We start from the raw sequence: 288,358 nt of genomic DNA on the forward strand, positions 1-288,358 counted from the left end.
ATGCGAAAAAGAAGAGTAACTAATGTCACAAATGTGGCACTCAATGGAGCACCAGATGTATAAATACGTAACAGTGTAGTCCAGCAATACAGCAATCACAATGTTTTGTGTATGTCTTCAGGACATACACCCATATGTAAAGTCATATATTTTCAGTGGCCAAAACACAGAACACATGTAATTACACCGCAAATGCTAGCGTAAATACTTGCCTGCGCAGCTTGTGTGCTGGGATCACCTGTTCGTGTTTGACGAGTGACGTCAAAGCCATCGGCAGCTGCAACTGCCGTATATTTTCTTCTGTCATGTGATGCATGTGTAAAGAGGTTGTCTGCTATGACGGATGGATGGATGGATGCAGAACTTTAATAAGGTCCTGAGGTACGCGACTCAGCGCGCTGCGGGCCGCTCCCACGTTGGGACAGTCAGGCCTTGCCCGACCGCCGCATCGTGGGCCCTCTGGACAGCCCATAGTTGCGCCCCGGCATCGGGGCTCTTGATAGCGGAGAGCCACTTGTCTTCATTGATTCGTTCTGTGCCTCGTAACGAGGGGCAACGCCAGAGCATATGGTCTAGGCTAGCGATGTCATTGCAGTGCCTGCAAGAACTAGTGGCATAGGTGTCGGGATAAATTTTGTGAAATAAAGCCGGGTTGGGATATGAGCCTGTTTGCAATAATCTGAGGGTCAATGCCTGCGCTCTGTTTAACTTCTTGTGTGGAAGGGGAAAGTCTCTCCTGCCGAGATAAAAGTGCTGCGCAATTTCGTTGTATGTGGTCGGTTGATCTCTGTTCTCCACCACTGCGGGCCGGCGTTGGAGTTCTCCATGGTCGCGGAAAGCGAGACCTCGCGCCTTGGAGTGGGCCAGCTCGTTGAGGTTTGTGGGGCCTCCCATGATGGATCCCATGTGAGCGGGGAACCACGTGAGAGTGTGGGTGGCGATGCTTTTGCCGTCGAGGATGCGAAAGGCTTCCTTACACACGGCGCCAACGCTGAAGGCGCGGATGGCTGCCCTGGAGTCGCTAAAGATATTGGCATGTCCGTCGTCCAGGAGGGCCAAGGCAATGGTCACTTGCTCGGCCGCATGCGACGACGTGCTTCGTACCGAAGCGGCGTTAACGGTCGAACCCCTGTGGTTGATTGACACTACCGCGAAATTGTTGCTGTTGCCATACTGGGCCGCGTCAACGAAGCAGCAGCCGCCAGGGAGTTCTGTTGCGCGGCGTAGGAGCGCCACCGCTCTGGCCTTCCTTCTTTGTACGTTGCGCTGGGGATGCATATTGCGCGGGGCGGGCGATATGATGATGTTATCTTTCTGCTCTTTTGGAAGGCCCTGGTAGGCGTTTTCGACAGTGGCCGGGGGGACGCCCATCTCAGTTAGGAGTCGTCTGCCCGCCCTGGTGCCGGAGAGCCTGAGAATCTGTGCCCTTTCTTGTGCTTCTGCAATCTCTTCCAGGGTATTATGAATACCCAACTGCAGGAGTCGGTCGGTGCGTGTGTAGTTTGGTAGCCCGAGCGCGCTCTTGATCCCCCTCCTTATCATGGCATTTAGCTTGTCTCGCTCGGCCCTCTTCCAGACGTGCATGGCCGCTACGTACGTAAAATGGCACAGCAAGAAAGCGTGTACTAGCCTTAACAGATTCTCTTCGCTCAGGCCTCTCCTTCTGTTAGCTACCCGCCTGATTAGACCGATGACGCTATCCGTCTTTTTAGCTAGTTTGTGAATGGTGATGCTATTCGTGCCCGCCCCTTCGAGTGTCATTCCCAAGATTCGAAGGGACGCTACTTTGGGAATGGGATCTCCGCAATTGGTGTAGAGATTAATGTCAATTTCAGTGGGGGGTTTCCAGTTCTGTGGCTTGCGGCCCTTTCTACTTGGGCTGTAGAGAAGCAGCTCCGATTTCTTTGGGGAGCACCGGAGTCCCGTGCCGGTTAGAAAGCGCTCTGTAGTGTCGACAGCTTCCTGGAGAGCGGCTTCGACTTGTCCGTCACTGCCACCCGCGCACCAGACAGTGATGTCGTCCGCGTAGATCGTGTGACCGATGCCCTGGACCTGGCCTAGATACCTTGAGAGGTCGACCATTGCGATGTTGAAGAGGAGTGGTGAGATGACTGACCCCTGGGGGGTGCCTCTTCTGCTCAGCTCCATTTTCTCCGATTCCAAATCTCCAGCCTTGAGGATGGCGCATCGGTCGCTCAAGAAAGATCTGACGAAGGCATGGAAGGACGAGCCCAGGTCGAGCTTGGAGATGGCGTCGAGGACGAACTCGTGACGGATGTTATCAAAGGCCTTCTCCAGGTCCAAACCAAGGATGGCTCTCGTGTCCCGAGTGCAGCGTTCCAGGATTTGGATCTTGATAAGCTTCATGGCGTCCTGGGTGGAGAGGCCTGGCCTGAAGCCTATCATGTTGTGAGGGAAAAGGTCGTTGGACTCGATATACTCGGCAATTCTGTTATGGATGGCGTGCTCGGCCACCTTTCCTACACATGACGTCAGCGAGATTGGGCGGAGGTTGTCCAGGCTCGGCGGTTTACCGGGCTTTGGGATTAGTATGACCTTCGCCAACTTCCATTCTTCAGGTACAATTCCCTGCTCCCAAATCCGATTTATCTCATTTGTAAGAAACTCGATCGATGCGTCCTCTAGGTTTCTGAGAGCCTTGTTGTTAATGTGATCCGGGCCGGGTGCTGACCTACCATTGAGGTCGTGTAGGGCGCGGCGGATTTCACTGATTTTGAAAGGCTCGTCCAGCGCGGAGTTCGGCTTCCCTTTGTATACTGGGTATGCCGCCTCATCGGCCACAGTTTTGAGCGGCAGGTACTTCTTAGCCAAGATCTCCAGCATGTCCTTTTCCGAAGACGACTTCTTGGCTTCGTGGAGTGCTTTAGCCAGGACAGTTCTCTGGTTTGACTTGGTGCCGGAGTCGTCGAGCAAGTGTTTGAGAAGATTCCACTTCCCTCCCGTGCGCATCTGCCCGTCGATTGAATTGCAAATTTCGTCCCATTCTCCTATGACGGACAGCCAATTTATTATGTGAACACTTCGACCTCCCGGCCCCAACGCACGGGCCGCCCTGCTTCTAGCTTTGGTCCCCCCGCTACGGCTTAGGTGCCCCGGAGTTCCTGCGCCGCCTGTTTTATTATAACCTCAGGTGCTCTCCTGAGGCCTCCGTTTGCCGGCTACATCTGCACTCCTAGAGCAGTGCTTTATAAAAAATGCAATCTACCGTCACGATGAAAAAAGTGAGCCGCGACTTATACAACACCAGTCAGGACCTTGCCCCTTCCGACACAGCCAGCACCAAATGGGGCGTCCGTATCCACTGCCTGGCCGCGCGGGCAGCCAGCGGCAGAGCGTAAACAAACTCGACCGCACTTCGCATTGCCGGCATGCATGTTTAGGGGTGAAATACACACGACATGCGCTTAAAAACCTCCTCTGTAGTGCATAAGTAGAGTCACATATTCAAGGAGCAAAGGCCTCCAGATTTTCTCTCTCGCACCCGTTCTTACTCGCGCCTGTTCTGTATTTATTTTGTATGTAAATGATGCTGCTGCCCAGTCTACCTACCCCCGTTTTGAATTGTATGCATGTGACACTAAAGGTGCTTGAAGAGGGGGTGTGCTGGGATCATTGTTCGTGTTTGACGCGTGACGTCCATAGTCATCGGCAGCTGAGACAGCCGTATCTGATCTTCTGTCATGGGATGCATGTGTATAAATGTAATGAACGGTAATAAAGAGGTGCTTCTTTCGTCCCCCTGGAGCACGGTGTCGGGACTGCTTCTTTGGAGCGAGCTTAGGCATGCGCTACGTACGCCCCACACATGACAGCTTGGGCTCGCGCCAAACAGCGCAGGATGCAGGACACAAGAAAGGGAGGGACGAACCGCTTCGCCGTCTGCTTCTTCTGTCCTTCTTCTGTCCGGTGTCTTGCGCTGTTACTCGCTTTTCAACGCAGCATGCGTAACTACCGGCCCAAGTTAGCATTATACTGCACTGACCGGTACATTTTGAAAGGGTCATGCGAGCGTGCACCAAATAAATGTGCCCGAGAGTGGAGTGAGGAGACGCGTCAGTGTGTTGCACCTGGATTGTGACGTCAGACAATATAGCGTGGCCGTCGTTCTTCCTACTTTGGTTTCGGGGGTTGGGGTTGCAGCGACGAGGCAGGTTTAGTACGTTTAGCAACAAATGAGCAAACCAGTTGTTACTAGCTGTCTGATAACTGAGATGGTATGACAAGTTTGGCTACCGAAGAGCTCGCCAGCTGAAGATTGCAGGAGCAAGAACGAACGAAATAAAACGAAAAAAAAAAACACGCTCTAAACGAGGAAACGATACAAGCTGAAAAAAGAATCGAAATAATGAAACGCTTTCACAGTGGCTTAGATAGAAAGAAATACACGATATACTAAAAATTCGATGAAATGTTGCCTCTTCACAACTACAGGGTGGATACGCGAAACATTCTTCTTGAAAGAACTTGGTTCCCATGCATGTACATAAAAACAGAACTTCTTACTCCAGTACTGTTCCTAAGAGCGCGTGTTAAATCAGTTGTTTATAACACGTTATTAGTAGACCCAGCTGGGCAATATAAAACAACACTTGCAAGCAAGCAAAAGTTGGAAAGCGATTCAAATTTTAGTTGAAGCCGACAAAAGACAATGTCTACGTGGATGATTTAGTGGTTAGAATTGGGTGAATGAACCGTATAACTTATCGTGAGAGCCGCACTGGAACGTTCGATTGGCGTGAACTAGAAGTTAACTTGCATACGTTTCTTTGTCTTTTTTAAGTGCTTGTGTAGCGGCGTCTGGCTCGCCCTGTTGCGTTTCTCCTTCCGCTCTTTAAAGACCGATCGGGTCGGGAATTTCTTCGGGCGGGGGAATGGCAATGCGCAGGCGAGTGTAGGGATTGAGTGAGAGTGCCGGTCTCATTCCACGCCGCGCTCCCAATGTCCTGGAATTTCCCGCCAAAAAGTATATAGCGCTCCTCCACGTGCTGAAGGCGGAGTCACTGCACACGGCACGCTGAACTCGACAGCCCTCGCGTTACGGGAGTAGAAAGAGCTCTGGATCTTGCCCTACCTTCGACAGCGGCCCGCATTTTTATACCACGTTGGCGCTGTCACACGTCATGGATCGACACTAACTAGTCCCGTCGCATACCCTACCACATTTTTAGACTGCACTTAACCCTGCGATCAACCCACGATATATAAAGGGGGGGAGGGGGGGCTAGAAGTTGGAGAAAGACATATTCTGCACGGAAAAAGTGGCGGCAACTCGGCAAGGAAGACATTGTCTTCGAAAATATAAATTTGGGCCAAGATATTGCAAGTACGCCAGGAGAGAGACGTTTCTTCTGCAGACTTTCTCAAGAAAAATCGTCGCTTTCAGCTTCGTAACGTGAGAATACACACCCCGGCCCTCCCCCAAATAGAAGTACTAAGATGTGGACGCGTACGAAAGATAAAGAAATCTTTGTCGCGCTTCAGCGAGTTTCTGCCCGGGTCGGTTGTATATGACCAAAACCGGTGCACAAATGGAAGATCAGAAAACGATATAAGCAACGCCTTCAATCGCAATATGCGCGCACACAGAGAGCAAAGCGTGAGAGGGGGACCTTCTGAGACAGTCTGCGCATGTTCCAGTGTTTGACGAGTGTTTCGTAAGTAAGTATGTACAAGTTAGATTTTCAAAGGTTCTTGAATGAGAGTTTCTTTTTTTTTTGTCAAGGTTGACTTTGAGCAGATAGCAGAATAATGACGTAAAAGGAGCAACATGGAAACGTACTACAGTTTGGCTCTTTTTTTTATGCGACGTGCACTGTGTGTTTCCTATACTGTAAGCTTAGAGCCGTCCTCGCTGCGAAACCCGATTTTTTGCATCTTGTCGTATGCCGCATTCCTATTGCTGCGTGGCACAGTTCCTTTGAAGCAAACCTAGCTTTTTTTGAACCAGTTTCTTTAGTTTTTACATTATGTTTCTTGAGCCCGAGATTCAATATGTGCAGAAGCGCCGGAGACACGTGACACCTCTGGGCATTGATATGCGGCTTTCGTCGGCGGCTGTGTTTTGTGAAAGACACGGCTCCGTGCCCCATGCGCGCGGCGTAAATTTGCGCGGTGTCATCATCAATACCGCTCTGATTTCGGGCAAGTGTTGACATTTTTGTGTCGTTCGCCGTTCCGACGTGTCATGTCCATCTCTGAACACGTGCGCAGCATGTCGATATCGAATTTCGAGCCCTTCGTCGGCCGTATGATAGTGACATTCCGGGAATGCGGCTGGCACAAGGAAATCAAAACGTGCAGGCGGAAGCAAAATAATACCAAATCTGCGAGCGCGTGCCAAACTGCACTCTTGCGCCCTTTAACGAAGCGAGCGCCTTCTTTTGAGACGTGTCATCGCGCATGCGCGTCATATCATGTTTGTGTGCCGTGAACATACCGAACGCCCACTTTTTTCGTGACTGGTGCCGGAATCGCAATGATAGCAGAACGTTACGCTAAGAGAGCGCTGTCCCTTGCGATTGGCGGAGTGCGCAGTCGATTGTCTCGCGTCACAATGGCCGAAACAGACGGCGCTATCCAAGCGTAGCCTTCTGCTACCATCGCGATTCCGACAGCAGTCTGGCAAAAAGTGGGCGCTTGGAATGGTCGTGACACGCAAACATGAAATGACGCGCATGCGCAATGCCTTCTTTCAACAGAAGTCACTTGCTTCCGGAAAGCAAAAATGCGGTTTTGAATGCGCTCGCAGATGCCGTATTATCTTGTGCCCTGCTACACGGGGGGGGGGGGGGGGGGGGGGGGGGGGTATCTTTTGTTTTCGTCAGATCGAACTTTTTCGCTTTTATTAGAGATTTCTTAAAGTGAAGCTAACACACTTGCCTGGCCAAGTACATTTACTGAAATGTAGGTTGAGAGGATTGACTCTCGGACTGCTCCACAACTGCTTAACCTTGCTCCATAATAAGTGGTCGGTCATTCTCGACTTGTGTGTGTATGCTGCGATGCTTGCGTAGCGCTTTGTCAATTCTAACTGATTACGATACCACCCTGTCACGTGAAATAGAAAGGAGACTGTAATCTCCTTCCTATTTCACGTGACAGGGTGGTATCGTAATCAGCAGTGTCTTCCAGATGTGCACCTTGTCACGTTGTTTACAGCAAACAATACAGCAACAACCTGGCAATTAAGAATTAAGAAGCTAAATTTCAGTACGGAAAGGAAGCCGCGCCTACGCAACACGAAAACGTATCCCAAAGTATTTTGCTGCAGAAGACTTCTTGGGCAACCTGGTATTCGGAAAACGACTGTATAATTACGGAGAGGCTAAAACTTTCTATTCACATCGGCGCGTCTCTTGGTCACACAAGGAATAAAGAAATAAACATAAACATCACCGAATGTGCAGAAGGCGCGCGCGCACACACGCACAGGCGACGCACATTCGTCTCTACTGCGGAATAAAAACGGCGCTGATTCGTTTCTAAATAAAGTTTGACGTCTATCCCGCTGGAGGATAAATTGTTTGACCTCGTTGAAATCGAGGGTTTCCCTGCTGGCAGTCGCCATATAGTCAGCTGGACAATGTTTTTCAGTGCCGCTGAAGCTGACGGGGCAGGGTTGCGGGGCGCGTGGGAAAGTACGGGACGAAATAGTTATTCTCGAAAGCTGGACAGAGAATGCAGCACGCCATTTATGGTTGTTTTTGTTGTTAGCATTAGCCTAAAATTTTCGCCCGATGAAAGCGTGAACTAGTTACATCGGCAGGTTCAGGTCTCGGTAATTAACGAACAGGCAGTCAGTCCACTTTGCAATCGTTTGATCAATCAATAAATTAATTAATTAATCAATCAATCAATGAAACTCTCGAGTGGTTGATCAACCTACCAATTATCGACCGAATGAACTCACACTCAGTCCACCGATGTCCCAGTCACTTAATCTGCCGGTTATTCGATCAATCATTCCACCCATCAACGAATCTCAACCGCTTTAAAGCGTTGCCTGAACGGCAACGTTTTAGACAGGCTTGCAATTTCGCTCACCTAAACCGCAAGCGAATGCCGCAGTTTCTGTCCATACAGCACGCCTCTGTTTAAAAGCGAAGCTTTTCGTTGCGAACCTCGCGGGCTTTTGTGACCGCGGGAGCTGCGCCTTGGATGTTCTCTGGCCGAATGGGCCAACCAATCACAGCGCAGTACGCGCACCACGCGCGCCACTGGGACCCTTGCACCACCACCAGATCGCGCTCGCCTCCGTGCCTCCACGGCAGCGGCGGCGCCAGCCGCGGGGGGGGGGGGGGGGGGGAGCAAAAGAATAATATACGAACCAGAAACTCGTTTTCGCGCAACCGCGGCGGCACGGTAATGAGGAAGTAAGCGCTTCTTCCGGATAGAATAGATTCGAATTGCGCTTCATATCTATGCGCATGCTGCGTCTTCAAACCATGATGTACAGCGGCCGCATCTCGAAGGGGGCGAAATGCGAAAACATCCGTGTATCTAGATTTACGTGCACGTTAAATAACCCCAAGTGGTCGAAACTTCCGGAGTCCTCCGCTACGCCGTGTCTCATAATCAGAAAATGGTTCTGGCACCTAAAACCCCATAATTTATTTCTTTTAAACCAAGATACGTTCAAGGCGTTGGTCGTACTCGCTGGTAGTCAGCAACCCCTCTTACAGAAGGATCGGCATAGTTTGTCCGCGCCCGCGCTGCTGTGCGTGCGTGAGTGCGTGCTGGCGTATGTGTGCGTGCGTGTAGTCTTGCTTCGACTATTTTTGCACTCACACAAAGCTTCTCTGTATATAGATTCCGGCTCGTTGGATCTGCTACATTTTGCTTTCTTTTCTTGTTGCCCGAGCAGTGACTTTTGCCCGCAGCCAACCTCACAGCCACCTCGTGTCAAGGGGCATCGCGTCTGATATGCTGATTGTTGGATCCACACGCTGTGTACAGCGTACCTTTTCTTCCTTGCCGTCCCATCAAGTCGTAGAGGCTCGTCTGATTGCCTTTTCTGCGCACGGGAATTGGTGAACAACGTCAACTGGAGACGGAAAAAGTAATATTGATCCTTGTTGCCCAAGTGTTTTGTGTAGAGACACAGCTGGAAGTCCGATATACTGAGGGGTGTCTGCAACACCGCCCGACCGGACGTTTACGCGCAAGCGTAGTTTCCGGCTTGTCTATCAATCTTCTCGTTTTCTTGCTTCCTTTATTTACTTCCTTCTTTCTCTTGGGAGGCTGGGCGGTTTCGTCGCGTGGTAACATGCGCTTTCGTCTGATTGCCTTCGCCGCCAATTCACCACCCACTGTATTCGCAGGGCTTAGCCAATTTGGTCCACTTTTCCTGTTTACCTCGCTTTAGCTTTCATGCCAGAACAAGGCTTTCGAATGGCTCTCGCACTCGAGGGTACACCACCCTCCCCCCGTGTTCTGCTTCAGGGTAAAGCATTCCCCAAACCCTCTCAGTTAGACCATCTATATACTCCATGCGCAAAGCGCCGACGAAGGTCATGCGAAGGTCATTTCTGTTCTTGTCCTTGTTCCGCCATGCGTTCAACCCGCGCACCATTTGAAGCATCCTCTTGGTCAGTTGTACAGTCGACGTCCGATTTTTCACACTCCCTAGGTGCCACAAAAACGTTCGCAGAATCAAATAAGGCAGTCCGGAAAAATGAACGCATGTCTTTTACTGCTTTTAAGGGCTCAGATCCCTACAAGCACGTCCGAAAAAGCTCTGAAGGCCTACCAATACACTTATTAGGCATATCGGTGCTTGTACTGTGACAGGAGAAGGCAGGTGCACGCGTGTATAATTATGGAATACGAGCTGTGTCCTGTTACAATTGCCCCCTTCCCACACTTGTTAAGCTTCACCGCAATAATGGTAATACGCTTCTTTGCATTACATTTTTGTGTTGAGGCAAAGCTGCCCTTCGGAAACAGGCATTATGCAATGCGTCATGCTCTCTAAACTTCGAAGCCAATCGCGAGGATTACAGAGGCGGAGTCGGTGGAATTACTGACAGCGGTGAATTCTTTCAATGAAAAACACGGCACCGAACGGCAAGAACCTTAATAGCGAACGTACAGCAGCTAAGCCTACCGTTGCCACGGTGGTGGCTACGGCTGCCAGCGGATCTGCGTGCGAGAACGCTAGTTCGAGGCAGCGAGATAATCAAAATGGTGGTGTTGGCTGTAATTAATGCCGTTTCGGACCGGCAGTCCCGGCAAAGAGTCTGGAAAATCTGACAGCGAAAGGTTCTTGCGTCTGAAATTACAGGCATTCTTATACATTGATTCTATGGCACATGGTGCCGCCGAAATCGTCCGCATTATCGGTCATTTCACGAAAATCGGGCGTCCGGAAAATTGGTCGCTGACTGTACACTGGCAACTACCCCAGCCGACGACACGGCGTCAAAGAAAATTCGTTACGATTCCTCTCTTATACTCGAGCCAGCAGCAGTAGGAGCACTTTCGTTCCCTTTCAATAAAATGACAGCTAATTTTCCCTGATTGAAGCATAAATTCCCTGAGTGTTCCTATTTTTTTTCCAGACTATTCAATATTACTGAGAATTCCCGGTTTTCCCGGTTGGTAGACACCCTGGATGTCGTCCCAGAGAGCCATGAAGTCGGACACACGCCCACTTATTGTACAATGCGATTTCCTTGCGAAAAGTGGCACTGCAGAAGTAAATATATTCGGCCACGCACAAAAGCTGCAAATCGCATGCACACACTTCAGTCACGCATGCAGTGTAAGCAGGGGGTCTCCGGCAGGAGGTCCACCTGCGGTTCCAATGGCCGCCGCTATGCGGCTTTCAGTGGCGCCACTATAGGTGCTGCGCATGGCGGTTACTTCACTCGCCTATCGACACTAAGAACCGGAGCTCTGCACTACCGTATCCGGAATTTTGCGCTTTTTCTCTGATATGTGCTAGCGTTGGGCCAGGATGCGTTTTATGAATAAGCTCGAGAACGTGACGTCACGAGCATGCGGCGTTGTTGTGGTCGGACTCCATCAAGGAAAAAAAAAACAGAAAATAACACAACCTGGAATTTCACATAAGTACCTCGCCATATTCAGTGCCCTGTTCTTCGAGTCGTCAATTTATTCTCCCTCTATCTGCGACCTGTTAGCTTAGCGGTTAGTTAAAATGGTAGAGCGACCACGTCGGAAAGCCGTTGGTACCGTGTTCGATCCCCGGAGAGGGATGAATTTCTCCTTAGCCACGAAGCTTGTAATCTGTGAAAGCCGTATGGGTTTCCCTTCTAGCTTCGTGCTACACTCGGATAGATGGCATTTTTTTTCTTTTCACCAATCTTGCTCCAACCTGCTGGGTTGTGCAGTACTGATTTGCTATATGCCGAACATGCGCACTTAGACATTTGCGAGTTTCGGTCAGTCTTGCTTCGCGATATACGCGATCGGAGGTGTCACGTGGCTCATGTTTATCTCGTCCTTCCTGTTTCCGTTCTACCGCGTGCTACCGGCTGTGTGCTCTGCCACTGCCGTTAACCGGAAATGCTTCAGCGCAAGATACATAAATCAGACGAGAGAGGAGGCCATTTCGCCGTCAAGGGCAAAAAAAAAAGAAATGTGATCGGTAGTTTACCGTCTGCATAGCGACTCGGACCTAGGCGCAATCGTCGACCCATCTCGTCGTCTTCTGCACGTGAAAATGAACAGACGACACATGCGCGTCTGGGCTAACGCCATCACCCGACGGTTCAGTTCAGGTTCAGCCGTCTCGTCTAGTGGCAGTTTCATTACGATTTTCGGTCATGACGTAAGGACGTGGTACCGCCGGAACTGCCTTACGTGTGCGCGCCTATGCCCGTGCGCATGTGCCAGTAAGTGCGGTGAGTCATAGGTATTCGTTCTTTCGTTTGAGTGTATGCATGTGGGTGAGAACGTCGCAGCGCATTGCTTTGCCCATTCTGCATGCCCAGCTGCATGTACCGACGTGTTCGCGCGAAGCCTCCAAGATGCTGCACATAGGTAATCCTGCAATATCTACACGCGAGTTGTCGCGTCGGCTGTATGGACGGCCGAGTGCACATACTCATCGACTTCGTAACCACTAGCCGCCCCTTCCACGCCCCTCAAAAAAGAAAAAGTAAAGAATATGCGAGCGATGGTTGTTGCCAGGTGATCTTAACAATGCTGAGTTTCATGCCAATTATTCTACCTGCAAGTCTCTCTGAGATGCAGTATTAATTAGTTCAAAGTGTTTAACGCACCACTGCATATATCTCGCATGTATACGCATAAGTGTGCTTTATGATCAGGTGCAGTATGGATCTTGGATTGTTACTAGTAAAGCACGAACATATTTAGTTCTTTGTGTACACTCGTTGATGGATGTTAGGATATCATGCTATTGTTGTACTTATCGCTTGCGCAACCTTCTTGCAATATGGAGCTGTTTTGAAATGCGCAAAGCTGTGTGTATTTGTTAACGAACACTAAGCATGTTTTGAGAGATACTGACATGTAGGAAACGTGAATTTCTTGTTAGCTAGCCGATTCTCGCTAGGTTCATTTTGTTATCACGTGATTGACTAGCAGACTCACATTCATAATATCTTTATATAAGTAATGTCAAAATATAATAGGCGCCCAGGACCTTGGTCGAGCTATTAAGACCACTACTCCCTGCCTTTCGGTTATTGTAAGATATTTCGAATAGAAGTCAACAAATTTGTAACGTAACCTAGGTTCTTCAGATACATCATATGGGGAAGGCTCCGGATTAATTTTGGCAACCTAGAATTCTTTAAACTGAGATTGAATCTATATTCACGAGCATTTTAATGTGATCAGTGTTCTTTGCAAACTGCGCCGATATTGTGGTTTGTCTCTGCATTTCTATGTACGTATGTATGTATGTATGTATGTATGTATGTATGTATGTATGTATGTATGTATGTATGTATGTATGTATGTATGTATGTATGTGTGTATGTATGTATGTGTGTGTATGTGTGTATGTATGTATGTATGTATGTATGTATGTATGTATGTATGTATGTATGTATGTATGTATGTATGTATGTATGTACGTATGTATGTATGTACGTATGTATGTACTATGTATGTACGTACGTACGTATGTATGTACGTATGTACGTATGTACGTATGTATGTATGTATGTATGTATGTATGTATGTATGTATGTATGTATGTATGTATGTGTGTGTGTATGTGTGTATGTATGTATGTATGTATGTATGTATGTATGTACGTATGTATGTACTATGTATGTACGTACGTACGTATGTATGTACGTATGTACGTATGTACGTACGTATGTATGTATGTATGTATGTATGTATGTATGTATGTATGTATGTATGTATGTATGGGTGTATGTATGTATGTATGTATGTATGTATGTATGTATGTATGTATGGGTGTATGTATGTATGTATGTATGTACGTACGTACGTATGTCCACGCCTAATATCTTTCGCACCAACTTGGGTAACTGTGACTGGGAGGTGATCAAATGGGTGGCGAATCGGGAGCCAGGTTCGGTTCGGGAACCAGGTTCAAAACCAACTGTCGGCACAACTTGGGTCACTGGGTGTGCCTCCTTCAATGAACTTCTTTCACGCCAGCTTGGGTCTCATTGTACATGTGCTTCTGAGTATGTGCGGCTCTTCAATGAACGTGTTTCGCACCAAACTGTGTCAACGGGCATGTGTCACTGGGTATGTGCTGGTAGTTCGCGCTAACATCGCTAAGTAATGTATTAATCTTCATTTCAGTGTTATTTCCTACTGGATTCGAACGTCTTACCTTCTTAATATACAGGTAATATCTATATATATTGATATCCAGTTGAGACACCTTTTTATATATCCAGTTGAGACACCTTTTTTTCTTCTACCTTTTCAATACCTTTGCCCCCCTCCTTCAACATTCCTCAGCAGGAGCGATCTGCAGACAATTTCCCAATACCGTCTATAGTTTCGCAGTTTATTTTTGTAATTGGTCCTGCGTTCGATAGGCTGACGTACGCCTAAAATCGCATGCGCTGTGGCGCGGGAACCAAGCGTGGAGATGTTTTTTTTTTCTTCCTTTCTTTCACATATTGCACCCAGAGAATCGATCGATAACACTCGTTTTGTTTCTTCCTCTCTCTCTACCTTCCTCTTTCCTTCTCTTCCTACAGTTGCTTCTCCAGCGAATACGCCCCCCACATTGTCCCACGTGGTTTGCCTCGGTCATTAACTGCAGAGGCGTGCGACGCTGGGCTGTACAGTTCGGTGAACATGGCTTGGCGACGGCAAAACAGCGCAGAAAAACCTAAACAGAAAGAGCGAGAGAAAACGCACCACAGTGCTTACGCGCATGCGGTATTTCGGTCTGTCTATAGGTTGTCTGCGCTGTTTCATTGTCCGTGACAAAAATATGGCAAGGGACGGATGTGCCTCCTACAGCGTAGCAGGGGCGGCTGTCATCGCAAGTCCTCCTCTCAGGCTTTTTTTTTTCTTCCTGCGGCACGCTTCCGAATGCACCGGTAATTTCGCGGGCGTCGCCTTCACTCAAGTCATGGTGGCACCCCTCTTGTGCAACCAACCTAGGCTCTTTCTTCGCAGCATTGCCAAGGTCGATCCAAATGGGTCGCGATGCGGTCAAGAACCAATTGTCACCGACATCAGCAATGGCGGCTATGGGAGATGCGATTGAAGCGCGTCTACGTGAAGAGCGAGCAAATATTAGGACAGACAGACAGACAGACAGACAGACAACGAACTTTATTGAATCCTGAGGAGCTACTTTCGGGACTTTTAGGAAAGAATATTTTTTTTATTTCAAATGAGGAAGGTTGATTTTATTCGGCTAGAATGAAATTCCTAATCAGTGATATATAAGTGCGACGAGGGAGAGAAAGACAACTCTCTTTTACTTCATCATTTACGATAAATACCTCTTTTTAAGCGCCCTCTACAAAAGGGTGTTTACGCCGCCATCAATTGCGATACCATGCAGCTGTTGATGTGTGCGGAGAGGCGCACTCGTGACGTTCAGCTGCTGTCATACCGCCTCGCTTACAGGTTGTGTTGTTAGGCTTGTCAACGTTTGTCTGAATTCGGGTGACGCGAAACCCTTCGTTATACAGGTCACTTCGTTGTAAAGGTTGCGCACCGCGCACCTCGTACAAAAATTGGGACACACTTATTACATCGTTATACAGGTCATTCCGTTCCTGACGCGTTCGTTGTAGAGGGGCTCGACTGTAGTTGGCACGAGATAGGCATGCGGCTGGCTGTGCCTGTGGCGTTAGGGGTGTCGATCCCGCCGTGTGTGTTTAGAAAAAGTTTATTTTAGCAAGAGACGGTACGAACAATCAGTGACAATCACGGCACAATTCTACCAGGACGAGAACATATACACGAAACGAAGCATCGTATACATGGAACGTTTCCAAAGTAGCGTCCGAGTCCTCACTCACTAACATATAACCACGTTGACCCTCTGAACGACATAGTTGCACATGAACCAAGCGCTCTTTAATGTACGCCATTGGAGCCAAATATTGCAAGCACAGGCCTACGTCTTATCGCTCATAATCACCACAGTCACTCCGGCAATCTTTATAGGCTTCTCATAAATACTTCTTCTTCGTCTGATTAACTAGAAGCTCCGAAAAGCATTCGCGATCTTGTTCGGCAGCAGCAAAAGTCTCTTAGCTCAATACCTCCCACTCAAAGCCTTAAAAGAGCACAAGTGCGAGGTTGAAGGTCATATTTGGCGACTACGCGCTGTTTGAGCTTCACGTATACGGTTACGATGCTCCCTAATGCGAATTTTGAATGCAGCTGATTAGGTGTTTTGAAAGAATTTACTTCTGGACGACAGCGTCCTCTCGGAAGTGGCGCTGAGCCTCTGTTCTAACGTAGCCTCGACACCTCGACGGTGCACGAGGTGAGACCGACGGGAAACCGCCGGTGTAAGTCAGCGCTACCCAGTGAAATTTCAGGTACCGTTAGCTTGGCGCTTACTGTCCATTCCGCACGGAGCAGTGCACTCATGCCGCAGCTCTGCAGGGACGCTGTAGTGTACCTATAAGTGGCGCACCCACAACGATACCAGCAGCGCGGAAGCGCCAACCGAGGGTAGCGGTAACGTGCGTCGAATGCGATTGCTTCGTCTCGTCTCTTTTGTAGACAAACGCCCTCCCCATCTTCGGAGGCCCTCTATCCCTCGGCGCGTGAGGGCCAGCATTTAGTGGACGCGCTCGTACGAGCGATGCTCGCAAAACTTTGCCACTATTCACGTAAGGAGCCACTTGATTTACTTCAAGGCACGAATAAGAAGAAGGCAAGTGAGAATAAAAGAAAGAATGCTCAGCTTGGGTCTGGGTACAGTTCGGCGCCCCTAGACGGCACTATCTTCGAGCTCGGCCACCGAAAGACGCTAGGAACAGTGGTTAAAAACAGGCGCGCTTGATGCGGAAAAGTGGCGGTAACTGGCTAAGGGAGTCTTCAAACGTAGTCCGACTAACGTCTGGGAAGGTTGCCCGTCGCCAACCACTGCGGTTGGAGCAACAGGTACGGCAGTGCCGCGATGATGTTCCATTTTTGTACCCTCTGTAGACTTTGTGGTTAATTACGCATATTATTTTTCAACCTTATTTGATTCCTAATATTTCGCAAATAGTGCGCGGTGCTGTTCTTCCCCTTGGAGAAGCCTCTCATCGTGATGTCTTAATTTTTTTGCTTGAAAGACAACACAACTGTGCATCGCTATTATAAAAGCCATAGTTACACCGGAAAGGGGAATCGCTGATAGCGATAGCAACAGTATTAGACAACTACGCAAGGTTTTTAGTTTTATCGGCTGTACATATTGCAATAAACATTCGCTTACTATAATTAAGGTAATAAGCATGGGGTAACGCGTGCACAGGTAAACGGGAACAGATCTCGCTCGATGACCGCGACAGCGCCTCCTCTATTTCTTTTTTTTTTTTTCAATGACAGCCACATGCGGCCGGTCCAACCATTCACCACCCTCCCTTATCCTCCTTTGTTACTTTCCCCCGTCGGCTTGCGTTCGCGCCTGCATTACGGTCGTGGGGGAGAGTGCCATCTGGGTGACGCCTCACGACGGAAGTCGAAGGAAGACTGACAGGTACGTGGTAACCTGACATAACTTGACAGGCCCAGGGCCGGAGCGTCTACCGCTTCACCACCGGAATGGCAGCGCCGCGCGCGTGACCGCATGCGTGGATGCAAGAAGTCGTACCATCTGGGTAGCGTCGCCTCGCGGCAACTCACTGAACTAAGGCGCACCAACGCCTTCCATTGGGGAGCGACCTATTGCGCTGGCAGTGAAAAAAAAGTAGAGGAGGCGATGACCGCGAGCACTCGCTATCATAACTCTGGCGGGATTGAGGACGCTGGCAGAAGGGAGTGAACACTTCACGCTGTCTCTCGCGTCGACGAGTCTCCGAAACTTGAGATTACGCGACGTCCCCGACACTAGACGCGGCCTTGCGGCTCACTCAATATACCTTTGCACCACCAGATTACCGTCGAGTTAGGGCGTGGGCGGACAGCCATGCGCAGCTACGGCCGGGCTAGCGAACGAGACGCGTGTTCACCCCTCCCCCCCGCTACCCCTGCTGGCGATTACCATAGTTCTCGGCTCACCCCCGCGCGCTTTCCCTCGCACCCACAGCATAAGGCGCGCGTGCAAAGATAGCGTCTTTTCGCACTTGGACTTAATACGGAACCTCAGGGCGACGACGATATCGGAAATGCACTAGGAGCGTCCATATAATTGCTATCACATTAGGAAACAGCATACATTTTGCATCTCTGTTTCATCTATCACCCTCTCTGACTGCGAAATCATCCTTCACGAAAGATTTGACATACGCTCGTTGTGTGATTCATCGTTGTTGCCAGCCCAGGCGGCGAACATTTATCTCCTTATTCTGACTTATAAGCGGCCTATTGACGACACGTATACAAAGGGTAGCCCTCCATTCCAAACGGTGTCCTGGGGTCGTTCCTCGGAACAGGACTGATTTTAGCTCGGGCCCAACTCCAACGCGGCCTATTCAAATACACGCAAAACGTTTTTCTGAGATAAAGCCTGGACTGACTTTAATGAAATTTATTGCATTTGAGACAGAAAGTTAAATTCTAATGACTGTTGGAAGCGGAATTTTGGTTTAGGGCCTAAATTTTCTTAAAAGATATTTCGAAAATTCGAAAGTGCGAAAAAGAAAGAAGCACGAAGTTTACAAACTAATAGCTCTGCATCAAGAACAGATATCGCTGATCTGTAAACGGCATCCATTAGATGATTGAAACCGGACAAATTCAAACATATCATTTTATATCTTACATGAAATTTTGCATTGTGTACAAGGGTTCTGTAAAAGCCCTATTTCCATATTACTAAAAATTTTCAGATTCATGTGCAACATATCAATTTTGTTCGCTTTAGATGTACTATTAAATGCAATTCACAGAATTGTGATATCATTCTCCATTGATGAGTTACTTAGTTATAAACTTGATAGTTTAGTTTTCTAAAAATTGTCGATATTTGCCAATTTTTAATAACATATTGACGACCTGAATCAAAACTTCGATTTTAAGTTTTTTTTTTTTTTTTAATGCAACAAACCTCGTCTAATTTGGTGCAGTGGTTGCCGAGAAAAGCGAATTATCATTTTACATGTATTCAGATATGAGCGCGCGACCTAAAACTTCCTGTCAATGTCGAAGCTCTCCTTCTGAGAAACTCGTACGGGTGTCTTTTGTAGCTTCGTGCTGCTGTCTGGTGGCTGGCGATTCTCGCCATCGTGAATCTTCCTCCGCCTTGTAAGTTTCCGCCGAACAGATTTGCCTGAACTTGCGGTGTTCGTTTGTTTGGTGGTAAGAAAAGTGGGAGGGTACGTGTGCACGAGACTTTAAAGCCGACTACCTCATAGTTAGAGCTAACAAACTAAAGCTACACATGAAATCGAGAAAATTAGCAAGAGAAAAGATATAAACACAAGCGCACAAGCACACCATTAACGGAGCCTAATCAAACGCCAACTCTTGGTTTTTCCGTTCCATTTTATGTTCAAATGGGAGCTAGCGCATTAAATAAAAGAGAAAAAAATAAAATGCTGCCACCGCATCAGGACGGCGACAGAGGAACGCCTATATTGACAATAAGCTCAGTGTCTCAATGACATTACAAAGGGCAAGTAAAAGAGATCACCGAGCAATCGGAAATGGATCTTGCTGTGAACAAGGCTCCCACTATGAGCGCTTGAACAACGGTCGCTTAATGGCCTGTGCTCAGCATCACCGCCGCCCGGAAAGGGGCATGAAATGCGCCATTGTCACGCTGATGCAACTCGATATGTAAGAAAAAAAATATTCGCAGAACGAAAGTCGGAGAACGGCATCTGTTCGGTGACTATCTCTGTTTCATTGGAGGCTATCCAAACGAGTCAGTAAAGAAAAGCTAGCATTCAATCAATGGCGCCCAGCTTTTCATGGCCAATGCACTAGCACGAACTCGTTTAAGACGATTACGCATGCGCGCCAAGGTGCGGCCTCGTCGAAGAGAACAACCTACCCGTTTTGAGTTTGCTGCCCCCATTGCGCAAGCCCGCGCGCTTATATACGTGTCGTAAAACCGTGGAAATGCCGACGCAATAAAGTGAGCGCAAGTTCTTGCGTTTCATTGCCCTTGGAAATCAAGATATTCCCCGGTAGTCTCGATGCAGCACAGTCATGTCGAGAAACGTAATTTTACCGAATTATACGGTCGCTCCAGTTATTCATATTGTTACGCGAACGAAGGGTTGAGACTGGAGACTATTTACAAAGTATATTTACAAGGCGTACCTCCAGCGCTGGCCAGTTCAGCCGAGAGCTAGAGAGCCAGAGAGCGTTCGTCGTCTTCGTCGGGGCGCCCACGTGCATCGGCCACAAGAAACGCGCAATAAGCATGTATCATTATCCCCGGCGGCGGAAGCACCGTGCCGGTGCGTCTAAATATCGGTGATAACAGGAGAGTAATATGGCTTGAGGCGTACGACATGCACAACGTCAGTGGAATTCGGGGAAGATGCGGCACTGGTACTGACTGGGGCGATATTGTACGTAACTCGAATCACGGCAAGCAGCACTCGATATGGGCCTGTGTACCGAGACAGAAGTTTTTCTGACCAACGTGACGAGTCGGGGACCACAGGAGTACCAGAGATCCAGGCGAAAAGTCAACGTCTCTCTGTTGGTGATCGTACAAGCGCCGTTGCTTCTCTTGAGAGGTCAGGAGGCGAGCGCGGGCAATTTCGCGTGCTTGGGCTGCCCTGGTGATGGCGTCAAGTGCATACTCGCTGGTCTCTGCTGCGGCGGATGCATGGAATGTATGCGTCCAGTGGCAATGTGGGTTCTCGGCCGAAGAGCAGAAAGAAGGGGGAGTAACCGGCAGTGTCGTGATGCGAAGAATTATAAGCAAAAGCGACATAGACATAGGCAATCAGTATGGTCGAACGAGACGTATTTTCCAAGCATGTCTTTTAGGGTACGATTCAGACTCTCAGTGAGACCATTGGTCTGTAGACGGTAAGACGTAGTCAGCTTGTGTTTAGTTGAGCAGGACCGCAGGATGTCGGCGATGACTTTAGAAAGAAATGTCCGACCACGGTCAGTGAGCAATTGGTGTGGAGCGGCATGCTGCAGAATCACGTCGCGTAAAAGAAAATCGGCGACATCTGTGGCGCAGCTTGTTGGAAGTGCTCTCTGGCGATGGCGTAGCGTGTGGCGTAATCTGTCGCCACAGCGATCCACTTGTTGCCAGACGTGGATAGAGGAAAAGGGCCAAGTAGGTCCAAGCCAATGCGATTGAACGTCTCCGAAGGAATGTCGAGCGGTTGAAGGCACCCGGCAGGGAGCGTCGACGGTGTTTCTCGGCGCTGGCATTTCTCAGACGCTGCAACGTATTTCCGGACGGAGCGGGCAAGGCCTGGCCAAAAGAAGCGTCGGCGAATGTGGTTGTAGGTGCGGGAGACGCCAAGGTGACCTGCCGTTGGTAAATCATGAAGTTCTTGGAGAACAGCTGACCAGAGGTGCTTAGGGATGACGGGGAGTAGACAAGGACCGTCGGGGACGTACACTGTGCCGATATAATACACCATCCCGGAGAGCAAACAGGTGAAAGGACGAATCACAATATAAAGATTACAAGCCATCAATGATGGTGCGCAAGGCGGCTACACGGCGTTGCTCGTCGGCAACGTGTAGCAGCTGAGAAACGGAGAAAAGGCAAGCGTCGGCATCGGGGCCAGGGTTGGCGAGGGGTTAGTCCACTGCATAGCGTGATAAACAGTCTGCGTCTTGATGTAATCGGCCCGGCTTGTACACTGCTGCATAGGAATATTCTTGCAGCCGCAGAGCCAGCGACCAAGTCGGCCGGTAGGATCCCTGAGTGAGGCAAGCCAGCCGAGCGCGTGGTGGTCTGTGATTACAGAGAAGTGCGTGCCATAAAACTGCGGGCGGAGTTTGGAAACTGCCCAGACGAGAGCCAAACATTCACGATCTGTAATCTAATAGTTGCGCTTCGCTGCTGTGAGGAGGCGGCTAGCGTAGGCGATGACACGATCTTGACCCTGTTGGCGCTGGGCTACGACGGCTCCGATACCGTGGCCACTGGCATCGGTACGTATCTCTGTAGAAGAGGACGGGTCAAATTGGGCCAGTATAGGTGGCGTGGTGAGAATGTTGGTGAGCTGGGCAAACGCGGCAGCTTGAGCGGGGCCCCACGTAAACGGCACGTCCTTCTTCAGAAGATCAATAAGCGGTCGGGCAATCACTGCGTAGTCTTTAACGAAGCGTCGGAAGTAGGAGCAGAGTCCTACAAAACTTCCGACGTCTTTGAGAGACTGAGGTACAGGAAAAGACGTGACAGCACAAATTTCCTCCGGGTCTGGTTGAATGCCGGAAGCGTCGACGAGGTGGCCCAGCACTGTAATCTGCCGACGACCGATGTGACACATCGATGAATTTAGGTGCAGCCCAGCCTCACGGATGACTTGAAGAACAGCTGATAAGCGCTCAAGGTGTGTCTCAAATGTGGGTGAAATTACGAGAACATCGTCTAGGTAGCAGAGGCATGTTGACCATTTGAACCCTTGAAGTAAACAGTCCATCATACGTTCGAACGTTGCTGGGGCGTTGCATAGACCGAATTGCATAGCTTTGAATTCATATAGGCCACCAGGAGTGACGAACGCGGTCTTCTCTTGGGCCTTTTCATCCACAGAAATTTGCCAATAATCAGACCGAAGGTCTATTGATGAAAAGTATTTGGCACCGTGGAGACAACTGAGGGCGTCGTCAATATCAAGAATTATGCCTTAAGGGCATGTCTTTACCGCAATAAAATTTTTAAAAAAGAAGAGGCAGCTGCTTGCGAGAGCCTGAGCTGGTTGGGCACGGCTTTCGGCAAGGCGTTCGGTGGAAACGCAATGGCTCAGGAAGAAAGCTGCTCGAATTTTGGAGCAGTGTGGTTATTGGGTATTATTATTGTATTATTATTGTATTAGCAGTCTATTATTGGTCTGTGTGGTTAGCAGTGTTAAATGTGGAGTAGTGTGGTTATTGAAGCAAAAAATATTGGAACTGTGTGAGTGGGTTGTCCCATCTTGGGTACTGACGACGCGAAGAGGTAAAAACAAATAAAAACAAACCTTTGTTTACGAAAAGGTTGCGCCAGCTCACACAAAAAAGGCAGAGAATTTATCGCGCCTTTTCCAGAACACCTCAAGAGAACCACAGGAAAAACTGAAAGAAATATCTCGAGAAGTTAAAGAAGCAACACGCACTGGTAAAGACAGTTATTCGAAAACTATTCAATCACGACTGAAAGATAAACCAAAAGAATTTTGCAGACATGTGAAAAAGAACGGAAAGGATGTAGCAAATATTCCTCCTCTCATGTCCGGTGACGTCACAGTTCATAACGACACTGACAAAGCAGTATTATTCAACGCCTACTTCTGTTCCGTTTTCACTACTGCAACAATGCCTTCTGCGGACGAGCCAACGCTGCTCGAAACGACAATTGACGTGAATCATGTTGAATGAATGAATGATGAATGAGTGACATGAATGCCTTGAAGAAGACAAGTCCACTTGTCGAAACGTTGGCTCCGGCTTTCACCTTGTTCTCGTTTTGCTCATCGTCATGAATGATGTTGTAATTAGCATACGCGGCATCGAATCGTTGCTTCGAGGGCTCGACACTTCTAAAGCCTGTGGTGTCGATGACTTACCTAACTTCCTGTTCAAATCATCCGCTGAACAGCTTTCCAAGTACTTGAAATTAATTTCTGACAAGTCGCTGTTCGAAGCCTCCCTTCCTGATGACTGGAAAACAGGTATTGTGGTCCCTCTTCATAAGTCTGGCCCTAGAAGCGACGCTTCAAACTACCGTCCAATATCACTGACATCCATCACATGTAAAATACTAGAGCATATTCTATTCACGACCATTGTAGCTCATTTGAATACTAATTCTGCGATTACGTCCTCCCAACACGGATTTCGTAAGGGGTTTTCTTCTATTACACAGTTGTTAGAATTCACAAATGATATTGCTTCTGATTTGGATAAACGGCTTTCTGTTGAATGTATCTTCCTCGATTTCAGAAAGGCTTTCAACACGGTACCCCATTCATTGCTCATAGAAAAAATGCACAAATATAAAATTCACCCGCAGGTTGTCTCATGGGTTAAAGAACATCTTACTGTGTGCCGGCAGTTCGTGGTTGTAGACGGGGTTCAGTGACGCCCGCAAGAAGTTACATCCGGTGCACCCCAGGGCTCCGTCCTGGGGCCTTTGGTTTTTTTATTTTATCTAAATGATATTGCTGAAGGTCCGACATCACAGCTAAGGCTGTTTGCAGATGGCTGCGTGTTATATAGGGTGACTAGCAGCATGGATGGTGCCGGTCTGATTCAGCAAGACCTCGCACACGGTGGTCAGGGCTTTCTCGTCCGCTCTAGTTTCTAAACACGCAGCCGGCATAGTCAACAGATCATTTCGTATTAGTACAGGAGAAGAAACCAGAGGTCATACCATAGTGTGGTTCCCGGACCACGTGAACGATCTAACCAACCAAGCGTGTTGCAACCCTAACGAGTGGGCCAACTGCCTGGCGCGTGAATTCACGAACCGCGCCCGAGCTAACGGTCCAGCTCTCCCACAGGATTGCCCCTTCACGTATCATCTTACCACCTTTCACGAAATTAGGTCGCATTACAGACACAGCAGAAGGAAATGCCCTCCCCCCAGCCCGAAACTTAACAGGGCTCAGGCCGTTACTTTCAGGTTCCTACAGACCATGTCCTACCTCACCCCCAGAGCGCTTAGTTGGATAGACTGGAACCTCCCGCAGTCGTGCTCCAAATGCGGTCACGCGTGCTGCTCCTTCGACCACATGTTCTGGCCGTGCCCGTACAACGCGGGCTCCGACTTTCAATACAAGTCCAAGTGGGAGGCCTTGCTGAAGAGCTCGGATTTTACGAACCAACTACAGGCCGTCCAGAGGGCCCGCGACGTCGCGGAGAGTCACCACCTCCCTGTCCCGTCGTGGGCGGAGCCACCAACTTGATTGGGGAGCCTTCAGTTATACCAATTAAGTTCCTCTGGACACCCTAATAAAGTTCTTGTCACTGTCACTGTCACTGCACTAAGTGGCGCATGCAGATAAACCTAACCAAAACAGTCAACATGACATTCACTCGAAATTAGAACTCGATAGATTTCTCTTACACCTTGGATAACAATTTAATAGCTAAAGTAACACAGTTTAAATACCTGAGTGTTTGGTACACCCCAGAATTATCATGGCAGAAGCATGTTAACTATGTAGCCGCTAAGGCAGGGAAAATGGTAGGTTTTCTTCGTAGGAACCCCAGAGCATTCAGCACGTCTACACGAGAGCTGCTATACAAAACGTACGTAAGGTCTGTCCTTGAGTACGCCTGTTTGGTGTGTGACCCTCCGGCGGCACGTGACATTGATAAACTTGAGAGGGTACAGAATCTAGGTGTGCGGTACGTGTCAGGTCGATACAAAGTTAATTTCAGCGTTACGAGTGCTAAGGAAGAGTTTAAATGAGATACCTTGGAGGTACGATACCTTGGAGGTGCGACTGAAGCTTTTTCATTCCATATACTACGGTCAAATATACTAGGGACAAATATATAATGCCGCCTCATTACCGGTCACAACGCGTGGACCATGCGCTAAAGGTACGAGAAGTTCCGTGCAAGACAGAACTGCATAAGGAATTCATTTTTTCCAAAAAACTATACAAAAATAGAATAAGTTACCTGCCGGTGTCGTCAGCGTCGTTTCAAATGATGTATTTTTTTTCTTTTTGCCCTGTTGAAGCGACTCAACTACCCCGTTTCTTTTGCCATTTTGTTGAATTGCCCATGTATAACTTGCCGTGTTTTAAAACTTCTGTAACTTTTGGTGAACTTTTGTTGTTGTGAACATTTCTAAATGTTTTCTAAAGCCTCCCCCCCTGTAATGCCTTTTGGTCGCCTGTGGGTACTGAATAAATAAATTGCCACTCACGTTTTCACGGCCTAGGTGGTAGGGAATCGAGCGCCGTCGACAACGGTGTAGGAGCAATGACAACAACAAGCAAGAACTTCCCATAAGCTTTTCAAAAAGAAAGAACGTGATCTCGAGTTGGCAGCAGTCAAGTTTAACGTCTCGTAAAGTGCTGGTTGTCTTGAGGACCCACAGCGACCGTATGAAATAAATGCGAAAGTTAAGGTAAAAAGCGCTGTAATCCGGGTATAAGCTCGCGCCGTGTCACGGAAAAGGTTGGGCGTCGCCGGCGACACCTGTCCCGCGCCGAGTTGCGTCATCACGGGAAGAAAAGAGGAACCGGAGGACGGCGCAATCGCGGTGTCTAATAATAAACGAGAGCGCATATTGTATGACCCGCGTTGAAAGGCCCAGTGAGGCACGCACGTGACAAAGGTGGGCGTAAAAAAAAAAAGAGAGAACGAAAGAAAGAAAGAAAAAAGCCACTCCTGCGCGGCGGCGAAGTGGCTGTGGCGTTCTGTTGCTGAGCGCGAGGTAGAAGGTTCGATTTCTGACTGCAGAGGGCACATTCCAAGGAAAACGTTCAAATGCAAAAAAAAAGGAAGGAAGGAGAAGAAGCTCTCAAATTTGGAGTCTTGGATGCATGGTAAAAAAGAAAAAAAAAAAACCCGGGTGATGAAAAGTAAACTGGAGAGCCTACTCGGCTAAGCACCATCAACCCCCGCCCCTCCCCTTCCTCCTTTCGTGAGGTTGTCTGTCGCAGTGACAGTGTATGTGACATTGGGTTGGAAAACTCTGTGCCTTAATTTTGTGTCGGGTTTTAAGGCGCCTTCGAATTTCGGCCACCGAAGCCCAGTTTCCGTCGACGCGAAGGGGGTCTAAGGGCCGTATTTCGCGAGGAATTCATTTCATTTGGTGTTCTTATTTTTTGGTGATTCGTCGTACGGTGTGTCCAATCGAAGGGGTAGTGGCGGCACGGCAGCGTGCTGGCCAATGACAAGCAGCTAAAAGTATGAAAAATGGAATGGGTTGTTAGAAGACGACGGCCTTCATACAACTTAGGTTGGCCATAGACAAAGCACTTTGTTGCAACTATACGCTCAAGCACGCGTGATTTTACTGGCGTCATCGCCGGAACCTAGTGGCGCGGCGGCTGCCGTTGCGTCTGTGAGAAAATACGAAGTGCAATTGAGTTGCCATAAGAAGAAAAGAAATAAATGTGTTGCCGTTTGCTGCAACGGCTGCCCCTTTTCGCTTTCTTAATTAATGAATGTTTTTATTATGGAAACTAGTACCTCAGACTATACATATAACAAAAGAAATGTACCGTACTGCGAGTAAAAGTATCTCTCAAAACGTTTTAGTTGAAATAAAGTCCGCGGATATCTCTGCTGTGTACAGTTTGGTTTTAGACGCAGGGAAGAGGCACTCAGGGAAGTGTTCAAGGGATTTAACCCATTCTGGCCAGAATGCTTTTCAATAAACTGAAAATTTTATAATGAGTGCATGTGAACGATAATGCTCAGGGAGAAATAAAGAAATAATACACCCTGGAGGTTGTCAGGAATGAGGTCAAGGTTATATATATATATATATATATATATATATAGCTTCCAAGAAACTCGTAGCGTTGTAAGGAGCATGTGATGCGGCAGACTTCTCAATTCAGAATCAGAATCAGAATCAGTTTTATTCATGACAAAATGAGGATAATTACAACATAAGTATATACAGAAGGAGGTCCCGTAGTTAGAAACTGAAATGGGACCTCCTGTGCATGATGACTAGAATTAATAATACATACAACAATGGCAACATGAAAAATTTAGGAATAAAGGTTTAAGGAGACAGGGCATAAATGAACAGAAAAGCAGCATATCTACGTATTAAACAAAAACAAGGCTTCGACTTAGTCAACGAAAGGTGAAACTACAAAAATACCTAAGAAGAAAGAAAGTAAAATACATATGCACACATATATACACACATTATATATACATACATATATATATACATATATATCACATACATACACACACACACATGTATATGCGGGAAGGAAATCAAGAGACAAAGAGAAAGTTCAAAATACAACTTATACAATACTCAAATGGGAAACTCGGAGGAAGCTAAAAGAAAATGCTTAAGTTCAGTACGAAATCTGTTAGCTTTGAACAATTTTAAAGGGAATGGTAATGTATTCCACAGAGATAAAGCTGAAAAGTGTAGTGACTGCTTACCATAGTTGGTGCGAACTAAGGGTAAAATGAAGTTAATATCTTCAGCAAATCTAGTATTATTTGTATTAGTAAGGGATGTCTTCGGTATGATGGTTACTGGAATATCATTGTTTAGTGCCCTAAAAATAAATATGGCCAGGTTATATTTCACGAGGTCAGTCACATTCAAAATATTATGTGCATGTAACAGCTGAGTTGCGCTAATACTACGAGGTGAAAATGTTATTAGCCGAATAGCTCGATTCTGAATGACTTGCAATGAAGTTAGGTGACTGATATAAGTGTTTCCCCATGATTCAATGTTATAGTTAATATGAGAATGAACAAAAGCATAATAAAGCGACATGAGAGTAGAAAATGATAAATATGGTCGTGCTTTGTTTAAAACGCGTATCCCGTATGCAATTTTTTTATTAACATTAGCAATGTGAAGGTGAAATTTGAGATGGCGGTCGAATTCCACACCTAAATAGGTGCAATGATCAACTGCATTGATTAGGTGATTGTTGATTGAAATAGACTGAAGGAGCTTAGGTGATCGCTGATGTGAGGCAAACACGACAAAATTGGTCTTATTATGGTTAATCTGTAGCTTGTTAAGTTCACACCATGTGGAAATTTTCACGAGATCTTCATTGAGCTCGCGTGTTAGCGTTGATATACAATTGTTAGAGCTAAATATAGTAGTATCATCTGCGTACAGAATACACTTCGATGAGGAGAGACAACTGGGCAGATCATTAATATAAATTAAGAAAAGTAGAGGACCTAATATGGACCCCTGTGGTACACCAATGTTAGTAGTAGCTTCTTTAGGGTAGTACCCAGAAATAGTAACGACTTGTTTTCTATCTTGTAAGTAACTGCGGATTAGAAGTAGAGGCGGACCAGTTATTCCGATGGCTTCAAGTTTAGCACAAAGAATTGTGTGATTAATTGAGTCGAAGGCCTTGGATAGGTCAACGAATATCGAGGCTGCAAATTTGCCTTCATCAATTGCTTTTTTGAGATAATCAGTAAGAGATATGAGTGCCAGATTAGTTGAAAAGCCTGAACGAAAGCCGAACTGTAAAGGGGAAAGAATACTAAATTTGTCTAAATATTTTGTTAAACGTTTTTCGATAAGTTTTTCAATAACTTTATTAAAGAATGGAAGAACGCAAATGGGTCTATAATTCCGTGGAAGCGTGCGATCACCTTTTTTGAAAACGGGAATGACTCGACCGCGTTTGAGTTCACGTGGAAAAACACCGGTTTTAAAAATCAGGTTAATGATAGCTGAGAGGACGTTAGCGATATGTTCCGCGATCATTTTAATGTGGTAGGCACTAATATTATCTAGGCCAGCGCTAGTGGCTTTAAGGGTTTTAATTACTGAAATTACTTCATCAGGTGTTGTTGGAAAAAGGAAAAATGAGTGAGGTAAGCGCTTAAAGGACATGTTGCAGCATGAATCAGAATCAGAAGTGTTATTGAAGAAAGAATCACAAAATGCATTTGCAATATCAAGCGGATTAATGTATTCCATGTCATTGTGAATGATTCTCGAAATGACTTTCTGAGAGTTATGGTTTAAAAAGGTGTTGACTATTTCCCACTTTTTCCTAGTGTTATTACCACATTCTATAATTTTTTGTTCGTTATAATTCCTCTTCGCACTTCTAAGCTGTGCAGAAAGAGAGTTAGAAAATTTTTTGTAACGGGCAAGTAGTTTAGTATTGAAAGGTTGCTTCTTTGTTTTTTTATATAAATTTTCACGAGACCGCATAGCTTTCAGAAGGCTATCTGTAAGCCATGGATTTTGTGGCAATGATACCTTTTTTCTGCATTTTATTTTATGAGAGTGGGAGTTGAAATGCGATGAAAGTGTGGTTAAAAACTGCGAAAAAGATTTTTGAGGTTCATTAGATGACATAACTTCTGACCAGTCAGTTTCAGTTACGCTTGCAAGGAACATCTCTTTGTCAAGTACAACTCTGTAGAATGACGTGTTAGATAAGGCTGAGTGATTAGGCAGGCGTAGAACGATAGGATAGTGATCGGTAATATCGGTGGTAACAATGCAAGCCTCAGGTGGATCTGTTAAGTTCGATAATGCATGATCAATTAAGGTGCCATCACCAACGTTAGGACAACGAGTAGGGAGGGAAATTAAACATTCATATCCAAAACTGTGGAAGATGCTTGAATAACTAGAAGAATTAGATGAATTGGTATCTAAGAGGTTAATGTTGAAATCGCCCATGATTATTGCATTACAATTAGCGTCTGATATTTTTTCCATAGTTAGATCAAGCGCACTACAGAAGTGAGAAACTAAAGAAGAAGGTGAGCGATAAATGCAGCCAAACACTAAGTTCTTGTTGCCTATACAGAAGACGGGGGAATCAAATTCAACAAAGACAGATTCACAGTTAGTAATATTCAACTCCAAATCTGGCCGTCGTTTATATGGAATGTTAGATGAGACAAATATAGCTGAACCACCGTGATTACTAATTTCTCTGTGAGAATACTCAGAAGTGTATGAGTTAAAGCAGAATAGGTCCTTGTCATCATTACTAAGCCAGGTTTCAGACGCACATATTATTGAAAAGGTATTGTTAAGTGTCGAAAACAGGTTCTCAAAATCATCAAAATGCTTGCGGAGACTTCTAGCATTGAAGTGAATGATTGAATGGTAGTCGCGTGACATGAATTTATTCAGCGCAGAAGCTGACAGGTAAGAATCCATGGTGAATGGTAATGATAATAAGAGTCAGAATACAGGCAGTTAGTTGAAAACAGAAAGGTCAGACTCGTGAGCAATGCGACAAACACGGCTTTCATTTGTCTTTCTGGCCTTAATCTGACAATTATCCGTCCACAGGTGCTTCCAGTTATTAGCTTTCTTTAGCACTAGTGCTTTGGAAAAGAGTGCCTTATTTTGTGGTGTCAAGTGGTCATTAACAAATATGGGAAAGTTGTTGTCATATTTGCCGATGTCATTCAGGCAGAGCCTTGCCTTTCGTGCCTTGCTGATAAACTCATTCTTTTTCGTTCGAGAACAGAATCTTGCAATTAAGTTTTTCTTACCCTTATCTTTAGTGGCGACTCGATGAACAACATCGATATCAGCAGAAGTCACGGGACAACCAATTTTCCTGCCAACTGTTTCCAGAACTGCAACACAGTCCTCGCCCTGTGTACAAGGGATACCCCTGATCTCGGTGTTGTTAATGCGAGAGTACTGGTCAAGCTCGGAGACCCTGCGGGAAAGTGAACAGTTTTCCATTTTGAGGGCTTTGTTTTCTGCCACGAGTGAGGCCTTTTCACCGTTCAGCTTGTCAACCAGATCGTTCAGAAACTTAAGACTGGACTCAAGGCTGTCCACGTGCTTCTTTAGCTCCAGCACGTCAACGCCAGATGTCTTCATGTTAACGAAAATCTTCTCAACAATGCGATCAGTCATTTGATCCGATTGATTAAGAAGTCTAGATTCCAGTTCATCGATTCTCTTAGCGAGCTCAGCACAGGAGGGCATGTTTAACAACACAAAAAAACACTGAAAAACCTAATGCAAAGATACAAGTAGCATAAACACAGTTCTTGGCAGCAGCGACAGTAACAGGGGAATAATAAAAACGACAGATGCTGTCGAAACCAACCTGTAGAAGTAGAAAGGAATGCGTGAGCAGATGCGCGAGCACTGCCGCTACTGCCAAGACTGGTCGACAGCAGACGAAGGTGGCCTTTATGTAGCGATGCCGGGAGAACCAAGCACCGCCTGGTGGTCTTCTGTGACGATGCTGCTTGACAAGATTGCTTTCTTGATGGCACGTGCAGTCGAGCCAGCCGCAATCAGGTGGTCTTCTGAGAAGAACTTGCTTAACAAGATGGCCTGTAGAAGTAGAAAGGAATGCGTGAGCAGATGCGCGAGCACTGCCGCTACTGCCAAGACTACTGCCAATTCGCAGTGACAATGGTGCGAATAATGTCCTGAAATTATCTGAAGACCATTATGCTGCCGAGGTAGGTGCTATGCTCTAAGAGGCAGCCTCCAAAGATCCGGAGCATAGGTCTAACCTAACCGAGGTGCAACACAAGGACGTTTGTGGAATATCAGCGATAGCATGTGTTTACCTACGGCACAAAGTCTACAAATTGCGTAATTATGATCCTCGCTGACGCTAACATTTCTGATAATAATTTGTTTGTTTTTCTCGGTGTCAGATATCTTGCACGAAACATTATGATTCCTACAGGAATCATGGGAGAGGAAGGGGCCATAATTGCTTTGTGATGCGTTTTTTTTTTTTAAATCTGTACTGCACACGTCTTTCAAGTGGCCACACCTACACAGCGATGAGGAAAGATGTCTCCTGACATTACTGAACGTAAGAAATCTCACGCGCTCGCAAACGGCGTCGCAGCGGTGAAACCCTCGCGGCAACGATGTGACGCTCTGTTCGACAAGGGGTCATCGGCTCGAAGACGGTGCCGTCCAGTATGAACGTGGCGAAGGAGTATGATGGGGAGAACAGGGTTTAGTTGGATGCCCTACACGCTTAGCTCGAGCCGTTCAGTGTAAGCTCATTTTTTTTCTTCTACTCCAGTAAGGCTGGCAAATTCAGTGACACACTTTAAGCGCGTACCCTTCGCGATAGCCAGTGTCACTTTGGCGACGCGCTGCCCTACTTTCTTTTAACACTTTGCCACCGTCCTCGCTGTATCCAAGTCCATTCAGGGCCTGTGGAAGACATGATAATACCTCTGATGGAGCGTGACCTCCTAATTGCGTTCCTTTTCTTTTGTCTCTTTCTTTCTTTTGTCTCTTTCTTTCTTTCTTTCTTTCTTTCTTTCTTGCTTGCTTGCTTGCTTGCTTTCTGCGGTTACTCTCAGAGCGTGAATGAGACGATAAGCGATATAAAAGCTTAGGGTGGGGATAAAAAAAAGAACGAGGACGAATCAGAGCTAGTGGTATAAAACTGCGAGGAGAACCGGAGCGAAGTTGAGCTCAGCGACAAGCCGTTTGTCAAGTCGGCGCAACTCCGGAAACTTGTCGCAGCTTTACTAAGAGCCGAAGTTTCTCGCGCAAAAGAAATTGATGACCAGCCTTGCGAAAGGGAAATGTGACATCCATTTTAAATCCCTGCTAAGCGGCATAGTCGGTTCGTTGCATACAAACACAAATAAAATTTAGCCGCCTGCTAAAAACGGACAATGCCTTCTGATAGAAGATGCGATAGAAGTTAGCCAGTGTGGCTGCTTCGTGCGCAAGAGGCAGGCCTGGAACACTGATGATGCAAGATCTGCAAAATTGCGCTCTACAGAAACGGAAAGTGTTCGCAAAGTACGTAGAACGCCAAATACGGTGTAAGCTAAAGCACACGCACTGAGACACACCCGCTTCCTGGCGCATTTGCAGAAAGTGATGCATTCGCTGCCCAACTGATGAGGTAAGAGCTGTGTACGACGTCAATCGCTGCTGTGATTGTCGTTGATCGGCAAACTACAGCGACGGCATACAGTGCTCCGCTATTTCATGCCTGTTGTTTACTTCCGAAAATCATTATCAGTGCGGGAGCCAGCACGCTAGATGGCCCACAGGTTTCGGGCTCCGTCTATGAGTGCCCACTGGTCGTTTCAGTACGTGCGCAGCACCAGACGAGCAGACCACCGCTATACGTGGTTCATCACTGCACACTACGTACTTCATTTCGAAACTGGCCGTCTGCGACGGCTTTACACCTTGGAAACTTCGTATGTCACCAGGGTGTGAAACGAAGTCGTGAAACATTGGCGCCGACTGCAAACACTACCACCTTCTCTCCATAGTGACACCATCGACATGGTTCATCAATACCGGCCTTCTCAGCGACTCACTGACTATCGAGCTCCCCTTGCTAATCTTTCAAAGTTATCATGCCGAAGAGCCACAAAGAAGCAACACACTTTAACGACACATGACAAATATTCTCTGTCTTTAAGCTGTGTCGCATCGTATACGCTTTCTATTCGTTATTATAAATAGCAAACACATAGTTCACAATTGTATTGTGCTTCTGAAGTTTGCCACAAGCAGCCAATAGCCTCTTGTGCTTCCCTAACTAAAATTCTAGCCTTTCTCTTACGGCATATTCAAGCGGTCGTCTTAGAGCACTCCAGCACAGCTACAAAACACGTGTAAGGCGGCAACTATAACCATTATTAACCGTAAGTGGATAACCCCGATCATCTGGAAAACGCGGCCTGCGGTATAGTAAGTCATGTCAGCTCGCCTCACGCAGACACGCGCTCGTGCCACAGCTGGTTCCGATGCCGCTCGTCATGACAAAAAGAGACAAAGTTAATTAATATAAAGTTCATTAAGGAATTCGAAATAACATGGCCTTTGGTGGGAGAAAACAAGTAATAAAAACTAACAGCGCATGCGAATGAGAATGTCAAGTAATTTAATGGATTTCTCTTCAGCGCACAGGCTTTCGCCTTCACCCTCTTTGGCGTATGCTGAAGTGACTACCAACCTTTTCGAGACAAAGCAAGCGTCACTGCTTATGATGAAGATTGTTTTTACTCTGTCAGAAGACGCTCATGTTAAAAAATACTTTTTTGACGCCATTCCTTGCACTCTCTCAGTGCTCTGAAATGACTTGTCGAAGGCTTCATAAAATATACTTCGCGTCCGGCCTGTACGCATAAAGCCTGCTATTGTGCGTCATAGTGGATGCCGTCTCGCTATCGCGCCGATTGCTATCATCAGTGTCAGGCACCCGTGAACGCTGCTTTATTAATAAACGTGCTCACGCAAGAGAACACTTCTGAATACTTACCCGAGTATTCAGAAATGCATCTTCAATTGAAGCCCATGCTTCACTTGACCTAAATGACACCTGCCGTGAACGTGCCCAAGATGCTCATTGAATTCCTTCGGCGCTTTCATGACGGCCGTCATTTCGATCAAGTCGAGCATCGACTTCAATTTAAGACGCCTTTCTGAATATGGCAGTTAGTCGCTACCTTGTGGAAATCGCGTGGTCAGATGCAAGTCATCTGTAACCAAGAGCGCCCCCTTACGTTCCGTTCGAGTGCATACCGCTCGTATGGTCTGATCAAGCGTGCTGTCGTCTGCGCAATAACGACGTCATTTGCAGACAATATGACGATAAGCAAATAAAGTAAAGCGCTCATCAGCCTTATACATCTACGCATCTCTCGAAATCGTGGATCTTTCGCGCAAAGTCCGACCTTCGATCTAACTCGAAAGCGAGGTCGGCACCCGAAAAACTTCCAACGAAACGTCACAGCGACTGCTCCGGCCGACGCGAGGATCGACCAAAGCCGCAAGGAAACAGCCTCCCCCCTCTATTTTCGTCTTGAAACAATCACCGTGCAGCACACTGAGAGCCGAGAGGTCGCGGTTATTCGCGCAGTTGCTACTGTGCGTAGCAGTTAGTACAGCGTCGGCCTTCAAAGTTGCACTGCACTGCAGGCGTATCAGTCAGGGAAATATATAGGTTGTCGTCTAGGGAAGCAGACGACCCTAGCACACTTTTAGGCCTCGTGGCACTCGCATTTCCAGCGTCGTCTGCATGCTGTACACGACGGTAGGCGACGCAGAATAGCTGATGCGCATTCATTCGCAGAAGAGCGCACTGCGTAAGCACGTGGACACGCTAGCTTTTCTGTAGTGTACCTCTAACGCCTTGGTTCGTAAAGATTTATGAAGAATCGCATTCCATGAGTACAACACGGCTACGAGAGTCGTCGAAGGGGGGGGGGGGGTGGGGGGGGGACGCTTCGGATCGACATTAACCTCGTGAAGTTAACTTGTGCTCGGCTCGCAGAACAGCCGAAGGTAGTCCCCCCTTTGTTAATGCTGCACTCATCTACAGCGGCAGGTTGTAACTAAGCCTCGCAGATGAATGACCATAGGATCGTTCCTAACTAACGTGGCAAGACAAATGATTCTCCTCGACGTAAACAACCCGGTTAGTTGCCCCCCCCCCCTCCCTTCCCATCTTCTGTCGACAGAGTCAGCGAAAACGTATGTAGGAGAAAGCTTTGGTGCAAGCGACACCAAGGTCTCTGCACTCGTTCTGAATGAGTAGAAGAAAGAAAGAAAGAAAGAAAGAAAGGCAGAGGCCATTTTTGTGACGACGCAATCAATATTTCGACTCGGACTACTGCCTCTAATTCTTCTGTTATAGCTCACGTTCACTCAATCTGATTGGAAAACTGTTATCGCCGGCCATAGTAACTCTCTTGCAGGGTCAAATTTATTTTAGAAAGCCATCTTCGCTTTTCACAAGCAATTATACTGACCATTGCGCTGACACGGAGGATTCTGATACACTATAGGACATCACAATGTGTAGTTTGGAATCGTGTGCACCTTCATAGAGATTGACACAGTATGTGGATTTCATTTTCACGCTCCGGTGACCACTCGCTCTGGAGAATAGAAAGAAAAAATCTCGAAGTCTATGCTTTTGCTAAATGCATGTGCCGTAAGCAAATTCGGACCCGGAAACACGTCATGGACAATACGTTTTGGGCACAAGCTATTGCGAGTTCCACAACGGCTGAGCATATCCCCTAAAGTAATACACTATAATGTTCGTTGGTGAAATGGCGTTATTATTTGTACTGGTGATTTTCGCGCAAATATTCATGTCCCTCCCCTTTTGCGAAGCTTGAGTCATAAGAAAAGATACTATTCTGTCTCCAATATCCCGTTTTTAACAATCGGAGGCGATAATCGAGAAAACTGCACGTAAGGATTCTTTTTTTCTGTAGACCCGCAAACTACTTGTTTGTTATTGTTTACTTTGCAAGTCGCCGTGGCGTTGTGGCTTTGGCGTTACACTACTAAGCCTGAAGGCGCGAAATCAAACTTTGGCCGCGGCAACCTCATTTCGAAGGCGGCCAAATTGAGGAAGAAATGAGTGTACCATGCATGGGGTACACGTTAATGAAACTCATGGCAATCGAAATTAACCCGGAGTATCCCAATTCGGCAGGCCTGATAAGCATTTCGTGGTTTTGGCCCGTGTAATGCCCGGAACTCAATTTTTTAGTACATTTGGCATTTAAACGCAATAAGAAGAGGGACACCAAATACGCATACATCGGCAGCTAATGCTCTGTGCGTCCCCGTTTTCCTTGTCGTACTGAAATTTATTTGTAACGGTACCAGGGTAAGTAGGAAAAAGAAAAAAAAAATGCAGCTAGAAAAACGACGTAAAAACAAGCACAGGCAGGAATACAAACTCATCGAGCGGGCAATAATTCATCGCTTAAGGCAAGTAGCTCTCTGCTACGTGCAGCTACTTGGAGAAAACTGGAAGCTGTTTAAGTTAAGGGCGTGGACGTGCCCGTGGCGCGAGGCCTGTGCACGTGTAATCACTGCCTTGCGTTTTGGATGTACTTACGTTGCCGAATGAATCACGGCTTCGCGAAGTGACGTCTTCATGTTTCGGAATCGTTAGGAGATATTATGCATTAAAAAGCGGCGTTACCGTGTAAGAGGTGCTCAGCCTACAGGCGTGACATCAAGGGTGCGATCTTGTACGCGTTCCAAAATAGAACGGAGGCGGTCCGTTCCACCGAGCCGCACACGGTTGGTCAAATTGAACGGTGACGAACGCCATGACGTCAATTGTGAAGTGATATCTGCTGTCAATCATTCCGTGTAGTCTGCTGTCGGACGAACGCAACGGAACGGACCGTCAATTTCGCGACGGAAAGAACGGACCGCCTCCGTTTGATTTTGGAACGCGTGCAAGATCGCACCCCTTGTAAGACTGACATTGTTGACTTTGAACTGCGCAACGATACATTCTTGCGCAACGCATACATCATTGCGAGGAGGTAGTTCACTGAAGTACCGATGAACAAGCGAAAGTAAAATAAATAGCACTTCACACTCTGCGCATCTATGACTGGCAATCACATATAAAAGGAAGAGCGTTGTGTTCACATTACGTTCGCACATTTGGTCTATGTGGTGTTAGTGTAAACATTGTTCTTATCACATCTTCCAGATAGCGCCTAACAACTGTATCATCACGTCAGGGGATCAGCCAGGCAAGCATCTCCATGTCGAAGCACCTCCATAAAAAATAGCACTTCGGTTCTGCTTTGCGATTCATTAATGTCTAACTGTGCGCTTACATATGTAGGCAGGCCGGTGATCCGGTAACGAAAGGCGTTTATTCATGGGAGGGAGCGATATAAGTACACTTGGAAAGGGGTGACGTAGGCGTCACATGTTAACAGTCTGGGCGCTATCAGAATGACAGCGTGATATGGCCACATCTCCCCTTTAATGATGATAAGGTCTAGAAGTTTCATCTGGCAACGGGTATCGACAGGGTTCCCGACGTAATCTTGTGCTCCTGCGTAACTGCTGTTGCCCAGGCTGGAGGTAGACTTCTGAAGGCCCCTGCGAGGTTGATTCTGGCTCCGGTTGAGGTGCTGCCTCCCGCAGGTGTTCTCTTGTGCGACGGATTTCATGGCCGTCTTCGGTCTTCACAATCGTAGATCTTGGCGTTGCGGCTGGCCTTAGAACAATAGCTGGAGCCCAGGTTCTCTGGAGAGTGTCGTACGTCGTTACGCGTTGTCCCGGCGTCAGCGGGGAAAGGTTCCTGGCGCTGCGGTCGTAGTGGATCTTTTGCCGGCGCCGGATCGTCTGGAGACGGTCGTGGACCTCCTTGCTGGGTATGGCCTCTGGCTCCAGGTGAATTGTTGGTACCGGCAGGAGGGTCCGGGTCTGCCGCCCCATGAGCCTCTGCACAGGAGACTTCAGAATTGGGTCCCTGGGGGTATTACGCCACTCAAGCAGAGCAATTTCAAAATCTGGTGTGCGAAAAGAGCACTTTTTGAGCAGCTTTTTGGCCTCCTGAACAGCTCTTTCCGCCATGCCATTAGAACGCGGGTGATATGGACTTGACGTGACATGCACAACGTCTAGTTTTCTCAAAAAATCTTTGAAATCTGAGCTACTGAAGGGGGGCCCATTGTCACTATACAGCTTCTGTGGCAGCCCATGCACCGAAAGAACTTGTGCACACCAAGTCTTGAGCGCATTAGACGTGGTGTGGCGAAGTTCTGGGACTTCGAAGAAAAAGGAATAGAAGTCAACCATGACGGCGAACTCCCGACCGCCATAGTGAAACAGATCCACGCCTACGGACTCCCATGGCAGGGTCGGAACATCATGGCTCAAAAGGGGCATTTTCTGGTTTCGTGGCTGGTGCATTTGGCATACCTTGCAGGTCTTGCAAAACTGTTTAATATCTGCGGACATATTTTGCCAAAACATTACACTGCTGGCCGTCGCTTTCATCTTATCTGCTCCAGCATGCGCTGCGTGGAGGAGCTGCATGATCTCTGCCCGTTTCGATTTCGGTATAATGACCTTGTTGCTTCGGAAGACTAGCCCATCTTGTGCGTGAACTTCTTCCCTGTAGGTCCAGTATGGCCTTCCCGGCTCTGGGACACCATGCTTGTGCTCCGGCCACGCCGTCTCTGCGTATTCACGGATGATGATCAGTGCCGGATCCTCGTTTGTCGCATCCCGCAAGGTTTTCAAGCGGTGTTCCGACGCTGAAACATAGTCAAGCACATTCACTTGAAACTGCTCGGTTTCTTCTTGCAGTGCCATCTTATTAGGAAACCGCGATAACGCGTCCGCTAGGAATAGCTCTTTACCCGGTTTGTATTGCAAAGTTATTGCGTAACGCTGCAAGCTGAGGCGCATTCGCTGCAAACGAAGCGGGCGCTGATGCAGGGGCTTGGTGAAGATCGGTATCAAAGGCCGGTGATCCGTTTCGACGATGACGTCTGCTTGGCCGAAAATATAGTCATGGAACTTCGTGCACCCATGTACTATCGCAAGCGTTTCTTTTTCAATCTGCGCATAACGCTGTTGTGCCTCTGTTAGAGATCTGGACGAGAAGGCTACGGGATGGCCGTCTTGCATCAAAACAGCCCCTACGCCCGACTGGCTAGCATCGACAGAAAGCGTGACTGCCTTCTTCGGGTCGAAGTAGGAAAGAATCGGCGCTGTTATCAGTGCCTGGCGCAGTGCTTCAAAACTGGCCTGTTGTTTTTCTGTCCAGACCCATGCGTTATCTTTTCTCAGTAGTTCTCTTAGCGGTTCCGTCAAGACAGACATGTTGGGAATGAAACGCTGTACATAGTTCATTGTGCCGAGAAAAATTTGCAGTTGCTTACTGGTCTTAAGCTCGGGTATTTCCAGAATGTCCTGAACACGCTCCGGGTCGATGCGCAGGCCTTGCGTAGTGAGGATGTGTCCCAAGTAGCGAACCTCTGCCTGCAGGAAGGTGCATTTTTTGAGGTTGAGTCGCAGATTGTGCTCACGGCAGCGCGTCAGTACGAGTGTCAGGTTGCAGTCATGCTCATCCTTTGTCTTGCCCCAGACTAGTATATCATCCATTACAACTGCGACACCGGGTAGACCGTCTAACAAGCGATGCATTGCAGCTTGAAAAATTTCTGGGGCTGACGATATTCCAAAGGGCATTCGCAGGAAGCGATAGCGCCCGTATGGCGTACTCATAGTGCAAATTTTTGAACTTTCTTCCGTTAGCTTAATCTGCCAAAATCCCGATGCTGCATCAAGCGTAGAAAAAAATCTTGCCCCGGACAGCCGCGGAACTATGTCTTCTAAAGTCGGCATGGGGTAATTTTCTCGAAGCAACTGTTTGTTCAGGGCGGTTGGATCGAGGCAAATACGCACTTTTTCTTTTTTTCACCACGGTCACCATGTGGCTAGACCATTCGGTTGGTTCATTTACCTTTGTAATGACGCCCTGCTGCTCCATGCGCTGCAGTTCTGCCAGAACTTCGTCTTGCAGGGCGATGGGGACCCTCCTAGCAGGCACGACGGTTCCCGCGCTGCCGGGTTTCAGCTTCATCGAGTACTCCAGGCCTTTCAGTTGTCCTAGCCCGCTGAAAACATCTGCGAAAGGTTGGGCTGGGCGATATAGTTCTTCACTGGAGACTTTCTGTATGCGGTATATGAACCCCAGGCGTTCTGCGACTGCCCCGCTGAGCGTGACTGGAACATCGTGCTCGACGACGAAACATTGTTCTTCGCATTTTTTGTTGTTAGCGTAAAGCAGAAGCTTGATTTTTGCTTGTGCCATAGTCCTGTGACCAAAGAACGCTGTTAGAGTCACCTTGCAGGCTTCCTTTGGCTTAGCAGGTAACCTTTCCAGCGTGTTTTGAGATAACGCAACAGTTCGCTCCTGTGTCCAGTTTGCACGTGACAGGTTGGCCTTCGATGTAAACTGTTGCTGTCCATTTATCAACTTCAAGCGAGTTTATCGCTAGCCCCGCAAGAAAAAAATCGTCTGTCTCGGCCCGTACCTCCCGTAGCTCTTTTCCTGGACGGCTGGCGTTATGCGTGGCACCGACTGATTTGCAAACCTGGGCAAAATGGTTCTGTGCACCGCACTTCCTGCAATTCTTTCCTCTCGCTGGACAATTTCCACCAAGATGCATCTGGTAGCCACACCTACTGCACAGCTTCTTTTCCGTCGCAACCGAGTTCACTATCGTAGTTTGCGCTCCGCCTGTTGCTGCGCTTATCTCTTGGAAGTGCTGCTTCCCTTGCTCTTCAATGCGGCAAATGTCTACCGTTTTTTGGTAAGAAGGGTTTTCCGCTAATAGCTTCTGCTGCAAGCGCTTGTCTCGGACGCCTAGAACGATACGGCTGCGTAGCATACGGTCTTCTAGAAGTCCGAATTCACAGTTCTTGGCTAAAAGTTTCAGTTCGATCAACCAGTCATTAAATGGTTCGCCTTCTTTCTGGTCCCTTGAACCAAAGCGGAATTCGTGGAGGGTTAAGTTGTTTGCTGGCTTGTAGTAGTCCTCGAATTTCTTGATCAAAACTTTGACGTCATTTCTGTCCTCGTCCGCGTCGAACTTGAAAGTGCTGAATGCTTTCCTGCCTTCTTCGCCTATGCTCACGAGAAATGTTGCTGCCTGCACATCGGTTGGCTGCTTAGTCAATTGAGTAGCAGTGGCAAACAGTTCGAACTCACTCTTCCATGTTCTCCAACCAAGCCAGGCGTCGTCTGACGTATCCAGGGGTTTCGGCGCCGGTAGTAGAGTCGATGGAACTGGCAGCGTCGTAGGCGGGGGTGGTGTCGTCGCCATCTCAACTGGGCTCCGCTGCCACCATGTAGGCAGGCCGGTGATCCGGTAACGAAAGGCGTTTATTCATGGGAGGGAGCGATATAAGTACACTTGGAAAGGGGTGACGTAGGCGTCACATGTTAACAGTCTGGGCGCTATCAGAATGACAGCGTGATATGGCCACAACATATAGATGGCTTCTTTTCTACTTCCAAATCGCTTCCGGCGCATGAAGTCAGCAAAATCATAGCCTTCAAGATTTGCCTCTGTCATCTGGAGAGAGCCACCACTTGGGCGTGAATCTGGACACCACCTATAGGTCCAAGTAGTAGTCCAAGTTCGTGAGATCGTGCGGAAGCTGGAATTTCTGGGAAAACGGGCTGTGTATACGGGGTGATCGTTTTTAGATTTACCGGAATTTTTAGAAATTGCCTGTGGCAGATAGCATAGTTCTTGTCCTTGAGCTGGATTGTTAAAAAAGGCGACATCACTAGCACGAGAAATCGAAGCACATAATAAACTAATTAAGAAAAACTTGCTAATTAACTTCTGAATCTTTACTTTACGGCCTATCCTGTAATTTGAGAATTGTAGGCGGTTGATTTGCAAGACGTATCCACTTGAAATGAATCTCTAGGATGACACCAGTGTCGAGACATCCATTTCCCAAAGTTTGGTACAAAATACATGGGCGTTCCAGATACATTTAGGCTTGGATGCATAAAAGAGTGTTTTGTTTAAAAAGTAAGGGGAGCAAAAGCGCATTTTCGCGGCGAGTTTGATGGAGCGTGTCTCCCAGCTGGTGTCATTGTGGAAATTCATTCCAAATGTATAAGCCTTGCATATTGCAACTTATAATTCGTAAGTTGCAATATGCGCCTTGAAGAAATCGGTTAACCACTTCACTAGTCATTTTTATAGGTTTAATATCTGTTTCGATTTCTCGCCAAAGTAATTTATGCCTCTCTCTACAATCCAGCACAAGGGCTAGAATTAGGTTATCTGAAGCAGGTAATATCTGTAAATTCTAGGAAACTTTAAAATTATCACCCCTTATTGTGCTCCGTGCTTTGGATATATTATCGTCCTGGTAGTACTGTACTAGAGTTCGAAGTCGCGGCTTCGACCCCGTCTTCCGACGGGGGCCGGAATCCAAAAACACTCGTGTACTGTGCATTCAGTGGATGTTAAAGAAACCCAGCACGTCAAATAAAAGAAGAGAAAGAAAATCCGGGGCTTTCCCTAGAACCGTGTGCCTCATAACCAGGTTGTAGTTTGGGTACGGAACCGCCTCTTCTCAATTTTTAATTCTTCCACACACGAGTGAATTTACTGAAAAAAAAAATGAAGCCACCCAGCAAGTTCGCAAAAGAGCGGGGGGCTGTATTCTGTAAGAGTCCACCTGGTGGACTGTCCATTTTGGCCGCTGCTGATTGGCTAGGGCCCCTCGTCTCCTCCTCTCTTGTACAGCTGCATACAATCAGCAGCGGCCAAAATGGACAGTCCACTAGGTGGACTCTTACAGAAACCGGAATTGCGAAACGTTGCACATACATACACGTAACTGCACATATCTATATAACTTTACGCATCCACATACATTTACTTCGAAACAAACCTAAACACCGATAACACATATACGATGTGTTGCATTAAGGTATTAATTAAAACAGCGCCGTGCTATTTTCACAGAGGAGAGAGACAGAGAGGCGAGAAAGGCGCGGTGGTTTAGGAGGAAAAAAAGTACACTTGCTACCCTCCATAGTTTGAAAGGGAAAGGGATATGAAGAGAGAGGAAAAAGAAATATTAGTATCAAAACAAAAGCGGTTTACAAAATTATGAGGCAGACCCAAATCTTTTATCGCTTCTTTACTGGCGTAGAACTTCCACAACAGAGGGATATCATCTCCCACTGTTGCCCCAATTCAGAACGATGGCAAACAGATTGAAACTCAACTCCTCCAAACATTTCCTGCGTTTCATATTTTTTTCCGTTTTTGCGAATGGTCGATTCGACGCACGCGGGTCATTTGAACCGCAGACATACGATATCGACGCTCCTAGTTTCGACACGAATAACCCTGCAGTTCATGATGTGCGCGTTTCGTTGTGCGTTCAAAAAATTGAGACGTATAATCTCGTGAGCTTATCGTTTCCCGTTCTCAAACTCGGCTGCAGAGTCCGACCACATGTAGCAGACAATAACAACCTGGTTATAGAACTATAAATTCGTCAGTAACAAAAATGACAGTGTATATTTCAGGCGAAGTTTTCATCTCTCGATGAAGAAACAAGATAAAGGAGATAGTAACACAGAACTACGTATGAGAAAAGTGTACGAGACGACAAAAGAATTTCTTTCATCAAATGATCATTGTTGGACACCTCCGTGAATATTAAAAAACAGGTATAAAAGCTGGAAACACGTGTAACAAAATATGTATTGTTAAGAAAGAAGGTAATCTTAAAAGCTCGTTTTAACGCCAGCGGTGCAGCGGCAGCATTGCAGGCGGTCGCCGCGGGAGGCGAAAACAATTTACACTGTTTTAAAACGTCCTATAGTATTGAGATATCCGTTGACGAAAATTCGCCTTCCATCCCTCCGATAACAAAAGTGGGCACGCAGACAGCGTTGGAAGGTTGTCAATCAATCAATCAATCGATCAATCAACCAATCAATCAATCAATCAATCAATCAATCAATCAATCAATCAATCAATCAATCAATCAATCAATCAATCAATCAATCAATCAATCAATCAATTTATTTATTTATCCAGAAAATATTGATGGTCTTCAGGGCTAAAAGCTGCTAGGCAGCTTGGTTGGCTCCCAGAAGACCCTTGAATTGGGTGCATGCGACGTTCATGATGAAGGTGACCTACTGAGGCATCCAATACGTCGTTCGTTTGTAGCACACGCGCCGCTATGTTCCTGGCGAGATAAGATGAAAGGAGGCGCCCACAGGCGTTCAATCCGTTGATGTAAATAAACCAAACCATCGAGGCGGGAAGCTTCACGTAGGCAGTTCTTCGAGAGACCTATGTGCACCCACGCAGTTTTCGTATCGGTGTGACAAAAAGGCGAATTTTCGGCAAACGGACATCTCAATAAAGGGTGACGTTTTTTTAAGACCACGTAAGTTGCTTTTGCCTGTTTCGTCGTCCTCCTCCGATACTGTCCTTGTGGCGTTGGCGTTAAAACCAGTAAAAAAAATTAAGCTTTAACCAATCTTACGTAATTAAAGAAGAGTGTGCGTCGGCTGCTCGACAATCTAGTGTCCGCCGTGATGGAAGAACGTATTGTGAATAAAGCATCACTGTATCAATCAATTAGTATTAAAAAAATATTTTTCCGTTGAGCTAGATCACACGGAAAATAAAAAAAAAATGTGTGAGAAAAAGGAAACTAAGAAAAGACAACATTTTTATCTTTACTAAAGAAAATTTGTTTCAATAGAAGAAACAGTTATTTTATTTTTAACAGTGGCTTTTTTTCTGTTTATGGTGAAAGACAGAATTTTTCTTGATTTTTTACTGAATTGTTCCCCACACGGTAAAGTGAGATCTTTGTCGCCAATACTGCGAGCGAAATGAGATTTGTTCGTCTACTTCGTATCCTTAGGGACACTAAGTCACTAGGTGACTTAGACACTAAGTCACTAAGTGACTCAGGGACACCTGAGTCAAAGATTAGGGCCCCCTAGCATTTCTTTTTTCTGTAAAGTTACAGAAATGGAGTAAGCAGAATATTCTGCTATAATGGCAGAAAAAGCAAGCGAATGGAAAATAGAATAACAGAGAACATATGCTACAATGTTGCGATACTATTGCTGTTTTTCTTTTTTTCACAAAAAGCTTTAACAGTGTATAGTCCTTGCACATAGCGTGAAGATGGACGTAATGGCTAGATATCTTCGATGTGGCCAGCAAGCCCGCTCCACCAGATAAGAACGAAACCGTCGCATTCGGCTTTTGTCAGGAGCATAATTTAATCGAAATCGCCCGTGATCACCACCGGCCACGGGCATACTTGTGCGCATCGACACCACAACAAGAAGAAAACTCGCACTCTGATTTCAAGAAGGGCCACCAGGCGAGCCGTATTACCGTTCCTTCCATCCGATAACATTCTGAACAGCAGGTCTGCGCACCAACTCGGCATCCTGGTCGTTTTGTTTCAACGATGTATGTGCTGCTGTAGCTCCGCGGGACTCTGGCGTACGTGACGGCTACACGAGTCAAGTTGAACTTTCTTTCTCATGTGACAATGAGTTCGTCCGGGGTAATGACCCGAGAAGTATTGGGTCGCTACGTCTGCGGGTGTAAACAAGCGCGCGGTATTCTAGTTCTCACATTTAACTTCGTAGAGTCGGCGGGAGCCGGAAATTGGTGCCTTGTGGGAAGGAAGACAACTGGACGATGGCGATGTCCCATTGAGTGAAACGTTTCACCAGACACGGCAGTCGAGCATCATTGAGGAAGTGGCCATTTACTGCGATGACATTCTTTCCCGCTTCGCGTTGCGGCAGTGGACTTCGTAAAGCTGCAATATCCTGAGCGAAATTTCAGGCTTGCTTGTTCTTCGTTGACGGCCTCTGGTTGGATGTGAGGGAACGGGAGAAGGACGAAATTGTCGCTTCGCACAGCCGAAGCTATAGGATTTCGATTTCATGGGCGACAGATGAATCAGTCGACCAGTCAGTCGATCGATCAACTGCAAATATAGGGAATGAGGCGATTTACAACAAGCATCAATATAATGGCGAATCACAAACATAGGAAAGGAATGGAAGCATGAGTGAATTGATTGGAACTGTGTTGGATCGTGACGCACTGCGGTGCTTAAGAATGAAGCGGTGCGGATAGAGAGAATACAGTCCAAGTTTGCGCGACTGCTTTGTTGGCCGTGCATGTATACTTGAAGCATTCATGCGTGTTCAGAGGACATTCTTAAGGGTTGCGTTAGAATAGACGTGTCGTTAATGTTCTCACTCAAATTAAAGCTACAGTGTCAGTTGTTTAGAACATTGGCGCGCATTTGTGGCTCATTGCGCTCGCAGTTCATTAAATCAAGGAGTTTCTCGGGGAATTTGCTTCCTAATACGAGAAAGGGGAAATTTACTCCCTAATACGCGCAAGAATTTCTACTGGCTTGACGTGCCCGCAGCTTCTTCACGATGTTCTCGGCTCGAACGATGTAATGTCATCGTTTTATAGAGCACAGCTCTTAGGCACCCATTCTTTTTTTTTTTGTGACATGAAAATAAAAGAAAGAGACGTAGTGACCATATAATGACGACGGCTACTACTTTTCGCATAGCGACAACAGCATTATAACAAATATATGTAAGAAAATCAAAAGAAACCACGTCATAGGGTCAGAAATCCACAGCATATGGTCCTACACACCCATGAACATATCCATGTAAAAGACCACTGCAAGTTGCACCCCAGTGAGTTTGTAAACAAAGTCACAAACACACACAAGCGGCCGTGAAGTAGACAGCGGTGAGCATATAAACAGATCAGGAATTGTACAGAGTTAAAATAATGCACGCACAGAATACAAAAGAAAGTATAGCACGTTATATACAAGCGCTAAATATTACAAATAACAGAAGGAAGTTATAGTAACATCGTGTGGCTACTCAATGCGATGTCTAGTACTTGTTAAGGTTTTTTTTCTCTTCGTAAAAAAAAAATGTTCAAGTAGGTTCGGTGCTTTTATCTGTGCTGTTTTCGATGGCCATGGGCCCAGCGATTCCTGGGTTCAGCGTCGTCGTCCCTCGGCGTAACCGCGCGAACGTGCTCGTGCCTCTGTCGCCTTCTTCCGCAGCCAGCTCCGACGACGCCGCCCATCGTGCCCGGCCGGCGTTCCCATACTGCCGCTCCCCCTGCGCAGGCGCCGACGACACTGGCCCGCTGTCAGTAGGTGCGGTGATTTCGGTCTCAAATTCTTTGCCCCAGTATATCGCGAAATGAAAACACGTATCGAGCTGCGCTCCAATTTCGTATTGGGGAGTGTCGTAGTCGTCGGACATTTTTATAAACTTAATCATCCTTTTAGTCATATCTTTTTCGATGCATATGGCTTTATTCATATATATCGAATGCAATACCCTCCTACACCCCCCCCCCCCCCCCCGCGCGCACTTATCCCCTCAATTTCATAGATTTCCTTTTCCTATTGTCTCTTCTATTCCTCACTGGTTATATACAGTATATGTTTGTCTATTCTTTGTACCTTTTTCTCAGTACAGCAGGCAGGCGTTGTGCCCCTGCTGGTGGGAGCTGCAAGCTCGCTCACATTTATTTCCTCTGCGATTGCCCTTACGCATACCGTGAAAATAATAATTGATCAATCAATGAATCAATCAATAAACCATATACCGTTCCCAGGGACAATCATAATGTCTGAGAGCTGGCACATGCATAAATAAAAAGAAACAGCAGGGGGAATATGAGTAAAAAAGAAAACAACGGATAAAAAGAACAGTCTGGAGGAGTGTACATACAGCTAGGCGCAAAGTGAATATAAAAGAAAGAGGAGGAGAAGGACAGATGAACAGTATGTGAACCTAGGAATGACAACGCATAGCTCGGAAAAGAACAACAACAACAACAACAACAACAACAACAATAATAATAATAATAATAATAATAATAATAATAATAATAATAATAATAATAATAATAATAATAATAATAATAAACTCAAAGCAATTTTTCTGCTGCTTACCTTGCAGTAGATGAATGTAACTTCACCGACGTCACTTCAATCTCTTAAGGAAGTGGAGGACAGCCGAACAGGGCTGTTATTATGTAGTGAACCCTGTCAATCGATTATATGCTTTTCTTATCGTTCACCGCTTACGATCATCCGATTATGACTGTAACGCAATGGGCGCGCAGCTAAGAGCACTGACACAGCGCTAAAAGAAGAAAAAAGGAAATCAAATAATATCGTTACATAATACTCGCCCAGCAATGGCTTGCTTGCCGATACAACGATAAACTGCTTAAAAGCGTGGTCTTGCTCACCAGCAATCGACGTTGCCATTGGTATAGGGGGCTACAATGATGACTGCTTCAAAACTACCGGAAAATTATGAATATTGTCGTGAACAACCTCAGCGAAAAGGTGCTCACAGGGAAAGACACAATAACAGTGCAATCTTCTCCCGTGTTTACACATGCCAGTGGCCCATAATGGTGTTGAGCTGTAGTTTATTCCTTAGTACAAATTGGTATTTGGGATAGTCCCTGCGAAACGCGACATTCATGAACGCATAAAAGGGATAACAATGAAAACTGAAGCTATTGGGAGCCAGAACATCCAGGGGAAAGAATGCTTGCAGAATACAAGCTCAGCCATTCATTATTTCACTCATTAATTAATTCATTAATTTATTCTTTCTTTCATTCATTCATTCGTTAATAAAAAATGAACAAAAGTTATCCAAGAAATATAGGTTCTGACCTTTACGACTGCGCTTTCGTGAGTTATTTTTGTTTTTTACTCTCGTTGCCACTTGCTTGCGGCAGGACCCGGCGTGGTAGCATAGACAGCAGCGTTTCGATGGTGGCAAAAGTTAAGGACGCTCTTGTACTTAGGTTTAGGAGCATGTTGAGGACCCCTAAGAGGTCAAAACTAGTGCGGATTGCCCCAGCATGGCCTGCGTTAAACCAGATCGTGATTTCAGCACCTAAACATCAAAATGTTTTCTTTGTGGGTCCACAATCTTACAGCACGTCTCCAGTCTTGTACATTTCAACAGCTTTGTTTAATGTATCCTCTTCATCCAAGAGTATTACGGCAAGATGTTCGCATAAAACGTAAAAAAAAAAAAAACAGTCTTTCATCACTCTCATCCAGCCAGTCGCAGACAGAAATAATATTTCATGGAAGGCAGTGAAGTTCTTAACTGACTGACTGACTGACTGACTGACTGACTGACTGACTGACTGACTGACTGACTGACTGACTGACTGACTGACTGACTGACTGACTGGAAGGCATTCCTTTCGAAACACTAGCCTCTTTTTAGGCTCCTGTTGTGCACAGTTTCAGACCTCTTCAATAAAAAATAAATATTACGTGTCCGATGTTGGGATTTGAACCTTGGTTGCTTGCAAGCTTTTTTTCCTTTTGTTCCTTCGTAAACAAGCTCCTTCCGTCGTTGCACCAGACCCTTCAGCGTGAAACTGTGGCCTATTCTGTGTGGATCAGAATGCTACTAAGATAACAAAGAAATAAATGTCCTGCAGTACAGTTATTTCGCTGTCTAACCGAAAAACGAATAATTCTACTAAATGCCTCTTGTTTCTCGCATGCTGCATTTGTTTTCCCGTGGGCACTAGATGAACACGATGCACAGTCCGTGCTTGCTTTACCATATAGCGAGCTGTCCGTAACTGGTCGGTTCCAAACTACCGCTCTTTCATATCGACTGTATCTGCTGCATCCACGGGATGTGCATAGCTTAGCCTCGGCGTGTGAGCCCGCATATCGATTGGAGATGTGCAGTTCTGTGCCAGCCACTTCGCTCAATGCCTCTTTTTTTTTTCTTTTTCGCGTATTCGGCTTATTTGCCTGGTAATGGACTGCACGAAGGAATCCCTTCGTCCCCATGTCCTCCCGTCCCCCAGCTCATACAGGAAGTTTTGCAGGCTGAACAAACAAGCGTTCTCTTGTGTGCACACAAAGGAACTGACACTAGGCTACCATTTCGCTCTTTCCTGTCACGTCCCGCCCCCCTACCTCCAAAGAAACTCACACGCAAGCTCCTTCTGCCGCCGTCATACAGACATCCTATCACCGCACTATATAGCAAAGGTTGATTTGATTACTTAGGCGTAAGACACTTCTTTTTCTGCTGCTAACGCCTCCGACTACGTGATGTGAGCTCGTTACGAAAGAACGGTCCTTCGGCAAGTGCACTCCCTGAGGACTTCAGAGTCTCTTGGAACCCCCTGATCCTTTCACAAACTCGTTGACGAGACCTAAAAACTTTGGTACCACATGGGTTGACTTCTGATTTCAGCTCGACTGACGAGCATCCAAAAATGTTTAGGAGGCAGCTTCATTATAGTTTCGTAGCTGCTCGCGCTTCCTATTGCGCGAGGATCTGTGGCCTTCAGGCACCGAAGCTTTGGCGAGGCTTTGGGAAGACACTCTTGAAGCTACATCACCGTTAGTGTCAAGAACTGGAAGCACCGTTCCCTCACAGTGTCCCGATCCTCAGTGGAGACATTCGCGAGCTTGGTGAAAACGCTTTCCAGGTCCGCTGTCCGTAGGCACAGGTTGAATGATATCATATTTACGAGATCTAGCGACTCTAGACAAGTCCCCAGATGAGTCTCTAGAAAGCTTATCTAGGGACCTTACACGTGGCTTCCGAAATGCGATCCTAACGAGAAAGTAATTTCATGTGCATGTGATTTCAGATACGCTCGGCAACCACCACAATAGCAAACGTGCAAAATAATGGGTGATCTTTATGCCTACTAATTATGTGATTTTAGGTTAGCAAGTAAACGTGGCTGGCGAATGAGCCAAAACGTAAGTCAAAAGTAGGCAGGGATCCAAGCAAAACTTTATTTCGCCGGACAGGGTCCTAAAGTAGCCAAGTCGTCACAGACCTGCCAACGGCAAATCAGCAAGCACGGTGGAAGAATATTAGATGTTTATGAACTGCGCGGCAACGCCGTGAAAGCGGCTCCGCTGCGCGCTATAGTTTGTGGTGCTCAACCGCTATATGGCGCGAGTAGTTCGAGGCTTTCCGGGCAGGGGACGTCTTTGAGTATGAGCTAATCGAAAATGAGAGCACACGGTTTTTTTGCGCATGCTTTCCCAGGAATGCGCCCCGCTTTTTGCGCATAAAGGGGGAAACATGCTTTGGCCCGCGTTTCTATACGAGGTACAAGTCATGCAAGGAAAAACAATTGTTTTCTTTTTTTGCTCCAAATATTTCTTTTGCTCCAGATGACCGTCTGAAAAGTGCGTTAAATCCCGAGGAAATATCGATTCCTTCAGCCGTCAGACTATGTCTGCAAAAAAAAAAAAATCGAGCACCAAGTCGTCTGCAATGAAAGTACAGCACAGCACAATCTAGTATACTGTTACTATGTCTAAATGTATTCTGTGTTTTACCACACAAATATAATGAATGTTCTTCTTTTGCATGTTCCAAAGCGTTCTCTGTAGTATCCACGTGCTGGGTGCATCTGCAAATGCTCATGTTATCTCTGTTCAGTGAACGCCTCTCTTCTCGTAAGTGCCCCCGAAACAAACAAGCGACTTTTGTGTCTTCTTCTTTGTGCAATTCAACTCAATTTTATTTTTCTTTATGTGGAAAGTTTCTGGACCAAAAGCCACACTTTGCAGCTTGGCCAGTGGGGATATTCTGTAAGAGTCCACCTAGTGCAGGACTGCCCATTTCGGCCAGTGCTGACTGGATGCAGCTGCACGAGTGAGGAGGAGACGAGCTGCCCTAGCTAATCAGCAGGGGCCAAATGGACAGTCCACTAGGTGGACCCTTACAGAATACCCCCCCCCCCCACCCCGCCCAGGTCTAGAAGCCCATATGCATAGCAGCATTACATTATCGGGCAAAACAAATGTTGGTTTAAATTTAGGTCGTCGCATCGAATCAGATGAGGTTAATTCGGGCACTATTGATTCTACTTCCGTTATCTTGAATACGCTCTCTCGCAAGCATAGGGAAAATGCCTCAACTCAGCCGCCTAATTTCATTGCTTCGCGTGCGCAGATTCGTAACGATAGGCTCAAACTTGTTGAAACTGCGTTAGTAATCATGCATAACTTAAAGATTGGACGCGAAGGTCAGAAGTGAAAATTCCTAATTTGGTTGATTGATGGGCACTCCTTTATTCATAGCTAAAGAAGACATCTGAGCGGATACCTCATACAACAGCTAATGCGTGTTTCCCAGCATGCAGATGTTAAAATTTAAGCAAAAGAGAAATGCGGTTAGGCTACGGGCATAATACAGAAAATCGGTAAATGCCGACCAGGCGCTTAATAGGTATTTAAGCTGCGTGGATGTGTCGTGGATTCGGCTGCTACGATTCCTCAAAAGCGAAAAAGAAAAGAAAAAGAAGGCGTTCGCGCTTAAACCATTGCACAAAGCGCCCTTTGTTTCGCCTGGCAGCGGCAAAAAATCACACCAGAGAAGGCGTTATACGTGGGGCATCTGTGGTTCACCATGATGTGTGTAATAATTTGTCCTTCTGCAATTTCCCGGCCCTGTTATGTGACTAAGGGTCGAGCATAGGTGTTCGGTTGATTCGAATTTACGTCTCTTCGTGTCGAGAGAGAGAGAGAGAGAGAAGGGAAGAAGGAAAGGCAGCGAGGTTAACCAGACTGAGTCCAGTTTGCTACCCTACACGTGGGGAGGGGAATGGGGAATGAAAGAGTGAGAGAGAGAACTTAGGTGTAGGATGTCTATAGTCGGGCACTCAAGTCTGTTGCCTTCAGGTAGTGAAAAAGCGCTCGAACTGCTTTCTGCGCTAATGAACTGTGAGGCCAGGCTTCCAAGATCTTCGCTTCCGTAAATGGCCTGTCATCCAGTCTATTTATTTCGTGTCGAGATTGACCTTAATACATCAGGGGGTAATTTAACGTACCACAAGTTGCCGAGTAGAGCAGTCTTATGGATATCTATATGTTTCTTTGGTGCACGTTTGTACGCGCCTATATTCTCTTCGACGATTTTCTCAGTATAAACAGTCCATCACAGGCACTAAAGAGAAAGAAAATAGGCGAAAAGAAAGCTTCTCAACGCGTTCCCTTACTTGCGCTTCTTGGACTTGATTTCATTATATACGCCAAGCCGGCGGGGCATCGACGGATGATGAATATGATGATGATGATGATGACCCCTGCTCAGCTGCGCCATCTGTCCTAGAATGCGCGCACACGAGGGAGTATTCTATACCTTGCCTGGAGACCAGTCCATGCAGCTCTCATACTCCTGTGTTTAGAAAAAAAAAAATTATTTCAACTAAAGACGATATGAACCCTGAGTCACAATGACGGCGCTATTCCACCAGAACGATGACATATTGACATGTGTACTTGTTTCTCTTTATAGGGTGACCGCGTTTCACCGTCAAGAGATGTTATCGCTCAGCGCAGGACGGGCCTGCATTTATGGGGAGTTTCTCGAATGTTGTCGAGGGTTCTATCCGCTGTCAGGTTGTCACTGAACCCTGTGTAATCTGATCGGTTGTATGCGCGACGCGAATTTTGTAGAACTTTCTGGAAGGCACGCGGGCAAAAGCGAATATTCTAGAACCTACGATGACTCGTGTATAAAAGTCGACGCGCTTGCCCCGCAGATCAGATTTCAACGATCGCCGAGCGCGTTCGCCGCTATCGCTGTTCTTTCAGTGTAACTTTATTTTGCGGGTCCACTTCGCCCAATAAAGTTAGTTTCGTCACTCACTGATTTGCCGGTGTATTATTCACTGTCAATAACTACGTGGCAAAACACAAAGTACGGAACATTGCGTATAGGCACGTTTTTCAAAGAAATGTCAGTGTCCACATGGCCTCACTAACATATAACATAGACCCATAGAAACATGCAGGTGTGCGTAAACTTATCGTCACGTTGTATAAAATGATGTTGAATATGCAGGGTGATCATTTTTAAGCTTTATGGAATTTTTAAAGATCGCCTACGGCAGATAGCGCAGTCCTTGTCCATGAGCTGGTTTATTCGAAGAGGCGGACATTACTAGCACGAGAAATCAAAACAAGTTCGGATGATTAACATAGATTCATTAATTACCTTGGTTAATTATTTACTTTAGGGCACATATTGAAATTTACGAATTGTAGCCGGTGAGCTTTCTAGGCGTATCCACTCGAAATGAATTTCCAGGATGAGTCAGGCGCATTCGCGACCGCAGCTCAGGCTGGCCGGGAGGGCCGTAAACACTTCAGCAGCAGCGTCCGAGTATGAGCGCCGCACAGGGCACACAACCGCAGGGCGACCATCCCCGCAACATCGACAAGGACGTCACATCCTTCGCTTTCGTGGCCGAGGATGCCACAACGGCCGCAGAACGCTACGGTGCACCGTGCGCGGTATTGGTCGCTGGAGCCGCAGCGACGACACACGCGTTGTACACCACGGTAGACGATCGTCGCTCGGTGACCAGAGACTCGCAGCTAATTGGGGACTGTGGTTGTGTTGCTTATTTCTATCCGAACGAAATGGGCACCCATGAGCACGCCTCACCGTCCGCTCGTAAGACCAGCGTTGACAGACAGAACCTTGCCATATAGGTTGACAGTGCCTGGACGAGAGGACTTCGTTCGGAATGAAGGACGGCAATAAGAGGCAGGTTGCGTTGGTGACCTGCGAGCCGATGGAAACGACACGACAACGTCCGTCACCGATGACAAGGCAACCAGGATCCTCGATTAGAGGCAGGGAAGCCATGCTCGTTGCGGTAATTTGGAAGTTGAGGGCTTCCATGTGCTCAACGCAGTAGACCTCAGAGACGCCAACTATTCAGGCCGTCACATCCACGATGGTCTCGAGACCATTCCCCGTAAGAACAACATCGAAGACCTGGGCCTTCGGGGAAGTCCACGACACTGTAGGTGCCATGGCGTGGAAGGTGGACGTACCTGACGTGCAACACTCCGGAAAGACAGCAGGATTTGTTTCTTCTTGCTCTGCTTCTTCACGGAAACTGAAAAAGAAAGCCTTTGTTGGGAATTGATTGGTCTCCTGAAATGCTGTCTTTCATAACTTTTGTTGTAGTGAAAGGTCCTTTGCAATTTTCGTTCAGCTATGTCTTAAGAACAGTGAAAAATGAGGAGTACTTGAAGCGCTGAGAAACGTTTTTCGTCGGGGTTTACATTTAGAGCGCAGCTCCTAGGCGCCAATTCCTGCAGTGAGTGTCGGCGTGCTCGGTCTCCCTCGGCCTAACCGAGCGAATGAGCGCAGCGGGTAATGTAAGTTAGCGAGAACGAAGGGAGCGCGGGGGCACAGCGGAGGAGGAGACTGCAGCGGAAGCATGAGGAGGAAAGCACCTAGAAGCACCATGAGATGGCGCTCGCCTCCGCGCATTAGAAGATTGGTGGAAGAAACGTAAGGAAACGACAAAAAACGGAGACGTACAAAAACAAAGTTCACTATAGGGGGTCGGAAATTTTGGTTATGGGAATTCATCGCGTTTATGTTTTATTTATATTTTCATTTTTTAACCTAGGTAGGACATTAGGCAGTCTAACAGCAAGAGCTCGGTGGCTCAACCCACCCCTCCGTTCCAAAGGGGACGCTCATAACATCCATCCATCCATCCGAATCCGCGGCAGCCATGCGGAAAAAAAATGAGCGAGAAAGCTCGCCTTCGGACGTAGCGTTCGCTGTTAGCGTTTCTCGGTAAAGATTACGGATGCATAAGCTGCAGCTGGCGAGAATGGGCAACTTTGTGGCTGGTCTTAATATAGCGCAGTGCGTCGGGGCTCTACCAGTCGCTGATCCGTGCATTGTCTCGATATATCGCGAAAAGAAAACGCGTATAGAGCTGCGCTCAAATTTTGCATTAAGGAATATCGTAATCGTCGGTGCTTCTTTTTTTAACTTCCTGTTCTCTATCCAAACCAGCTCTCGGAATAGCAGATCCTTGAACCACATACAGGCTATGAACCTTTGAGTGTATACAATCGTAAAATCACGTACTACTGCGCTTCTTCAAGTTAACTAAGGTCTTTTCGACTTTCACGTAAGGAATTACATGCACTTCGTTTCGTTTTATCAATACACATCTTTAGGAATTGGTTGGTTACAAATTATACGCAATAACGACATTCTAAATAAATTTTACAGCGTAGCTAGTAACGCGACTATGAGCGCTCGAAGAGGTTGCATGCCTGTTTTCACGGTTTTCTAAAGAAGGCAGAACCCTCACGAAGTTCATATTTAGAGGAAATATTAGGGGTCATATGAAAGTAAGTTTTGAAGCCTGTGTGCTAACTACTGTTTCTATAAAAATTGCTATACCGTTGCGCTCGGCCTACATAGAGGCGCATTAGGAACCGATTACAACGTCTACAGCGAGGACTAAGAATGGCAGTGATATCATATTTAATGGACTTTGGGGCCATTATGGGGCTGGATGCCTCCGTCACGTTCCCAGAATCGAAAATTATGCCGCATTGTTTCTTCAGAGCTGTAGCAACGGGCACGGTCTACGATGATTGCCTCAAAAGAAGATGCGGTATGAAAGTAGGACGTTACTTTTATCATCTCGTTTATTAGTAGTGCACGACTACTGACAGGTTCACAGCGTTTCTCTCGAACTGTGCTCGTCGTCGGCTGGCAACCAGGAAGAAGCCGCCAAACTCAAAATAAAAAGTGCAGGTTCTTGAGGATTTTTGAAGCTGCGACCCAAGTTCTTGAATCAGCCATCCCTGCAGAGTGTCGACAAGATACAGTTCTTTCTCGAGAGTCATTGTGCCGCATTTCGGAATGCGTCGAATCCATTTCACCTTTGGTGGAGAGACCGCGACGTGCGTGGTACTCACCTGTTGGCCGTGGGGACTGCGTGCGATCGGGTCAGGAAACGAGGGTTTCTTGGTTGTGTCGAAACAAGATGTTTTTCTCACAAAAGTGCCTAATGGCCGTCACAAAAAACTTTGGCCAAGTTTGTTTAGATACTTTCTATGTGAAGCCAGAGTGCTTTTAACATGCACCATATTGAAACTGGTTGGAAGAATGTTTGGAGTACCATCGCGCACTAACTGCGGCAACGAGGTCACTTTGTGGGTCTCGCGTACTACAGCGCCAGCTACGCTTTGTGTTGCTTCCGGCACTTCTCAGAACAATATTGGTATTAAATTAAACCTTGTACCCCAGACGCACGAGCTCTACGGGTGATATAGTATGGAACCGTCTGGAACAACATCTCTTTAAATTCGGTGAATCCGAGTTTCTTTGCCTCTGGTATCGCCCTACCTCAACCTCTCGCGAGGCAAGGAGCTCCTGCGCCCAGAGCCTAAAGCTGCTTTCTACCTCTGTAACGGCTTTGTACTCGTGTACGCGCTGTGTGGCACCGATGGATCTGATGCTGACAAATAATGCCGTTTCGCACGTACGCTAGAATAGTTTTTCTGAAGTGTCAGTTTCCAGTGTTCACTAAACAACAACACTTACAGTTCTGTTTTCTTTTAGTCTGCTCTCTGTATATTGAGTCGGATGCATTGCATGTGTACGATACGTTGTAGTTTTAGAGAGCAGCTCTTAGGCGCCCGTTCCTGCGGCGAGCGTTGGCGTGGTGTCCTCGGCGTAACCGAGGGAACCAGCACAGCGAAGGATGAAAGAGCGAACGCGGAGAGCAGTGGCCGATGAAAGACGGCGATAGCGAAGAGAGCACGAGGAGGAAGCTGGAGGAGAAGGGTGAAGCATAACCATCTGGCAGAAAGCGGTGAGAAGAAAAATAAAGGGCCGCGCAAGACAGGCTTTGCGGTGACGATGGTTACGAGATGACGCCAGAGCAGCGCACCGTCGCTTATTCACCGATGGCATGCGCCTGAGAGCGTGCACCTATATATATATATATATATATATATATACATATATATATATATATATATATATATATATATATATATATATATATATATATATATATATATATATATATATATATATATATATATATATATATATATATATATATATATATATATATATGAAAACAACGCACTGCGTGAACGGAGGTCTGTCTGCGACGGCTGCTGTGAATTGCGCTCACGATTCACACACGCGCTGTCTCACGCGCTGCTTCTCGCAATATCTCGGACTACCGCCTGCATTAGCTAACGTCCCCAACCTCAAGCATAGCCTCTACGCAGACGAGATCACCCTGTGGGTTACCGGGGGCAGCGACGGGGACATCCAAGACACGTTGCAGCAAGTCATGAACGAGGTCGTTGCATACGTATAACCACGCGGCCTGCAGTGCTCCCAACAGAAATCGGAGCTCCTTCTGTGCAAGCCTAATTGGGGAGGTCGACGTCCAGACCCTCCCCCTCCCCCCCCCCCTCCCGAGATGGAACTCCACGTGTACCAGCAGCACATACCTACTGTACCTAGCATCCGTATCCTTGGCTTACGCATCCAACTAAATGGCAGAAATACGGAGATACTCATGTACACCAAACCAATCGCCTCAATGCACGCATCGCAAATCGACATCAAGGCATGAAAGAAAACAACCTTATACGCCTGGCAACCACCTACGCCTTGCGCTATGTCGCCTCGTACCTTAGCCTCAATGCAAATGACGAGCTGAAACTCAATACTATGATCAATAGGGAATGTAAACAAGCCCTACATCTTCCCAACTCCACCTCTAACGAGAAACTGGACGCCCTCGGCCTTCACAACACCATAGACGAGCTTATTGAAGCGCAGGGTATTAGCCAATACGAACGACTTGCCAATTCCACCCCGGGGAGGCACATTCTAGGTACCCTAGGCATAACCTACACTACCCAGTTCGGACCAATAGTGCCCATCCCTCCAAACAACCCTCCAAACAGTTATCCCGCCCATATTTCGCAATATGCACCATGAACACAATCCGGAGCGACGTCCAGAAAGAGCTAAAGAACTACAAAAGCGCTACGACCAAGCCGCTGACGTAGCCCACGTGGATACAGCGGAATACCCCAACCAAAACGCCATTGTGGTCGTGGCAGTCGCGGGCTCGCAGTACCGCCTGGCCACGGCCGCATCAATGCTCACCACGCAACCCGAAGAAGGAGAAGAAACGGCCATCGCTTTGGCCTACGCGGCTACCAATGCACACTACATCATCAGCGATTCAAAAACGGCCATTCGCAACTACAGGAGAGTACTGATAGCGCCCCAAGCGTAGAAGATGCTCTGTGGCACTCCTCCCTCAAGGCAACGCCGCGCCCAGATCATCTGGGCCCCTGGTCACTCGGGTCTGGCTAGAAACGAAGGCGCCCACGGTGTCGCCCGAGCTCTCCTACACCGGGCGCATCATCCTTCTCCTGAATCTTCCGATCCCGACCAGCCCTCTGTTCTGCATCGCGGTCACGTGCGGGACCCAAGGGTCACTTTCAGAGAAATCCTCCTCCACTACCGCAGAGAGCGGTTACGCTACCCCCCAGCACACAAAACACTGAATAAATCTCAATCCACCACTTGGCGGCTACTTCAGACGCGAACTTTCCCGAACCTGGTGCTATACAACCGCATTTACCCTGATGCATACTCCCCACTTTGCAAAGCGTGCGAGGCCCGCGCTGACATCGATCACATTATCTGGCAATGCCCCAAAGCCTCACCCACCAAGACCCACGGCACTAACGCTACACATATCATAACTACGGCGGGGCAGTGGGAGACTTTCTGTTCAGCTTGGACCCAGAGGCGCAGCTCTGAGCCGTCCGGATGGGCGGAGGCGCCGCTAGAAAGCAAGGACTGACTACCGTCTGATGAAGGGGGGGAGGAGGGATTGGGAGTTAGTCTCCCGACCCCCGTCACCCCTGGACCCCATTAAGGACGTAATAAAGTTTTATCTCTCTCTCGCAATCTGTTGATTAGCGGGGCAGTCGTGCCACGCTTCGCTCCGTTTGCAACGTGTCGCACGAAATAGATTGTTTCCGCCAGCCAATATATAGCTAAATGGAAATACGTATAGAGCTGCGCTCAAATTTCGCATTAGGGAGCATCGTAATTGTCGGTGAATATTCTTCGGCTGTAAAAGAGGGCGTTCTCGCCAAATATGCCCATCAACATCGCATTCTTGCTCTTTAAGGGCTTTGAATGGGAGATGTTGAGATAAGAGGCTTTTGCTGCTAACGGAGTGGCTCAGGAAGACTGTTAAAATTTTCTCGTTAGTCAGATATTGACGAAGTATGTGTGAGAAGCCTACAAAGATGGCCAGAGTAGCTACGGTGGTCATAAGCGACAACATATATTCTTGCGCGTATGCTATTTGGCTCCAATGACAGTGACCGGACGAATTCACCAATTCCGCGATCGAATCCCTGACTCCGCAGGTACAGACAGACAAGAAGCTATTTGGTCCTAAGGGACTACCCGATGTTCAAATCGTACGCATGCTTCTTTCACGCCGACACCAACTACACAGTCCAGCACCTCTACCCCAACGAACCTCTGAGATGAAATGACCTGCACAGCGAAAGATTTCGGAGGCCCCAAGCACTCCGTTTATGAAGGCGTTCGACTGTAGTATACCTCCTTGACACGACTGGCACGTGTGTACGCATCACACATAGCAGGAGCTAGAGCACTTGTGTGCGCGCTAGCTTCCATTCAGCGACCAGAATTCTTTACTGTCTTCCTTACCTCACGAGCGGGAGCGTGTCAGTTTGTCCTATTATCGCCTCGTGGCGGCTAACGCTTTGAGACGGTGTGTTAAACCGCACCCCCGCCCTCGGGATCAGCACCCCTCATTCCCCAGTCCTTTCCTCCTAGCAGAACGCTACGAAGAAGGTCCGAGATATTGTAGTTCTATCAGGTTCGGCACAGGTGGTACCGTTTCTTTCTGGATTCCAACAAAAAAAAAAACTTCTGTCGTCAACACAGGCTCGCGTAAAATATGGCTGCTTGTTTTACACAATCCCGTTATTCCAACTGGTAACTCTTCGAATAAACCCAAATAGAGCTGCATAACCAGCTACCTCCAAAGGTGTTCCCACAGCGTATGTGATCGGCGGAATTGCTTTTCTAGCGCAGCTCTTAGGTGCCCGTTCCTGCGCTGAGCATCGGCGTGCCTTGGCGTCCCAATTAACCAAGCGAAGGAGCACAGCAAAAGATGAAAGAGCGAACGCTGAGCGCAGCGGGGGATGAAGAGAGATCGCGAGAAGGTGAGCGTTGGAGGAGGCTACAATGAAAGCAGGCACAAGAGCGTAGTGCTTAGAGCATATGCTGGAGTCCGATTGAGTTGGACGACCGGCCGGAGCAGCGCATGCTTTGCAGAGAAGGCGCCCGACGACGAAAAATACTGTGGTGGCGCTGCGTTCGTAGTGGATTTAAAACCCCTCAATATTCCAAAAGTAGCCCTACCACTTCCGTCCTCTTCCGTTCCGCTCCGCCGCTCGGCGCGGCCTAGCGCGGCCTCGACAGGGGCGCCGCCTATGCCGACCAGGCCGTAGCAGACGATGGCTAACGCGCCACCTAAGGAAATCCGCGGAAAACGTCGTTCGAGGCTTGCGGAGCAGGTTTTGAGGCGAGATTTCGCTTCGTTAGCCAGTAACTGGCACTAATCATGGCGTGCTGTAATTGTACAAAGGAATAGAAAGACGACCATTATTTCAACGGCCCCTGATATGGTTCGGAAAGCTTTTGTGGACGCGTAGGGTACAGCTACAGTTAATCATTCTCACCACAATTTGTTTGAAACGTCTCATTTAAGAGAGCTACGGATGATTACAAGTTACCCTCCTCCATAGCCGTGCATTTTCTCCTCAACTCGTTCGCCGAGTGATCGGGGCTAAGCTCCGCCTTCACTGGCTCTGCGTCGTGATGGCGCGTCGTATCGTCCACTTCCGGTTCTCTAGGAGCGGGCGCACGAAGCGTCTGTAAATTCTCCGCCAGCTGATTGGCTGACGACCCCAAGCGAGAGCTATCGAAGCAGCGTGCGTTGCGAGCATTCTCTCGCAGCGCCGAACATGTCTGGTATTCCGGTAACCACAAGCAAGCTGTGTGTTTCTACGGACGGCTGGAGGCATAAACTCAAGTTGATGAAGGAACTTTAGCGTAGACGTACGTGAGCGGCCTGATCGGTCTGCACGGTCCAGCCACCTGTTGGCGCAGAGCTTAACCAGCCAAACAAAGCTCTAATGTTGCTGTAACCAAGCGTAAAACTCGGGAATTCGCCACTCGTTCTGTGCTTCTCTACCTCCTTGATGCCAACTCGGGTCGGTTGCGTATGTGTCAGTATAAGTGTGTGCCGCAGCATCAATGTACATTTTGACGCCAACTCGGGTAACTAGATGTAACTGGGAACGTGCCGCTCTGCAATGACGAAAAAAGACCCCTTAAGTTTTGTCCGATATCGCGTTGAATAGAACCAACGTAAAAAATGAGTTCATCGAAGACAGCCCAACGACGAACAAGTAGGCTGCGCAAAGACCCCACACTGGGTGTGGGGTCTCTTTTAATTGCGTGCCTTTCGCGCAATAACTTTATAGAGAGAGCTGAACGATGGATGGCACTGCGTGCGCGCTGCTCAACTGCCACGCGCGCACTTCGCGGCGGCGCCACTACGTGGCGCAGCTTGTCCAGAAAGAGGCGCATGAGAGGAGCTCGGTGGTCGCATGGCGCGTTCTCCACGCACCGTTGTGCCACGCATTTCGCAGAAACGCGCAGGCTTCGCTATATTGCGGCTAGTGTTCTTAGGAAAACCCGAAAAGGGAATCTCGTCCCGATGGAAGCAATACGCTGCCTCCATATTGATTCGATGCTAACACAACACCATCTACAGTCATTGTGAGATGGGTTCTGCAGCATTTTTTTTATGCGTTAGCACTTTTTCAGTACTTGACACTCTTTCCAGAGGTCATCTATATTTGTATGTGTGGTGTCTGGCTCAGCCCAGACTCATCACACTGGACCACGCAAGTGCAGTATGTACATTCCCTTTATTCGTCACAGTAAAGCCACTTATATAGCAAAACATATTGAATGACGATGACGATATGTACACTGAAAGAAACGAAACTGAAACAATAAAGAAGGATACAACAGTATGTTTCTATCTAACTGTTTTCCCGCCTATACCTGGGTCACAGGGTGGTCGAATGGTTATCGCAACAGGTAAGAGGGTTCAAAAGCAACCATCGGGCCAACTAGGGTCACTGAGTATGTGGCGTGTGTACATACGTGCTGCACTTCAATGGACCTCTTTCACGCCTACTTGGGTCACTGTACATGCGGAACTTGGCATGCACTGCAGTTCCAAAAAAAGCTGTGATCCCGTCTTGGAACTCGCCTTTTACCATATCTCCGCAGTGATATAGTAAACGGCGCTGTGGCGAAGCATTTGCCGTCGTTGATCGCCTGGATAAACCTACCTGTTGGTATACAACGCACCAATAACATACCAACGCTGGGTACGCGCCACTCGGTCTACGTTTGTCTTCAATAAACCTCTTTGAAGCCAACTTGGGTCACTGAGTATGTACCACACAGTCTAGGCTGGCCTTCAACGAACATTTTTTTTGACGCCAACTTGGTTAACTAGATCAGGATCGAAAACTAGGCGTGTTGGTTTAGCATATTCGGAGTTGAATGGTGCATAAACGTCGACACACGCTAGCTGCCATTTCCAGCAAAATTGATTCCCAGAATTCGGGACTACTTTATGCACAGAGCGCTATCACCGTTCATCGCAGCACCGTCGCGTTCAAGAGCTCGCTCGCTATATTGATTCAATATAGGGAAATTTCACAGCCATCGTTAGATGGGCAGGGCAAGGAAGCAGGGCACGTGCTAACTAGCTCTGCTTGAGCGTTTGTGAGAATGTGTTGAGCTATTCACCCCCAAAGCCCAGTCAATAAGTTGTCAGCATATTTAGAAATCTGAGCTGCTCTTGCACGATCATGTCCTCCCTCCGCGACGTCCTAGAAGTTTCCCTGCGCACTACATTCCCACCGGTGCAGATTTCAGTGATCAACCCAAACGCAGCGATGTCGATCCACGACATCACTAACCTTGAAATACTGCGCGATTGAGTGGATCCTCACTCACACATGTGCAATGAGAATTGTGAAACCTACGCCTCCCGTCGCCGAGCCGGCATCTTGCATATGTCGGACACAGTTCTGGTGTGGGCCGTACAAATAAATGGAGCATTCATATAACGTGGTTTTTCTTATATCCGTAGAAAAGGGGCACCCTCCCTAGGGCGTACGTTTAAGGAGGCATACTTTTCGTAATTGTCTCTCACCTTGGCGGAAAGACCGGCAGAACGGCATCAGAAAGTTGATGAGGGCGACCGGGGTGCCCTCATCAGGTGTACAGGTGTACGTACAGGTGTACAGGTGTACGTACAGGTGACGGGTGTACGTCGTTATGTGAGGGTCAGGGAGCGCGTCTTAGACCATGGGACACTCGGGGCCGGAAATAGCCGCACGGACATCTTTAGAGGTAAAAGGAAAACATTTATGAAGCTTTAACTTTATTGTGGCGCAGACACGCGGATAGCCGCTCGTGTCTCAATGGCTCCAGCATTGAGATATTTTCCGCAAACATAACGCTTGCTGTAAGTGACGTGAACTGCGGGGCGAGGCTTAGACTGCAGCCACCTCAAACATAGTTTTGTGATTCTGTGATTATTGCGAGAGCCTCGGCTGGCATCCGAAATGCATGGCGCGCTGGTGTGTGCGAACGCTGACAAGCGTCATGCGGCAGCCAGGCTCCTGTCTCGCGATACTTTCTGGACACGCTGCGCCATCTAGTGGCGTTGCCGAGAAGCCCGCGCGTGGCCTCTGATACGGAAAGCCTGGTGGGCCGATGCCGTCGAACGTTTAAAATACATGGTTTAAGGGGTAGAGCTAAATTAACACTGGACGCACAAAGACCCCATCCTACGGACAGGGTTGGAATCGTTTCCTCTTTTGTTGCACACTCAGTGGCGCCCACTCGGTGACCCAAGTTGACGAGAGGGTAATTGAAGAGCGGCACATAGGAAGTGCATTCATGGCGCCGCTCCCTAAAGCGTTGGCATGAAAGGCGTTCATTGAAAAGTGGCACGTACCTTTTCCGTGTGTAGTACAGCCAGCTAATGCGTCTGGTTGCTGTCCTTGAAAAACCATTGTGACCGGTTCGACTGTGCTCAACATCGTACAAATTTAGGGGATCTTTTTCGCTATTGTAGAGGTGGCACACTCCCACTGGCACATAATTGGTCACTCAAGTTGGCGTGCACTGCGTTCATTAAAGAGCGGCACTTACGGGCACATACCCAGTGAGCCAAGTTGGCATCAAGAACTTTCGTTGAAGACCACCACAGACTGAGTGGCAAATATCCAGTGCTCAAAGTCGGCGTTAAAGAGTTTCTTCGACCAGCGGTACCTACCCAGTCCCGCATCTAAAGTGACCCATGTCGATGTGAAAGACGTTCGTAGAAGAACGGTACGTATGTACAAATTATCACGCACTCAGTGAGCGAACTTGGTCCGATGATTGGTTTGCAACCCTGTTCCCTCAGCACAGCACCCGTTGCGCTATCCATGCATTCGACCACGGACTACCCAAAGACCCCGGTAGGCAGCAAAACGGTTCTATATAAAGGTACAAAGATGACCGACAGACAGACAGACAGACAGACAGACAGACAGACAGACAGACAGACAGACAGACAGACAGACAGACAGACAGACAGACAGACAGACAGACAGACAGACAGACAGACAGACAGACAGACAGACAGACAGATAGATAGATAGATAGATAGATAGATAGATAGATAGATAGATAGATAGATAGATAGATAGATAGATAGATAGATAGATAGATAGATAGATAGATAGATAGATAGATAGATAGATAGATAGATAGATAGATAGATAGATAGATAGATTAGCCTCCGGAAAGTGCGCGAAGTACCTAAAAAATGCTACCGCAATAAAAGAAGTGGCCGATCACCGCTTCCAATGTATGCCGTTCGTAGGGGCTCTGTGTGTGGGATTAATCGATGCGAGGATAAGGCACGTTCGCGGTAGTCCTCTACATGTCTTACAAGTGATGATACAATCAGTAGCGGTAAGCTTTATTGAATCGTTAGCTGTGTCATTCATCATGTGCAACTGCGTGTGGCCTGATTCGCCGGCTGCAACGCGCCGCGGTGACTGTGAACACCTACTCACGACGTAACACTCGAGCATTCGGTTTTTGCTTATAGCAGGCACGTACCCAAGGGGGGGCCCGGGGTGCCCGGGCCCCCCCCCCCCCCCCGAAATTAAGCGCCCCCCCTATCAACCCACACCACCACTTCTCATACACATTCCTAAAGCGCCGACAAATCAATCTACCGCCTTTTACAAGCGAAAGCAATGTATGAATAACTTCTGTAGTTTATTTGGGCGTCCGTTAACAGAAAAAATCATCATGTGGACCGATCCTGGTGATAGTGAAGAAAGGGTCGAAGATCAATGGCACATACCTCTTTGGACTCAGGAACTTACAACGCGCCCTTCGGAGTCTTCGGGACGGGCCCACGTATGGGGAGCTCTTAACGCCTGCTTCGCCTCCGCCGCGGGTGGGCCTAGTATTGCAATATCTTTGGAATGGCCTACGTATGGGGAGTTTTTAATGCTTGCTTTACCTCCGCCGTGGTCGGCCCGGTGTTGCACTATCTTCGGGATCGGCCCACGTATGCGGGGTGCTTAACGCCCGCTTCACTTCCACCGCGGGTCGGCCCAATATTGCATTATTTTCAGGCCGACCCGCAGCGGAGGTGAAACACTTTGCTTCTCGTTTGAGAGCTTTAACTGTCGTCAGATTTCGCAGCCATGCCATCTTCACAGAGTGAAATGGTTGTCAATTTTTGCACTCCTTTCGGATGGCGGTAGTTATCAGCATATCCTGGGGTCTGGAGACCAGTTTTCTCATCGGCCCGCGCTACTAACTCAAGGTGAATTCAGGGCCGGTATTTTGTAGCGATGCCTTTTCCGATTCTATGCTTTTTCAGGCTTTTCGCGCTTGGCCACTGGTCAGAGCGACGGTCTGCCAACATTATCAACGCGATCAGGCGGCCGTGTGTGGTGGATGATAAGAATAGCATAGAATGAGGCATAAGGCATCGCTACAAAATAGCGGCCCAGTTGTCACCATCTGTTGTAGCAGGCAGGGCATAGTTAACTGTTTTAATTATAATATTTTATTTATAATGCCCAACAAATCTTTTACCTGACCATCTATTCAACGATCACGCCCATCGCTGTTGCTTCATTAGTTCAACCTTCCTTATTTAGACTGATCCAGGGGCCAGGAAATGGAATCGGTTCATAGTCAGCTGGTCTGTATGCTCGTGGAACGAGTTGTTGCCGGAGAAACTGTCAGTTGCGTTTAACTTTTCCTTTTGCTTCATTATTTGCTCCAGTGATGGCTCGCCGCGACGCTGGCAGATCTTCAGAACCATATATCCGCGATATGGGTTAGATAAGGTGCAAAATTAGATATTGCGAAACGGCGTCCATCATCAGACCCTGCAATAACCGTTAAACTCATAAGCAATATGACTGTGACCCGTTACCTCGTCTGGTTTTTTTCTACTTGTACAGCCCTTTTCGTGCAACATTGGCAACTGGAAACAAGAGTCGCAAGCAGATGAGAAATTAAGCGATCTACTTAGGGAGAAAGCCACGGCAGCAGCCAAACAGGGAGGGAAAGCGAAAATTGTTCGTGAAAATATTTATAGATCAATATCTTTTTATTTAAACAGGAAGTAGAGAAAACGCCACCGGAAGTTGAGAATAATTCCGTGTGCACATCTCTGGTATATCAGATGCCATAGTCGTGGTCCAAACCGCGTATGGCAGATCAATTACACTTCTAAAGTTATGAATCGAGCCGCTTGACGTAGCCACTTCCCTGCTGTGCTAATGGGGGTTTTTCTAATCTTCCGCGGTGGCCTCAGTACGTCTAGAACCCCATAGAACCGCATCCTGCGCTCTACGCGGTTGTACGGGACGCGGTTACGCAACTTCCCAAATAACAACACGAATTGGTTTTGGCACTTGGTAGAGCAGTAAACGAGGGATGCAAAAGAACTATGATTGTTCCGCAAATATACATTTCTCTATAATTCTTCCAGAGCTAATTCAAAAAGCGCCACTAGAAATCTTTAGTTGGCACTTTCGCTTGTTAACTTGTTCTTGGCAAGGTTCTTCCTGGCATCTTTCATGCGCGAGTCCATTTGATGTGGTTCTCTGTTTGCCAAGTAAAGAAGAGGTGTTTCTCACAGGTGTACCTGTGAGATACATGTTATTTCAATTCTCTTTTGCGGGTTTACGCGTCTTTATGGTGAATGGTGGGCATTATTCACATTTGTATTAGTAAATGTACCCTCCCCCTCATTTGCATAGAAATGTTACCGTGGGTAGGGCCCCCCCCCCCCCCCCCCCCCCCCGAAAAAAATATCCTGCGTACGTGCCTGGCTTATAGTAACGGTGTTTTCCATTCCAGCTTAAGCTGAATGTTTTGCCCCCAATGGTTGTGAACTGATTTTGTGGCGGCCACCGGCACTGGTCCATTCCTACAGAAATGAGGGCATTTAGTTGAAGTGAAATGGCAAAATATTGCTCTCGTAGTATCTGCGCCCCGTATTAGGTCTTTTTGAAAAATATTTCTGTAACATATTCCCCAGAGGCCCCATACTGGTCCCAATGTGTTTTTGAGGCTTCAAAGGAGGGTGGTTCAGAGGCACATTTATGGCAAAGGTGGCTTTGTCTTCGCGTTGTAGAACAGCAATTCATTAAAAGATCCCAGTGCCAAGGAAATGAAAACTTAGGGCGAAGATAGACGAACGCAACATGCATGAGAGACTATACGAGCGTACATGTACAATATATTGTACATATTTATATTACTTCATTCGTTATTCCTTATTCCTTATTCATTCATTCCTCATTCCTTATTATTACATTCGTGTGTCAATATATTGTACATATATCTGACACACCAAAGCATATATATACACAGTGTGTTTTGTTGCCCGAATTACATAACTTCCACTTTCACTGTCTTAATGAGTGATGTTCGGGTAACGGTTCTTTTTTCTAAGTTTCAAGTGGTGAAAAGAAAAAGGTGACGACTTAATCTGTGCTGCTTGTGTGGATCGGCATTTTAGTGTTCACGTGTAAAGAAGAAACGTTGCACATGAGGTACCTCACAGAACAAACATTTTCTCTCAAAGAATTGAGGAATACGGTCAGTCGCAGTATAGGAAGGCAGAACATATCGAAAAAAGTTCAGCTTCAGCAAATTTCAAATTTAAAATCAATCTCGCTGCAGATTACAGAAAAAAATTGTACTTATCTGTGCTTGAAGCATGACACGCATTTAAGTTACTTCAAAAAGTGTGTGTGTGTGCGTGTGTGTGTGTGTGTGTGTGTGTGTGTGTGTGTGTGTTTGTGTGTGTGTGTGTGTGTGTGTGCGTCTGCGCGCGCGCGTGCGTGTGTGCGTGCGTGCGGGCGTGTGTGTGCGCATAATAGGTTTGTTACGAAGGACAGGAAGTTTCTTCGGCTCTCTTGCTCACTGGTACCAAGACGCTCGAAAAGCCCTATAAATAATAGCAATAAAGAACAAACAACTTGGCATATGTTTAATTCTTGATTCCTAAAAGCGTTTCCAGTAATTGTGTTGGAGCGAGGCTTGACGAAAACAGCTCACTGATGTTGAGATCGTAACAATGGCTAAAGTTTCAAATTTCAAGCCATCTAACGCGTGGTAGGGAAAACTCACCCGGACGGCTCATTCAAGTGCTGCCATTTTTATTTTAGCGAAAGAGAGAGAGAGAGAGAGAAACGCAAAGGAAAGACAGGGAGGTTAACCAGAGATTGTCTCCGGTTGGCTACCGTGTACTGGGGGAGGGGAAAGGGGATGCAATAGGTGAGAAAGAAAGAAACACACACGCGCACGTGCACACGAACTATTTCTGTGGGCACTGTCATGCAGCTCGCAAAGGCATTCCTAGTCTTACGCAGTGTCACCGTACAGTCCTACGCCACACAGTGTACTGTCACAATTTGTCAGAAAGTCCCGTGTCTTTCAAGTATCGCAGTGCGAAAGAGATGTTCAAGAAAGTAGAGGTATATTAACCAAGGAAATATCACATGTTTTGAGTGAGATTTTCGTTCTGTAACGCTGTATTTATACATAAGTATGGCTATCAGTCATCAGATAAGGCTTAGGGAGGACGCACACACGCAGAAAGAAGAAATGTTGACCCAGTTCGAAAAAGCTGGAGCAGCAGCGCGACGTGCAATAAGGGGCAAACTCATGCTTTTATTTATTTTCACGGTATTCAAGCGGGCTTACGTTTTATGGCATCTAAATAGCATGCGTGCAAGCACGCATCTTCACTCACGGTAACTGTTTCCTAAAGAGAAGAATAAAAGCTCTAATGCGCGAACTCACTACTCAGCTATTCGGCAAAAGAGCCACGGTTAAGAAACGGCTGGAGAGTTCGCAAAGGAACCTTCGCTTTAACATGATGTAGCAGCAGCCGCCGCAGGCGTTGCGCGAAGCTAATAGTACAACTTTGACGACATAGCCCATAATGAGTCGTGAAGATCGTTCTGTTTTTCGGAATCTCGAGCTCCCAATTGTTGTCAAGCCGCGTGAGAAAAACACGCGAATCGCTTTTGTGAGCCTTCGGCTGTCGTGACTTGATGCAATTTCTTTCCCAGCATTTGCCTGCTTTATTTAACCCGCGATGACTCGGTGAATTGGAGTTCCGCTTCCCAGCATGAAGTAGTGGGTTCGACACCCGATCGCGGCGGCCGTGCTTAGATGGCAGGAAAACGCGAACAGGCCCATGCTCCGCGCGATGGTTGCACGTTAAAAATAAGAGCCAGGTGGTTGAAATAAATACGAAGCACTCCACAATACGGCCGCTCTCACGACCCCTGTGTTGCACTGGGAGTTTAAATGTCAGTCAGCCGTTTGAACGACAGATGGATCAATCAGTCAATCACAGGGACAGAAAAGTACTTATAGAACCCTGGGGAGTAGTTTCGCGTTGCGGCATACAAGCATGATAGTCCAGATGACTATCAGGAAATGATATGCACGTCAGAGACTCGACACACACACGGAACGCGGAGCACACCACAACATGCCTCAAAGAAACAAATAGAGATAGAAAGAATAGAAAGATAGAAACAATCAAAGAAACAAGCAAGCAAAATGACCTCATTAAGAGCAGTGTTTTTAGGAAATAATCAATCAATCAATTTAGACGTAACGCAAAGCAGAAGCGGGCTATAGATCGGCGTTAGGCTAGATCAGAAAGCAATGTTTGTCGGCGACTGCGTCACTCAGACAAGCTGAACCAAAAAAAAAGAAGAATGAAAAAAAATAAACGCGCGCTGACAGAGACTCTCGGAAATGTGGAAACTGAGACACGAAGGGTTCTCCGATCTCACGACCGCTTCGACTTCACCAAAAACAGCAGCATATGTACCGCACTGCACGCCATTGACTTCCTCCGCTCTACATTATGGCCGAAGACACCGTAAATAAGGGGACTACACGTGGCAGACTGCGCAAGCGCGGTTCCTTCCTCACCCAGAGGTGTTCGGTCAGCGAAATCTGCTTCAAGCGTTTATCGAATAGACTCAATACGAAAACACGGCGTTTGCTTAACCAGTCGTTACTGCGGTAGGGAGCCTGCTGCAGGACACGACAACGGCCGAAGGGTCATCCTCCGGAATGCGTCACTGCCGTGCAAGCACGAGATGTCGCAATAGCCATAGCGAGGTCAGAGGGCACCTACTCCGGCAACCGCTGTGGAGACGGGACGCGTGCCCACATAACATGTCGCCATGGCAGCCAGGTTCCTTTCGCTTTCTTTAAGTTCCGCTGCGTCTATGTGTATCGAAAGTGCGAAATGAGTTGGAGGCGTTTATGGTCGACCAACCGTGCGCCTGTTAAATAATTCGGTTGCAGAATGTAATGCCAGTTGCAACATGCGTGTACGCCTGTAAAGTGCGAAGCAATTAAATAAACACGCCACGAGGAATGAGTCGACGATACGGTTGATGTCAGCGTATGAACAGACGGGGCATTGCCGTTATATGGGGTGCATGATCATTAGCAAATGTTCGCAGGAAAATGATGCTGGGAAGCTCTAGCCTCAGTCGATCCGCAAACATTGTGTCATGCACCATCATCAGCATCCTAGTTCATGCCCACTGCATGACAGAGTCCACTCGCTGAAGTGGCAGGACTTGCACCTGGACTTAGTCATCATGTGTACGGGAGCATTGTGAATGTCAACTGTCATGTCGTCCACGATTCGCGCTGCTGATGCTGAAGCTCTACAGTGAGTCCTTCAAGAACTACGCGGCAGCCTTCCTGCGGACACTTTTAATAATTCGCGCCCCACAAACATTTCTTGTAAAGGGTCCGTGATGTGGTTTAATGGGGTTCTATATATGCAAGTCCCCCTCGGGCAGAGTTTATGCAGTCAGTGAAAGCTGAAAAGTTTAAAGAAGGAAGTGCTGTGGAGTGCAAAGTACGTATGTACGGAGAACGGAAACAGGAAGTGGTCCCTTGATTTCAGGCACTTATTCTTGCTCGGCTTTTCGGCAAGCAGAAAGAGCTGGCAAGCGCATAGAATGCTAGCACTGCCAAAACGAAGGCACACAGAGGAAAGGAAAGCTTGACGCATGAAATAATCTGAAGGGAAGAGCTTCGTTTAGAATCACAAAAAAAATGAAACTGTAAAAACAGCATAACAGGGCCGAGCGCTCCGGAGCCGCTCCATTTTCACGCCTAATCTGCGGTCGCCCGTAAGTACGAAATGACGTCGGAACGACAGAGACGTCTGCTGGTGCCTGTCGAGAAACATGTACCGCTGTTCTCTAGAGCAAGAGTTACGTAGTACAAGATGACGTGTACAGTTATATTGCAGTGAGGGTAACTACTCGGAACATCGCATTGCGAGAAATCGTGGTTCGCCTTTATGGCTCTGGGCTGCGTCACTGTCCTACTCCGCCTTCGGCTGTGTAATGAGCCTGGAGTTGTGCTGTGGGAAACATATACATCTGGTGGCCGAAAGTCCTTTTTCTTTTTCTCATGCATACGTCCTTCCCACCATAACGCAGCGCATCGGCGGGTTCTCTTTCCAGAGGGGCGCTTTACGCATAAATCACGCCTCGGAATACTACCGCATCGGTTAATTTCTGCCACGAGTTTTTGTTTCCTCCAAAAGTTTCCTGCAATAATTACTAGAAGGAATACTGATGCCGTGACGGTCTAGTTGCTATTGCAATCACTTGAATTTGGGCACGTGCAAAGTACACCCAATATGTTCTACCTCTTGTTCTAAGTTTTACCGTTGCGGCTTCAAACGAACGTACTCGTGATGTTGTTAATACGATTAGCCTTCTTGAGATACATCGTGCAGTTCTTGCTCTGCGACCGTCTGAGCGTCTAATCATTTCCCCGTCATCTTCTATAAAAGACGAGATCCTTTAAAATTGCTTCCGTTATGGATGTTATCGAACCCACGTCACACGTGTTTCTCAAGCAAAGCAGCCTGACGCTTTAGTGAGCTGAACCACGAATGCATTTGGTATGTGCCACGGGGTATGCGGCCAGCAAGGGAATAATTCTCGGCTTTCGCACGCACCGGCATGCCACGTATGTCGGAGGTCATGCACGGACTTCTCGGCGGTTCGGCTAGATGGCGCAGTGTGTCCAGAGGGAAGCGGGAGAAAGGATTACCCGGTCGACACGCCTCATACACGAGGCATTTCGGCGGTGGCAATACGTTTTGTCGCTACATTGCTTGAATACTAATCGCATTTCGGTGGACGACAGCCATGATTTGGGTTCTGTGGAATTCGTATTACGCTTTGGTTTTTCTAAATTTTCTGAAAATCGTACTTTTCCTCTGCGCACGAAGGCAGCAGGTTCCTGTGATCATGCTTCATTAGTGCAAAATAATAAGCTTATGTAGCCATACTCCTTCAATTTGTAAATTGATCACTTTAACAAAGCCGTTCGAGGCCAGAAGGACGAAGTTGAGGCAAGTCCATGCACTAACCCGTCATTCCCCAGCTGGATGATCGACCATGCTTACAAATGTCGTGGACACTAACGCTATTGTTCTGTGCAAGAAGTATGGTGTTGTTTCTTCTTCATCATCAGCCTGGTTACGCCCACTGCAGGGCAAGGGCCTCTCCCATACTTCTCCGACTACCCCGGTCCTGTACTAATTGTGGCCATGTTGTCCCTGCAAACTTCTTAATCTCATCCGCCCACCTAACTTTCTGCCGCCCTCTGCTACGCTTCCCTTCTCTTGGAATCCATTCCGTAACTCTTAATGACCATCGGTTATCTTCCCTCCTCATTACGTGTCCTGCCCATGCCCATTTTTTTTTCTTGATTTCAACTAGGATATCATTAACTCGCGTTTGTTCCCTCACCCAATCTGCTCTTTTCTTATCCTTTAACGTTACACCTATCATTCTTCTTTCCATAGCTCGTTGCGTGGTCCTCAATTTAAGTAGAGCCCTTTTCGTAAGCCTCCAGGTTTTTGCCCCGTACGTGAGTACTGGTAAGACACAGCTGTTATAAACTTTTCTCTTGAGGGATAACGGCAACCTGCTGTTCATGATCTGAGAATGCCTGCCAAATGCACCCCAGCCCATGATTGTTGTGTTCATATAGGAGGTTGTGGCCTAGTACTGCACCAGGGTGGCCAATCCTGCTCTGGTGAGGGAGTGCGTTACCGGTTCTGGTCACCGGGATCAGGCTACACTCCAGGCCTGTTTATGCAATTTTATCAACACGCGCGGATCTTTTTTAAATCCGGTGGAAAATTGCACGGCACCGGGATTCGAACCACGGACCTCCTTGCACGCGAGGCGGGTGTTCTACCTATACGCCACCGCTGTACGCAACGTGCGTCACTTGTCGGAGACGCCACCGGGCGGCGGATCAGTCAGAATACTTTTACATGTATTTAACGATCACGGCACAAGAGGAAGATAAGCACGAGCTGGGCGCCATGTGCTATCATAGAGCGACGATAAGATCATCCCCTTTAAAACCGAGTTATACATCACTCGCTTTCAAAAGGAATGATTGTATCATCACTTTTGGAAGCCTTCATGAACTCTGCTTTCACTTATAGTGCCTTCGCTGACATAAGGTACGGCGCATGTAGGTATTAGACAGTGTAAACCGAGAAGTAAAAAAATGCTCGCATTCGTTATTGCGTAGTTTAGATGAGGCCACGTGTTGAACGACCGCGGGCGTCACAATATTATCGTAATCTGTTTATCTCCGTATAAGACCGTGCGCACACACCATGTCATCAAGCTTTCATTTTTCAAGGACGCTTGCGACGTTGTCGCCTCATTAATGACGCCTTGTTACTTCGGGAATGTGCTTAAATGTTGCCAACGATTGAACGCTGTTTCCGACACCCGATCGATCACTTGGCAATGACTCAACTTGGAAAAATTGTGGACCCACTTTACATTCTCTGATGTGTGCTTTTATATATTTTCTACATACTCTAGCATTCTTTTTGTTTCTGACTTACGTTCTTTTCGTTCTAAGAGTAGGAAGTAGGGGGGGGGGGGGGAGGGGCTAGTGAGAAGGTGGCACAGACGCATACATTTGGCCTAAAGGGCTTATAGTTGATGTATAAGAGTTGGCCAATCATGTATTTCTTATTGTTTACTCAGGTGCACACAGTGACGCTCAATCTAATGTCACGTGGTCGTGGTGGGCTGTGGCCCGGAGGCAGGCAGGTTGGCAAACGACTAAATTGAAAGAAAACTGTTTACAACGCAACACGCCTTATAGGCCGACTGCAAAAAAATTTTGGTTCACGTAAAAAGCCTAGCGTTAGACAGTGTCTACACGGAGCAGCTTTCGTGCAACATTTTACGCTTGAGATAGGAGTCATGGCGCCAGGAAACGATCGCAGAAGTTGATGTTTTCGAGGCTAAAAGTGGGAAAAGAGAAAAAGAACGCCGCTATTAGCGTTTGCTGGAAGTGACGCTTGACTCAAAACATGCGGCTCTTCAGCCTGTCCTCCGAGATTAAGCCCACCCATGAATTTCCTTGAAAGCTGAAAAGACTCGAAAGTGACGTGCGGAAATTACGTTAATTACGTGACAAACAGGGGCGCGCGTCGTCTGCTTAGGTCTTGTTTAGAGACAGCTAATACGAAAATTATAAGATTGCCAGCACTGTGGTTTTGCCATGATTTCTTCAGTAGTGTATAGAGTGCCGGCTGATGCCGTCTTCACACCAGAAGGCGATGAAGGCACTGCTAGGTTCGTCCGGTCAAGCGACCTGTTTGATCGACTGTGACACTCCTGAGTTCCTTCGTGTGTGTGTGTGAAAGAGTGTGTGTGTGTTTTCTTTAATCTCCCTCTATTTCTATCTGTGTGCATTTTTCTTTATCTTTCTGTTTCCCCTTGCTCCTTCCCCAGTACAGGGCAGCAAACTCGATATCTATCTTCTGGTTAACCTCCCTGCCTTTCGCATCTCATTTATCTCTCTCTCTTATATAGTGTACGCATTTATAACCAATTAAGGAAAGGTATAATTTCGTTGTAGTTAGCCTTTAAAGGGCGGTAATATAATATATCTGGACAATTACCAGCTCTGCAGCTTTGCCATGATTGCTAGTAGTATGTACTAATTTTTTACCAATTTAGTCAAAGTGAACTTTTGGTGCAGTTGGTCTTTAAATGGACACTAAAGATTAATACTAAGATTGTCTATATTAATAAAATATGTTTCTGCAAGTTTCTGCCTTAGAAAAACGGCCACCGATAGCGTTAAAGGGCGCTTGATAAACCTGAAGAAACACACAAATGTAATAGGGGTGTCAACACCACCCTGATGTTTCGGTACCGGCTCGCAATGAAGTCATGGATTCGACAGCGCCTACTCTGGTTGCAGTTAATTGTGCTTCGCTAAAGAGAGATTACATTACGCTCCATTGAAAAAAAAACTCACCGTAAGATAAGCCTACCACACTTCGACATCTTTCTTAAGCAACATCGCTCCAAATATCAGAAAATGTATTGAAATTATTGAACCCACGATGACCTAGCGGTGCTGACATCTTCCATATTTATCTTTGCTTCTAGCGTCCTCATCGTTTTGCGCATAATTATGTCAGCGAAGAGGCGTAGTCAGCGCCACCTTTAAGCACCCATATCTCCTTTGTACATCTAATAAAAAAAAGCAGTCTACTCAAGATGAGCAAAATTTGTAATTGTCAGCTGCTCAAGAAAGTTCGTGCCCCTAGGTCTCTTGTTCCTATAAGCAAAAGAAAAATATTATCCTAAGTTTCGCCAGGGGGAAACAGTTTGTCTGGAACTAGCAAGCGTAAGAAAACACTTCGCAGAAACGCTGCTCCAGAAAGCCCACGAACAAGGCCTTCGACCGGTGCATCAGACGTTAATTGCTGCTGTTGCCTGTCTGGAAACCAATTGTAGTCAGAGCAGGTCAATATTTTAGGCCGCTTGGTGGAACTGTGAATCTAGTTTTGAGACCCTCTAGGCATTACCCAAATGTGCTAAATTGTTTAAGAGCAAAGGCATGGCCTCTAGGCTTGGAACAGATTCAGTCATCGTGAGCTTCAGCTTTTCGCTCATCTCCACGCTCCTCTTTCGTCTCCTTCCTCGAACTCAGAGTATGTAGTTTGTTAGACGAATCCACCCCTGGCCGTTCCTTCGCGGTATGTCATCGAAGCTTTTTCTTCTCTCCTGCATTTTTAGGACTACCACGGTTATTGTGTGCTTACCTTGCTAACTATTCTTCTTTCTTTTTTTTTGTACCTACGACAGGTGTTATGTACTGCAAATTGGTATTTATCCGTCCGTCTGCCTTTACCATTGAGCTGTCTTCGTCATGTCAACTCGTCACCTTCAGCTAGACTTTCACCTTATGGCAACCGCAAATCAACTGCTTGAAAAAGGGAAAGCTTATTGGTCAAGGCTGTCTGGGGGATTCGGAAAGTGAGCAAAAATGAAATGGAGTTTAGGCTGCGAGTTGGAGGCTATTCAAGAAATCCGTTTATTTGGCGTATGCTACGAACGAGTCTAAAGCTTTCTTGGTGTGATTACTATAGAACCCACCCGATGGGTTCATCCAGGCCTCGTAGGTTGTGTGTGGTGGGATTGATTGATTGATTGATTGATTGATTGATTGATTGATTGATTGATTGATTGATTGATTGATTGATTGATTGATTGATTGATTGATTGATTGATTGATTGATTGATCGATCGGACTTATTTATTATTGGGATCTACTGCGGATGGCGCATCGAGGGCAGCTCAATAAGCGTCCCAGAATTGGTTAGCGGCGCTCGGTCGCTACCGCTACCCACTGGGGAAACGAGGTCCATTGGTGATTCGAACTCGTTTTCATGCGGCAATGTGCCGTCGGGAGCTGGATGACCTCAACACCGAGCCACCGCGCAACATAAGCGCTTGGATATCAGTGAGGGGTTTCGTGCATCACGCAGACTCCTGCAGTGGTGGCGCCCATGCAAGTTATTCGGGACGCCACGTCGAGCAATGTACTGTAGCGGATGAACACGGTGTTTTGCGCAGTGCAAGGAAGCTGTCCTCGGGACGATGGGGGTGCCCGCTTTTATAAATTGCTATTGCCACAGTGAATGAGTAAAGAGCCAGAAATATCTCTGGTCTAACAATTCTTCCTGTATTCCTCCCGCGCCTTCTCTTCCCACTTTTGTTTTCTTTATTTCTTTCTTTCACTTTTCTTTTCTGTTTCACTGATGTTCCATTCTAGGGTTTGAAGCAGTAAACATAGCATACCTCTCTACGAATACTGCTTCACTGCTAAGCAGCTGTGCATACCAAGAAGCCAGTACATCACTAGGTAGCATGCCATGGAGGCGGATGAGCGAGGAAACCGACAGAAAAAAGAAAAAAAATTGGCTACATTTTACACTTCTGTAACACGTGAAGGCGAAATCCTGCCGCACACTTGGTAATGCATTAAGTTATACGATCGGCGGGGTCAAACTTCTTGCAAGACATAACGAGCCGCTGTGTGAAGTAAACGTATGGCGCTGTACGTTGACTTCTTCAACGACACATGCGAGCACCTAATGCACTAACTAAATGTTCTTTCCTTCTTTCTTTTGTTCTCTCTTTCTTTCCGTCTTTCTTTGTTTCGTTCATTCTCTGTTCTTTATTTTGTTATTTTCTTCGTCCTTTCTTTCTTTCGTTATTTCCTTCTTTCTTTCGTTTCTTCATTCATATTCAGGTAATGCCTTTTTGCTTGCTTACGCGGGTATGGACCAGTCCTGACGATGATATTTTTCATATCACCGATTTTTTGCTCACTGGACTAAACGCCGCTTTTTTCTGGCTTGAGCCAGTTAGTGAATAGACTTTACTTCGGAGACCAAGCTGTTGATGCCCGAAGGCGGGCGGTCGCCATATTCCAGATAGTCCTGGCCCTGTGCGGATAGCCTGGAGTTCTTCACCAGCCGTACTTGGTACTCAGGTTTTGAACTTGTCAGCCGTGCCTCCTACTGGTGTTATACTGGTGTTTGGATAGGCGTTGTCCGTGGGTTCTTTTTTCGCATTCCCAGACCATGTGGTGAAGGGTGTTTGGTGTATTGCCGAATGAGCCAGTGCAAAAAAAAAACATACAATTCGGGCATACCATAGCTGTCTTTAATCGACAAAGTACGCGATAGCGTGCTTTCTGGATTAGAGAAGCACATGTTTCTCACATAGGTACGGTGACGTGAAGTCCAGTGTACATGCTGGAAGTCCAGTGTACATGCTGGTTAAATGCCATAAAAATGTTAAACTTCTTAACGGAATTTTGCTGTATAGCGATTGCTGGGCCCAGTCTAGCATGACAGTTACCCAGTTGCACAATCTCCAGGATAGAATCACTACTGCCGGAACTCGACAGACGCGCGCGTGGATGTGCGATGGGTGAGCTCACTCTCTTCTCATCTATCAAGGTGCGGTTTCTATGACCCTTATCTCTTGCACACATGCGATCTTGAGCACAACGTGAAGCGCTCGGGCGTGTCATCAACTCACCTCGAGTTTCTTGGTAGATACCTCCAAAATGGGTGAAGTCGGTGTGCAATGCTAAAAAGAAATGGGTGACCGATTGTGAGATCGAACGTCTCCCTTTAGATCCCGGCAGCCCAAGGTACTAATCATTGGGCCACGATCGGGCGCATCCCTCTCTCGTGCCAAAATAGCTCTTTGATGACTTTTGCACGTCTGTCACGTGACAGTGTCTCGCATGCTTCTCTCGTGGCAGCTAGAGCTTTGAAACGCTGTGAAAAACTGCACTGCCTTCGTAATGGACCCACATTTTTTTCGTCACGGGGACACAATACCTCTAAAGAGGGTTAGGTACGTCTATAATGCTGTCGCACTAAAAGAAGAAACAGCAGAAATTTAGAAAGAAGTAAGTTTGATAGTGCATCGGTTTTTTTTTGTTTTTGGAGGGGAGGGTGGGGGGGGGGGGGTGTAGGTCAGTCCTAAAGGGAGTAACGTGCGCAAGCGAGAAAGCGATTGGAGAATAAGAAGACAGAAAAAAGAAATCGGAGAAGGAAATGTGAAATGACGTGACGAAGCGAATTAAAGGGCTTGGTTGATGAAGTGGTAAGCTGATGTCTTTATTGATGATGGACGAATTTACTCCGCGTTATTCCCAGACATGAGACTCAACTCGGTCAAACACGCAGCAACGAATGAATATTCCGTCCGTTCATTCATTCATTCATTCATTCATTCATTCATTCATTCATTCATTCACTTTGCGTAACGAACATAATTTAAGAGGAAGCTTTAGCTCGGGACCAACTCCGACGCGGCCTATTCAAATACATGTAAAAACGCAAAAACGTTTTTCTGAGACAACCCCTGAACCGATTTTAATGAAATCTGTTGCATTTGAGAGAGTAAGTTAAATTCTAGTGACTGTTGGAAGCGGAATTTTGATTTAGGGCTTGAATTTTGTTAAAAGGATTTTCAAAAATTCAGACGTATGAGAAAAATAGAAGCACGAAGTTTACAAACTAATAGCTCTGCATCAATAACAGATATCGCGATACTGTAAACAGCATGCATTAGACCATTCAAAGCGGCCAAATTCGATATGTCAGTTTACATCTTAGGTGAATTTGTTACGTTGTTTACGAGGGTTCTGCAAAAGTTGTATTTACAAACTATTCCATTTTTTGAGGTTCGTGTATAACATACCAATTTTGTCCGCTTTAGATGTGCTATCAGGTACACTTCACAGAATTGCGATATCATTTTTTCTTGCTGAGTTACGGAGTTGTAAACTTGATAGTTTCGTTTTCTGAAAATTTGCGATTTTTGACGAATTTGTATAAAAAATTGACGACGTAACTCGAAAATTAGAAACCAACAGTCACTAGATTTTAAGTTTTTGTTTTAAATGCAGCAAACTCCGTCAAATTTGGTGCAGTGGTTGCCGAGAAAAACGAATTCTCCTTTTACATGTATTTAGATAGGAGCACCCGAGCTAAAGCTTCCTCTTAAGAGACTCCGCCGCGACGGCGCCTCAGTCGACAATGAAAATCGTTTGCGGAACAGACAACCGACAGCCCGCAAGTGACGCAATCCGCAATCCTTTTCTGATGTTCTATAAAAGTCGGCACCAGTTAACCGTGCGTGGTTAAAAAGCGTAGGAACAGCACACCCAGGACAACACGTCTAGCTCCGAGACCAAACTGCCAGCAGTGTCGCGCCCGTGCGCATGCCGCGAATCGCGCACATTCATCCTCTGCTTCCTCTCGCGCTTGCTAATTCTGGAAGCCTCCTAGTTAATGCCAAGTGACCTCCGCTCACTGGTCACCCAGCAGGAAGTAAAGGGCTGGTTGAAAGCCAAAGACATAGGAGAGTTAGCCGCAAATTTCGAAGATAGCCATGGGCATCGGCGGGCACGGCAATTACCGAGGTATACTGCATTAAGAAATCATAATTATACGCCGCAAGCTAAACAGGCCGCTGGGTCGACCTTCAATCCTAATTCTGTGGTATGTTTTGGATGTGGACAACGGGGTCACTTCAAAAAAGATTGTGACGCTTCACATGATACTACTGCCAAGAAAGCTGAAGTTTCGCGCCTAACTCCCCAGAATGAGAGGTAGCTCCCCAGTGAGAGGTCAGTTAAGAGCCCTGCCACACCACCGCGACACAGCGCCTTTGGGAACAACCAACTGACGGGTGACCCTAGAATCGACATTTTAGCGGGAGACAAACGCAGCGTCGCGCACATCGATTCGGGTGCAGGCATCACGGTGATTAGAGCGAATGCGGTACCGGCTGAGATTTTGGGTCAGAGCAGCGCCAGAATAAAGCTAACTGGTGCTTTTGGACAGGGTGTCACCGCTCACCTAATGTATGTGCCTCTCGGTCTTCCGTGCTCGTCGGGGAGCGCTACTCAGCGTGTGCCATTGCTTTGCGCAGTAACTGATCAGTTAACTACCAGCGCGCCAGTTTTAGTTGCTCCAGAAGATTACGAATGCCTTCGTCACTGCCGGCAAGAGCTACTGAATGATCTGCTGGAATGTGATTGGGGTATAGACTTTAACACAAAGGAATTGGGAGCGGAGTTTCGGGCTTGGACTCGGACAGACGCTTCGGTGTTTGAATAAAGCGTCACTTTATCGGACAACGGCTCTTCCTTGGCGCTGCCACTGCGCACTCGAATCATCGAGGAGCGCCGACTTGGGACCTTAAACACCTTCCCTCTTTAACTAGTGTTCAAGCTACCAGAGGACAAAGGGAAAGGAAATTAACTCTCCTTAAGCTGTCGGAAGACGGTACTACAAAGGTTTACACTCCAAGAGGCTACCATCCTTTAACAAGTAGGAGCTGTCTCCGCCTACTCACAAACATGATTATTTAAGACTGAACCATCCACTTTCTTTCAATCCAGATCTGGTGAGATTAGTGATGTGAAACACAAGGTCTGGCTGTGCCCGCAGTGTCAAGAGGAACGAAAATTGTTGCTTCACGACCCACAAAAGAGGGCTATTGCACGTGGGGGACTGCAGGACGTGTAGCGTTCACGAGGAGGCACCCGGAGTAATAAGAAAAGGAGCTATGCGCCTTTTCACCACCTTCCTTCGAGACACCCAATTGATGGACATTTGGCAACAAAACACCCGTGCTATCGGCGTAAGAGACGCTCAGGCTCAATAACTGACGGTCGAGCACGCCAGACTAACTCTTGCTTTTGCAACAGCAGCACCGTTCAGGCTTTTTCGACGCTGTTTCGGAGTGGTATTCTCGACACTGTCCAGTTCCGCCATATTCTTCAATTCGCCGCCTAGTCAGCTTCGATTTGTCCTCAGGGCTGCTACGGCCTTTATGGATGGCTCAATGCGCCACCAAGTTTGCTCTGTCCAGAAGTGCACTTGGGTCGAAAAATTCATCAGTCATGTAGACAGCCATGACTTTCACGCTTGTCAGACCAGTCGGTGGCGTTTGTTCTCTTGAGTGGCTATGGTTCACTTCGCTATGCTATGGATCACTTCGTCTGGTTCCATTTCTCGCAGTTTGCACTACAGCGTCCAAGCTTCGTGACGTCAGTGTTGTCTATAGGAACAGACACATGAAGATAGAGAGAACGCCGGTTAAGACATCGCCTTTGTTAACTTTTTTTTTTCTTTCTTAGATACCATTCGCGGTGTCGGGCGCTGGGAAATACCTGATGATCACAGACATCATGAAAATTCCGCAGTGGGCTAGTTGGCTGGACATACTTAACTCAGGTATTGTGCATTTTTTTTTCTCGCTCAAGTCCTGTCCCTTCGTCGCTCTGCGGAACAGTGTTAAGAATAGACTTTATAGACTTCATGTTTGGTGATGGTTTTACTTGAGCGCGTGTGCGTGCTCTACAGAAGAGCGTGGGTTCTCCAGTCCAAGCCGCGGCTTGGCGTGCTAGGTGGCTGTCAATATTGAAATCGCAACATGCACCCGTCAAGTTGTTAACCACAGACGATGATGCGCGACATTGAAGCGTAGACGCTTTCGTTTCTTAAGCAGCCGCCACCTTGGAAGGAGATTGCGTCGTTTGTGGATAATCGGGAAAAGACGCCTGACCTTCACGTCGCGAAGGCAATTTTCTGAGGAAATGTCAACAGGCGTCAGCTCGCGGACCGCGTGCGCTGACGGACGCGCCGAACGGGGGACTCTCAACGCAAGAGGAGTGCGTCGTTTCCGACACCAAGTCACGAGCGACCACTCTCCGGCATTTTCCGTCGTCTTCATCGCGTCGCGAAATTGTCTTTTCCGTTTATCCCGCACCCCTCTCCTTTCTCCACAAACCAACCGAGGGTATATCAAAAGGCATTTGCAAGTACAATTGAGGCTGGAGTGCGCATTACACAAGAGCAGCAGAAGCTAGAGGTATCTCTGTAACTGCGACGCGGAGATAAGAACTGTTGGCACAAAAACAGAGCGCGTGCGTTCTCGCTTGCCGCTGCTATAGCCGGAGGAGCACGTAGCTCTCGTGTATGCAAAAAAGAGGCCGACCAGCCGAAACGAAAAGGACTCTCTATTAGACAGGGCGCTTCGGTTACACGGAATTGTGGCAAGGCCTGTAGACATGAAAAACCCTGCTAGGATATTTCTTGCATTTCTCTTGCCTGCTCCTGCGCACTACTACCAGTCGAACGTGCTGCCAACCTCGTAAGGTCCTACGGCACCTCTGGGTTTCATTGCTTTGAACTTCAAGTTACTCCACAGGGATCAAGCTTGTACGCCGCCTAGAGAGAGAGAGAGAGAGAGAAAACAAGGGTAGGAAAGGCAGGGAGGTCAACCAGAACAGCATCCGGTTTGCTACCCTACACTGGGGGTGGGGGAAAGGGGAATAGAAAGAGGAAGAAAGGGAGAGAGTAAGCACTGAGTACGTGTGGGAGGGACACCATACAAAAGGACACTCTAAACGGTCTGTTAAGCCCGTGCACTTCAAGTACCGCACTAGTGCACGAATCGCTTTTCGAGCCAGTGACGGGTGTGGCCACGGTCCGAGCATCTTTGACTCGGTGAACGGTCTCGAGTCCAGTCTGCGTAAAGTTGCCCGCAGAGAGAGGCGTTGGACATCGTAGCGAGGGCAGGTACACAATAGGTGTTCGATGGTCTCCTCGCACCCACAGGAGTTGCACATCGGGCTCTCGGCCATTCCCATACGGTAGGAGTACGCGTTCGTGAACGCCACTCCCAGCCACAAGCGACACAACAAGGTTGCTTCGCCGCGGGAAAGGCTAGATGGCAGTTGTAGCCGTAGCGTGGGGTCCAGTTTACGCAATCTGCAATTGAAGCCACTTGAAATCCAGAGATCTTGGGACTTCTTGCGCGCAAGTAGGCGAAGTTCTCTGGCGGCGTCCGACCTCGCCAAAGGTGTTGGTCGCGTCTTGGTATCTTCGTGGGCACACCGGGCAGCCTTGTCAGCTAGGTTGTTGCCGACGATGCCACAGTGAGCAGGAATCCACTGAAATATAATGTGGTGTCCTCTTTCCAGAGCATGGTGGTGCAGTTCCCTGATTTCAGATGTCATTTGCTCGTAAGTTCTGTGACGTAATGCGGACTTGATGCTGTTAAGGGCTGCCTTAGAGTCACAAAATACGACCCATTTCTCTGTTGGCTCTTCGGTGATGTACATCATAGCGGCATGGAGAGCTGCAAGTTCTGCCGATGTAGATGTAGTCGTGTGCGACAATTTGAATTTAACTGTAACGTTCTTGGCTGGGACGACGAATGCGGCAGTTGAGCTGGTAGGTAGGTCGAACCATCGGTATATATATGTATGCGGTCATGATACGTCTGGTGCAGTAATAGGAGCGTAAGTTGCTTCAGAGCCGGCGATGGATGATTGGACTTTTTTGTAATTCCAGGAATAGCAAAATTCACTTGAGGCTGTCGCAGGCACCACAGGGGAGAGGAAGGCTTCGCCGCCGGTGTAAAAGATGCCGGTAAAAGACGCCGCCTAGAGGTAATACATTTACTAACGCCACAGCGTGAAGGGCCGAGGGTCACAGAAAACAAGGTGTCCAAGTCGGCGGAGTTGTCCGACGTGAGCGAAAATTTCCGTATATACTCAGGTGTGTATGAATATGCCACGTCTTGCTATGCGACATGCGGTACATGTGGGTTACGTTGCCACACCATTCTATCACTAAAGTTGCTCATACCTTGTCTTACAATTTTGACAAAATTATTCCGCGGCTTAAGTGACTAGCGCAAGAGTGGACATGGGACACTGAAAAGGTGACAAGGACAAGCGCAACCGCTTTTTAGTGTCCCGCGTCCACTCTTGCACTAGTCACTTCAGCATGGAATACCAACTAGCCCGGTCTCACACTCTCCTTATTCCTCGGAATTTCGAGAATGACAGCCCACAAATAATGCCACGAAACAAAACATCGACATCGCATGCATTTTATTTAAAATTTTCTCAGACGTAAACATTAAAAGTGCGAAATAATAACTGAAACTTGCAAACTATGTAATTTTTCTTTTGGCGTAACTGTGCACAACCTTCGGGATCGGCCCACGCAATGGGCCACGTTTCTACCAGAAACCTCGCCTTCGTGCATATCGTTCGCCACCAGCGTTTTCCGGTAAACATTACGGTCGCATAAGCAGCAGTTACCGGGAAGCGTGAGAAGCAGTCAGGGATCATTGAGTGCTATCGCGTTCCACTCTTAAAAGCGAAACTCGTCTCCTCCAATTTTTCATCTAACGCTTTCATTCGTTCGTTCGTTCGTTCGTTCGTTCGTTCGTTCGTTCGTTCGTTCGTTCGTTCGTTCGTTCGTTCGCTCGTTCGTTCGCTCGTTCGTTCGTTCGTTCGTTCGTTCGTTCGTTCGTTCGTTCGTTCGTTCGTTCGTTCGTTCGTTCGTTCGTTCGTTCGTTCGTTCGTTCATTCGTTTGTTTGTTTGTTTGTTTTGTTTTTGGCCCTGCGCACGAATATGCAAATTATCTGTTGCCTATTTCTCACGTTTTTTTTTCTAACTTAGTACGCATAGTTAAGGAGATCTGGTAAGTTTCTGCTGCCTACTCTTGCAGCTGCAAAAAAAAATGCTTTTTTGGCTTTTGTCATATCTGTCCATGCGGCGTGCCAAAAGCTCATCATTAACATGTCGTCGCAGCAACGATGAATTAAAAAAATGTATTCAACAAAAGAAAACATGGAATTCTTCACTGATGTCGTCATTGTGGTCGTCGGGAGCTCTTTCTGGTATGCCTGTAAGTGTTGTGCTTCCTTGAACGATCCTCCGTAGTCTCTTTCACTGCAATCTTTTTGCACCTATTTCTTATCTTAACTACAGAAAATACAATAAAAACACATAGAAGTAATCAACAAAGAAAATAAACCTGGGGCGCTATAACGTAACGCTATTCCAAACTTTTCTATTCCAATTCTGCAATCAGCCCTCCGCGATTGGCCATAAAACTTTTTTGAACCACCCCCACTTCGCCTCTCTGTCACGCAACGTCACGAAAACCGCGATGGCTCCCCATCTGACATGACGCGTACACATTGATTACACATCATTGGGCCGAACAAAAGAAAAACAGTTACTTCTGGTTCGACGCCTTTTCGCCACTAGTCCTCGGCTATTGCTCAAAAGTTTTCGGGCTGCACCCGCTTCACCTGCCTGTCACGTGACGTCACGAAACCGCGAAAACTCACTCCGTCAAAGTGACGTGCACGCATTAAAGATACCTTAATGTGCCGAACAAAACTGAAGGTTTGTTTTTTGAATAGCCGCAAGCTGCCCCGTTCCGAAAGGAATAAAAGATGGCTGCCGCTGATCACTCATACACTGGCTGCTCGCACATGCCGGAGAGCTTGGGTTTATTTGCGTACAATAAAACATTTTGCGTAGCCGTGTATCGTTTTCGGGCACTTTCGGCGCGTTTTCGACCTCGCTCTGCCAACTCTTCTTTGCTGAGGATCCGTTTTAGCGGCATTCCGAGCCTTCCATTGATTGTCGCCGCGATTTTCGACCAGCCATCTCAAGCTAAGTAAGGGAAAGCGGACCAATCGAAGACGCCGGAACGCCCTCTTCATGCAGTTATCGATTTTTAGGGTACTGACTCGGCCCCATCGCATTTCTCTCCACGTATGCGCAGTGGCGTAGCTAGGTCGTCTAGCACTCGGGGCCCATAGGTCTTCTGTAACCCCCCCCCCCCCCCACCCGGGGGTAGCCGGCGGAAAGGTGGGTGTGTTCAGACGTATATGACACCCCCCCCCCCCCCCGTTCTGGCCCCTTGCACCCGGCCCCCCGGCCCCCCCTGTTGCTACGCCACTGCGTATGCGTGCTCCTCGCTTCTTGTCAGCCAATTAGATAAGACAAGCCGCTCACTGTAGGCAATGTTATTCGTTTTTAAAGCAAACAAAAGTGACCGAGTGACCGCCTATAAACGAGTAGAGCGTTTGATTGGTCTGTTCGGACAACCCTGCGGGTCACCACCCGATGATTGCGGCGGTGGTTACGCAAATTTAACGTCAGGAGATTGGAATAAAAACATATTGGAATAGTTTTACATTATAGGGCCCCTGGTAACTTGCCTCTGCCTACTCTTGCAGAGACGAAAAAAAGAAATGTTTTTTTTTGGCTCTCACTTATCTGTCCATGCGGCGTGCCAAAAGCTCATCATTAACATGTCGTCGCAGCAACGATAAATTAAAAAAAAAACATACTCAACAAAAGAAAACATCGAATTCTCCACTGATGTCCTGATGTCCTCCACTGATGTAGTCGTCGAGGGCTCTCTCTAGTGTGCATGTAAGTGTTGTGCTTGTTTGAACGATCCTCCGTAGTCTCTTCCCCTGCAATTTTTTTTTTTGCACCGCTTTGTTATCTTGACATCCAAAAATACAATAAAAAACATAGAGGTAATGAAAAAAAAAAAACCTCAACAAATTTTAAAAGCGTAACACTTAGTACAACGCACCTCCCGAGTCGGCACAAGTTAAAACTCCTAATTCACTCAGTCATTTTTCACATCGTGACACTCAATCATGACAGGCAAATCTGGACAGGAGCCGGTGGTCGCAGCGGAGTGGACGCAACTCGAGATACGCCTTCTTTAATATTAACCGTAGCGTTAAAACACTTGGTCTACCCGTGAACTGCACTCAAGGAAATTGGTCTCACGCAACCTTCGATAACACCGAGTGGTGGAAGTGAAAAAAATAATTTACGCACAACGGCGCGTATAGATGCATAAAAGATAATCCACCCTCCCCAGTGTTTGCAATTAATAAAAAAAATATTGACCTATAGCGCTGGGGTGCTACTGGTGTTGCTGGTGTTACTCCTAAATATGATCCAAGTGCCCTTGATTCTCATGTATACTGTGCAGTATCATATGCGGTACGTAATCAAACACAGCGAAAACACTAAAGCACTAGCGTTCGTTTAGTGCGCACACAAATTTTCATAGGCATCTAAAATTGTAACATCTGAAAATAAAATTTATAAAAGGCAGAGAAATAGAACTCTGCTGACAAACGAATCTCTTATGTCTGTTTTTGATCGCTGAGGCGTTGTTACGGCTCAGTGTCATAAAACAACAGTTTTTAATTTCTATGACCGAACGAATTGACAGGCTAAAAAGAGATTGCGTGTACTCGTTGAAGGGTCGGGGAAGAAATTAATATTTTACGAAACGGAGTGCATTCCATTAGGAAAAAATACAAAAGTGTAAGTTGGTGCTCGAGCGGTATTGTCTCTTTGATGGCTGTCTTTCACCAGAAAGGAAATTATTTCTCCTGTTGCTAAATTGCCTAAAACAGATGTCATGTTGAAGGGGTGTGTCGTCAGGACCGCTGCATGCAGGGATTACAAAATCCGTGTGACATTTTTGACGCTTGAGCGTGGAGACTGAGCTCATGGGAGGCTTTCAGCTGCAGTGCTCGAATCTGACACGAGGCGAACGAGCCCAGCGAAGGTTGCGAAAGAGGTTCAAATAGGAAGAAGCGTAAACGAAGCGCGCCGCTCCTATTTGGAGACGGCGCTACTGTCGCGACAATTGCGCATGCGCTCTGGGAGGCGCCACGGCCGACTACTGTCGTCTGCTCGCGGCGCGCGCGGCGTGCGCCGGCTTTTTCCTTCGCGTCGTCGCGCCAGCTGAATCGCATCAATGGGGTGAAGAGAGACGCGCGCGTGCGCTTGGGGCCGCGGGTCAAAGTTTTTTTTCTAAGCGTCGTCGTCGCCAAAGTGGCGCGCGGGGCAGTGTTATTCGCCGCATGCTGTCTCCTACGCACCAACTAGCTATACCGCGACCACCATGACGCACTGGCAAGCGCCACCCGTTCTTTACACGAGCGTCGAAGCATGCGTAGCCTTCCTGGCGACCGTCGGGAACCTGGCGGTTCTCGTCTGCTTCGCGCGAGAGCGTCGTCTGCGGCGCCGGCTGACCAACTACTACATTCTAAGCCTGGCAGTAGCGGACCTCCTGGTAGGCGTCATGGCCATACCGTTCGCGGTGCTCACGCGAGCCGGGATACCGCACGACTCTCCGCTGGCCTGCGTCGCGATGCTGTCCTTCATCGTGGTCCTCTGTACGGTGTCGATCCTGCACCTGGTGGCCGTGTCGGTGGACCGTTACTGGGCCATACTATACCCTCTGGCCTATCAGAGACTGGCGTCGGAGGCTGTCGTTCTGAGCGTCGTGATCGCCTGCTGGCTCAGCGGGTTCGTGCTGGGTTTCCTGCCCCTGCTCGGATGGCACGACTCCGCGGCCGCTTCGAGCGGCGACTGCCTCTTCTTGCCCGTGATGAAGTACAGCTTCCTGGTGTTTCTCTACTTCGCCACCATCGTGTACCCGGCGCTGCTCATCGCCTTCTTCTACATCCGCATCTACAGCGTCGTCCGCAAGCAGGTGAGCACACACGTTCGCGAGCCGTGTTATAGTACCGCCACTCGCGGAGATGATCTCGTAGTGCGCGACGGAAATGGCCGTGGTTTCCTTTTTTGTTTGCACAACCGGGCCGTAAACAACGTTACGGCTTGGGCGACGGCCTCTCCGGCGTCGTGTCTGTTGTGTTATGCATGTTTATATTTGTCCGTCGCGTCTATCAGCGTATGGACCGAGTTCTGTATCGCAGAATGGAGCAAATCTCGTGGAAGAGAAGCAGGTTTTTTGAACCAGGACACAGGATATTGAGGTGAAGCTCTGGTGATCGAGTACTGCAATTACTCTCTTTGAAAGCAATGTCAACCTCCCCCCTACCTTTCCCCACCCCCTTCTTTACAGCTACAATCTTGTCGCATTATTGTCGCACCCCCGCACCCCCCCCCCCCCCCCCCGCCCACTGTTTTTATTTCCCTCGCACTTACGTCTGCTCAAGATGTAAGCTTTTTCTCGCTTTCGAGGTGAAGCCAAAGAAGCGCTACTTGTAGTCGATTGAACAAAATCTGAGCCGGAAATGAGATGTCGCATAGAGGTGCTGCCAGCTTTTTCCTGCCTTAGTGGCAGGCGATAATTTACACGTGGACTTTTTTTCCGCTTATGAATGTAGTTGTGCATAGAATAAAGAGTAGAATGACAGTCAATGCACACAGAACGACACCGTAGCATATCTTCGCAAATCACATAATGCGTATATTAACGTAGCTTTTGAATCTGGTATATACTCCGAAATTAATTTTTCAGGCCTATCTCTGTATATAAACAGTTGTTCTTAGGTTGCGTGAATTGAAGAACACGGGGTAATCCAAAGAAAGCATTATTATACTAAAAAGATCCACTCTACGCGAATGAAATTACGCAAACTGGACGCGTTACACCCGTGACCACTGCTTCGCCATTGCAATTGCTGTTTAGAAAAAAAAGTACGCCAGCATTACATCTACCTAAGTATGCATGGACGTCTCCTTCCATTAAATGTTCATGAGTGGAAATTGCATCTTCTCTTGCTTTGTCCTGACGAAGACCTTTGCCGTAACAGTCGTTCCGGGATAAGCCTTGCATTAATTCGCCCTATTGTTGATCACTTCAAGCCCCCAATAGAGTTTCGTTTTATTACGATGAAAATAGACTTTATTATTATTATTATTATTATTGTTATTATTATTATTATTATTATTATTATTATTATTATTATTATTATAAAAACGAAAGAGTCTCATGCTGGGCTCTACCAAAAATCTATCCCATGTAGGTACGTACTGACGTCAGGCAATCGTCAAGCAAATCCACGACACGGCGATTACGTTGCGGTTTTTTGTGCATACCTAACGTTTAGGAATGTAGGCACAGAAAGGTTAGAAAGGCTTGTTTTATAAAAAAACTCTGGTCTCGACGACGGATATTTGTTTCAACGAGGACATTTAGGTATCATGGCTTTCTTTATTCTTTTTTTTTCTTTTTTGTCCCCGAGTAGATTCGTATAGAAAACATGGCTGGCAGCCTGGACATATATAAGGGTAGTAAAGACAGGAGGGCTTCGAAGTTTCTTGAGGTCGACTCCATCGGGCGCGATGCCGCCAAAGCTCTAGTTTCGCCACCTTCACCGTCGCGTAGGATGGGCACCTATGATCGCCTGGCAACCTCATGGGGTGCTATTTACGATGCGCAGCAGCACACGCCATGGCGTGACTTGGTGTCCATGTCAATGTTTCGCACTTCGAGCGAGACTGTAATTAATTTGAGGCCGTACGTGCACAATTGTCGGCTGGTGTTTGTGAATGGGCTACGAAACTGCCACTGCTTCTTGGAATTCCAGTTTCACTCTTTCGTGTTACGACCAAAATCATCTAAAGAGGGCATCAACGCCTTTTCTTTATCTTTTTATTTTATGATATTGTTATTTATTATTATTTAATGTGGATTACACCGAGATAAAGTAACCGAGCTGTCTTCTACCGCGATCGCTCCCTATAGCATCTTGTGTATGTATGGCAGGACAACAAAATTAATCAGCGGCATCGTTCTTTCACGTTGAAGTTCCTGCTGGGCGATGCTACAAAAGCGCTTCTAACTTTCCTTTTTTTCTATATAACAACGAAACGAGAAACTCGATAAAGAAGATAATAAAACAAAGAAAAAAGCGAGAGCCATTCGATCGAAACCCGCGAAGGGATGACAGCCCATGTAGGAAAGAGCACCGCCCGCAACTAGGTTTATGCGCGGCAGACAGATGTGATTCTTCGAGGAAAGTGCCGGCGTCCGCGAACCCCCCCTTTTCCTTGAAAAAAATTAAACCCCGCTCCCAATAAAGTTTGCTAGAATGGCACCCCTTGCGGTACAGTCGCTTTATTTTTTATTTTCATCGTAAAGTTTCGTTCCACCTCAAAAATATTTTAACCGACTAGCTCGGCAACAAGTAGCGATGCGTCGCGTTTATAACATTCCTGCGACACACTGTAACCCGAGCGAGGTGTATTATTTCGTTTTGTGGATTGCATAAAACTGTACGAGAATTCTCAACTACGGGAAGAGGCTGTCGTATGTAATAATCGTACTCAGTCGTGTGATGTGTTTTGGTGTGGCTTCAGTCTTTTTTCTCCCGTCTTTCTTTCCTTCCTCTTGTGTATTTTTTTTTTATTTCTCTGCTCTTCAATCGGGTGGGAGTGCTGTCCTTTTCATCGAACAATTGCTAGCCCGCTTCCCTTTCTTTCTTTGTGGCGTTTGTGCGTGTTTACGTGAATAATAGCAATTACGTTGATAATAATAATAATAATAATAATACTAATATATGTTCTCTGTCAGTGGCAGACTTGTACGTAATTAATTACGCGTAATCCATTGCATTTTCTCGCTGATCTTGTAAGTTAACGATTACTTTGTCGAATCGGTAACACTCACTGTGAGGCAATTACATTTTTCAAGAACCAGTTACACGTAAGCAGTTACATTATCGGCGAGACAAGCTGTAAACAACAGATGATGCGGCTTTGAGAACCTGAATTCGGTGAGGACTGCTGTAAGACACCCGAGATCGTGTGATGCGACAGCTTCCCGCACTCTCAAACAGTCAATACCCAGGAGCTCGGTATTCATTTCCTCATCTTAACTCTCCACGAAACGTTGGCCGACGAATTTGAACCGCTGCATGGTATGTCTCGATTTTCGACGGCCGGTCATGGCGTTATTGCCGGAAAATCTAATACGCACGATTTTTTTTAACTTTTCATTGGCCAAACAGGGACCGTTTTCTCCAAGTATGAGCAACAATGAAGCGTTGCGCTTCATAGAGGACCCATATGATGAGTAACTGCACACACGTTAGTGAGTACCTTATACGTTACAACACCGACCTGCCGCCCCGTCAAGCATATCTAGCAAGTTTTCAGTGTCGCTGCTGATGTCTTCCACAATAAAAACGAGGGAAGATGGACGAATAAATCTTGAAAAGGAATTGTTAGTGAAGATAATTAAGCAACGCGGAAATAGCTGCAGAAGAGACACTGAATGTGCCAATCCACCTGGTTCGGTTTGCGGTATCTATATACGATGTTAGTAAATAGATGGAGAAAATTACCTTTCAACTATTCAATTACTTTTGAGCATATCCTGGGTTACTTTCTTGAGCAGTAATTTGTAGCTGTAACCAATTACCTTTTTTTTTCAATGAAGTAATTGTAGTTGCAATAGGTTACTCGTTCTCTGCAACGTGTACAAGTCTGGCCTGTAGTGAGTCCTTTGCGCGCCATTTTTTTTTCAGCTTTTTATCTATCGTACTCAGCAGGATAGGTGGGAGGATGACGTAAAAAGATTTACGCACTCTCTTAAGATCTCTCTTACGAGGTGAACGGCGAAAGCCTGCTCTTCCTCCTCTTGTCCTTCGCCTCTTTCTCGTCATCACTGCTCACTACTAAGCATTTTTAGTCATTTGTAATCAATTGTGGTCATTACAAGCCGTCGTTAGACATGTTGGTCCTTAGTAGTCATTACGAGTCATTTCAGTCATTATTAGTCATTACTGGTCATTACTAAGCATGTTTAGTCATTTCTAATGAATTGTAGTCGTTACAAATTGTCGTTAGACATATTGGTCATTTCATAGTCATTACTAGTCATTACAAGTCATTAGTAGTCATTATTAGTCATTACTAGTCATTATTAACCTCTACCAATCTTTATTATAACGTTACCATTGACTAGCTGTCACTATCAATCATTTTTCATTCTTCAATCCGTCTTTAATCTGTCTTCATATGGTGTGATGACGCTTCGGCGGACACTACGGCGGTCAATGTCTGCCGACACAAACTTCAGTGTGTTTAGAAAAAGTTTATTTCGACAAGAGACGATACGAACACTGAGTCATAATCACGGCGCAATTCCACTGGGACGATAACATGTAAGAAACGAAACACAGCACGTTTTCAACGTAAGTAATGTCCGAGTCCTCAAGCACCAACATATAAACACATATACTCACGGAAAGGCACAGTTACACACAAACTAAACGCCACATGTACAAAATGATTCACTATGAGCCTAGAAAGGCTTTCGCCTTACTATCCCGTTTTCCACACACTCCTTGTCCCCCAGTTGTCTTTCAACCCACTTACAAGCTCCGACAGATGCCCTAACAGCGCTCACTGTGACGCACACACTTGCGCACTTGACGTGATCTAGCAATGACACTCACCACATCTACCTCCGCTACTATACCTGTACAATACAATATAATATTTTATTTTCTGTATAGTGCAGATATACTATAGAAATGAAACCAGAGACATAGCTGAGGAGCCCGATGGCCCCCGGTTTCCTACGGTGCGACTATCGGCGACAGCTAGCAAACGGTGTAGAGGTGGTGTAAAATGCAAATATGCCCGCACACGTGTATACGTATGTAGAAAAAAAGATATCCTCAGCTCCGAGCCCACTTCTAGCCAATCCCTTACGCAAGTGGCTGACTATACAACTAGCACTCACCTCGATTAGAGGTGCGACTGATACGTATTTTCTAAGTTATAGTAGCAGCACTACATGCTTCTCGCCTGCAAGAGGACAAGACTTGGCAAATACGAAGATCGAGAAACATTTATAAGGTATCTGAATTTAATACTCGAGTATCTGAATTAATACACCCCGGCGTCACGTGTTTCGGCTGCGCTTTTCGCGTGGCAGCCGCGGCGGTCGTAGAAAGAGAGCGAGCCAACGCATCGTCGCATCGTGAATTCTCAATACGTATCCTGCTCCTGGGCACCGAAAGAGCTTCGCAGAAAGAAGAATTATAGTAAATTTTAAGGCGCTTTGACGCTTGCCAGTATACTCATGGTGTTTATGAAGGTATGGACCCTTCATGTGACCCTAAAAGAAATGTAAAGTCGGAAATATCGTGTCAGTACTGTTTTAAGTGTAGATGGGAGAATTCATTGAGCCAGTTAGGCCCCTGGACTGAGGAAGGCCAACAAGTGCTACGCCATCCTGTTTAGTAATGAGTTTTCTGTCTCTCTCTCTCTTTCACTCCAGTTTGCACTAAAGAAACTCTCTACCCCCATGCGCAGCAAAGCTGCAGAGCTCGGGACACCTTCGTTAACTGTTGCTCGATCTTAACGTATTATCCAGTCCGCCATCGAAGACAGCTTGGGCGACCTTGGCATAGCTGCAATCGCGGCTGAGCTATCCACAACCGCGGAGCCAGCAATTAGTTTCGACGAAGTCGCGCTTCTCGGCTTCTTCTTTTTTTTTTTTTCTCGTCGGGAACTCGGAAAGCTCTGGGTGGCTGCTTGCAGCGTGTAAATTGTCGCTACAGGAAAGTCGCTAAGTAGCAGCGATGAAGTGGTCGAACATAGTAGGGGCCTACGCGCCCGTCACCCTGCACTCTTGCCAAGACAGGTCTGAAAGAAGGCTCTGCGCGGCAAGACGCATTCAATTCTAATCTTGTACCGAAATTGCTCTGGACGCAGTTCAGTGATTGCGGCAGCTTTTTTTTTTTCCCGCCCTTTTCTTTTACGTAAATGATGCGGAAACCACGTGGACACATTTAGCGCTTCGATAAGAATCGCACCAGTCGCGGCGACTCGGTGGCGATACGACGTTCTGCTGGTGAGCTGGAGGCGGAGGGTTCGACTTCCGTTGCGGCGGTCGCATTCCGGTGCGGATGGAATGCAAAAAAAAAAAAAGCGCTCGTGTTCCGTGCTTTTGGTGCATTTTGATGAACCCCGCCGTTAGATGATCCAAGAAACCAAGCCAGCGAGCCGCTTTGGAACTTTCGAGAGGCCAAAGTGCACCGAAAGTTTGCTTCGCCAAAAGTTGGCTGTAAACGGAGAGTGTATGTACTATCGACTTCATTCTGGGAAAACTACACAGCTGGGCCGCTATTTTGTAGCGATGCGTTATGCCGTATTCTATGCTATTCTTATCGTCAACCGCGCACGGCCGCCTGATCCCGTTGATAATGTGGGCAGACCGTCGCTCTGACCACTGGCCAAGCGCGAAAAGCCTGAAAAAGCATAGAATCGGAAAAGGCATCGCTACAATATACCGCCCCTGGTTTAGTTTTCTTATTGACGGCCTTTAAATAGCACCTCGGCCGACGACGCGTGCGCGTGGTGGCCTTCAAGATTCCCAATTCTTTCGAGATTCACGTCCCCGAATCCTGGAGGTGACGAGAATCCCGCTCGATCTTGTTCTGAACGTTCTGGGTTCTGCGTCATTTCCGGCGAGCGGTAATAGCGGCGACTTGCTTTTTCTTTTTCTTATTTCTTTCTTTGTTTCAGTCTTTTTTTTTTCAGTTTTAGTATTGAAAACATCTATCTTTGCAAACTTTTTGTCACATGGTCCAAATTGTCTTTGCAGTTGAAGTTTAAACCCCGTTATTAATTTTAGCCTCATTTATAGGATTTGTACTAATAATAGGTGCTTATTTATTTATTTATTTATTTATTTATTTATTTATTTATTTATTTAGTACCCACAGCGCCCATTCAGGCATTACAGTGGGGGGGGGGGGGGGGGGGGGGGGGGTACAGATGAAAAACAAGCATCAAAATTGCAGGTTTGCATAAATTTGTGTAAGTCAACAACACATTACTATAGGCCGACAAAAAAAAAAAGAGGAAAAAAAAGAAAAGCACACAGCCATATCGGAAACAGGCACGTTGCAGATGTCACATGTCACATTTGAAAAAGAAAAGAGTACATAAAGCACAATGATTACAGACTCATAATGAAAAAGCGAAAAAAAAACAACAAATCGAATAATAAGTTGCAAAAAAAAAGAAACATTCCGTGAAGGAAAGAAATTTTCGGAAATATATAGTATAAGATTATCACCGGTCGGAATGGCACGCAGCGCAACTGCTACACCTATGATTTGCGCACGTCCGAAGCCGGCTGTCTTGCTGGATGCTGCTGTACACTTCGTGCTGACTGCCTGAATTGCGTATTCTATAGACCTATATTGAGTCACACCACTCAGCATTATGAATGTTGCCGCTGTAAGTGTGAGAAAATGTGCTATACTTGGTCCCGGCTGAGACGTGACAGTATACGACGAAAAAAATAAAAACGAGAGAGGATAGCAGAAGAGTGCATTTATGCTAATTATCGAATAGCCATATACAGAGGGCATCACATCGTTGGCGCCTGATGTACATTGCTTTTCCGAACTTAGCTACTCACGCACAACTTACCGGCTTATGAGGTTCTATTTCTCATTTGAAATGGCCGTACAACCGTCGCCCTGTCAACGAACTTCGTTAATCTGTTCGACAAATGGACGTCTGATGACATCTGACAGTTCCAAATGGCACCTAGTAACAAGGTATAATCATTTTCATACTAGGGTAAGAACCCACACTATACATAATGTATTCATCATCATTATCGTCGTCGTGTTCATGTCTTTCAGCGGGCCGAAAGCAGTCCCCAGTGATCTCCGTCTGTACAGCTCTCACGTGGTCGTGGCTGCGTGTCACGTCCCAATATTCCGCAGCTATTTCACCTGAGTTTCTATAAGTTCATGTACTCCGTGACGCCATCCATCGCCCTGACCTTGAGTGGCGTTCGTTAACACCCCCAGGGCTAGTCCTAATACGCAAATGCTCAAGAAACTAGATGGGAAAAACAGCCGCCAACTTAGCTCGCCAACTTAGCTCACGTAATGAGGAACATACGGGTGATCGGCTTCCAACGGCTGAAAGTTGTCCTTCCGACCACTTTCATTTCTTTTCTCCTTATTGTTTATCGCTTTCAATTAAAAGAACGGTCGCATATATGCCTCGAAAAACACCATAAGGTAAGCCCATATGTATAGCAGCGAAAAGAACCGGAAATCGTCGAAACGAACATAAACGAAACAACGCGAATTGAATACGTCGAAAGCGCTACACTAGGAAAGCGGCTTCGTAAAGAGGCATGGCGAGAATAAAGCTAAACGTGGAAACTGTAGGAGTTGAGCACGCAGCGTTATTTGTTAATCCGTACCCATGGCGAAAACTTCGGATACGAGAATTCCTGCAGCCTCAGCTGCTCGTTTAATTTCTGCATGCCCACACCAAGTTCCGTTGAACACGGCTTACTCGGATGAGGAAATCTAGTTCATCTGGTCGATTCCATGCTAGTAACCAAGTTAATTGAAACGAGTTTTCTTTTAAAAAAAGAACAAGCAAGAAGTCCGGACGGCAGGTTGAAGTGACGTGTGTCCGTTAGGAAAGAAACTTAATATGGCTTGCGCCTTACGTACGACGCGAACGCGAACGGTGAACTTTGATATGATATGAATGCGTGGGTGAACCCAGAGCACACGTACACAGCGTGGCGAGTGTTTACGGTATAGTGCGGGCTTCATTACGCGGTGATGAGAAAAGGGCGCGGCCATCCCGTCACTGACTCAGCAAGACGAAGCAACGGGCCCAAGCGAGGAATAATGGATTCATAAATTGAACGCCACTTGTCCTTACGAGGCTCGCTATTTCAAGAAGGGCGAAATGCGAAATATATACACTCTTACGATCGCACAAACATTCGCACGCATACGCGAGGTATTGTTAGCAAGAGTGAAGCCTCATTTCAGAGGGTGACTGGCAAGTAAAGAAGCGACTTCACTGTACGTAATTAAAGGAACCTTAAATGAACAGTTTTGTTTTGATGAGAGCTTCTGGGCGGCAGGAGAAGACAGGAAAACGGCAGGGATGCTTTAATTTTATTTACGAGATACTAACTAAATGATAGCCAGTTGCAAGCTTAAAGTGGGCGGCAGCCGTTTGTGTGTGTCAGTGAGTGCGTTGTTGTGTAAAAAAAAGAACGTGTGAGCCGCGGCATCAAATTTCCTACTGCCCAAGCTTTTGTAAGTTTGGCTGGAGAGTTGACGGAGGAACAGGGACAAGGGGAATTTGTTGGTATAAGATATGTTGGCATAAACGCTGCAGGCAAGCGTTTACGGGAGATCGCTGGGAGATCCCATACTCCTGTAATGAACTGAGGTAAACCCACGACGCTTCTCATTTCAGCGGGATGCCTTTAGCCCCGTTGGCGAAGGAACCGAAATTTTAGCCGAGACAACGAACTTCCTCCGCCCAATTCGATTCCCTCGCTCCTAAAGAACAGCGGCACTGTTGACTTGATATCATTGCTCGACGTCAGAGTTCTGAGTTCCTTATTATCCGCGTATGTTCTATTAGATTTTGAGAAAGGTTACGCGAATTGTAAATCATACGGGAGTGACTCATAGAAAGGACAACAGAACGACGCACGAGCGCTTTATTTTTCTTTTTTTTTTCTTTTTTTGGTTTGAGTGTCTGCGCTACAGCTTTTCCAACGCTGAACATTAACAAGGCAAATCATCTGCAATACGCAAGTCACTGGTCTCGTACCTGTGTGTATTTGCCAGTTAAATAAGATACGCACACGAGAAACTACAGTCTTTGTCAATCACTGCCGATAATCTGTGAGGTCGCCGAGAGCAGGCTAGGAAATCTGCGGGTCGTGCCTCTACCCATATCTCGCTTTCACGCCGTTTTCCAACGTACATCTGATGAAGGCATGAGCGAACAAACTGCGCATGCGTGACCATCCCTCTACGAAGATTGCTGGACTTGAGTGGAAGTTTTAATCCTTTATAACTCCTTCCAAATATATGCGAAACGTGGAATGGCTCTTCTTAGAAAGTGTAGGAATCAACTTGAAAGACCCTTGTAAGCAGACGGGATAAGTCAACGAGCTCATTGATTGTTACGAGGGAGCACATTCGTATAAAGAGCAGTATGAAAGGCGATGTAACGCTAATCTTCCATGATCGTTGACCAGAGATTATGTGTCGCAAGTCTGCAGCCTGAAAAAACTAAAGAAAGAAAAAAGGAAATACGTTATCGCCTCGTTCTTGGGAGTTTAAATTTGAGTCATTTCTGAACTTATGCTCGCTACAGAAGGTACTGCTCGTTCGGGATTATACAGAACGATCCGCGACACATGCCATTTCGACGGGCGCCCTTAACACCCTGTAATGAGGTCGGGATAGGTCGTCATTTGTCACACAATAGATCAACTGCTGCAGCAGATATAGCGCTGCTTTACATTCTGGAAGCTGTGACATTTCCGGAAGATCGAAAGGGCAAGGTCCCACAGCAGTTTCGACCAACTAAGACTCGGCGGCAGCCCTGAATACAACCAAAACGATCCGATTTCCTTTATGGATTGCCGCATGGCAATCTGGTCGCCATGTCTGCTTACTGTGAATTCTGTGCTAGTGAAGTAGAGAACAATATCTGTAACGGTCAGCTTCACTGGCTGGCGCACCACGTATCTTAATATGTAATAGACATACTGCGTCATTTCTTTTTTTTCTTTTGCAACAAAAGCGGAGAACAGATACTTTGTGGACTGCGACAGAAGTTATGGCACTCAGACCAAGTAAAATGAAGCAACGTTTATTTTTCTTCAAACAGGAGGCGCAGAGAGGCGCGTTCAGTTGCAGAGCGTTGCATAAAATATACGCAACTGCCAATGTAGTTGCAAGTAGAATGAAAAAAGAAACAACAACACCGGTGATAAAACAAACAAGCAAACAAAATAACTGGTTGGTATGTAACAGAAACCTATTTGTTTGCGTAAAATCACGCCACAAGAGAAAGAGAGAGAGAGAGAGGTATAAATAGAAGTGGTCACAAGGAAAAGGCAGGGGAGTTAACCAGGCTGAGCCCGGTTCGCCATCCTGCACTAGGGAAAAGTACTAAAATATGAGTACAAGAAAAAGAAAATTATCAGTTTTGCCCGAAGGCCGAAGCAGTGGCAGCAACCGGAATGTTTAACCCCCTTGTTCTTAAACGGCCCTCGACTCGACGCCGAGCTCCACCGAATTGAGCTCAGCGCCGGCGCGCGACTGGAGATGACACTAAGTTTCTTGAGAATTGCCGTGGAGCGTCAAATAAAGGGACTGACAACAAATTTTCATGGTACCTACTTTCTAATTGCAATGAAAAGCTTACCGGTCAAAGTCTCTAACTAAGAAGTGGTAACGCGGAACAAGCCACGGAACATTTTTATCAGAATTTTCGCGACCTGCAGGGAGGATGTAGTCCTTCACTGGAACCATGCTGAAAACTATGATAGGTGAGCGCAGTAGCGATCATACGCCGGCATTAGTGGGAGGCAGACCACAAGTGTGGCCGTAACTGTGAGAAAGTATACATTTGGGGCGCGATCGGGGATCTTTGTTCGACACGCGTTGTGTCACGCAGTGGCAGTATGCAAAATTTCTGCGAACGGGGCAGAGAGAGCAGCCAATCAGCAAGCAGTGAACTCCCCGGAAGTTTACTTCCCTCCTTTGTCGTCTGCTTGCAGACAGTATATTACAAAACGAAATGTTTCTTGTCTTCCAATAAATGAAATCTTTATCTAAAAATTGTATTTTTTTTTCTTCTCAAGCGAGCATGGCGTAACGCGTGCACAAGCAAACATGGAACACTTCTCACTCGATAACCACGGGAACTCGCTGTCAAAACGCTGTAGTGAGTAAGTGCGGCAGCTGCAGCGAGCGAATTGACCTTCGTGCTGCCTCTAGCTTCAACGCGAACAAAGTGGCGAAAAGACAGCGACCACTAAACTATCAGCATAGAGAAAGAAATTCTATCAGCACTCGGCGCACTTTGCCCAATCGTAGATCCTTTTCGAGATACCAGCCTGGCGGCCGCGCACTCGCGTGCCATACGCAGCAGCCGCCTGAGTAGAACGCCCCCCCCCCCCTCCTCCTTCCCTAACCCGGCCTGCCGCGCGATGGAAGACGGAGCGTTTCCTCCCCACTTTCCTTCCTTGTGTGGCAAGACTGAGCCGCTATCGTCCGCTCACCCTCAAGCTTTCACTCCCATATACATTACACGGCGCGCGGCGACGAAGTTATCGCCCTTGTACTTTCTACGGACCGTCACGGCGACGGTGACAGCAGAAATGCGCGTGGAGTGAACGTATAATTGATGCCGCAATACAAGCATTAATGCCCAATCGAACGCCGCTGAGCGGTCCTTCGAGTTACGAGCTCCTCGCGGACAAGCGAGCGCGTTGAGTCGCTTGGCGCATTTTGATTTGTCCTTACCGAGGCGCAGTTCCAACGAAGGCGAGAGCTTGTGCGGACAAGGAACGCGCGTAAACAAACATTTCACCGAAGGGATTCTACGCTTTCGCATTCACACACGTAAGCAGTCTTGTCTCTGCCTAAATTTAATTTATTTTTTTGCTAGACTGACGGTAACCTGTTTCTCGCATGCTTGTCACAGAGGCATTGCAATAAAAAGCACACGCGTGGAGTTTAGCTTGATTTCATGGTGTGTTTCCTTTCTGCAAGATGTTGAGACTCGGCGAAATATGGAAAACTATTTACGTAGGTAGCCAGAAAAACTACGTAGGTTAAACAGAGTAGCATCATCGTAGCGCTTGCACGACAATTGGCTTCATAAGCACTGCAGAAATCCACGTGAACGCTTGTAATGTAGTGTCGTATTGTAATCATCATGCAGACAGATATTCAGCAAGCGCCGATATGAGTGTATCTCACCAAGCGGCTACGTAAAAAACTGCAACCACACTTCCGGTATCAGATTTGAGCGCGACAGTTTTGAACGCTAGCTGGTGCGCGTTACGCCGGCGGCGCTGATCGGCGCGGCATTTGTTTTTGCTTCTACTGCTCAACCGCGCGCTGTCTTCGTGAGGAATCGTTGCTCTATTTTTTATTTATGAGATGAAGATATCTACGAGACAGTCTGCAGAAGCCTCCTTCGAATCTTTCCTGTGTGCAACCTAGCATAAGAGGCCAAAAACAAAGAATCTAAGGACAACGCAGGGGAAATTACTTGTACTTACTAATTGAACTAAAGAAATTATAAATTAATGAAAGTGGATGAAAAAACAACTTGCCGAAGGTGGTGAACAATCCCACGTCATCGCATTCGCAACTGGCCGTATTCACAAGTTACCTTCACCCAAAAAGTTCACGTACACTATCGAAAAGGCAGAATGAAATACCCGCTCCCGCACGCCAAACTCGAACGCGCGCAGGCGGCCGCATTTCGAATGCTACAAACGGACTCGTATCCATCACGAGGCCTACTAAGTCACTACAACTCAGACATCCCGGCAAATTGTCCAGACTGTCCAGAACTTTATTGCTCCCTCTCGCACATGGTATGGCAATGTACCGCGTTACCGAAGGGCCCTCTCTCCAGTGAGCCCGAATGGGAAGAAGCCCTCAAAAGCCCGCACCTCAAACTCCAACTCAAAGCCGTCCAGAGGGCCCAAGAACTGGCGGAGCGTCACCACGTTCCCGTCCCGACATGGGCGTTGCCTACGGTTTCGGCGCCTATGGTTTCGGCCCGGTTTCGGCCCGTCGCCTACGGTTTCGGCCCGGTTGGAGACCGCGTGCGATCTCCAACGGCTTTAACCTCCTCAGGACCTCAATAAAGTTCTTGACTGACTTGGCCGCCAAGGTTTGTGAGTGGTGGCGCTGGCTAACACTCCCAGTGTTAGTCCTCGTAATAACACATAAATACCCCCGAAAGTGGATGGGATAACCGCGCCGCGGTAGCTCGATTGGTTAGAGCATCGCAGGCGTAATGCGAAGACATGGAATAGTTCCCCACCTGCGGCAGGTTGATTTTTCATCCACTTTCATTTCCATTAACTTATCATTTCTTTAATTCAATTAGTAAGTACAAGTAATTTCCCCTGTGTTGTCCTTGGTGTCTTTTTGTTTGTTGGCTTCTTCTGCTATGATTAATAAATATCGGGCCCCTCGGTTAACCTCGTCTCTTCCGTGTGCAACCTGTAATTTCATAAAATAAGCGCATGGTGTCTTATGAAATGAGATGTCTCTCTCTCTCTGCTCTACGTAAATGCACGTTCCGGGTATTTGGTGCGTTCATCCAACTTTGTCGCACTAGGTAAGCAACAGTAGTTCCCGCACGAAACTACACCGGACGGCATCAGCTGCAAAAAAAAGCAAGTTACAAGCATGTGTCATTTTGGTATTTAGACCGTATAGGAAAACTGCGTGTAGAGGTGAAACATGCGAAAGTGATGAATGGGCTACATTACAAAAAAGTCGCAGTATCGCCCGAAAGCCGAAACATTGATTGTGATACGAAATTTACAGGCAGCTATAAGAAGTAACAATGGTAGGTTTAGCGGCCGTATAAAGTTGTAAACCTTCGTTTACTAACTAAATTAACAAGCACGGTGTGACGCGCACAGGCAAACATGAACACATTACACTCTATGACCGCGCACACTCGCCGTCAGGACACTGGCGTGAGGAATCGCGGCAGCGGCAGCGAGTGAATTGACCTTCGTGCTGTCGATGGCTTCAACGCAAACTGAGCTGTGAGAACACAGCGCGCGCAAAGGTGTGAGCCCCCGTCGTCGCACCTAGACTCTACCCGCAACACAGGCCGCTTTCAAAACACAGCCCGCGCATTGCGCAGAAGCTGTCGGTGTACAAAGCTCCCCCCTCCCCCTGGGTGCCTTGGGCGCGACGAAAGACGGTGCGCTTGTTCCCCTCTTTCGTCCCTCGCGCGCGAGACTGAGCCACGATCCTCGGCTGTTCTCGCACGCTTTTACTGGCACACACAGCATGCGGCGCGGAGTGATGGTGTTATCGCCTTGAACTTGATACGGGACACCACGGCGGAGCCGACGGCAAAATGTGCGCTTGGAGTGTCCGTATAATCGCTATCGTAATAAAAAAAAGCGGCACCACGCGCACTCACGATATACACATATCATCTCATAATGCAGATAACTTTCGTTCACAGGAATCAAGCACTTTCACGAAAGTTAAAGGGGTAATTTACAAAAACATTTTTACACGTGAATGAGACAGTAAGCTTATTGAAATATCATTTGTGTCTAGGACGTAAGAAAACCTGGAAAAGGATTACAGAAACCTTGAACTAATTGGTAAAGAATATCCGCCCAGTGCGTTGAGTAAATGAAATCGACTTTTTTTGTACAATGTGGACACTTGCTTACACGTCTGAGAAAGTTACTCGCATGCCCAAGAAACATGCGCCAAACAAACACTTAAACTGTGTAGGCCATTCTTTATAAAACAATCCTTAGACTAAATGACTGCAACTAAGCCTTTGCTAATCTCTTTGTTATATTCGTATTGTAATGTCTGTCAAAGTTGCTTCTGTTCGCTATGGTCAGGAGGAGACACTTGAACACGTTTTGTGTCACTGTCTTTGATACAGCCTGCAAAGGATATCTCTCAATCGCGACTGCGCTAGCTCATATTGACGACAGACTGTTCTCAGGACAAACCTACTTAAAACACCGACCTCACCGTCATGAGAGGGATATGAATGGATTGTTTGCAGTTCCTATAGGCAACAGACCCGCACGAGCGTCTCTGTCTATAGAACTGACAAGTGTTAACTTTTACCGTGTGCTGTGAAAGGCAGTGACTGTTTGCATGTGATCTATTTCTCTCTCTCGCTCTTTATTTCCTTGTTAGCTTTCTACGCACACTTCCCCCATCTCAGTTTGGGGTAACAAACCAAATTTATTATTTTTTTCGTGTTAACCTCATTGCCTTGGTTTTCTTTCGCCTCTCACGCCTCTGTTCAGATTCGATATTGCCGTTCTACCTAAAGGCCCTTAAACTTCGTAAAGTACTGCCGCGCTTTGAAGGATGCCGCCTCCTCCTCGCGCGCTCTGGCCTAGGCTGACGCCACGTCGCTATTGGCCTAATAGCATCACGTGGGCCTTCGCGCCGTGCATGAGCGCCATTTTTGCTCGAGAAGCGTCTACGGAGTGGCGAGGATCGCATGCTGGCGCCGTTGCTACGCTCGAGCAATGTAGGCGGCGCCACGGTCGAGGAGGGAGCGTGAAAGAGAGGAGGAACAAGGAGGAACGAAGGCGGAGGAGGAGAGTGTCGCTACTTTACGAAGTTTAAGGGGTATTTTAAGGGGTTTTCTTTCTTTTTCTATACACATGTAGCGTCGTCTGATTTATCCTCGCGAATGACATTTTACGCGTTCTACGAGCCCATTATCTGAATAAGAGCGGAGGCTTGTGTCGCCGCGCTTTCCGCGATTCGTGGATTAGTTATGCGCTCGCTTGTCATGCGACCTCTATGAGTGGCGTCCCTTCCTTGATTTTCTTAGTTCGTGTTTCCTTTTTACTATAGCTTCGCGTTTTATTCCCTTTTTTTTTTTGCGAGCAGTGGCAGATGGACATTCTGACCTGTAGTTGTTGTTTGCTTCGATCCTTCAATTTCTTCCTCCGGGGATTTTGGTGGGCTAATCTCTTGGCCATTATTGTTCTCAAGGCAGCCCACGGGCTCTCGTTGTCGCGCTATCTATAGTGTTCCTCCGTGAGCGAAAAAGTGCGCTGCCTCGAGAACAATAATCCCATCCTGCTTCTGAGCTTTGTTTCCTCGGCAACGCATTTGCATAGCACGGCTCTTTCTTTATTCGCCAACTTTCAAACACAGTCGCAGTCGACGATATCGAAAGCAGGTGCCTAACATAGGTCGACGCACTAATTGGCATTAATCGCAGTGACAGGATCAATATATTCCGTTGCAAATAGCATTAGTCGGGTCAATCTCTTCTCGGTTCGGCGCTTGCTTCGTTCGCTGACCTCGTCTTTTCAGGCTCGGAACACTTGGCGTGAATATTTATAACACCGCGGCAGCCCTGCCGCCAGTGTTTGCAGCGCCGCGCATGACGTCGCTGGACGTCAAAATTTGAACAACGAGCTTCTTTTGTTTAGTCATTGTAATGGGCACTCGCGCATTTTGCGTCAGTGTAGGTCCGAGAGCGCGCAAACGCGATGTCGTGCGCGTTTTGCGTGATTCTGTGACGCATCGTTCAAGGAGATTCCAAGGATAAAATGGCTGGTAACAGTGTGTGTGTGTGTGTGTGTGTGTGTGTGTGTGTGTGTGTGTGTGTGTGTGTGTGTGTGTGTGTGTGTTTGTGTGCGTGTGTGTGTGTGTGTGTGTGTGTGTGTGTGTGTGTGTGCGTGCGTGCGTGCGTGCGTGCGTGCGCGCTTCCAGCCAATTTAGAGCAACGCTATACCTTGCGGGAAAGGGAAATTTGAGGAGGATTTGAATAGTAGTAAACGAATAATAAATTTTAAGGTAACATAGTGCTGAATCAGGCCAGATCTAGGACAGCGCTCTTCTGCTACCTTTTCAGCTCTTGTCTGACTGAAAACGTTGATGGGGTACCGTAGAAGATTTCTAAGGGAAAAAACTTCCTGTGGTAACTGCTAACACATGCAGACCGATGCGTCGACAACGTAAGATTCACGACACAGAGTTTTCATCATCAATCTCATATTTTAACAGCGCTTTGGTTATGCAGTTACAATAAAGATATAATGGGGCGGGCGACGGGAGTGTGACGAGTACGCGATGATCTTCAAACAAACAAAAATATCATTTCATGATTCCATTACGCATCGTAAACGTCGGGAGCCATTTCTCCGCAAAGAACTTGCAGAGTTTCGAAAGTAGAATCTTATCTCGAAATTTCGGTGGCCCCTTACATTTGCATAATCAGCAACAAACTTCCTTCGACCGACAAGCTGCCGCATATCGTCACTGACGGGGAGGTCGCCGGCAGCTACTTGGGGATACTAACGGTGGCGTGCTCGCTCTCCGTACCTCACTGTGCGGTCACTTCATGGCATGGAAGCCTCAGCCTCCAGTTGCAGCGTGACCTATATAGCACGCTATTTTTGGAAGCGCAATTTGTTAAGTCATATTATCCTGCACAGGATACTGTTGGATATAGTCGGATGCAGTGTACGGTCAACCGTCTCTTAGCAATTAAGGACTCTTTTGAAAGAGAAAGTGCAAGAATTTCTCAAATTAGATTCGTTTAACACTGTACAATAATTTACACCCTTATGCCCAAAAAGGGTATAAAGGATCGATTTATATACTCACATACACCCTTATTCACTGTTAATGGTGTAAGTTATTCTTCAGTGTACGCATATACGGAACGTGAAGGTAGTACACATGCGGTACACAGAAAGTTGACACCAACGACGGCCCTGGGGCGTGGCAAGGTTTGACTGCAGCGATGGAACTTCGCTGATAATATTAATATAAATTAAATCATGATTGCCTATTAAGTTTGCGTTCCTGCGATGTGAGAAGCAGGAAGAGGCAAAGAGAGCCTCGCGTTAAAACTCTTTATTTATCAAATAAAAAAAAACTCCGAACCGTCAGTCCAGGGCTTCGCCCCCGCCTCTTTCTCAATGCTGATCTGATAAATTGTGCCCCATATAGGCTTACGTTAGCCAGTCAGTCGGGGATCTAGAGGAGACGACTGAAGCGAAGGATGTCGGCGTTGTTATGTTTGAACACAACAAAGCGCATTCTTTCGGTGCTTCCCCCGAGGTAACCCCCCTCCTTGCCCCCATTCATCAGCGCCTATCCAGAAGTCAAGCCTATCCAGTTGACAGCGACTGTTGACGGGTCAACAAAAGGCCCCTCTACTTGAAACTGAGCCTGGCAAACTCAACTAATGGATGACAGGGGTCAACATCGAAGGCTACCGTGGGAACCGCTTCGACCTCGGTTTCCCAGATTGCTACGCGCTTGTGCCACATACCGGTGCGAAGGTGCAATATGGGAGGCGGAGACCCGCGGAACGGTGCGTCAACATGGGAAGGATATTGCGACCAATTCGACGATTGTGATGGCCCGCGATACAGTCATCAGATTCCCTAGTCTAGTCTCCCAGGGAAGACGACTATTTTAAAAGCGGCGACCATTCGCGGAGTGAGAGTGTGTGCTGACGTGTCCTGATGTGAACTCAGACGTTTATTGCGCTACTACATGGAGTGGGCTTCCGCATCTGGAGCCAGTGTGAATAATGTAAAATAAACCCTTTTTTTTTTCATTCCCACTACCGGACGTATACTCATCAATGCGCTTGGTGAATTCCTGGCCCAAACGCCACCTCGTGCAGCAACGACGCTGTGCGAGCGGCGATGGTCAGCCTCTGAAAGAAAGAAAAAAAAGTATATGCAATAAGTTAGTAAACGTGCTTTAACTTACTGTACCATTATCACCTCCCCCAGACATCTAATTTTACTCAAGTTCACTTCCCCCCCTTTCCCGATTAGCCACCGGCTTCCTGGCCGACCTCCCGCAGTTGGTACGTGCCACGGTATAGGAAGCAAGCAAGCAGCATTACCACAGTAGACGGGTTTGTGCATCCTCTGGCCCACCATGAATAATTGCTATTAAAGCCGATACAGGGATTAACGAACTAGGTTAGCGATTGAAAAGTGATGTTAGGTCAAGCACGAATATTACTTGAGTCGATGCGCCATGGTTTCTGCATGTGCTCACCATAGTAAGCAAAATCATTTCATACAGGCTGTTCCAATATTTAAAACAAGGTAAGTTGCTTATCAGGCGAGATGACTCATATGCCAAGACGGAGTACGTCGAACAGGCAAAAAAAGCAAAAAAGAAAGTAAGAAAGAAAACGTGAACTTTTCCTGTGGCAAATTGGCAGGCAACGTGACGTCTGATAATGATGCTCAAGACAAATCAGCGCAACAGAAGCCATCCCGAAAGGTCACGCGGAATACGAGAAGGCGGGCGCTAAACTTGCAGCTGTATCTTACTAGTCAAAGAGAACAAGCTTTACACAGTCACTCATGCCTTCAGACTGTGAGGCGAATCTGTATATCAGTATTTTTTTTTTTTTGGTTACAAAGAGTCGTACCCGCTGGGTGTTGTTTTCTAAACTCTAAACTACTTAACTAAAATCTGAGTAAATGCGCAGAGATCTAGGAAGTACCCTGATTAGGAGAACTTACAGAGCTTATTGCTCGTAAGTGCCACCTGCCATTGGGCGTAATATGTCGCGCATCAGGCTTAGCTGTCTTACAAACAACTCTACCTTGAGAGTCCTGCTATGTTCTTTTTTTTTTTTTGTATGAGACACAAGTATGTGATGTTACAACTACACTCAACGGAACCCGTGTGGGTTTTTCTTTGTAGCGATTGCTACGATTGGGCGGATGCCTTATTTTTCCTTTATTGAACGCTTCTCTTCACCTTACGGCTTCCCGCAGAACTATCACGTATAACACTTCAAGTTTTACCTTAAAAATTTGATATATATCGAGTCGCGTAGGCATACAAAACCTATCAAAATTCCGCGAAATTGGCTTGGCTCTCAGGAGAATCACATCCGCTCTTGCACCTAACATGTGCTAAGTGCGCAAGTTCATTAAGTACAGAGATTTGGTTTGGTTTGGCTCCTCTTGATTAATAAATTTGTTACTTTAATGTTGGTAGCCAACAAATAGTGCTGGGCAAATAATAGTACAGCGCCGATACAGTTCGCATAGCTGCTACAGCTTCCTTTACGTAATGGCTGAATGGGCAACGTTTAAGGCACGTACAAGTGCTACTTATACACAAAGGCCGGCATGCATAGCGGAAGGTACACGAGCTGCTCGTGACAGCGGGTGTTTTATTACAACGGAGAAAAGAAAAAGAAGTAAACAGCTCGTCGCTCAGCGAACAAGGAAGCTAGCATCATTAAACACCACTTAAGAAACTCTGCATAATTCTCGGAACACAATTAAATGCATTTCGAAGCAATGAGAAATCTAGGCTCTTGACGTCTTTACGACCATCTGCGTATAATGTAACACGAGACGGGCTCGCATGTCAGTGCAAGATGCATCATAATTAGCGCGCGTGGGTAGCGACATTTGTTTATATTTTCCTCGATATTGAAAGGCCACTTAATTATCGAGCGGAAAGCTCGTTTCGCCTTAGGATTTCGCCGTCATCACGTCGCGCAGAGTTGAGAAATCGAAATGGAATCGATACATTTATCTGTTCTCTTTCTCTCTCTTTCATTTATGTTCTTGTGATGACGTCCTTCTGGTCTTTTCATGGTATCCAAGTTTACAGTCTTGTAGAGTGTTCGATAGAACGTTAGCTGCGACCAGGTGACGCATTTGTGCTATTGACAGATGAACGACGAATAGTACTCCAGTTTGGTAATTAGTGCAGACAAGCTCGTATCGGGGCCAAAACTCCAAAAGTTAAGCTTTCCTCTTTGTGTTTTTTTTTTCTTTGAATGCCAGGAGCATTCTTGAGGAACTTCGCCGTTTTGGAGGTATGCGTCCACGTGTGTCCGCGCCTAAGCTCTTTCCCGCCAAATCGGGAAGCACTGGTTTGTTGTGCTGGAGAACCGCGCTCAGAAACAACCAACTTCGGTCACCAGACACGTAACTTTCGACATGTGGTGCTCTGCAATGAACTTCTCTGACTTGGGTCTCAGAGTATGCGCCACCTTTCATCATAATTATTATATAAAACGTATGAAAGCGAAAATTGTCATCAACCCGAATGCTGCACGAAACTACAAAGGAAGCCCACATGGGTTTCTCAGACAGAAAGCTTCGCAGTTGAGGAAAAATTCGTCCTGAACAACTGCGAGGGTATCCTTTGTGGCTTCGTGCTACACTCCAGTTGATGACTACTTTCGCTTTCATGACACTTCCTCCACCGTGCGGAACTCCACAAAACTGATTTGCCACATACCATACATCGTCAAAAAATACCACAGTTTCGCCATAAGGGTGAAGCAATGAATGCGATAGCAACCTGTTAGAACGTTATACGAAGTGTTTAAGACACGTAGCTGTAGTGGCAGTATGAATTTAAGTAAACGTAAGCTGACTAAGTAAAAACGAGCTGTTGTGCTAGGGGTTGTCTGTTTGAATTCTGCCATGGGACAACTTCATTTATGTTTATTAATTAATGCCAACGTCTTAGCAATTTTACCACTAACTTTTACGTATCTTGTGTTTCAAACCCTTTTCCTTGGCCGATCCAGAAGGGTGTGCAGTGTCGCGCCAATGAAATTATCTCATTTACAGGTTTCAACTCTGTGATTGCTTCGTACTTTTAATATTTAACTCTCAGAAGATTTCCGATAAAAGACATGTGCCGTTGGTGTATTGCTTCGTGTCATTTGTTTGTGGGCTGCCATTTTCAAAATTCTGAGGAATAACTTTATCAGGAATGTAAGGCCTGATATGAGCAACTTGAGTGATGGAACGGTGTGGCATTATAACTCGCACATACTGCATCTTATATAGCATGGCATATCATATAGCATACATATACCTAAATATATGCGGAACGTCACGGCGACGCCGACGGCAAAATTCGCTTCGAGTATCCATATAATTGCCATCGCAAGAATATTACTCACCACAAAGTCGTCAGTGACATCCGAAAGATGGATGTACCTCCAATTTAACACAAATCCCATCACACATGCAGGAGTCCTTAATTCGTTTTCCACCTTAAGGCAAGTGAAGTTTTTCATTATGGAACAAAAGAAGCAAATTTCTATTGCGATGCAGTGGACAGTATACGCCTGGCAACGGTTTGCGTCCCGTTCACAGCGCTGGCTTTCTTGAATAAGCGCCATTCTTCCTTGTGTATACCTTCCTCTTGTTTTTGGCAGTTACTGAATCCGCAAATTCCGCAGTGTTTACACTAAAGATGACGGAGCGAAACTTCCAGGAAGCGTTATTACGTACCAAGAAAATCAGCAGGCGTAAGAGTCGAAGTATACAATGTAATCATATTGTGGTAAATTGTTGTTCTGGCGAAGTTGAGTCCCCTTGTAAAACGCTGACTCCAGTGACATTCCTTGTTCGATCGCTGTTCAAGTATTTAGGTGCGCATATTCCTGTGAACCTCTATGTTGTTTGAATTGTGGTGTAACGTACATAATGGCCGTATCGCGCTTCCTGTTCGATACTCGGTATTCTAATGCTTTTACTTGACGTGGAAATGGAAGTTTTAACTACAGGAAAGTGCGAAAAAAGAGGGTAATTGTGCTGGTTGCAAACATAAACTTGTTTTAACGATGGAGTGAATGTTTCATTTGCTTTTCTTTTACTTTTAGGATCATTTCAGTTATAGTTAGGCGCGCCTACCTTTCCGAACTTACACGCACGATTCATATGGAAGCTTGGAATTCATTGCAAAGCCATGTGCGCAACATAAGTATAAATATGTGCTACAGTATGAGTAACCTACAACTCGAAGTGCATCGCCCGAAGTCCCTCTCTCGTTCACTGTGGTAAATACACATCGCACTTGGCAGTGCCACAATAACAAGTGGATGCGTACATCTCCCAAGGTACTTGACGTGCAGTTGGGTCCACTGTTAAAGAGGACAACCAATTAGTAGCATCGAAAGCAACATAAATTTAACACGTCAACAACGACGACCGTACGAGGGTGACGGCGTTGGCATGACGACTGATTTGGTCTATACTACGGTAAAGAAACGTTACCTCATTGTTCCGCCACTGGACACACCTTTAATCACATGCGACGTTTATGTTTATGCAGTACACCACTCACAAGCTATAGGCCGAATTGCGAACATCTAATGAGGCAGATGCACAGTGGGAGACATCAACGCTGGAATGTCACGAAACCTAAGGTCTTGTCGAGGGAAGAATGATGACGAGAGGTGTATGGCCGCCCCCCTCCCACACACACACGAACACTTTTTGTGTTCTGTGTATCACAGTGGCGCATATTCATTACGGAGGATCAGCCACGAATGGTCACACACGCAGTCGCCCAAGTACGGGGTAGCCAAAATGTAAGGAAATTAAAATAATCAAGAAGCCGTTGCGTATCATATGAGGTATTCTATTAAAAGGTCAGCGTGGTTTAGGGACATCCATAAGCCCCCGTTATATGTAAAGGTATCATGTCGGCATTTAATGCTCGATTACGCAGAACAAAGATGCTCTGAACGGCACAACTTCTTCGTTCAAAAGTCCGTACTACGCAAGCCGGCAATTCCGGTGGCACATAACCGAATGACATAGCAGAGGTATCAAAAATCAATGAAAGGAAGTTGAATATCATGTGTTATTTCATTGCGATGCTGGTAGCTAGGGCAGCGTGCGAGAAACGTAGACAGAAAGAAGGGACACGTAAGGACCGGACGAGCGAAGTCCTGTTTTTACGGGTTCCTCTATTTCCTGCATGCTTTTTTTTTTCTCTCTCTACTTTTGCGCGCTGCCTTGCCTATAGTTGCACATTGAAACAACTAGTCCAAAAAGATGCACTATTTCATTTGGAGGTCCGTGTGCGTACGAGCCGACATTAGAGGTCCAGGTTTTATGTCGTGGTTTCGGGTTTCTTTGCGAACAACAGAGCTACGCTAACTCTAGCTACATAGGCGGTCGAGTTTGATCGTACAACCCTGCTTGCTGTACGAAAACTTCAACAAATTCAGCTCAATAATGATTCGCAATTTGACACGTTAGGTTAGAGCTGTGCTCCTAAAATAATTACTGCTGAGGCCTTGGTATCATAATATGTAAACAATGACGGCATATTAACTTGATGCTTCTTTTAACAATGGGGCGTACTGTAGATTAAAAAAAGAAATTGTGAGCAGCGTATTCCTTATGAATGTTGAAGGGTTCGATAGTATCACTAACAACCACAAGAGTTGGTTTTACGAATAACTGCTGAGCCTTGGTGTCATAACTGAGCTCTAATCAAGCCAGACATACTAACTTGATACTTCTCTTAGCAGTGGACCGTACTGCGCTTTAAAAAAAAGTTGAACTGCATATTCCTTACGAACATCGAAGGGTTTAGCAGTATTCGTCCTTTATTCTTCATTCAATGACTACCCCGCTTAGCCCGAAGGAGCTACAGTAGGGGAGTTACAACGTCGAAAAAAGAAACACACATCTTCATTGAGACAGCACACTTGCTGACTTGATAGGCGAGTACATTAATTAGCATACGTACTAGTTCTAGTACGGTATTCTGAAATCTTGAAACAAAGATCAGTACGTTCAGATACAAAATGAGGCCTGTGTATGTATATTTCCTTTCGAATGCTGGTTTTCCCATGAAATATTTTATAAACAAGTTTCAGTCGCAATTTTCTTCGAGAGGAAAGAATTTCCCATCCTATTTGATTTTTCATAATGGTACACCTATCAGTTTCCGAGTACCGGCTTAGGACACACCTTGCTGCTCTGTTCTGAATTTCTTAAAATTCACCATTTCAAGTTCTTTTGCCAAGGGTCCCACACGCACAAGCGCATTCGAGCATTGCTCGAACGTACGTTAGGTAATCAGTTGATTTCAAACAAGGTGGGGCGTGTCTCAGATATCGCTGTATAATGTTTAAGGTGCTCGCGGCCTTTGCAACCCCCGTGTCAAGGTGAGCATCACCGACAACCGTAAGAGCTTCTGTCATGAGCTACAGCGGATCGGTCGCAAACAATGCCGTGATTCGTGTGGCGACACGAACGTTCACAAACGACAACGCACGGCACTGGGGCATCCCTCGCTCGACGTGAAAGCTGCCGCCACTGTGTAGCAGTGACAGCGATCTGCGATGTCGCCATCCCCGCTTCGCTGCGCAGTTGACTGTGGCCGAGCCCCGAAGCGTGCATGCCGTCGCTTCATCCGAGAGCCTTCTCAGGTGAACGCGTCGCCGTGGCTGTTAGCCGCACGCGGATAGATATCTATCAAAGCCTCCCATGCATAAAGCAAGGCCAGTATTCTCCATGCCCTGCGCACTACGTTACCACACTATAGGCTACACGCTCTGTTACCATCTCTGCCTTACGCCAGGGTTGGTAACATTCAGTGGGGACCGCTGTCGAGCGAGCTGCATGCTGCGTTTATCTCGCGTATTATCTTCTCGTCACTGCGCGTTCTGCGCATCGCAAATTGGTGTTTATAGATTCCAATCAGTTTGCTTAATACATCTTGGGGCGCCCTGAATAAATGACCTCTTCCCGTTGCCTCGCTTCATCTAACGATGGTGAATTATGATGATGATTTATTGTCATCCCCATTGTAACGGGGTGGTGACCAATAGTCACCTAGCCTGCTTGATTTAATCATGGATGCTGTACGTGCTTTAATTCTTACATTTTTGTGCGCATCTCCATAATCTCTTTTTCTTTATTCCTTAAAACTTAATTTTTATCGTTAACTATGCATGGAACAGATCCGGTCGTATCAATCTTTTCCCTGTGTTTTTTCCCCCAATGCTAAAAATTAAATTATGGGGTTTTACGTGCCAAAACCACTTTCTGATTATGAGGCACGCCGTAGTGGAGGACTCCGGAAATTTCGACCACCTGGGGTTCTTTAACGTGCACCTAAATCTAAGTACACGGGTGTTTTCGCATTGCGCCCCCATCGAAATGCGGCCGCCGAGGCCGGGATTCGATCCCGCGACCTCGTGCTCAGCAGCCCAACACCATAGCCACTGAGCAACCACGGCGGGTTCCCCCAAATGCTCTAAACGTCTCTCGCATATCTCGACTGCTGACTGGTTGATGCTTCCATCCACATTAAGTACAAGCACTACTGGAAGGCGAAAGTTTCCTATTGGTGTCACTGGGTGAATCCCTTCGCATTCCATGAGGACGTGCTGAGTGGGCTCCAGATTTTTGCTATGGCATGCGCACGCCTCATCTTATTGCGAATACCGTATTTGTTCCAGTATGTTTTTGTCCTGAGGCAACCAGCTCAAGCCTAACATAACAAGATAAAGAGAGAGAGGAACAACTTTTATTGACTTCTTGATTGGGTCAAAGGCGGCCAGAGGGACGGGCAAGGCACTTTGTGTTATCGTACAGGTCTGCCCTACTAATTTCTTTCCTCCCATTCTTGTACATCTCTATGGCCTTTTTCTTTCGATTCTTTGCATCCAATTCTTTGTCTTTTTCTCCTTCTGATAACTCCTGGTGTCTATTTGCACTTTCACTTAGCTTGTACTCGGTTGCCAACTTTCTTGGCCTCTTCCTCCGTTCTGTGGCCACGCTTTTCAGGTGCAGATAGTTGTCACTGTAGCCGCCCATTTATTTTCATCCATGTTCCTGTGTCTTTCTTCAAAACAAATTTTTATCTGCGCTTCTCTGACTTCGGAAGAGGTTCAACCCATGTCACCCTGAACTGCCTTGCCTGTGGTTTTACCTACCGATCTTTGGTTAACGTCAAACCCGGAAAAGATATTCGATTTGAGGCACAGAATGGCATTTGCAAACACATGTGCTGGCACAATTACTCCTGTCTAGATTCCACGCACCACCTCATATTTATGGTGGCCCCATGGTGCTCTATGTTTCATTACTGCTGCATTCCGCTTCCCCTTCATTTTGATATAACCTTGGTGGGTGCTCGAGTAATTCTTTCCTTCGTTTATGTATACGCCGATGTATTTATATTGCTTGACTATGGATATGACTTGCTGTTGAATCGACACCACGTAAATATTCATATTTTCATTAGAGGTCATAATTTCCTATTTCTCTATGCTAAACTCAAGGCCTAGATTTGTAGCTGCGTCGCCACAGATATTCGCAAGTGTCTCTAAATCCCTTGCATTGTCCGCTAGTAGCACTGCGTCATCCGCATTCATCAGTCAGGGGACCATCTGCTGCACCATTTGTCCATTGCGCATGTAGGCTAAGTCAAACCTTAATTAACTATTTTCCAGACATCTTTCTATGCCTTTAACAAAAAAGCGTGAACAACGTTGGAAACAGAGGACATGCTTGCTTCAGTCCGTGATGAATTTCCACCACTTCGGTACATTTTCGGTCTCCCCATACAATTTGTACGCGGTTGTTTCTATACATGTCCCTCAGCAGCTCCACGAAATCGTCATCTGTGCCTTCGTGCTTGAGAACATCCCATAACAACTCATTGTCTAGGTTGTCGTAGGTTCCTTTGATGTCTAGAAATGTTATCCATAAAGGTCTATTATAAGGTACTGAAAGACCTATGCCCTGAATTAGCAGAAACATATCCTCTAAGCGTCTGCCTCGTCCGAACCCATTCTGAAGTTCCACAAGTACATAATTATTTCGCAGAAACTTCGACAGCTCTAATTTTATGGCTTGCATTTCATTTTACATATCACCGATGTTACCGTAACTGGCCTGTGTGAGCTCGTCTTACCGTAATCACCTTCGCCTTTGTAGATAAGGTTCATCTTGCTTTAACGCCATCCAACCGGAATTTTCTTCGGTCTTATCACTTGCTCTATGTCATTAGTTAGCAATGCCTTGCTCCTTGGACCGAGGTTTTTGATTAGCTGTATTGGGATTTCATCGGGTCTTGCGGCCGTGTTATTAGCGACATTTTCTTCTTTTTTCCAGCAAACGATTTCCACGCTAAATTTAGATCTGTCGGGCTTCTCTGTCGTTGCTGGTTTTGTATGAGTCTGAATAAAGCGGAAGCTTTATTCACGCTCATCGCCACTCGGCATGCAGGCAAACGTGGCAGCAGACTACAAAATGAAACTTTTATGCGTTGTGCGGACGTCATCTCTTTACTGACTATATAGCAAATGTATCAGTAGCAGGGAGAAAATAGAAGTCCTCTTTAGAGAATTATAATGAGCTTGCTCGTCAACGTATTGGAGCTGATGGTACAAATAATGAAAAGGTTTTACCGGAGATGCTTGCGTGAGCGGCCGCGTTGGTGGCGCCACCTTCCGGACGAGTGCGTCGGAAGTGGTTAGCAATGAAATGAAACAACAGTTATGTTAGAGGACACTACGACGAAAGTAAGCAACCTGCTGGGTCCTGCAACAAGTAAAAATGGAGCATGGCGACTGCAGGGCCCTCTTTACCATCATAATACTTCAAAGTCGGCGCGGCTTGCCTCAGCCAAAGTCGTTACAGAAAGCGTGAAAAATTGCGCTGGAACCGTTGCGGAAGAGACGCTTGGCCGGCCACTTTTGTACGGAAACATTCGTCGACCGAAACATCCCGAATTAGCTCGAATGGACTCGGTGGCCTGTGTTCCGGTTTCACCCCGTTCTCGCAACCCCTGAAACCTTTTTTCGCAGTGCCAAGCGCGGCTCTCTTCAAAGATTTACTCCGCTGGCCCGTCGACGTTTGCGCGTGAGGCTGAATGCCACGTTGCGTAACTCGCAGTGAAGGTTAATCTCGTTCAAAGGCGACGCGCCGCGCCCATTTAGGTCGCCGGTTATATACAACCCTAGGAACACGCCGTTATTGGCAGACTTGAGCAACGGGAGCTGAGCTTTACATTCGCTAAAACCTTGCAGCGCTATGAAAGCTATGAAAGCTACAACTCGCACCCTAGCCCAGTGGACGGTTAGCACGCAACAGCGGTTCGTGACTGTCCGGTTTGTAACTTTCCACGGAGTAGACTTTCGTGATGGCAAGCGATAGGACAACCAACAAGCCGCCGGCTTTCAGGGAGAGACGAAATGATATTGTGTGGGAGCTGCTATGGGTGGGCTACGCCGCTCCTTCGCCTGTATTCGCAAAGTTGTCGGCACGTAAAAAGAGGCGCTGTCTCTGTGTATCTGTTTGTTTCTGCGTCCTCGTTCAGTCGCGCTTATACACTCTACCATAGGTAAAAAAGAAAGTTTTGAAAATCTCTATAAATTCATGCAATCTTCATCATCGCTGTCTTATGACCAATGCAGGACGAATACCTCTTTGGGGTATCACTCAAAGAAACCATCACTCCGGTCTTGCGTTCGCTGACTCTATCCTCTGCAGGGGATATTCCCAATTTGATCACAGTACCCAATCGTCCGCCGTCCTATACTGCGTATACTTTATCGTGATGCTCACTTTCTCTGTTCAAATAGATTATACGGCTTAAAAACATCAATAAAATTATGGGATTTTACGTGTCAAAGCCACCATCTGATTATGAGGCACGGCGTAGTGGGGAACTCCGGATTATTCTTGGTCGCCTGCGTTTTTTAACGTGCACCTAAATCTAAGTACATGGGTGTCTTTTTTGGGGGGGTGGGGGGGAGGATTTTGCCCCTATAGAAATGCGCCCGCCTTGGCCGGAATTTTACCCCGAAACATTGTTCTTAACAGCGCAACACCAGACTACTAAGCAACCATGGCGGGTAGACTACCGGTTGCTTATGCTACACAATTTATGACCTATGGAAGTTCACTTTTCTTTACATTTACTGAAATATTAACTTTACCGATTTTGGAGAATGTCAGCCAATGGCGACGGCACCATAAAAAAATATACCACAAGAAACTCAGAGCGCTAGACTGGGTATAGCACAGTAAAGCACAATACAGTCCGCATCCTTTCCTATTCCTGTCTGTGTCCTTATGTTTTTTTTTCTGGGGTCCTTCGTGTTGACTGGCATTCCACAAAACCATGTGCCAATCGCCCAACAAGTAATTCTTTTAAACTACACCCATGTGCTATCTAATATCTATACCACCGTTTACCAGTCTCCTTACGTTGACCTGGCATTTGCCATTCCGTGTTCCTTTGCAGGGACCCTAGCTTCTACTAAAGTTTCTTTGTTAATCTCCAAGTTTTAACGTTTCAGGCCTGTAAGTGAGCACTGGTAGAATGCATTGTCTAATCACGTTTCTTTTTAAAGCGTAGTGGTAAGCTGTAGACCATCACGTTGACTGTATGCCATCACTCGACACTTGTGATATCCTCATACGGCCCATCAACCATTATAAGTAGCAGCACCTGCTTTGGGTTAACGTATTCTTGACTTATGATGCACGTAGACGCTATCTAATAGATGTATGACAGGTCGCCGGTTACCTATAGTAACGAGGAGAGCGGGTGCCAACTGATTGGAAACACACTCGACGGCTTCAGACGGCTGGGTGCAGTGTTGAGATTAGGAAACCTGTCGGTTGACATGCTCGTTCGGGCTGACGCACGACAGGGGTACTTGTTGGCAGGCAGATTTTCTTGGGTGAGGGGACTTAAATAGGCCGCTACTGATGGTCGTTAAACTGCATGTTGCTCCACGCCCCTGCACTTATCCTGTTAGACAAGTATTATTCGCTTCTCCTGAGTATATTCTACCGTAGCATTCCATCCTGGTAATATTCCGTGCCAGGTTTTGAGAACCCCTTTTTACCAAGTGGTTAATTACGGGTTACTTTACGAATGTTCTGGGTTGTAAAAACGCGTCACGCCGCAATCTCGTCATGGCGAGGTGGCCCAGCATCGGTGACGACGATATTCTAAATTTACAGTAGCCACGTTAGCAGAATATAGTGGGCTGAAAGTGATCCTTGGAGCTTTTCGCGGATTCGCGTAATATTGAACGCCTTTTATGCATTGATCACGATATCGAGCTTTTCATTGACTGGCTGTTGCGGTGGTGGTGGTGCCGCAAATGGAACCTCTGCGGCTGCAGCCGCATCACACGCTAACCGAGGACCCGAGCAAAGCCGGTGCCGAACACTTGAGCACTTCGCATGCTTAGGTATACTACTTAGGTAATGTGACATTTTCAGTGCAGCAACAAAGTAAAACATTGGCACGCGTTGCAAGAAAAGCCAAATGTCCTGTGTTCTTGGTTAGTGTAGTTTTCGTTTAGTCAGGTTAGTCATTCCAAGCACTCTTCAGCGGTTCCATCGAGTTTCTCGCTGAACGAGTCGGAACATGCCTGAAGAAAATGACCAGGCAATGAACAAAACAGAGGAGTATATAAAAAAAAAGCAAGAAGGCGCATGACCAGCGCTTGTTTCACGAGTTTTGCATAGAGAAACATATACATACTGAAACAAGATTAAAGCTTTCCTTCCCGATACAACGTTCCTGCTCCCCCACGACGTTTCGGCGACTTTTGTTGGTTCCTTCTTTGCACTTACTCGCATTAAAAAAATTGAATTCCCTCAGCTCCCTCATCGATTCTTATCGAGCCGATTGGGTCCTTGCATTACTTCGGTATAGCCCTCGGGCGATGCCACATGTGTAGCTTATCCTGCGTCGAGCTCTTTCATGCCTAAACCGACTATTTAACGCGGAGTTGGCTGCCTCTCGCCTTCCCTTCGCGTAACGCGGCGGCGAGCTGTTAACGTCGTTTACTAAAACGCCAGCTCGCCGCGCCGCTCCACGATCGCGCGCCCTCGCTAACCGAGGACGTATTAATTCGCGAGCAGCCCAAGGTTGCGGCGTCGTTGGACGCGGAGTGCGCATTTACGAGTGAAAGAAATCTGCGAAAGAGGCTAAGTGCCAGCGCCGTGTTTGTGTGTGTGTGTGTGTACACGTTTGTGGGGCTTTTTTAGAACGATGAGGCCTTTAGATGCGCGGTATACGGACGAATGCAAGCGCTGGTTGATGACTCGACGTTGTTTCGACGTGTACACAGAAAACAACCTTGCTTCTCCTACAAAATCTCCTCTGGTGTTGTGCGTGCTTCGTGGAGTGCCCTAATCGTTTTAAGAGCCAGCGAAATCCTATACTAACGCAGTGGCTTTCGAAGAATGCTTAGTGTCCTTAGTGTCCTGGCCTTTTAAACGAACCTGAAGAACTACCTACTTGAACAGGTGGCAGCGATACGTGCTTATCGCAGCAGCTCGATGTACGTGGAAAAAAAGAGCAAATTTGTCTAGTATGTTCACATAAACGCGTAATTTGTTTGCGATCGTGACGCATCGATACAGTTTCAACATGACGTGGTGGTCCGTTGGCTACAATTTTCCATCCTGCATTGCCGGGACGATCTGGTTGCATTTCTTTGTGCACTTCTCGTTGTTAATTTCTTTTGTTGAATTTTTTTTGTGTCGTCGGCAATGATGCCGCGGCACGTTTCACGGGAAGTGTACACGTTTTTTATTGAAATTATTAAATGCTTGACATATTATCGTGCCGCTTGCATGCAGCTCTTTCATCTTATGCGGAATAGTTCAGCATACTGTTTCTGGTAAACTTTAGAAAAAGACACAGAATTATCAATTTCGACCGAAGGCGAAACACTGAAAGCAACAGCAAGGTTTACTGCGCGGGAATAACCGGGTCCCGTGACCGTCGCACACGCGGCCAGCGCGCGCGCCAGACGGGTTGGCTATAGAGGGGAAACCATCCTCTCGCGGGCGTCGCACGGGAATCGCAAGCGCTACCAGCGCCACCGGTTGTGTCGCTTGATGTCCCCCTGACATCGTCCGACTGGCTACAGTGTACTAGAGTGCTTTGAAGGTTTAGAAGCTTTATTAACTTTCTAGTACACTGTAGACTGGCTTTGGTCGCTTTGGTCGCCAGCAAGTGGAGAGTGGTGGGGAAGCCTCCGCAACCGCTCCCGTTTTCCCGCACGTGGTTAGTCAACCGCGTTTCTGCCGTGGTAATCGCCGCGGCCGCCAGTTTCCTCAGGGGGGTAAGTAGGAAGCCCTTCTTTACCTAGCGTCTGTATCAGAGAATCATCAGTGATGTCACACTCTTAGAACAGTTAGACCCTTTGGAGTGTACATCTGTCCCACAATGACAATCGTGGTCTGCCTTGCTTGCGTTTCCTTTCTTGAAAACTCGGTGCTCGCTACTTTCCTGTCGAGAATGCTCTCTCACACTGATAACGCGCAAGCCGCTCGTGACTGGGGAATACCGGGCTCGCAGCGTTAAAGAAAGGAAACGCGGGCAAGACAGACGACGATTATTGTTGTGGGACAAGATAAGCCCTAAAGGGTGTAATTCTTTTTCAAAAGTAGCAACTATAGCTAGCTGGCCTGCTCCAAGGGCTAGTCGCACTCGTCATAATTTTTTTTACCAGTGTACACGTGGCTGTCTATTCTTTCCTCGAGCTTGTATCGGACCGCGCTTGATGGGCAGGCGTGCGCCAACAGCATGGGCTCGGTCTGCCGAGGCATAGAGCTGCTGGCATCCCGCCCTTGTCATTCCGAAACTTGGCGTTCCCGACGTGCGGCAAGCTCTCGGAGAGCGGGACGACGACGATGGGTCAACCTCTCCATAACCGTCGCGCGAATGCACATCTCGCTACTCTGGCGGAGTGAAGGCCAGTGGCACTGCGAGTGTCACACCTGGATGGTGCGCGAAAGGAAACCGCAGCAGAACCGACGGCGGTAGGAATTACAGGACTTCATCTTGACGTTAACCACAGTGCGGTGAGCGCACAGCGATCACGTCAGTATAGTGGGAGCCAGGACGGCCCGCCCTTGGCTCTGGCAGAGCCGAGTGGGCAGAGCGCGCAGGCGCGTCGCGTCCTCTTGGCTTCGTTGGTTTCGGAGCTAAACACACTTCGCGTCTCTGTTAAGTCTTTTTGACGCGACATGCGCGGGCCACGCATGCGTCGTCGATAGCAGGATAGCACGACAACGGCACAGCGTGCGTATGATTGCTGTCTCAATAAACGTTATGCGGCGTATTAAGCCTTCTATACAACGCCAACATTCAATTGACCAGAACATTTAGGTAACACTCTTGCGTCGTAGAACATCAAATGCAACCAAACGTGTGTTTAGAAAAAGTTCATTTAAACAAGAGACGATGCGGACACTCAGTCACAATGACGGCACATTTCCACCAGCACGATAACATATACAAGAAACGAAGGGTTGTATACGCGGCACGTTCTCAAAGTGTACGTGTGTTTAGAAAAAGTTTATTTCGGCAAAAGACGATACGAACACAGAGTCACAATCACGGAACAATTCCACCAGGACGATAACATATAAAAAACGAAGCATTGTATACACGGCAAGTTCTCAAGTTAGTGTCCAATTTCTCACTCACCAACATATGATCACATAGACACACGGAAAGGCACAGTTACACATAAAATAAATGTCACATGTGTAAAATGATGTTCCATATATACAGTGTACACAATGGTTATGCACAATGATGACGTGACAGATACATTTTACACAATTTTGAAGTGATGTGCATGAGATGTGTACATACAGAAATGATCATGTATACGAGGGCACACACAAACCCAGAAATACCGGGCACCTACATTCTATGTGGATTAAATGAATGCTTCCGATGGCCTGGCTACAAGAACCGGGCTGGTCGAAAATTAAGCCATACACGTCCATCAGCCACCGACAGGAAACGGCACGACCACCGTCGAAGGAGCTCCTCTTCCCCAAGGAAGAACAACTCCTCCGACAGAAACGACGGTAGCTCAAAGTAGAGCCTCCCCAGAAGTGGAAACAGAGCGCGGCGACGATACCCGGCCGCAACTGCCTCGCACAGGTTGCGCCATAGACACAAGGCTCCCGCAAGAGTTAAACGTCGCGCAAAGCGCCCACGTCAGCAGCGACCAGATGTAGTAAAGCGCTTAACTCCAAGGCCACGGAAACCAGTATCCACGGCTCTCCAAAATATCCTGGCAACGAGGCATTGCAGCAGCGCATGTTTATTGGATTCTTGAAGGGGGCAATCGGGACACAGTGAAGAAGGGACAACGCCGCACCGCTCTAGCCTGTCACGAATTGGAAGTACTTGCCACGCTAGAGGCCACATGAAGTCGCGTGGGTGACCAGGCAGAAATGATGCCGTTATCGCATCCCACAACACATTATTAGAACGTGCGAGGCGCGCTGGTGGAACTAGAGGAAGCAGTAAGGCTGACATAGTATCTACAACACGGCTTTCGAGAACGTCTACATCAGGGCATACTTGTATGGGGCGATAAATTTCAACGGCCGTACAGTAAAATGTATAGGTTCGTTTAACACTTGTCGTCCGCGATTTAAGGGCACGGCCGGTAAAATGTAACGAATTTTCGTGCCAAGGAAATAGCAGGCGACTTCACGCGCAGGACACTGATGGCGCTATGACAGACGGAGCAGAAATCGCAGAGCAAGCAGCCGGCAGCGGACAGACACGGATCGGAACGCGAACCCACCGCGACAGCGTGGTTGCCCAAGCACCGCGCGACAGACTATTTCTGTACTGCACTACCAGAAGAACGAAACAATAAGGGACTGCAAGGACCTAGTAACCCGTAATGGTGGCTGTACAACGTGACAAACGTACCACACTCGGTCGCAATATACAGACTGTGCAAAATACCTTCTTTCTAATAGGGGTAAATCATACCCTTGAACATATTGAATATTTAGCCTTACATCTTCAAGAATTCAGAGCCACACAGAGTCTCATATGCCATCATAGGTGTAATCAAGACCTAAAATACGAAAAGAATCGCTCTTTTGAAGACGAAAAAGGGGACTTAGGCGTGTCTGTGGTGAACGAATGAACAAACAACGACATATTGAAAAATTTAGCGCAGCACCCGGAATAATTCCGTACTCACTGAAAATTCGAAGGCTACGGAATAAGCTGTCTTCATCCCTGAGATACAATGTGATGTCATTGGCGAAGAATCTCACTTTCACAACACCGCTACCAGGCAGTGGAAGACCGCATACGTAAGAGTACGTCTCTCACTACTCAGCGCAGAAAGGGCTCCAGGCTGAGCACAAAGTGTACTGGGGACAAAGGGCACCCCTGACGAACACCACGAGTGACGGGAAATGGCGCATTTTAACGACCATCAAGAAACAATGTACTTCGAATATCTGACTAGGCATTCCTAATAAGTTCAACTAAATTTGACGAAAAGCCGAACGAGGTCAGTACATAAATATGTGGCTATGTTCAAGGCGATCGAATGGATTTTCTCGAGCTAGTGAAACCAAGAGACTTCGTGCTGACCTGGTCAGCGTGTACGTCATTATGCCACGCGTAACGAACAAGAGGCGTGTATCTTTATAATATGGACTGATCACGCGTGATGGTGTCCTATTAATGAAGGCATCAGGCTTCCCAAGCGTCGGGTGACAACAGCAGTGAAGGTTTTGTAGTCAACGTTGAGAAGCGTGATTGATCTCCATTCCTCTGGACGAACTGATGATGGATCGTGCTTAGGCATTATTACAATACCACCATCGCGAAAACTAGCCGGGAATTCAAAGTTCTCAAAGCAGCGACATATAACAGATACGAAAGTGGCACCAATATCTTCCCAGAACGTTAGATAAAACTCAATGGGTAACCCTCCCGGACCTGGACCGAGCCACGCTACATAGAAGATAATGCTGCCTTCACTTCATCAGCTGACGATCTTGCACAAAGACGGCCAGCTACCGCACGCGGAACCTGAGGCAGCCCACTAAGCATTGTACGAGATCGTCGAGAGCCAGAATCTATTTGCATAGTCGTACGCGCCATCTTTTCAAATGCGTTACAAAGTGCGAATGATCACGCGCGGGAGGTGACGTAACGGGAAGTGCTCTTGGGGCCGCTGAACCGAGTGCATACGGCTGACTAAAAAGCGAGTTTCTTGCAAAGCGCAGAACTTCAGGGTGTGCACACTGGTTACGTCTTCATCGTCAAGGAGCAGCTGACAAACACGACGCTGCAATGAGGCGTTGGAAACGCCTCCGTAGCTCACGCTGCCGTGACCACATCAACGGAGTCAGTTGACTGACCCGAAAGGCAATACGGAGCTTCGTGGCAATATCTGTCAGTTCTTCCGAAATACGTCGTCTGAGTGCACGTCCTCCAACTGAACAATGCAGACGCCACTGCACCTTGAGCGCGTCCCATGACTCTGGGTCAGATCTAGAAACAGGCGCACAAGACTCGACAAACAAAAGCGCGAGCGCACGTCATGTAGTACCCGGATGTACAAACACCAATGTTTTACTGATGAGGAAGCAGGGAAGCGAATTTCAAGTATAACTTGCCTGTGATCGGAAATATAAACAGGGGATGAAGGTAAAAGTTATCACATCAGATCGGGTGACATACTGAGCTAAATTGCTTAGCACATATATACGGTCTAACCTGCTTGACAACGCCTTGCGTCGCCACGTCCAGGCAAATAAAGAACCATGAAAAACTCCATTAATAATTTAAAAAATAATATAAAGAAAACACTTTCTGATTATGAGGCACGCCGTAGTGGGGGACTCCGGAAATTTCGACCACCTGGGGTTCCTTAACTGTGCACCTAAATCTAAGTACACGGGTGTTTTCGCATTTCGCCCCCATCGACATGCGGCCGCCGTGGCCGGGATACGATCCCTATACCTCGTCCTTAGCGGCCCAACACCATAGCCACTAAGCAACCACGGCGGGCGAAAAAGTCCATATGTATCCAGCAACGAAAAGTGCTCGACGAGGCGACGCAACTCCCGTGCGTGCCAATCTGGGTGATGCCAGCCCGGGCCTTGCGCATCTGTTCGCGTGTCTAAAACGCAATTAAAATCCCCAACAAGCACCACGTGACGACCATCCCGAAAATATACGTCGAGGTCACGAAAAGAATCATTGTACTTAATAGCCTGCGCGGGTCCATATATGCGCAAAATCCGTAACCAAACAGAAGATAGTACACAATCAAATGTCATTATCCGCCCTGTCCCATCATGAAAAACATGATCTCGCAAGAGAGCTAGGTTTAAAATGGTATATAATGCCAACTCCACTAGAGCGTAATGTCGCGAAGGAGAAAAACAGTTTAGGTTAAAAGTGCGTTTGAAAGTAATAACATGTCCAATGGTGAAAAAATTTGTTTCTTGCAAACACAATTTTTAGCGCAGGACACGATGATAATTTCGGCTTGTTTTAGGGGAATTCATAACCCCTGTGCGTTTAATGAAATGAGTTTCAGGGTGTCAGTCATATTTAATCAAAGGTATCACCAAACTGACCTGGTCGTGTGGTTAAAGTCGGTGCCAGGGAACAAGTCCAGGGGTTATGCAGTGCAAATGTCACTTCTTGGACCCTCTCGAAGATGTCCAAGGGTTTTTGGCCACTGTAACTCGGCGCGGTAACCCGGGCCGCCGTCCGAGCCAAAGGCTGACGCATGGGCACGTTTTACGTCTCGTGGGGCCACCATTTATACACCGAGTCCATCCAGGCTTGGAGAGAGTCAAACGCTGCTATCAACTACGAGGCTGAAGCCATTTTCTGACGAGTATGATGTCGGTAGCGGTAGGGCGGCGGGATTGATTTCATCGCCACCGACAGCATCGGCAGCCGAAGGCGTATTCAGATGTACCGGATGCGGCGTTGTAGGTTACGCAATTGAGGCGGATGAAGCCACAGCAGATTTCGTAGGTGTATCGACTGTAGTAATCGCAGGTTGAGGTGTTTTACCTGTGTTTGAAACCTCGGTGTGTTCAGGAGGACTGATGGCAGCAGCCGAAGTGGAGGCGCTGTCGGCCAAAGCGTGCGTGTCCGTCGCTGCTTGGAAGGCCAGTGAACATGGCGTGTTGCGATTCACCACGTCACGATATTCTTTTTCGGCAGGAAAGGTTGGCGAACATGGCGCGTTGTGGCTTCCCGAGCTGCATGCCTCTTCTTTTTCATTTGTTGACGCTGGTTCATGCGGTGTCAGGGCAATTTCTTTGGCTACGGCGTCACGCGCAGTCGCAACCGCAGCTGACGCCGGCGGAAAGGGTGGAAAGGCTCCAGCAGCAGCGTCTGAATATGAACGCCGCACAGGGCACGTGACCGTAGGGTGACTATCCCCACAACGCTGACAAGGACGGTCACATCCGTCGCTTTCGTGGCCATGGATACCACACCGGCCACAGAACGCTGCGGTGCTCTGTGCACGGCAGTGGTCGCTGGAGCCGCACTGACGACACACGCGTTGCAAGTCACGGTACTCAAAACGTTACACGATGACCAGACTCACAGATAATTGGGGACCGGTATTGTGGTACTCATTTCCATTCGAACGAAGCGGGTACCCGTGAGCAAGCCACGTCGTCCGCTAATGAGACCAGCGTTGACAGACAGAACCTTGCCGTATGGTGATAGTGCCTGGACGAGGACTTCGTGCGGAATGAAAGGCGGCAAAAAGAGGCAGGTTACGTTGGTGACCTGCGGGCCGATGGTAACGACAGGGCAACGCTCGCCACCGATGACAAGGCAGCCAGCATCGACGATTAGAGCCATGGAAGCCATGCTCTTGACGGTGACTTGGAAGTTGAGGCCTCGCATGTGCTGAACGCTGTAGACCTCAGAGAGGCCAACTATTGAGGCCGTCGTGTCGACGACTATCTCGGGACCATTCCCCGTAGGGACAACCACATCGAAGACCTGGGCCTTCGAAGGCGTCCACAGCACCGTCGGTGTCATGGCGTCAGAGGTGGACGCCCCTGACATGAAACACGCAGGGACGTCTTGTCTTGTGTCCTCAACAGTGGCGCGTACCCACTATGGGGTATTGGCCAAGAAGCAGGCGGTTTTCCGTATGGTTAGAAGTAGAGAGAAACTAGATTTGTATTGTGGAGCGTGGGGTAATTTAGAAGTGTAATGAAAATATTGTTAAGAATTTTGAGTTTTTATATACGCAAGAAAAAGACTTGATGAGAACTTACTTGTAGCAACATGGAGAATTTCTTAAGGCATTGCAACACAGATACCACCTTATACAACCACAGTAGCGTTTCTGGTTGCCTATGGCAATTACTTTTCAACCCTAATTGAAACGTACAACATTTTAAGAAATATACATATACAACGATGTGCGGTTCTACCTCGCGCCTAAGCCTTTTATTGTGGTTACTCCCTTCTTCGCGTGTTAGAAAATTGACTTGCCATCCCGGCCATGCGAAAATCGCACAATGCTGGCTGGATGTCCAGCGTTGGGATATTGTGAGAAAAAAAACACCGCTACAACTGCTCAGGGGATTATGGAGTGATTTTTTAATACGAAAGCATTATGTGTTCCATGAGGCAGAAACCCGGAGTTTTAAGGAACGATTGGTACCAAAAATCGTCACATCCAGTGACGTCGTCAGCGTCTTATATCTTATATGACGTTAGAACAAATTTCAGTAAGGTGAATTAATGTGTAGTACAGTGGAATAAGGTAAAGTAAAGGTGAATTCAAGTGTATTAAAGTGGATTGAGGTGTAATAAAGTGGGTTAACGGGGAATGAAATAGATTAAGGTTGATTAAGTTTGGTACAAATTAGAAGAAGGTGGATTGAGGTTGGTACAAATTAGAGCGAGCTGGATTAAGGTGAATCAAGGCGGATTATTAAGCTTGGTACAAATTAGAGGAAGGTGGATTAAGGTAGATTGTGAAGGACACGCGACAATGTATGATGGCACGTACCATGGACGCAACCAATTAATTAGAGAATTCATAACGCATTCGCATTCTAATCACGTAACAATATTTAAGTGAATGTCAATTCTTTTTCTTTCGTTGCGTTAGGGTGCATAAAGTGCATATCTTCCAATTTATTAACGCGAACCTTTCTTTGCCTCTTGCTGCACTTTGGAGGTGCGCATGGCGGACACTGTCGTCAAACCGCCGCGCTCCCACTACTCATGGAAGTCGTTCTATAAGATAAATGTATGAAGAAATTACACTTTGTTTTCGTTGGTTTCGAGCCCAGATTGCCCAGCATTGCCCGAGCATGGAAGCTCGATCTTCCAACCGTTAGGCCACATACGCGAGCCCTTTGAGTAGGGGAAATAAATAACAACAAACTTGCCAACTTCCCTCACGCAAGCCAGCGCTTTGGGACGCTTAACGCGTTAACCGCCCTTTCCATAGCGACACTCATAGAAATTCTGAAGTTTCGCATGAAGGGCGAACTATTGAAAGTGAAATCCAGGTTTAGCGTTGCCCACGGGACTCCTTGGAGGGCGTTCTAACCATACGGGGTTGCAACGTGGCGTGACACGGCACGCGAGGCAACTGCTGCGGGGCACAGGGAACAGCGCTTTCGCAGCGAATCTCACACCGCTGGCTGGGTGAGGAGCACTGCAGTGGCGACGGAGGCGACGCACTGCGGCAGTGAACTGGGTAAGACGGGTGGGAAACCTAGGGCGTTAGTCGGCATCTGGTCAAAGATTATATAACGTCAGCTATATGTTGATCGTGTCCGTTCCGCTCTGAGCAGTGCATACCCTCGCAATTTCCTAGCAAGCGACTGTCGACCGCACGACGTGTCAGCGGCTTTGTGCAGCGGCGAGGAGCGGCAGGATCGGTGACAGTGTGCGGGAACGCGTAGTGTGACTTCCAGGTGTAATGGCTTCTGCAGCTCTGCTCGCTTCAGGAAGTGCGCTTCGTCACAGCAAGGACGCTGACGCGCCGTGCAGTCGACGCTCGCGCGTGTGCGAGAGCGTCGACATAATGGGTGTACATAGAGGTGCTCAGCAGGAACGCAAGTGCTGACTCATGCCACTAGCGATAGGCAGAGCGCTCTCTAGTGGCTGCGCCACAGAACCGGTGCATCCGACGGAGCGTCCACTTGGCTTTGTCACTTCTTGCAGCCAAACTGGCCAAACGAACTGCGCATCCCTGGAGACTTAACGCTCTGCGGGAGAGGCGCATAAACCGTCGATAGCGGGACAGCGCGACAACGCCGGCGGTGCGAACGTACCTTCGAGCGTCCCTATTGTTGCTACAACTGCAACACATGGAAGCCGATGTCCACGCCAGCGCTAAACTCTGATTACTGCAAGTTTTTTTTTTTTTTGCGCTCCACATAGACTGCGAGAGCAGTGACGTGTGTGCATGCGTTTCGGGGGCCAGATGGAGCAGTACTATCATAGAATTTCTCACAATATTGTCTAGAGGGAAAGCAGGCACTACGGCATTGTTCTGTACGTGGGAATGTTGAAATATGGTGGCGTCGGGTCGGCGTCGTTCTCGGAAAAGCAGGACACCTTAAAGGCGCGCATGGCTAGCATCCTTCCGCCTCTAACAGTGGTTCGTTCTTTATTAAAACAGCATCTAAAATATATTTCAAACTTCAATATAACAAATAAGCGTGTTTCATTCAATCATGAGGACTTGTGATTGCAAGTCTTCAGAAATATCGGCGGGCTGCTAATGTCAGAGGACACTTGACAATATTCGCAATGGCTTTGCGATAGTTTGTTGTCTGTTCTTGCTTTTCTTCGCTTGAGTATGCACTGCAGGTGAATAAACATCATTGAAAGATCTAATATGGTCGAATGGCAACCTTTGGTCAAGATTTTATTTTAGTAACGCGTTATGAGCCACATCCACGTTTTGCCCCAGGCCTCGCTCAACAACCGGCCAGCGCAAGCCTCGCACACCTACAGGACATTTACATGAACCCGATAGAAGTGGGTCGAGTCGGCTTGGCGGGATGCAATTGGCCCGTAGAGTTCGTCTAAACGCCATAGCCAGTCGAGTTGAACGAACGTCGAGTCGCACTGAGTCAGCCCGCCAGCATGGGGTAAGTTGACACAACCCGACCTGATTTCAGCCTGCACGCAAAGGCAGGCGGGTCCGCCCAGCTAGTGCTGTGGCTTGCGCGGAACCACTGCGACATAGCGATTTATGCGCCGGCATCGGGATTGACATTAAGACAAGGTGAAGACGAGGAAAGCGTGCATACGTGCAAGCTCATCGTAACGATATAAGAACCACGAAATAGAGCTGTTGCAGATGGCTGCGAGAACCAGAAGCCCAGTTAGAACGCCTAGATATCTCGATTCGACGCTGTGTGCCGTCGTTTGTCCAGATCGACTCGTCAGGAGCGCGTTCGTGTAAACGCGGTTACGTGGAGATCGGCCCGACTCGACCAACTCGACCCGACTCGACCCGCTCACGTCGGGTTCATGTAAAAGTAGCCCCACATTCATTAGTGCCTAGAATATATTGGCTTTAGTGGGCTCAGACAGGGCGCCGAGGTGACGCCCGATGTGGTGAAAGCCGATGCTTGCCGCGTCGCGGAGCTTGTGTGCGTTCCAGCTAGCGCGACTGCGCCCGACTGCGCGTTCCTCCTGGCGTCTTCCGCAACCTTCCCCCTCCCCCGCATCCTGCTCCTCCACTTGACGAGGTAGCGTTGTTGACTTAGCCTTCGAAAACATGAAAGCGTGCTCGTGAAAACAGCGTTGGTGGCACGATCGAAGCATACATGACAATGACAACGGTAAGCCTGAAACGTGACACATAGCCAAAATGTAGTCGGAAAACAACGTCGAAATGATCAATAACGTCTATGCCAACAGCGACGTCGCAGCGAGGACGCCACGCAGCTTACACAGTTGCTCACGGAGTCGCAAAATGTTCCCTGCAAAGCGGTACTGCTCAATATACAGTGAAAATGAAATCGCTGAAATCTCGTAGTCCTCTATAGTACGCATAAAAGAGAGAGAGAAAAAAAAGCAGCCGTCCATTGCTATTAAAATATAAATAAAGGTCAGCCGGTAGCTATATTGACAAGCAGCGGCTGACGTACACTTCGTCATTTGGCTCGTCACCTAAATTGTAGTAAAACTTTGGCCTCAAAGTTGACTGTACTCCAGGCGTGATATCTTCAAAAGAAGTCATCGAGCCTGAAAAGGAAGGTTCTTATAACGCAACAACTGTCTCCTCATCTGCGGCCTAAGCATTAATTTAAACAAAACTGAATTAAAAAATAGTGTAAGTAAGCTATAAAAAAAGTTTGAAGGCCATCCCAAATACAAGGCTGTGGTCACCTCACGCAGGAAGGTGCTTGGGCGTTGTCTTACGGAACGATGTCCACAAAGAAATGTGACTCTCTTACGCAAGTTTTGAAACTTAATACGCTGTTCACAACGTCATCTCACCTTGATAACACATAGAAGAAACGAAATTAAACATGGTGCGCCAAGGATATCTCTGAATCAAATCTATTTAATTATTAAAATCTTGAACCGTCTCGAACAAAAGAGCATAATAATAATAGTATAGTACTAATACTGAGGTGCACGTTATGGAAGTCCAGGTGGTCAAAATTAATCCGGTGTCTCCCACTACGGAGTGCCATCAACTCGGATCGTTGTTTTGCCACGTTAAACCCCAGAATTTAATTTACTTTTAATCATGCAACCTTAAGAAAAGGGAAAAAGAGGGATCACCGGTTGCGAAGCTAACCAAGGAATACTGAATATATTTCAAAGAACGAAGATTTTTTGCCGACCTTGCTGAAGATGATTTCGCCATGCAAAACAGGTGTGTCTAGTTTCGTAGCGTTTTGCCAAGTGCAAAGTCAGTGCCAAATGATCGATAATATTTCACGAATAGTTGAGCAGGTAACTGAAAAAAAAAAAGAGGAAGAAGCGTCGAGTGAATCGGCAGCCTTTCTTTTTGATGACTTGCTTCGTCGCCATCGTCAGCCAAAAGAAAGAAGAAACGTAAAAACCGACGGCAACGTTAACAGACATCACGCTTCTCGAGTCGCTCAGTTTTCACGTGAAGTGCCTGACCTGCTAAGCACGAGGTCACGGTATCGAATCCCGGCCTCGGCGGCCGCATTTCGCTGGGGGCGCAATGCGAAAATAGAGTGCCCGCGATCGGGCCGTCAAGCTCGGCTTGGCGGTCCCTACGTGGGACTAGCCGGGTGGCGCCGGGTCTCCCTCTGCGTCATCTCTGGACCTATTAAAGTTATTTCACTCACTCACCCACCCATGTATTTAGATTATGGTGCACGTTAAAGAACCCCAGGTGGTCCGAATTTCCCGGGTAACATACTACAGCGTGCCTCATAACGAGATCGTGGTTGGCACGTAAAACCCCATAAAAAGTTTTCATGTCAAGGAAGTATGCTTTCCTAAATAATCAAATATAAGCAGCTCCCTTCCTATATTTGGCATACCGATGCACCGCATCTTGTGTAATTAGCGTCAAAACTAGCATTCATTGATGATTACTTTCAACATGTCATATGAAAGGTGGCTGGGAAAGTTAGGTAAAGTTTTGAATTTAGGACCTCTGCTGTATCGGATACAGGAATTATTTCATCGCACTTGGCCTGAAGGGATTTATGAAGTGTGACGACCCAAAGCAAAAGCGGCGCTATAATGGAGGGAAATTTAATAAAATGTCCCCATGGCGCTCCTAAGCGCGCTTGCCTAAATCCAAGTACACGAGCGTCCCCCCCCCCCCCCCTCCGTTTTTTGATGGCCGCGGCCGCGAGTCGAGCCCACGACCTCACGTGCTTAATATCTGCGGACTTGTCCACACTGTTCATGTGCATCCTCTCACGATGTCACGCTCTGCAGGTCAGTCTAGTGCAACCACAGCCTCATGCATTCATTCAACGCCTGCCCGGTGACGTGAAAACCGAAGGTCGCTTAGCGGGCGCCACTTTCCCAGTAGTTGGTCACATTTACAGTTAATGTAGTTGACAATGCTTTAGTAACAACGCGGTTAAATAGTCAGGGAGCGTAGCAACCCAATGCAACTATCCCTCCCATTGACTGAACCACCGGCCCTACAGACATACAGGAGGCTATGTGTTCCAACTGCGTGAATACGTCGGATAGCGCTTGGTAACGTCACCTGCGATTCCTGACGTTCCGTGTAGCCTGACACACAATGTACCAGAGCATGTGAATCCGCGTACCACGTGATCAGCGCTCGATGAACTTGTAGGTGCAAGGTTCTCAAGGATATACAGAGAGTAATCGAGCCAGAATAGTATGCGTCACGAAATGTCATATAAACAGTCGCGTCAACAGATACACGCAACCGTACCGAGAGCCATCTATAGGGGACTGTTATTGCAACACTGTCTGCACGCGCTGGCGAAACGTCTGGGGAGCCTCATCTGGCAATGCGACATTCATTATTCTCGCGTTCCCCCAACGTGACTGACGTGTTTTCGTTTGCAATGCGCGCGCGTGCGTATACCGCGGAGATGCGTTTACGGCCTCGCAGGACGCTGACCGCGAGCTTTCGTGCGAGAGTCATTTGGACGCATGGGTGGAGGGAGTGTATGTATACCGAGGCATCCGCCGTCGGTATTGCCGCCGTACAGTGTGCGTCCACGTTATGAGCGGCTGGCCGGTCAGTTCGTCCTGCCGGAGCATTACGAGGTTCGCGCTGGCGCAGCCAAAGTAGCAGGCCACGTGCGAATGCCGTCTCGTTAGCCGCCGAACTGAGCTCGTCGGAAGAACACTTCCGCGTTGCTTCCTCTGAGACTATTTTAGGAAGAAAAAGAAGAGAGAAGCAAGCCAGGAGACCGAGCAAGTGAGCTTCTCAAGGCTGAAGGACGAGAAAGCGCGAAGACGCTAGAAATTGCATCGATCTTGGTTCGTTGTATTTTTTTGAAAATGTCCGTGCGCACGTTACTGTATGTAAGTGGAGTCCCGTGTAAGTGGAATCCCGAGATTGAGTACGTTACCGTACTCTATCTCCTGGTTCTGCAAAGCTCTCGAGATCCAACGCCAATCCAATTGTGGGCCCTCGGCCATCGCTGTCCGTGCTTTGGGAGGCGCTGTTGCAGAACTCCGTTGCTTTTGTTTGGTTCGGTTTTCCTTTAGTTGTGGCGGGGTGAGGGGGGCGGCCATATACCCACTGCGTGGGATCGGCCAAGCGTCGGATGGCACATTAAAAATGAGGTTTAAGTAATAAAGAGAACAGAAATTTATGCGAGGAAATGACAGATTAATAACAAGTTGTGCTTCATCATCATCATCATGCTAATATTCTTCTCATTATTAATGAGTGGAAAGAAGAATTCCGCTTTTTTTCGGACTCTCTGCAAACGCCTCTATAAGCGGGATCACGGCTCATATATTGCATTCTTAGAAAAGGAGCGCGGATTTGGATTTGGCGGGATTTTGGAAGTGTATCGGTAAGCGCTCTAATAAACGCGGAGAGTGTTTTCGCCTGCTCGACTCTGACGGAGTAGAAGTCCATGCAGTCGCGGAATGTATTGCTGCCCGTTTCACATCCTTACATAAATCCTACGGGTTTCAACGCTGGTGTCAGTCGGCAGCACACGACTCTCCCTACATCTAGTGCTGCCTTGTTTGGTGAAACGCTCATCGGCGAATGCCTCGAGCGCTTGAAGCCCTCCCTACCCGATTGCAACCCCTCCGCAATTCCAAAGGCTTACGACAGTACTTTGGCCCCAGTATTGCCATCTATATTTGCCAACGTCTTTGAATACTTCCGCTTTCCCTCACATGTGGAAAACCGCCCGTGTTTTTTACTGTATTTAAGTCTCGCTGTAAAACCGATGTCTCGAACCATCGCCGTATTTCCTTCCTCTGTGCCACGCCTAAGATATTTGAGCTTGCTCCTCGCAACATATTGTCTTTTACTGTGAAGAGCTCATTAATTCCGAATCAGCATTGATATTTCACCGGCCCCTCCACTATCACAAATCTCGAAACTTTCATGACACAGATCTCCGCTCCGATACTTCAAAGGGGACAATTTCACACTACTTACTGTGACTTCAGCAAAGCTTTTGATGTAGTCATCCACTCACTGCTTCTGATCGAGCTTACACACTTTGGTGTTGACTCGCCAATTGTCAATCTCTTGCGCAGCTATCTTCTTGATTGATCATGTCATGTTAACGTCAGTGGCCAAACGTCATCTATTTCATGGTAACCAGTGGCATCCCTCTAGCATCAGTATTAGGAGCACTGTTTGTTTTTAACTTCTAATTAATTACATTCATTCCGTTATTCGGAATTCTGGGTTCCTCCTATATGCCAATAACATCAAGATTTCTAAGGAAATTCATACTGTTGATGACTGTCGCACCCTGCAGCACGACTTGTTTTCTTTTTCTAAATGGCGCAGATAATAACCTCACCTTGAATGCTGCTACGATCAAAGCCATGACTTCCACGCGCAAAACAGCAAGCATTTCATCTTTCTTATTCTGCAGATTCTGTAATATTGTTTAAGGTCTCAGAGATCAATGATCTAGGTGTAGCTTCCCATACCGCACACTTTTCTGCTCAAACTAAACGCGTCGCGATGCTGTGTATGCGCCCTTTTGGCTCTGTTTGCAGACTATCGAGGGAATTCAATTCTCATAGACCGTGCCGCGATTTGTACACTACAATCTGCCTTCAGCAACTGGAATACGCGTCGGTCGTCTGGAACGACATTTGTAGATCCAACAGTGACCTTATAAGTCGGGTCCAGAAAAAGTTTCTAAGCATATGTATCATCACCTCGTCAACCTAACACGGACCTTGTACTAGCAGTGTTGGATTATTGTCGCTGCCTTTACTTCGCTGACGACGCAATTGCGCTTACCTTCTGTTTCTTTTCAAACTCCGTCACAGTATCCTCAAACGCCTTGAACTCCTTAGTTATATCATGTTTTGTATTCCGCGCAAGATCACCAGAGAACATAAACCTTTCCATGTTCCTGCCTGTCATCGTCAATACTCAGCCGTCCACAGTATACAGACTCGTTATAAAGCTTATTTTCCTGATCTTGATATTTTTTTATAACTCGTTGTCTCCGGTCTTTTCAGAGCTTTGCGTTGTTGTGTCATAGATTCACACATTATTCAAATGCCCTCCTCATTTTTCTTTTGTATTTCACCTCGCGCCTTCTTGTATATGTACACTCTTCTTTTCAAAATTGTCCTGTTTGTTCAGCAGGTTTCTTTTTTACTTATATTCCCCTGCCGCTTTTTTAATATGTGTGTGTGCGCCAGCCCTCAGGTGAACCGGGGCACGGTAAATAAATTATTATTATTATTATTATTATTATTATTATTATTATTATTAATATAGCATTGTTGTTTAATATTTTTGTTAACGACTTCCCTTTGGCAATTTCGAAATGTTCAGTATTCCACTATGCTGACGACACTGTATTATTAGCGAAACACCTTTCTTATAAAACATCCACTGAAATGTTGCAAAATTACGTGTACAAGGCAATGCTTTGGTTCTCTAATAATGGAATTGTTGTAAATGCCCAAAAAACAAAACTTGTTTGTTTTCGCTCCCCACTTAAGACTACTATTATTAACATGCCTCTCTACTTGCATGAGTCAGACTGTGTTCATTGTAAATGTGCACCTATTCCATACGTGGATTGTGTGAAATATCTCGGAATCTATTTCGATAGTAATTTATCATGGCAACATCACTTATCACTTATTTGTTCTAAACTGAGGTCAGTAGCCTGGCTGTTATTTAATATCAAAAGTATTGCACCCTTGTCTGTAAAAAAGATTATAGCACAGGCACTAGGTTACAGTGTGTTGAGGTATGGCATTACAGTCTTTGGCTTTTGTTCAGATCGTTGGAGATGCAGGGTCGACCGGATTATAAAAAACATTCTTAAAAATGTTGAGTACAATTCCCCAATAGTAACATCTGCAAACATCTTCCGTGAACTTGGGCTACCAAACTTCCATTCATCACTTATAGAAACAGTCGTCGTTAAACATTTCTGGAATTCCGCTTTCAAGCAAAAACGTGCCGCCGCAAGCGAGCTTAGAAAACATGTCCGCTATGTTGTTCCGCGTTCAGCCACAAGGTATGGCGCGGTCAGACGCTGTGCTTATGTGCCTGACATATTTAACAAATTACCAGAAGAAATCTTTAACGCGACATCAAAAAGCACGCTCAAACACTTCCGAAGCAGCTACAGTAAAATTACCCTCTTGTACATTTTTTTTTTTTTTGCATCGCAATATTTACCTCTTCAACTCTTGTTATATGTAGATAACCAAATGTTAGCTTGTTCTTTTCAATTTTTGCCTTTCATTTTTTTTATTCATCTCTCATCAATTTATGTATATTTTTTTTGCTTTGTCTATTACATTCATAGCCACGGTCCTACAAGCCAACTGAGGCTTAGACCGGCCTGCTTGTGTTATTTTGTATATTTTGTGGCAATAAACATTATTATTATTATTATTATTATTATTATTATTATTATTATTATTATTATTATTATTATTATTATTATTATTACCAGAAGGCATACTTGCCACGTTCCAGCGTGTCATGTTGAACGCTCAGTTCTACAAAGAATACAAAGTATGTTCATGACTAATGTTGTTGGGCATGATATTTTTCATAAGTCACTGACACTGCTTTATTTAGCTTTCTATTGTTGTTTGATACTGACTTTCAGAAATTGTTAAAATCCTTTTTTTTCTGCTTCGGTTGAACATAGCCTGCATTATGTTATACGTAAGCTGGCACATTTAATAGGTGTTTCTTTATATTTAATGTTCGTTTTCTCGTATTATGCCCAGTTTTCCTAACTTTCTTTTTGTTCATATTTTTTATGTAGTAATATGTTTCATTCTCTTGTAGTTGCTTGTTCTTTTCTCGTTTTTTTTTACTTTATGCGTGAGCCAACTCTCAGACCTTAGTGTCGCTGTTCTTGGGCACGTTAAGTAATTTATTCATTGTTAGACTTATTATTGTAATTTGTGGCATAGACATTAGTTACTTCGTAAGGTTTCGATTGACGTTGCCGCTAAGAAAATTTGTATTCTTTCAACAAGAAAAAAGAAAGAGTTCTTACGTCAGGCAGGACGGGGAATTGAGGGTTACGGGGTGGAGGATCACCTTAATTTATGAACTATATATGTGCACTGAAAACTAACGTGAACACACGAAAAAGTTCTCGATGTTGCAGTATATACACTTTCCTTCTTCCATTTTCTGTTCTTATATCTTGTCTAAAAAATGTGCCATTGCTTGCATCGGTAAATTTGTAAGCTCGTCGTCAGCTGGCCACCTATATGCTGGCCACATTGCCCAGCTTATGTCCAGCAACGTCAGTGGACTGCATCGCAAAAGCGCGCCCCGCCTGAAACAAACGACGAGGAAAAATACTGGAACATCGTGAGAAGCCAGTACTCTGCGCGCGAGTGAATTATTAATGCCGCATTCGTAGCAGAGCCGGTGCCACAGGCGGGCTTGCGGAACGTTTCCCCATAAATCGCGGTACAGGTCCCGCTACAAAAGCGCGCAAAATACAGGGGGAGACAAAAAAAGCGAAACCTCACGTTAGGCCCAGTCGGGACTGCTGCCACGTGATTGAGGAAGGCGTAGTGCGCGCTTAACGTCGTCGAGTGTCTCCCTCTACAAAAATCAAAGAGAAAAGACGACCAACCAGATCAAATTTAGGCATAACTGAAAGACGAGCAAATCTTTCACTCAGTCCGAGTTTTCAGTATATTCAGATACTCGGCATGGCTGTTTTTTTTTTTTGCATACTCATTTATTTTTTCTCTTCTTAACGTACTTCTGCGTCTTGCGTTTACTACTGTCACCCGATTTATGGCCTATCGCCCAAAATGGGTACGAGCCATCGTTCAGAATCATCATCACCGTCATTATCAGATGAACGAACTTTCACAATGGGGCATTTCTGCTGTTGGGAAATAGAAAGAAAGAGAGAGAGAGAAAGAGAGAGAGAGAGAGCTCTTGTAAACGTAGACTTATGTTCCTTCTTCGTGAAAGCCTAATCTGGGACGTCGACTGAATCCAGTATCATTGCTTGTGGTATGCACGAGTGATCGAACGCCGTAACCTGCCGAGAATACAAAGAGCTTCTCCACTATAGGGATAAAAAAAAGAAGGGGGACGTTTATTTCGTTATCCTACGTTCGATGGTTGCTCCACACCGCGTGCGTGCGTCGTGTCTGTGTAGGGGGCGCTGTGAAGACGGTCGAACTATTGTTTTTTTTTTCTTCTTTAACCTAGGTAGGACATCAGGCAGTATAATAGCAAGAGCTTGGTGGCGCAACCCACCGTCCCGTTCCGAAGGGGACGCTCATAACATCCATCCACCCATCCAATTATACTCTGTCTCACATGTGACTTGTAGCACTTCCGAAGGTGCAATGTCTACAGACGAACTATCTTGCACAGCAGAATACGGTTCCGGGCTTAACTGTGCTATTTCTGGCAAGATTAAAGAGGTTTATTTTTGCTTAACATACGATAGGTTACAAGGACACGCAAGATGTTAGGCGCTTTGCGCATGGACGTCGTATACCGCAAACAAGTGAGCCGGTTACCACCGGTAGCTTAAATAGCCGCCCTAACCGGGATTGCGCAGCAACATGGCACCGCCTCATATAACCCAGACCACTCACTTTGATCCTAAATCGTGCTTGTAAATGGCTGTCCACTCTGACGGCAACAAATAAATGAAGAAATTCATCCTCGCTTAGTCTCATCTCAAGCTGATGATGAAGCATTATGTTTTATCGTTGTTACAGAGATCAGCTATTTGTTTTGGCCCTGCTAGGACTACAGAGGCATCGCGGAGCAATAAAAGCGTTAAGCGTAAAATGCGCGGCTGGTTGGTTCTGAATAGCATTACGAAACGTCGTTCCAGCGCACAAATAAACAAGGACGTGCAGGGAAGACAAGTACGCAGGATAAAGATACCGACGTTCTTGGTGTCTTTCGCTGCTCGTCCGTGTTTTTGCGCTGGGATGATGTTTCCTAACCGTAAGAGTTATTTGATTTCCATATAGCAGATGGCGCCACAACTTAAGCGCTGGTGATGCGTTGACGATGCGGAACGCTAGGAAGGCCTAATTGTTCACTCTATCATTAATTTACTACTCCGCTCTGGTATAGTACGTAATGACGGTGGCGAACAAAATCCAGGGCGACGCCGCCAGCGCGGCGAGGTCGGACGTGCGCCGCGTCGGCCCCAGCAAGTTTCGCCAAGAACTGTGAAAATTACGATGTCATCCTTCTGACAGTGTTGCTACCTTCTTCTTAACATTAAGAAGAACCTAGCGATCAGACACAGATGGGTCAAAATGTGACCAAATTTTTTTCACCCAATCTGTCTTTTCGCCAGGCCGCAAATAACTGGCCCTCGTTATGGTTAGCTTCGACCCCGGTGGTGCGGGGCTTTCCCCGGAGACTCCGTACGATGACGGCCGCTACCCAGCTCGGCTACGACCCAGCAGCCATGGCCTGGACTCAAGTTCATGTGCAACAGGTTGCTACCGATCACCGAAAATGAACCGTCAAATGTCGATGAAGGCCTTTTCCAGGTCCTGACTCTACGACGGAAAGCCACCCAGCGCAAGATGGCGACAAAGTGCTGTGGCCCAGCTGCACCGCTGACGTGAAAGCCGGCTGCCGGGAACGCCGGCGGCATCGTTTATAACGGCAGTGGTCACGCTGCACAGCCGAGGAGTAAAACTTCCAAGATGAGCGCACATGATATCGTCGTTGGTGTTGAAGTCTCGGGAAAGGCTGCGCTTGAAGACAGTATTCCACACTGGAGATCTGGGCGTGAGCATCGCCCAGTACGTTGGCGGCGAAGCGGGCGCTACCCTCAACTTTCGGCCAGTATGGACACAGATCTTGATTGTCTGCGGCAGGCAACATGTAAAGACAGCAAACAACAAGCTGGCTCGTGATTTCAACCTCAACGTGTGATCTGGCTCCGTTTCTCTCTGGGGCCATGTCAAACTCAATGGACAAGTCTGCCGAGGCGTCATCACCGTGCGGGCTGACGAGACAGCGGCAGCACTTAAGAGCAAGGTGGTGCGGCGCGAGGGCGAGCTAGTCTTCGTGACAAAGCTTGGAGCATTTAACGTGGCGATCCTCACTTTCCTGGGCAGAACGGTGCCCCACTGCGTACACTACAATTGCAAGTGCACATTTGTTAGGGAATATTAGAGAAACGTCCCAGCCTGCTATCACGCTGGAACCATTGGTCACTGCATAGGCAAATGCACGCATCAGGATTTGGCAAGGTGTGGCTATTGTGGCGACAGCGTAGGCGCATAGCTGAACACGAGTGTACCCCTTCGTGCATGGTCTGTGGGGAGGCCCATCTCACCGGCTCTGCAGACTGCAACGAAAAATTCCGCCGGCTTCAGCGCGCAGGAAACCAGCAACAAGATGAGCAATTTAGTAAAGCAATGAAGGGGGCTAGTTGGTGAACGTTCATGGTTATATTGCGCTCAGTTTTACACAGACGATATTAAGGAAGGACAGGACGTGGACGGAAGCTTGCGCTACGTCCGTCCACGTCCTGTCCTTCCTTAATATCGTCTGTGTAAAACTGAGCGCAATATAACCATGAAGATGAGCAAGCCTTCCGGCAACGGAAATCCGTCATCGGGCAAGTCCGGACAAGCCACTGGGCATGCTACCGGAAACAAGACTTCACCTTTCAAGAAGAATAAGAACAGGAAGACATCCAGGCAATGTTCCAAGACTCCAGCTTTCCAGGAATGGGACTTCCCGCCCCTTCGCAACAGCAACGCGGCCGCAACATCCAAAATGAGCAACTCGGCAGGGGTTACCCTCCACCTCCTCTCCCTCACCCGTAGGACTTGAGCTGAGGAAGGAACTAGCCTTTCTCCGAGCTCTGGATAGAGGGGACCAATCGGCCTCATTGTGCTCGGGCATGAGACCAGTAATGTATGGCGCTCTTATCAGTAACTTGGAAAGCAGCATGACGGCTCTCGAGAAAAGTGTGGCCGACCAGATGGCACCGCTGCCAACCAGATCATGCAGGCACAAATGCAACAGCTGGTGACTACGCTCACTCAGCAAATCACCGATGCGGTGACCCAGAACATAACATTCTGCGTCAAGGCTAGTCCCAAATTGTTGAGGCGGGCTGGACCCGTAAAGGAGGTAGGTCGCCCGTCCAATATTTTCCGTAATATTGATTAGGGTGATACCGAATACGACCGACGTGTTACTGCCTTTCAGGCAGTGATGAACCAGCCAGCTTCTACTAGTATTAATCATGGCGTAGGGAACTAGACACAGGCGAGCTAAATCAAGACACTAACCACTGTCAATAGCACAGTGGAAATGTCGGGGCTTCAAGGATAGTGCTAAGCGCGCTCATCTTCGTCTCTACTTAGAAACATCGCAATTTCTAGCAGCCATCGTGGCTCCACAGGAACCCGGGACCTCAGCTGAAATTTCAAGGTACAATATATTTTAGCGAGATCCTTCTACTTGCATCCTCCTACACAAAGCGTACACGGCACAAGAGGTAGACCTCGATCTACAGGCAACATATTCGTACGCCATGGTCACAGTGTTACTCCTGCGGCGCTGTGATCCACAAGTATACATATCCTTAACATATGTTGTTTGCCCAAGCGAAAACACATCAAGTTTGCTGACATCTTCAGCCGGGCACTCAAATAGCGGGTCGGGACCCCCTACTGACTGTGGTTGACTGAAATGTTCCCACTAAGTTGTGGGGTTACAAGAAGGAGGAGATGCGCGGTAGGAAGCTAGCGGAGCTCACCTCCACACTAGGCATAATCTTTCAGACCAACCCAGCACAACCGACACCTGTAGGAAACTCCGTGACTGGGGCACTTGCCCGATCTCATGCTTTCCAAATACATACAACACGTTGAGTGGTACAACTCCGAAGTCACATTAGAAAGCGATCACTGCATCCTTAACACTTGGGTTCATACCCGGCCCCTAAAAGGGCCACGTACTCAGGTCAAATTGCCAGACGGGACTGCTTCCCTAAGTCCCTGTTGTATACTAGTCTTCTTGAAGATGGGTACAGCTCGTGGGCTCAAAATCTCACAACACTCAACAAACATGGGACATCCGTACAGACTACGGAGGACTGCCCAGCGGTTGATAATTATTTACTACATTTCTAAGCTCGCCTTAGTCTCACTAAAAGATGCAAACGATAGAAACACAACGCTGAAAAGACTTACAACAAACCTGATCGAGCAGGCTGCTGAGTGTGCCTCTCAGTTAGTTGATTCCAACTAGAAAGATCGATGCAACACTGTAGCCCGACAGATGTCGCGGACGAACACGTGGAAGCTCTTCTGCAGTTTGATCGATCCCGCTCAATTGCGAAGAGTACCACAGAGACACAAAGCGATGCACACAATTTCCAGGGCACAACAATACAGCTGACAGATCCCTTAAAAGACATCTATATCTGCACCAAACAGGATCTTCGAAGTCAGGAATATATGTAGGCAGAGAAAATTCGGACATGGATCAGCTGTTCCAACTCTACGACCTTAAGGCGGCCTAGCCAAAATGAAGACACGCACTGCGGCTTGTCGGGACAAGGAGACAGTAAAACTGCTGACCAACCTCCGGGATCGCGCGTGCGAAGCCCTTCTTGAATATATTAATGCGATATGGAAAGGGGAGACTCGTCCTCTCGATTGGAAAACATCACTTGTCACTTTCATTCCTAAAGCAGGGAAGCGAATACGGACAAGCTGAGACCTATCTCGCTCACATCATGTGTGGGCAAACTAATGGAGGCGATGGTGCGAGATAGGCTCTCCGAATATTTGGAAAATCGTAGCACTTATACATATACATGTTCGGCTTCCGCCCAGACAAGTCGGCACAAGACATATTATTACAACTCATTTATGACAGACTACAACCAACCAAGCACCCTCACAACGACAAGGCTGTCCTGACCTTAGATGTAAAGGGAGCTTTCGACAACATTAAACACAGCACTATCTTAGCACACGTCAGTGGGACCCACGGTGGCACGAGCATACTCAAATATATCAAGGATTTCGTGACGGATCGAGCCGCACTCGTCAAAATCCAAGACACTGAATATGGACCTTACGAAATGGGTACTAGGGGGACGCCACAAGGAGCTGTGCTTTCTCCGATCCTCTTTAACCTTGCGATGGGGCATCTCCTGGCTCAGCTAAACAGTATTGAAGGCGTGCGGCACGCGCTGTACGCCGACGATATCACCATCTGGGCCACAGAAGGAAACATCGGGCGTTTGGAGGAAAGCTTGCAAGCAGCCGCTGACGTAGTGGATAGCTACGCAGAGCGCTGTGGACCCCAGTGTGCACCAAACAAATCAGAATTTGTGCACCTTAGACCATCGCCTAAGGACACTATACAAATACCTCTCGCTTTCGCTAGCGACTCCATACACGAGGCCAAGGAGATCCGAATGCTCAGACTATTTATTCACAATCAAAGAAGAGTCGACACAATACTATAAAAGCTCCGCAACGTTGGGGACCAAGTGGCCCGAATGGTCCGACATGTCTCCAACAAGAGAGAGGGATTGCGAAGGAAGGACGCTGTGCGGCTAGCTTATGCTTTCGCAACCAGCCGGATTCTAGATTCGGTCCCCTATCTCCATGTGCGGAATCATGATGAATACAAACTCGAGCTTACCCACCACTAGTGATGAAGAGGGCCCTTGACCTCCCTGTCGCCACTTCTAACCCGAGACTTCTCGCTTTAGGAGTAGTCAACACCTTTCCTGAGCTCAAGGAAGCCTACCTCACCAACCCATTCACACGTCTAGCTCAGACGAAGTCGGTATGCAATTGCTGGACCGGATTACCTTGAAACACAACTTTCACATTCAGGAGCGGGTCCGAGTGCCCCAACTCTGGAAACGTGCCGTCAGAGTTTGACCACTCGCATAAAGATGGATAAGGAAGACCATAGCGATCATCGCCAGGTGAGGGCGGAGGCCTTGCAGCGCCACTAGAGCAACAAACACGGAGTATTCTACGTGGATGTGGCCGGTCCATGCCACAGGTGATGATATATGGCAGCGGTCATCCATGAGGAAAAGCAAGCAAATGGGCTCACTTTCAAAGCCCCAGGTTCAACACAAGGGGAAGTGGCTATTGCCCTAGCGGCCTCTGATCCCCGATCTCAATATATCATAACCGACTCGTGCGGGGTTTGTCGAAATTATGAAGCTGGTTGGGTCACCCCCCCCCCCCCCCCTAACGGAAAGAATATTGTAGAAATATAGCAACGGGGAATCGATCCTACCCCCCCCCCCTTGCCTAGTCTAGACTTCGGGCCACTAGCGCCTAGTAGGGAATGAAGCCACGAACAGGGGGGTTCGCGCACTCATAAACCTGGCGTCCCAGTTATGTACTGAGTAACTGGAACCCGAAGACGGCTATCTTCTTCCATTCATAGACATCACAGCCTATTACAGGGATAGGCATCGCCAATGCCCAGCTCCTGCAAAGGGGCTGAGCAAGTCCGACATTTCACTAACAATTTCTTGCGCCCGGTAATGTTGAAACATTTCGATTCTCCTTTCACTGGCAAGTGCCAATACTGGGGTAAGGTAGCTGACATCTACCACATGGTTAGAGCTTGCCAGCTCAACTCAGCTCTTCCCCCAACCCCTAACCCAACCCGAGAGGAGTGAGAGGCGGCCCTGCTTGCTCAGACCTTCAGGTCCAGAAGGCCTTGGTCCGGAAGGCTAAGCTGGTGGGTGGTACCAAAGGGGTCCCGGAATAGTGATTCCACACCTTGCGGAGCCGCTTAAGGGCTCCACCCTTCTTTTTGTTTTCAAGAAACGCTTTCAAGCAAGCAAGCAAGCAAGCAAGCAAGTAAACACGACATAGTTGCCGAGCTGACGATACAGCGCGTGCGAACATTTATCAGGGCATTCACTCTCACTAACTCTGAATAAAGAGGCTACAATGAACTGCTGAGAAAGCGTATAGATGAAGTGAAGCCCCGCTGGGGCATTCATGGAAACGCAGTCTTTGGTTACAACACAAGAACGTTTGTTGCGTCACTCCACCAAACGTAGCGCATGTATCGAAAGTACGAAACGCAGACGCTGAGCAGAGCGCGCAGCGCGGTTAAACACCTAATCAGGACATTCAGCCTTCCCATTAGCTAATGAGTCCTGCATGTTCTACAGTGCCCCAAGGAACTACTGAGACAGTCGAGGTCGAGCTCAGCCGGACGAACTCTTTTTTTTTCACTTCATCATTTGGCATGAAGTCATGACTTTTTGCCATTTGTCTTTTATTGTGATAGTAATTATGTGGACGCTGCTAGCAAATTTTCGCCGTTGGCATTGCCGAGAGACTCTGCATGTGTTTAGGTATGTGTATGCTATATGCCGTGGCATGCAATATGCCATGCCAAGCAATATGCTGGTTATATTGCTACACGATTTTATCACTAAGGTTTCCCATACAATGTCGTAAATCTTCTCAGAGTATTAAATATTCAAAGTGAAAACCAATATCAGTACTCTAACCTGAAAGGGATGTAATTTTACTGGAGCAGCTCCTTGCGGGCAGCCTAGTGGCGCCTGTGAGATGTCACTTCAGGCTCTACACGACGTGGTAAGGCTAATAATGGTGCCGAAATTTCAGTGCACCAACGTTAGTCGCACCGGCGCAGGATTTGAACATTGTCAAAGAAGTTCAGGCGCAAAGCCAGACCTTGCAGCCGCAGTCAGTGCTTCGCCTCTCGAGCGAAACTACCAATTCTTGTTTTCTTAAACCGCCATGTTTCTTTTGCTTATGTTTATTTTATCTTATTTCTCTCTTTCCTTCCTTCTTTCCTTCTTTCTTTATTTCTAATGTCCCTAATACTGGAGCAACTTGCAATAGAAGATCGTTTACTGCACTGGAGAAGATATAGGAGAGTAAAGAAAGGAAAAAGCAGCTGATGTCCGAACAGATAAGCGGTATCGGTTGTATATGATATCCTTCGCCTCTACAAGAAAAAAAAAAAAAGAAAGCAAAAGCGAATATGCGAGAGGATCTGGCAATAGGGTTTAAGGGGAAAATATCGCCTGACGCTCTCCAGGGACAGCGGGAAAGATTGGTCTAGCCAAGAAGAAAGTAAGCAACCGCGGGGGGCCTGTTGCGCGGATAGCCTGGAAATTGCAAGCGAACACCACGGCTTGCTTCCTCGCCGCAGGAGGTAGAATAAACGATACTCAATGACGTACAGTAAACTCCGGTTAAACGGTACTCGCCTATAATGGAACTGCCGGATATAAACGGGATATATATATATATATATATATATATATATATATATATATATATATATATATATATATATATATATATATATATATATATATATATATATATATGCCCTGCAACATACTCGGAGGACGGTGAGGCAAGGCACAAATACATCGCTTTCTTGCTTGCTTGCTCTCTGTTTCTCTCTGTCTGTTCATCTCCTTATGTATTTTGTGTAGCTAATTACTCTTTTATTATTTGTGGCCAGTAATACGAATAATGCTGGACGCCCTTGAAATTGAAGAAATACCTGAACATTATCCTGTCCGGCCCTTGCCCAAAACAAACACCGTATAAACTAAACACTTTTTTTCCTGTTTCGCTCGACAAGTTTCCTTTAGGCGGAGTATAAGGCATTACACTTTGTTCCTGTTTACCTTTCTCCTTTTTTTTTGTCTGGTGTGACACGTTATTCTTCCATAAGCCTGCATTATGTCTGCCATGTACCTTCGTGCAAGAGAAACGGGAGCATTTTTTTTTATTTCCTGCGGATCGTGTTATTAGAAGGCCTAACAGGATGAGATAGGGCAGGAACGGACGCCAAGGAAAATGACATAGCGAGTGGTTGTGAGGACAACGCCTCCGCTGAGGCAACGGTGTTATAAACGCGTAAGTTGCATACTCACCATATACGTGGTCCTTTTGGGCATGACGTTCAGGCATGATAAATCACTGCTTTCTGCTCCATATTACGCTCTCGTTCAGGCGTGCTCAAACATGCTTTCCTCATCACTGCTGGCATCAAATATGCAAATTCAAAATTTTCTCGAACGATCCCCCGGTTGCGCAACGCCGAAATAGATAATCTAGCCCGCTATATCAAGATTTACTCACCGTCTAAAAGAAGTTTCGCGAGACGCTCTTTTCGTACAAGAGGCAAAGAGAGGTCTTTACTGAATCCCAGATATGCTTGCCTGGCGAAAAGCTCAGCTCACGCTGCTTTACAAGAAATAAATGATACGCACCGTGCTCGTTACAGACATACAGCATTCACAAAACACATCACTACACGCAACATACAAACTATTTAGAGCATATCATTGAGACTAGTGTCTCCAAGAAAGCTTAAGAGCGCATTCATTGCGCGAGACTTTTTGTAGAAGCAAGTAGAGGTGCTGCACGTGTCCTCTTCTTGTTTTTTTGTTGTTGTTTTTTCTAAATGTGCAAAATGTGTGCCTAACTGCAGTTCGACGGGCCTCATTACCTCAGGAGAACGCTGCTATCTTTCAGTCCATTTATTATCGTTAGCTGACGTACGCGTGCCGGGTTGTCAGAACTTGCATGCTGATCACAGTTTAATCCTAGATTTAGACGTGTTTCATAGGGCATTCAGTACGGTCATTTAGTGCTCTCTGATGGTGCAGCATGCCCTACGTATGGAGGAGCACGCGAAAGGGAATATAAATATGTTCGCAAATCAGTCGAGAGTTTTGTACGCGGAGTGAAAATCATAAAAAAGGGAGAGAAAGATTGCGACAGGGCCGTTAACAGTAGTTCAACGAGACGAACGTTGCTAAACAGATTTCCTTCTGGAATACCCTTATGTCGGTTCTCGAAGAACACGCACTGAACAAACTTTTACAACGTATACCATGCGATATCTTCAGTAGGAGCATACTTACAAATAGCTTCCGCGGTAAGCAGCGCTATTCTGTCACACCAGTTAACCTACTTGAAGAGAAGTGCATTAGTTTCAAGCCTAAATTCAGTGCGACGTTAGCTACATAACGAAGCTTCACTAACTTTGTAAATATGCGCTATAGCACGCGAATACCAAATGCGGAATTGAAGCGGAAAGTTAACGAATACGTATCCACTTAGCCGAAAGATCGTTCTTAGCGCCAATTTCAAAAGTGCGTTTTCAAATTTCGCGGCGCAATGCATCGATGCTGCTGTTGCTAACGCACTAAGGAATCGCTAAAGGACCTTCTGAACATTCTCAGCGAGCGCCAACTACTCGCAACGCGGAAGTTTCGGCGGCTGTGGCTTTCGCCCAACTGTGCAAAAAAAGAAGAACGAGTTGCTATGTGAACCTGTTCGCTGACACATATTAGGCAGAGTAGTAGTACTTTGTCACGGCAGCTCATCCGTTTCTATATATGGCTTCAGTCGCCACAAAAGGCCAGTAATCGCATTCCTTTCCGATCGCCATCAATAGCCCTCGCGACGACGGCCAGCGTTGCTGTAGCTTCGCGGAAATACCGCTCTGCGCATTCTTCGAGCCCCCCGACTACTGCCGTTCTCTCTCCTCTGCACTTTACCGTGACCACTCGTGACCACATGCCAGAGAAGACAAGCACGATTCTGGGTATACTAGTTTGACGTTGTTACAGCGTTAGCAATGAGGTCGCACTCGCTGTACAACGACAACGGGTCGATGTGCACATTCTGTGGGCGTAGCGCTTCCGGCTGTTGACGTCACAGGTGCGTCTTGTTTACACTGTCTCCTATGTGCTGGCGGCGGTGCTTGTTGCGCCGCTTGCAGCAGTGCACGCCACGGGGTGCAATCGATGGCGTGTAGTCGCGCGCTCGCCCGTACCTCGGCCGGTAATCGGCGTAATGGGATCATCCCTCACGAAGCGAGTCGCCAAGGTTGCATGCACAATTAAACGACCCGTCTTCTGCGCGTCCGCACCGCCTATGCACGCAGACGCTGTTTGTATTGGGCGCGTCCATTATTGGTGTGCGGCGGAGGAGCGACCGGAAGAAGCGTCAGAGCGGGGCTCTTCGGGTGCTCGCTGTGACGCAGTGCGAGATCACGTGGTCGCCATGAAGTACGGCTCATCGGTTTCGTTAAAGGGACTTGGCTTTAGCGTGTTGTTGCAATCGTCGAGCGCAGGCAGCATTGCCGGCGCTGCCATTCAAGGTCTGATCCGCCGTCCTATACGCGGACCACCACGACCGTGCTCGCTTGCCCACTTGCTCACTCATTTACTTACTCTTATTCTACCTGCTAATCATTCAATAACACTATTACGTGTTTAGATACTCAGTGATCGTTACCCCATTCACTAAGGGGCTCATTAACTCACTAACGGTCACTCGCTGACATGCGTCGTGTACGGGTGCCTTTGTCTGCAACGTGTACGTGTGCGTGCGTGCGTGCGCGCGCGCTCGCACGCTTGTTTTCGTGTCAAAGGAAAATTTGGCTCCTTTCTTATTGCGATAACAATTATATGGACACTCCAAGCGAATTTCCGCCGTCGGCGTCGCCGTGAGGTTCCGCATAGAGTCCAAGAACGATAACACCGCCGGCGCGCGCTACGCTGTATGTGCGAGTGAAGGCGTGCGAGGCGAGCCGACAATCAGCAGCTCAATCTCGCCGCTGCAAGATAGACGAAAGTGGACAGGAAACGCGCCGTCTCCAGTCGTGCGCGAAGCACCCGACGTATCGAGGCACCAGAGGGGGGAGGGGCACGGGGCGGCGGCGTTCTACTCAGCGTGCGACTGCGCATGTGACGGCGGCGCGCGGTCACCCGGCCGTACTTTGAGAGCGATGGGCGTTGGGGGCAGAGTCTAGGCACGTCGGCGTCTCGTAGCTGTCTGCGTGCTGCGTGTTCTCGGCGCTCACTTTTCGTTGAAGCGATAGACAGCGCGAATGTCACTTCGCTCGGTGCTGCTGCCGCCTTTCCTCGCGCCAGCGTTTTGACAGGGAGTGTCCGCGGTCGTCGGGTCAATGTGTTTATGTTCGCTTGTGGGTGCGCGAAACCATGCTTGTTAATTTAATGAAAAAAAAATGGCCGTCTAGTTGGTTTGAATACACGATAAAATGTACAAGCGCGACTGAACGAGGACGTGGAAAGAAACAGACACACAAAGATAGCGCCGTCTTTGTGTCTGTGTTTCTTTTTACGTCCTCAATCAGTCGCGCTTACACATTACATCATTATTAATTTAGTTAATAAGCGAATGTTTACAAGTCTATACGGCCGATAAAACTACTATCCTTACTTGGTACAGCTATCTACTAATTTTCTATCGCAACCGGTGCTTCGCGTTTCGGGTGAAACTGCGAATATTTTGTTCCTTATTCATAGACTTATTCATAACAGGGCGAGAACCAAGCAGCAACAGAGAAGCTCTGCGTGACTGGGCTTTCCTCATGAGATTGCAACTCTGCGTGTTTGATCCCGCGCGCCGCAAATAATTCTCCCCAGCCTGACGCACGATTTCATTGAACTCGTCGATGCCATTTTTTCTAGCCGCGTGCCTGCTTCGTGGTTTCGGCTGTTTTAAGCGCACGAATTGTTGCATCTAGCGCTCGATTTTCAAGATGCCGCAGTGCAGAACACACCCAACACCATCGCGCATCATTGATGTACGGTCTGTCACGTCTGCTGGTCTGATATTTATTTAAAGGACGTCCCCACCAGCCCAACCGCAAAGTGCGCAGCAACGGACGACGTCAATTTGACGTCAAACATTTCCCGAGCGCTTTTGTGCCGAAAAAAAAATAAGTCAACTATGCTTGTCAGATTAAGCCCACATGCAGTGTGACGTTAGAACGAAACGGAGTCCTCTTTCAGTCTAAAAAATGATTCAATAAGTGACTTGCATAAGCCCCTTTAATAAACTAAAGGTAGCGACATTCCTCCTCACCTGGCCTCTCCTTCTCCTGGTCTCCTCGTTGCAGGGGCCTTCCGTCGGCGCGCGCCCTCTCAGTTTGCTTTTCTTGATCGAAGGGATGCTCGCGCGTTGGGAGGTGTGATGGGGGGAGGGGGTGGCAGGTCAGTGCACGTCTCCTGTTCTACTCTAGCTGTGGTGGCTGAGCGTGGCCGCGGGCATCTTATATTGGAGTCGGTGTGCGCTGGGTTCGAAGGCTAGCCGATCTGAGAAAGCTGATGGCTTCGCGTGCGCTTTGTTCTCACGTGCCTAGTTCGCGTTGAAAGCTGATGGCTTCGCGTGCGCTTTGTTCTCACGCGCCTAGTTCGCGTTGAAGCGAGAGGCAGCGTGACGGGGAATTCGCTCGCCGCTGCTGCCTCTCTTCACCGCGCCAGCTTTCTGCCAGCGAGTGTCTGCGGTCACCGAGCCAGGTGCGTTAGTGTTCGTCCACGCGCGCTTAATGCAATACTTGTTAAATTCAGTTAGTAAGCGAATGTTTACACGGTTATACGGCCGATAGAACTATTATTCTCACTTCGTATAGTTGTTTAATAATTTACTCTTGTAATCGATGCTTCTTCGCCTTGCGGGCGACACTGTGACCTTTTTTTCACGCAACAAAGCGGAACGTCCCGAATAGCATTTGGTTAGAAAAAGATGCCTTTCTCGATCGCGCATGCGCATATCTTCTTATTATTTATTTATTTTTTATTTATTTTTGTAAAGGATCCGTTGCGTGGAAGAGATGATGGCAAAATCTGAGACGTCACGACAAGCATGCTGCGGGAACACGAATGTAGTGTCGCCACCGCACCTTTGGTTTTGCTTCGTATCCGACATACCAATTTTTTCCTCGCAATAAGACTCACCGCGCAGTGACTCCTTAGCTGTGGCGCCCTACTGTAGTGACCGAGGTCACGAGTTCGCTTCCCAGCTTCGACGACCGCATATGCAAAACACGCTCGTTTGCGTAAATTATTTGCACACTGAAGAATCCTATAGGTGGTAAAAGTTATTTCGGAGCCTCCTTTACTGCGGCTTTCGTCATAATAGCGTAACTGATTAGACTAGCTCGTTTCGTATCACTTTTTTTTTCCGAAGCGCCAACGTTTAGCGAAGACAAAAACGAAAAGGCTCGAGGTCGTTCCCTCATTACCTAGCGTGCAATTTCTGGATGTTAAACTACGGGACTTGACTGCGAGGTTCACCTATCGCGATCACGGAAGTCCGATAACACAGCCTGGAAGTTGCTCTCTTTGTTCTCGCTTTAATCGTAATTAGTTTACCGATGCATAATTATGAGACAAACGGAAAGGGACAGACAGAGTACGCGTTTCCAGACATGGGCGCCATCTAGGGCATACCAATACGAGGAGATCGAGAGGGTAAATACGGATAAAGCGCTGTCACGCAATACCCTGCCCTCCAGTTGCGCTTGCATTCGCTCTCCTTTTATCCTTCTGCGTTAGTCTTCAATAGAGGCGTATCAAACTGCGCGAATTTTCACTGTTCGAAGGTCTTAATTTGCAGAAACTGGGAAATTGGGAGGAGCAATAAGAAGAAGGCGAATCAAGAAAAAAGAAGTGAGAGAGAAAAAGTTTGTGCCCTTTGAAGCGCACCTTGCAGCCTATATAGTTATGCGGAAACTATTACAGAGGAAGAAGCGAAGGGTAGCAAACCGAATCTTCCCCTCTGGTTAGCCTCCCTGTCTTTCCCCTTTCCTCTATCTCTCTCTCTCTCCATTACAGAGGAAGAAAAGGAAGTGAGCTCGGCCGGAAGGATTACGCCAGCCGACCTACCACAAACGTTCGTTGCCTGGGATCACGCAACCGTTGCATCGTATGGGTGGCCATGAAGGCCGTGTAGGTCTAATTGCGAAGTGTCGACGTATGCAGCGTAGGAAAGAGTGGGTTGTCATGGCATCTAGTCAGCTTAGGGCGGGCATTCGCTCTTCGCTGGAATGGCGTGACGTTTCCGCGAGGTTCCGCGGGCAGCAGCCAAAGAGGGCGGGAATACAGCCTCGTGGTTTGCGTGTTGTCAGGGAGTCCTGCTCACGCGCTCTTATGGGATAGGCGACGAGGTGAATTCCCAAGTGTACTGAGGGTTATCTGGCAGCGAGCGCGTGCTTTTTGCGATGCGAGACGCGTTTCCATGTTCGTATTCTTCTTCTGACGTGTTCTTCCTCTTAACTTACTTTCTTGTTTGTGGGGTTCAGCGTGCGGCTACTCAGGCGTTCAACGTTGACCTCAACTTGCAATGGTACAACGCTATTCCGTGATATTTAGCTGAACAGTTCCTTAATAATCAACTCTTTCATTCAATCATTGTTAACTCATTCGTTCTTTCGTTTGTTCATTCGTTTATTCATTCGTTTGTTCCACCATTTGTTATTTAATTGATTTGTTCGTTCATTCATTCATACACTCCTCTTTTCGTTCGTTCACCTATGTGCTCGTTCGTTCGTTAATTTGCTTATTCTCTCCTTCATAAATTCGTTCATTAGTTAGTTTACACATCCGTTAATTCATTCGTTTATTTCTTCACTAGGTAATTTCTTCGTTCATTTGTGCGTTCGGTGATTTTTTTAAGCTTTCGTTCGTTGATGTTTCAGGCGGCTAAGTGCACTTCAAGTGGTCGCAGTGGCATCCGCGTGTTAACGACCTCTGACGGCCAACCCGAAACGATAGCAGCTTCCGTTACAACTCCCTGGTTTTTCATCTTTTCTTCTTCCTCTCACATCGGTCAACAAACTGTCTGCTTAGAGATATCATTAAAAAAAATGGAAGTAGAAGTCAGGAAGACCTAGTATCAGTTTGCGTGCTTTTTCCTTCGTTCCAGTGTTTTAGAAGATCTCTTGGAGTACACGGATCGGTCCGCGTTTGCAGTGTGTACACCAAGTCCCCGCGAGATACAAACAAATGGTGCTCTGTGCACGTGTCCGGCATTAAGCTGCAGCTTCTTCCGAGAGAAATGACCGGTTCCCAGCGCTCAGGAGAGTGAAATCCCCGCGGCCGCGGCGAGCGGCACGTTGCTGGACGAGGTCCGGGTTGTTGAACTGCGCGACGGCAGGAGAGCTAGCGCTCGCTTGCTCGCACTAATACACACGCACGTGCAAAGTACGTGCCAGTACTAGCACATACATACATACATACATACATACATACATACATACATACATACATACATACATACATACATACATACATACATACATACATACATACATACATACATACATACATACATACATACATACGCGCCCACACGTGGACACACGCAAGCCCAGGAGCATTGACAGGATTACACAAACACTCCCGCTCACATAGGTTCTGAACGTCGTTTCATACACGTGGGATACATTCAAGACTGTCGAAGCCTAAAATAAGCAATATGACCTCCGGAATGGATTCATTATGTGCCAGCAACGCAGGTGCACGGAAGTGAGTCTGGAAGCAAGAGAGAAGTGGAATTCTAGAGCAGTCTCCCAATGCAAGGCTATTCTCACGAGCTTATGTTTCCGACGGAATATCCGACGACTGCGAAGTAATAGGATGGACGCATATGTAAGGTGTTCCGCGATCTGCTTGCAATATGCTGATAGCCTTTGCTGCTGCTCCTATAAATATACGGCGTGACTTCTTTACGTGTGTATCAATACAAAGTCACTCGCGGTGGAAGCGCACTTCGCCTTCCAAGCTTTATTTTGCCTTAGCTATAAAAATGCGCTCGCTTACCGTCAGTGTAAGTGCGAAAACCGCCGCACAACAGGTGTCAGGAGCCTGGCGGCCGCGCACTGGCGTGTCATGCGCCGCAGCCGCCAGAGTAGAACGCCCCCCTCCTCTCCTACCCACGATGCCTTGCGCGCGATGGAAGACGGAGCGTTTCCTCACCGCTTTCCTTCCTTGCGCGCACGAGATTGAGCCGCCATCGTCGGCTCTCCTTCTCAAGCTTGCACTCGCACGTACATTACGCGGCGCGCGGCGACGAAGTTATCGCCCTTGGTCTTTCTACGGAACATCACGGCGACGGCGACCGCAGAAATGCGCCTGGAGTGAACATAATGTCACGAACAGTGGCGAATACAAAGACGCCGTAGCGGGGCTGGGTCAGAGTCTCTCCTGTCGGGCTGAACGACCTGCTAAAACATGTGTGACGTGTGCAGTCTTGACTATCCGAGTGCTAGCCGTTTACTGCTGTCGATTAAATACTCCCCGTAACATCTTTTTGATGGAGGTGCGGGGTGAAATTCTCCCCGTAACAATATAATTGATATTGCAATACAAGCATGAATGCCCAATTAAACGCCGCTGAGCGGTCCTTCGAGTTATGAACTCCTAACGGGCAAGCGAGCGCGTGGAGTCGCTTGGCGCGTTTTGATTTGTCCTTAACCATGCGCAGTTCGAACGCAGGCGAGAGCTTGCGCGCCAAAGGAACGCGCGGAAATAAAAATTTCACCAAAGGGATTCTACGTTTTCGCATTCCCGCACGTAAGCAGTCTTGTCTCTGCCTAAATTTAATTTATTTCTACTAGACTGACAGTACCTGTTTCTCTCATGCTAGTTACAGAGGCGTCGCGATAAAAGACACACGCGCCGTGTTTAGCCACATTTCCTCGTATGATAACTTTCTCCGATATTTTGAGAATCAGCGAAATGTCAAAAACAATATGCGTACGTAGCCAGAAAAACTACGCAGGTTAAACAGAGTAGCATCTTTGTAGCACTTGTAGCAGAATTGGCTCCGTCGGCAGGAAGACATTCGTATCCTTTGTTTCTCCTACAAAAAGCTCCTGTAGAGCCAAGCGACCTCGTTAACAGTATCTCACCTAGCGGTTGGCTAGAAAACCTGAACCACACTTCCGATTTCGGATTAGGCCTCGCGCGTTTTCGCGGCATTTGTTTTTGATTCTACTGCTCAACCATGGGCTGTCGTAGTGAGGAATCGATTTTTTTTAATAAGATGAATATATCTGCGAGCGACCTTTACAAGCCTCCATCGAATCTTCCTTAGCATAAGAAGCCAACACTGACACCAAGGACAACATACGGGAAATTACTTGAGCTTAATAAATGAAATAAACGATAAATTAATGGAAATGAAAGTGAATGAAAAAAAACAACTCGCCGCAGGTGGGGAACGATCTTACAACCTTCGCATTTCGCCTGCGATGCTCTACCAATTGAACTACCGCGGCGTCGTTTCCCCATCCACTTTCTTCTGTATTTATGTTTTCAAGTAGAAACCTGGGATTGTTAGCCAGCGCCACCACTCACAAACCTTGGCGGCAGATGTGGTGCATCTTTTCTGCCGCAGGCGTCACAAAAACGTGATCTTTTTGGGTGAAGGCAACCGGTAAATAAGCCCACACATGCTACCTGAAGGCATCAATGTTGCTGGATGTGAGACCCTCGTTATGTCATAAACGAGAAGAAAGAGGCCAGGGGGCCCGATTTTTATTAGTCATATCATATGAAGCCAACAAACACTGACACCAAGGACAACATAGGAGATAGTACTTGTGTTTAACAAATGAAATAAAGAAACGATAAATTAATGGAAATGAAAGTGGATGAAGGAACAGTTACATACATACATACATACATACATACATACATACATACATACATACATACATACATACATACATACATACACACACACACACACACACACACACACACACATACATACATACATACATACATACATACATACATACATACATACATACATACATACATACATACATACATACATACATACATACATACTGTGAAGAAGAAGACGCGCCTCGCGGCGCAGCCGCATCACCAACGCGCGGCTCGTCTCGGCTCGCGCTGTTGATTACTGGCGTCCGTTTGGACAGTGCTTCGGGCTGCCTCGCCGTTCCCGGTCGCTGTGCCTTCGCATTAGGCGCCGCCAATAAACCTTTTCTCAATTGGTGGAGGTGCTGGGACTCAAACCCCGTCGCTTGAAACCCTGGAGCTTAGATCAAGAACGCTACCGCCCGCCATAACCGACAGCTCATCCCAAACGGCACCGACGCCACAGTCCGTCACCTGCACCGGCGTTCCGCGACAACGGGACCCCAAGATCTTCAGCGGTGCAGACGACGAAGACGTAGAAGACTGGTTTGCGTCATATGAACGGGTGAGCGCACACAACAAGTGGGATGATCCAGCCAAGTTAACCCACGTCATCTTTTATCTGGCTGGTGTTGCCCAACTGTGGTTTCACAACCACGAAAGTGACGTACCCACAAGGTCAGTCTTCAAGACAACATTTACGGAAGTGTTCGGCCGACCCGCTGTTGGCAAGCTGCGGGCCGAACAACGCTTGCGCGCCCGAGCACAGCAGACGGCAGAAACGTTCACAAGCTACATAGAAGACGTCATGGACCTTTGTAAACGAGTCAACGCCGCAATGCCCGAAGCTGAGCGAATTCGCCATACACTGAAAGGCATCGATGACGGCGCATTCCAGATGCTCCTAGCCAGGAATCCGCGCACTGTGTCTGAAGTTGTCAGCCTATGCCAAAGTTACGATGAGTTAAGGAAGCAACGCGCTCCGACTCGGCATCCTCTGGGAAGCGACGACTTGTTGGCGAGCCTTGACAACCTGTACGATCCGTCCTCATTTCTTCAGCGGGTCAAGGACTTCGTGCGTGAGGAAGTTGCCCCCCAACTTTATTTAGTCCCCTTCACTCAGAAGCCCGACTCCCGTCTTCCAAACACGCTCCGCACCCCCATTTCCGAAGAGGTCGCCCAAGTTGTCCCTTCCGCACACCATCAGCCGTCTGCAGCCGCGAATCTGAACTCTGGGCTGGCAGTGCAGCCTGTCGCCACGCCTCTCACCTATGCGCAGCCAGTCCTGCCTGTGGCCGCGCCTCTTACGTACGCGCAGGCAGTACGCAGGCCTCTACAGGCGTCTTTCGCGACCCAGTCCCAACCACTGCCACGGGAAGCCCATGTTGCATCTTGGACCGCACCGCGAGCTATTCCTTGGAGGACACCTGACAATCAACCTATCTGTTATTCTTGCTGCACTCCCGGACACGTCGGCCGATATTGCCGCCGTCGCCCTCAAGCGTACGGCGACGCCTCGCGGCCCTTCCAGTACGGCAGCCAGCCATTTCGCCAATACGCCGCTCCTTCCCCCCAACCGTACGCTCGTGCTGACATCCCAGAATTTCCTTCGCGTCGCTCGCCATCCCCTCGCCGACGCTCGCTCTCCCCAATGCGTCGGCGACCCGCACCACCTGACCAGGAAAACTGAACGTCGCAGTTCAAGAGGCAAGAACTGCGCCCCATTCGAACTGTCTAAGTCCTCGCGCCTCTCCTGCTAACGTGGTCGAAATTTGTGTAGAAGGTGTTCCTGCATTCGCTCTTGTGGATACCGGCGCAGCCGTTTCTGTGATAGCCGCCAAACTGTGCCGTTCGCTGCGCAAGGTGACCACGCCGCTTTCTGGACTGTCGCTTCGTACGGCGAGCGCGCAGCACGTTACTCCGCACGCAGCCTGTACTGTACGTGTGCTTATTGACGGCATTGTTTACATCGTCGAGTGTATTGTTCTTCCAACCTGCTCGCATGACGTCATCCTCGGATGGTACTTCTTATCCAGTCATAAAGCTGTGATCGACTGCGCACGCGCCGAAGTTGAATTTTCCCCTTGTGACGCACCCTTGGACGAAGATTGCGACCGCCCTTCTAAACTTACCGTGCGCGAGGACACAGATATTCCACCTGGCTCCTTCGCCCTCGTACCCGTCTCTTGCGATGCCATCGCTGATGCAACGGTCCTCTTCACACCGTCCGACGTTTTCATGAGCCGTAAATCTCTCCCACTACCCTTCGCGACGCTTGACATGGCTGGCGGCTACAGCAATATATACTTTCACAATCCCCTCTGTGCGCCTACTACGTTGCTCGTTGGTGAATGCCTTGGCATCGTGGAACTCCTCGACTCTTCGTCTTTGGTTGACGTCCCCGGAGACTCTTTTGATGTCGACTCCGGCCAACCGTCTTCGATGTCCGCGCTTGAGGAAACGTCCAGGGATGCGTTCTCGAATGCCGTCGCCGATACCCTCACACCTGCCGAACGCGCCGACCTTCGTGATCTCCTGCACAAATTTAGAAGTTCATTCGACGTTTCACAACCTCGCCTGGGCCGCACGTCGGAAGTGCAGCACTACATTGACACTGGTTCACATCAGCCGTTACGTCAACGACCGTACCGCGTCTCTGCCGAAGAGCGTCGTGTCATTACTACCCAAGTCGAAGATATGCTGCGCCGTGATGTTATTCAACCTTCGCACAGTCCCTGGGCATCTCCTGTCGTTCTCGTTCGCAAGAAGGACGGGTCTATTCGCTTTTGCGTCGACTACCGTCGGTTAAATAAGGTAACGCGCAAAGATGCCTATCCTTTGCCGCGCATCGACGACGCCCTCGACAGTCTTCATGGAGCAGAATTCTTCTCGTCCCTTGACTTGCGTTCAGGGTACTGGCAGGTCCCGATGGCTGCGGCCGATCGCCAGAAAACCGCATTCATTACGCCTGATGGCTTATATGAATTTAAGGTGATGCCTTTCGGGCTTTGTAACGCCCCTGCCACATTTTAACGACTCATGGACAACACGCTACGTGGCCTCAAGTGGTCTAAATGTCTATGTTACGTCGACGATGTCGTGGTTTTCTCGCCTGATTTTCCTACTCACCTGCTCCGCCTCAGACAAGTTTTTACCTGTCTAACGAACGCTGGCCTTCAACTCAACCTCAAGAAGTGCCGCTTCGCCACGCGAGAGCTTACCATTTGAGGCCACGTTGTGTCCAAGCATGGCGTTCTACCCGATCCTGCAAAACTTCGAACAGTCGCTGAATTTCCGAAGCCTCAGACCATCAAAGAACTTCGAAGCTTCGTGGGCCTATGCTCATATTTCCGGCGCTTTGTTCGAAATTTCGCATCGATCATGGTGCCATTGACTCACCTTCTACGCGGTGACGCCGCCCTCTCCTGCTGGTCCCCTGCATGTGACTCCGCCTTTGCTACGCTGCGTCGTTTTCTCATCTCCCCACCTATTCTTCGCATCGGGACGATGCTTCTTCGGAGGGGGCTAATGCCGCCAGCATTGCGAGAAGAAAAAGACGACCAACATATCCCAACTGCGTAGCCGCCACACCGCGAGCGTCAAGCAAAGCACCGCAAGGCAACGCTCGGCCGGTGCTGACAGGCCGGTGGCTCGTGCGCGAGAATCGGACGATTGGCACGCGACAGGAGGCTACAAAGAGGAGGACGACGTTCGAAGGAGCGAAGCTCCAGGGACGTTTTTTGTTGTTCTTGAGTGCTCAGTCGGTTTTTGTTGACGGGCACAGGTTCGCCCAGCATAAATCAGTTTTCATAGAAACGGCTGTTGTAACTGTTGGTTACAATATATATATATATATATATATATATATATATATATATATATATATATATATATATATATATATATATATATACTTTTACTTAACCTATTGACCTATGGAAACGGTAGACAATAGCTGACCAAGAGTGTAAAGAAGTAAGGAATGAGTTGTCTGTAAAATGTGGGTGGCGTAAAGGCATAAGCACAAAAGTACTGCCCACAGATAATCTGCAAAGTCATACATACGTCTTTTAGAAATACGCGTGAACTAAGAATACAAATATTCGTGTTGTTATGACGGCTATACTCTGTGAGTAATAACAAACTACGCAGATAGAGTAGCGGATAGAAGGAGTAAAGAGGAGCTGGCAGCCGCAAATAATAGACAACGCGTGGCTGACACAGCTGTTCACCCGTCCTACGCTGTTTTTACCGTCCACCAGTCTAGGTTGGCGTAACGTTTTTCTCCGAATGCTCTCTAAGCGACAATCCATGTTACAGTGAAGTCAATCTTCAGGCCATGCTCGACGGAACATTGGAAAGCTGCCTTTTTTCCTCGTTAATTTATTATTCGCTGTCAAGCCACTAATTGGTTAACTCAAATTTGCCGGTTTTCCCCTTCGGCAGAAGTCGACGGCTCACTCGGCACCCGTTTCACCCGAGTTTCACGGCTCCATGCCCCGGCTCACCATATGCGTGCGACTGCAGCACCTGTCGCTTCGGCCGACTAATAAACTTCTAGCTGCAGGAACACGAGGCAGCCCGTGCACGCCGCTCAACGCCAAAAGCATGAAAGTGACGCTAAGCCTTCTTCTAAGTGAGGCAGTGACGAGAAGAGATTAGTTCGACCTCGTCGGGATCGAGCGACTGATTCCCGCCCGCCGAGCGCCGTGGGGCCAGACGAGCAGAAAACGCGTCTACGCCCCCCGGAGGCCAAGCTGCGAGGTAACTTGAACGCAGCCAGAAGTAAATATATAATGCGGATGCAATATTTTTCGAGGCTCAGACAGCTATGTAGCGGGCTTCATCGTTTCAGACGCTTGCGGGAACTCTATGATTTGTGAAACATACTTGAACGCGTCGGCACGTGTAACGCCAATGGCAACTCTTCTACCACTGCCCGCAATCCTTGGTTATGGCATTATGCTGCCAATCACGAGGTCGCGGGTTCGGTTACCGGTCCAGAAAGCCGCGTTTCGATGGGTGCGAACTGATATAAAAAAAAAGGAAACAGTCGTATGCCTAGACGTAGGAGCTCGTTAAAGCACCACAGGGATTGGCTTTCAGATATTTGTTTGTTTATTTTTTATTGTTAAACATGTCTCTCTGTATTTCTTTCTAACGTACCCCAAGGTGTCAAAACCAATCCGGATTCCTGCACAACGGCTTCCTCTCGTGAGCTCAGCATTAGTCTGTCACATTAAGTGCCATGAATCTACAAGTGTTCCTCTCTGACTGGCGCGTACTGTTGACAAGCTGCAGAGCGTGACGTCATGAATGCGCGGTGCTGCAGCCGTCACATTCCGGGAGTGCAAAAAAAAAAGAAAGAAAGGTTAACGAACTACTGGTGCGAATTGTCTTGGAAGGCAAGCCTAATAGCCGTACGGTTGCTGTTTTCAAACGTCGTTGCTGTTCGCACGCCAAGAAAAGCGAGAGAAACAAGCAGCCGCCATATACTCGTCGGCTGTTCTTGCCTATACAATGACTGTTTGCTTACGAACATTCAAAAATATTTTTTGAGTTTTTGAGTTCACTCGAATTGGTGACAACAGACTTGATGCGAAACCTGATTGTGGCTTCATGGTTGACATTTGTGAATGTTTATCATCAGAGTGTTGAACTTGCTTTCACCTTTGCGCATCCCTCTTGCTATGTCATCATCATCCCTCATCACATCTTTATGTCCCCGTTCCCCCTCCCCCTGTGCAGAGTAGCAGGCTAGAGCACCTTAGCTCAGGCCGACCTCTCTGCCTTCTTTCAATTAAATTATCTCTCTATCTCTCTCTCCACGAACATTCAGCTTGTCTAATTGTGAGAAAGTTCGCATAAGCGATGCGTTTGACGAAAAAGAGAGAGAGAGAGAGAAAAGGAAGGGCTGAAGGGGAGGACAAGATTAGGAGAATAAGAGAAAGTCCACTGTCAATATCACCAGCGTATAGAAACAGTTTTCTGCTCTATATCACAGACGGTCACTTAGTCCGGATCACTGACGGTCGCTCAATCCGGTAGTCTTCAAATATCGCAGCGGTGCTTTTGTGGCCTTTTGTAGCTGGGCCCAAAACCAAAGATCTTGGACCCAAGATCATGACAAAGGTGAATGGTTTCCTATGCAACTGATGTAGAGCTTTGCAGAGTTCATCTCTTTCATTTTGAAAAGCCGGGAAGTAGCACATGAGGTGTTCTACAGTCTCCTCGACACCGCAGGCATTTCACTCGGCGCTATCAGCCGTTCCCATCTAACATGTGTCTCATGAGTAGCAAATGGAGGGCTACCGCGTCTCACCGCAAGCTTTCAGATGAATTACTGCAGCTTCATGTTTGCGATAGTCTGCTTATTTCCAACCTTCTAACATTGATCGGCTTCAACTGCAGCACGTTCCATAAAACAATTCTTGAATGAATCATTTGACCAGGTAGCTTTAGTAAAATAACGACTAATCCGCGACTATCGCAATATTTCTGGCTTCTAACACAAATTGTGTGTCGCGAAGAAATAAGACCTCTTCAGTCTTTGTTACACTGTTTCTTTAGGAAGTGCCACCTCATGTCTTCGCTGAGACATCCTGCACTATTATCATTATTTATTTAACCATACTGCTGGTCAACTCATTGGTTCAAGCAGTAGGGGCATGCAACAATAAGTTTTAAAAGTCAAGAGGCTATAGAATAATAAGAATAAAGATCTACCTTTAATTCAGCCCTAGTCAAGTTAGCAATAAAAAGGACAAAATTTCAACACACAAAAGTAAAATGTGCGAGAGTACAAATAGGCTTACAAATAGGTAACCGAAGAGAGAGAGAGAGAGAGAGACTAAGATCGAGACTACGATTTCAACTATAATCTTCTATCGCAAAAGAAGTTCAGAAATCGAGAACACATTGCAACTCAAGGCACATTTCCTTGCAAAAAAAATACATCTCAGTTCAGTGAGGAAGTCATTTGATTCGAAAGCGGTTAGTGGTAATTCCATTCTTTCACTGTTTTAGGGAAAAAACTGTTCTTATAGGAGTTTGTTTTTGCAAATATCGAAGTCAATGTATGTTGTGTTGTAGGCTTGCTGATTGGAATTCGAAAGGTTTAACGGGATTTTTCCTCAAACAAGTTTATGAAGGAAGAGAAGTCAGCTTATTTGCCGGCGTATTTGTAACTTTGGAATTTGGTGTTCTTGCATGAGCAGGGAAGGAGAATCTAGTCTTCTATATTTACCATATATCAGTCTTTTCCTTTTATTACGTTTCAATTTTTTCAGTGTCCTTTTTTATGTAGGGATCTCTCAATACCAACGCATATTCTAACTTGGACCATATACATGCGTTATATGCTAAAAGCTTTATATCACGGAGGCCTTTTAAAGCTTCCTTTTAAGGAAGCATAACTGTTGAAAAGCAGAATTACGAATGTCTGGGATATGTGTGGACCATAATAGATTTTTCATAAGGGTGACTCCTAAGTACTTGTCGATTTCGCAAATCGCACTCCTGCCGAGGTGATACGTGAATACGCTGGAACCTTTCTTTCTTGTGACGCATGGAAGAACAGTTTTCTTTGCCCCTGTTTAACGCCATGCTCCACTCTGCACACTAATCATCAATTGCCTGGAGAGCTGCCTCTATGCAATTATGGTCGTCCGTGCACAAGAAATTGAGCACAGTTCGTCACGAAAGTAGCATCTATAACAGTGGCTAGAGTGCTATTACCGTTTCAACGGAATTCGTCGACCTTTAGCGCAATATCTTTTCTAATTACTTTTCTGCCGTACCTGAAGATCACGCACTTGGGTGCCTGGCGCTACACAGCGTGCGCCTTGTCTAGTGCGCGTCATTGATCTGAACTCTTTCACTTCCTCATCCCTCTCCCCACGTGTTAGTTAGCAAACCGGACGATGTCTAGTTAACCTCCTCCCTTTCGTTTCATCTTTCTCTCTCTTGATTACCACCCCTGGTGAGAATAACTGGCTTCCTGACGTTAAGAGGACGAGAATTGAAGTGCGCGCACGCATGAGCTCATCCTGACCGCTATACGCCCGCCTCTCCTGCAAAAGCTGTGCTCGTCGCTGTGCAGGTGCGGCGCGAGCGTCATAGCACGCGCGACTCCTTACACGTTGTGACAAATTGATCCTGTGTGATGACGCAGCGCCCGAGTTCCGTGTTTGATATAAAGGAGGCAAACGATCGGCATGTGACAGATACGAGACAGAAATCAACTCAACGGCAGCTTTCCACTGTCTGTACATATACTAGCTGTCCGTCACGTATCCTCTTGCAACAGCATTGCTGTCGTCGCCGCATGCATGAAACAAAGCAGCACGCACCCTCAGACACGGACACACACACGAATACAAACGAAGAAAAAGCTCGTTCCCGGTTGCCAGCCGATCGCGTAGTCACTAGACTTGGCGGCGGTAATTTACGAGTTCCGGCGAAATCACGTGAGCATGGGGCGTATGTATAACGGGAACGGCCGTGGCATTTGTGCCCTTTTCTCCCAGGTATATGTAGACGCGTGTAGCTTATGCGCGTCGCTTTATCTGCGAGCGTTCTGCTGCGCGTTCGTGGCGTATGCAGCTTTGTGTTCGCGCGAAAGCTGGTGATGGCACGTGCAGATAGACACGCTTCTGGGCCTCGTTTCCGATCGATTATTCCAATATCCGAGACGTCGCGTCGCCCGCACCAGTCGGGTGATCGGGCGCGTGCGATGTGCGAAAGGTGGCAGCAACGAGGCCTCGACATAAAACTTCGGGTGAAAGGCTAATTTGTTCGAATGGAATTATCGCGCCTAGCCTTTCCCCGCAACTGGGCAGGAAATGAACTCAGTGCTCTATCTGGCGTGCGGAAGGTCGTTGGCTACGATTTATACATTGCAGTTTTATGAGCTTGTTCAATGTAAAGAATTCGCCGCCGTTCCTCAGTGGCTGCATCATCCTGCTGCTAAGCGCAAGTTCGTGTGTAAGATTCTCGATCGGGGCTTGTGCGTTACGAAGTAGTCTGAATGCAACATTGATTGAGTACTTGGATTAAGGAGCGCATTATTAAAGAACCCCAGCTAATCCATATTAACCCGTTCTTCTCTTGGGGCTAGTGAATTACCTCTATATATGACGTTAAAATCCATGATTTGATTTGATTTAATGTAAACCCGAAATATATATCTCGTAGTTATATGGGTAGAGCACGCAGAGCAGTTTTTACGAGGTAATCGCTGCTTACCTCGAGTTGTGTCTACCGAACAAAATCTTCCTGCCACTCATGAAACATTATCGTGACTGCGGTTCCCGAGGCGACATATATAGATGAAGCAGGCTGCTCCCGAAGGGAATGTATTGATTCCGGTAGTTTTATAGTCTCCAAGCTGCATCGGGACGGAAGTGAAGGGTTTGTCCAAAACCAGTCTGGTCGGGGTTAATCACAGGCAAAGAAATATACGACTGCGTATAAAATGGATTGTGAACAAGGTTCCCGTAGGGGAATCGAAACGCCTTGTTAATATATTCACGTTCTGAAAGGGCCTCCATGTTTTTTTCCCCTTTGACAGCACAGGAACTATCAAACGTGCGACGCGTAATGGAGAGTTCCAAATCAACTTTGGTCACCTGGGCTTGGTTAACGTGTACGGTGCACGGGCGTTTCCGAATTCCGCGCCTTTATCCTGTTGCGGCCTGTGCGGCTGGGAGTCGACCCCGTGGCCTCGTGTTCGGCAGCGGAAAGCCATGGCCACTGAGCCGCCACGACTGGTTACTGAACCGCGTAAGGTACGGAGAAGCTTGTAATATGGAGAACTAGAATAGAATGTTAATTACCGTACACAGCTGTGCGCGTAACTGACTTAGGCGTTTACCCGAAGAGTTCATTCACCCCGACGGTACAGTAGCCGTGGCGCTATGCGGCTAAGCAGGAGAGAACGATGGTTTGGTTCCTGGCACGGCAGCTGTGTGCCAATGGGAGAAGGGGACATCAGCAAGCGTGATATAAACAAATAACATCACTAGTCGTTCCGGCTACACACTTACATACTAGATTCAGCAAAGGAAAGACAGGCACAAAAATAGAAACTTTAATAGGCAGATAATAAGTTTTTTTTTTTTTTTAGGCCATTTGCAAAGTGTCTCACGAAACAACTTTCAATTCTCGGTCGAAAAGAAATAATAAAGTGCGAAATCAAATTTGAGAGAGAAAGAAGTGGTTCTTGTGGGGACAAGAGGAAAGACTAGCACTATCTTCTGCAACCCATGCGGGAGCACGGCTCAGCAGGGTGGCGGAGATGGCAGTAAAGGAGAGAGAGGGTACGAGGCAGAAAGGTAGAGGGTCGTCCTAGCAGCATCAGAGCAGCCTGGTCGGGAGGGCCCAGTGGGTTCGAGCGGAGGAGAAGGCTTGTGATAGAGCGTATAGGAGGTGGCCCAGCAGAATCGAAGTAGTGGCGGATGAGGAAGCCCGAGGTGGCGGGATGGCCGTTATGTTATCCGTCTTTGTAGAAATTTCCTTTAGTCTCGCCGAGAGCCCCGACAAGTCGAGGTACTCGACGATACTTAGGAAGGCTGGTAGCTGATTACGACAGGGAAAGAGGAAATCTTCCTGTCGTGAACATGGGAGCCCCAGGCGGTGGAACTCCTGCAGAAGTCGGCCGTGGTGCTGCAGGTGAGCAGGGCAGGCCAGCAGGAGGTGCTCCATAGTTTCTGGTTTACCGCAGGAGGCACAGGCTAGCGAGGTGGCTTTCGCAAGGCGGTGCCGGCGGGCTGCCGTCCAGTAGCAGCCCGCCGGTGGTAGATGTGGTGGGCGAGGCTGTACAGCGTTTGCAGGCGTGTCCCCTATGACTTCCTTATAGAGGCCACACAGCCATTCCATGTGTGATGCTGGCCGGGAGCGTAGGCGGGTCGGCAGTGCTTGACAATTTGAACCAGGTACTTTGAAGTACGGATGTACGTGTCAGTCTTGACAGCTTGTCTGACAGATTGCACGAGTGTCAAGAGAACAATTATTCAATCTTTTTGTACACCGATTTTAACCGAAAAGGCCCGGTGTCGCTGATAGCCTTCAAGACAGATGACGGCGCGGGCAGCTTCCTCGTTGACTTTCCTCGTCGTATTGAGCTTGCTCACGTGGCACAACCGCTTAGCATGTTCTGTAGCCCTGCACAAAAAGATAAACTGAGAATTCCACAGTACCGCCATTTTACCGATATGAAGTTATGTGTTGCGTTTTAGTGTCCTTTCAGGTTTCGTGCCGCTACTGACACTTCTTGAAGTAATGCAGACGTGGCGGGCTCGTGTAAGCCGCATTATTTAGCCGAGCGGGCAGCTTGTTTGAAATGATAGGTTTCTTTGTTGATTGCGCACTTATGATGGTTGGACAGATGGCGTTCTCGCGCATGAGAAGTCGGAGAGATCTCAGGGTAATTGGTGAGGGTATCAGACCTATGGTGGGGGAGAGCATAAGAAGGCGCGTATGCGGGATGGGAGATATAGGGGTGCCCGATTGGTTGGCCTTGGCGACACCAGCCGCGCTTGGAATGACGGAGTTACCAGATATAGGCGGGGTAGTATGCACTCTTCAAAAAGTTAGCACATTCTGGAACTTATTGTGCCCCTCAATGATAACCGTCATCTATCTTGCCCGCGTTTCCTTTCTTTAACGATGCGTGCCCGGTACTTCCAGGTGACGAACAGCATAAGCGTTATTAGCGTTAGACAGCAGTCTCGATAGGAAATTAGGGAGCGCTGAGGTTTCAATAAAAGAAATACACGCAATTGCTACAAAGAAAACCCATATGGATTTCTCAAAAGAAAAGCCTCGTAGTAGAAGAAAAATTCGTCCAGGTCCGGGACCCGAACCCGGGACCACAGCTTTCCCGGGCCGCCGCTCTACCATTTGAGCTTACCAGGTAGCAGATGGTATGCCGAAGTCGAACTTATCAACAACTTGAAACAAAGGCAAGAGTTTGACGTAATGGTTCTAGGAAACCCGCAAGGTGGAGCGAAGTAATTAATAAAGGAAAAAATGAAACAACCACCTAATCACGGGTGGCTGTTTCATTTTCCCCTTTATTAGTTACCTGTCTCCGCTTTGCAGGTTTCCGCAGGACTATTACGGGTATGATGATATTTGATTTCACCATATAGTCGCCGTTATTCAGTTATCGCTAGACGCAGAACGTGCCTAGTGCACCAAAATTTCTCGCTTGTTGTCGCCAATACTACATCAAAAGTGTCCTGTCTAATCAGATTGTGCGCATAAGGCTTCGCCGTCCTTGAACAACGGGATTGCACGTGTGGAGGCAGACAGTGGGCTTGTATAAGAAAGCTGTCGCCGACTTTCACGATCATCTACGACGGTTTCTGTCAGAATTTTACTCTTTCTTTTCCCCCGCAAGTTTCTTACAGCCACTGCATCAGCGATAGTTTCGGTGTTGCCACATCACCGACTCTCGTTTTCTCTCTGCTGTCAGCAGCTCTGCGTCCAACTGAGAAGTCCTTCTGCGGGGGTTACTAAACGACGCTGACTCGTTTCAGTCGTTTCTCGCGCCTCTGGTTGTGACATTGCCATAAGACGTCCTTCCTAGTTTTGTTTATCTCTTCTTCTTTTATATTTTTTTGGTCGTTCGTTCATCCTTTTCGTTTATTACTCGTCTTTTCGTATACGAGCATGATGGTTCGTTTCACGGCGATGTCCTCGCGAATCACATCGTCGGTGTGTGGGCGGCATGCCGGACCTCTTATTCCATCGCAATACTTCGCCCCGAGTCAGCTACTTTGCGGAGTGGCTCTGTCGTGGCGCGGGTCTAATTCCGAGGCCGCACTGCGGGAGGAAAAACTACCTCTCGGTATAGTGCTAGTACTGGGCAGCGTTTGCGGAAGCTACGGAACTGGCGCGAATCGCACAGCTAGAGTAGCCATGCTACCGCCCCGACTGGTAGCCATGCTACCGCCCCTGACTAGTAGCCTCGCTACTCGTCACGGCTAGCTGCGAAATACATGTGATCCCCGCACGTGTGAAAGCACCATCATTGGCTGGTGTCTTGAACATCGTTTCGACACCCGTCGGGTCTCCTTGTATATAATAAACGTATTAGATATTTTTTTGATAAGTTATCACGTACCCAGGCTGATTTGTACTGAATTTGTAAAATGCGCGATACGTTTTTCTCTCTTTCGTACTTCACTGTGTGTGTTCTTTACCTGCGCGCCTTTTGTTTTGCATTTCATATGCGATGATTTTTGTATTCTCGTTAGTACCGAAGTTCTCGTGCCTTATGTAATGTTTTAGTGCTGATAACTAAGGTGACTGTCTGGGTAAAGAACAATGGCGCAAAAAGCTGCACGCTGATAACTGCCACTGTCGCGTTGCCATTGGCTGCCTGAGTGTGTTCGGGGACTGCCGTCAACCTGTCGATTGATAAAGTTTTTTGTCCCTATTGCATTGCATTTATAATGTACAAAGTCCAGAAATTGATTGAAATTGAAAAAAATCTGCACGTTGTATGCATAGAGCCCTTGCAGGCTATTTCTACAATTGCTTTTACCCGTGTATAAATTTTGTAACCCACATATGCTCAAGGTAAAATTGTCTTTGACGAATTGTAGCCCATAAGAGAGATTATGACCATAGACTGCAAATTAATTAATAATAAAGACAAATTTAGACATCCACCCGTTCGTAGCAATTTCTACAAAGGAAACCCATACGGCTTCCTCGAAAGAAAAGCCTCGCAGTTGAAGAAAAATTCGTCCTGGGTCCGGGACTCAAACACGGGACCACCGCCTTTCCGGGGCAGCCGCACTACCATCTGAGCTAACCAGGCGGCTAGCAGAGGGCAGGGCGAAGTCGAATTTGTCAACAGCTCAAAGCAAAGGTCAGAGTATGACGAAACTCGTCAAATTAATGAAATATGCACCTTTAAAGGAGTCTTTTAACCGATCTACAGACAATTCACAACCGTTTGTCAATCATGGTTAGAGATTGCTTGTGTACAATTGTTAGAGATCGTCTATAGCGCACAGGACGTCTGCAAACCGTCTTTAAAGTACGCGTTCGCATACGGTCTGAATCTCATAAACCGTGTACAGACTTGTTCCGCATTTTGCACCCAATTTGGTTCTTTTTGTGAAATATTCTTTAAAAAGAAAGGAAACGATACCGTCTATAACGTGTATACTGACACTAATATAAGTGTATATGGACACTGCCTAATGACATCTTATGTCTATAATATTTTCTCAAGTGCCAAACTTAAGAAGCGAACTTGAGTCTCAACAACTCTGTGCATTCGTTATCTATGAAAGCTGATACCCACACTGACTTCTTCAGCTCTGCACTGTTCTAATCTGCACATAAGCGTGGACGCCGATTTGCCGTGGGCGTGGAAACAGACGACAGCGGTGCCATAACTTCTTGAATTGGTACTGACAGCGTAAGGCTGGATTAGCGTAAAGCCGCATGGTGCAATCGTGCTCGCAGGGCGAGTATGCTGCGTGGATGACCACTTATCCACGTGCAGTTGTCGGAGCAAGATTTGCTATCGCTAAGCACAGGTTCAAGGGCGGCTCTCAAAACTGTGGGGAGAAGACACTGCATGATGACGTAAGTGAAGCAGAAGTTCCTTCTGCCCTGTGCGGCGATAGCAAAGTTAACTGCGGCACGTTGAATATTGAATGAATATCCTGCGAGTGTTGGCCGTGTAATACCGGTACTGCCGCCATTAAAGCTTTGTTAAAATTCAATTATGGGGTTTTACGTGCCAAAACCACTTTCTGATTGTGAGGCACGCCGTAGTGGAGGACTCCGGAAATTTCGACAACCTGGGGTTATTTAACGCGCACCTAAATCTAAGTACACTGGTGTTTTCGCATTTCGCCCCCGTCGAAATGCGGCCGCCGTGGCCGGGATTCGATTCCGCGACCTCGTGCTCAGCAGCCCAACACCATAGCCACTGAGCAACCACGGAGGGTGCAAGCTTTGCTGTTAAGAATGATGAAACCAAAGACGGAACTGGGCCTTCTCGATCTTGGGTGGCAAAAGCAACCGTGCGGTGTCTACAACATAAAACAAAGTTCTCTGCTACTTTGAGTGAGCGTTGTCCACAGAAATAGCACACTGTTGTAAGGCGTCTTGCGAAGTGGTGTTTCTGGACGAAGCTAGGATGTTGTTCGTATGTGTGAGTTCAGTTCTGTTTAGCCTAATTTCCTTAAGCATCCCCTTTTCAGCGATATTATATAAGGGGTGTAGTGCAACAACATAACTTTCGGGCAAATGGTGCGAAACGAAAGCGAATTCGCAGAAAACTTTGTCCAGAATGGTTTGTGACTCATTGCAAAAAAAAAAATGTATCGACGGGCATGCAGACATGTCAATAATGTCACGAAGAAGACCCTTCCAGTCTTTCGCACATAAAAACAAAAACAAAAAAAAGAACCGAAAAAGAGAAATCCTTGTCATTTTCATGCGTGTTTTGTTTACTTTTTTTTTTTACTCAAGGGAGAAGCGGCTCTTTGACTTTCATACATAAAGGCCGCGTCATTAGTTAGACGAAAAAGCAAGTCCCCTTTTTTGTCTTGGTGACTAGGTGACGAGCAGCATGCGACGTGCTTCGAAATTAGGCTCTCGGATGACTGGCTATCAGTAGGAGTGGTCGTCAAAGAACTTCGCTATCTGGACAAAGGCTTCGCATGTCAACGGAAGAGACGCTCACGATTATAGCCGCTAAAGAAGAGATCCAGAAAGGAATATTCTGAGTTATGACTTGCGCAAAAACGGAGCTTACGCAAGCGGTGACGCCAACAATGGAAATGAAGTGGCAGAACATTATTTACGCTATTTATCTTTTTTTTTTTCTTCTGGGATCTCATGTGGCCTAACGACATGATTGTATTGGCTCATATCGCGCTTTTTTTCCTAGCTCTCCGGTTGTGTATATATATATCCTTCGGTTCTTGCCTCTTTTTTTTTTTTTTTCTTGTAAAGCTTGCGTAAGCCGTGTCGCCTAGATTTGTACGTTGGGGCATGAAAACTTTCTGAACGGGAGCGTTTGGTTAGCGAGGGTCTCGAGTTTAACATCCTGGACGTCATGACACAGCACGCGAAGGCTCATTGGCCAGTTGCCTGCTGCTCCTGAACCTACGTTCTACGTCATGCCTGCGCTTAAAAAGGACGTTCCCCGCCTGCCGCTTTGGCCGTGAGCGTCAGTGGCTAACACTCCTAGGGAAAATCTTGTAGTGATATACATATACCTTTAAAAATGTGGGCAGGAGTACGGCCGCGGTGACAACCTAATCTTTGAAGCAGCACAGGCGTAAATTCGGAAGATATGGGCTCGACTCCCTCCTACGACAAGGTGCCTTTATGGCCACTTTCATTTCCCTTTGCCTTATAATATTATTTACTATACCTGTCCACAAACGCTTGCCATCTTACGTCAATTCTATAGATCGTGCGAATATTCAAAACCTCGAATATTCGAATATTCGATTCGGTCTTCCAATTGAATAGGCACTATCCGTGAATACGACAATCTTGGAATAGTTGTCTGATATTTAAAATTGCGATCTCTGTATAATAAAGCTTTGAAAAAATGGGGAAAATTGTGATAGATTTCATCGCGGCAGTCATTGTAGACACAATATCACGAGAATCGCGAGGAAACACGAGAAGTCTTGTATAGTGAAGCACTATTCGTCACCCAGAGGGACAGATTTACTGTTTGTTTTTTTACCGTTAGACCGCTATCATTCCCACTCATCGATGAAACGTGAGGGAGCGATTAAACTGCCTAATTGCTGGTAATATGATGCGAAGATTGTTTCGTAGTAATACTGGAAGCAGTTGTTCGTTATTCCAGAACTACTTGATATTCACATCGACTCGCTTTTGGGGCTATTCGGTCTCTTCTTAAATTTTTTATTCGATTTGGTCTCGAAAGTTAGCATTCTCGCACTATTTCACATCTCTTTTCTTCCCACTCTTGGTTCACAAGTTACGAGTGTCCGTAGCGGCCGGCTCCTAAGTGGATTGCATTAACAAGCGCACGCTGTAACGTCGTCAGTAACTGTCCAATTCGAACGCGCAGCTGCGCGTTCGAGGCAACGGAGGAGCGACAGTCCGTGTACACGCGCTTGCGTAGTAGTTTCAGAACGTGGCACGTACAGCACGCTGTTCTCGTTAAGACTGACCGCGACTGCACAGCCACTCGGATTGCTTCTGAACCTTTTACGACCTTGATGCGGGGATCGAAGCACGTGCGCTTGTCGTACCTCGGGCAAGTCGTAAACAACACAAGCAACAACCACACTAACAAGAACATAAAACTTGTTTATCCATCGGAAGCTGCTTCAGTGCCTCTTTCGATCTTCTTTATTTACTCAGAGAGACTCCGAAGGTCACGTAGAGTTGAGTATGTAGCTCTTCTGGCTCGAAATGTGGAAAGAAAAAAATCTCCTCAACAAAAGAAATGACGATATACTAGCAACATAATCCCCGCGGAGCTGCTTGCCTTTTCATGGTTCCTGGAAGCAACAGGGAAGTCTGCGACGCAATCTTCATGTTGAGCCTGAGTGGATTTCGTTCGCGTGAAGAAAAATATTGGATCTCGTAGCATTGAGAGCTTCACTTGTCAGACGTATCTGGCGTAAAGTTTGGCAGTACGTCAGTTAGTGCACTTGCGGTATTCTAGCTAGCGCGTAAACAAAAAAAAAAAAGGCGACAGAAGAAAAAGAAACAACAACCAAAGGAATTCTTTCGCTACTTGTGCTGCAAGAGCCTTGTGCACAGCCTCCTATACATCGCTCGAGAGACTGACGTCGTCACCGGCTTTATAGGCTCGTTCGCACCTGTCATCACCCCATCATTAAAGACTACATGCGACGAATCAGAAAATTCATTCTACCGGCTCAGCGCATACAGGCTGATCGTGCTTTAGGCCCCCCATTGTCTTTACTGCTACCTAGATTTCCATACTCTACCTCTGTAGTTGATTTTAATAAGAATCAATGACAGATTTTCACGTGACAGTTTTGGGAGTGAGAAATACGTCGCTGCGCCGCTTCTGCATCTGTCTCTACTTCAACGACCAGCGTCCTTCTGCATGGACAGCGCTAGGGCACCTGTACTTTATGGGGACCTAATTCGCAAAAGTTTTATATCGGTAAGCGCTGCTTCGTCGTTTATCGGAACTTTCAGATCGCAATCAAGTGGAATTTGCTCATATGAACAGCTTTAACTCGAGAAGGTTTTTTTACATACATATATTATAGGTCCACATCATTATCCGAGACACATGTACAGGGTCGACGACCTTAACCATCGAGTCTACTATAACTTTATTTATTTTTTAAATCTTATTATTAGTATCGATCGAAGCGCTCGTACCAGCTCTTAAACCGCGGCGTCAACTTCAGCGGAATAACCCTTCAATAACAGTTACGCAAGTTATGCGCCGCAATATATCTACTCCCTTTTACCCGTGAAACAGAAGAACCGCTGAAGTGACACTGACTTGAATACTAATGACACGTTTCCCCGGGAGTGCGGATGACACTGTAATAGGACAACTGCGTGGACAACCTACAAAGGCAACATGACTGCTGTTGTTGAAGTTGACCGACTTCAATGGCCGCCTGCAGTATAGTGTATAGTGTGGCCCTTATGTAATCCCCCGAAAGGGGTCTTTAAGGAAATAAAACGAAACGAAAAGAAAGTGGTCTGTAGCTCCGGGTGTGCACGCAGTGTCTGTTCTTTCTCCTTCACTGATATGTTTTTCATCACCTAACGCACTTCGCCCGTAGGGTAGCAAACGGCATGTTCGTGTGTTTGATTTCTTGCGGCCCTCCTTCCCTTCCTTCTCACTCTCACATGCACCTTTCTTTTCATATGGTTCTTCCCTTGTCGCTCCTTCTTGCTCGACTGAGGCGCAGATTGGCTTATCCGGTGGCCGGTGTTTGACTGTTTCATCGGACGTCGGCTAACGGGGCATTTGAATAGGGTGAGCCTTGTAACCAGGAGTCGCAAGGGAATGGAAAGCACGTCACTGCATTGGGACTTCTTACTGTCACTTGCCTCTCATAATTCACCAACCGATCGACGGACCGACCGAGTGACTGACTTAATAATGCATCTTATTTTCTTTTGTGCCCACCTAACAAGACAACCCGCTAAGACTCCCGTCTTCAGGCGCCCTCTCACGCGATGATCGCCGCGTAAGTGCATTCCAACTAGCTGTTTGGAACCCACAAAAGAAGTATGAGTGTCGTCATTTTGCGAGTGTGGCCCTCCAGCAGGCGTCGTACCAACCAAGCAGAATTCCGCGTCGAAAATTTTCCCAGAAATTATCATCGCATTATATTTTCAACGTCCCCGCAGCAGCAGCACGCGTGATTCATATGACTGAACAAACGACGCGCTGAATTCTCGTTGCATTCGAGAGTTTTAGCTTGTTCCAAAATGTTTGTTTTCTTCTCCTTCTATTTTTTTAATGATATTCCGGATTACTGTAAATGTCGACAGCAGCAGCAGTGTAGCGCCATCTTCTCACGTTTTATTCGACCGCGGCGCCTTAGGATCATCTTGGTGTTGTTGCGCCATTTTTCTAGTAAGACGTCGGGGGAAAATCCACCATATACGGCAAGGACTATCGGTGCCTGCGCCATTGTGCCACCGAGATAGGTAGAACGTGTTCGTTGCAGTTATAGTACTGTCGTTCGCGCTGCTGCGCACGCATTTCTCTCAGGCGTTCCGTATTCAATAAACTGTGCTTATTACATTTACGGACATAACATGCGTTGGGGTGGAGGAACTCCTCTCGTGTCCTCATTATATAACTTGAAAGAAACATTCGTTAAAGCATGGGCAGAACGAGAAAAAATAATTAAAACAAAGAGGCAAATGCTCCCTGTTTACAAACCCCGTGAGATGGGAGACGTTCGGGTTGTTTACGACCCTGGTCGCAGGAGTGAAGACATCCGCTGCCGCCGCCGCCGACCTCAAGGAGTCTTTCTCGTTGGTGCAAACTTGGCTTTGATGTTCGCCTGCCCCTGTGTCCCTCTTCTTTCATAAACTTAACTCGCTCCTTCCGGCGAGGGCACCACGTGCAGCTGTTGCATCGCACTGTCGCCCACTTACGGCTAAACTTGCTTCGCCGTTCTTTAGGTACTTCGTCGCCGACCAACCGGCGAACGAGTTGCGCTGAGCCGATTTCACGTTGCTTTTATATTCAGTGACAACACAGCGGACATCGTGGCTCACAGAGAAGACAAGAAAAGAAACGACACGAAAAGAACTTGCATGCGTCTTCCATTTCCATCCCCTCCTTCCTTAAGAGTAGGCAGGCGTGGTGCTCATTTCGGTGCCAGGCGTCAGCCTGCGTCTGCCCTATTCACCTCAGTTTATTTGTATTATGTTTTCGAACAAAACAAGAATAAGTTAAACGCAATGTTGCCTGTGTCACGGTGCTGTGAGCGCAGCGATAATATTGCTAGAAGAGAACGGAGGAAGGGGAGGGGAGGCGTGGCATGGCGGACAGTAGGAGTTGGGGAGAGGGGGATTCTGACTGGGTAATGGGTTTCTTCAATGGAAGGGTCGAAGCGGGAAGCATCACTGAGACGAGTATTATCGGCGAGTTAGGCCTTTGCAGTCATTGGTTGCGCGTGCAATAATTTAACGTTACGTACAGCGGCGCTGGAGCAATCCATTATTGAAGCCAAACTTACTTTGGGAACCCTCCCGGATTTTCCTCACCGTCGCTGCTGATCCCAATGTAGTGCCCGACCGTAGGACCGAACTGCGCCCCCCCCCCCCCCCCCCCCCAGCACAGCAGCCCCGTGCTTTGACCATTGGGCCTCAATTTAGTTTCCTTTATTGATTGCAGGCCACAATTGCTTGTGTATTTTCATCGCGCCAAGGACAACGAGTTTTTGGAAATGATCGTCGTGTGCGAAATTGCGTACAGCGCGGATCAGCGAGAGCGCATGCGCGCTCCCCTGTTTCCTTTGCGCCAAAGACGTAAGAATGAAATAAACAAATTTGAGCGTTTGGCTCATCGCTCTAGAAAATTTGTGCCAACAGTACCTTGATTCGTGCGAGTTGGTTCATCTTGACAGTGTTCCTAAAATAACGCGCCAAAGACTAACGACGAAAGGAACACGTACGACAGGGCTGGCGCTGAACTTCCAACTCACTCTAACAAGTTTGGAAGTTCGGCTCCCGTCCTGTCGTACGTGTTCTTTCCGTCTTCGCCTTAACCACGTTTAATGAACAATGTCGCTTTAGGGAAGCTTCCCTTCTCGTCGATTCCAGGATGCCTGTCTGATCTGCATATTTTTTTTTACTGTGCAGGAAAACTGTGTTTAAATGCTCTTGTTGTGTACTGCTATAAGTACTGCGAAAATTTTCGGATAAATTTTGGTGCGCTTCCGAGAGAATGCCATTCAAGCCGAAAGTATTTATGACTTTTCGTTAGTGGTGACAATGTCTTTGTATTGCGAAGGATGCACATTACCGCACCATGTGCATTATAGTGACACTGACCTCAGATTCGATTGGTGCGATAGCCGCAATCGGAATTCTCTGAAGCGACGTAGAAGAATCCGCGCCCACGCCCCTTCTTTTCTGTAGCAAACAAATAGGCAGGTAGGACTATGTTGTAGCAATGCTTACTAAAGCTTTACGAACGCCTCTACGTGAACGTGCTCTCTCACGTTTGATTACATTACTGAATTTCTTCCCCAAGTTATATAGTAGTTTTCTCGTATGTCTACGCAATAGGGAGTTTTTCGTGATGTTTTCACGGCTTACATTAGACGACAATTGGTAACGTCACACACAGACAGCCATTTAGGCCGATATTCTCAACTAATGTAACTTTGCAACCGGAAACGGTCCTGTAACACAGCAGCACGTTTGCGAAGAGGGTCTATTTTCTCACACGCGCTCACTTCCTTGGAAACATTCAAGTCGCTAAGTTTGACATAATGGACAGGCGGTGACGAAAGGTGCGTGCGGTAGTACGCATGCACGTAAAAAAAGAAAAAGAGAAGAAAAACAAAACTGCGTAACACTGAAGCACAACGTTGCGGTGTTACTTAATATGGTCTGAAGAGCCGAGGTTGAGATTTGATGGGCAGAATGAAACGCCTCATTTTCGGCTCTAATACGGCTAACTATAATGTACTCAGAGCGCGTAGGAAGTTCTCTATTTCATAGGTTTTACCATAATGTATTCTGAAGGGGGCAAGACTTATTGCGTTTACAACAACGAGACAGACCAGGCACCATAATATTAAAAAGAAGCATCACAATTTCGCCATAAGGGCAAAGCAATGACTGCGATAGCAACATCTTAAAATATTACGCCAAGTGTAAGGCTCGTAGCTGTAGTGCAGTATGATTTGAAGTAAACGTAAGCTATGCAGCAACTAGCTCTTTCGCTAGGAGTCTTTTGTTTGAATCCTGCCAGGGGACAACTTCATTGTGTTTATTATTAAAAACCAACGTTTTTCTTAGTGGTTTTACCACTTCTCCGTATCGGGTGTATTTCAGGCAGATCTTTCCTGCGCCGATCACGGAAGTAAAGCACTGACGCGCCAATAAAATTACATCATATTCAGGTTTCACCTCTGTTCTTGTTTCACACTTCTAGTATTTAAATCTGAGTAGATTTAAGATAAAATGCATGAACTGTCGGTGTTTTGTTTCATGGTATTAGTTTTTGGGCAGCCATTCTCAAAATTCTGAGGAATAGCATTGTCAAGAATGCAGGACATGGTATCCCCAACTTTAGGGAAATAACGGTGTGGCCATATAACCCACATATACCGCATGTCATATAGCATGGCATGGCATATAGCATGTATATATAAAAATATATGTGCATCACCTCACGACGACGGTGGCAGAAAAATAATTCACTTGGAATGTAAATATAATATGTATCGCAATAAAGGAACTTGAGAATTTATTGTACACGGAACTTTTGTACATGAAGTGGAAATACATTTCAGAGCGCAGTTCTTAGGCACCCGTTACTGCGTTGAGTCTCCGAGTTACCGGTGTAACCGAGCGAATGAGAGCTGTGGATGAAAGAGCGAACGCAAAGTGCAGAGGGGTATCAAAAAAGTCGCAGTTTCGCCCGAAAGGCAAAGCATCGATTGCGATAGCAAATTAGTATGCAGCTATACGATGTGACGATGGTACTTTTATCGGCCTGTGTGTAAAGTTGTAAACATAGGCATACAAACTAAATTTACAAACATGGGGCCACGCGCGCACGAGCAAGCCTGAACACATCTCATTCGATGACCGTGGAAACTCGCTGTCAAAAATTTGTAAGACGCTTAAGCTTCGCCTTTAAGAGTCGAACGCGATGGCATTCAAAGATCCCTGATAGCTTGTCACGCTTCCCGGCAACCGCAGCGCTCTTGCGGACGCGCGGGGGCGAGCGCCAACCGAGCGGGCCGCACCGCTCCGAAAAGGACTTTGTGTGTGAGTTTGCGCGTAACAGAATTATGATTTCTGGTATATTCAAATTATAATCCGACGCTATCATGTCTGTAGGTTGTGTTTAGGTCGTACTTTATCAGTATTCTGGCGCATTTCACTTTGAGGAATTGAATCAGTTCAGTAACGTCTCTGCGCCACGCGAAATGTCCGCGTAGTTGTTGTTCGGAATGATTTTTCGCGGAATGACCTCCAATGCTGACGCTGCCTTTTTTTTTTTCTACACGGGGCCCTTATTGCTCTCGCGTTAAAATGTTGGGCTGAACGCGGCAGCAGCAGCGAGCGAATTGACCTTCGTGCTGCCGCTCGCATCAACGCGAACTAAACCACAAAAACACAGCGCGAGCCGGACACTGTCCGTCGCAGATGGCTTTCAACGCCAAGCGATCCAGCCGGGCATACGCCTCTGCCTGCGCAGCCCACAGTAGTACATGCACCTCTCCCTCTCCCTACCCTTTTTCCGCGTGACGGAACTCGGCGCGCTGCCTCCCCGCTTTCCTCCTTTTCGTGCGCAAGATGGAGCCGCGATCGCCGGCTCGCTCGCCAATGCGGCATACATCACGCGGCGACGGTTTTATCGACCTTGGACATTATACAGAACGTCACTTCGACGCCGATGTCAGAAATGCGCTTGGAATGTCCATGTAATTGCTATCGCCATTAAAAGCGGCGAGAGCGAAGTGAGCGCGATGAGGAACGCAGAGGAGGAGGATGTAGCGGATGCATGAGGCGAAAAGCAGGGGTGGTGGGTATGACGAAAACTTGGGAAGAAAAGCGTAGTGCCGCCCAAGCTTAGTGTCTGCGGTGACCACCGCTACTAAAAGACACCAGTTTACCGCGTCGTCGTCTGTTCACCGATGATTTTATCTTTCTTCGGTCGACGTTTTTCACCGCTTAACAAATGTTAAACATTATCCCTCGACGCACGGCGTGCCTGCATGTAACGGAAGTTTCTGAAATGTTATCGATAGTTCTATTCGTTTTGTGTAATCTGATTATATATGCGCGACGACAATTGTTTAGTACTCTGGAAGGCCACGCGAGCATCAGTGATTACAGTGAAAGCATAGAGAAGTAAACAAGAGGGGACACTCAGGGAAAACTGGTAACAGCAAGTACGCCGCGCCAATATTAGTGCGATCTGTTATGCCGCGAGCATGGGAAAAAAATGTAAAATGAAGTTCACAAACATTGTTTTATTTATTTTTCATTCATTCCCGCTAAAACTGAAAACTTTTGCGTATAGATAAACTTCTTTCTTGACTTATTTTTCTTCCGTTACATAGCAACAAGCTAACCGCACGTCACACGCACCAGATGTATCCGTCATGCGCCAAACCCGCCACCGAAGAGAGCGAGGCCGGCTGCGTATGTGAAGTTCGCCTGTACGACGACCCGTCTCTTCTTTCTTCTTTTCTTTTCTTCCCTTTCTTTTTGGATGTAGCCTGGTTTGTTGGGTTCCCGGCGTATTCTTGCGTTCCTTCTGCAGTTCTACATGGCAGCACTGCACCTTTCGACTATGGCAAGGTGAGGCATTTGGTTTGACAGTTTGCAACGCATTTCAATCATTTAATCATACGGCACGGAGCCGAGACCTCTGAAGCAGTTAGCGAAAAACAACTCGGCTGTCCTGGCGCAGTTAATTTGAGGTAATGTCTCGTACTGGAAGATGTTTCCCACGCTTTCTATGGACCCCAACATTACCACAGCGAAGTTGTCTATGGCTAGGGTCCAAGAAAAAAAAAATGTGTCCGAGGTGTTGAAAAAAAAATCATCAAGTGAGCCGATCCTGGTGATAGTTCAGAAAAGATACAAGCTTAGTAGCACATAGCCCTGTGGGATGGGGGCCTGTAACGCGCCCTTCAAGTACCCTTGTCACACGTGGGACCCAAGGAGGTCGCAGGCACAAGGGTAAGAAGAGATCTTCTGAAAAAAAAAATGTTTTGTACAAATTAAAAAGAGGAGTGTTAAGAAATTCTCGGCGCCAACCACGCTAGTTGTTGTTGTATTTGTAGCCTGTGACACGTGTGGCTCCTACCTACGATGGGGAATTGGCCAAGAAATGGGTGGATTATACGAAATTATTATGGAGCATAAATTTCCTAATATCTATGGGAATAGCATTGAATAGTGTAGAATTACCTGTTAAAATAAGAGCAGGAAGGTCATATTGAATGAGTAATACGCACTAGTGCGCTGCTCACGCGTTCGTCGTCATCGTCTTCCACAGCTCGATCCGTTGCCGCTCATCATTCCAGTGTAGAATTTCACTTCTCTTCTGTCTTCGGAATAGGGAAGCCACGCTTACGGGGGTAGAAGCCATTGCTTAAAAGAGTATGAGCCATCCACTGTCTTACGTGATGGACACAATAACAGAGGTGATGCGCAAATGTGTGTGCGTGCGCATATCCCCATGATGGCCACAGATTAGGACAATAAATATGTTCGTGCCTTTGTTCAATATTCTGGTTCATCTATGTCGTGCGCTAAACAGCTTCGCCGGTCATCCATCTTCACAGAATCGAATGACTCATGAAAATTTGTAATGTATTTCTGTAGCTTTAGGCACGCTCGCCCCACCCGCCTTTGTGACGCAGTTAGCGAAAAGTTGCTCGGCCGTGTGACGCAGTTAGTTTCGCTGTACTGAATCTTACTGCGACAAGTTTGTGGTGATTTCTTTGATCACCAACATTATTTGAATTAATTTTGTTACTTTTCGGAATACTATTGTGGTACGCTCGCCGCGCGTGGTGTTGTGACGCAGTTATCGAAAATCAGTTCTGCCGTGGTGACATAGTCTGGCATGTACTGAATCTTAGTTCGACACTTTTGTAACGCTTCCTATGGCCCCGCAACGACACGGGGCCCTCAAAGGCACCCTTTTATCAATGCTCACGCTTGTCCAAAACGCGAGGAGCGATTAAAACGAGTGATAACAAAGGAGTGTGTTGCTTGCGCCTGCAGGACGTGCAAAAGAGAACGCTTAGAAGCTCAAAAAAATCTCAATGCCCTTCCACTTTGTGAAGAAGAATGGCCAGCGAAGCTAGGTATGTGGGCCCCTTAATGGAAAAGATTGCACTATCTTCGGCATCGGCCCATGTATGGGGAGTACCTAACGCCTGCTTCACCTCCGCCGTGTTTCGGCCCAGCATTGCACTATCTTCAGGATCGGCCCATGTATGGGGAGTGCTTAACGCCTGCTTCACCTCCACCGCGGGTCGGCCAGGCACTGCACTATCTCCGGGATCGGCCCATGTATGGGGAGCTCATTTTTTGCTTATCACGCCAATGACACGAAAATTTCCTTGGGCGGTAGATTCATACAGCTTCACTGTAAAAGTTCAGTGCATTTACACTCTGTAAAGGGGGATGACCAGCTAAGCTATTTAGCGTACGACACATAGCTGACCCAGAATATTGAACAAAGATACGAACGTACTTATTGACCTGCTCTGTGGTCATCCTGGCGATATAGGTACGCACACACCTCTTTTCTTAAGTGTGTCCGTCACGTAAGACAATGAATCGCTCATATCCCCTTAAGCATTGGCGCATACCCCCGTAAACGCAGGCTCCCAGTTGCGACGACAGAAGAGAAGTCAAATTCTACGCTCGAATGATGAGCGGCATAGGAGTCAGCTGTGAAAGATGACGACGCTCGAGCCATTGCTGATGTGAGAGTTCATTTTTTTTTTTTTTTTTGGGCACAGCGAAGCCAGCTGTGGAAGAAGACAACATCGACGAACGCGCGAGCAGTGGCACTAGCGCGTTTGCGCAGTTGGCGCCGAGAATATTTTAGCAGTCCTTTTTGAAAAAGTTGTACAAAACATTTTTTCCCCAAAAATATCTGTTCTTACCCTTGTGTCTGGGAGCTGTTTGGGTCCTACGTGTGACAAGGGTAGTTGAAGAGCGCGTTACAGGTCCCCGAGTCCACAGGGGTATGTGCCATATTGAGCTCGGACCCTCTCTGCCCTATCACCAGGATCGGCCCACATGAATATTTGTATTTATGAACATCTTGGACACATTTTTTTCCAGGTCCTAGCGATAGGCAGCTTCGCTGTAAAACCTGGAACTTGTAACTCGAAAATTCTCTCGTCTCCGCAACTTAAAACAGGCTTTGCACCCACGCATTCGTCCAATGTGAGTAGAATTCAGTCTTCGAGCGTCTAGCATGATCTGGCTGAGAGCCATTGTTGTTTCCACCTCTGTACGTGGCGTGCCTTCGTGTTGGTTGAGGCCAAGTTGATTTGGAAATATGCAGTGGCCCGTGTATTGGTGCTCTTAAAGTGCAGGAAATAATACCCGGGATTTGGGGGAATACTTGGAAATGAGTTGTTTTCTTGATATTTTACGGTACTTTTTGGGGATGGGATGACGTTGGGATGGAATGGGACGTTAGAAGAATCCACAAAAAGCCAGGAACGAACATTGACATAGATCGCAATAAACATTTCCTAATTTCAGAAGAGAACTTCCCTCTATTTTATGAAATTACACGCGACACAGAGTCGATGGAGGCTTGTAAAGAACGTTCGCAATGATTTTTACTAAATAATGAAACAACTCCGCACGAAGAACGCGTGCAGTTGAGTTGTAGAAGGAAATAAAAAAATATATAAAAAATGCCGCGCCGTTCAGCGCAGCTGACGTAACGCGTTCTGGCTACCTTTCAAAACGCGCGCCAGAAACCTAAACTGGAAATGTTGTTCAGGTATTAATGCCGGCGACTTGGTGCTCTACGGCCAATCCGGCCGCTGTGTTCTGTGGGAGGGCCCGCTCTTGTTGAATATCTTTCTCTGCGCTGAAACCGTCGACGAGTCATGCATAAAAGCCGACGTGCTTTATCCGCAGATTAAATTTTCGACGATCGCCGACCGTTACTATATTGCTTCTTTGCCAACATAGCCCTTAGTCAGTGCGTCTGGAGCCAATGTTTACGGCAAGGGGCCACAAGATACCACTTTGTTTAACCTGCATCATTTCTCCGGTCACCTTCGTAGATTATTTTCCAATATTTTTTAACCTTAGCATTTTTCAAAAACAGACTTATGTGACACAATGCACTCTTACAACTAGCATAGCACTTTTATAGAATTTATTGAAAAAAATAAGCGCTTTCGCCCTAAAAGTGGTACATCGATTGCAATAGCAAATTAGTGGACAGCTACAGGAACTAAGCATAGTTTTATCGGCTGTGTAAACTTGTAAACACAGGAATATTAACTAAATCAACAATCACGTGGTCACGCGTGCACAAGCCAATATGAATCCTTCTCACTCTATGACCGCGGAAACGCTGTCAAAACGCTGCGATGAGGAAACGCGGCAGCAGCAGCGGGCCAATTGACCTATTCACAGCCGCTGGCATCAACGTGAAGTACGCCGTGAAAACACAGCGCAGCGTGGGCGGTGTACCCGTTGCAGATGGCTTTCAAGATAATGCGGTCCCCCCGGTGTAGAACGCGCCAACCATCCACCCCCCTCGTCCCCCCTCCCCCAGAAGGCTTGCCCGCGAAAGCAACCACGGCGGGTAGAAAGAAAAAAAAAAGATTAAGGAACATGTTATTATGCACCTGTTGGTAGGATTCCAGCCAAATGCAGCATGTCTGCTTTTCGTGGGATTCACTGACAAGTATTACCGGACATATGATTCGCGAATGGGGGAGGCCAGTGACAGACGCCGTTTTGTGAACTCAAAACTTTGCGAACTCGATATCGGGTAAGCCGGGCGTACAAAGTCGTGCGTCACTAACGAAACAGTGATGTTATGCGATCACTTATTCAATATTGTCACGTGGCAGTGACGTGAAAGAACACAGTAGCAATACTGTGAAAGACGAAACTAGCTTTTGAAGCGAAAAGCTTCACTACGCTAGTGAACACCGCGCTTCGCGCGAGCCGGCGTATGTCGGAATCGGCTCCGTAAGCGTGTTCGGAGTCGGCGCAGTTACGCGCCACCGGCTCCATCGCCTGACCTTTCGTCGCTGCGGCGCAGGTGGCCACTGCCGCGCGCTGTGCATCATCGTTTGACGTTCGCCGCAAGCGCGTGTTCATCGCGGAGGCCGACGATATAACCGCTTGCCAGAGAATAGGCGTGCGCATTCAACATGGAAGGAGAAGAGAGTGATACTACCGATACAGAGAGCTGTGCTTATGGCTGTACAGAAATCGCAAGACAATGTGCCCAACAGTGACGAATAAAGAAGTTTAATAATCCTGCATAACTTATGGTATATATCATTGGTAAGCAATTTGCATAACTACACAAGGCACACGTATAGCATAACCATAAGCTAACCAAAGCATATTCATAAGTTAAACCGTAAGCATAACCATAGGCTAAATCATAAAGCATAACCATAAGCTAAACCGTAAGCATATCCATAACATAAACCATAGGCATATCCATAAGTTAAACCGTGAGCATATCTGTAGGCTAAATCATAAAGCATAACCATAAGCTAAACCGTCAGCATAATCATAAGCTAAACCACAAGCATCACCGAACCTTTTCGCTTCGAGATAGCTAAGCCCCAGCCATCTTTTTCTTTTCTTTTTTTTTGCGCGAACCTGTGCCCACAAGAATAGGCTACACTCAAAGAACGGCGACAGCGGCGAACACAGTCGGCAGTCGTCGAAAGTCTGATCAGCGGGTCAAGCGCGTCGGCTTTTATACATCAGTCGTCGAATGTTCCAGAGCAATCGCTGGGACCCGCGTGCCTTCCACAAAGCTCTACATTATTCGCGTCGCGCACACATGCAATCAGATTACACAAGGTTCGGTCACAGACAGTGGATGGAAACATGGATAACATTCCAGAAACTTCCGATACATGCAGGAGTGTCCTGCGCTGTGCGATAAGATTTGTTAGGTGGTGAGACGTGTGGCCCATAATGACAAACAAGTACACGTGTCAATATTATGTCGGGGATTCGCTGTTTTGTTGTAATTGTACAGTTAATATTTTTGTTTTCGATCGTGGGGGAAAACGACATTTCACTTGTACATTCACATTGCATTATACAGCATATTGGGCTTGTGAACGAAACACTGGTTTCAGACCCCAGATTTGGATGACAACGCTGACATTATGTGACGCTGAATCGGATTTGCGCAATATTTCACCGTAACGCCACTTAACGAAGCAGAAGCTTGGTTACCTCTACAATCGTGTTTCGTTTGTTTCTGGATGCTATTCTTTAATCCTTCTCTGTCTGAAGAAGCCAGCATTTCTTCGCAACAACAAGCCTCCGTGAAAAACGGGGTTTCATTCCCGCATTTATCTTTCAGGGGATCCGCGTTGTCTCCGCTCTGGCAATGAAACGGTAAAACATTCCGCTAGTCTCCGACAAAGAACGATATATGGCCAAAGTTTAAACTCGACAGGGCTGATATTCAAGTTAAGGAGAGGGAGGGAGGTTGTTTCTACATGCGTAAATTATTTATTCGCGGAAGAAAGGAAGAAAAAAAAGGAGAGGAACACGTCTGCTTTGATCTTACCCAATAGATGCTTATCTGCCCCCGCTCCCCACCCCTTAGGATCCAACCACTACGTCTCATGTAGCTGCGCCACTGTAAACAAAGGAACGCGGCCTATTTGTTATTTTCTTTTAAAGCGACAGACAACGGCTCAGGACATGAATTGAGATAAAACCGCTGGTTAAAAGATTGCCTGTCGTAGTGGCTGTTTTTGTAAACTCTAGTTTAGTGGCCATCTTTTTCTTATTGAACGTGGATTTATATGTGTTTAATTCTTCACTGAAATGCGTGAAAAATGACCTTTGGCTCCCCACGCGGCAAGAACATGGAAGTGCATATGAGGCCTCTCACGTGACCTTCTATTAGTGTAGGCGCTTCCTGGTCTTTTTATTAGTATTGAAATGCGGTAAACTTTTCCTGTTCTCAGTTTTTTCTAACTTACAATGCGGAGGCAGGACTTCGTTTGTTGTGAGTAGAAATGTGGAACTGCCTTCATCTTCTTTGTCGATGAATTGGCTTGGCTCGACTATCGACAGATCAACGACGATGGGAGCCAGCCAGCCATGACGTAGGCGTGTACTTGGGTAAAAAACGCAGTACAAATATAAGGAAGATCTGTACAGTCGCGTTCATAAATTTGGAGACCATGCGAGCCCGTGGCCATGTGCATGCGTGCGCCGTCTGGCGGCTCGGTGCCTGCTGTCGAGAGTATCGCAGTGCGCATGCGCGTCCATCATATCTCTTTGCCCTGCTCGCTCGCTCGCTGCGCACCCGCGAGCGCGCCGTTCACAGGAATTTGCAGCCGCCGCCGCCAGTAGTGTTGTTCGCGAAGCAGCGGCGCGACATCTTCGATCCCCTTGGTCCGACCTCGGCGATGTTTTTCAACTACGGAAGCGCCTGCTTTCCCCCGCTTCTGTCACGGCTGTCTGGCCGATACCACGATGTAAGATATCTACTCTTTAGGTCTAAACGCGCGCATCGATGGCAGTGGATACCTATAAGCGGTGCGACGCAACTTCAAGACAGAAGATGTTTCATTAGTTTTATGTCCCGTTGGTATGGCAATGGCGCTTCGCGGAAAATCCGAAGTGATTGAGTGACGCGCGAAAGTATAATTATATATATTTATAGGTCACCATGGTGAAGGAAGATGGTGGGGAAGAGGGCATCGCCGGGCTAATGAGCAGATACGGCGACGCGTCGCCGCCTGCAGACGCCGTTCTCTGGTTGGTTGTATTATGCGCGCGTTCCTTGTCCGCGCAAGCCACCGCCTGCGTTCTAACTGAAGTTGCGTCGTCGCACCAATAGGTATCCGCTGCCGTCGCCGGGCCGATGGAAGCGCGCCGTTGCAACTTTAGCTGGTCGATCGTGTCTCCGCAAGCCGAGAATCTTCCCCACGTAAGGAGTACACATCTTGCACCGTGGCCGATACACACCACTCGCGCTTTCTGCGGAGCGGGGCGTTCCCGGCACAAAGTGCTATCGTTGGCAGAATACCGCGTTCGAAGAAGCGCTACTCATTGTCAGGCTTTCACGCTGCTATGCTCAGATATTTCCACTGCGTTATCGCGCCTCCCTATTGGCGGATACAGACGTTGTTTGAGAAGCCTTACACTGTGAAAGTGTACAAGCGCATTTTGCGTATTGCCGCTTAGTCTTCTGCAAGCATGCCGCCAGCTGGACAGAGCGCGAAACAAACAAAGATCTCCGATCGGGCCGCTGGTGACAACGAACGCAAATTACTATAATCGGCCCATGCGCCGGTGCGCCGCGAGCGAACACGCAGGCCAGCGAGATAGGATGGACGCGCATGCGCACTGCGATACTCTTGACAGCAGGCACCGAGCCGCCAGATGGCGCGCGCATGCACACGGCCTTAGAATCACTAGAAAAAATTTCAGAGTACCGCAAAGGTCGGGATTTGACTGGCAACACTGAGCGTCCACCGCCATATACCTTCCAAGCCGACTGCGTCGCGGGAAGGCCGCCGTGTTGGAAGAGCTTGATATTCGGTGACACATCGGGTTGGGTGTTTGCTGAAGTACAAATACTTTGTGCCCGGAGATAATGGTTGCTAAGAACGAAAATAAAATGCTATGTTGTGCGAAGTAATGCAGCCGGTGGTTGTTTTGCACGCCTATCGTGTTTACTGCTGGAACTGTGCTACGATTGTGGACAGCAGCTTACCGCCGCTATCGGGAGCTTATGCACGCGTTTTTTTTTTTCCTTCCGCGGAGCGAGCTACGAAGGAAACATTTCGTCACTTCGAGCCGGAATGAGGGAAGCTTGTGCTTTTGGGCTTGAACATCGTGGACCGCCATCGGCTTCTATTGAATGTTTCCAAGCAGGACGAAACTAACACTTGACAGTGTAACAGGCACGTACGTTCATTGTATAATTTCACAAGCTTAATGGGATACATTTAATTTAGTTTGTAAACGGATACCGCGCGTTCTCGATTCTGCCGGGCGACTTCGTCGGCCGTACACGCACGACACACTACGACTGCATGCCATGTGCGCACCGGTGTTTAGCCGTGATTCGTGAGATATCTGTGCACAGCAGGCGTAAAAACCAACTTCGATGACCATTTTGCGCACTAAATCTTGTGGAAGGCCAATATGAGCCATTTGCGTGATTACAGCAACGTATATGTACTTCTGTACACTGATAATGAGCGAGAGTTTGCTACATTGCGATTTATGAAGGCGGCTGTCTAGTGCGTTCATGAGCGGCTACTCTTCTCAACTTATTTATGACTGTTTTCTTAGAATGCCAAGATTTGCTGCCTGTGTAAAAAAAAAAGCAGGAACGCCCGCTGGTGACGCAGCACTGTTTTTTCTAAGTTACATAGGCGATGTATGAAATTCTTGTGCTTTTAGAGCGGCTTATGTAACATGCATAGTGACAGAGTGAAACTAAAGCTACTGGGTGTTCTGTTTTGTATTTCTTGTTATGCATCAAGCACAACATTATTTGGGTATGCACCGTAGCATTTCAACATAAAACATAATATGTATGCTGACTTCAGTTCATTGCATGTGCTCGGTTTACAAGCTCAAAATTTGAAGCATGTGTTGTGAATATCACCTGGCCATTGGTTTCAAGGTCGAAATGCGTATGTATAAATGAGCAAAGGATAAGTGGAAAAAAGTAAGTATCATGGGCCTCGTATTGACCATGTTTTTATTGACTGCGATCGTCACGATCTGCAAAAAACAAGTACCATATGGGTCGAGCGACTCGAGGCGAGAGCGCGCTCACGTGCGCGGAGAAATCATGCGAGTACCTGGTGCACGTGAGGACGCGGAATTCTCGCGCGACCAGTGTGCCTTCGCGTGCCACGAGCACGGAATAACCACGTGTGTTGAGCAACAAACGCGTACACGTGTACCCGCGTCAAGCGTGCAAGACGCGAACGATCCCTGCAATGAACTCCTATTTTCATAGCATCGCTAACACCGCGTGCACTTCGCCTAAATATCTTCTAAACAGTGCCGAAAAGCACAAGCAAGGTGTACTTATATCTCACACACGCGGGTGTTTTCTGTAGGCTTGAAGTTCTCCCGGCCGATTCTGTGTAACCACGCAGAATGACGCTCTCGGTCATTTTTCCCAGTCGGAATAGAGAAAAAAGTCTTTCCAGACTCAGTTCGGTTGCTGCGTCCGAAGGCGCAGCAGCCAGGCATGATTTCGTTGCAGTCAAATGCGAGCGCGACAATCGGAAACACACACACACACGCGCGCGCGCGCACGCACGCACGCAAATACGTTGGGAACCTGCGCTGCCTGCGCTCTAACTCAGCCGGCCCGCCCGGCGCTTGGAAGGTATATGGCACCCGAGAGGTCACGTGGTACGGTTGGGCCAATGAACGTGTCGGCGGCGCGGGGAAAACGAATGCGGTACTCTGAAATTTTTTCCAGTGACTCTACACGGCCTCGGGCTCGCATGGTCTCCAAATTTATGAGCGCGACTGTACAAGAACGCGAGCTTATTGCACCAGCTTTTTACCTGGTCGAAATGTAGGTAGGTAACCACAGTTCAGTTTGAGTTTATTCTCCATTCAGTAACATTGAATAAGTAACTGATTGTATGCAGACGAAGCTCCGAAAATCAGTGACTGCTGTGGCACCCTCGGCTCTGAAAAGAAAAAGAATGTATACAAAACGTAGGTTAAAGCGGAAAATTAAAAAAAAAATGTGCAAGGAAAACAAATGAACGCGTGTAATGCAATACGTAGCTAAGAGAAAACAAACAAAAAGTACATATATCAAAAAGCTTAATTGTACAGAAAAACATGTTATAGGGCATAGAACTATTTGAAAAAAATAAAACATTTTAAGTCATGCTTGAATACACTCAAAGATGACGTTAACTTAAGCGGATGTGGTAGATCATTCCATATTTTTATTACTGAAAACGAGGATGTCATTATTCCATGGTTGGTGTTACATTTAGGTAGTCAGAAGTTCAAAGTATGCGCATAACTAGTGTGCTTGGTATTAGTGAGTAATGTGTAGTCCACAATCTCGTAAGCAAGCTGTTTTTAAGGTCACCTAAGAAAGAGAACACTTAAGTGATACCTAAACAAGCCAGACACCGTTAGTATATAGTTAGCCTGGCGTAGCAGCAGAGAATTTGAGTGATAGGATCGGTTGTTGATCGAGCGAATAGCCTGGCTCTGTATGTATTGAATAGGCGAGAGGTGGCAGTTATTTGTGTTTCCCCTGGAAGAAATACCGTAGGTGATATAACTATGAATGAACGCAAAGTATAAAGATAATAATGCTAGTTCTGAGAAGAATGCACACGATTTAGTGAGTGCTCTTATGCCGAAAGCTGTTCTTTGTTTAAAAAACGCAAGATGATTAGTAAACTTTCATTTAGGATTTTATGCCAAGGAACGACACACATTTCCGCTGCAGGAATAAGATGACTGTAGAGGGTTACTTGATGGATACAAGGCACCATCCTCTGCCTCTGTTTTAAATATCATGAACTGAGTCTTGACACGGTTTTAAATTAAATGATTTAACTGACACCCTTGTACAACTTTCGCTAGTTAATTGTCCAATTTGAGGAGTAACGTTGTTAAAGACGTGTCTGACAAGGATAGTTGTATTATCACCATATAGAATAGCATTAGAAATATTAGAAACGTCAGGTAGGCCGTTGATGTAAATGAAACCACAAGGGTCCCAGTATTGAGCCCTGTAGTACCCCTTGATTATTACCTATCGACTCGGAATAAGCGCCCCTTACACAGACTCTTGCGCATGGTCATGTAAGTAATATTTTCAGGAAAGTTAAAGCTAAAGTTAAAAGTTACGCTCACTCTCGTGAAAGCAGAACGCTGGGCGGCTTTCACAATTTGCGAGCAGGGCTATCGACATCGCTCTCACTTCTTAGCGTTGCTAGAGGAGGGTATATTACTTTTTGAGAGTCTGCTCAAATCGAAAAATTCTGCTCGCTAAATATCCACGCGCTTTTGGAAGTAACCACCGCAGGTGCAAGCACTACCGAGGGTGAGCATAGCGTTGCACCATAAAAAAACTAGGTCCTTTACATGTGATATAAAGCTTGTAAACATGGATAAGGTGCCTCAGAAAGGCTGGCCAACGTTTCGATAGGAGGACCTATCTTCGTCAAAGATAGGTCCTCCTATCGAAACGTTGGCCAGCCTTTCTGAGGCACCTTATCCCTGTTTACAATCTTTATACCACAGTGTGCTATTCCATCTGTCAGCTCCTCTCTTGTTTTAGGTCCTTAAAAGTCGGTTGTAAAAAGGACTTTAACAAACACATACTATTGCGACGATTAATGTGCACTGCTTGCTTTAAAGGGACGCTAAAGGCAAATATATAGTCAAGCTAAAGTGATAGATTAGGGCTCTAGAATCTCTAAGGCGCCAATATTATCGCGAACAGAGCTTTAACTATCGATAAATTGAGGTAAATTCAGGACACGATTAGGGACTTCCCCGGGAAATTCAAGTACTTGCCCGATGACGAAAGCATTTTTCAGTTAAATTCTGGCACCAGTACTCAGCCACTCGTTGCATAAAACATCCTTGTGCTGTATTATAAGATGAAATAAAATGCGACTTGTCCAGTTCTATCCAATTCTTAGAAAACAAAACTCATTGAAATTACCCTTGACACCGACGCGGGCGGTCGAAAGTTCTCGTTTTCGCTCGACTCTGCGCCGTCCACGCTTTCGCGTTTCAGTAGTTCCGTTATCTCTCTTTTGTGCTTGAATACATAAAACGACGTTATGTCAATAAAGTAACTGGAACGCCAGTGCATTTCGTTGCAAAGTTCCGGGATTATTATCTCGAAACTGGCGTCATCCTGAGAATTCGTTCCAAATGGATTCGCCCTGCGAACTCCGCGGCTAGAATATGTAAATAGCAGTCTGGGTCATAAGCTTATTAGTTAAAAAGCGTATTAGTGAATTGTTTTTAATTATTCGATTATGCATTTCCATTCTTTTGTACAAGTAGCGTCCGCCTCTTCCGGTAGACCACCTCATGAGCTAGACTTATTTGGGCTATCTGCCACGCGCAGCCTTTAAAAATTTTCGGATCGCTGAAGCACCCTGTATATATGGCATCAGAAAGCGGAGCAATGCGTTTAAAGCCTTCTTTGCTAAGGGCGGTCAACATTAGGTGTACCAGGATTCTCAACTCCGACATGGAAATATATGCACAGTCTATAACCAGTCCGTTTGAGATCTGGTTTTGGGGCGGAAGCAACGTGGGCAATCAAAAAAGGAGATGGTAGCCACAGTTGTCGCATGCAGTGGTGTCGGTAATTTCAGCGATCAATTAATGCGCACTCATGAATCTTCTGCAAAGAGTGCTCTGCGCGTGGACACCAGGAAAGCTGCACATTTCCCTCCACATACAAAAGCTAGCCACATTGTCCTGACGGCCGATGTTGAGATGAGGCGCACGGCGTATAAGGAAAAAAGAAAATTCTCGATAATTTCAATTGCCATAATTGTAAAGTGGGCTCTAAAAATTTGTCAGCGCATGGAAAAAAGCTGTAGCTCTGGGACGAATTCGTGTGAGCCTTCTACAGCGCTGCACAGAATTGGTGCTCCTGAGCGTAACCACCCGCCGCTAACGAATGACCTGCGAAGCATCCCCGACTGACGCGACTGCAGACAAACGATCCTGCGCAACGCAAGCAGCTTCAGTTAGTAGCCCGTGCCTCGCCGACAAGGTCGGCGGCAGCAAACCGCGAACGCGACGGTGCTCGGCGTGACTCACGCATGTCACGTGCTCGGCGGTTAGGACAGAGAGGGCACAGAAAAAGAGAAAGGAAGGTACGATCGGTTGTTTCCCGGTGACTACGCAGCTAATCTCTAGCAAGGGCTAACGCGACTCTCATTAAGGCTGCTGATATGGCTCCGGCTCTTCGGTTGGCAGTTACGAAGAGACGGTTATCTGTCACCCCTTTTGTTAATCTGCTCGCAGCGTCGTATTTCTTTCTCCGGTTGATCAGCGCCGTGCAGAAGCAATTACCGACGGTCACGCATGTTTCAGGAAGAAGCCGCGCGTGCAGTTGTGATATACGCGAGGCGCTTTCCGGCGTGCTCGGAGCAATGCATTCCGTAATTAATCCGTTAACCGCGACTGTCTCGATCAAGCAGCGAAGAAAAACAGTGAAACTGGAAGCGTTTTATTCAAACACGACTGCACTCAAGCAGATTGGGAGGTAAGATAGCGACTTCTATCTCCTCTGATGAAACGGGCGCGTGTGCGAATCTTTTGAGTTTTTGTGACGTCCGTAAGGCGCGGGCTCTCTGCGCATGTAATCGATTAGCATTAGCGCTTTCAAGCAAAACGACGCTGGCGAAGTCAACGGCGGGGCGTCTTGCCGTGGCCAACGAGTCGGGAAACGCTGATCTAACGCCTCACTGAGTGAGAGAAACGCCCAATGCTCTTGCGTAGCTCAAGTCAAGTGAAGTCAGCTGGGACTGACGTCAGAGCAATGAATGGAGAAAGCGTGTATTGCGTATGAATACCGGTAATGGAACGAAAAGGTACACGTTCGACTACTTTCAGTGTTAACACGTTATTGTGACTTAAGCGCTCGTAGTAGCGTAAGTTCTGCCTGAAATCAACCAGACTACTGGCTGACGAATAGATGTCCGAATTAGTCGCGTATGGTGCATTTTCAGCGTAAAGTAGAAGAAATACTCGTCATACTGGTTTTAATATTTATGACGTTCTTGCTTCGAGCGAACTGTCGACCCTCTCTGCAAGCATCCATTCCCTGCATTTGTCTTTTTCCTCTTTAAAGGTAAGGCAATAGGTTAAATGCCCAGCAAGTCCTCTATGGCTTTTTCACGCATCTCGTCAGCCCTAACCAAGGTGGCAGTCTTCAAACTATGTAATACTGTAAATAACGCGTCAGCGCGCGGACTGACGCCACCGTGCCAAGCAGCCGCGTTCCCTCACACGAACTATCCCAGCTATCGGTACGTGTCCCTCAGATTCAGTGGTGCTTTTGTCAAGTCGTCGGCCATCTTGGCTAAGGGCAAGTTGGATGCGTAGAAAAGCCTAATTCAAAGGCATTTCCAACACTACATGTTCACCGCAAATCAAGCGGTGCAAGTTGAGTCACATGCTCAGCGTACGTCACAGGCGGGTGCGCGAGTTGGTAGATCATTTACGGTGTAAATGAAAGCGGTCATAAACTGGCACACGGCATAGAAGGGAATGGCGCTTCGTAATCGGCAGATCTGGTGGCAGGAGTGTATGAGGCACGTTTTTTTTTTTTTTTTCAGTGACTTTCTGCGTCATAATAGCCTTGTTTATCACTCGCCCACTGCAGACCGCGAACTGATTCCTTCTTCATAGCAGTTGTCCACTTCACAACCTTTCTATTCCCTCTTCCCCGTGCCCCAGAGTAGGGTAGCCAACAAGACGCATTTCTGGTTAACATCCCTGCCTGCTCTCTTTATTTCCTGCTCGTCCGCCTCCTACTTCAAAACCTGCTTCCTTATTCGGTTTATTGACATTATCTGGCCTTATCCCCGATCATGACTAACATCCTTAGCTTGTAGCCTTCCCGATAGCACTTATATTTTTAATATGGAATATTTACAAATCTTACAGTTATGCGCGTACTTTCTACGACAGTGTTATTATCGGTGCGTATGCATTCAGCACTGAGATTTCCTCCCCACGTAAAGCTCCATCAATCTTCACCAACGTTATCGTCGGCGTCATCATCATCATCATTACTCATCATGAATACAATTTCTTTCCTGACACGGACAACTAAAGGAGCAGGAAGTGAACAGCGGCTTTCGATTTCTCTACGAACGTGTTCGTCTTCATTTCAGCGCAGGACAGTCCTAAAGCTTCGTGCCACACGTCGATGGGGCCGAGGTTCGTATACTCGCCCCCCGAAACGCCGATATGGCGTTCAGTGGCAGTTCTACAGTCTTAGAAAGACGACCGGTCCAGCTCGGGTCTACCCTTTCTTGGCCAAGGGATCGAATGAGACCAGACAATGTAGCGGCGCACAGCTAATGCGGTAGATATCGGCTTTCTGGTTTCGAGCCGGGACGACCCGCAACACTGCCGACAAGTGCGCCGCCAAGCGCACTCATCGAAATTATAACGACGTGACATTATCGGTTTCCAATTTTCTACGAGCTCCACGGATCCCTGGACCGAACAAAAGGGCTTTGTTGTCACGTTGGATGGTAAAGTATGAACCGCAATATGTAATCTTATTCTAGAGCACCACGGTGACCATTTACACTTCACCAGGGGGTTCGAAAAGTAACTGCAGTGGAGACGGTGGTCTTATATTTCGGAGCCTTACTTACGGCAGTGCGGTGATCACTGTAGGAGAGGCTGAAAACATGTCCATCGCCGGCTCGAAGACCCGCTTTGCACGCGACGCTGCGTGTTATTAAACACACGGTGGAGAGAGTTGCTCAAGTTATGCGTGCAACGTGCTGCGTAATGGCTGTACTGTTCCTGCAGTGCGTGAGGATGGTTCTCGTGTACACTCGTCGTTTGAATGCACCTCATAAAAGTTATGAGACCAATCGCAGCCCTCGCGCTATCATACATAGCACCCGAAACTGCGATGTCATTCACAATTATCGCATTTTTGTTTTATTTTCTCACTGCACAATTAGTTTTCAGACAGCTTGCATAAGCTGACTGTAGCACTGTGCCTTTACTTAGACACATACTAAACTCTTAGGCCGCTTTCTTTCTTTTCTCTTTTTTCTTTTTGAGGAGGTGGGGGAGGGGGTGTGTTCGCGCTCAACTTTCTTGATGCAAAGAGGAATCCCAATTTGTTCTGTGTCCTCTAACCATGCCAACTTAGCGCAAGGTACTGAACGGACGCTAGCACAAAGCACACTCAACTGTTTAGTAACGGGCGACCACCCACCGACAAATGTGCTACGCGAAATCGCACGCGCCCCGTCGCATCGCAGCGTCATTACGCATTAACTGCGACATAAAAAAATCACCCATGTCGAAGAACGGCACCCATGAAGTCACGCCCCAAAACGCGCAGGCTTGTGGACGCCTCGCTGATACTGAAAAATGCCTTTTTTCCATAATACAAACGCCTTTAAGGCCGAGAATAGTTACCACAGTTACGAAAAAATTACCACAGTTAGAATGCAAGGCCAAGTAGCACAGTCTTGAAGCCATAATAGACTATGTCCCGGTTTTCGTGAGTCCTTTGTCAAAGTACGGCATTGTACTGCAAAGTAAAGCTGCATTGGATCATCCCTTTAGGCGAATGCTCCGGACTAATTCTGACGACTTCGGCTTGGCCAACGAGGATTTGAATCAAAGTGCACGAGTGTTCTTGCATTCCCTCCCCATCGTAGTCCTCTTGCCAGGGACAGGATTCGCCCCCACGACCTCGCGCTCAACTCACCACCGCAGGCGCTGTGTCATTGCATCGTTTTGATCTTGAATAACATCGCTGAGCCAAATATACTACTTTTTTCTCGGGCTATTTAGAGAAAAAGTTTGACTAATATTTATACTTGTTTCGGGAAAGCTATCCACATATTGGGGGTCCGTATTCAGCTCGTCAGCCCACGCTGCAATCTAACCACAGAGTCCTCGTAAAGGAAATTTGCAGCGAACGTCATCAAAATCGGCGCAGTTCCCGGCGTGCACTGCGCCGATTTCGATTAGGTTTGCGGCATTTAACAGGAAAGATGTGTGTGAATGATTAATGCAAAAGAATCAGACTTCTTTATATAGGCCGTCAGCTTTCTTTGCGAAAATTTCTGGAAATTGAAAAATTGAAAAATGAAACTCGAACATCATGTCTTCAACACTGTAACGCACAAATAAAGATATCGCAATTCTGTAATTTGTGCTTACTTGGGCATCTAAAGCTTACGAAATTGAATGGGTTAAACACGGTCCAGTAATTCGGAACTAATCTGTTAACATCGTGCTTTCCTGCAAAACCCTCGTAAACATTCTGACCAATTCATGTAGCCTGCAAGCCATCATCACAGTTGGTGGCTTTAGATGTGCTAGCAGATTTTAGTCTACAGAACTGCAACATCTGTGTTTGCTGCAGAGTTACGGATTCGTAAGCTTGTTGCTTCAATTGTTTTCTTTTTTTAAGCTTACTAATATTCAGCAATTTTTGTAACATGTCCGAAGTGCTAAACCACAATTTCGTTTACCACAGTTGCCAGAATGTAAGATTCTCTCTCAAATGCAGGAAAGACACAGGTCCAGCCGTTGTATCTTTTAGCCGTCTCTGTCGAAGTCATCGAAGAGACCCGATGAAAAATTTCGAAAGGCATTCTTTGCCCAACTAAGGATAAATCCAAAAGCCATTCTATTGGCCGTCTCTTTCGATCTTTAAAAGGGACTCGATAAAAAAAATTGAAAAACCTTTTTACGCACCATACGTATACAGTCTCAAAAGCAACTCCTTAGAAAGGTTCTGTACACTATGCTCTTTTGAGTTTCGAAAGGAACGCGGTGGTCAATTACCTCTTGACGCTCAATAGAGTAATTGAATCGAAAAAAATAACACAATAGAGTTCTATCGAGGAAGTGGAAAATATTTGCTCAAGGATGACGATAAAATGTTTTGTAATGCAGCTGAAGTTTCGTCTTCAGTGTCCTTTCCCAGAATTCTGACGTGGCACATGTAATGCGGCACGTTATACTTGCGCGCTGGATATATATATATATATATATATATATGTGTGTGTGTGTGTGAATTACCGAGGACAAAGGGGCTTAACTACGGGGCCCGATCCTTATTAATCATATCATGAGAAGCCAACAAACAAGGACGCCAAGGACAACATAGGGGAAAATACTTGTACTTACTAAATGAATTAAATAAATGATAAATTAATGGCAATGAAAGTGGATGAAAAAAACAACTTGCCGCAGGGGGGAAACGATACCACGTCTTCGCATTACGCCTGTGATGCTCTAACCAATTGAGCTACTACGGCGCGGTTATCCCATTCACTTGCTGGGGTATTTATGTGTTACTACTGGAACTAACCTTGGGAGTACCATACCTTGGCGGCGGATGTGGAAAACCCTTTCTGCCGCAGTCGTGACGCGTACGTGATTTTTTTGGGTGAAGGCAACTGGTCAATACACTCACACATGCTACCTGAAGGCGTCAATGTTGACGGATTCGAGACCGTCGTTATGTATTGAACGAGAAGAAGAGAGAGAGAGAGAAGTTTAATGATACGAAATGCTGAGAGGTCGGCCTGAGGTATAATCCTCTAGCCAGCTACTCGGCATTGGGGGAAGGGGAAGAGGGAAAGAAAGAGGGAAGAGGTGCATGATGGGTGACGATGACGATAGAAGGAAGATGTAGAACATATCGCAAGCAATTTGGCATGCTCAAAGTCTGCAATCCAAGCCCGTAGTTTTTAAAAAGTTCAGTAATGCCTGAATGGCCTTGAAACTCGATTGAGCATCTGGCCAAGGGCCTAAAATAACGTCCTCCGACAACGGTGCGCTGTCGAGACGCGTAAGGTCGTTGTCCAACATGACCTATAGTCTCAGTCACATTGCACACCTCACAGTGTGGAGACTCGGTGCGTAGCATGAGGTGCACGTATCCGCGCGTAAACGCTACCCCCAGCCTTAGTCTATGCAGAAGACTGGCACAGCTTCGTTGAATTTTCGGTGGTAGCCTAAAATTCATGGCAGGGTCCAATCTCTGGAGTCGTCTGTGGCGATTATCCGGATTGTCCTAGTGCAGTGCTGTCAATTTTCGGATGACACTGGAGAGGAGACAGTTGGCGTCCGCTCTTGAAAAAGGAATTGAAAGCAGTGGCTCTCGTTCTTCGAGTGCTTTCTTCACTTCGGCGTCGGCCAGTTCGTTGCCCTGTATACCACAGTGACTGGGAATCCACTGAAATGTGATGTGGTGGCCGTTTTCTTGTGCTAAAGTGTAGAGCTCGGCAGTCTGAAGAGCCAACACTCTGTAAGCGCTTTCTTTCAACACCACTCTAAGTAGTTGAAGAGCCGATTTTGCGTCGCTGAAGACTGTCCATATTTGAGGAGGCTGTCGCGAAATATATTGAACGGCCTCTCTGATTGCCACTAGTTCCGTAGATGTTGAAGTCGTCTTGTTATGCAAACGAAACCGTCGAATGACTTGATGCGCAGGCACGACGAAAGCCGCACCAGATGCATACGACGATACCGATCCATCTGTATACACGCTCACCGAGGAGTCATATTCTTTCGATATATATTCAAGTGTTAAATGTCTGAGGCCGACGGTAGGTATTCGCGATTTTTTAGTATGCTGGTATGGTATGCTGGTATGGCAGATTGTTGCCATTTAACGGCTCTTGAAAAAGTGGAGTCCGGCCGTATATCGGTTAATGTCGATAAGGGATGGCGTCCATGACGACAAAGCAGTCGTAGGAATACTCGAAGAGGTTCGCATCGTAGATAGACAGGTAAAGGGGTGACGCGAGCCTCCTCAATTGTTCCGTGGGTTGAGGTGCAACGTGGAACACCGAGACATGTTTTCAGTATCTGTGCCTGGGCACTTTCCAGCGTGCGTAAACATGACGGGCTCATACCTGATAAAACTGGCAGGCTATACCTAATGTATCCGACGTAGAGAGCCTGGTACAGCCGGAGTAGCGAACGCTCAGATGGACCCCACTTCATACCGGCCAGAAAGCGAAAAACGTGAGCAAGCCCAGTTAATTTTTTTCTTTAACATTGCCACATGTTTCGACCATGAAACACCGCGGTCAATGACAACGCCGAGGTACTTGTGGTGGGTGACATATGGGATGGCATTTCCATTGATCATAATTGGATACCAACACATAAGCTTCCGTGTGAACGCTATCGCAGCGCACTTGTCTGGGGCCAGTTGCAGTCCTTGGCACTGCAGGTACTGAAACGTTAAAGAAACAGCACGCTGCAATCTGGCACGAATTTGTGGTCGCGTGACTGCGGATGCCCATATGCATATGTCGTCTGCGTATGTATTGATGTGTACTGTATCAGGAATTATTTCCGCAAGGCCAATAAGGGCAACATTGAAAAGAGTCGGGCTGAGAACTCCTCCTTGAGGCACTCCACGGACCACAGCGTGTCTTGTCGTTTCGCCATCATTCGTGCACATGAAGACTGTACGACCATTTAGGTAATTATCAATCCACATGTAGAGACGGCCGCCGATGCCTAAATTACTGAGGGCATCAAGAATGGCTTCGTGCAGTACATTGTCATAAGCTCCTTTTATGTCTAAGAAAACTGCTCCTACAAGGCGGTGTCGCTTCTTTTCGTGTTCGATCGTGGACACGAGATCAATGACCCCATCTATTGCAGACCGGCCACGTCTAAATCCAGTCATCATTTCAGGATAAAGCTCATTCTTTTCCATGAACCATTCTAATCTAGTGAGCACCATCCGTTCCATCACCTTACCGACACAGCTAGCTAAAGCTACTGGCCGGTAAGATGACATTTCGTAAGGCGATTTTCCTGGCTTTAGGAGGGCGACCAAACGGCTGGTTTTCCACTGCTTCGGGACTGTACTGGATGACAACGTGGCGTTATAGTATGACAGCAGGACTTTCCGACCTTCCATCCCAAGGTGGCACAGAGCAGTATACGAAATACCGTCAGGTCCAGGGGCAGAAGATCGTCTCGACGCAGCAAGTGCAGCTTCCAATTCCGGCATCGTGAAAGGAAGGTCAAGACGATCATCTTTAGGAGGTAGCACGGGTCGATCCAATGTTGGACATGCTGAAGCATCGGTACGGGTGACTCTCTTACAGAAGTCTTCGGCAACCTACACTTCCGTCAGAGATTGGTGAAGTGCTAGAGCACGGAAAGGATGTTTTTGCTGAGGAGGGGCACGAAGGCTTCGTACTATCTGCCAGATCCTAGAAAGTGGCTTTCGAGGATCTAGAGACGAACAGAAGGTCCTCCACCGTTGTTTTCCCATTTTTTGAAGGTGACGCCGTATTTTTCGTTGAGCTCGTCGACATAAAGCAAGGTCTAATGACGATTGAGTTCGCCTAACCTTCCTTTCCGCTCTCCGACGGATCGCTCGGAGCCGTTCATATTCAATATCAATCGCCGTTCTGGATGTAGGTGCACTGATGAACTTAGTTGTCTTCTGCACTGATGATACAATAATGTCTTCTATATCAGATGGTGAAGTGATGTCTCCACAGTACTCTTCGACAGATGTAGTGAATGTGGACCAATCAGTGCAGCGTACAGCAGATGCAGTTGATTGCACAAACCACTTCATCTGCACATATGTTGGTATATGATCGCTCCCATGCGTTTCTATGTCCAAGCACCAGTTGACTAAGGGCAGGAGGCTCTGAGATACAATAGTGAGGTCTAAGCAACTTCCGTAGGTAGTGCCGCGGATGTAAGTTGGAGATCCATCGTTGATGACAGCCAGACCTTCAGTGTCTATGAAGTCCATCAAGTGCCTACCCCGACAGTTCATTGCGGCACTTCCCCAGTAAGGATGATGAGCGTTGAAGTCTCCAATAACAACATGAGGGCCTGGGGAACTTTGTAATACAGTGGATAGATAAGAGAGTTCAAGTCTTTGTCTAGGAGGTATGTAGGCGCCGATGATCGAGAACACATGTAGTTTATGTTTTAGTGTCACACACACATATTCATTGCTGTCATGTGGAGCGATCGTGTTCCGCACAAACGTCATGTCACTGCGTATACACATTAACACTTTGCTCTTGTGTCGATCTTCACGTGACCAGAGCTTAACGTATCCGGAAAGGCGAAATTCCGACGTGAGATTTGGCTCGCATATCACGATCACTGGGAAGCGGTATTTGAAGACTCGTTGCCTAAAGTCAGACATGCGGCCGCATAAACCTCGAGCATTCCATTGCATTATAACAGAATGATGCATCTTTTGTTCCAATTTCCAGTGTTTTATCGTGAGAGCCATGATTAACACCCTTATTTTAGAGCCGTTAATAGCGGCTCCATAGCATCTAACGCCTTCACGACCGATAGTGCAGTTGGCGTTGCCATTCCGGAGAGTAATATACGCATAGTGTTTACTAGCTGTTTGAGCATGTCTATCACCTTTTCATTTCCAAGCCTTTCATTACCCTCCCGGCACTTGGGGAGAGCCGAAGGAGTATCTCCTCCGGAAGCCCTTAGTGGTAGCGAAGGCCACTCAATAGCCGAAGAGGTTGGACGCACGTAGGATGACGCCTCATTCGTTGACGGGCGCGGTGGTACTGGGGGAGGCGCATCTTGTGTGGCCCGGCCGTGCACTCTCTGTGGCACGTTTTGCATCCAAGTACTCAAAGGAAGTGCCTCTTTCCCTCCGGGCTTGCTCTGGGAGCGGCGACGCCTTTGCCGCAACCGGCGCCTTTTCTTGCGGACGGAATCGGCAGCCTCCTTGTGCGTGGAGTTCTCTCTCACCATTTTTCTCAGGATTTGCCTCTCCTCTGCCATTTTGGGGCAGTCCTTGGATGTCGCTTCATGGGCTCCGGAGCAACTTGCACATTTCATGGCGTCAGTCTCACAGGAGTCTACATGATGAGTACCACCACATCTTCGGCACGACGTAGGATTCTTACACACCGCACTCACGTGGCCCAGTTTGAAGCACTTGTGACACTGTAACGGGCGTGGTACATATGGACGCACTGAGTGCCTCACATAACCTACTTTGACCGATGCTGGCAACGAGTCTGACTCGAACACCAACTTGATGCACCGGGAGCGGCCGAATCGGTGGATGTCGAGGATTCGCACTGTCGACGATAAAAGAGCTCGCAGGTCTTCATCCTTTATGTCAATGTCCACATCTGATATCACACCAGAGCAGGTATATTTGCCGTACGCTAGGAATGAGCGAACTGGGATGTTACCAACCACTTGAATGCCTTTCAAAGCCTCCAATACTGCCTGAGAATTAACGTCCACCGTCAGAATGTTCTTCCGAGCATTAATGCGGATCTCTCTCACATGTCCTGAGGCTATTCGATCGAAGTATTTGGTCAGCGATTGTCTGTTCAACGAATTCATATTCGTACCTTCCGTAGTTGGGGTGTAGCCCACGGAGAAGACCCGTTCTTCACATCTGCTTTTATGAGTAGAATCACTGCCTGCTGACGTCCGGCGAAGCTTGCGCTTCAAGTGGCGCGATTGGACTAGCGTGTAATCACTGTCCGATTCCATCTCTGCCGCTGTTGAGCTGTCAGATGAATCGGGAAGCCTATAGTCGGTGATGTCGCGGTTTCCCACGGACAGGGCTACCGCCGCGGGACTCGCCTTGCCATGAGGGCGCGGAGGTCCTCCGTCCTCCATTCCGGAGGATGACGTCTTCGAGGAAGCTCCTGATATGCAGAAGTCGCACAACTTTGAAGAACCACAGAACAAGGTCTACCGTTCCGCACTTCTTCGTCTTCGTTCACGAGAACGAGAAGAAAGGGAGTTATACCCGCCGCGGTTGCTCAGTGGCTATGGTGTTAGGCTGCTGAGCACGAGGTCGCGGGATCGAATCCTGGCCACGGCGGCCGCATTTCGATGGGGGCGAAATGCGAAAACACCCGTGTACTTAGATTTAGGTGCACGTTAAAGAACCCCAGGTGGTCAAAATTTCCGGAGTCCTCCACTATATATATATATATATATATATATATATATATATATATATATATATATATATATATATATATATATATATATCCGAGAAAAGCAACAACTACCACTTCATTGAAATGCCTCGCATAATCAAGCTGTTGACAGCTTTAGCTTCCCCGCCTCTCTTCCCAACCTCGATTTTGTCAAGTCCGACCGCTCAAAACAGCGAATTTATGAAAGTTGTTTCGCCGCCTACAGCTATCAAGTCACGCAGAAAAGGAAGGCGTCGGGTAGAAAGTTACTTCTTTGACTTATCCCAGAAGCAAGATTTGATTACGACCTTATGTAGTGTTCATGATGCGGAATGAAAAGTAACCTACGTCCTCCCCTATTATTGGTGAGCACTCAAATCGCCATCAAGCAAGTAAGGTTCGTCATTCTCGGTCCTGTAATACTACTTTGCCGTGTACTTCAAGAAGGTCTCTATAACGTTTTCTTTTTTTCGGAGACAAAGAGAATGAACTCGTAACGTGTAATTTCAAGAAAGTTCAAATTACAAGTTGAACTTGAAGGCACAGCATTATCTCTTTCGAAATGAGCAAGGACATTGCGCGGCAATATTTTCCTATACTTAAAGAGTTTTAGCTTTTCCCTATTTACGTACGATCTTATGTGATCATATATATATATATACATATATATATATACACACACGCTCTTCTAAGCTTGCCCATCCCCTCTCTACCTTTATACCACGCGACCGCTTTTCCCACGCTTCACACACAGACACTTTTTCCTCCTACTTTGAGACTCCTAATTGACGCTCACGCATCAAAATGTCCCGGATTCTTTTCGTTCTGATCAACCGCCACAAGAGGAAGCTACCAGCTTTCCGACTGACGCCAACATCTTAAGCATTCCGGTGTTCAATAAATTGCTACGCGTCGCACGGACAGCCTAACTCTATCGTATTTGCACGGAAGCACCGTATATAGTCCGCTTCTTTCATTTCCGCGAAGAGTTTACGACGTCACAGGAAGGCGATAAAAATATATATTCTTTTCCGTTGCGTGCAAGCTTACGTGACTGTTGCAGGCTAGCTTTGACCTCCAGTCCTTAAGACAATGACCTCTTTTGGGGAAATGACCACGGAGAAACGGGTCACTGTGCGAGAGTGTAAACAAATGCGATGCCTTCTTTGTCGTCGCCCTGGTCAGCACCGGAAATTGAAGCGCCGAAAGAACTAAGATGCAGCTTGTGAGGCGAGGCACAAACCGAGCGAAGTAGTTTTACGAGAAAAGTTGCATACTTCAGCTGTTCCAAGGAGTATCACCGCTTTTTTTCTGCCTCCTTTTGTTACGTTCTTCATCCGATTGGGGAAGTTATATGGCCGCACTATATACCGAACTGGAGATCCAATGTCCTCTTGCCTTCCGAGTCTTACAGAGTGGACAAGGACGCGCAGGGAGAGGGACGGACAAAAAGCTTCTCGCCCTGCGAAACGGAAATTAAAGAAATGTTTTGAATGCCTTTCGGGGCGCATTGCGCAATTGGCTTGGTTACACGTGTAGCGCTACGTGTATATTCTGCCTCGCACAGTTTCAGCGGCCCTGGCGTTTTAGTGGTGTAATGGCGATCCTACGGATCAACGACGGGAGCACGAGGATCTGTGTTGCCATCAAAAACTAGCCGATAAAAAGTCACAGACGGACAAGCAAACAACAATGTACAGAGGACGATACATACATACATACATACATACATACATACATACATACATACATACATACATACATACATACATACATACATGCATGCATGCATGCATACATACATACATACATACATACATACATACATACATACATACATACATACATACATACATACATACATACATACATACATACATACATACATACATACATACATACTGGTGAATACAAAAACGAAAAACCCGACAGTTATACGTGTTGGCACACGGGCGATAGGTACTCTAACCCATAGCTTTAATTCTCACATTACCAGGTTCTCCACGTTTTCATTCGAATACTAACAGCTTTTTCGCCTAGTAAAACGTAGGCGCCCCTCCGATATCGTCAGTGCGCCTTATTCGCTCTCGAAAGTAAAATGTCTCGTTGTGTTTCTTTTTGCAGCGAAGCTGTATATGGCTAGCCAATTCGTCCGTCCGTCCGTCTGTCGGTCGCCTGTACGCCGAAAACTCATCCGGCGCAACCCCAGGCGCATGATCGCAAAAATGTAAGAGAAAGAGAGGCGCGCGATTAGCCAACGCCACCTAGATAGCACAAAGCCTGTTACTCCGATCCATGACGTCACGCTACCTGGCCCGAAATTTTCACTGACGAGGCTGGCTTGATGAAAGTGGTGACGTCAAAATCACTGTTGCCTACTCGGGAGCATCCCCATTACATTCTATGGCCATCCGACCAGGTAACATGAGATCATGGACCGGAATGAGAAGGCCTTTTGCTATCTGGGTGGTGTCGGATTAGCTGCGCCAGTAGTGACGTCGTTGCTCTCCATCGCAGCCGAGTGCGCGCGCAGCAGTTTCTCTCTGGCTCCAAAATGGGCGGGTCACGCGTCATATGTACTCCTTAGGGGAAGGCAGCATTCGATCCGCACCGCCGCGACCAGAACCGGGAACGAACTCGTCTACGCCGTGCCGATGCTGCTGCCCGGGCACAATAACAGGCTCGTGCAGCCGAGCGCAAACAGCAACTGCGTGCCGAGGACTCGGCAGCGTATACCAAGCCGTCTTTTAGTGAACCGTCGTGATTAACTCCGTCATAAACACCGGGACCGCACGTTTCGGCTTCGCTCGTTAACCATCTGCATAGAGTGCTTGGGCGGTGATTCTTTTTTTCTTTTTTTTTTGAGCCACAGTGTAATACCAAGTATGGCCAGTCCATCATTTTCACTTGGAGAGTTTTCCTGTTCGGCAAATTGCTTCACGACGATTCTCAGGATGCCTAAAAAATTAACGCAGTTTATTTCCTTCTTTCTTAAAGTTACGCATTTATGGTTTCTGATAAGAACTCAGATGAAGATTCGCGTACAATGATTTCAGATCGTAACCGTCACCTTGGAAGCTCTGATAGCACATCCATGTGCTGCACACACGAAACGGAAGGGTTTATGGTTCCATTGCCTTCATGTTTGTTTTTATGACCGTAAGCTGCTTAGATTTTGTCATGTGCCTCCTCTGCCACTGTAGCGATCGAATTTTCAGCAGTGGCCTAGAGAAATCGATGTCTTTGTTCACTGCTCTGACAACCGGCCGGAAGAAGCAGAAATGTAAGGGACCGTGGCAGTATGCTGTGTTTGAGAACATGCACAATGCTCGATCGTGTGCGTTTAAGAGTTTAAACTCCTCGCTATGTTCAGTTTTGACTCTTTCGAACACCATTGTAGTATACAGAAAGTCAATGAACGAGAAGTCAGGAAAAGTCAATATAGTCACAAAATAAATAATACAACCCTGATGAGCGGCCCACGAAAAAAAAAAACACGCTCGGTTATTGACTGCGATTCATATGAATTATGTTTCTGTTTGGCCTATAACTTTTGCACTTTTCCGTTTGAGCTATAACCGCCTAGTAAGTTCGCTTCTTTTTCTCCTATGCGTGTGATCCCACTTTACGAAGGGCTACTACACGAAACCAGCTGCTTTGTGTAAGACAAGACTATAGAAAGAAAGAAAGAAAGAAAGAAAGAAAGAAAGAAAGAAAGAAAGAAAGAAAGAAAGACGCTCACTCCAAGAAGTCTAGCAAGTGAGCCACCGGACGTTTCTGCAATGGTAGACCAAAGCCGGAAGCTTAAAGTGACCTCTGTCTCCCGTCTCGCAGTGCTTCGTGAATGCACGAAATGGACCCGATCTCTGCATTGCCTCCACGCTTCGCCAGACCTCTCAGTTTGCTGTCTATATTTGGACGTGCCAACTCCCCACATCTTTCCGATGGACGATCTCTGCAGCTGTCGGAAGCGCGGAGTTTCTCTTTGCCATACACTAACTCTTCCATGTGTACCAGCAGTTTTCTCGTCAATGCGACCCTGCAGTGCTCCAACTACTCGATACCCGAGTTTCCTTACCTTCCTCTTTCCCCCATCTACTCGGGGAAAAAAATGGCTTGAAGAAGAGAATCCTTTTGTATCCATCTCTTTCTTTCTCTTTCTTTTCCCTCCCAACTGCTCCTCTCAAAGCTCATGTACGCTGCATTAAGAAGTCCTCGTATGTGCACAACTGTGCCACGTAGAATATCGGCATTTCCCTGTTGCTACCCGGTGGCGCCCCGCCGTTGCGCAGTCTTTTCTCGTTACCGTCGCGTTTCCGTCTTGCGCGAAGATTGATTGCGTAGGCGTAAGACGCCGACATGTTCTCACAGTCAAGACCTCCTGTGATGACGTCACGTAGCCGCGTTCAGAATGCACTAGTCATCAGTCAAAGGCGTGACTGAGAATCAGATCGCCAATCTGTGTTTTCGTCGAACCGTTTTTGTAAAGATGTACGCCTACATCTCACTGACGTTCGCTGCTTTCTTTGAGCCCCGCTTATAGTGAATATAATATGCATAGGATTCTTAAGGCTAAACTTGAAATTGACAAGCTCCGAATATAATTTCGCGGCCGTTTTACGCAGGAATCGGTCACCTTCGCTTTTTTGAATCGCACGACAATTGTGACAAAAATTGGACGGAGAGGGAAATGGTGCACTTGTTTAGTTTTCCCTCTACAGGAGCTATGCTACCTGCACAAGCTACAGTTCGGTATATCCTAGGCCTTGAGAACTTGAACAGAACTCGGCTCCAAACAAAATATGCTAATTTTTTATGATGTCCATAGAAAGCGCTTCACACTACGCTTTCCACGTTCGCTGAAATATTTATTTCTGCGCTGCTGCGCTTGGGCTCAACGCTCTTGAAAAGCGGCCAACCTGACAATTACTTCTCGAACACTTTAACAAAAAAGTGTGGACACTTTCGTAAGTTTGACGCATAATCCTGCTGCGATCGATTTCCGTTGGCAAAGGATCAATAAGTCACTTTTTGCGAGTAGCGCCGTGCTTTTCTAATTCATTATAAAACTAAAGCCAGTTATTCTGGAGCGCGACCTAAGATATCGCTATATTTTAACAGAGCCCTCTCAATCAAGCAGGAGTGGGACCAAGCCTCACTGGCCTTCGATTTCGCAACTGCCGATTCCACCGTTCGCGCACGGTCATCGTGCTGGGCGCGTCGTCATCGCCTTTTATGGTGGAATCGCTGTGTCACGTAGTAGCGCGCTACACCCCATATGTGCCTGAAAGAGTTCCAATGGAGTTCAGCAATGAACGTGCCTCGTAACTGTATTCGGTGTGCTCCAGCCAAGGTACACATATCGCCGTGTTCCGTGTGCTCTACGGGTGAATAAATTTCGGCTTTACTCAGCCGCACCAGCGCATGCCCCCTTAGGGTGGACGCCTTTGTATCGCCGGCGAAATTCGCGCACGAACACGGGCGAAAGCAACCAAAGAAAACTATTGGCTTTAAATGTTGAGACGCCGCATAAGTAAAGAAGCTGCTGTCAATACTTGCAAGAATTTAGCTATCCGCGTCAAAACGCAACGAGCTCCATCCAATTCTTCACAGTGGTTGCACACTGCGGCATAAACAGCAGCGGTTGTTCCTCGTCGGGTTATATTTTGTTCATACTCCACTGAAGAAATTAAAAATGAGGCAACATTTTCGCGCCGCTTTGTCTGAACGATGTTCATTTTTCTTTGGACGACAGTGTATCTAAATAGATGCGAATCTTTGAAAAAAACTTTGCGAGTGAGCGCTTGTCCAATCGGCTTGTTTCTATCGCGGCCTTCTTTTTCATTCCGCGCACATTTTGATGTTTTCGAAAATGTGGCATAACATGTTTACGGCCGGACATGTTATGGCAAGAGCAATAAAATGCGCAGGCATAGAAGAAGCTGGTCGATACGCATCAGGAAGGGGCCGTGGGATGCCGAACTGACCCGGAAGAGTGCTTCAAAGAAGAACACATAAAGGCTTTCCGCTTGGACTTGAAAAAGTTATCGACTTTGCTGTTTATGTTGGGTCAGGAGCACTAAAAATGTCCTTGATGGATGCCCGTCCGAGTGGAGCAAGGACAACTCGATCCGCATCGGAAACATGCTTTTAATTGTTTTTGCGACGCATAGCTATGCTCCCATACGCGCAAGTACGAATGAAAGAATAACATTGATGCACATACGCTGTCACTCTGTATTTCCGTTGTTGCAAAATGGTGGCATGAAATTGCGCTGTTGGAGGATGGCTATACAATTAGCTGAAAGTGGCCTGAAAGGAGGAGCTAGTGTTGCTGTATATGCTCCCTGCGGGAGCATATACAGGAACACTAGGAGGAGCGTCTCTCTGAGCCTTCAATATTCTTCCGCCACCGCCGGAAAATATACTGAAGGCAGCGGACGGGAACATAACGCCGCTCGGCTTGCACCCTATAACTTCTCAGAGTTGGGGAATGTTTGCTCGCTATTCGGGGGAAGTCAATTTCGACTGTTTCTCGCGGTTTTCCTGGATTGCTATGTGTTTTTAAGCAGCAATGTCTGAATGTGTGCGTGCGTGTGCGTGTATGTGTGTGTGTGTGTTTGTGTGTGTGTGTGTGTTTGTGTGTGCGTGTGTGTGTGAAGATTGGTGCATTTCAACTGTCCAAAATACGATCACGAAAAGCGATTACGGATGAAAGAGCGGTCTGTTCTGCCAGTGGCGTCACGTTGACACCTTGGTCACCTTATATGCACTACCTTACAAAAAGAATTGTGGATAAATGTGCCAGACACTCATATTATCTCTATCAGACAAGTAGTTGTGTTTAACATTTCGAAGCAGCTGTTGCAGGGGTGACTGACCATTATGTCTTTATCTGTACTTGGTCTTTATTTTGTGCATTTCTTCTAGTCAAAATTGATCTCCGGTTTCAAGAGGAGGGGCTAGTAGCCAGCCCCTGCACCGCATTTCTAATTGACCCTTTTGCTTTTAATAGCTGGTACGTGGCTGCTGTGTTAGGCATGTCCCCATTTTAACTGCGCAGTTTATAATAATAAAGTGGTTTAGAAAAACGCTATCGCGATAGAAAGGCATATAAGGAACACAGATAAAAGTGCAGCAGTCTAGAAACAGAAAATTATACGGTTGCCTATCGTGTGGGGTGCCAACTTGATGGGTTTAAAAAAACAATCCGAGGACACCTAGTCATTCCTTATGGATTGTGAATTCGAAAGCATCAATATTCAATTGAACGCTGCTGAGTGGTGCTTCGAGTATTGTGCTGCGAGTAACGTTTTCGAGTTTTGCTGCGAGGTATGTCATCGAGTTTTACGATGAAATTGGTGCGGTATTCCTTTTTCCAACACGACCTTTCTACGTTAGCACGTTGGCTATAGACCGGCATCATTTGGACGATATTGCTGAGAAATCAAGTGCATGAATTTATTATTTATTATTACTTAGTATTTGCTACGTACGTGGCGCATGCGACGAGACACCGAGGAAGCACCAGCGGCCACCAAGACCGGCAGGCAGCTAAGCCCAGTGGGAGTGAGAGAGAGAGAGAGATACGGAGCGCGCGCTGGCTTTCGAGAGCCCTCTCTCCTCACGCCGCACCTGGAGCGCTAGCGCAGCAGCAGGTGCTCCGTTCCTCCGGCTCTTCCCTGTCGAGGCACGCTCGTGACGTAGCTTCAGAGCCAATGGGAATTTAGGTGCGGTGTTCCTGCTACAGACGCTGGCTTTTTCCCTCAATGGGTCATTTGATGCTATCGTGCATGGCAGTCGGTGGCTTGAAGATACATTTTATTACAAGCATTCAGCGTGCCGCGCAAAATAACAACAAACGGAATACCGAATATTGCACTGCAATCAGACCTGTTTTCATTAGCAACGTTTAAAAATCAAGTTGGCTTCATCGTAAGCGATGTAACTAACCTGCGTGTAGAACTCGTGCGCTATTTATCCATGTAACTGGGTTTCTCACGTTGTCTATGTGTTATACTAACGCTGTTGTTTCCTTCTTGTCTGTCTCTTGTGCAGCTTCGGCAGATCACCGTGTTCGCGGACAACGTACGAACCGAGCACGACGGCACCCCATCGCGAGGCGCCGGGAACAACAGCCGCTCCGACGAAGCCCTCTGCACACTACCACTCAAGGAGACGCCAAACCTGAGCGAAGTGGACCGGTGTCGGCGACTCAGCGCCGACTTCCACAAGCGGAACCCCAGGCCTTCGCCGACGAGCCAAAAGTCCAACGGCATCGTTTACACCGAAGAAAACGACCACGAATCAATCGTCAACCACAACGGAAGGCACCAGAAGATGAAGGAGGAGGCGAACAACCACAGTGACCCTGCGCCCGACGTAGGCGACAATGGAACAGCGCTGAGAAACGGGCACGTCGAGGAGTTCGGTCACTACAAGAGGAACCGACGGAAAAGTAGCGACAGCCACCACCAGGGTCGCCGTATGCACCGATGCAACAGCGACTGTTCCCACTGCTTTCCGCTGCACCTGAATCACCACCACAGTCAGCAGCACAAGCGCGAGGTTCGCACCGCCAAGGCCCTGCTGTCCATCGTGCTCTTCTTCATGATCTGCTGGTTCCCGCTGTACACGCTCAACTGCATCAAGGCGTTCTGCGTCGGATGCGACACGCCGCATTGGGTCTTCGACGTGCTCATCGTTCTGTCGCACGCAAACTCGGCGCTCAACCCGTTCCTGTACGCTTATCGCATGAGTGACTTCCGCAACGCCTTCAAGCGTCTCCTGAGGTGCAAGTCGCCGGCGCCTCTGGCCGAGGTCTTGCTGTTCTACCGCAACGCCGCCGGGACGCCACCCGTGCATAGGGACTCCGGAGGAGGACCCGGCCAGCGACTCGCCGTAGGAGAAGCTTCGACGCCAGTCCTGTAGATGCACGAAGGCTCCATAAGCGTGGTTCTTCGAAGAAAGGTGCTTGTAAACCGAATTTTCACGCCTTCTTGCATTCATAAGCGACGTTGGTTTGCTGGACATGTGCTCACGCACCCCAGATACAACACCAGATTCGTCCAGACGAAGCTGTGGCCGGCGTCGATCGCCAGGATATACCCACCTATTACCACATCCCATCCGTGACCACCATCGCCAAATTCTGGAACCTTGTTCCCGATGGATCACCTTTCGCGGATGTCACTTTCAAATACAGGTTGAATGGCTTAATCAGTTCAGCAGAAGCGGATGTGACGAAAGGAAACGGCACACCTGGCATCAGGGTTGTTTGCCCGTCTCGCACATTTCTGCGCATTCAAGAAACAGCCACAAGAGCGATGGTCCTTGCTCGAAGTTATGTCACGAAAAACGTGGAAAATAAGATCGGCCGATTGAGAATGCGGCGTCCCTGACTTTACAACGTACCCGAAGGCCGGCAAGGTAACTCAGTCCTGATTCCGTGCCTGCTTTCTACGTCACCCGTCGAGAGGGGTGAACAATAAGCCGGCCTTTGTGCCACAGAATCTCGACAGAGATCTCCGAGACTCAGCAGTTGCACGGGTACCAGAAACGGCCAGTCTGCGCTCGTGTCACGCAGTCGGTGCGCTAGTTTTGGGAACGCTGCGCTCAGACTCTAAGGAACGGCGTGGAGTGCAGAGGTCAGCTCTGACTGAGTGTCAAAGGAAACGACTGTTCCTCTTCTGCTTCAAAAATTGTGTGCGACTGACTGTACCATGTGGGAACGATTACCAAGGAAAATCTATGTGCCATTCTTTGTGTTATGCTATATGCGTGTGTTTGTGTGCACCCCCTGTCGAGTGACTCTACTTAATCAAAAAATAAACTTTCACCAGTGCGCTCTAATTGTAAGCCAGAACAAGGGAGAGATTCAGTGCAAGTTGGAGGCTTACAGTGATTAACAGTGGTAGAACGAGGAATCGTCGTTGAAACCATCATTTCGACAACGGGTCTTGTCTTGAAGACACCTCCCTTGTGCATTCTCTGTTCTACCACTCCTAATCATTCTAAAATCAAATGCGACATGCGCCGTAAATCCTTGCCAAACGTTGCGAAGCCATTGAGTGCGCTACCGGCCCGGACGTAGTGGGGTCCTCGTAGACATTTCGTCGCTTCAAAGCCCCAGAGATTGTACGGTACAATGCTTCCCAACGGCATTCCTAAAGTTCGGAGCACCTTGCGTGTCACAGGAACTCTTCAACGTCAAAGCTCCTCCCCAAGAAATGTACTTACATACGTGTCAAGCACTTTCATTGCTCGTGTTTGCCTACAGGGATCTAGAAAAACTCCTTTTTCTCATTCTCTGTGCTTGCGCATTTGTAGTCTTTTATCAGCTAATTCCGTTGCGCCAAGGTAGTATCTTTTCTCGCTAGCGAGCAGATAAACCTTCAATGACTGTTTACGTGGACAAGAACCCCAGGTGAGAGGGCATTGTGGCACTGATGAAAGACGTTTCGGGTTGCCTTTAAGAGAGTGGTGAAATCGAAATTTTGTGGAATGAGAGTTGAAGAATTGTAGGCACACAGATGAAGACATTTATGTTATGCTGCAGCACTCAACTAAGTTTCTGAAGCAGTAAAAGGTCAAGCTTATCGTGAGAGCAAGGCTTGGTAAGACAGGAAAGGCCTAAGAATGGAAAACGAGGGGCGACTACACCTTGAGATTTCAACTCCAGCTCGCGTTGACGTAATTAACTCTCAGAGCGTCTGCTCGAGCGTAGTAATTGTTTACCAGTAATGAAGAATGGCATTGTATTTTAGGGAAACCAAAGAGCCAACCTAGAAAATTTCTGAAATTGTTTCCTGCTTCAGAAAAGCCTAAACGTGACAAAGTACTTCGAAATACGTGGCGTCACACTGGCGTACACTTCCGAGATTCCCGCGTACAAAGGTGAGCTTCGTCTTCATTATGTCCAGTAATAATCAACTTTTCACCAAAAACAAGAGAAAACGAACCTTTGGAATAATACTTTACTTCTATAAACAAAGTTAATATTGCTTTTTAGTGTCCCTTCAAATTAAACGCTTATAGGAGTACTATGTTGCCTTGTCCGCAATGCACGATTACGAACATTGTTAAAGTGATAGGTACTGGGCTGTTGTTGAAGTATTACTGGCTTCACGTTTTACATGTCATAGGAGAGATAGCATGAAGTCAAGAACAATACAAAAGCCGCGCGTTGATCAGTTATTTTAGCCATGTACACGGGGTAACATCGGGGCAATACGCATTTCACCAAAGCTAGTTTGGGGCTTCTCCAAAGTGTTCGCTGCACGCACATGCACATCGACGTGAAGAAAACTGTGGACTGAGCAACGTCACTCGGCTTGCATTGTTTGATCTAGCGCATTGTTTGCGGGGACGAAACAGGCCACCAGCGTATGTAACGTTTCTTGATGGCGTCAGTTAAGACAAAGCTTCATCTCAAGACCTGTTATATATATGCATGGGCAAAAAAGAGGCTGTTTCGGTTTCCATTCTCAAATTATTTTGATGAGGTTCATTTTATTTCAAAGAGGAAGGTCCCTACCGTTTGCAGTACATTTTAGACCTCAGCAAAAAATACTTGAAACATTAAAAATGTTAAAAAAGAAATGGGTTGGGCAAAGAAGCACCGAGTTGGCATCAGTGTAACACTGTAATAAAAACATTATTAAAATATTAGTAGGTGTGAAAATGAAAACGTCCACAGTAATCAAAATTGATGCATTACCCCCATAATATATAACACCTATATGGGAACAAGAGATTTCCCAAGCTCACGTAAGAATTTCGCGCCTACTCCAAAATATTTTATCATAGTATTTCGCTTTAGGCGCTCTAAAAGGTTCAGTTTACAAAATTGCAGTTATTTTTTAAGACAAGTTTTTCTATCTGACTTCGCGCCGGTTTAGCGTATCTGGCATCTGTGTATCTTGTAACCACTTCCAGAAAAAATGGCCTATTCGATCTTCCGGAGTGCTGTAGCGAGTCAAAATATGTATCGGAATGTAGCTCTTAACCAAACAAAGAGCGAAAATTTGTTGCAGAGTAGCTAAAGTTAACGTTATGGGCGTAATCAGTGACAATATAGCTAAAAGTTAACCACAATGCACAATACCCCTGTAAAGGGTGCACCGCCGTAGATATGGTGATGTTGAGGCAAAGCCGCCATGCGGCACATTTTGGGGAGAAGCAGTGAGTTCACTTGGACTAAGCAGGGCGCGCGCAAGGCAATGGTGTCTCGAAGGTGGTTTCATCGCGGCCCACAAGAAACGGTAGTTAGCCGAAAAGAAGGTAAAAAGTAATGTTATGGCGTAATTATCCCCAATATAAGCGAACATTAACCGTAAACTGCACTTTCTCCGGGATCGGCCCACGTGCCCTCAAGAGCGAAAAATGGAAACGCTCGATCAAGTGTCGGCGCTAAAGAAGACAAGGTCGACGTAACTGCGTGTGAAATTCCATGCGAATAAGATTTAATATGAATGAATATTTAACATGAAAAAGAGACAGAATTAGGTGCGATATATATTGAACATCGAATCATCGAACCCCTATGTAGGTCGACCACGTCTTCTTCAGCGTCGATACTTGGTAAACCTTCTTCGTTTTTTTGCTAGAACATCTATTATGTATCTAAAAAAGGCGTATCAGAGATGGTCTCGAGCTGAAGCTTTTTCTTAAAATGTTTGTTATCATATCTATAGATACCTCATTTCGCGCTAGCGCGAACGTTTAGAAACTGAAATCTGTTGCTGTTGCGAGCAAAGTAGTGGGAAATGGGCAGAAGATAGGAATATCAAAACATCAGAAGAGTATTCTCTTATCAGCTGAATAAAAGAAAACGAAGCTTTTAACCGCCCTCTGTTGATTTCGACGACGCTGTCAGCTGATAAGTGCTATGCAGTTATGGTACGTGGCAAAATTTAAATCGTGCGCCTACAAGGCTCAGATGAAAATTCGCTCGCAGATCTTCACAGTCCGTAATATCACCTTTTACTTGGTGCTCGCTGGTTCTGATGCGTCGTTGTTGACTTTGCGGCCTGTTACAGCACGCTGCGTTACCATTGGCTACTTACTAAACGAGAGGTATATTAGCCATGCTACACTATAGCAATGGCTTCCACTACACTCCAATGCTTGTGCGCATGCGCCTCAAGATGGCGCCACTGCCTCATATTACCTGTGCTCATAGGTTCATTCGCCATGTCATCAGAACAGTGGCATATTTAATTTAAAAAACGGCGCCATAAGCTGTTAAACGCCGGCTGCTCAACCTCGATCTCCCATCATTTTCGGTGACGCACAGTGTATCCAACAATATACGGGTATCATATCGTTAACGTATTTTTCGTGAACCATTGTAACTTAAATGTGATACGTCGTTCCTGTTACCTCTTGTTGTCACGCATTGTTATTTGTGCTGCTTCGTTATTCGAGAAGTCACGCAAAAGAAAACATTATTGCATGTTTTCCCCCCTTCGTCTTCTGTGGCAGCACTGCGACCGCATCTCACACGTGTGTTTCTATTAAAACATGCATCATGTTCTCCGACTCTCGATTTTTTGCTCGTACGGAAGATGGAGGCTGACATCAAGGTTCATATTCTTTTCAGTTTTAAGAGCCAAATTCTTCTTCTCCACATGATGCGCGGTTTCAGAAGTGGATCAGCAATACGGTGAACGCCACTGTGGATCTAGCGACAATATCAGTGAACGGCGAGTCCAAAAGAAAGTCACTACATTCAAACTCACGTCGTACCATATGGCGGGGAAAAAAACAGATCAGTACACTTCAGCGATACCTTCTGCTAGGAAATCATTCACTGCGACAGTAGCAGACAGGTTCTCACAGAAGACACCATAATATTTTCGATGCAACGACAGCGCATATCTCGCCTGCATCAGTATTCCATGTTGTGACCCACGCCAAAGAGTTTCCTAATAAAATGACTAAAGGAAACTAGGGCTATGTACGACCGTTTTGCTATCATGGGAAATGCTATTAGTACATGGGCTTGCTTATCTTTGTGTTGGCTGTATCCGCCTTGACCGAAATTACGAAGCAGTCCTAACCTTTCCAAGCCGAGACGACTATAACACTATGCATGCGTGCATAATGACGGTAAATTGTGGCGTTTGTAACACAATGCTTTATCGAACATGACCCATTAGCGAATTCACAAAGCCGTTTGAAGCGAGGAGGATGAAATTTTGACAAATCCATGTGCTACCCATCATATTCATATTGGCTGAACAACCGTGCTTGCAAGTCTCGCAGACACTATAGCACCAGAGAATATTATTTTTTTTGTGTGTGTGTATTTGACGAGAACACCGTAGCCTGTGCAATCATACATGGGTAGACACCACTAGTCTCGGAGTCTGTTTGGCATGCATGCATAGACACCGCTAGTCGCAGAGTCTGTTCAGCGTACGAAATCGTCCGCAATTTACCAAGCGGCGAGGCCATTCAATCAAGAAAACAACAGTAAAAAAGCTGCATGACAGCACTACGGTTAGTGCGTCCGTTTCGCAGTTGCACGTAGCCACGGACGTGGAGGTTCGAATCCCTTTGGTGGTGGCGGACGAAGCTAACCTTCATATGGAAGGCTTGCTTCGGAGCCAACTCTGATTGCCGTATAAAAGCGCGTGTGAAACACAGATACTATCAATCTAAACGAAATCATCGCAGTTAGGAAAAAACAATCGATTCTACGCACTGTAGCAAACGAAATGTCGATTTAGCGCCTCAGAACTTTTTAAAAAAATTGTTGAAGGATGCTAAGTTTCAATAAATTTACAAATCCGTAACTTTAAAGAGGAAAAGAGCCGCGACGTCAGACGGGACGTGATTAAGGAGTGGACAGAACGAGTGGTATCGCTCGCCCTGTCCACCCCTTTGTCACGTCCCGTCTGAAGTGGCAATTCTTTTCCTCTTTAAACATGTCGGACCAACTGGCCCAAAGTTCACCCCTCTTGAAGTTTGTCTCTGCGCCAAAAACAAGTATTGCGATTTTGTAAACTGCACATGTGGGAAAGTCTAAAGCGGGTAAATGTGATGTACGAGTTTACAGCTTGCGTGATACTATTATGCTTACAAGAGTTTGCAAAAGTCATATTCACAATTTGGTGGTACAATTCATAGCACTGTAAAATACATGCCCTTTGTTCGCTTTAGATGTCCCGATATCTGTGGTCTGTAGAATTGTGACTTATTTTGTTGTTGTTCTTTGCTGAGTTGCTGAGTTGTAAACTTGATGCTTGTTTTCTTTAAATTTAGCAATATGCAACAAATCTTCCAAAGATATTGATGAAATAAGTGCTTGCGTTATTGAACCGTGAGTTTCTTGCTAAGTCAGAAAGCAAGTAAACCACTAAAGAAAGGCTGCGAGATTCCAAGTTAGCTCATCGTGACGGTGTAAGATTTGGACAGCGTCGGTTCGGGGCTAAAGCTGGCAGTTCATTGAACAACAAGCAGTAAATTATAATTATTTCTCGAATGCACCATAGGCTGAACCGTAAACATGAACCAAGCTGTAAACTTTAATATCAAGTTCAGAACGCACCTTGCGCGATTACTCGTCTATATTAAGAAATCAAAACGTTCATTATGTAGCTACTAATATTTGAGCAGTTTGTATTGCTAGCATTACATTTTACAAAAATATGCTAAGGTTCTAGGTATCGAATATCGGCCGCCATGTTGTATGTCGTTATATTATACACGTATCAAATGAAAAAAAAAATAAAAGAAAGAAAAGATCCGCGCTATTTGGGAGCACTTCTCTAACCATATTGTAATAGCACTCCTCAGAGGACGGGAGAAGTTGAACAAATGAAATGTAACGCTGTAGCGAAGCTTCTCCGCATGACATTTTGTGTCGGCTTTTGCGCGCCAGGAAGATTCTGTGAGCAGTGGTGTTTGGGCATGTGTTCCTAAAGCTACAACAGACGATAGTTCAGCCGTCGTAGATTACGTATTGTGCGTCCGGCAGAGGTGTTCAGCAGATGGTGTTGTCCGCCGAAAGAGACTAATGTTACACGTGTTACATATTGCATAGGATGAAAATTGGCAGAATTGTGCGCATCAGATTTAGATTTACCGAATTTAATTGACCCATTTACCAAAGCCTTGTTTCCCATACCATGTGGGAGGTCATTGTGAAAAAAGGAAATTCAAGTTGTACTGCAGAAAATGTACTTGAATAAATAATACACAGATCTTATAATATTGAAAATTATTTTTTTTCTATTTGCTCCTAAACACAGTTTTTCTTTAAGAGAATTCGTTCTTACAATGTAAAGTGAACAATTTGTCGAATACTCCTGAGCGCAATCTGTTTTGTTGGTTTCTATACTATCCGCGTTCAAAAAACATTGCTGCTTCACCACCTAGGAGGATTTATAGAAAAAAAGACAGGGTGCAGGCAGAAAGATGTCATTTATGCGAGCCATAATTACTTTGTTTAGCGCAACACAACGGACACAAGAAAGACGACAGGACAAGGCGCTACTCTCAACTGACATCATTTTTTTGCGTCACTCCTTTATAGACAGCAGAAACTAGAGGAACATGCGCAGTGAGCACCATGTGCAGGAACCACCAACATCCGATCACCAGAGCGCACTCATGCGACAGAATCCAAAAAAAGCATATTCAGCACTGTACAAGGTTAAACAAGGCACACTAATGCACTGTGACCCCAATGACTGTATGAAGAATGCTTCCAATAACTCTCGGGCGGTGGTATCACGGCTCTTCTTCAAAATCGTAGTATCACGAAACACGGCTTTGCACTTGCATAGTTTACAGTGTTGAGCCAAATGGGAACCTGTGTTTGTTGGTATGGATCGCTCATGTTTTCTAATGCGCTCGCTAACAGAGCGGCCTGACTGCCCTACATACACTTTGCCACATGACAACGGAATCTTATATACCACACCGACGCTACAATCTACAAACTTCGCGTGGCTCTTTTCACAGTCTGGTTTTTTACTTGTTTTAGAAATACGACTGCACAACATAAATAGTTTCTGAGGAGCAGAAAACACTACCGGAATTTGGTGTCTAGTAGCGACATTCTTTAGATTGTGAGCCACTATATGGCAATATGGCACAACGTCAGGCCTCTTCTTTTGGGCAACACAGTTACTTTTGTGCCGCTTCCGTTTCTGAAGCAATACCTCTGGGACTGACGTCACCACCACACTTGGGTAACCTGCAGCCTGCAGCCTAGTTACCTGTGCAATGAAATTCTGGTTCGCAAAGTGATGACATGATTTCATTAGCGAATATTCTAGACACATCAAAGAAATGGCGCGTTTCACAATCTTTGAGTGCGCCGACGCATAATGTAAAAGTTCCTTACGTGGCGAGTACATCCAACAGGCATGACCTGTTTGTAAGGATAGCTGCAAATCTAAAAGCTGGAGTTTTACCGTCCCTAGATAGCTCATGCGTGAAAGTTAAACTTTTGCCATTGTCATTGAACAGAGTTAAAATGTCAGCTACCGTAACGGAGCATTCGCTGTTAGTCTGTTTTATCACAAGAAAACTGTAAACATCTAAAATTTTGAAGCAAGTCATTGTTTAAAGCACTCTTGAGACTGCGGTCGTCAAACGATGAAAAACATTTCAAAGAGCAGGCGCCACAAATGAACTAATACACACACCATTTTTCTGAATAAAAAGCTTATTTTCGAGCCCGATAACAGTTGCACTTACATAAAATTCAAGAAGGGACATGAAATTTTCCGAGGACAACCCGGTTGCATTGCGAAAATCTACCTCGCCACTTTCTTTGATGCACGTCATCACACTACGAAATAGCTCATCGTGCGGTATTGAATAAGAAAGATCTTCGACGTCAACAGAAAGAATGTCGGTTACTGAATGGTCACCGGATTTTCTGCGAAAAGGGGCCCTTAAGGCTATCACGTTAAAAATGATCATTCACAAGAGCGGGCACGCACATAAATCACGGGCACCAACAAGCGACGGTGTGAACACTGAGTCAGAATCACGCCACTGCTGTGTTTAGAAAAAGATTATTGAAACTGTGGGGTTCTCACCCGTGCTCAAAGGAAGGAGAACACAGTAGTGCAAACAATCACAAGGGCATTTATTGCACCTTTCACAGACTAATGCCTGCTAGCCGAGTTGCTATCCACAAAACATGCCGATGGGCGCGCGACAAATCGCGGAAGTCCGACTCACCACGACCGGATAACGAGCGAATGCTAGACACCAACGCCTGGTCGTTCGCGCGTACGGTCACGCGAACGGTGGCGCGTTCGAACGATCATGTTCGCCGGTTCCGGGGTAGGCCTCGCGAGATGGTCTCGCAGAACCATGGATCTGCGCACGCATAGAACGTCCGCGCCGCTTGCCGAACCCGAGCCAAACAGGAAGAGCGTTCTTTTTGCGCCCAAGTAACCCCGCCGTTAGGTGGCGTTAGCCAAGCCACACTCGTGCCATCTCTCGAAATGCGCTTGTGGGGTCTATGTGTCTCACACGAGTACCGACCACCGCGGGTTCGAGCTTAGCCAGCCACAGGGCCGCGTCAGCCGTCAGCCTCTAGCGCCGCTGCGCGCGAACTGAGGCCACAAGGGGCTACCGAGCGACGCAAGCAAGAACACATTATTGCCCTAAGTTAACTGATACCATTTATTGTATCTGACGGCACCCGACACTGCACGAACGCCCGGTCCCGGGCAGGCGAGGAACCAAAAGGGTCCCGCACCAAGGGCGGAAAATACAGTCAGCGGCGCCTATAGCACGTCGCTACAAGAGCACAGGCTCAAGCTGGGACACCCCGCTAGGAAAAGTCCCGGCGGCTATGGTACATGCTCTCGCGATAACCAATGGGCCAACTCGCGAGAGCTCGGGCAATCTCCTTCGGCTTGGACCTCCGATAAGTGCGGGTCGGCGTTGTACGACATCGCGCGAGCACTAGGCACGCGTTCTTCGGCTTAGCGTCCGGACAGGATCAACACGGGGTACGCGCTCCCCGGACGGGCAAAGGCGCCGTGCGTGAGCTCAGTCCTAGTCACAAAGGTGTCGGCGGACGAGAGGGAGCATGTACGTATCCGGCGCAGTCCCAAGGAGAAAGAGACAAACTACCGTCACGACAGTAGCCACCAGGGGCCGCATCGTGATGCCACAGCTCTGCCCTCACCGCGAACCATCGAGAGTGGAGCGCCACCGCTGACAACTGGTTCGGAGCGAGGAGACAGCGTGGCTTAAGGATTGCAGACCCAGGTGAAATAAGCCCGCGCAATGGCGCGTCGAATTCCCCAAATCCCCACACGCTTGAACCAGACCGACTACCGCTGGCACCGAGCCACGCGGCGAAGCCGGATTACAGGAGACGGAAGCTATGCGGGAACATAACATATCAGGGGACGCGTGAGAGTCGCGCATCCCCACAAAACAAGAGACCATACGAACACTGAGTCACAATCACGGCACAAGGACGATACCATGTAGAAAGTACGAATCAATGTATGCATGACGCGTTTTGAAAGAAGTGTCCGAGTCCGCACCCACTAACATATAACCACGTAGACTTACGGAAGCACACGGTTACACATAAACTAATTGTCACATCACACAAAATGAAAGCATCTAGAAAAAGTTCATTTCAAGAAGAAACGATACGAACACTGAGTCACGATCACGGCACAATTCCACCAGGACGATAACAATACAAAGGACGAAGCACTGTATACATAGCACGTTTTGAAATAAGTGTCCGAGTCCATACTCACTAACAAATAACCACATAGACCCACGGAAAGGCACAGTTACACATAATTTTATTGTCACATTACGGAAAATGATGTTCAATATATACAGTGTACACAATGGTTATGTACAATGATGATGTGACTTTACGCAGTCTTCTAACGATGCTATGAGATGTGTATATACAAAGATGATCATGCATACGAGAGCGCACAGAAATCACGGCCACCTACCTACATGTATATTCAATGAATACTTTTGATGGCTTGGCTACAAGGACCAGGCTGGTCGAAAATTGAGCCACACGCGTCCATCAGCCAGTGACAGGAAACGGCATGACCACTGTCGAAGGAACTCCTCTTCCCCAGGAAAGAACAACTCCTCTGACTTGTGGTCCTCGATTTAAGTGTACGCCCAGTATCATGTACCGAATTTCTGTGCCAAGGAAATAGCAGGCGAGTTTGATCAGTGATTACGCTGTAACAGGCAGAGCAGAAATCACACAGCAAGCAGCCGGCAGTCGACAGACGCGGATGGAAACGCGAACTCACCGCGATAGCGTCGTTGCCCACGCGCCGCGCGACTGACCACTTTTCTACTGCCCGACCAGAAGAAGGAACCAAGAAAAGAGAGAGAGGAAAGGGGAAAGGCAGGGAGGTTAACCAAAGAAAAAGATCCGGTTTGCTACCCTACACTGGGGAGAGAGGGGAGGGGGAGGTAAAGTGGTAACAAAGTAGAGATAAGGAAAGAAAGGAGCATAGACACACAATCACAATCGGTCACTGTCACCGAATACTGTCATCGCACAGCGCAGTGACACTTGCAGCACTATCAACATCTGTTCAGGCTACAGCCGCTTGTCCAATTCCGTCACCCTCAAAAACCGCAACAGTGCCCTCGTCGCCCTCTGCTGCGATGGCTTGTGATGGCGGTATTTTAAAATAAGTTCCTCTGTGAGAGGTCTTCGGTCAAAGCGCGTTATCGCGATTGCGAGTGATTGTCTCTAAATTATAGCGAGGACAGTCACAAAGAAGGTGTTGAAAAGTCTCCTTGTTACCACAGTCCTCACACGAGGCGTCGTCGGCCCATCCAATTCGGTAAGCAAAAGACTTGGTGAAAGCCACCTCTAGCCATATTCGACAAAGTCAGGGTAGCTTCGCGACGGCGGCAGCGTCCAGCTGGAATACAAAGGCGTAGAGAGGAGTCAAGATAGTGGAGTCGGTAGTCGTGAAAACTTTCAGCGTTCCCTTTTTTGTCTTCGAAAGAGCGATTTTTTTCGTATCTTAGGCCTTGATTACACCTATGATGGCATATCAGACGCTGTGTGGCTCTCAATTCTCGAATATGTAAGGCAAAATATTTAGGATGTACAAGGCTATGATCTGCCCCTACTAGAAAGAAGGCACTTAGCACAGTCTCTATTTTGCGGCCGAGTGTGGTACGTTTGTCACGTTGTACAGCCACCATTACGGTTTGCTAGGTCCTTGCAGTCCCTTCTTGGTTCATTTTTCTGGTCGGGCCGTACAGAACTGGTCTGTCGCGTGGCGCTTCGGCAACGACGCTTTCGTGGTCGGTTCGCGTTCCCATACGTTTCTCTCCGCTGCCGGCGGTTTGCTCTGCGATTTCTGCTCCGTCTTTTATAGCGTGATCAGTGTCCTGCGCGTGAACTCACCCGCTCTTTCCTTGGCACGAAAATTCGTTACATGTTACCGGGTGTGCACTTAAATCGCAGAGAAGTGTTAAACGCACCTCCATTTTACTATACGACCATGGCATTTTATCGCCCCATACTACAGGTATTTCCTGATGTAGACGTTTTCGAAAGCCGTGTTGTAGATCTATGTCAACATTACTGCTTCTTCTATAGTTCCCCCAGGGTGCCGCGCATGTTCCAAGAATGTGTCGTGGGATGCGAGAAGTGCGTAATTTCTGCCTGACCACCTACGCGACTTCATGTGGCGTCTAGAATAGCAAGTGCTTCCAACTCGTGACAGGCTAGAGCGGTGGGAAGTAGTCCCATCTTCGCTGTGTCCCAATTGCTGCCTTCAAGAATCCAATAAATATGTGCTGTTGCAATGCGTCGTTGCTAGGGTATTTCGGAGGGCCGTGTATGCTGGTTTCCCTGACCTTGGAGTTAATCGATTTACTACATCAGGTCTCTGTTCACGTGGCCGCTTCACACGATATTTAATTGCTGCGGGGACCTGCAGGGACCGGTACGAAGCAGTTGCCGTACAACATTGTCGCCGCACTCCTTTCTCCACTTCTGGAGAGGCTCTACTCTGAGCTACTATCGTTTATGTCAGGGGAGTTGTTCTTCTTTGGGGAAGACGAGCTCCTTCGACAGTGGTCACGCCGGTTCTTGTCGGTGGCTGGTGGACGAGTATGGCTTACTTTTCGACCAGCCTGGTTCTTGCAGCCGTGCCATCAAAAGTATTCATTGAATGCAAATAGAAGGCAGGTGCCCGTGATTTCTGTGTGCGCGTGCTCTGGTATACATTATCATTTTTGTATTTACACATCTCAAAGCATCACTACAAAATCATGTAAAGCGTCTGTCCTTTCCTCATTGTACATAACCATTTTGTACACTGTACATATTGAACATAATTTTACATAATGTGGCAATTAATTTATGTGTAACTGTGCGTTTCCGTATCTGTGTGGTTATATGTTAGCGACCGAGAACTCCGACGCTTCTTTGAGAACGTGCTGTGTATGGAATGCTTCGTACTGTGTGTATTTTATCGTCCTGATGGAATGGTGGCGTGATTATGGCTCAGTGTTCCTATCGTCGCTTGTTGAAATAAACTTTTTCTAAACCCATGTGCCTATATGTCAGTGAGTGTGGCCTCGGACACTTCTTTGAAAGCGTGGCTTGTATACAGTGTTTCGTACTTTGTATATGTTATCGACAGGGTGTCATTGTGCCTTCGTTGTGACTTAAGTGTTCGTATCGTCGTTTGTTGAATAAACGTTTCCGGAAACGTCAGCGAGCAAAACGGGGACAATGGGGACAAACCGGCGGCGTGCTCATTACAAGAGAATCTTCGCCCTTGTCATCTTTATGACACTCTGCTAACAGTAACTTGGCAATGCTTGAAGCTTTCGCTGCAGTGGCACCCCTCGCAATTGGCGTCCAGAGCAATGAGGAAGCTGATACACGCTATCAAAGGCGCCACTTTACTCGTCAGCGCCGTTGTAACGGCCTTCGACTATATATGCAACGCACACGCTGCAGAAGCACCTCACGGCGCTTCACCCTGATCCGAGTGTCGCCAGCAGTCGATCCCCACGTCCCATTCCTGATCGCGGCCTCACAAGGCAGGAACGGTCTCTTCTCTTGCGGCTACGGATCGGCTGCTCCTGGACGGCGTCGCGGAGGTACAGCAAGGGCCTGGCTCCATCTCCGAGCTGCTCAGCGTGCGGCAAGGTCGCAATAATCGAGCAACTCCTTTGTTTCTCCCCGCTTCCTTACAAATTTGAGGAGTCAATCCACTCTGTGAAGGCGGGTAACGAGTGAAACTATAGGACATCACACAGGGTTAGACAAGGGTACGTGTATTTATTTTCGTTTGGTAATGGTAGCGACGATAGCTTTTTGATTAAAGTGATATACACTGATTGGTTCGGTTACAACCTTAGGCAGTGAACACCTCTTTAGGTGCGATGAGTCTGCATAATTATTCTGAAAGAACTGATGGCCTGACTCAGAATTCTGCTTCCTACAGTGAATATAGAATTGAACGTTTTTTTTTTCTTTAAATGCAACCAATTAATTCAATTCAAATATGTGCAGAAGTGGCCAAAACGAAACTATTTTCGGCGTTACGCATGTTGTTAATTACGAAGACCCCAAGGGAAGGAAAGCTTCCTTGCGATCTATTCACTCATGTAAACAAAAGAAACAAGTCAGCAACTGGTACTCACATAGAACAACGCATTTATTCTTCGTACTTTCATCTGAGCAACAAGCACAGCGCAGCAGACTCCTCTGTACGCTTGAACGAGCCGGTAATGAAAGGCGCCGACGACCCAACATTCCGTTAGCCCCTTTAATCTCTGCTGAAGGCGCCTCAAAAAGCGGGTAATTATTAAACAGCGCTAGAAAAATGTATTGCAGACAAAGGGCTCTGGTTAAACAGCTTTCCGGAGCATAATGGGGAGAAGGAATGCACTAAAAAAGACTGATAGAAATAAAAGGAAGAAAAGGTAGTGAACGAATTTCATACCTAAAAGCAAGAAAAGGAGTTTTTAAAAAAAAACGGGCATATATTACTTCCTATAATCATAATTTACACCTATGTACACAGAGAAGATAACTCACACGCGACATATACGAGCTCACTAAAGCGCTAGAGGAATAGAGGTAATGACACCGGGTCCACATCTAATGTGGACGAATGCAGCAGACATCGAACCACAACCAGTTAATTTCATAGCTTGGTCTGGGAAGCGTAAGAAAAAACAAAAGCATCATGATAGTGCAGCTCTCGAGAAAAAAAGGTTCTAGACGTGACGTCGGCAGTGATACGCTATGCCCACACGACGGACAAAGAACACAAATCAAAACTACAGAACCAAACAGTTTGTTCAACGACAGAAAAGCAAAAAAAGGAAAAGAAAAACTAATAAAAACTAGCTAAATCGGGTTCAGCGCATGAAATTTCGAGTAGGCCAATTGGATCGACGATTCTCGAAAAGAAAAAAGACGCTCCGGTAAGATTAAGCGGCCAGTTGAACTGGACAGATAGCTAACGGCCTGTAGCTGTCCGTTTTCTGCATCTAACAAGTTGCTATTGTTTACCAAAGGGAGTGGGGCACTAGAGTGTCTTGTCAGACCACTTGAACTTACATGTTTATTTATAATAGATGGGGGAGGGGAACCCAATCCCCAGCTACCCTTTCAACCATGCCTAACCCCATGCCCACAAGAGGCAGATGCATCCGACCGCATTCTCTTCGTTGACTGGCAGCGCCGCCTGCTGAACTTCGGTAGAAGCTGCACACATTCAAATATGGCGCGCAGTTCAAACTCATTCACGTGGCTACAGCATGTGCGCATGCCACAGGGTTCTTCCATCCTGATTTGTAGGACTGAGACACGTATAAAAAGAAAGGTGGGCGTTCAAGCACACTCGCTAAACGAGTGTCTTGAGTACGGCTGCCTCGAGAACATTGCTCAAGATCTGGGGACGTCGTCGACCGAACACTTTACAGTATACCGCCTGTCAGCTGGAATGTGAGGGACTACGAAATCAAGACCGAGCAAAGCCTTGGTCAGGGTCATTACACCCATGGCAGTGGCTGTTGCTTTACACACACGGCGTCGCTGGCTAGAAATACACTATTTCGCTCCAGTGCTAAGCAACGCACGACTCACTCGACGTTATGTGGTATCTAGTCAGCACTCAGTCTTCAGACGCACCTTCCAAACGAGGCCAAGGCGCATACGTTGAAAACAGGACAGAAAAATGACAATGCAGCTCACGTCACAAAGTTTTTCGGAAAGCAGGGGGAACAGAAACAAGAGTCCGCTTGGAGGTCACGTGGTCGTGCAGCTGCGGTGAGCCCATACCGATGGCCACCTCAGAGGTCTACATATATGACTTAGTCATGACACGTGGGAGAGCTGACTGTAGTCTTGTGTGACGCTGTCTCCTGGGAGAGGTCATACCATGATGATATGCGTATCAGGATCGCCCTGTGAAGAAAAAGAAGGCAATGGATAAATAGTGAAGCAACTCTAAAGAAATTGGCAAGGTTTCTCAAGTTCTTAGGTGCTAAAATTCAGTGTCGGCAACCTAAGCAGACACCAACCATATTCACAACTGCGAACTATCCAGCTTTTGTCTTAATACACGTGTCTTCATCGTAGTCCCCAGCGCGGACACTAGTCCTGTGCCATAGCATGCTACAGTTTATCGCGAATATTATTGTCGTTAATTTTTTGTTTAACAAGAAGGTGTGTTGAGGGAACAGTGAATATTTCAAATGAGAGTTCTTAGTTGACTGAAAAGGATAGACTGTCAGAGGTATGTATAGACTCCATCTCAAAAAAAAGGAAGGAAAGCTATTGATGAATCTACGGCCTAGGATAATTAATTCGTTCTCAAATTATTTGTTAATGTCATAACCACTTTGACAGCGAAACGGACGCTGCAGAACGGCACGAAAATGTAAGACAGGTGTCAACATGCTTTACATTTCGTGCTATAGATTTGGACGGCGCCTGCTCTGGTTCATCTGTAATGTTCATCTGTAATCTGTTCATCTGTAAATTTTCATCTGTAAAGAAAGACGACATTGTGTTCTAATACAATTAAAAAGTAAAGCACAATGTAAAACGTACTACGCTTCGAGAACTTCCGAGAGAAAAAAAAAACAGTGTATATATAAGAAGATAAATATAATGAAATTGCTGACGTCACATTGACGCACTGGCGCTGAAATTTGTAAAATATGAATACTTCGCCTTTTTCTCCCGTAATAATCAATAGTTTGTTAGGTAAATTAAAGAAAATAGGGTATTTAAGTTGCCCATTACGAGTCTCAAGTGGCTTAGCACGACGTTTTGTGCCTTTAAGTTATTTTCTTATTAATATGAAATTAAAGAAGAGGTTGCCACCATTACTGGCCTATGCTACTCCTTGTCGCAGGGAAAGCAAAGCTAGATGCAGACGGAAGAAGTGATAATTAAGCTCTGGGGGCTTATTCTCGGATAATCACTTTCGGAGATATCATTTTCACTGCGCGCTAATTGGCTGGCCGAGCAAAACCGGTTGAGCTGATTGGCTGCACGGTTGAGCAAAACCGCTTCAATCATACAATGCGCCCTGCAATAATACGTCACGCAAAAGTCATAGAATATCACCGAAATTGATCGTCAGAGAATTATGCCTATGTCAGAGATAGTCAAATTGCACGAACATTTGCTAATTTGAGTACACTGAGAGTAAAGAACACTAATAGACACACACCTCCATAAACAAGTGAACATGCACGAAAAATTGAGCCTGAAAGCACGCCCATAAGTTTAGTTTTGCAGACGAGACGGCGTCTCTTTCCCTTCGGACGTGCAAGATAGCCACAACACGCCACTTACGATCGACGCTTACGCCACTACAATCGACACTTACGAATCCCCTCCTACGGTTCCTCCTCGAGCGTCCTGTGGGCGGTGCCTCCGTGATGACCGTGGTCAGGTACTTCTGCCCATCGCTGGTCTGCTGCACGCTACGCGTCACGTTCTTGATGGCCGTGCTGGGACGAACCACCACCGATGACGACTGATCTGCAAGTATATGTGGATTTGAGTGATTCCTTCAGTTGTAGATAGATAAGCTGTTGACTACATGGTTTGGCTGATTGGATCAATTGATTGGAGCTGCGTTGTATTAAGGAAATATTGTCCCCGAATGAAATTGGCACTTCGAGAAACGCAGGCTTGGAATATCAAACTAAATGCGAAACAATTTTTTTTTCCTTTTCCACCTAAGCGTAGTTTTATCTTTAAGTACGTTGAAACAGGGAGCTCATCAATTTGCCTGAAGTGCAATTTCACAACGCTTTCCCATCAGGTCGAAACGGGAACTTTCGAAGCAGCCTAAAATGTTTTCCCACGGCAGGCAGACAGGCTCTCCCAACTGTACGCCCACACAGACTGAGCCGCATTCAAGTATTACAGAAACCGAAAGCCAGAAACTCGAGTGGATTATTTCGAAATGAAGCGGCGTTATTGAATTCACCTATGAAATTTCAAATGTACGCACACAGCGTGTTGATTGATTGAATTTGTTGATTTAGTGGGTAATATATTCATACGTTCATTGATCTGAGAAGTAATTGCTTCAGCGATTGATTTATTGGTTGACTGATTGATTCTTAACAGCACGAAGGGTTACCCTTTCATACTACTGGCGAAGTGTTCGTTGGCCCCGACTCCCAGCTCACCGTAGATCTCCTCGATGATCTCTCGCACACCTCCGGCCTTGCCGCTTGTGCCGCGAAGGATCTTGGTGGTGACCTTCTTCCTCAACGTCTTGGACGGCTGGCTGCTGTCGACCTTGGTGACGAACTCCACCTCCTTGGTCGAGCTGCGAAGCGTGTCCCTGAGGAACGACTCGATCCGGTCCTCCGTCTGCACGCCCATGGCTCGGCCTCCGAAGCCACTCTCGCCGCGCCTCTCGAAAGTCGGAATCACCCCGTTGGGAGTCTGCGTGGCCTGCGACGCCGTGGGCTTCTTCGTGGGTCTCGTCCTGGCACCCAGGTTGGAGTCGCTCATGGACTTGGTCGCCTTGAACGGCCCCAGGGGTCTGCGGACGTCGCCGTTGCAGTATTCTTTCGTGGCAGCGGCCAAGGTTTGTGCCGCGGCTCTTGCGTGGGCTCCCCTGAGCGTTCCGTCGGGACCTGCCCATGGACGTACGAAAGAAAGCGTTAGCTAAATGGCAAGGCAGCCGGCAAGTGGAACGAACTGCGCTGCCTTGACTAAGGTGATTGGACAAGGAAATGGGGTAAGTTTCCTTTCATGCGTCAAATAATACACCGAAGCATTTGCACTCACAGCTGTGACTGCATTGTGAGTACTTAGTGCTGGTTAACAGCGTACTTTCTTCTAGTTTGTAAGTTCGTTCGATTGTTCGCTTCGACTCGCATGTTTGAGGTCGAATAGGAATGTTAGAGAAGAACGGTATCAAAATAAAGATCATAATGTCGGCTACATCTATGCTCCCAAATTTAAAAAAAGTCACAGGCATTCATGGTAGACTTGAGCGACTGTAATGCATTACAATCACCCAAGCGTAGCACGAACGCCTATCTAATGAGAGGCGATTCCGTATTGTTAGATAGGATGAAAACCGCAGAATGGTAGGAAGTTTTGACGATTGTCCGTAGCTTTTTCTACGAAACTCCGATTACTATCAACGCGCCAGTTACCCCAGCGCCGAGAACAATACTTCCTTAAATAACCGAAAGTAATCTTGATCTGCATAACGCTACCGCACTATAGCCGAGGGCGCACAATGTGCAGTGGTATAAGGATCGATCTACCCGCCCCCTTTGATTACACTGTCACCTAGACTGGCCCGCATAACAAACTACACTAAAGAATGTTTCAAGGACCTATCGCGAGGACGCACCACGACGCAACAAGCTTCATTCAAGTAAGTTTAGCTGTTGTAGAATGATAGTGTTTATGCCTTTCACATCTATTCGAATACATGGACATGGGAGTTGGCTCCAGCTGAAGCTTGTTTTTAACAAGACTGTTTCTTTTTCTGGGTATTTGCTTTTCTTGTTTATAGAAGATGTCGCTTACAGAAATTAAGAAACCGGCACGTTCTTACAAAATGCCAATGACAAGAGCATGCAAGAACAGCACGGTTATAAAGAGAAAACGCCGCAGGCGACTGTAAAGCCTATAGTATTGATGTGGCCGTAGAAACATTTTGTTGTACATGAAGCTACCAAAAAATGCCTCTGATACACAGTATGATTTACTCGTAACACCATTACTAGCATTATAGGGCCTAATATAAAAACCACAACTGACGCGAAAGCCGGCAAAAATCTTTTTTCTTTTTGTCAATGCGTGCTCGTCTGCCGCCTGAGATCAACGTTTGTTGCCAAAAGGTTAAAGAAATTGATGTTTATTACCTTTTGTCCGAAATAGTTGTTTCCCTTATACAGTGGGCAGTATTGTACAATAAAGATACGATGACACATTGGAAAACAAGTTCCTACCTGTTGTGACTGTAGAGCTAGCAGGACTGATGCAGGACGGCCTCTGGAACTTTGAAGTGACGGACTCCCCCTTGGAGCCGGACAAGACGGTAACTCCGTTCGGGGTCCTCTTCTTAAGGGGCTCGGTGTGGAAACCTCTGTCTACGACATCGAAGGACGTCTCGAGAGGTGGACTGCGAGGTGGACTGCGATGGCCGTTCAGCATGGGACGCTTCGTCGACGAATGTGGAGGAGTCGCAGCCCGAGGTGGGGTGAAAGCTCGTGGCGGAGATGAAACTCGAGGCGGCGATGAAACTTGAGGCGGGGAAGCCGCCTTTGGTGTTGTTTGTTCACCGTTAACCTGCTTCGAAAATGGCGGCGATCTGACGTCGCGCAACTGGGACGGTTCCTTTGGTTCTGTCTGAGGCACCGAAGGCTTCCTACTCGACGAGTACATGGTGACCTTTTCGTCGCTCACCGCTTCAGCCTTTTCTTCGGCTCGGGAAGCGGACCTCGACTCGACCCGAGACGAGAATCCGAGCTCCTCCATCGCGTCGTCGTCGTCGGCGAAAGGTATCGGAGACTCGGACAGGCCTGACAGGACATCCTCTTTCTCGGAACGAGCGCACACCGACTTCAGAGACGTCTCATCGATGGAGCGCCTTGACACCGTCGTAGACTGCAACGTCTCCATGATGGTCATCGTCTCGACCGTAGTGATCTTGGACACACCCCCTGAGGCAGGCGTCATCGCTCGAGGATGGATTTCGTCCGGAGGCTTCCTGTCCTCCTCCAGCTTTTTCTCGACCTCGTCGAGAAGGCTCTTGGTGTCGCCACCACCCGTCGTTCCAGAAGCCGCGGATGCTGGGCTCGGGGTGGGTGCGAAGTAGGCGTCGGTGGAGGTCGACTTGGACTCCATGGCAACCCTCTTGATGACGCGGTCGTCGTCCCGGGCCACGAATATGGTTGGAGTCGCTGGGAACACTCCGGTCGCCGCAGCCGCCGCCGGCGTTGGCGGCAGTGGTACTGAGCGATCGGAAGTCGAGGTAGGCGTCGTTCCTGCGTATATGGGCATCGCGTACAGCGGTCCGGACTGAAGCTGGACCCCGCGGTCGTCGAGGAGAAGCACCTGGTTGCCTCCGGGAGCAACGAAAGGCCGCGTGTAGGTCGCGAAGGGAGCCATCGCGTGCAGCATGGAGCCAGGGCTGAACGCTTGTACGGGTGACGCCACCTGGACACCGTAATCCACAGTGTGTGTCTGCGTCTCGCTGTCCCGCTGGCAGACGGGAGCGACTAGGCGGCCGTCTCCAGGCTTCTGCAGCTCCTGCTGGAACCACACTTCTTTGGGCTTCGACCAGAAGTCGCTCGGAGGCATAGGAGGCGGCGGCGGAATGGAAGAAGCGCCGCTGATCGCCGTGCTGGACGGTTGCTGTTCGGTTGATCTCTGAGCAGCGGTCGGTGGCGTTTTCCTGGAGGCTTTTGTTGGGCTCCTGGTCTGAGGACGCGGCGTGGCACTGTCGATAACGTTAGCTTCGTTCAGAATATCCTCTGTAGGGGAGCAAGACAAAGCGCACCATTATGCAACCGCTCATGTTCAGAACGATCTGGCTGTCGCGAAGCAAACGACATACGGTGTGTATGGCGCGTTCTGGAGTAAACAACGGTGCTGTCACACGGCACACGAGGTGAGAGAGTGCAAGGCAGAAGCGGAGGGTTTGTGCTGGTTCAGTGTGGGCTTTTTTCTTGCACTATACATCTGCCGGTACCTTAAACAAAAATATTACCGACGAAGGGAGGTGTCCACCTTCACGTTATTGTAATTATTGAATTGTTACGGAATGCAATCAACAGACATTTGCAGACATCAATATGCGGACTTCTTTACTCGAACGGCCATGGCACCCCCTCAAGTGAACCGAAAACAGTAACGATCTGATCATATGATGTCGTTTTATTTGGTTTGGCAAACAGGTAAATCAGTTCACTGAATGGAAGAGGCTTTAGCACTATTTTACTGGACTATGAAAGCTATAAGAACGACGTGCATGGCGTCATCCTAATGAAATAAATTGCTAAGGTCATTATTTACTACTCTTTGCCACAATGCCTCCCAGAAATCTAGAGCTCATTTCCATTAAACTCAGTTCCCTTAAGATCAGTCGATCGAATGTCCTGCTTCTCTCCTACTACTTTCATTCCAAGTGCCTCGAAGTGCATTTTACAGAAGCACGAGTACCGGATGCCAAAACTTTACAATCCCGCAAGGTCGTATTACGCAAACTCGTCTACACTGGTCACTCGTACTAAGGAGAAGACATGGATCAGTTAGTCTATTAGTGGCGAAGTAATGATTCGCAAGGTCCAGTATGCCAAAAGTAGCCCCTACGTCGCTTACGTTTGTACAAATAACAACGCTTTCTTTGAAAATGGCGGATCACAGTAGCGCAGCAACGATGTATTGTTTTTGTTCAACCTACAGACTTCGAGCTGAGGTGAAAGTCCCCACATTAATTAAGAGTGTTCTGGTCATCGTTTCTTTTAAATTAGCGTCAGTGTTTTCGATTATAGCGTTCGTCATTACTAATGTGGCGAGTAAGCAAGTATTTCCTTTTTCGTCTGCGTGCTAGTTACACAGGTGGCGACGCCGTTTTGCTCAAGGGCACTCTGCAGCGCACTGCACAATAAGATAATGGAAAACTATGGTGATTAGGACGAAACTTTCTTTCTTTTCATGTGGGCCACTCGAAACAATAACTACTTCTACATTTCAGCTAACATTCTCTATGACTTTAAGCTCCTTTGTAAGCCGTCTTCTCAAGTTTCACAATGATCATCATCGGTACGGCGTGCTGTGGTGCGCCAAGCATCACCGGGGGCGACAAGCTCGCAGGAACAGAAGAGGAAGCATCAACACCGACACTGGAACGCCCACAGCGTGCCAGCGAAGGTGGTCCGGCTAGCGCCGACGAACACAAACACGAAGACTGCGGGCGCTCGTGATTACCTCTGAGGACCTCCATGGTGTAGCGCTTCTGAAGCACATGCTTGAGCTCCTCCATGAGCGCCTGCTTGGGCGAGTGCATGCTGACGGCGTGAACGGCCGCGACAGCGGCGGCAACCGAGCTACTCGTAGCGGTGGCAGCGGTCGCGGCAGTGGTGGCGACGGCTTGGCTCACGTCGTCTGCAACTGTCTGCAAGTCTGTGGTCTTGGAGCACTCGGCGACTTCGACGGGCGACTTCGACGCGCCTTCATCGCGAGCAACTTCTTCCGCGTCTTGGTCTTCGACTGGCCGGGCAACCCTGAGGGGTACGTTGACGTAGATCTCGGCGTCGCCTCTCTCGTCCTCCTGCTGCTGCTGCTGCTGCGCCTCCACTGCGACCGCCGGTTCACAAGAGGGCAGCAGTGCCGGGAACGGAGTGGTGCACGACTCCTCGGCCTCGCTGAAGATTTCGTCCAGCAACGCGCTGAGGTTCTCGGGCCAGCCGACCGAGTCGTCCCGGCGGCTGCTCGGCGCCCGCGGCCCACCGCCGCCGCCGCCGCTGAGGCTTTCCAGCAACACCGCACACGGAAGGTCATCTGGACGCCCGAGCGTTCCCCGTTTTGTTCGTTTCTTTGTCTATTGTTTTAAGCTAACACAGATCAGACTTCCCCGTCCCGAACCTCTCCTTCTGCGCAAATATGATCCGGGTAGAGCTAACATGCTGCTCGTCCTGTCATAATGACAATAAACTTGGGACAAGTGGAAACCGTTATCTCCTCTAAACTTCACCAGCCGCATTTGATGCTATAAGTAATGGCTAGAGGCCCCTAACAAACCACGTATTCTCAACTAGGGAGCGCCTGTACTGTCAGTTATTTTTGCTAGGCGAACTTGATGTTATCGCAAATGAATAAGCCTCACTGCACGTCACATGGATGTTATGGCCCCTTTTCTAGCACAAGTTACTATATGGCATGAAAACTTTTATATTTTCGACAGTTTGTAGTTGTAATGCGATCAACAAGGCAAAGCACCGACGTAGCATCAATTCCAACTGGTAGGCAAACGCACCCGACCGAGGCCGTGGTTCTGGCGATTTGGCACGTCAAGCGGGGTAGGCGATGATCACAGACAAAAACTAAGCAAGACATGATGCTAAAATGTAAGGTTTGCTGTCATTAGGCAAAGCTGGTGACTGGTTGCCGGCGTTTTAGCTTGCTGGTGACTTTCTCCAGCAGTGCTACCACTGCTTGAGCTCGGACGAGCTGATTTTGCCACGATGCTGAATACGATGAGATGAAAAGACAATACGAGCTTGCCGTTACTTCCGGAGGATGGGACAGAGGTCAAATGGGAAGAGACGTTCTTTATCGAATCTGCAGTTTTGTCCTCAACGCAGAAGTACTACTGGTAACATATATTGTTAAAGCCTATTGTTAAGATTTCCAAAAAGTTGTGTAGTTACTGCCACAATGTTAGTTAGGAAACAGTCAGCAAACCATGAATAAGCAGCAAAGCAATTCTCTCGCAAGACGTGTACCAATATGTCTGGAGCTACCGCTTTAGAGCGAAGCAATATACGGGCAACCATTGGCGACTTCATTGTCTCCCTCTATCTTTCTAGACATAAGTTATGCGTCGATTTGTTAGACTTTGCGGTTTCTTAATGTCTTGTCTTGTGCGTGGTTCCATTTTCACTCGGATGTCATATCGGCCTACCTCTCAGAATAGCATCCTGTGAACTAACGGATCTGCTACCGAACTGGAATTATTTCTCGCTCAAATTTTAATTGTTCTGTACACTAGAACAATGTAGATATACATTGAAGACTCTCATAAAGCACTTAGCTTCCGTCTTCATCTACATGCCTTTTATCAGGCAAGATTATTCTGGGCCACTCTTGCGAGCTGACAAGCGCACAGACCACTTAAAATATATTTTTGTTCAACATGTATTCTGTTGAATATATTTTGTTGAACTGCACGATAGGCCGGTAGGTTATAAGAGAAATCGCGCCCCTCCTCTTTCTTCACTCAAGATTATGTCCACGTTTCTAACTGGTATCGTTCGATCAGCCTGTTCTTTTCCTCCATTCCAGGGTAGCCAGCAGCATCTCATAACCCAGTGCGTTACGCCTTAACCTAGCACTGACCACTCTATCTCTAGTCATTCTTAAATTGAAGTCACATACTCTATTCTCGTTGATCACGTGCATTTAACCTCTTAAAATCAATAGACGAAACGGCGGTCTGTTATAAACGCATGTGCACCCATTTTTCCTGCACATGGTCGACCTCAGGAGAGATCCGGTGTTACTGGCCCATCTTCGGCGTGCATCAGGTGCCGTCTGTGGATACTGTTGCTGTTTTAGAATGTTTTACAAAGGCCCGTTTCAATAAGCACAGATGCCCTATGCTGACTAATTAGAGCACGACCCCGCGGACACCCGTTCTCACGCAGTGGTGCCTGCAGCAGGCACAGTCAGCAAGTGTACGATTCATACTAGGGCGACAACAGTCCATTTGTAATAACGAATTATGTACTCCTCCTTTTTACCACCCTTTGATGCTCAGCGTTTCACGTGCGAAGATCACGAAACGGCGCAACGGCTGTCGAGTTTTACTTTAAGTGCACCGCCTCCCCCCCTCTTCCCAAAAGAATAGAGAAAGAAAGAGAGGACGTCACCCGCAATTTATATCTGACCGTCTTTTCAGCTAACATTAGGAGAGGATGTTCAAGGTTTTGTGATACTCCATAAAGAACGGCCCGAATGAAAAAAAAAAAAAAAAAACATTCTTAACCTAGTTATTTTGGATTGAGCACATCTAGGCTGAGACAAACACTGCCTCAGTATGGCAATTTGGTGGGTTAAATCGGCCTATGCATGCCACTGCGCATTGTAGGAATGGACTTCGAAATTATATTGTCTGCTAATGCTTCGTTTTGTACCTTAAGTTAACCGAGTGCTTGGGGCTAAAGAAGAAAATGCAACGAAATCTAATGCCGCGACTTCTGCGAAAAACTGATGAACTTACAAGCAAAAGACGAGAGCTAAAACAGTTCGTCTGAGAATTACAACATCACACAGAAAACGAGGAAGGCCAAGGGAATTGCATTGTCCCAGCTTGGAGCTCTCTAGAAGCTATTGAACTTCTTGATGTTAAAGAACTCTAAAGCTCTACATTAGAAACTACCAAATATTACTATTCTCAATAACTTCATTATGAAAATTTTAAAAGTCCAGAATATCTCACGATGAGTTAGAATTTAGAAAAACAAGATCAATGTAACATTATCGTGTTATTTGGAAAACGCGTTGTTAGGTGACGTAAATGAAGCAATATCAGCCTTTCCCCTTAAGAGCCAATGGCCATTTGCAACGGTAAGATGACCAATATTCTCATGCTTGACTCAAAATAGCATGCTTCGGTAACTATTAAAAAAGAGGCCGCAACAGTATATTCCTCCCGAAGAATGGAGACATTAGACGAGCGATCGCGATGTCAGTATAACGGTTGTACAGAAAATTGTGTAAATGCATGTAAACATACAGCACAGAAAGAATACAGCCATCACCATGGCGTCTCCAATCGCCGAAGAACAGCCCACACGACAAATGAGTACAGAAAGTGACAACGAGAGGAACACTTCTCCAAACGTAGCTAGCAGTAAGTACCCAGACACTTCCGCATTCCGCATTCCCTCACCTCGTGACCGAGTCGTGTGAAAAAACAGCGTTGAAACAAACATACACGGAGAAAGAGAAAGAGACACGTTCGCAAACATGCCATCGGTTGCAGGCAGGCCGACACGAGACAAGCAGCGCGTTTTTGCATTTTCCTTCCTGCGAGAGAGACCACCTCAGTGAGAGTCGAACCGGGTCTGTTAGCGCTCCCAAGGAAAGGAAGACAGGCCGGAAGAAGTGAGTGGGTCTTCGTGCGAATCAAGGCACCTTCGGGAGACGAATTGCCGCCCAGGGCACCGCGCACGCAATCTTGTGGGGCGAAGGGCTCGCAGTCGTCGTAATCCCCGTCGTTGTCGTCGTGGTGGTGGTGGTGGTTAAGCGGACCTTGCTGAGCGTCTGCCTCGAGGCTGTCGACGGCGAACTGGTCCGGGCTAAGAGAGATGAAGTCGGGTTCTCTCGGACTAGAGCCTGTTTCAAGAAGGGGAGGGGGTGAAAGGTGCGCGAATCACGCCGCGAGGTCAGGACACGAAGGTGGTTAGGCGAACTGTGCTGGCTGAGGCCTGGGGATACGTATGGGGTTTTAGCGCTGCTGGCTAAGCAGGATCTCCGAGCGCTTTTTGGCGCGTGACTAAGTGTACTAGGAGCCGGTCACAACAACTGGGCCCGTACTTACAGGAAAACTCTTACGAGAGAATTGTGCATGCGATAAAATTTCAGCCAATAATCATGCTGGACATGTCATCAGCGAAGGCGCAGCCCAATGGCAAGGGGCACTAAAAAACGGAAAGCTCTGCGAATATCTGCCCCTGCTCTCCTGGCTGCCTGCGAAGTGTCAGTGCGTGTCAAAATGTGCATTTGTATTTCTCAAGACGAGTAGATTCTGAGTCGATCAATGTCATCGCGGTGACCAGGGCAGGTGAGCCCAAGGTTCTCTGCGTATATATAGGCTTTGATGAAGGAGAGGCCACATGAAACGTCGGAATTGACACGAAGCTATTGCACGTTTATAACTGTCTCAATTATCTACCTCTGAAGGCTGCCTTTTGATTGCCAGAGAGTACCTCCGTTCGGAGATTTGTTACAAAATGTCGATCATAGGGGGTGCGCACCCATCGAAGTGCATGTGAATGAACTGATCAGGAGACAGTTTATTAACCTGGTGTTTTACGAACGGCGTAAAACGCTTGCTCGTTCAAGAGTTGGTGCGCTGCAGAGAAGAAAGTGTACCGGCGCGACTAACGCCTCCACAGCCGGTGACGAAAAAGACGGCTCACGAGGAAGGAGCGCAAGAATAGAACACGCTCGCGCGCTCGACCGCTCCCGAGATCCGGCGCCACCATGGTCGTCCGGCCTAAATGAACAATGGCCACGGCGGCAATCTTCTCGCGCCGCCTCCTACAAAAGTATTGACAGAATAACAGATTTACACGACCAACTGTGTGAACAAAGTTTAACTATGCATGAAGGTGTCAACAGTTTAGCGTCTGCCATTCAGCGCAATAAGTTGCCTCGGTGGCTGCTTAGCAGTTAAGTTCAGTGCACAGACAACCACATCAACCCGGCTGTGCAACAAAGATAGGGGAAACATCCGCTTTAGTTGATAAAGTCGATGTCAGTGAATTATTAAATTTAATTGATTAGATTTTAGGTTTTTACATGTCAAACCATACGAGTCCGTGCTAAAAAGGGACTCTACAAACCTGCTGTGTTCTGAGAACAATATGGAGGCTACATTAAATGTGCCACAGTCCATTTCATGGCTGCCTAAAGCCTGGGGATTGTTTCTACCGACGCTAGCATCTGGTACAACACTTACAGCGCTGTGTAAAGTAATGCCACGAGACTGTGCTACTGGCCTGTAGACTCATTTCACACTAAAAGGTATAAACGAGGACAGTTCCTAGGGATATGAACCAAACACCCACATTATTTTTGTTAGGCGAAAGTCCTGGAGTAGTTGGCATCCATGTGGTGCAGGTCACTGGCACCTTGCTTTCGCCAACATCCGATACTCACTACGCATAAGAATTGAACTGCACAAATGTCAACTCAACCAGCTCGTTCGACCTCGAAATGGTGGTTGTTCAGACGATGACATCCTTACAGATAAGAGGCTTGTTATCACGCACAAAGCTAAAAGTTTGAAATACGAAAAAATAAACAATTGTAATATTCCGGCCCCAAAACTAACATATATGTGTGGCAATACATAGCTCGCACACAACGAACTTATGGTACCAAGAGGTCTGAGGAATCTCAAGAATATTCTGATCAGGGGGATTTTATCGAGGAGGAGGAACTTCAGGGGATTCTCTACGTAATTAGAAAAATGGAGGTGCATGCATAACCAAAGCCTCTTGCAAACATACGATTGTAAGTTTTCTTTTTTTTTCTTTCTTCTTTTGTGTGATTTACGTACCTGAACTTCTCGAGAGCCTGATGGAGGCGTCCTCCTGTTTCTTCCTTCGAATCTCCTTCAGCCAGTCAGGCACTACTTCGGTGGCCGAAGTCGGCTGGTGAAGACATTCGCTGGACAGGTTTGTCGCCCGCTTGCCACCGGACTGGGACAGAGACTTGTCTGCGGCCGGCCGAAAAGAAAAAGCAAGACAACTCTGTTGGAGAAATGTTCTTTCGTTGTTGATACTGCAACAGTTTGCAACTCGAAAAAGAAATAACAACAGTGGATTCGGTCGTACGCTTTTTACCGTGACATTTCAACTTACTTTGACCTGACGCCCTTGTATTAGGTTAAAGGCTGAAGCTTACAGCCGTTGGAAGTAAGCGCTGTGCGATTCTTCGTGAAAAGCAGTCCCAGGTACTTGCAAGGTCGCGAACACGCTTTCGTATATTCGCAGATTTGCCCCCTTTGGCATGGTGTCCATTGTGGCGAGAATCCCTGTCACTTAATATCTGAAATTTGTTACTTTTCAGTGAAACACGCGTTTATTCCAGAGGGACGTGCATGGTAAAACTTCTGAATGTTTCCACGCCTTGAATTACTACAAAGTAGCGAATGTGCTTGTTTGAATCATCGATCCCTTTGTTACACAGGCCCATGAAATGCTGCGCCCGTACAGCTAGGTACTGGTAATGGACACTGTCACACGTGGGGTGTCTCGTAGAGCTTTCGACAAGCCCTGCGGATTAAAACCTGGGCTTGTCTAGTGACGCCGATCATGGCAAATAAGATCCAGTTCATTTTTCATCCCCACGTAAAGGCTGTACTGCGACGAAAACCCTAGACAACTTCACTGCTCTCTTCACGGCTCTCATTATTTGGACGCAGTGGACAACGAATTAAGCTATATTCACAAATAGTGCAGGAAAATAAGCTCGTGTATACTTATGTAAACTAAAACAATGTTGTGCAAGTCAACGTTCATGCTTACTTCTGCGCCCTAAAAGAACAAAGAAAGAAAGAAAACATGTAATAATTTCAGAAGTAACGCGGTGCGAATCATATATACACGAGCTCTTGCACGACGAGACTGCATTTAATGAACTGTACTAGAAACCTAACATACAACGAATTGAGGGTAATGACAGTCACATAGACCCGTTAGCAATCTAAACGGGGGTGCAAACTCCGTTTTCAAGTGGCGGTTATTGACGATGTGTCGATCCGAACCAGACATGCGAGTTTGTAGCAAGCAGCTTTGCCCACAGAATACATTTCCTTCCACTTCTCAATGCCTGTTCTCTCCACTAAACATGAAATCTTGGGCAACGCTTTCGTGTTGTGCGCAGATCCCTGCGGGTAAGTATTTCCCTACTTGGGTGTCTATCATGCGCTACTTGCTACGACATGCATAGATGTTCAGAGATTATGGCCTAACCAATGGAAATTAGAATGTGCCCTTTCATATTGATCTCCGCGAATTATAACTAGTCTGCACTGTCCAATATTGCCAACAGGAAACTGTTACCTTCTCTAACCCAACCGAGTCCGGTGTATGCCACTCTCGAGCCCGTGTGAGCGACATGAGAAGGAACATGAATTCATTTCCAAGTAATGATAATACACGAAATATCGATTCGAACTTCATTTCGTTTCGTTTATTTGGTTCCTTACACAGAGTTCAAGATGATTTCAAATGAGAAATTTCCTGGCGAGGCAACGAACCCTTCTACAGATACACACAGAACATAGTTACACACTACTATTGTGCACCTACATCAGCCCGCGCGATCCATACGCAATACCGTGAAAGGTCAACTGGTGTAGTGCAAATGTGCATGAAGCAGTTTCCCTTCGGACTCTTCTTCCTTTTTCTCGTTACTTCTTTTCCCGATGAACGCCAAGTCTTGTGGAACAACTTCGTGTTCTGCATAACTCCACATATTTCCGATTTTCAGCCCTTGAGCGCGTTCGCGCGATAGGTAGCTGCTACCTCCACAGTGGTTCGGCCACTTATGGACTCTCTAATGCAGGTTTAGATTCGTTCTTTCACACTGCTCGCATCGGCAGTCTCCCTCGAGCAACATGAAAGGACAGTATACAGCAGGGGCGCTGTCTACAATGCCGCCAGCAATAAGCGAGCACCTTCTTGTCTCACCTAGGCGAGCCCAGTCTATGCCGCTCTTCTTCTTTCGCTCCGCCTCGAGGATCCACGACGGCGTGACGGCCGAATCCGTCGTGTCCCAGGGTGAGGCCCGGCCCGCCGACATGGCATCGCGGCTGCGCATCTGGACGCTCGAACTCCGTCGCAGCGGGGGACCGCCCCTGACGCCACCTCGCGGAACTGCGCGGAAGCGAGCGCACGAATACAAACTTACGCACTAAGTCGAGCAACGACGTGGGAAAGCGATCGAAGGCACCGCAGTGTCGGCTTGGATGTCGTAAACAGTGCGCGTGGCGTGGCTGTAAACACCCTGTCGTATCCAACACGGTGGCTGTGAGCGCCGTGTCACTGTCGGGTTTTGCACGACGCGCTAATGCAACAAGCGGTTCTTCTAGATCGTCAGAAGTGTGCGTATACTGCGTGCGGCCGTCAGGGCTGCAGCCAAAAGCAAATCCTGCGCAACGTGTTTCGCCAGTCAAAAAACAGCGTGCAATGATATGGGATGGCGTGTTCAGTTTGGTGTGTGTACTTTCCGCTGCGCATCGTTCAACAGCTACAATGAAAAAACACAGAGACAAACTGAACAGCCCCAAGCCAATGAGTGTACTAAGCAGCTCCCCTGCAACGCATTCCTTGACGCGACGTAACTAATTAAGCCATACAATTGAACGAATACCCGCACAAACAGTGCCCAAGATAAGTCTTTCCTTAAACGCCACTGTGCAATGCGGTTCGGGTTATCAGTGACATGGGGAAACAGGTATTTCTTTTTTCAGTCAAATGCGTTAATCAGAAACAATTCTCGACAAAGTAAAAGAATTTTAATGGACAGGTTGCTCGCATGCGTAGCCTAAATGTGACATACCTAATTAAGCTGTTGGGGCGCGGAATGCACAGAGCTATTCGTTCGTAAATGTTGTTTGCCACTGGCCGGCCGTCTTCGATAATGATATGTCCGACACCATAAATGGCTGGCACCTGCTCTTACGAATCTCCTTTAAGAGCAAGAGCGTTGTAAGTACGTACCCAGAATCTTGCGCGAGATCCGCGACGTGTGTGCAGCTGCGAGTATAGCAAGAAATTGCTTCGCGCCAAGGCTGAGCTGATTGATACCAGAGATATCGAAAAAAAACCGTGAAGAGAGTCCACTGGCGAAGAGTGCATATAAACGTGCATCACCTTTTAGGTTTCAATTTTCAGGCCAGTTCGGCTGTCCAGTGTGTAATACGTATGACTAAAGACGCGTCATTTTCTTATTCAATTACAAACGGTCTACTCGTTTGCGTACTTTGACGTCCCAATGCCATACGCGTGTTCGGCATGCGAGAGGTTAGACTGTGCGCAAGTTCAACTCGTTTAGCTTAGACTGCGGGCATATTTAGTAGGTACAAGGTGTGAAGAAAACGTCTTGTGGAAGGCGCGAAGCACTCACTGTGATCGGACAGAGCGGTCCGGGTAGGGCTCCCACGTGCATGGCCCCCGGCGTCCTTCTTGGCGGCCGGCGCCGGAGCTTCGATGAGCTCGACGCGCTTCGGCGTCAGGTACTCGGCTACACCCAGCGATTCCGACACGGTCTGGCGTTGGGAAGAAGACATTGCGGAGTTGATGCCCTCGCCGTCAGAGAAACAGAGCTAAAGTGAACAGACCGACACAGAACTTGAACAATCGTGCTGGTGTTCAAACGGAACGTCTTGTGGAGTAACGATGTAAAGCGCTGGAGCAGACGAGGACAATAGAGGAGGACGCGACACGAGCGTTCGTGTCGTGTCCTCGTCTATTGTCCTCGTCTGCACCAGCGCTTTACATCCTTACTTCATCACACCAACAAGGCTGAACGGCAGCACTGGTGGTACGGTACGGCGGAGGTACGGTACACTTGTCACGAGTGCGTTTGTCTTGCAACGGGAACCGTCAAGCATAGCGTAACATGAATACCTATAAGGTCGACTGCACAAAGCTTTTCCTTCGTAAGAACTGCTTCTCACCGGACAGCGTCCTTCGCTAATACTATGTTGTATATCCCGATTATACAGTCTGTCCGTGCGAACAACTGTAGCGTGAGAATCGCCTTGTGAATGGGGGGTTTGCGGGGTGCATCCAAGTGCCACGACAAGCCAGCAGTGACCACTTCGAGATCTATTTCATGATAATAGAAAATCCTAGCGACAGAGGCCCTTTTCAAGCAGCAGGATTGCGCGGTCGGTTATAGTTGATTCAAATTCATGATCACTACTTAATTGCACAACAGACAAGAATTCGTAGTTTGAAAATGTAGGCGTAAAAGAAACAGACCCTAGAGGAACGAACAGCACAACAGACATGCCGTTTAGTAGCTTAAAGGTAGCGAATAGTCGGAGTTTATGTTCTTCTTTCAGTTCATCTAGTGTTCTACATAGTCATAGTGTTCGTGCTTTCTAGGTCAACCTCTTCGAACGATGAATACTTACCAACTCGCACATTTTCCTTTACTTCTGTGATACAATAACACAATGGCTGTCAACAAAGCTGCCGCGGTCACCGTTTACTTGTTGTTGCCTAATGTACTCGGGAATATTGAGAAGAAAGGGGCTTAACCGAGGGGCCCGATTTTTATTAGTCATAAGAAGCCAACAAATACTGAAACAAAGGACAACCTAGCGGAAATTGCTTGGCTTAATAAATGAAATAAAAAAAACTATACATTTATGGAAATGAGAGTGGATGAAAAAAAATTACTTGCATTTGAAGCATTTTGAAGCATTTCAACGGTTTTTGGCACCAGACACAATAGTGACCGAGCCGCATCTTAGGATTCAAGGGGAGTAATTTACGAAAACTCCTTTGCTAAGTAGTTACAAATAACTTGCAACATCTACTTGTAAGAAAATTTCATTTGCAGCTTCTACGTTTGACTACCACCCCCACTAAATACTTCCACGACAAAAAAGCACCGATACGTACTCAAGTATCAAGTGTACGCACTCAGGCCTTCAGACGATATATAGTCGTCAACGCGCACAAGACGACCAAGTCCATCCATGCGGATCAAGCGGAGTAGTCATACCTTTGCTACTGTAGACAAAGCCCTAGTGCTTGCCGCTGACACTAAAAATAAATAAATAAATAAATAAGTAAATAAATAAATAAATAAATAAGTAAATAAATAAATAAATAAGTAAATAAATAAATAAATGCTCCTCAATATGGCCAAGCACTTGCCAATATCAAGTGCAACTTCCACTTATAACTTCAGCTAAGCACTTGTAAATTTCACGAAAGAAACGTCGGCACGCACTCTGGTCCGGCCGGCGCCCGCGGTGGCCGCTCTTTCAGACCTGGCCGACGCGGCGGTGTGTCTGTCCAGCCTTGTGGGCGACGGCGTGGTGGCGGCCACGTTGTCCTCGCGGTGGCTCTTCCACGTGAGCGTGGGCGATGCGGAGCGGGGGGCGGGCGCAGGCTCCGCGGCAACGCCGCCGACCCCGCCGCCTCCGCGCGTCTGGAAAACCACGTTGAGCGGCGGGGCCTTCTCCACGTGACGAAGCTGGACGTTGAGGAAGCTCGGCTTCTCGTCCTCGGTGGAACTGGCGCCCGCCGACGCGGCGTCCGACGACGAGGACGACGAAGACACCAGCACGAACTCGTCCGAGGAGCGACGTCGCTCGGGAGCTGCACGGGGGAGTGGGAAAAAGTTTTGTTGAGATGGCGGTGCATTAGCCTCAATTAAATTTACACTGTGGGGCTCGGAGAGGCGATTAAGAGTGTTCTAACAGCAGGCTGACCTGTAGCGTTGCAAAAGCCTCTGGCATCTGCTCCATCCGAGCGCCACTTGTCAAATGCGGCAGGGTCTGACGGCGGTGATAATATGTAAGGGAAAAGCCGGCGGCGAGGAAGGAGTTCGGTGCGGGCGCAGTTTAAGATACAAGCCGTTCTTAAACCTCTCGACCTGTTAGCTCGCCCACACGGATCACCAATCATATTCCGAACGCGGTATCGCTTAGGGAATTTTGGGAGAGACCGAGAAGGAAAGGCAGGGGGGTTAACCGCGGTCGCTCCCGGTTGGCTACCTTACACGTGGGAAAGAGGAAGACGGAAAGAAAGATAACAAGGAACAAGGAGACTCGTCGTGCGCGCACCAGCAGGTGAATGTTCACGCGCGCATTGTCACAAGCGTTCGTACAGTCCTGTGGCGTTCAAGAAGTTGAGGAGGAAGTGAAACGCCTCCCTCCTAAGCATCCAATGCACCCGCGGAAACGAAACGTCACTCGAGCTTTCGTGCGGGGCCATTGTGTGCGCACTGAGTACACTTATAAAAAACGCAGTTTGTCAAATTCGGCACACTCTAACGAATAACGTTCAATGTCGCAAGGAGCTTCACAGTGCATACACGACGATGACGTGCCGCCATGATCGAGTTTGCGCAGACTCCCGTGGCTGCGACACAGGAGAGAGAGAGAGAGAGAGCTGCGCTGAGCCTGACTTTAATTTGAAGCTGGAGATTGTTAGCCTGGCTGATCACTTGGCATGCTAAACGATGTGCTGGATGATAATTATGGTACGCACAGTCAGTACATAAACACACAAACAGCAGATACACCGGCATACACACACATACAGAAGAAAGATATTCACGAAGTTTCGTTAACGAGTGTATACTCTGAAAAAAGAAATCAACGGCGTGTTCGTATCAACCAACGCACGTCTGGCGCTCCCCTACGGGCAATGTCCAGCAGCTCTGACCTCGAGTTGCGTTACGCGAGAATATTGCAGACTTGAAAGAATGCCTCTCTGACATGAAGCGGCAGCACCCACATGAAGCACGTTGTAAGCACGTTGTAAGCTCAAGAAACCTTAAGGTAGTTCATGCAAGCCACGTTAGATTTGATGCGATGAGAACACGCTTCTTCTTGTCTATTGAGGCACTGAATGCCCCAAAGCAACACATTGGCTAAAAAAACAAAAATGGCAGCACTGGGTGTCTCAGCAATAACAGCACCACCTCGGGTTGTTTAACGTGCATCTAAGCCTAAGTGTACACAAAGGCGTTTTCAAAACTGCCACCACTGGAATGCGGCTTCTTGGGCCGGCAACCAAACCCCGCGACATCGCGCACCCTGCAGAAGAACCGTGGTGGGTGTACAAGTCACAGACTGAGTCACCAAGAAACTTCTAAAGTTAGACTGAATGGACTAAAGTTGGCGACTAAAGTTAGACTAAAGGGACGTGGGATACAGGTACAATGTGATCACGTGGAGGTCAACGTAGAGATAGTCATTATTGAATGGATGTCGAACGTATTTTCTTTTGTCCTTCGTCTAGCACGTTAACCCAGATGAGAACGGTGATGCATGAAGTCGCGTACTCATACATTATACAGACGTACACAACACACACGGTAACGAGCCCAAGCGCACGCGGTAAAGGGTGAGCTAGAGCGTTTGGTTCAGGCTCCTCTCCCTGACCAACACTACGCGCGCCTTCATTCGGAGCTAAGCACTAGCAGCGCTTCTTCAAAGTCTATGCGCAAGGTAGTGCTAGATCGCGCTACTACGCAAACGTGAAGTGGACTTCAGTGTAGCTTTTTAGGCAGCGAAGCACTTGCAGAAACAGAAAGTAGGATATAAGTCCACCCACTGGGCTTCAATAATGGACGTGCACTCTCACAGCGGCAAGTGCGCCTCGCCGGTGGTCCGCTTACTACTGAGTTGGAGCAATTCCTTTACACAGACGGCCAGCGCTGACGACTCGCCCAGATAAATAGAGAGCGGTGTGGAGATGTAAAATTGCTGCCATTTACAAGAGGAAAATGAAACAAGCCCTGCAATCAGATCGTAAAAAGGAAGTAATACCTCGAGGAGATGCACAAAAGGAGCAGAAACGACGAGTGATAAGAACGCAGAACTGAATGCTATCTATAGCAGTAATACGTATAATTGAGGGTGAATGTACTAAGTGCTAGAAAATGTTAAAGACCAACAATTCGACAGAATACAGGTTCTGTTGTCAATGCTCTGTGATAATCCTTCAGTCACGCATAATGATGGACTGTCCACAAATGTGCCAAATTTACATAAATTTATACGATGTGGCGCCGGCTTCCTCGAAAGAAAACCAAAGTGGTACGAGTAGAATAATGATTTGTGAGCGCCCATAATATTGTCTGTGTGTGTGTGTGTGTGTGTGTGTGTGTGTGTGTGTGTGTGTGTGCGCGCGCGCGTGTGCGTGTGCGTGTGCGTGTGCGTGTGCGTGTGCGTGTGTGTGTGTGTGTGTGTGTGTGTGTGTGTGTGTGTGTGTGTGCGTGTGTGTGTGTGTGTGTGTGTGTGTGTGTTCATATACATAAATGAATTCCAGACTCAAAGCAAACGAACGTCTTAGTTCTTGGTTGCACTCGTATTACGAGAAAGAAAACAAATGATTATTCCTCCTTTGCCCGCGGAACGCCGCACGTCGAACACTGCGTCCAATACGACCGAGCCTTCGCCAAAGTAGTCGTGGACAGCGATGCTCAACACAATAAAATGAAACCAGGTCATAATGAATACGCATGGGGTTAAATTTACCCGACGCGGCTCAATGTCCTAGATTTTCTTTTTGCCATGACTGGACACAACTAGCAAGAATAAGTAGTGTACACAAACGTGTACACCGTGAATGAAGGGTATACAAAGCGAGCATAATCTGAAAAAGCAGGACGGAAAGGATAGGACAGGGCGAGCCGTACCTCACAGCTTCAGTTTGTCTCTCAAATAAACTAGAGCTGCACGCAGACTCGGCCAGCGACATCTTGTCATCTACGCCGCAGAATGAATCAGAATGCACGTTTTTTTTTCTTGTTTTTTTTTTAACACGACATCCATGCGTGCCAGAGTCCGAATGTTGACAGTAAACTCGGAGTAAGCTTGTTCTGCGTCCAAGGAACTGAGCTAAATGAATCCAGGTTACGCAAATATGGAAATAAAAGAGAGGGCTTAAAACATCGCACACCATTCGGAACCCTTTCTTCTAATGCATTCGCTTCCTTTCTTTCTATTCTTCTTTTTTTTTTTAAGGTCTTCCTGAGCGATGACAAATTAACTAATTTCAGCTGTATGTACCAGATCAGGCAAAGGCGTCAGTATGTGGTCAATCTTTCGTCCCGGAACGACATGCCGAACGACGAGCTGCGGAGTCACCCGAGAGTTACGGAAGTACAGGGACATGAGCGCAAAATTCTCCGATGCGACACGATCGAACTCAAACCGACAACGTGAGAAGGGAAAATCGCTCAAGCTGAATCGCGCTAAATGTCAAAGAGGGATAGATTACCTGAAGACGCAGTCTTCAATCCTCGACGAAGTACCACGTCGACACTGTATCGTTTACGAAGAACAATACCACGTTGCACGCACCCGCCACTACGGCGACCGGCTGCCTCCGAAGAAAACGCCGCCGCGCGTACGGCTGGCTAACCGAACGCCAAGCCACGCAAGTGTCTTGGTCGTCGTCGTTGTCGGAGGCGGCGGCGAGATCGAAATGGCGGTAAAGGAAAGCCCTCGGCGGGGCGGGCGGGCGAAGAAAAAGAAAGAAAAATAGAAAAGGAGAGAAGACGGACCAAGTCGCTCCGATGATCAAAGCCGATACGGAGACGAAAAAGGGGCGACCGAAGCGCGCACCAGCGCCGTTTCAAGCGCCCGCGTTTGGCGGGGAAGCGCAGGCACGTTCCGTGTAGAATGAGGTAGAGGAGGATGGCGGAGCTAAGTGAGCCAGGCAAGGCAAATAATGGAGTGTACGCGCAGTCCCACCAGCTGCCGAGAGGACGAAAGGATAATGCGGACGGCAAGAGGGGTGTCTCGCGAACGAGGGGGGTGGGACGGGGGGGGGGGGGAGGTGATGCCTAATAAACCAAACACGAATGTCGGCTAGGAAGCTGCTATAAGAGAGCGGAGAAGTCGCGGAACAAGTTAAGAAGCTTAGAAGGGAGGACCGCGGTAACGGGGTGTAGGTCTCAGGTTTCCTACCCTGTTCTCTCCGCGAAGTTTGCGCACACGGCGACATCGTTTCCCTACTCGCGTTTCTGTCTCATTTGGAATAATGATAAAAAAGTGACTGGCCGCGGGACAGCCGGTGGTCGTCTTCCTCGACGCGTTCGTCTTTCTCTCTCTCTCCCTCTCTCTCTCTCTCTCGTTCCGAACTGTGGCAGCCAGGAAAGCGATAGACATCGACTTTTGCTTTCCAAATTTCTCGTGCAGGTTCTCTTTTTTTTTTTTTTGAGGTCCTACCACGAAATAAAGAAGGCCTCCGGCGTGCATCCAGAAAGTGAGTCCGCGCCGTGATAGCCTTGAGGCTTCGGTAAACGCCAAGAACCTTTAAGGAAGAAACTGCGTTGTGTTGTGCATGTAGAGCGGTACTAAAGACCGTACGAAATAAACGTGCTGCCGAATTCAGGTATTACGAGTTCTTGCATTCATGGCTGGGTTTTGGTAAAGCAAGCGCCAGAAGGGTTGCAGACATATTGGCGGAGGAAAGGGCTAGACAAGCTCTGCGAGAAAAGCTTTGTTAAAACACTGAAAAGAGCACGATTAACGCTAAATTGCGAGCGTAATCACGATAAGTTGGGAAGGTTGAGGTGCATTAGTGACTGAAGTGGCAAAAGCCACGCGATTAAAAAAATAAGCACTTCCTGTAGTGTAACACTTGCCGTAATGTAAATGTAAGCAACAGCGATCAAAAGCTTTAACGAAAATTTACTTCGCTTCAGCGCACTTGCTACTTTCGAATTCCTTGCTAAATAAACTCGAAGGGTCGTTTATAAATTATGAGGATCCTTTTTTTTTTCTAGCCGGTGCGGCTAAATGAGGAAGAAGTACACACGAGAAATACATTTCAAGAAGTCGTGATACGACAAAGTGATTGCGTAGCACGGATCCTTAATACAACGTAGAAACAACATACGAAGCAGCTTGCCGAGAGGTCGTACGTGAGCAGGAGCATTAAGTGGTTCACTTTAAAGCAAAAGATACCCTCCCGGCGCCTCGGGCCTACAATATAGAATACGAACACAAGGAGATAGTAAAGTTATTTTGAGTATTCGCATCCTTACCGAGCTCAGTTGCGGCTCGAAAACTGAACGAAGAAATCCAAGACGTCTTTCTATACGACTTTCCATACGACTATACGACACATACGACTTTCTCGTGTAAGGGAAAAAACGTTACCTAGGACCATTCCGCTGTCCACAAAACAGAGACACCATAGAAAGCTTTCCGTATCTTCTCGCAGAAATGACTATTAAAGTCAAAATTAATCCGGAGAACTTCACTATGAGGCGTCTCTCATAGCACGAGTGTTGCCTTAAACCCCAAGTTCACTTTCACTTCTCTTTAGCTTATCATTTCTATATACAGTTCAATTTAAAAAAAAAGAAACTACAAATACTCCCTATGCTTTCATTGGGTTCATTATCTGCTAAGTTCATATGGTTATGACTAGCCAAAATCGTAGGTCCCTCGAATACCCTTTTCTAGTTCATGAATCAATCAATCATATATATATATATATATATATATATATATATATATATATATATATATATATATATATATATATATATATATATAGCGGTCAAGAAAGAGCGTGGCGAGCCTGAGTCGTGCGGTAAGACAAAAGCTCGCCGAGTTTCAACAGATTCCCTCCTGATCTCAACACAAATTGATATTGATATATCAATTTCGTCTTATATCGCGGTTCAAATTATCAGTATTTCTGCTTGAAGCATGATTCGCGTTTATTTTGTTTGAAAACGTAGGAATGTGAGTCTCGTCTGCTGAGCAAACATGAAAGTACTTCTTTTTGGGGCAGAGCAGTTGGAACAGGACACAGGACCGGAAGTTACAGCCGTATAATACTGCTGCGAAGGTGCGTGCAAGACCATCTCCAAATAAGAGGGCGGCGATACAGAATAGCGACAAGAATAGCATTCCGGAATTCCAACGGCCTTCCTAGGCCCTGTAGCTTTGTAGCGCAGGCTTCTAAGACGCCAAACCATGTGAGTGCGGCTGAGATTGTACCAGGAAATGCCATACAATCACTTATCGCGCTAAAATAAAATGTTTCGGAACTCTTACGAGCCTCTACGTAAAACCTTTTCTGACCTATTTACTGACCGTAACATGTTTGCAGCGCGCTCTGTTAGCATTATATGAAACCACACTTTCTACAATTGACAGTTGTCACTGACAGTCAATTGACAGTGTGCACAGGGGAACACAATTTACTCTTCTATTCATACATATCGAATAAGGCGCATTATACGTTGTAATCATTGAAAACAGCTGTATATATATATATATATACGTATATGCTACTGCTCTATGTGTCCCTACGGGTGAATCATTCCTCCTTTCGAGTTTCTTGAGGACCTCCGCTGTGTTTTCCTGCTCGTGGTGTTGCTTAGCAGGACGTCACTGGTTAAATTGCCTGCCGCATTTCAGTGGCGGGAAAATGTAAAGCCTTTGGGCGTACGATCGAGAACCACTGGAGCCCCCGTCCCTTATTACCCACTTTCCAGCTTCGTAACATTAAATCCACCGACCTAACTTAATTTTACTGGCTGCCATCTTATGCTTGACTGCATAGATCGTGGTCCCGTGAGCAACGTTCTGGTTCCTGTGCCAAACAGCTTGACTGCCGAAAACAGGCAAGCTTAAAGCAAAGCAAAACCACACTCGCGTCTTCTCCCGTGACATATATACATGATGAACGAAGTTTCCAACCACAAGGCTTCAATCTAAACTCTATCTCTCTCTTTCTTTGCTCTTATACAAAACAAAACACACATTTCAGTTTCACTGCAGGCACTTCTCGTGAACTGCGCGGTCTGACCCTGCACGAAGTCCGAAAAGGAATGCATGCTACGACCCCTTAGCAATTTCCACAATGGAGGTCTCCCGCAGGTCACTTGATTGCCCTTCACACACACACGCAAAAAAAAAGTTTCGTTGTGGCTTTTCAACTGCTAACAAAGGCCTGACTTTGCGAACGGCGGCTTCTAGCGTCGTATACTGACATTTACAATGAGGTCGTAGTGCACAGTCTAGAACCTTTCTCCCATCGTCAAACAGAAGAGCGACTCGAGAAACCCGAGACTCTTGCCGTCTTCACAAGAGGCGGCGCCAATTATCGGACCGTGAGACCCTGCCTGTCATTTCGCTTACCGCGTCTAATTGCGCTTGACTCTGAAGCTCTAACCAGACGTCAGCGTCAGCTTGCGCCTCATTGTGGGAAAAGTGACTCTTAAAGGCCGGTCCACGTTACCGGCACGGCAACTTGCCGCACGCCGTTCGACGGTGGTTTTGCTCGCGGACGGCGAGAGCTCCTTGCCGTAGACAGGATGGCACCGGGACACATTTGTACTGTAGCCGTACAGCGAAGTAGCCAATATGCGATTGAGGAGCGGTCACTCTGGCACCTACGGCAGCCTCACCGCAGCAGATCGCTCGGCGGCGACGGTATCGTCGCTATACGCCTTCTCCGGTTCACTTCAAAGCTAAAAACTGACGGCGCGTCGGAATGAATCACCGACGCTTACAACCCGCAATATTTTTCTTACCGTTGTTGCCTGCCTTCGAAATAACAATACACAAAGAAGAAAGTGCACATATATTAGCGGCGCCGTCGGCTGCGATGCGAGCGCAGCCGAGCCGGTCGTCTGCCGGCGGTGCACTGCAGCCGAGCTCGACAGGTATCGGAGCTCTCGTTCGTTTTCTAACGTTTGGCAGTGGGTGTCGCTTTTCATAAAATGTACTATTTGCGCATCACTTTATCTAGCGGACATTATTTTTGCTTGGAACAGAAGCTCAGCCTGTGTTTGCGACGCCGCTGGCGGAGGCGCGCATCTTCGCGGTTGTTGATTGGCCGTCTGCTTTGAATACTTCTCGCGCGACAGACGTTCTACGGCAATGGAGGCCGGTTCACCGTTACGGTACGTTTGCCTCTAGCGCGGACGTGCCTTTATTCCTGGACAGAGAGGTTCTGGAGCCGAACGGGTCAGTACGTTAAAGTTTCACCCTCTCTCTTGTCGACCGGCGCGCGTCTCGCGAGGGGCGATATCACAATTCTGTAAATGGCACTTGATAGTACATCTGAAGCGGACAAGAAAGATTAATGCGTGGATTTGAGGAGAGGCCCTAAGCGGATAAAATCGATATATTATATATGGCTTTCAAATAGACCACTAATTTGTCAGCAAAACTTTTGCAAAACCCTTGTAAACAATGAAACAGATTCACGTATATGATATAAACTGACATATCAAATTAGTCCGCTTTGAATGAAGTTCAGAGAACTTTGATATCTGTTTTATGTGCAGAGCTACGAATTTGTAAACTTCGTGCTTCTATTTTTTTCGAACCTAGCAATTTTTTAAGATTTCATTTAAAAAATGCAGGCCCTAAATCGAATTTTCGCTTCCAACAGTCACTACGCCTTCTCTCTCACATGCAACAGATTTATTTAAATTCGGCCGAGTGGTTATCCCAGAAAAGCGTTTCTGTGTTTTACATATACTTGAATAGGCGGCATCTGTAGTTGGGCCCGAGCTAAAAATCGTAGCAGAGCTACATAAACTCTGAACGACTGCGGCGAGGGTTGGAGAAGAGCAGGAACACAACAAGAACAGCAACAAACAACTAACGGTAGTCCTGGTGTCGAGTCCCGGATCAAGACGAATTTTTCTTCAACTGCGGGGCTTGTCTTTCGAGGAATCCGTATGGGTTTCCTTTGTAGCAATTGCTACGATTGGGTGGATGTCTCATGCTCCCTTTATTAATTGCTTCTCTTCACCTTGCAGGCTTCCGCAGAACTATACGTCAATAGCATCTTCGCACTCAAAAAAAAAAAAAAAAAAAACATTGAAAAGAAGTGACCTAAAATACGGATCCGTAGTTCTGTCCGATCCTCACCAACAGTGCATTTATATGGACGGAAAGGCGCGTACGTCAAGCCCTTCTATAGGAACAATACCAACACGCCGGCCTGTGTAGATATAGAGTTCGTACGTTTGTGGAGTACCTATTTTATAGCGCAGCTATGGAACGCACAGGCGTCTCTCTGAGCCGTCCTGGTAAAAGGTAGAGTCGAGAAAGAAGCGAGCAGGGGGCCCCCGGGTGTTCCACGATACATTTGCGCTTCCTGTACCGTGAAATTGCCTCGGACACGCCAGAGTAGCCGCGCTGCTATCAAGGGCTATCTTACTGACACAACCGCGCGGAGGAGGACGCAGAATAAAATAATTACAGCTGCGCGCCGCGGAAGGCTTCCTTTTAAGGCTTCCAAATCAAGTGGAACCCCAGAGCGACCACTCGGCGTGAGTGCGATTGCCCTGACAGCTGCGGAGTGTGACGGCGATTCATCGCCACTTCACCGGGAGTAACCTTGGGGCGCTACCACCCGGTCGCTACGGAGCAGTGCACAATCATTCCGCGCTGTTGAGCACGAAATGCTGACCGGACGTCATCAAAGATAGATTTACAGTTTAATTCTCGAGAATTCTCGTCCGTTCCTCGCCACAGTTACGCCAAGCAATACTACACGGCTCTGCCGATACACGCGCTTAAAACACACAGGCACACACAAAAGCATATTTTACAGCAGCGGAGCCGAACTAGAACCAGCACTCTCTCGATTCTGCAAGTACGACGCCAGCTGCGTGCATCAGCTCGGAGGAAAAATAAAGCGGCGCAAAACCAGACGCGCACCCAGGAGCGCATAACACGTGACGAGCGTCACACGTCGTATGCGTTTTGTTTCTAGACGGATTCCGGTCTGTTTTGCGCCGTCCGTCGATCCCGAAGTATGACAACACCAACTACGGCTCAAACCAAGATTCTGCTTGAGCTTGGAGTAATTATCGGTGCCTCGCAGACGCACCGTGTTCGCACGCTTGTAAACGTATTGGCGGTGGAAGGAAGCGCGTCACAAGCGGCTAAATTTGTGCGCATATATGCTAAGTACAATAAAGTTGTATCCATCTATCCATCCACCCATCCATATGGTAAGTGAGCAACAAACTTCTATACACTCTATATACTAATTGCGTGCAGGGCAGCGAACGCTATAGGGTTTGCCTCAGCCAATCGGAATATATATATATATATATATATTGTAAGGAAGAAGAAGTGCGCCGTGCCGAGCTCCGCAGCCGGATCGCCAGCGCTACTGAAGTGGGGCTCGGGCTAGACGCTGTTCCTGGTTTGGACTGGCTAAGCCTACGCTGTTGCGTCTTCTTGTCCGCGTCCTTCGTGTCGTCCACAACCGTGTCGGACTTCTTTACCATAATTGGTGGAGGTTTGCTGGGTCTCCTGCAATCCTGGAATTGCGCAGCCGGACTCTCCCTGCCATCATGACCACCGAAAGCGCCACGAGCTTCCCACCACCTGCTCCTCAGTCTACCGTCTGCCCCGGCACATTCCGCCAGCGGGACCCTCCTATCTTTAGCGGCACTGACGACCACGACGTTGACGACTGGCTCTCCTCATACGAACGCGTCAGTCGGAACACGTCAGTCGATTATGGCACCTCTGACAGAGCTTCTTCGGGGAGACCCCAATCTTTCCGCGTGGTCCCCGACTTGCGATGATGCCTTCGCGACGCTACGTCGCCTGCTCACAACACCACCGATACTGCGCCATTTCGATCCAACTGCTCCCACGGAAATCCATACGGATGCTAGCGGTGTTGGTCTTGGCGCTGTGCTCGCGCAGCGCAAGCCCGGCTGCCAAGAATATGTTGTTGCTTACGCAAGCCGTACTCTGACGAAAGCTGAAGCGAACTATTCCGTCACGGAAAAAGAATGTCTCGCGATCATCTGGGCCATCACAAAATTTCGCCCATACCTGTACGGCCGGTCCTTCGATGTCGTTACCGATCACCACGCACTTTGCTGGTTGTCGTCTCTCAAGGATCCCTGCGGCCGCCTAGCCCGGTGGGCACTGAGGCTCCAAGAGTACGATATCCGGGTTGTCTACCGCTCAGGCAAGAAGCACGCCGATGCCGATGCTCTTTCGCGCTCGCCTGTCCACGCCGACATTGTCAGTGTGTCTGTCCTAGACGACCCACTTCTCCCATTCGCTTCTGTCGACATGGCTTTGGAGCAGCGCAAGGACTCCTGGATTTCATCTTTGATAGATTCCATCTCTAATTCACCTGCACGCCCACCATCCCGAGCGTTGCGCCGACAAGCTTCGCACTTCGCCATCCGCGACGGAATTGTCTATCGCCGTAACTACGGTTCCGACGGCCGCAAATGGCTGCTTGTAATACCTCGGCAGCTCCGCACTGATGTATGCGCCGCTTTCCACGCCGACCCTCAGTGCGCACACGCTGGTCTCTTCAAGACCTACACCAGACTACGCCACAGGTTTTATTGGCGTGGTATGTACACATTTGTGCAAAAGTATATTCGCTCTTGCACAGAATGTCAACGCCGCAAGCCTGATCCTTGCCGCCCTTCTGGACCAATGCAACCTCTGCCATGCCCTTCGCGGCCCTTTGACCGGGTTGGGATAGACTTATACGGACCTCTGCCATACACAGCTGCTGGTAATCGCTGGGTCATTGTCGCTGTAGACCACCTCACGAGGTATGCAGAAACGGCCGCTCTACCAGCCGCGACGGCTCGTGACGTTGCTTCCTTCCTGCTTCACCGCTTCGTTCTACGTCACGGCGCTCCCCGCGAACTCCTGAGCGACCGAGGTCGCGTCTTTCTCGCCGACGTGATTCAAGAACTTCTCGCTGAATGCCGCGTCATTCATCACTGTACCACCGCATATCACCCGCAAACAAACGGATTGACAGAGCGCTTTAACCGAACTCTTGGCGACATGCTTTCGATGTATGTCGCCTCCAACCACACCAACTGGGACCTCATCCTTCCCTATGTCACGTACGCCTACAACACGGCACCCCAGTCAACGACGGGCTTTTCTCCCTTCTTTCTTCTATATGGCCGCGAACCATCATTTCCCATTGACACTATTCTCCCTTACCGTCCTGACTTATCAGAGGGTACACCGGCTTCCGAAGCCGCCCGGTATGCAGAGGAATGTCGGCAACTAGCTCGCGCCCTTACAACGCAAGAACAAGCGCTACAGAAATTTCGTCATGACGACGGGCGCCCCCACCACCAGTTTTCGCCTGACGCTCTTGTTTGGTTGTGGGTGCCTCCTACTTCGACACAAGGTGTCTCCTCCAAGTTTGTATCCCGATATCATGGACCTTACCGGGTTCTACGCCAAGCTTCTCCGGTAAACTACGTTATCGAACCTCTGACGCCCCCCACGGACCTGCGCCGCCGAGGCCGGGAAATTGTGCACGTAGATCGGCTCAAGCCGTATCACGAGCCCTTCGTCCTCACGACGCCTTAGGCCTCCTGTGCGGCTCCGTCTTCAGCGAGGGGGGAAGTTGTAAGGAAGAAGAAGTGCGCCGTGCCGAGCTCCGCAGCCGGATCGCCAGCGCTACTGAAGTGGGGCTCGGGCTAGACGCTGTTCCTGGTTTGGACTGGCTAAGCCTACGCTGTTGCGTCTTCTTGTCCGCGTCCTTCGTGTCGTCCACAACCGTGTCGGACTTCTTTACCATAATATATATATATATATTCCGATTGGCTGAGTGTTCAAGAGAAGGCAGGATGGCAGAAGGTGATAAAGAGGCCGACAATGGAGCAACCAGTCTTCGCGTCCTCGTTTCGGGTTGGCTGACGAAAGCGAAAAATTTCGCTGAGCGGCTGGTGTACAGAGATGGTGATGTTGAGCATGCATTATAGCCACTTCCGGTCAAGAATTGTCGAGCTAGAGAAATTTGCTGAATGTATAACGCGCGGGCGCCTTCAAGCATGTATCTACGATGATGATGATGATGATGATGATGATGATGATGATCATTGACACCCCTTTTGAAACGGCGCGGAGAAAAATATATACCTAGCCATCCTGAGCTAAGCAGGTTTTACTACATCTATCAATATAAAGCATTTTGCCAGTCTGTACTTGCCCTTTTCTTTCATCATTCAAGGCTCGGTCTCTGAAGAGAGAAAGCTCCTTATTAAACAGAAAAGTGGTGAGCTAGCGTACGTTCGCCAACCAGCTACTCTACAGGGAATGGGACGAATGGGCAGAAAGGCCTGAGTAGAAGGTGGGCAGAAGAACAGAAAAAAAATAAAGGCGCAGCTCGGCAGCAGAGCAAGTATTCAAGACGATGAGGGTAGGTAAACTTGTTAAAGCTTGACGGTTAGAGAAAAAAAAAAAGAGAAGACATCCTGTATGAGAGAGGGTGTGAGGGAGATGCAAGCTTTAACGATAATTGCTGAGATAATACGGTTCAGTCATAGTTTAGAGATCAAACTTACTCCTTCGATATATAAAAAGAAATTCAAGGGGTGAGGCTGCTGTTCTTTCTTCTTTTTTTTTTGGGGGGGGGGGGGGGGGGGGGGGAGCAAGACTAGGGATCCAGCATTAATGTCAAAGTCAATGGGCCTTGGTCGAGCTTTTACATCGTAAATTTTATATCGATGTCACTCCTCTCTGGTTCCTGCATAGAACCTGCACATATAATATAGACCCCCAGGTAGCTCTAAAACGCACCGATCTGTTAATGGAATGACGAATTTTATTTTAACAGATTCTGTGATTCACATTATTTTCATTGAGTTAGCCATTCGCTAGGTGCCACTGGGGGTTTGACCTTTCTTCGCCGGTCCTACAGAATGGCTATGTCCCAGTGTGACACACGAGATATACAGTCCCTAAATGTTGCTTGATACGTGTCGTACTTTTCTGTGCCTGTCATCACTAAATTACACGTACCGTGCCGTTAGCTGTAAGGCATTTAATTAAGGACTTTGCTTAAGCTTCGTTTCGCAGAGGTTCCAACATGTACGTTGGATGTGCATGAGTTTGTTTTACATTGTTACTGTGAACGTCCCTAGCTTATCTGAACGATTGACCGGTTATTGCTTCAATGCTTCCGGTGGACGTGCATTTCGTACGGTTCTTGCTGCAATTTTTGCAGCGCCACCATGCCCGCTTTTCAGAGACGAAATCGCTGGCGCACAACCAAGCAGCTATCGACGACATAACCACGAAATGTGCGAGAAGAGTGAAAGCGGCAGTGGTCTAAACGCGTGAAGACGCGTCAAGACGCGTCGCATAGTATATGCATAAACGTGGCGCGCTCGTTCTTCTTACCGGTTCGAGACGCGGGCAGTCAAATATATTTAGAACCTCTTCGCAAGCGTGCCAGCCGGTACGCCGGCGGGCGAGGGACTTCGACAAGTGGAGCCCAGTCATGAGCATCGCGGAAAGCCACACAGCGAGATCACAGGGCACGTGCTGGCATGTGTGAATGACTCGTGCTCGGACGCGCGCGCTTTGCCGTACACGTATACGTGGGAGACGTAATCCGCTTTCAGGTTTGGCCAGCTGACGGTGTCGTGTGGTATTGGGAAATGTAGGCTCTGTCTGCTTATAGCGCTTCACCGCTCGGGGGGTTCGAGACCTTCGTGGAGGGGGGGGGGGGGGGTGGACAGCCGCGCCGCTTCGTTGTGCATTCGTCCATGCAAGCCCGGCCGCATTGAACGCAGGCGCGCGGCGCGGGTCACGAAGCGACGCCCGACAGGTGCTGGCGTGTAAGAATAATGACGACAGGAGATGCGCGCGCGCCGACACGACGAAACACGGAGGAGGTGGAGGGGGGGGAGGGGGGGTTGCGACCCTTGACCCGCGAGTCGTGTCTCACACTGCTGCGCGGAGCAGGAAGGGACAGAGCGCTCGGAACAGTGCGGTCTGCACTGCGGACGAAGTGAAACATCGCCGTTTGTTCTTTGTTCTATTGCGTTAGGCGAAAGAGGATACCCGTGTATAACGTTGTGTTACGAGCCATCGGGCTCAGTGTTTAGGTGATCGATCGACTACGAGCGCTCCGCGAAGAGATACAAGCTAATTGCTTGTATCTCTTGCGTGATTTGGCTGCCCGATCATCATCAACTTCAGCGTATTTTTCATAGGTCTTCAATCATACCACGTGTCATCATCAAGCTCTCCCGTGAGCCTCAAGTTTCAAAACGTGGACGCATGGACTGGCCAACAACTTGTGGTATTGCCGGGTGTCGCGTGATCCGTGGCAAACAACACTTAACCATAAAGCGCCACCTTCTTAGCCCGAAAGCAAAGTGAGATCTCGGCACGCACTGTAGCTGCAAGCACAGACAAGAAACTTCAATCGACGTGTTTTTTTTTTTTTTTTTTTCAGTCACATTAGCCATTTCTGATGCTCTTTAGCATACGATCGATCACGGCGAGTTTCATTTTGTTGCTCAATCGTGCCGCGTCAGTAAATCACCTCGCCTCCCTTCCACAAGGCACGCGAGCGTGTCTAAAAAATTAAAGCATAGCTTCGGCATGATTGAAACCCTCAGAAGAGAACTATATAGGTACGTGCTGTACGCGCATATCTCTTACGCCTTGTAGCACCTCAATGTACTATAGGCACCCAGCAAACGCCGGTATACAGAGCCTCTAATCGATGGTTTCTTTGATTAGCCCGCCGTCTGAAAAGCCCATACGTTTTTCGGAAGCCAGAACGTTATGACGAAGCGCGCTGTAGTTTCAGAGCAACCGCATCTAGCACAGCTATATCTGTATAGCAATGCGCGGTTCGGAAGTGCCCTATATTCCCGACAGAGTTGATCGATTATCATCGCCGAAGCAGTGTTGTAGTTTACACGCTTGGATCAAGCGAGAGTTAATTGTGATCCCATCGTTAAGACGGCGTGCCGAAGATGAAGTCATTGTCCGCAGCGGTGTTTCATCCCCGTAAGTGTAGCACGACGACCCGTCTGCGTGCTTCCAACAATTTCAACGAGTGCGCCCCTCTCTTACGGGACCTATAATACCGAGCCCTTTGGGAACAATATTGAGGCGCGGCATCGCCGTCGAACCCTTCGAACCAGTTCTCGTCGCCCACGTGGTTGTGTACGTGAGCCGAAACTTCGCGACTCGGTCCCTCGAAAGAAAAAAAAGAAGTAGAAAAGAAACGTTAAAGGAAGGAAGAAATAAAGGCATATCCTCAGTGAATGATGCCGCCATTCTATTCCCAAAGCACCGACTCTCGTCTAACGTCCTGGCGTTATCTAAGAGGAACGCTTTCGGAGAGACAGAGAGGGAGAAATGGAGGATGAAGGAACGACTTGGCCGCAAAGAATCAAGAGAGCAAAGAGAGAAACATAGTGAACCTTCTCGGTGGGATTGACTCCCTCTCGTCGCGTCTAGCTATAGCCGCTTCGGCGACGTAATCTCTCGAGGCCCGCCTGTTGCTGCTGCTGCTGTTACTGTGGCTGCTACCTTTCCCCGTGGTGTCCCAGTTACGCCGTGCGCTCATAGCAGTCTCCTTCTCTACGGCGCGCCAGTCGACTCGTTTTTTAAGAAAAGGCGTTCGTGCAGATCTCTGAACGCAACAAACAACCTCGCGTATTTTGCGAGGCGGATACGCGTTGTACTTGCAGTTCTAGGCTAGCGGTCTCGCTTCCAATTTTTTTTTTTTCGTCTGGGTGCGTGTCTTCGCTATTCCTGGTTCCTAGTGCTCGCACTGTGACGGCGGAGCACGCGTTTCGACATCGGGGTGCCAAACGTGGACGGGCCGTTTCAAAACAAGGCGCGATCGAACCAATCTGTGCCGCTGATCGAAAGCCTGCCGAGACGGAGAGCCGAATTATTGATTTTGAACTGGCACACACGTTTTAGTTGATGCCCTCGTTTCCTTTGAGTAATTCGAGCAAGATATAAGTGGCACCGCTCACAGGCTACGCCTCTGCCTTTGCGGAGATCTATAGGCCTCGATAAGGCTTCTAGTGTGTCTGTTTGAGTACGCGCAATTTGTGTGTTTATATGATAAATGTGAACATGATACTTCTTACCAAGAACTAGATATCGTAGATGAGCGAGCACGCCAGGAACATCAGACAAGATGTATCCGGCCGCTCGTCGAATTCAGCATCACTCTGTATATCTTGCAGAAATGACATTGACCAGAAAATAATATACGAATCTCCTTGCGCGGAAATATCAAGCGTCACTTGGAGATGTCACCCGTTAGCTTTGCACCTGCAAGAACCATCTCGTGCTGAAGAAAAAGAAGCAACGGACAAGCGACGTATAACATGCCTACGCAGAAATCCTCTGTTTGCTACGTCATTGACGGATGATTCCGACGAAGCGCTATGGGTACCCTTGACAAAGGGTTAGAATGAACGCGGTCATTTCGACCGCTGAAGTCTGGACAAACAAGAGGAGCCTCGGCTTGGAGTCAAAATTTTGACAAATGGAGTTGTTGACAAGGTAATGTAGACAAGGCCCTGAAGAAGAATAGTTCCTTTGTGTTAACGTTGCCTCTGTAGCTTGGAGCTTTCCGTGTTCGTCCACTAGCTGTTGATCACTGTTAACAACAATATGATAGTACAGCGGTGACAGTGATCGTCAAGTTGATGACAGAAGATTTCATCGCTCAAGCTCCACCGACGATTGACGACTCGCGACATACAGGCACAACGTGTCAACCGGAAGGCACTGTGACGCAATCGTACGAACGTCACACGACATCAAAGGACACCATCTCGACGTGCCGTAAAGGCTAAAGAACGCGAAAGACCTTATTAAAGCGCGGGCTACATGCAGCGAATTGTCACGGCGAACGCGGCGCGGCGAACAGGGGCGCGGCGGCAAGACGTCGAAGATGCGCTGCATAGCAATACATGAGGCGAACAGCGGGCGGACGCCGCCGCGAGTTCGCCGTGTTGGCGCCAGTGTTATCAGACAGCATACGCGTTGTAATAAATGATGAAACAAATATAAGCGCTCCTTAAGGTGGCATATACCGCTTTTATAACTGAAAAATACATCAACACTAGCGCAGACACCAACGTGGTTGCAGAAGACGAGAAAAGGCCCGCACGCGAAAGACCAGCATGCCTAGCGACCGGAACTAGCGCCTCCCGATTGGCTGTCGTCCGCCGCTGCTCGCTCGACGCTTCCGGCGGCACGACGAAAATATTTGGACAGGCAGGTCGGCGGCGGCCGTCAAATTTTTGGACGCCGGCCGTCGGGCGTTCGCCGCCCAAGGAAGTTCGTCGCTCGGACGCCGGTTATTCGTTCCATGTATTCCGGGCTTAAAACGTTACCTAATGGCTGTAAGATAAAAAAGAAAAGAAAAGAAAGATAACGATCTCTCGAGCCATGATGGTCATTATAGACCTCCCCAGCTTACTGTGAAAGCACACGGTGATGCTTCGCGTACAGGACGCTGCAGACGACGAAGACTGAATACAAGAACGCCGAACAAGGAATTTCCCGTTACAGCGAAGAGAAGCCAAAACTTCGCGAACGTCGAGTAACAAGGTCGGGGACAAGGTAGCGAGGCCTCGAAAAAGTCATGTGGCGCGAAAGTGTATAGGAAAAGGGAAAGTATGTAAGGTCGTAGGCTGCAGAACAGCGGGCCGCTCCGCCGAGATTCGATCGATCGGTTGATGCCTCGCGCGCATTAACGGATGAAGCAGCGAACGCAGTACGTGACGCTCTGAGAACGAGGAAAGTTGAAGCGCCGCACGACGCCAGCAGTTTCAATGTGTAGCGAGAAAGAAGCAACGATATAGAAAAGGGCTCCTTGACGCCCGTATACGTCCGAGTGAAAGCCAAGGCCCCAGAAAATGCGGCCATCGAAGTGGAGACCTTGGTCCAGATGAAGACACAGGCTCGTACAGTACGGTACACTGTACTTTAAAGGAAACGCTGTACACTGTACATTAAAGGAAACATTCTAACAATTTCGCTTCGCTCGCAGTCTATATATACATATATCGGCAAGCGCCGGCTGAATCTAATGCACCGTAAAGGTGGGCGTAAAGATACCAGTGCCACCAATCACACTCCTTGCTGCATAGCCGGGCAATTCTAAGATTTCCAAATAATTTCCACGCGCTCTACATTCATGTGTTCCTTTAACATTGGGCACTACCGCACAGGCTCGATTTTCTTTATATCCTTGTTGCTGGGTCCTAAAACGTTAGCACGTACCACAACGTGTGTACTGGTTTTGGAACTGTGCAAGGCGCTGCAGAACCGGCTCCGGCAGTAACAGTCCTTTAAATTTAAGAAAAGGTGACATCGATACGTTTGGTTTATCGAGCAAACTGGGCCAGTGAAAGTGACCCAATTTGACTCGCTCTGTAACGATCCCTGCCTTCAGTTGATATAGAGAGCGGTTTTGGGACCCACGTCGAGAAACGTGTATTTGATATGCATGGTGCATCCCGGTGAGCCAGCAACAACCAAATAAGTCTATAGTTAAGGAAGGTGTATTTTTACCCCTTGCGTGACAAACGATAGTTTTCCTGTCCCTGATCTCATGCGTACAAAGCTAGGCAACGAAGGCGCGCAGATATAAGGGCGCGAAGGTAAGTATGCAAATAAGCCTGCATGCAAAGTGCATTCGTTATCGTTACCGCAAGAAAAACGAGTCCGATGGGGAGGCTCAAAGAAACAATCTGACAGTTCTTTCACGATAACATTTTGTTCGTGATGCCTTTATAGTGTACCATAGCAGAGCGTTGGCTGCAACTTTTGTAGCAGCCAGCGTTAACTGTCCTTGAGCCCATGACTCATTCGCATATATTTTCCTTTCTGGGGCTGTTTCTGTTTACCCCAAGCGACCGATCTTCCCGCACTTTCGAGAGTTAACGTACACTAAGACCTGAAGCTAACGCAGTCGTCATTATTCTTGTTTTTACGCGATTAACGTAACGCAGGGACGAATGATCAGCGCCACCACCGGGCGAAGCTACCGGTTGAGCTTTTAATGCGACCGACAATTTTTGGGGGACTGAACGCACTTTTAGGGGTCTATCTGTCTTCCTCTCTACCCGTTTCCCTGCCAACTTGGGTCACTGGGAGGTCTTTGCATGGTCTAATGGGTACAGCCCCTGGCCGTTATGCTGAGGAAACATGGTTCGAAGCAAACCGTCGGAGCTACTTGGGTCACTCGATATGTGTCACTGCGTATGTGCTGCTCTCCAGTGAACGTCTTTCGCGCCAGGTTGGGTCCCTAGGTATGTGCCGCTCTTCAACGACAAAAAAAGAAAAGAAACATTAAAAATTTACCCGGGGCTCCGCGGATACTAACTCGCATCATATATACTTGTATAACTTTTTCTGAATGCATATTCACACACGCGCCACGCGCGCACTTCGTGGCCGCGCCGCTTGGTGGCGCAGCGTGTTCGATGGGAAGCGCGTGAAAGGAACCCGGCGGCATACACACCTCCTACATAACACGTCTCTGCGGTGGCAATACGGTGTGTCGCTGCGACGCTAATCGCATTATGGCGTCGACATTCATCGCGAGATGGCACGTTCTGCCGTAATTATTTTGTGTGTGTGTGTGAAAACAGTGCGAGTATCTGATGACTACTACCTCGAACGTGGCTGAGTGACTAATCGGCGCTCCATTTAGTAAAGTCGGTGAGGTTGGCTCAAAGGTCAAGTCTACTAAGTAGGAAAGGGCGCTCTCAGAGCTGCCTTAGTAGCTTCGCTTAAACTAGGAAAGTAAAGATCGAATGATCCAGGACGGATCTGTTGAATTATAAAAAGAAAAAACAGAGTTCACACGTTATCCCACGCCGTGTTCGCCTGGAAAACGCACATGACAAATGCAACTACTTTCAGGAGCTAAGATGTTAACAAGCAGGCGCCTAGAATTGCTGTTTCTTTCTATATTAACTGTTTAAGCACGTTTACGAAAGTTGCTTTGTTGCCGGAACGTTTCCTGTATTTCCTTCTTCACAACATTTGATGACACCATCCCTCGATCACTGGGCAACTTATTGTTCTTGTGGAATCCGACGACGCAATTGTCGGCAACATTTGCAGTTTCCTCCAAACAAATCGTTCACTCATGATAGCCAACTGCGCTGACCGTTTTCTCAGGTTTAAACCTCCCAGAGATCTAGTGCAGTCCTCCTGCTGAGTTTCTGTCAACGACTGCCCAGTGTGACCACAGCTTGCTCGCCCATACCACTCCTCAGCCATATGCTGTGTGGTTTTATTTTTTGCTGGACTGCGTGCAATCGATGAGACGACGTTTGCTCGCCTCTCGCAGGGAAAAAAAAAAAAGAAAGGCGTCACGCTACTTAGAACGTTCTTCGGCTCGCCGGTACACAATGGACCGGCCCCGAGTGGGACGCAACCTCGCACACACTTTCACGAGCGACTTCGCCGCCTACCATCTGCGTCCGATCGGCACGCGTTGTTGCATAGTGCGCGTGAAGAAGCGTGGTCGTCGCACGAAATCCATCCCAGACACCCACGGCGCTTTATCCACGCTCGTTCCCGCCTGCGAAGGCGCCGCACGACGCGGGCCACGGGGCTGTGCAGCTTCACGCCGTTCGTTTAATCGTTGACGAACAGACAACGAGCGCAGCAACAACCCTGCTCGTCCATACACCCTGGCTTCGCCGGCCGCACGCACACCTACACGGCGCAAGACAGCTTCGCCGATACGCACGTCGCCGATACGCGCCGCACGCGGCAAAAGGCGAGCCAAGAGCCGTGTCCGCGCACACACGCGCGCGCACGCAGCCAGCCACACGTGCACACGCAGATGGACGAGAAGGTTCGACGACCGACCTTTCCTCCTCGTCCTCGAGCTCTCCCTCTTTCTCGTCGTCTTAGTTTTGTCGTTGTTGTTGTTTCTATCTCTCTCGCCTATGAAGTGGGTGTCCGTTGTGGGTGTGAGCGCGGGCGCGTATTTGCCACGATTACGCCGAACCGGCGACGTACCCCCCTCTCCCAAGCACCTCAGCCTCCCGGCGATGGGTCAACCGGACAGTTCCGGTACAAGGGACCCGTTACTCGATAGGTGCGGCCTTCCCACGGCTAATGACATGCAACGCTTTTCCTTCCTTCTTTCTTACTTTCTTTTTTTCTTTCTTTCTTTTGTGGCGCTGTTTCGGCTGTCTGAATGGCTCGAAGGCCGAGAAGCGACAGCGGCATGCGTGCGATCTCCTTGAACGGAATGAACTTTAGCTATAGCCGGGGGTAAGTGTGTCGGAAGGCGAGACGCGACGCCGGGTCGTCTTGCGCCATCATTAGCGGAGCGGGCTCGCGAATTCCGTCCCTGGATTAACGACCTGGAATCGCGAATGGTGGCCGGCTGTCTCTGTCCTCTTTTACCCGTACTCTTTAGGTAGGCGTGAATGTGACGGAAAATAAGGTTATTTCTCTAGAGTCTTAACAACAAAGGAGGGAGTACGAGGTCTCTCTAATAGGTTACTCGAGCGTAAAAATGTTCAATAGGTGTATTGACCAAAGCCTGGCGTGACGAATGTATATAGTTCGGCACCCCAGGATTGTCTGCTTTCCTTTACTCTTACCTCCCTAACCTCTCCCCCAGTGAAGTGTAGCTAACCAGAAGCCTCTCTCTCCCATCTCGTCTCTCTCAACAACAAACGGAGAACCCAAAACTTCATTTTACATCTCGGTTATTTTGGTTCATCATTTCATCATTTCGTTTCGCGACATGTATAGTCTTTTTTCCAGTAACAGTCACATACATAAAGCCGCGACTAGAATAAACGTTCGATTTTCTGTGCTGCCGTTGTTATAGCAATTACAATTTTCAACGCAGCTATCCGGATACATTATTCTTCTGAATGAAAATACCATAATGTAAGCAACGAACACTGCGCCTTCACTACAAGACCATGTTTTTCTGAGAAATCGAGGTACCTAGAAGACATTGAGGAGACAGTCCCGCAAGCGGCGGGCTGCATGCCTGCAGCCTCGCCGCCACCCCTGGTTCAACCCCCCTTCGCTGACCGCAGGCCTCTCCCTCCGCCTCGAGTCCCGCGTTTTACGACCCTGGCGGTGTACAGTAGCCTGTGTCGTTGAGAGTAAAGTGGCATTTCAAAGAGAAAGGTTGTGTGTCTGCTTGCTCCCCCAAGTTCGCGAGGCGCCCTTCTTGCGTGGGAGCCGCTTGGGGCGAGTGTACGCGTGAGCCTTACTTTGCGTCGCGTTTTCTGACCCACAGTGGCACATTCGCGAGCCGCTCTGGGCCAGAGCTAGTTTTGTAACCAAGTGCGCGGTTAGCTAGCTGAGTCCGCGGTAGAGAACCCCCTTTTTGTTTACACTCAGAAGTGGGATAATCCCAACAAGCCCGTCAAGATGAGCCAGGAAGGCGAACATCCGTACAACACACGTCTTGTTGCCCAGTCACGCGCTGCTGAGGAGGTGACAAGCGCCACCGAGCTCCACCGAGACAGCAGGCAACGCAATGATCGCGGCGCACCAGACCAGCTCCAAGAAAAAGTCGCCCAGCTTTCGCGACTGCAGGAGGAGATTCGGGAGCTCGGCGGCTCTACTCCTGCTTCCTCAACACCATCGTTCCAGCCGGTTTTCCAGCCACCATACCGCAGCTTTTACTATGAAAGGCGGGTACTGAAGGACATTACTGATGAGCTAAAATCATGTGGATTAATCCGCGACAGTATTTTCCAGTACAGCAGCCCTGTTCTCCCACAGAAGAAAGGATTGAACATACAAGAGGGTGATCGACTACCGCCGCCTCCGTGGCCACAAACAGTTAAGGACACAGGACAGCCTACGAACACGCAACCTAAACACAGAGGCCCGTACATTGTTACAGAGGTTCTGCCTGCGGACACATACCGCTTCTCGAACCTACGAATATCGAAGGGATCGACGCGGCCAGACTACGTCGCGAGCGCCCATGCAAGCCAGATGAAACAATTTAAATCGGCGTCGGACAGCGAGTGCGAAAGCGAGTCAGACTGATGAGACTCTCTCGGGACGAGATCGTGCAGGATGGTCGAGTGTAAGCAACGAACACTGCGCCTTCACTACAAGACCATGTTTTTCTGAGAAATCGAGGTACCTAGAAGACATTGAGGAGACAGTCCCGCAAGCGGCGGGCTGCATGCCTGCAGCCTCGCCGCCACCCCTGGTTCAACCCCCCTTCGCTGACCGCAGGCCTCTCCCTCCGCCTCGAGTCCCGCGTTTTACGACCCTGGCGGTGTACAGTAGCCTGTGTCGTTGAGAGTAAAGTGGCATTTCAAAGAGAAAGGTTGTGTGTCTGCTTGCTCCCCCAAGTTCGCGAGGCGCCCTTCTTGCGTGGGAGCCGCTTGGGGCGAGTGTACGCGTGAGCCTTACTTTGCGTCGCGTTTTCTGACCCACAGTGGCACATTCGCGAGCCGCTCTGGGCCAGAGCTAGTTTTGTAACCAAGTGCGCGGTTAGCTAGCTGAGTCCGCGGTAGAGAACCCCCTTTTTGTTTACAATAATGTGGATATCGTTACGCAACCACAAGCAGGCACAGAATGGGAAGAAAGCCAGACGACTCTTTTACCCAACGGAAAAGATTATATGAACTGGCGGATCTAATATACCCGCGCTGCTAGTCCTTATAAAATGAATTTTAGACAATCCAATGACCTCTGCATGACCCTGTTAGGCTAAAAAGAAATTATGTGGTTTTACGTGCCAAAACCACTTTCTGATTATGAGGCACGCCGTAGTGGAGGACTCCGGAAATTTCGACCACCTGGGGTTCCTTAACATGCACCTAAATCTAAGTACACGGGTGTTTTCGCATTTCGCCACCATCGAAATGTGGCCGCCGTGGCCGGGATTCGATCCCGCCACCTCGTGCTCAGCAGCCCGACACCATTGCCACTGAGCAACCACGGCGGGCGCTGTTAGGCTATAACAAGAACAATAATTGCGAAGAAAGCATCGAACACTATGCAAGATGTATTTTTTTTTTTCAGTTATATGCAACGGTCTTAACAGTAAAGGGTAATGACATATCGTACACAACCGCTAACTGGAAGCAGTAACATTAGATACACCTAGCTTCCTTCGACACACACTTACACATACTTTTCTTCTCTTTACGGCAGTTACAGCGACTCAGCATAATTCTCGCAGTAAAGGAAACGTTGGAGAACTATACAAATAGAAGACACACAATCTAAGCAAACACGCTCCCGTCCGTTTACCCGCTTGTTTCACAGCGATGACGATATGAAGGGGGGCACGAAGTTGTGTGTCACGCAGTCCTCAAACTAATCAGAAAAAGATACCCACAAAAAAGGAAACAAAAAAAGAAAGCCACGCGCAGAAAAAAAAAAATCAGAAAGAGAAAAAGGCGTATTCGTTTTACAAAGGCAAGAGGAGGTAGGCGGAAAAGCGACTCGAGTGGGGAGAGCGACACTTTCGTCGAAATAGTGCGTAGTGTGCGAAAGCAAGATATGTTTAATTAATGTGCCGACATGCCTGACATATACTAGGGGAAGGTATTGTCGCGCAAGTAAGACAGGCAAGGAACAGAAGGCAGGACAGCACTGGCTCTACATAAGCATGTACATAAGTACGTTTCAGGTAAAAGCCACAAATGTGGCTTCCGCAAGCATCGATCAGTTGACTCGGCCAACATCACCGTTCTTTTGAGTGCCCACGTACTTATACTTCCCAGCGCTACAAGTGTTCTTTGCCGCTCTTAAGAAAAAAACTTCTCATAAATAAGCACCGACGTTCGCCTTGTTAAAGAAAAAAACGAAGCAGGAGACTTCAGCGATTCCATCGGTTCTGAACCAATTTGTTGCGCCAGCAGAAGGCTCTCGCAGTAGAGTAGCGCCACCTTCTGTACAACTAATACAACTGTGCGGCGCACGCAGAGCCGTCCTCGTCCGCCTCCGAAATATGCGTGCAGTCTCGTCACCCTCAGAGTCTGCGTGGCAGGCAAAAGGCGGGGAGAAGTCACGGAGAGAAAAAGGCAGGGAGGTCAACCAGACTAGCGTCCGGTTTGCTACCCCACATTGGGGATAGGGTAATAGAGAGAGAGAAAAGGAGGGAAAGAGTGAGCGCTACGCGCCCACAGCGCGAGATGCACAGCAGCACTACGACCGGTCACTGAGGCCGGCGCTCTTCCAGAAACTGTAGCAGCGAACGACTGCAGCTTTCTGCGACTATGGACGGAATTGTGGCCAGGGTCCGAAAATTTTCGTTTCGGAAGGCGTTCTAATTCTGGTTAGTGTCGGTCTGCAAAGAGATGTGTGCTGGACGTCGTGATGAGGACATGTGCACAGCGGGTGATGACAGGTGCCTCACGTTGGCATACCGGCATTTCCAAGACTTGGAAAGGGTACGCGTTCGTAAATGCCCCCGGCCTGCCAGAGGCCATATAGAGCAAGCAGCGCTGGATACCCGCGGGAGATGCTATTCTTGAGGCTAGCAGCGCGAAAGAATGCTGTACGTAATACGAAGGCTGCTAGTTGGCACTTGCAGCACTTGCAAAAAACGAGATCTCACGGGTCAGAACCGCGCCTGGTTGATGAGACCAGCTATACCAAGCTGGGACGGGCAAGGGACGAGGAGACACGACCACGTAACGAAGTGAAAGGGCGGACACATCAATCACGATTTCGGGTTTTTTACTGTTGCCTGAGTAACATATTCTTGCTTCTTTTTTTCAAGCTGGCCGAAAGCTTTACTTCGGAGCCAAGTGCAATTTAAAATTTCCTTCTTTAAATAGATGTTCTTTGTTATTTAATAAGTGCACACTGTCGAGTATGTAAGCGACATTAGAGCCGGCTGTATGCCAATTCACAGGTTAAAAATTGTAGCCACCCATTCCGCCGTAAGTACGCACACAGGTGCAACAAACACACAAATATGCGCGACGACTTGCAGAAACGCTCGCATCACACAACCACTGGAACGGTTGGAATTAAATTTCCTGTATTTAAGAGTGAAAATTGGATTCTACCAACTAATCAAAAGTTCGAAACAGGACCTCGTTGTTTTTGCAAAATTTGCGCCAATAATCAATCTCAATCGGCGTGCGTAAAAAAAAAAATATTAAGGGCAAAGTTCACAAACTACACAGCAACTTTCCAACAAGCACAGATATCGCGGTTGTGTTATAAGCTGAATCTGCAAGAGCATATCGTGCGCACATATTCAATCTCTATTAGGTTACTGATTACGCAGATTCGTCGTCGTGTTTATGAGTGTTTTGTAAATGTACTATACGCTAATTTGTGGTATATATTACAGACTCGCCAGCAACGAATCTGTTCTTTTTTTTTTTCTTGCGCGCGCGCTTCGGACATTTCAACCGGTGCACTTTACGTAACTGTGTCATCGGCTTTTGTTACGGAGTCGCAGAGTTGTACCCTTCACGTTTCAGCTGTTTTTCTAATTTTTAATTTCGCGATTTTTTGCGTTTCGTGCGCAAAAGTTACGGGCCTCAATCAACAATTCCCTCCCCGTAGTCCACGGGTTTTAACATTCTTCCATTAAACGTCCAAAAAGCCTCGTCAAGACCGGCACACTGCCACGCCGAGAGAGACAATTTCAGCATTCCCTCGCATTTTAGACGTCGTGGGTTCGACATCGCGGACACAGCAGCTATTCCGATTGTTGTTAAATGGAAAAGCGCTTGCGTGCTTGTATTTAGGTGCACGTTAAAGATCCTCGGGTGGTCAAAATTTCTCGGGAGCCGGACACTACACCATACCTCCAAATCGCTTCACGGTTTGGGCCACCTAAACACCCAAAACTGAATTAAAATTTAATTTTCCCATGTACAGGAGCTCTTGCATGGGGCAAAGCTTCCCCATAAGGTGAAATGACAGACATCAACTTCGAGGTCTGGGCAAGAAGAAGCTTTTGTGTTATGGGCGCCACCGTACCTGCCCCGATGCGAGCAACGCATAAAGTATAGAGAGGCGACCGAGTACACGCAAGATACGGAAGACTATTGGGACACATTTCCGTACGTTTAGTCCGCAAAGGCTCGAGCGCCTCAGGGTCAATGGGGAGACGGGCCGTGCTTTAGAAGCGCGGCAAATGGGTTCCCGAGACAATATGAGAGAGAGAGAGAGAGAGAGAGAGAGAGAGAGAGAGAGGGTGAGAGATAGAGAGATAGTTCGAGGAAAGGAAAGCGTCACCTTTGTCGGAGGAGACAAACGCGCGGATAGTGCGGGACCCGAGAGTTCGCGCGTGAGCGGCACTTCCGATGGGCCGCATTTTTTGTCCACCGAACCTCCCGCTATAGTGTCTTTAGTTTCCCGGAATCGACGTAATGGTCTATATATATATAGCGCGCGATAAGCCCGCTTCGGTGCGTCGTGCGCTCACGCGTTCTGTAATGCTCAGTCGACAGCCATTAGGTTTACCGAGTTGCAGCCGGCGACGCTTCGGAGTGCGTTCTTCCGCAGTGACCGCTGCCATTGTTCGTCGTCGTCGTCGTTTACTCGGAGACGAAAGGGCAATCTCGGTACCGGTGATTTCTGACGCAATCGCTTGCCCCTCTTACTGTTAAGCCTTTTTTTTTCTAATGCATTAGTTTGAGCAGTGTCAATGATGAAAAATAAAGTGTGCGTGTGTGAAGTGTGAGAATCTGGTCACGTGGTAGGTAGGGCATGGAAGAGCCTAAAGAAGATATATATAAACGGAACGCTGACGAAATGCTCACGCATATCTCTCGCATTGAGCGCTAAATCACCACAGCATTTTTCTTTTCTTTTTTCCTTTCTTTCAAGGCCACCCTTGGCTTGTGGCTAATAGCATGTGACTTACGGTGTTTCTTTTTCTTATCGCTTCCCCCCCCCCCCCCCTTTGTTTTTTCTTCTAACGATTGCATGTCGCGCTTCGCTTCCTAATTTTTCTTTCCGTTTTTTTTTTTTTATTTCCATAACTCCGCAACACACTGTGCGCATTCAAAAGACAGACTTCCATTTTGTTTAACACAAGAGGGGTCGGGTCGCGTTATGCCTCAGCTGTTTCCACAAATCAAAATTAAGCGCCCAATCGAAAATGTTCTGCTGCCCTGCAATTTATACAACATATCGATTAGCGTTTCAGAATGCACAAGTGGTTACCATTTAAAGGTTATCGCTGTGGAATTGGGGAAAATATGCGCTGCCCACGGTGATTGAGCGGTATACGTACGGTCCACGCGAGCACCGCGATCGAGGTCAATGGTTCGATTCCCAAGCGAAAGCGGATATTTATAAAGGCTAGCGTACCGCCCGAGGCCCCCAAGCGGGCACGGGTGTCTCAGTACTGGTTGAATACTGTGTATTCGGATACTGCGAATACTGCGTATTCGGTCTCCATCAGAAGGCAGTCTCCGTATCCGGGAATGTTAGTTTGATCAAGCTGATGGTTGCACGGAAGGAAAGAGAAAAAATTGTCATCCACCCGTCGGCAATACAGGTACAGATGAAACCTATGCGTTGTTTTTATTTGGTTCCTTTTCTTTTCTTCTTTTTTTCCCGGTCTCCCGTTCACAAGCAAGCTTCCCAGTTGAAGAAAAATTCGTGCTGGTGCGGGGATCAAACCGGGGACCAACGCACCGTATACCATTTGAGCTAACCAAGAAGGCTAGCAGATCGTGAAGCGAGGGCAAAGTTAATCGACAAGCTTCAGGCCTCGTTCCAACATTTCTAAGCGACACCGAAGTGTTCGACGAGATGGTGAATAATACCCCAGCGGCAGTGAAAGAGACGCTCGATCAGGCGGAGCAGTTTCCGAGCTCTATGGCCAGGATAAACCCGCCAGTTGGTACAATACACCCCCACCCTAAATCGACAAACTCGGAGTACGGGAAACGCCGAATATGGCCAGCCCCGGGAAAGACATTGGTCCCTGGTTTGACCCCCGGACCAGGGCGACCAGGACGAAAGGAAACCCCTGCGGATTTCCTTTGTATAGCTTTCGTGTACACAGACGGGCGGATGACAATTCTCCCCCTTTCGTATATTGAGTCTTCCTTGCACTGCTACCGCAGAACTGGTTCTATGCACCGGATATGGGGATGGTATATATATTTCGATCAAGCCGGTGGTTGATGTAACTTAGCCGACCTTCTTGCTCGGCGAGTCGGCAAATACTTGTGAACGGGAAACCAGTGAAACAGGTGCGTATGCATCGGGGAAGACGTGGGAAAAAAAAAAAAGACGCGCTCTGGACTTGCACACAACTGCCGCGCAAGTCCAGCGCCCGTCCCGTTGCACTTCTTCCCTCGTGTACAAGCGTCCGTTTCGCTGGTCTCTCGTTCACAAGGTTTCTGGTTTGGTAAGACGCCGTATAGGACGTTGAATCGCGCCTGCGGCTTCGTGTGCTAGTTAAGTACAGCAATGGCATAATAGATAAGCCTCTGCAGCAACTATATAACGAGCGTGAGTAGCGCAGTATGCTGAAGGAAAGAGGATATCTCTCGCCCCCCCCCCCCCCCCTCCTCTACTACCCCTCCCTCGTATAGTTAGCCTGCGAGCGCGTTCGTTTCTTTAATCCCCGAAGGCTGACGCGAGAGACAACGAAAAACGAAAGCTAATGTTTTGCTTCCTCGTGCGACGGCGCCGTGTCTGCTCCACTTTCCGCGGTTGCGCTCGCTCTTCGTCCGGCGCTCGGATGCCGCGCCGCGGCCCAAAAGCAAAATATTCCACGACGCGCGCGGTTGCAGCTAGCACAAGCGGCCAGTTCGCGCTGCAGTTACGTGTGCACGCCACGAAAGGCGAACGGGGGGAAAACCTGAGAGCGAGCGAGCGTGTGTGTGTGTGTGTGTGGTCCCGTTCTTTTCCTGGGCACCACTGTTTCGCAACAACGCGTGAAGAAAACGAAGAAATGGAAAGACGTCATTGCGCCGCAAGGCATCAGGAAGCTCACTTCCTCAGAACACACACCCAAAAAGAAAGGAGAAAGGGGCTCAGAGGTATGCGCAGAGATAAAGCAATCTGCGATCGCGTGCTGATCATCTACCGCTTTCATCTATCTCTTTTAGTCGCGGAAGAACAAGCTTAAATGCAGGTGTGGCCCCCTTGGGTACATTTTCTTTACTGGGAAAGGAAGATGCCAAAGGATGTCAAGTGCACGCTGTGTAAGATATGTTTTTGATATGAGATAAGACATGTAAGCTCAATAGAGCTTGTTGTTGCGTTAGGTGGTTCGTAATGCTTGGGAAAAAGAGATACTGCGCAAAAAACAGACAAACGCGAGAGGATATTGACACGGACAAGCGCTTGATCAAAACATTGATTCTGGAGCGTTACGTGTCAAAACCATGTGATTATGAGGCTCAGCGTAGTAGGAGGCCTTTGGATTGATTTGGACCCACTGGGGATCTTTAACGTGCACCCAACGTACGGCCGTTTGTGCGTCAGGATTCGATCCCGCGCCCTCGAACTTAGCAGCTCGACGCCAAAGCCATTACGCCACCTCGGCGTTTGTTCTAAAATACACAAGACTGCGATCTCATCACACGCAGAGTTCGTAGGGGATATTCTCCTTTCGTATGGGACGCCAGCAAGACACGCAAGAACTGCTCTAAGGTAGACATCGGAGCTAGTTAGTATGGCAACGTGTTTGAAGGCCTGGAACGACGCAAAATTAAGACGGGACAAATGAGTGAAAAGCACGCATACAGAGAGCGCTGAATAAAAAGGGAGCGCATTGTGTGTTTCTGGCCACTCGCTTATCCCATTTCTTGAGCTGTTCCCTTCAATGAGGTCACGCGAAATACGCCACGAAACCGGGCGGTTTTCTTATCACTAAGCCCAATTCGCATGATGTCATCGCATGAGAATGGGTATCTCATCCCGCTAAGCATGGGCACCTTTATCTGTCTCCGTGTGCTATCAATCGATAGAAG

The 288,358-nt window shown here is 47.5% G+C and overlaps 3 protein-coding genes across 5 annotated transcripts in view; 1 reads left to right on the forward strand and 2 right to left on the reverse strand.

The window, feature by feature from the left end:
* Positions 1-38,042: 38,042 nt before the first annotated feature.
* LOC126520674 (uncharacterized) lies at positions 38,043-40,790 on the reverse strand. The gene is made up of 3 exons (XM_072286825.1): positions 40,671-40,790; positions 40,087-40,186; positions 38,043-39,456 (listed from the first exon to the last, which is right to left on the reverse strand). The coding sequence occupies exons 1-3, from the start codon at positions 40,788-40,790 to the stop codon at positions 38,174-38,176; spliced, it is 1,503 nt and encodes a 500-aa protein (XP_072142926.1). The 3' UTR covers positions 38,043-38,173.
* Positions 40,791-90,918: 50,128 nt separating this feature from the next.
* LOC126548525 (adenosine receptor A2b-like) lies at positions 90,919-222,149 on the forward strand. Its single transcript, XM_050196749.2, has 2 exons — positions 90,919-91,711; positions 220,006-222,149. The coding sequence occupies exons 1-2, from the start codon at positions 91,118-91,120 to the stop codon at positions 220,876-220,878; spliced, it is 1,467 nt and encodes a 488-aa protein (XP_050052706.1). The 5' UTR covers positions 90,919-91,117; the 3' UTR covers positions 220,879-222,149.
* Positions 222,150-235,604: 13,455 nt separating this feature from the next.
* The window catches only part of LOC126548499 (uncharacterized), a 204,959-nt gene continuing 152,205 nt past the window's right edge, over positions 235,605-288,358 (reverse strand). The window contains exons 8-17 of one of the 3 annotated variants that reach the window (XM_055063851.1): positions 255,911-256,281; positions 254,069-254,210; positions 252,631-252,816; positions 250,494-250,652; positions 248,342-248,542; positions 244,412-244,984; positions 241,429-242,955; positions 239,638-240,093; positions 238,824-238,978; positions 235,605-237,388 (exon numbers count right to left, since the gene is read on the reverse strand). In XM_055063851.1, the coding sequence (XP_054919826.1) occupies positions 237,356-237,388; positions 238,824-238,978; positions 239,638-240,093; positions 241,429-242,955; positions 244,412-244,984; positions 248,342-248,542; positions 250,494-250,652; positions 252,631-252,816; positions 254,069-254,210; positions 255,911-256,281 (3,803 nt within the window). In that variant the 3' untranslated portion in view covers positions 235,605-237,355. The remainder of the gene's footprint in view (positions 237,389-238,823; positions 238,979-239,637; positions 240,094-241,428; positions 242,956-244,411; positions 244,985-248,341; positions 248,543-250,493; positions 250,653-252,630; positions 252,817-254,068; positions 254,211-255,910; positions 256,282-288,358) is intronic. The other 2 variants (XM_050196723.2, XM_055063857.2) reach the window with 2 other exon arrangements.

This window comes from Dermacentor andersoni, chromosome 3 (genome assembly GCF_023375885.2).
Source record: "Dermacentor andersoni chromosome 3, qqDerAnde1_hic_scaffold, whole genome shotgun sequence".
Lineage (NCBI taxonomy): Eukaryota > Metazoa > Arthropoda > Arachnida > Ixodida > Ixodidae > Dermacentor > Dermacentor andersoni.

Coding starts and splice junctions, on each gene's coding strand:
- LOC126548525 (XM_050196749.2), top strand. CDS start 91,118: ATGACGCACTGGCAAGCGCCACCCGTTCTTTACACGAGCGTCGAAGCA. Junction 91,712..220,005: donor ACAGCGTCGTCCGCAAGCAG/GTGAGCACACAC, acceptor TCTCTTGTGCAG/CTTCGGCAGATCACCGTGTT.
- LOC126520674 (XM_072286825.1), bottom strand. CDS start 40,790: ATGAAGCTGAAACCCGGCAGCGCGGGAACCGTCGTGCCTGCTAGGAGG. Junction 40,187..40,670: donor AGCAGGGCGTCATTACAAAG/GTAAATGAACCA, acceptor ACCTTCCTGCAG/GCAGAGGTTCGCTACTTGGG. Junction 39,457..40,086: donor AATACCCGAGCTTAAGACCA/GTAAGCAACTGC, acceptor ACTATGTTTCAG/CGTCGGAACACCGCTTGAAA.